Consider the following 288,358-nt stretch of genomic DNA (forward strand, 5'->3'; position numbering starts at 1 on the left):
GTGTTGACTTAGTTGAGGTTCTGTGTTGTAGGGATGCATCTAACCTATACTTTCATTATTAATTAACAATTATTTTTAGAATGGACCAAATGTTGTGGCTCCATAGTTAATTGTTCATCTTGAAACAAGCTTGCAAGGGGAAAAAAACCACATCAATGCCAGTAAATACCTCACAGCAAGTTTTATTTATACATCCAAAAACAAAAGCTCAAATTTCTCACACTATATACAGATATTACATACAGTGTTTGTACACATATTACATAATTTGTACACAAGAAAAATATACATAAAAATGTAAACCTTTGTATACAAAAAATACCTTAGACAAATTAAACAAGGACCAACAATAAAAGGTGACTAGATTAGCTCATCCTATCTTTAAAAACAGTAATACAGTACATTCAATGAGTATAGGAATTTGTCAGCCATCTCTGAATTCAAGCAGTTACATGTGCCTACGAGCCCTGTTAATTTTGTTCTACGTGGTGGTTGTTGAGAGTAAACAGGTGCAGTGACTAATCTCATGCTATGTGGATACAGCAGTATTGCCTTGCAGACATCTTCATCCGACCTTTTTTTTTTTTTTTTTTTTGACTTGACTAGCGGGCACTGTGTTCACGACTGTGACCAACGCTGCTGTCATTGAGAAGCCCAGTCGTCTCAGGTGGAGCTACAGGTTTACACTTCATAATGTGTGTGTTTTCTCTTTGGAAGGGAGAGAACAGAACTGGGCCCTCTCACAGCTGGTAACTGGGGTCTGGTGCAGGCTCAGAGCTGGAAATGACGGCAGCTGTTTGTTTAATGAGCGCCCAAGCAAAAGAAAGGAAGAGGAAAAAAAAAAAAAAAAAACATGACACGGGACATGAAAAACTCCACCGGCCTCATCCACTCCTGTGCAAATCTATGTTGAAAAACAACATCCTTTATGTTGATGTTTTTCTCCACGAGATGAAATGAAATGCAGATGCATATATTCCAATGTAGAATACCACCGAGAATCAAGCCAGTGGCCATAATCTTATATTGATATTGTAATGCTCACACAAAAGGTTGCTGCCCCATGCAATCTCAGACTTCTTGGAGTTTAATAGCTATCAAAAAATATTCTCCCATCAGAATATTACAAACAAAATGACAGCATACAAAACACTGACCTTTCCAACTTTTGATAGCCATTAAAAAACAAAAACTCATTCTACAAGACACAGGTTCCACTGAATACATTGCAAATAACAATTTCATTGCTACTCAATAATTCACCAACAAACCCCAATATAGAGACTGCTACTCTATATACCTAATACTCAACAATGTCTGACAATCTGTCAAATGTCTAATATAATATCTATTAAAAGCCATGGTTGTACTGCTGTATGAGTCATTAACAGACAGGTTAACTGAGTCTTCATTATTAACTTAAAATCTGACGTCAGGTTTGCACCATTTAGTGTAAAATGGACATAACTGGGAAAAACAGGCGGCGCTTTGTCCTCAGATGTGCTCAACATACTAACTTATGCCATCATATTACACATAGCTAATCAGTAAAATATTCCGTGCCAATTAATTTTTTTTCCTTAAGTCTGTCATTAATGTCTTAATGGTGGACTTCCTTGGAGTCTTGAAGTTGAATTTGCCTTTTTATGAGACATGCAAGTCACTAAGTACCATTGTATATGTGGACCAGAGAGCACCTTTGAGAGTAGACACTTAGATTCCCTGGATTACACCATCACCACCCTTATCATAACACTGAAACTGTATTCTTAGCCTGAGAAATCCACTCCGTGTGATCAGATAGAGGAAGTTAGGCTGATCTGATCACTGGTCACTATACGCTGTAGTTCTGAGAGAAACTATTGGATCAATAGTTTTCAGCAGATATAGTTTTGATCCAGGCTGGATTCTGCAAGTGAAGCTACATGTAATGAGACCAATACGAGACATTCCAATGCCAGAGTTATGTTAATGTGTTTATTGCTTTAAGAAACTATTTACCTTCAAGTGTCTACTAGGCCACTCAGAGTCCCATAATCAATGGCGAGGTCAGAGATTTTGACGTCTGAGCAAACCAAATAAATGAGCACATATACAGTATACACAATATAAAAACAGCTGTTTAAAAGTATTTTGGTAAATTCATATGACTGTGAAATCTGACTCAGTAAGATTCTATATCATGATAACAGTTAAATAGTTTGAAACATAATGGGTCACAAATATCACAATCTGTACTCTTGTTTTTCAAAGGGTGACAGAAGCAGTGTATGAAACAGGTGGAAAAAAAGAAAAAGAAAAAAATGCAATGAGCATCTGAGCAAGGCAGGGTATAGCTGATCATTTTAAGACAGGACTGTAGCCAGCAAAGCAAACGAAAACGACCACTGATAGAGGCTTCTATGAATTCGGAGCACTGTGACAAACTGTTTCTGCTTAGATCCTTTTGCCATTTTTCACCCTTTCGTTTATTCCATCTGCAGCCTCCTCCTGATGAAACCACAAGGCATTAAACAAGTGGACTCACACTGACTTAAAATCCCAGAGACCGTCTGGCTACAGTGTAAAAGAACGAAATTAGAAAATATCGAGGAAACTCTGAGGTTGTGCAAATTCAAATAGTGCACTATTGACCACATTGTACACGTGTACCAGACGAAGAGAAGTTGTCAATCAGAAGCCAGTCGCGCGGATTATAAGTAACTGTGAGTTCACAGACCATCGTGCAGCCGCGTGCTCTCATTTACTTTGCGTGAAGGGTGGTGTGGCGCTGTTGGCACTTGCAGCGGTGGCACTAACTATGGAGAAGCCAGCGGGAGGCGCTGTGGAGCTGTGGCTGGGTTGCACATCTTTCGGTATGCCACTGTGGGAGGCCAACTGATGGCCAAAGGCCGCACTGAACTGAGGGAGCTGCTGCTTGGGCTGTGTGGAGGTCAGAAGATCATGTGAGGAAGATGTGGGAGCAGGGGAAGTCGTTAAACCTGTCAAGCCACTCTGAGGCATCGCTGAGAGGGCAGCCATGGGCTGCAGCGTCACAGAGTGGGTGGTGGCTGGGGGTGTGGACAGGGATGTTGATATGAGATGACTTTCTGATCCTATGAGATTGCCAAACTGCGTGGGGTCAGCCAGAGTGAGAGGGAGGTTATTCCATGAAGAACGTGGGGGTCCTGGTACCCCACTGAGAGGGACCTCCAGCAGCAGAGGGGTGTCTGCCTGGAAGGAGCTGGCATGGGGAGAAGATATGTGGTCACTGTACGGGGATGGCACATGCTCACTGCTGTAGTGACTGCCTTGGGGAGATGATGTGGGTGCATCCGACTTGGCCAGCACATGGGATGTGTGTGTCCTGGAAAACGTCCGCTCTGTTATGGAGGTCTGAGTGAGCAGGGAGGTGGTTGAGGGGGCTGCTGTTGAAGAAGATGAGGTCAGGTGGGAGCATGTTGTCGGTGGCTGGTTAGTAGGCTGAGATGGCGGCGATGGAGGAAAGTGACCCCCGGTGGACTGCAGTATATTGTCCTCCAGCTCGAGGCTGGTGAAGTTCTCTGTAGGGATGCGGCTGCTGAGCAGGTCCCCCATGGACCCCGGCTGGACAGGACCAGGAAACACAGCCATGGCTCGATGGTCCACTCCTTCAGAAGGAGCCAGGTCGCCCATGGAGGTCAGGCACACCAAAGAGTCAGGGTAGGACCCCATTGCCTGCAGTGCACGCACCAGTTCCTCAGCCTCCTCTGTGGTGGGCAGTAGCTCCCCATTCTTACCTTCACATAGACACAAGTAACATTTATCAATATTAAACAGACACAGACTGGAAGGACGGGAAGTGTTTTTGACTGAATTATAAGACAACCTTCAAACAAGTCAAAGTCCTGCAGGTCATCAGGTAGTCTGGGTAACACATCGGAAAAGTCCTCCTGGTTTAGCTCCAGGTCATTTGGAATGTCTGCCATGTCATTGGTGATGTCGTCAGGAAGCTCGTCTGTACTCAGATCTGGAGTTGAAGGGCTCCTGCAACAAAGAAGAGACAAAAATGCTTAGAAAGGCAAGCAACTGTTGTGAATGAATTGTGTAAACATGTGACATGGATGCCTGTGAATGAGTGTGTTGTCCTTGACACTGGATCTCCAGACACTAAATTTTTAACTTAAGAGTGTAAAGCTCCGGTGTAAGTCACCTGATGCTGGCCTGTGAGGGCATTGCTAGACTTGTAGAAGGCATTCCCAGGTTCCCCTGTGGCAGCGCTGGAGGGATGGGTTTCTGAGGCCTCCGCGGCCCTCTCCTCCTCTTCTTCTTGTGTTTTTTGGTAAGCGCCGGTGGTTTGGTCTTTTTACGGGGCTTTCGCTGTTGCTGGTGCTGCACTCGCCGGTTTCCATCTCCACGCAGGAAGTTATCCTGTGTGTATTGTATTTAGTGACCACTGAGTTACAACATAAACCCATATGAAATAAAACACAGTAATCACTAGAGCACTAAAATAAAAATGTAACATACCACTCTCATGCTTGTATAGTGAATATGTAGCATTAGCTGAAGTAAGAAGATGATTACCACAGCTAAACTGAGCTTTTCTGGAGCCGGTAGGTGGATTTTGTTACCTTTAGGTTGCTGTTTTCTATGTTTCTCCTTCTGTCTGCTAAGCAAAATTAGCTCGTTATTTGTGGGAGCTTCATATTTAGAGTCCAGATTTGTTGCATCAGTATTTTTTAGCTAACTCTTGAAGAGAAAACAGTAATAATGTTAAACACAGAACTTACCATCTTTTTGGCATGCTCTTCACAGAGGGGTGTCTGATGTGTGATATCAAACACGGGGATGGAGCACTGCTGACCATCTGCAAACCTGGCTGTGCAACTAGCAAAGAGCTGTTGAGAACGATTCAACAGAATGTCTACAAAGAACAATGAAGGAAATAACACAGTCCACTAGACAGAGGCATGTGTTCATGATACATCACACAGAATGCTGTACATCACAACGTCATTTTAACAAAACACGTACAGCTGGATATAAATCATATCGTAAATTAGATAACAGAATCACAGCCATTGTGCTGCACGGCAAGCGACCAGCTGAACAATCAGTGACATGCTGCAAAGGATACGCTGAAAGCAGTGTCGAGTGAAGGGCAAAGCTCTGTTGTTGCAGGCCTGGCCCTTTGTGCTGCCAGTGCAGGTTCCTGAATCTGTGTTCTGTTGCCTTGCTGGATCCGCACTGCAAAGAGAAACAACCCAGGGGCTCAGTCAACAGCACCAAACACACTTAGCATTTGTCCTTTTTTTGTAGATTTAAAATTAGGAGATAAAGTCTGTCAAATAAGGAAAAACAACAATTACTCTAATTGTATCTAGACCTGACAGATAAACAAAACTGACCAATATGGGTGTGGATACCTTAAGGAGCTTCGAGAGGCACCACGCAACTCTTGAATCAGTTGACCAGCACAGTCAGGATTGTTGCTGGCTGCATGCAGCAAGGCTTTCCGGAAGGCATAGCGGTATCTCTTCTGGCGGATACTCGCCCGTTCCTGCCTACACATGTGCTTGTATTTCTCCTGGAGGTACGAGCAAAGCCTAAGTAGCCGTGTTCTCCGAGAGGAACCACTGTCGTCTTCCAGCCTACTCAACAAAACGAATGGAGAAAAAAAAACAAATCATGACAAAAACTGTCAGGTCAAAGTTTCTGCTGTAAGGTAAAGTACAGTATTAAGACACAAACCCATTCAGTGGTCTCCAAGATGTCTGAAAAGGAGTAAATCTCTCTGCCTCCTCTTCATCATCATCATCATTATCATCATCATCAGCACTGTCTTCTGACCAGTCCAGTCCTGAAAGACAACTTGTTAGAGGAGCTCATTCATTTCAAAAGAGTTGTTTCTCATTAGATACAGTATGATCGAAACATTCTTCAAAATTAGACATAAGGGTCAAGAAACCCCAAAAATCCCATTTTAAAACAGGTGGTAAGTAATTTGAAAAGCACCTAGATGAGGAAAGAGGTCTCCTTGCTCTCGATGTCTCTTCACACACAGCTGCACCAGATGTTGCAACCTGGCTAAACAGCTGGCCGAGGGTGAGAAGGCAGCAGGACGCATGACAACCACATGCTGCTGATTGTTACTGCCACTGTCCTTGCAACTGACAGGCAAGTGAGTAGCATTGAAAGGCATTTTCCTGCTGAGTGATGGCCCAGAAGGTTGCACTGGACTGGGTGCTGCATTAGAGGTTATCCCTGGAGGCAGAAAGTTGCCCGTCTGAGGTGGTGGTGGATTGCATAATAAACCCTGCTGTTGTCCTGGTAAAATGAAGGAAGTCACACTGGAGTGCTGGGGTGGCTGAAGAAGACCTGACTGCTGCCGTGGGAGGTGAGTGCTGAGTGGCGAGGAGGGGTGGACACGGGGAACAGGGGAGGGACTAAAGTGCTCAGGAGGTGGCTGGAAGAGGTCTGTGTCATGGCACAGTTTCTGGTTGAGCACCAGCCGACTCTGTAATTTCTTCTTGATGGCATTGCCCTTCCGAGGAGTACCCACCTCCTCCCCATCTGTGTCATCCTCATAAAAGGCAAAAGGGTCCAGGAGTTCCCCATCAGGAAGGGGTAACAGGCGTGTGCAGGGGGGAGATGGCGGAAGTTCATCTAGACCATTGGGGGCTTTCAGAGCTAGAGAGGGCACTGTTATGTTAAGCGCCACTGACTCCAGGTGAGCCCGTGAGCGCATCTCCTCCAAAGCATCATGTTTCTTTTTCCGTTCCTTCTTGGGGATAAAGCCGAGAACTTGCAGGTGGCTGTTACAGTACCTGGAAAACAGGAACACATCTTTGGTACACTGTGCAGACTTGTGTTATATATTTTGTGTGCAGCAAAGTGGAATCTGTCACACATGCGCACAACCATACACACCTGCGGTCCTCAGACTTAGGGATGGGGTTAGTACACCGCTGGCTGTTGTACTTGGCCACATATTCACATTGCTTGAAGGGAGCCGTCTTGTCCTCCAGAACGTGCCGGATGCAGAAAGCATAGCCATTTAACCTGCGCTGCTTGCAGAGCTTTGGGCTATATGAGCACAACGGCTTATTGTCCACCTCTGAGAAGTGTATGTGTTTGCCTTCATACATCACGTGACTCTTGTCCTTGACAACATCAGCTGATGGGATAAAGTCAGTGAAAACCAAGAATTATATCCCCAACACTTTATACTAGCAGGTTACATTGCATGTGTTAAACAAAAAGAAGGAGGGAAACCACATATTTACTGGCATATATATATTAAGGAATTCATATATTCAGGAAGATCAAAACTTGACATGACATTACCAAACTTAAAAGATGATTTCGTTCAGCGCTGTTTGTTCTGTTAGCAATCCATAAAGGTAAATAACAATGTTAATACTTGTTTAAAGCATTACAGACTAGACAAAATCCATCTCTGAATAATAATGACTTGTCTTCACACCCTCTAAATGCCAGTGTCACAATCTCTGATTGAAAAGCAGGTGGCAAACACCGAGTGTGTGATCTTATTCCACAATCCACTCATTTGTCCTTAACAGCATAATGTACGGTGGCGTTCAACCCATGTATTATAGTATAGACAGAGATCTGTCTGACAAAGTTTAAAGTTAAAAAACCAGCTGCTTTCTGGAATTCAACTCTTAACATTAAGAATCTCGTTTCTCGACTAAACGAGATACAGGTACTGCTTATTAGATATGTAAGACTTCATAATAAATGTCCACTTAATCTGCTGCTGGTGTAATACAGTACACTTTATGTTAATAATAACTGTGGCATTAACGCTAGCTGTCCGGTTTGATTATGTTTTCCAGTTGTTTCTGAAAGCTGCGGTTCTGACAGCTGAAGTACACGTTGGACAGACAAGGACAGGTTGGCTAAGTGTTATCTATATTGCTCTGGGTTAACAATAACAACTTTAGTTAAATGTTGTCAACCACTAAGGTAACAAACTACCATTCGAGTCCGTGAAGCTAGCTTGGCTACGTTAGCTTGGAGCCGATTAATTCATGATAAACTTAATAATATAAAATTGAAGACGTGTGTACGTGTAATATTCACGCATATTCTAATCCATCGGACACTGTGGCTTCTATCTTCAGTCAGAAATGCACACTATCAACATAAATCACATATGGAAAGTCATCTTTGCTAGTTAGCTAAGAAGCTATCAAAGCTAAAAACACAAACCAGTAGGCGGTAGCTAACCAGGAAACGGAAACATAAGCAAATGGCAACACTATAAAGGTCCATTTTCAGTTTGTTTTTATTATAGAAAATTAAATAATTATCGTAAAATACAAACTTTAAATTACTGGGCCCAGTGGTGTGGGGTCAGTGTATCTAAAACGATACATTTATGGCCGAACACTTCCTAACAAAGGGTCTACATACAGGCTTAAGGCCTGTCCCCGAAGGCCTCCGTTATCACCGACATAAAGTATACCCACTTTCGTTACATAATGTCACATTAGCAGGCTCCAACATTTATAATCGTCAACATTGCGCCACTCCCCAAATCTACCTAAGGCACTGAGTCATTTGGTCAGCTCAGAAGTTATAAAATAAACGAGTCGGAAATGAGAGGCCTATTAGCCCCGACGGTAAAGCAGTCTGTAGTGAAACGTCTGGCCGACTGGAGCCTCCTCAAAGCGGTACAGTCAGGAATCTAGACCGAGGCTGCAAACGATTTCGCTTACCTTGAATTGGTATAGGCTGTGTACGGAATTCGATCCACACAGACGGCCGAAATGTCTATTAGAATCAGCTAGGCTATTTGTGCATCGATATTCGAGATAGGAATGTAACAGTGATCTTCATCGAGCTCGGTATATCGTCAAATAAAAATGTATGTAAATGTAAGCTATCCAGAGCAAATTACAAGCAGTAGGTAGGCTGCTGAGGATTTTTGTTGGATCCACAGCAGACTCCTCACAGCACCACTACAGGCACTGCGGGGACATGACAACAGTCAGCTCAACAACAACAACCTCTCCTACCATATTGGAAATTCAACTTTGTCAAAACCCCCTGTAGTGTAAAAAGTGTGATGGTGAACTGTTGGTGAAATCAATCACAGGTGGTGCGAAGGACTTTGACGTCTACATGTCCCACATTTAAAACGGCGGCGTGCAGATCTACGGACTTGTCCAGTGAAGTGTTTGAGTGTAAAATGCACCTGGACCACGGCTATCATCCTCCATATGAAGGAGTTATCAGCCCTACTGCCCCACTGCTGCCGGCTGTTCACTGATGATGGACCACGTGTCGATCACATACCAGAGATGCACACTAGAAAACCTCAGTCGGTTTAACACAAATCAATAAAATACCATTCATGGCACAACTAATGCATCATTCTGATATACTTTTAACATTCTCTTAAATAAGAGCACAAACTTAAACGGGGGATTTGCAAATTTCATTAGGTTTGCTACATAAATTAGATTTATTAAATATCTCACAAATAGCTACACTTTTAATAGTACATATCTCACATATAGCACGCCTTTAGGAAAAAGCAATTGTAACACTTTCAATACTGGTAATGTTACAGGAAGACAATAAACTAGATTCACATTTGGAGAATAAGGATTTAAAATCTTTGGTCATATCGACTAAAATGTAAATGTCTATGTCTGTAATGTCTAGAGATCTATTAAACATAAGCTTACATTTTTACTGTGTAAGTAATGCATATACTGCAGGTTAATAAAGCTAACTAACTAAAGTTAGTTCCATAATGTGTATAAAGGAGAGATCTACTATAGTAAAAACAACAGTGCAAAAAATGCATTTCTATGAATGTGCAAATAGAGGAGTTGTGCGTATCTTTCATTTTTTTTTTTTTTATAGGACAGCACGGCTATCCATTCTGAGTTTTAACATATGGCTGGCTCGTCCACAGCTTGTGCTCCCTCTGTGACAGCTTTCACGCATTTTGCCATTGTCTGGGAGGCTCTGCTTATTGGATCTGTGGGTAAAGATTGAGAGCAGATTTCAAATATGACTGACCAAATATCAACATCATAGGATCTAACTAGAAAATAGCAGGGTATTTATGATGCTGGCAATTTTAACATCTACATACTGTTTTTTTTTTATTATTTTTAGGATATTCAAAATCAGTGTCTATCTATGGATAGCTTGTTTTTTTAATACCTACTGAAGTCACAAATCAATAAAAGTAACATTCTCCAATAAGAAACACAGTAGCTTAATGTTGGTCAAATACTGGATCAACTTAGAGAGTTAGAACCTGATTGCTGACATACAAATATTATAAAATTATGACTTTATTAAGCACTAATGTAACTTAATATCTATTTAATTTAAGAGAAAAACATTCTCATGTAACAGCAAATCAGGGAACCGATTATGAGGTGAACTTGTGCTATTAGTATTACCTATATTATACCTATACCTATATACCCACCAGTCATGTAGAAATCCTTCACAGTAAGCTGTGGGGGGACTAGAGGTTCAGTGAGGACAGCTTGGTTCACTGCCTGAAAGAGATAAGCCAGATATCTCATCATCATCATGGAGAATGACAACAAGTGACTGGAGATAAACTAACTGTAAGAACTAACTCTTAAATGAAGCTTAATTAGTGTCTTCTCTATGATGAGGTGAAAATGCTTGAGGAACATAATAGCTGACCTTATACAACTCATTAGCCTGCTTAAAGTAGTTGGCCTCCTCGACGTTGTCATACTGCACCAGATTTGGGGAAACCTCATACAGTCTATCACGCACTTCCTCAACAGTGTCATAGGGCAGAGCCACTCCAGCAAGCTACAATGAGAATGTGAAATTAACAACACTAAGTATTATATCATATTATATAGCATGATTACTTTGTATTGTAGTTCACCTCAGATATTGCCCTGATGATCTTCCAGTCTTCCCTGGCCATGCCTGGAGGAGTCACTGCTACTCTGGTCTGCTGTGCACGGCCCTCAGTGTTCACATAGGTGCTACATTTCTCAGTATATGCAGCACCAGGAAGTATGATATCGGCCATTGGTGCACCAACATCGCCATGGTGACCTGAGCAGTTATGGCAGAGTTTTGAAATTAACCTTGATTATTATTGGAGAATTTTCTAAAACTTTATCACTTTTGACTTGCATAAAAATGTGCAAAAAATACTTCTGGTATTTGTAACTCACTATGTCGACACATTTGATGACACAGAAGTTATAGAACATGGTTCCCTGCCTGATTAAGGGTTAAGATGAACATATACAAAAGGGTGACAAATTAAGGTGTAAAGTAAGGTGTTTTTCTACATAAGCACACAAATTTGTCTCATTCCCTCAAATTGCACTGTGATGATTATAGTGGAGAGTGCTATAATGCATCCTTTTGAGCTCTCTCACAATTAGGAATGATTCACATACTCATCAGTGAACCTGTTTGTACTGTATAGAAGCCTTTGCAGTATTTTCTTTTTTTTTTTTTTTTTTGCTCATTTGCTCAGGTTTTACTTCATTTCTGTCCTCACTCTTCTGTACATGCAAAAACCTATCATGACAGGAATCACCCTGTCTACCTCAGATACCATACATTAAATAATGTAAATGAGAGATCATAGAAAGAGCTTCTGTTGATGTGCAGTAAAACAGCTGACCTTGATAAATTATGATGCTATCCTTAGTTAGTTCTTGGCGAGTAATGCAACCAGCATCAGCTCCTAGTAGAAACAAAACTTTGGGTGGGTTCTTCCTGATAGCTTCTACTCCTGGCTTGTACCCAAGATCAAGTGCAGCCACTTGACTGGCAACCCTAAAGACAAAATGTTACAGATATTACAATAAGAATCTATCTTAAACACATCCCTATAACTAAAAACTTTCTCTCCAATCTTCCAAGACTATGACCTGTGAAGGACATTGAAAACCTTCCAGGTTTTCTCCACTCCACCGCTGAGCACGTTCTGAGTAATGGTTGATAAAGCCGCCATTATGGCAGCTCCATCCTGTCTCTGCAGGCAACTGCTGCCAACCACAACAACAGGATGCTTCGCTTTAGCCAGGACCTGCAAAAGGAAATAAATTAAACTAAATCAGAATGAAAAGTTTTTTAAGTTGAATCACAACAGCCATTCTTCCAGAGTGTTACCTGGGAAAATGGATGAGTTCCTGATGCAATTTCTTGAAGAATCCTGGGAGACTCACCAAGATAGTCATAGGTATAACTTAAGTCCACTTCCTTTCCCACTAGAGCAACTTGCAACTCATTGTGAAGCCAGCTAAAGCAGAGGCAACAATAGTCAATTTGTTCCCAACATCCTTCAGATTACAAGTTCATCACTGTTTATTAGCTAACATTCAACATACCTTTTTCGAATTCGTGCATTGAAAAGGGGAGCTTCATAGCGTGGGTTGGTGCCAACCAAAAGTAGCATGTCTGCTTCTTCAATACCAACAATCCCAGTATTTAGAAGATAGTTTGAACGCAGGTCAGATCTAAGCCAATGTAAAAAAACAGAAAGTTAATATCACTGGCTTTGCTGCATTCTCAGTTTTCATATTTTGGTGATCTTACCCAGCTCCTTCCATAGGGAACACCTCCTCAGTGTATAGGTTGTCACTATTCAAACGGTTTAGCATGTCTTTCAGGGAAATGAGAGCTTCTGCATCCACCAAGCCTCCTACAACAGCAGCTACATCATTTCCTTTGACTCCTTGCAACTGTCACAAAACACAGGTGCCATTAGAACTGCCTTGGCTGAAACCCTGAGTTGTAAATTGTTTCAGTAGGAAATTTCATTATAAATTACGCACTACTCCAGCAACTCGAGTCAGCACATCTTCCCAGGTTGTGGGAATCAACTGCCCAGATTCATTTTTCACCATTGGCTGAGTAAGCCTTTGCCTTTTAAGTCCATCATAAGCAAACCTACCAGGATGGAACAAACCAGAGTTTAGCAGTGATGCAAACATTAGGAAAAAACTTACATGTGTGACGTGTACATGTAAACCTCATGTGTTTGGATAGAAAAACCTGGTTTTATCCGAAATCCACTCCTCATTAATATCCTCATTAAGACGAGGCAGGATTCTCATCACCTCTCCACCACGAGTGCTCACCACAATGTTACTACCTACTGCATCCAGAACATCAATAGATTCAGTCTTCCTAAAAAAAAATAAAAGAAATGAGTAAAAAACACATTTCTGACAACAGAAAATTCCTTGAATTCTAAAGTAGAATTCAAAAACCTGGTCTCCCAGGGGCGAGCAGTGAATGCATATGGTTTAGAAGTTAGGGCTCCCACTGGGCATATATCAATAATATTCCCAGATAACTCTGACATGAACATCTTCTCCACATAAGTCCCAATCTGGAGGTCATTGCCTCTGCCGGTGGTGCCTAGGTCCTCCACACCCGCAATCTCACTGGCAAAGCTGTAGGAACAAAACATGTACTTATTTTCATATTCTAAAGTTACACAGCAACGTAACTTACTCTAGATACTGACTCACCGCACACAGCGAGTGCACTGGATACAGCGTGTCATAATGGTTTTGATGAGAGGGCCAATGTTTTTGTCTTCCACGGCTCTTTTTCCCTCTGTGAAACGGCTCCGGTCACTACCAAATTGCATGGACTGGTCCTTCACACAAAATCAAATTCTATCATTTAAAGCAATCTTCTAATAACTTAATAACACAAAATACTTTTTTTTTTTTTTTTATTTACCTGTAGATCACATTCCCCCCCTTGATCACAAATTGGACAATCTAATGGGTGGTTAGCCAGCAGAAACTCCATCACACCCTCTCTGAGTAAAATTAAAACAGTTTTGAATAACAAGTTAAATTTGTTTTATATATAGTGAAGGTTAAAGAGGAAAGGTTTTTGTGTGATATTGATCCTACCTGGCCTTTCTTGTTTTTTCAGAGTTGGTTAAAATATTCCAGCCTTTCATGACAGGCATAGCACAAGCTGCCACTGGCTAGAAGATACATGGACAGTGATTACGCATTACTTTAAGAAGGTATACTTCTGTTTCAGTAAGACTGGACAAAGAAATAAACAACATGCATAGCTTTCTAAAGCCGAAACATACTTTAGGAACTTTCTCTATCTCCACAAGGCACATGCGACAGTTTCCAGCAACAGACAGCCGCTCGTGGTAGCAGAAGCGAGGAATCTGCATGCCGGCCTTCTCACATGCCTGTGACAAAATGCATTGCAGTGTTAGATCTGTAATTATGACCCACGGTGTCTAAAATTGAGTTTTCTTAAGAATAAATTGACCATGTTACCTGCAACACAGTGGTTCCTGCCTCCACTATGACAGGCTTTCCATCCACAAACACCTCCAGGAGGTTACTGGCAGCAGCTGTTGCTGTAGCTGCAGTGCGAGCTTCAGGTGGAAACAAAAAGCATGTATATGCAAGCATGCAATGCACTGTTTTTGGAATATATATTTCTTAGCAAATTAGTTGCACTGACTGCTATTGGCTAAACTGAGACCATAACTCCCTGGCACCATACGTGGTGGCAGGCAAATCTGACATGGTATAACCTGAGTCATGCTTTACGCAGCAAAGGCATGATCTATCAATCAGCTGAACAAGTTTCATATTGTTACCATTGTTTGTGGCTGCAGCTCCTCCTTTGGTGATAGCCGCTGGAAGGAAACTCCGACTGACAACAGGCAGACGCAACATGCTGAAAGAGAAGCAGAGATGTAATATCGCCAGCCGGGAGCAGACTAATACGAATTGAACATGATGCTCCGTGCGTGCACCAAAACAAAAACAAACGTAAGCTAGTTAGCGTTAGTGATCGCTAGCAACTAACGTTACACTATGTTTACATTTAGCAGAGCTTTTATCCAAAGCGACAGTCTGGCAGGCAGGGTAAGCATAAGGAGGTCGTGCCTAAGGACCCCTACTGGAGGTAGACCACAGCCGGGATTCGAACCCCAGTCTCCCGCATGGAGTAGGGTTAGCTTACCACTACTTAATTATATAATAATATATAATGAATATGTTAGTTAATATGTCTACGGGTTGAATAGAACGTCATTTAACAGCTACTGACCAGGTCTAACGCTACTTGCATAAACGCTGGTTTAACAACTTGTCTTAATGTCTGTACCCACGACTGGACTGGCTGAATCAGGTTAACCAGCTAGCGTTAGCTTTAGCTAGCTAATAGCGTCGCTGTGGTGACATGAAGGGAGCTCGCGGCACCGTCGTCATGTTGAAACAGCTGTAACGACGGTAACGGTAACGTCACGTTCACGTTTGTGACGTTTCATTTAAGGAACGTTTAGTTAAACACGTTCAGCAAATAATCGTCTTTATATAAACAAGCTAGCCGAACAAACCCCAACCAATCCCAGCCCCTTCACTCAGATTAAACGTCAACATATAGTTTATGTTGACGTTACTCGGTTGATGTTACTCCTGCGGTGACCACTTAACTCACCTCGTCAGCGTTTGTCCTCCTGAAAAGTGCCTGCTACGCAGATTGGGAACCGTCTTGTTATTCTGCTGCGTCACGGATTAAGTAATCCTGTATAGCATAATCCAAACAGGAAAGCTACTTGTCCCTGAGTCCTATCTGAACTGGGTGCTAGCACAGATTTTTAACACTGGTGTTGTATGTGCAACTTTACACGTAGAGGAATCATCTTGACTGTGGAGTTTGATGCAGGGGAAAATGTCTATAATCCATAATTCAACACTTCAACCCATCAACCTTCCTGTCATAGGATGTTGTCCCTAACTTTACAATGATATTCCACAGAAGAGAAATAACAGGAAATAGCTGAGTCTGTAAAGATACTCCAGGAAACAGAAAGGAAATGCACATCTGGATTTATAGCATACTTACTGGGCCTCCTGAAAATCTCCTCTGTGTGCACATAAAACATTAAATCCACAAAGAAAACACAGTGTGAGTTCAGAAGAACGCATTTATTAAGACATTTTTACCTGGAATATATTAGCATAATGATTTGTAGAAATCGGCTTATTAGAAATCTTACAATACATTAATAGCCACTATTAAATTGTACAAAAAAGAATAGTGTAAGACTACAATTAAATATTGCCATCATATCTCCTTCACAAAAGAAATGAAAAATAGCATATTGAGCCCTGATGACCATATAGCCTTTTTCAAAAGAGTACAACAAAATAATATATATAAAAATTGATAGAAATGGATATTATAGATGAATAATATGCACAAAACAGTTGAAGTATCAGTTAAATCTTCAGAAACCTAACATGATATCTGCAAATGCTTGTTTTGTCTCACAACCATCTGAAACATTCTTGTGATGTGATATCATAGAAGAAAAGCCAGAGAGTGCTGGAAAACTCTTGACTTACTAATTGAATATCAAAATTTGTTGCTTCACTACCAATCAACTAATCATCAAAGTCATCTTTATCTAAATAGGGAAATCTTAGCACTAACTCTGTAAAGGAACTCTATGATAATTCTCCCCATCTCTAACATAAACGCTAGTGTGAACTACAAGAACCTGAGGATAGGTGAGATCACAGAGTTGATGACGCAACGGGCTCCTCTGAAACACTGTGCTGATGAGGTCCTGGTACAGACTCCACCTCAGTGGCAGAGATTGACTGGCTGAACTCTCTTAGTGAGCTTTTGGTTAAGTCCAAACATGCACGCTTCAGGATATGTCGAACCTTTTTTCCCAGAAGCATGTACAGCAGAGGGTTAACACAGCTGTTAAAAAAGCCTAAACTGGTGACGAGAGGAAAACCAGTTTTCAGTATGTTGTGTAGATAAAATGAGGAATGTATGGTTAACTCCATCAAGCTGAAAGCATGAAAAGGGGCCCAGCATAAAAAGAAAGCCAGGATGACTGCAGTGACTGTTCTGGAAAAGCTAGACACACGAACAATTTCCTGAGATTGATTCACTTTGACTGTCAGTAGTATTCCTGTCACACATATTGCAGTAAAGGGAAGAAGGAAGCCCACAGTGGTTCGGATGGCCACTATTATAATGTGTCTCATGACTGTTGTATGTCCATCCTGTCCATGGAAGTTGTTGAAGCACACCATTTTGTCATGTAAGCGCATGGTGTCACGAAAAATTAATGCAGGACAGCTCAAGGCTGCAGCTATCACCCATATGCAACCACATATAACCCAGGCCCTCTCAACAGTGCGACACCTCTGAGACCAATTGAGATGGACGATAGAGATGTACCTGTCAATACTAAGCACTGTGAGAAAGAGCACACTGGCATACATGTTCATCACAGACACAAAGGAATTAATCTTGCACATGGCCTTGCCAAATCCCCAGTGGAAATCCCGCAGTATGTAATCAATGAAGAAAGGCAGAAAAAGCACAAACACAAAGTCAGCCATGGCTAGATTGAGCAGCCACACACTGTTGACAGTCTTTTTGCTTTTAAATGCTGTCACCCAAATAACAGTTCCATTTCCAATCAGACCAAGCACAAAGGCAATAATGTAGACAAGCACTGAGATAATGTGTATTGTTTCCTTCTGCGAGTGGTCTACTTTAAGGTCATCCAAGTCACCATACTCCAGGTAATCTTCAAAGGTATAGTTTGCATAGTCCTCACTGGAATCACCCATCGTTGCAATGATGTAAACTCTGTGCTGTAGTTACCTGTGGGAAGAAATATGATAAGATGCATTCCTATAGGGTGATTCATGAACACAGAACACAAACTATAACACAAGTTCGTACCTCACGCTCTTTATGTTAATGCTTGGATGTTCACCAGAAGGATCCTGTTCCTGTTTCTCCTTCTTATCATTCAGTTCCTGTGTTTAGATCAGGAATGGGTGGTTCCTGAAACCCTGGAACATAATGTCAACATCATTTTGGACCCAGTTTGGTAAGTGAGTTGCCCAACAGAAGAGGTGGAGAAAACCCTCAGAGAATGATTTATATTTTTTCTCTTTAAGTAAACATGGAAGAACTGACCAATGCATAGTTGCATAATTTGTAGTCATATAATCTTTGGGTGTGTTTCATTGTATTATATTTTTTCAAGGCCATAATAAACAAAGATCTGCCAATCTGAAACATTTGTATCATCAAGGCCACAACAGGCCACTAAAAGTATTACTTGATGTAAAAAACAGAGGTGGTAAAAGTACTTTCAGTACTCAAGTGTAATAATTAATGTTGATAACATGAATATACAAGTCTAGTCTAGATCTGTGCAACAAACTTCCAAAAGTGACAAAGTTTGACTTTGAAATTGTGTTGTGATTGAAAGTAACAAAGAAAATTACACAGAAAAAGCACATAGCTGGTAAAGGCTGAGGCTTGATTTTAACACATTTAAATACTGACAGGTAGGGAGGTCTTTCATAATGATACATCAGAATGTATGAGCTGATTATAGTTTGCATTCAGAATCTTCATCTGCAAAAAGTAACAATTAATGTGAATTACTGGTTTTAGGTGAATCGCATTTAAGTCACATTAATGTTTTGTATTTACCTAAACAGTATTATTAAATGTTTAGGAACACTTCAAAATTATTGGATTCAGGTGTTCCAATCACCTGTATGACCATGTGAAGAAACAATTATTTGTGAAAGAATGGACCTCAGTAAAATCAGGAATGTTACAGTGATAGGTTGCCCCTTGTGCAAAAAGTCCATCCATGACATTTGCTCTCTACTGAATATTCCACTTGCCCATTCTTAGTGGTATTTTAACAAAATGGAAGCAACTGGGAACAACAGCAACTCAACCACAAAGTGGTAGGCCAAGTAAAATGACAGCGTGGGGTCTGAAGACAGAAGTTGCCAACTGTCTGCAGAGTCAATATCTGCAGACCACCAGACTACATGTGCAATAACAGTGCATAGAGAGCTTCATGGGATGGGTTTCCATGGCCGAGTGCAATGCAAAGTGTATGATGCAGTGGAGTAATGCTCGCCGCCCCTGGACTCTAGAGCAGTGGAGACTAGATCTCTGGAGTGACCACTAGTTGAACTTGACTGGCCTGTCCTGACCTCAACCCGATAGAACACCTTCGGGATGAATTAGAGCCAGGCCAATCCAACATCGGCGCCTGACCTCAAAAATGCTCTTCTGGATGAATGGCCAAACAATAATATGCACACACTCCTAAACCTCCTCCGCTCCAGCTAAACTCTACCCAGAAGAGTTGAAGCTGTTAGAGCTGCAGAGGGGGTGCCTTTAAAGCACATGTAAAGTCACAGTCCCAATACTGTTGATTATAATACACTTTGAAAACCAAGTGTTTTAGTGACAATAGCAACACCATCAGAACAGAGATTTTTAATTAACAGGACAAAAGTAGTGTCTGTCCTATTGAAGTAGTTTTATTACTTACTTCTCTACACAATCTCAGTGAACAACACAAATACGCAACAGATGTCGAGTCTGTTGAAAAAGAAATGACACTTGATAGTACAGTCAGTGCCACATACACGCTGTTTGCATAGTAAACAGGTTCTCATGAACTTCTCTTTCTTCGGGGTTCGGGTGAGTCGTTTACCTCAAAAGTGAAGCTGCCTTTAATCCGAGTTGGGACAAAAGCACCGACAGCTCCAGGGTGGAAGTGGCCCGTTAAGTTCGTCTCTCCAGCTCCGTTCAGCTGATCCTTCTGCGTCACTTTTGCAAATCTCTCTCTGCAGCATGTGTAGTCTGTCTGTGAGACCGTCCAGAACTGAGCTGAGCTGAGCTGAGCTGTCGTCAGTGGGCGCAGACGGAGACGGGGCTGAGCTGTGCGCTGCGCTGCGGTGCGCTGCGGTGCGGTGGGTGCGCCCGGCTGACGCGTCAAACGCGGACCAAACTAGAAAAGTTATTGGTCATCGGAATGAAGAAAGCTTTCATTCATAGGAGCTGCGGCTGCCTCCCATAACAGCGGGGTGAACCCTCAACGCAGACGAGGTTTACCCTGCTGTTTTTCCCCCCCTCAGTGAATAACGGAATGCTTTTGAATGGTTTTGCCCACAGACTGTCAAGACTGAGGGTGTAGGGAGTGCAGAGATCCAGTTAACGGGCTGTCAGCTGTCTCTGTAGCTTCTGCATCTTGTTTTCTCTGCACAGGGGCATTTTACTCGTTCATTTAGCACCTTGTTGCTTTGTGCTCATTAAAAAAACAATAAACTTGTGGTAGACCTCATGGTGGAAATGTGCATGTGCAGGCGTGTTTGATTGTGCTGCCAAATGTAATATTGATGCAAGACATTTATGCAAAACTAGTTTGTTTCCAGTATCAACATATTTAATTATGTTTATTTCTGCATATCCATACATGATAACAACAGCTATGGTCAGATTCTATGTAGAGTAAGTGGTACAACACAAGTGGTACAGTGATGCTATATGAAATAAGCAAATGGACATAACTGATACAGCAAGAATGATGTAGCTAACCCCAACTATATTATATTGAATTAATAATAGCAAAAATGTCTTTTTCTTTTTAAACTGATGTAGCCTAAATTAGACTTCAGTTGGTCATGCAGATGCTGCTTACTCGTGCCTTTTTTGTACCATTAGATGGCCGCACGGCTTTGTCTCAGTTGTCTCAATCTCCAGAAACCCAAACTAACCATGTCAGGCTTCACTCAGGCCCGAGGCAAAGCCATCACGTCCTCCACTGGCTGTGCTTGTTCTTTCTCATAATCAAAGCCACAAACACAGCCTTTGCTCCTTCTCAGAAGGATTTTTTTATGAAAACTTTTTGTGCAATCATCAGCTGAACACTTGCATCATGCTTTTCCTCACGTACCAGTGCAACAAGCTGAGTTGACAGAAGCTGAAAGTAGTGGTTATTTAGTGATTTCAAAAGAAGTGACTCTAACCCTTCTCATAGCAGAAAAAACACAAGTGAAAATAATGCATTCATGCTGACTCATAACATGCACAATAACATAGAAATGTAGTTACTGTTAGTTTTACATTACATCTCAATTAATCAACCTAAACCTATTTAGTAACGTTGAGTGCTTTACAGATGGCTGACATAAGACAGAATAAAAACAATACATGTTCACCCGTCAACATGAATGCTGAGAGAAATGTCACTCCTTCTTTCCCAAATAAATAATTTTCTACGTGGAAAAAACAAACATTATGGCTCATACAACAATGCACTCAACAACCTGTGCACATACTAGATAGCCATATAACTTTTACCAAAATGCATCAAATAAATAAAACAGAAAACCAAGAATCTACATGTAGCACTTATGATGATGATGGGGGAATTCCATGTAGCTGGTTCAGCGTCTGGGTCCTGCCTTGACTCACTCGGATACTTCAACAGAGCCATTGCTCATGTGATTAGTAACATGTGTGTTTTATCCATTATGCCATGATGAGTCACAGTGTCTGCTGTGAAAAAAGGCTTATTGGCACAATATGTGCATTTTGCTACTGTGGTCTTCTATCATAACATATTATGAAAAAACACAATGAAATATTGTACAGAGAGCTGCTGTAATGAAATGTTGGTGCCTGCATTTTACTGTGCTATTCTTCTAAGTGACAAGATATTAATGTGATATTATACAAAGAAATCAGCTAAAATCAGTAAATATTGTCTGCATATAAAACTGCTTAGTCTAATCCACTACTGACTACTTTACTTCTCACACGTGCTGTTTATTGCTCTGTACGTCTACTTCAATTCAACTATGAATGTTGCTCTGTTTGAGTTGTTTCTTTTTTTTTTACAATGTGGTTTAGATCCAAATAGAACCGATGTAAAATTTCACCATGTCTACAGTGAAAACCTTTGAAAACTAGCCGCTTATCTTAGATAATGATAATGCTTGCAGGTTATCATATCATATCACCTTTTGATTACATTGATTACAAATACCTACACGTTGTTTATCGTCCCAGCAAATGAAAAACACCACACATTTGTCCATTATAAAAATATTAAAAATAACAACAATCCCAGTTATCTCTACATGTGGAGATGTCACTGAACCTGAATGATATTATTTTGTGTGTGTGTGTGCTCTCTGATCACTTCCATCAAAGTACAGTCATGTCCAGGTCATTTCCTGTGCCTGTTGTTGCAGCCATGCCTTTGAAATCACCTGTATCTCTGCTTCCTGTGGCCCTGGAGTGGAGGAAGGACATGTTTTGTGCTCATCGAGGAGGAGTCTGCTGGTCGACTTCCAGTAGCTGCCTGGCCACCGCCTTCTTTCTGCTCCCCTCCTCCTCCTCCTCCTCCTCCTCAGCCGCTACTGCAGCAGCAGCAGCAGCAGCATCCCCGGTGCCTCCTGGATCCATGAAGAAAGCCCCCCTGCACGGCACCTCCCCCGCCACGATGGCTATTCAGCTATTCACTGCGTTGATGTGTTGATATTGAGATTTTTCAGTTATCAAATATGAATCATGCATTTGATATTTCTGGCCACTTTGCTCGTCAGCATCCTCTCGCCCTGGCTTCTTCCATCACTAGCGTCATTCGGTACGTATTGCAACAGCCTGCTTGCTTTTGCCACTTTCACCTGAAAAAGCCTTTTCACTTTCCGTGTTCGTTTAAAAAAATATACCGTCCGGCGATGTCCTGCAGATCCACACTGGCGCATGTTTTCCCCAAAAACAACAGGGATTGATTGGATTTGAATCAGATTTCATGTGTTCAGCGTGATGGTGCGTGAGGGCAGACTACAGCATCTTTTGTTCAGCATATAAAAAAAATAGTTCCCTTTATTATATATGTATGATGAGCACATTTGCAGTGGCTCCGACTCTTTTGGGACGGATATTATTATTATCTGCGGTTGTTTTGTGAGGCTGTCAGGGCTGGTGCTGCATAATGAACACTACATTCATCTGTGTGGTGGAGTTTTTCTCTTTCTAAATAAGAACATCAAAAGTAGCTTTAAATTAATTAAAGCAAATTGCATTAAGTATTCGGAGTCAGCTCCACCACTTTATGTGGTTTCATGTATGTGGTACAGCACACCATGCAACCGAAGTGGGTCCTGCGTTGAATCCACGGCCACCTGCCTCAATATTATCAGTGCGATTCATGAATAAAGCATGACAGCTAGCTCTTTGTATGTGTGTGTGTGTTACTGTGTGTGTGTCTCATGTCTATGCAATGGGAATTTGTTGCAGTTTCTCGAGGAGTAGAGGACAAGGTTGAGAGGGACGCAGTGCCAGCACTGCTGAAGCAACAGGCAACTGCAGCACCTGCTACAGACAACACAATACACCATGCAGTAGAGCATGCGATTGCTTACCCCTCGCGATTGATCTACTACCTGAACGAGGACTCTGAGAGTACCTACCATGACCTGGACACACGGGTCAAGAACCAAGCCACAGAGGGTCAGGTAAGCCAGCACAGAGAAGGATATGGGGACAGGGATACTGGGATGGGATGAGAAATTGTTTCTTTTAAAAGGTGTAATCAATAGCAGGGGTGTCCAGGGGCTTTATAGCATGTTGTGTGGTAAGAGCTGTGAAGTTATATGTCCATAATCTTCAGTCTTATATGTTGCATTACTGTACATTAGCAGTGAAAGCAGATATTCACGTGCACAGACGCACTACGGACATTAACAAACATGCTTTACGTGGGTCTCCGAGAACTGGAATGATGCCAGAGCCACCATGCTGAAGGAAGCTTTTCTTCCAGTATACCCACTGCACATTACCATCTGTCAATACTGCACCGCATGTGCACCGTGCCGGTAGATGAAGTTAAAGGTGGACTCCAGAGGATTTTTGCTCTGTTGACTAATGCTTCTTTCACTTTGCACGCTACCATCATCTGCAGTGACTACTCTTCTATCCCTTACAGGCAGTCCACCTCGCCCAAGCCAGTTTCCAGTTAGAGGCATTTGGCTTCAGATACATTCTGGATCTAATGTTGAACAAGTAAGTCCTCCTAGAATAACCGGCTTTTTAGCTAAATTAATCATAATCATTAATCACAATAAACTGCTAGAGTGTACCAGTAAAAGTGATTTGTGTGTCTCTACAACAAGATCCACTGTGAAGGTCACATTGATTTTAATGAGCACGTGCATCAACAGACTATGTTGTTGACAACATGACTCAAGATGGAAGTATTTGTAGTATGTGCCATGGCTGAAACCAAAATGTGAACTCTTGTGATTCCCATCTGTGGATGACAGTTGTTCATACATCATATAAGCGATTGTTTGCGAGATCAGTGATGAATAAATGTAATTAAGGAAACTGTAATTGAACAGTCAGTGCTGGTTTCCAGAATCCTCCAAATGCTAAGAGCAATCTTAGTTCAGCTGCCGGATTATAGAGACTGTTTTACCAGAAAACCAGAGTCTCTGTCTTTAGTGAGCTTAATTGGCTTCCATCAAAAAGAGTAGAGAGGCAGTTATTCTATGGCCTGTGATCGCTGCCCCATTCAGAGACATAAGGCTCTGGACACTCAATGATATTGATTAACTCCCCTCACAGAGTAGCTGGTCTACATGTGAAGGCTTAATGTGCATGTGTACAAGGACTTAGAAATGCTTATTGAATTTCCGGTCCTTTAATGGGATTTAAAGCTCAATTCTGTAATAAAATATTGAACTTTTATATTGCCTGCATGTGCGAGTGGTGTTAGATGTTAAGGCTTGGCTCCGTCGGCCTGTGTGCTGGTATGCAGGGTCTAGTTAACAGCATGTCCCTTTTCTGATTCATAACATCAGTAAACTCTTCTCAAGCCTAAGCCGTCACGGCGAAAGTATCATAAACTCACTTTTAGTTTGAAATAACATAGCTACATATTTCTGAAAGTGTTACAATGATCGTGACGTGTTTGCTTTAGCGAGGGGTAGATATGCACGTAGCTCCAAGCACACTTTTTTTTATTATTATTAAAAAATGCAGAGGTGTGAAACTGTGAAATGTGTTTCTGCGTATATTCTTTGTAGCATAACACTTGGACATACTGTACGTGCAGGACATGTAGCGACTAGCATTGGGACAGACAGCCTGACAGGAGGAACTGGACACAGTCTTCTTCTCCCGTTTCTCATTATCACTGTCAGCTGGCACAATCTCGCAGAAGACTGATACACATTACGTCATATTTAAGAAATGTCATCTTGTACAATCATCAGACATTCAGGAATCACCTCGTTATACAACATCAGCTCCTCACAGCAGTACAGGAGCTTGGATTTGTGACCTTGATTTGGAGCCGTTGTCTTGTCCTGTAGGTTATCTTTGAGATACATGAGCTAACTTGAGTGCGTGCCTATTTCTTTTTTTTTTTGGTGAGAACAGAGGTTTGAATTCTGCTTGGTGTTGTAGCTGCAACAGTACTGATCTAAATATAGATAGGTCTGCAACCTGCCTATGGGTGCAACTTTATTTCCTCACCTCTTACTTTACCTGGGATTACAAGCCCAGGAAGTGGTTTGTAGTTCACATGAATCTTATATTGATAGAAACTGTGTTCTGTTTATGTTGTTTTGCATAATCGGGGTGGTAAACTTACCTGAAATGGATTTCAATTCTTTCTCGGCTATCTTGTCGTGAATATCTTGCTGTTTGGACCCTCGCTTGGGTCATTTTCATTTATTTAAATTCAGAGCAGATCAATTCTACGTGAGAGGTTTCACAGCATGATATGATAGCCTCATTTGTCACTACAGGAATCAGAGCTGCATTTGATCTGGCGCCAGACATAAGCACCCCCTGCAGTGTTTTTGGTCCTACCTTTTTTTTTTGCTGCTGCTGCATGGTGCTATACAATGTGGAGTGAGAGAACTCGTGGCGGGATCCCACTCAATGTCCACAGCTTTTACACACACACACACACACCTCAAGCCATTTAGTTTCCAAAGCGTTACTCCTCCATTCTTTGCAGTGCTTTCCACACACCCTTTCAGACACACTGATCCAAACGCCAGTACACTCTGATGTGGCCCACTCTCCTGCCTCATCTGTCAAGCTAAAAATAGCCCCTCACGCAGGAATTTCTCACAGATGCCGCTCATGCCTCGGCTCTCCTCTCATAATGGTGCACTTCCTGCTGACATGTTGCTGAGTATCACTCAAAAATGTTACACTGCTGGTGTCACAGGACAGATTTCATCACTTCCATGTCGCTTTTCTCTCCAACGCCACTCTATGTCCACAGAGAGGAGGCTGTTTTTTTATTCGCAAGGTTACTCAGAAAAAAAAAGCGCCATTGTGGCAGAAATCGCAGCCTCTTGAAATCAGCTTTCAGCTAACAGATGGAGTGTGTGTAATGGTGATGGACGCTGACTCAGACAGCAAGAACTGCCTGTAGCAGTTGTGTTCAAGGTGACGCTGAGGCCTCACAATTATTTATCACGTTAGGGCTCATTGGCTGTTGTTCAAGAACAGTTACTTGTTTCTGTTCCTCTTGTATGTGCTGTTACCCAACCAGTGATCTAAACTGGGGAAGTCTGAGGAACTACCAGTCCTGTAAAATGCAGTTTCAGATGATTGGTTTTGATTTTCTGTGTCACTTTGATAACTTAAGCCCACTTTGCTAAATTAGTAAGTAACTGTGCTTGAACTTCCATTTTACATCCTATTCACGCTTTTGATTTTTCATTTTATCGAATGCCTTTTTGTGTTTGTGCAGCCTTTCACAGTGATAATTAATTATCTTAAATGCATCGTCATTTTTCCGGAGGGTGGGAAACATTTAACATCTACTTTGCACTTTTGATATGCCATGGAATTGTTTTGAGCAGGCTAATCTGGGCACAGTGGTGATGAGTGTTCTTGCCTTAAACATCAACAAAAGTAGGACTCACCACTGGTTTCAAACCGCATAATGTGAGTCAGAGAAAGAATAGTCAGTCTTTTGTATTGTATTGTCTCTGCATTACGTCCTCCCACCCTAACCAACCACACTCTGTTTTTCAGTGACTTGCTGTCTTCAGATTATGTTGAAATTCACTATGAAGAGGGCAAACCAGTTCTATCAAAGGTAACTTCTGAAGTTATGTTGTGAACGTTGTGAAATGTTTGTAATATACATAGACTACACACACATATTTTGGTGGGGTCTGGCCCATTGTTTTCTTTATGTGAAACAATGTGTCCTGCTGTTCTTGTTTTGTAAAGTCATGCACATTGTCAGTAAAAGCAAAAGGCACAAATATGCGTCGTCTCAACTTCAGGAAATTTGCTTTCAAGCGAAAAAAACAGAGACAGATGTGAATCTGGATTTCCTGTAAATCTGCTTGTTATATGTTTATTTGCAGAAAAAAAAACATCTGCAAGTTGGTAATCAAATAAACACTGCAGCTGTCATTTGTCATCCACAAAAGCTGCAGTTACATCCTGGAAATCTTTGCAGACTAAGGAAAAGAACAAATTGTACAGGAGATAGATAGATAGATAGATAGATAGATAGATAGATAGATAGATAGATAGATAGATAGATAGATAGATAGATAGATAGATAGATAGATAAAAACATGAACGTAAGTGATTTTTATAGAACAGAAGGAAGGGAAGAAGCTGAGATCTGGTTCTGCTGCTGCTGCTGCTGCTGCTGATTCAGACTGGGCTGGGTATACTGTAGCTGAATCAGCAGGGTTTTGCTCCCCTGCAGCCTCCTGCTGGAGCTCTGGTCATGTGACGAGGGAGAGACAGCACTCTGCAGTATAAGTGCAGCGTGGGATGGATGAGGTGAGAGAAGGGGGGGAGTGCAGGGAGAGAGAGAGATGGAGAGGGAAGATGTCCTCTGCTCAACCTGGGTCTAACAGCTGACACACAGATAGTGCCAGGGCCCAACTTGCCATGTATTAGCATCACAGTTTAACAAGCACAGATTGAGCCCCGTTCATAAACGCACTGCGTATACATCCAACCGACATCTGTGAGACAAACCAAAATGCAACATAAAGCAGACACATGATAGTTATGTATAAAAGTCACACATTCACTATATGGTGGTGAATTTGTGTGATCCGTGTACACACGTTTGTATGTTTTGTTGGCAGCAGTGTTGCTTTATTTATGGATGTAAAAATAGCATTAACACTGTCTTCTTCCCTCAGGGCGGTGAGCACTGTTACTACCACGGTGAGGTGAGAGGGAACAATAACTCCCACGTGGCCTTATCTACCTGCAACGGGCTGCAGTAAGTGAACAGCAGAGTTGTGTGTAATCCTGGTCGTGTTCAGAATATCTGTGGATACACTCATCTCTGCTCCTCCGCTCTTACTGACTCAATATCGACTGGCTTCTCTCCCTTTTCTTCTTTTTCTGCCCGGCAGTGGGATGTTTGACGATGGAGTCTATGTGTATCAAATTGAGCCCTTACAACAGACTCATTCAATCGTAAGTTATTGCTCTCACAGAGAACAGCGTCTACTGGAATATGCATCATGCAAATGTTTTTGTCCTGCAGCTCACGTAGGGTGACCTCCAGCACATATGCACATCGCTCTCCCCTTCCTGCTGTTTGTTGAGAGTATCCTAATCACTCCAGGGCATTCCTGTTTTTAAAGCTAGGGCATACTGATTTTTATGTTTGTAGTATGTTCTTATATACTGTAGTGTGTTTAGACATTGTTTTATAATTAAACAAAATCTAAAATCAAACAAAGGCAGCTCGAGTAAATACATTGCTAATTAGCCTGTTATGAAACACATTAGTTTTACCCTACTAATAATGTGTTGTGCAATAGTAATCCTGCTCTTTTAAATGACAAATATATTTTTTGAGGCAAAAGAGTTACAAAGCTTTTTTTAAGGCTCTGGCTCTCCACAGATCCACAGTAAGAGACACTAACTTCATATGGGGAAGACTTGGAACAATGGTGAACCTTCCAGGAATTGTCAGTCTTTCCACAATTTGTGCAAGAGCACAACAACATTTTATCCAGGAAATTACAAAAGAAAATCAAAGGAAAACATCCAAGCAACTGCAGGCCGCAGGTCGCTAAAGGGGAGTTATCATGACTCCACTATCCAACAGTGGACAGAAATGGCATTCAGGAGAGTGTGCGAAGAGATAGAAGAACATTAATGTTCATCTGGATTTTGGTGCAACACTTTTTTTTCTGAAAACGTTTCATTAACTGATGAGTTTAAAATTTGGAAGGGAGGGTTACATAACATCTTGTGAAAACCAAACACAGAATTCCACTAAAGGAAGTTCAGGCCTACAGTTAAGCATGGAGACAGCAGACGACACTTTTCTGCTTCATGGGCTATGCAGCAGAGCAGTCTTAATAAGCATAAGAGCAAGTCGGCCTCCTAAAGTTAAAGTAAAGTTTTTAAAACTTCACATGGCCCAGTCAAAGTGGACACAAACTAACTACTGCCTTTAGAGGATGATCACTTTTTCAAATGAGTGATTTAAGTATCAGATAACCCTTTTGGATTCTGTGGTTGCTAATGTTGCCTTTGTTTTATGTTCAATTTTGTGTGAAAACCTGAGACAATTTAATATGAGATACACACATTTCATTCACAGCACTGTATATTATATAGATATATGACATTGAATTTGAACTTCTCTACACTAATCAAGCTAATTGTAATTTCTTGACCTACATGAAAGAACTGGTTTTAAAAGTTTTGTAGTTTTTTGTTTGTTTGTTTTTGTTTTGTTTTTTTTTATCATTAAATGCTTTAGCATTAGTGCTGGGCAATACAGAATTGATATTTTCTGCTAAAGGAAATAAAAATACTCAAACAGATGTTAAAATAAGTTGTTATGCAATACATGTGATCAGGCCCTTGATATATGTAAAACATAAATATGCAGACAGAGATGACTATATCACTCAAAATTAGTGTTTAGTGCTAACTAACAGTGTCAGCACTCTAAAATGCGAAAGGTAGGCAGTGACAATGTTAAACATGATATGTGCTGCTCGAACACATATCATGTCACTTTGGACCACAGATATTAGTAGCACGATAACATCAAATGAGCATATCTTCACAATGCCAACCTGGTAAAAGTAATCTAATAATAATCCCCTCACCTTTATTTGTAGTGGTGCTCTTGTCACTCTGTTCTATGGTATTTTACATTTAGTACATTCAGTGTATTTATTCATAAAACTACTACTACTACACTTTCCATAGTAAACGCTGTCTTTCACCAGCACCAGTTAGCACCACCCTTTGTACAAGCTGATCCTAAGTCTTTTAATACTTTCCTCACCCTGCAGGACACAGCTGCAAGGCCACACAAACTAAGAAGAACAGCTTCCCCTCACTGGAACAGCGACTCAGAGGAACAGAGTAAGGCTTTCCATCAATGTTGTAAATTATATTACATAACGAAAGTCCTCCACCTCTGACCATTATTACTTACCTCCCTTGATCCTGACATCACCTTCAATTATATGTGTGCACAACATTACATAATAAAAATGTATCCTTGGAAGGTCATCAAACAAGAAAAACCACTTGTAAACATTTAACATGTGTGTCACTGCTGACTTGTCTGTGCATGTGTGTGTGTGTTTGCAGTGGAGGAGGAACAGCTCTTCTCAGAGCTAGATGACTTATCCTGGCTGAAGCGCAGGAAAAAACGAGCTGTAAGTCTCTGACCTCACCTCCTCCCTCCAAAGTAATGTACCACACTTCAGTTCCTCCACCCTTTAACTTATTTCAGAATAGCTTCACAATAATAACTTTACACTAGTATACAAGTTAAAACCCGTGGCACTGGTGGTGGTCATATTTTTCTGGTTTTGTGTTGTTTAGATGCCTCGGAGTACTTTTGAGGAGATGAAGTACATAGAGCTCATGATTGTCAGTGACCACAGTATGGTAAGTATTCTTATTAAAAGTAACAACAACAAATGGACAATATGACAGTTTATATCAAAATACTCATTAAAATTTCAAACTTGTCACTGAATGTAGTGTGCTATTTAGAGTTTTCAACAACAAATCACTGCAGCCTGTCAATCTTTCCTTTTGTTGTTTTCCTTTGTGACTTTAGTGTAAGCGACACAAGACAAAGCAGCACACGAGGAATTTTGCCAAGTCCGTGGTGAATCTTGTGGATGCTGTGAGTAAATAATTCAAATACCCTTGAAAAATGTGTACCACCCCCTACAACTACTGGGTAAAGATATTTGTGGCGGCAGATTTCTCTACATCATCCTTCAAAATGTCAACATCTATCTAACTTTCTTCATGATCCCATGCATGAGAAAAAGGTTCCCCATGCCTGTAGCAGCAAAACAGCCCCAAAGCATTATGCTCCCACCGCCATGTTTAACTGTGGAAAGGGTTGAAAGACTCTCCCTTCCTTTGCCAAACAAAACCAACATCCATGTGCCCAAACAGCTCAAGTTTGGTTTCATCAGACCAAAGGACAGACTTCTCAAATCTCATCCCATTGCTTAAAAAGTTCAGTCTGACCTTTATGTTTCTCTATGTGAGTTTTATTGGAGAGAATGTGCACAAAAGCCCACCATGCAGCCACAGTAACCTCTCTTGAAACATAATGGACTAAAGTAAATCTTGAAGTTGGCAGTTTCTGATGGACAATGAGCCTGTTCAGGTCAGGTGTGAAGTTAACATTTCTCAGACTGAAGAAGCCACGCGGATGAGTAGTGACACATTTTAACCTCGGTCCAATGAAAAACATTGGACCGAATTCTTGGGAAATGCCCCATACATCCTGAGGGGAAAATAAATTTGTCTCTAAATGTAAATCTCTACAACTACACAATGGATTTGGCCTGGACAATTATGTTCCAGAGCACAGATCCTGTTGATTTACTCTTCCTTTTCCTCCACAAGAACGTCAACTTTCCAAGTACTTTCAGTAGAGGCCAAGTGCTTAAACAGACACTGTCTTCACCGTGTTAGCCAATATTATTAACCTAACATAATTATGTACCTAAACATGGATATACCTGTTAAATATCATCAAATACCCACTGTGAGCAAGTAAGCATGTTAATGTTGGCATTTAGCTAAAGGCACTGCTTTGTTCAAAAGTGACAGCTTTATCCTTGCCGTCAAAATATATCCCTACAGGGCGGCCTCTTGGATATATAACTTAGTAAATCATAACTATGCCACAACAACAAAACATCCTCATTTGCAATAATGGAATAAACATCTCAAGGCCCGACTTGGACCTATATACTGTATGTTCTATTGTTAGACCTCATCGTGCTGTGTCAGCTCTGCGCTTCTCGTCATGTGCATTAACATTCCCCTTGTTTCTCCCTGCTTCCAGCGTGCTGCATCCCCTCATCTGTTCTCCTCACATGGTTCAGATTCAGATTCACACCTGGTGTTGTTCTCCTCTCCCCTGTGCCGTTTCTTCTTTCGCTCTCTCTCTTTCTCTCTGCTTCTTTCTCTATCCTTCCTTATTCCTCCATTCACTGCACACTTCAATGGCAGATCTTCAAAGAGCAGCTACATACACGTGTGGTGCTCGTTGCTGTGGAGATGTGGACAGACAAAGATCAGATCCCCATCAGTGTGAGACCTCTAGAAATGCTGCGAGATTTCTCCAAGTACCGGCAACAAAGCATCAAGCACCATGCTGATGCTGTGCACCTCTTCTCGTAAGTTTCCCTTGATTTTCTTTTAGGTGCTAATTTACAGTATACATCAAACAGCTGCATTTATTGCCAGGTACCATTGGCTGGTCATAATTGAGTTTCCACATTCATACCATGAAATCACACTCTCTGAAAGTACTGTAGCAAGATCTTAGTTTGACATAATTTGGTGTAGCTTTATTCAAGCCTCAGTCGTGTTCTCTTAATATTCTCTCTGCCTTTGTAAGATGATAGTACTTTCATTATATATGCACTCACTGTGCATTTGTTTTACAACTACAGCTACTTCACGTGCACTTAAAATTAATTGTGTCTGCTTGAGTGAATATTTATGTTAGATATCAAGCTACTTACCTGATTCTCTGTGAAGCTTGATTTATTTCTCTTGTTCATGTCTGTCTTCTTGTCATTCATTGTTCTCATAGAAATGTGACCTTCCATTATCGCAGAAGCAGCGCTGCTTACTTCGGGGGCATGTGTTCTGTGAGCCGTGGAGTAGGGGTCAATGAGGTTAGATCTGCTGTCGAACATCCAGTATCACTCTGTACACAGATCACAGAGTCTGATTGCAGGTGAATAATCTCTGCTGTCTGTTGTGTCTGTAGTATGGCTCTACCTGGTCTATGGCAGCATCTCTATCCCAGAGCTTGGCGCAGAATCTGGGCATCCAGTGGGACCCAGCGTCCAGGAGAAGTATAAATGACACACATGTTACTGTATATCACAGCTGTTAGAATTGAGCCAGCTATCGATAACCCAAACCAAAACAAAATCCAGGTCATCAAAGTCTTGTTCAAGTTCAAATTAATTTATTTAAAGCAAATAAACAAACAAATTTGAGATCTAGTTGTTTCTTTCGTCCTTGTGAGAAATTCACTTACTGTCCACTGTACTGCGAAAACAGATACCTCGCAATTTCATCTATTAAATCCAAATTAATTGACTAGATACCAATTTAGCAGGAAGCTGTTTAAAATGAGGTGATAAAGCTAATGCTTAATGCTAATTGACTCTCAGATAAGAGGCTTGAATTTAACCATGTCAACAAAAATTTAAGTTCTTTTAAAAGTATTTATTGCCAAATATTTATTAAAAAAATTGTAAAAACTTGTAATTGTCTTAAAAAATGTCTTAAAATATTATTTATGTATGATTCCATATTTCTGTCTGTGTTGTTTTTTATTTTTCTTCCTGTTTTCTCTTCTCTATTTGCAGAGGAATGTGGTTGTGCTGAATCGTGGACTGGCTGTATAATGGAAGACACTGGGTAATGTCCAACATACCCCTGAAACAAAAACACACAACAAAGAGTGATAGTGTAACAAACTAAAGATGCTTTGTTATGTGCTGTCAGCAGTGTACTTTAATTGTGATGTAGGAACTCTTTTTAAGCAAGTATTCAGTCAGTTTTTTTTATCATCGTCATTTCATTAATTAATTTGTTTCATCTTTTACTTTAAGTGAAAACAAAAGACTGTATCTCTCAGTTTTCTTATAACAATTAATGTGTTCATAAAATAGTAGTATGTCATGTTTTTTGTAGCTGTGAATTAAATAGAAAAGAAAACATTCTGAGCCACGTTTGCAGTTCTGGTTAATCATCACCCGGTAATCCTTCTCTTCAGTGTCCAACACTCGCGGAGATTCTCCAAATGCAGCATCTCAGACTACAAGGAGTTCCTGTTGAAAGGTGGAGGATCGTGTCTGTTTAACAGGCCAACCAAGGTGAGAAGCTCGCCACTCTTTCCATTTCTGCACACGTCACAATTGACATAAATAATACCTGTCTCCTGTCGTCTTCTGGCAGCTGTTCGAGGCAACCGAATGTGGGAATGGGTTTGTAGAAGTGGGAGAGGAGTGTGACTGCGGAGCGAGAGCAGTGAGTTTCTTTTGACCTCAGTGAGTGACGTCTGTTGTCGACTTGGTTGTTCAGACGAGTGAAGCTCTGTTTGTTTTCAGGAGTGCTATAAGGAATGCTGCAAGAAGTGTTCCCTCGCCAATGGGGCACACTGCAGTGATGGCCCATGCTGCAATAGCACATGTCTGGTATAAGCTTGTTTTTTAAGTTCTACAGTTGAAATTTTTTATTTTCTCTTTATAATGTTTTACTCTCTCCTTTTATTGTCAGTTCTATCCACGAGGCTACAGTTGCCGCTACGCTGTGAACGACTGTGATATCTCAGAGACCTGCTCAGGAGACTCTGGACAGGTATTGTTGTGTAGCTACGTCACATTTCTCGGTTTCAGATATTTAAAAATCTGTCATATGTTACATTTTAAGATGATGTGCGTGATTAAATGGTGTTTTGAATGTTTATTACTCTTTGCAGTGCCCTCTCAATCTCCATAAACAAGATGGTTACTTCTGCCAGGTTAACCAGGTATGTTGGAGATAACGTTGATGCACCAGAAAAGCAGTTTGGGAGTAGCAGACTGAAAATGTATGTGTCGTCCTTTTCTAACTTAAGGGTCGCTGCTACAATGGAGAGTGCAAGACCAGAGAGAACCAGTGTAAATACATCTGGGGGCCAAGTAAGATGAATACTCCTTTGTTTCACATTTGATCTCAATAGTATTGCCATAAAGAGACACTGCAGCAGCAGACTTCACCTGTTCTCTGCTTTCTTCAGAGGCTGGAGGCTCAGAGAGGTTCTGCTACGAGAAGCTGAACACAGAGGGCACAGAGAAGGGCAACTGTGGAAAAGATGGAGACAAGTGGATCCAGTGTAGCAAACAGTGAGTTTTAAATCAAATTAACTATGATTTTTATTTTTTCTATTTCTGTGCATTTGTCCTTTTGTTACTCACAAGGGAGAAATTTTAACTTTTTTATGCGAGCCAACAGAGGGTAGCAGAGGGCTCATCATTTACAGGAATAATTGTGCATTGTACACTAAAAAGCATGTATTTTAAGAACTACATATCTGCATTATGCATATGCTGCATTTTTACCAAGTTCATGTGTCAAAACAGCAGCTGATTCCAGGCTGCTGGAAACAGATAGATCTTGAGACAGGGTGCACATAAAGTTAACGTGGACTTGAACATGTGTGCATGTCTTTTACAGTGATGTGTTCTGTGGTTACCTTTTGTGTACCAACATTGGCCGCGCCCCGCGCATTGGAATGATGAAAGGAGATGTTACTCCCACCTCCTTTAACCATCAAGGCAGGGTGGTGGAATGCGGGTAAACGTGTTTACTACAGATTATGTTAATATCATCACTATTATCATCCTGTTCTTGTCATGCTTGTTTTAGTTTTCCTGTTTTTATTCTCCCCTCCTCCTCTAACCTCCCGACCTACACTTTTCCTCCCTTTCCTTCCTTCCGTCCTCTCCTCACAGTGGCGGCCATGTTCTTTTAGATGATGAGACTGATTTAGGCTACGTGGAGGATGGGACTCCCTGTGGGCCGTCAATGATGTGCCTTAACCACAAGTGTCTGCCCATCCAGTCACTCAACATGAGTACCTGCCCAAGTGGACCTAATGGACAGGTGTGCTCTGCCCATGGGGTGAGTGCTGACGTACACTGACCCTTGTGGTTTAACAACGGCCAATAGGCTTTTTACTTAAAACCGACATCATCTGTACTTTTGAGACAGACCATCCGTAATATTTAGATGATTAGCATCCCTTCTTTAGTCAAACATAAACTTTTCCTGTACCTGATTAAACAAATCATCAAGTTCAGTTTGTATGAACATATTTGCATTTTACTAAGTGTTTATGAAAAAGCTATATTAACTGTGGATTAACAGAAATCGGAAAATGTCCAGTGTAGAAACAGTTGGGAAGGTTATAAACAGAGATAGTTGCCAAAAATTATCCAACTGTGTCAGCACCTTTATTTAAAGCTCCTACGCTGTTGTTTGTCCTCTCATCTGTGGCTGTCTGATCTGTACAGGTGTGCAACAATGAAGCCACATGCACCTGTGACACCACCTGGGCGGGGACAGACTGTAGCATGCCTGACCCACCTAAAGAGCCTGAGACCACTCAGGATGAAGGACCCAAGGGTCGGTTTCCACCCCTTTCAACCTCTGGCATCTCATAGAATGCACTAATTGAATTTAGCCAAGATTCACACTGACATTTGAGTATAAACTGTATGCTTTTATCTGCAGTATTTCAGTGTCCTTCTCAGTCACACTTCTAGATCTGAGTCAGCACAGATTCTGAGTTGCACAAGTGTACTCGTGTCCTAAAGACATTTTCTTGTAAAATGGCGACTGAAGGTGAATATAAAAGCAGTGTTACATACTGTACGCTACATATGTTTACTTTGATTCGTAACCTCAAGTGAACTCACAGTTCAGTTGTACACCTGATGGATAGCTTACAGGGGAGACTGGGAGGTGGTTAAGGGGTTGGGAAACATCACAGAGGGAACCGTGTCATCCATGACTCTGAAGCCGAAGCCTGCTGTTTGTTTTTAACAGGGTGGTAATAATGCTCCTTTTCCCTCTGCACAGTGAGCGTGGCCACTAACAGGCTGATAGGGGCAGTAGCAGGGACCATTCTGGCCCTGGGGGTGATTTTTGGAGGCACAGGGTGGGGAATAGAGTAAGCATCTTTAACCCTTTCACAGCTCTTCCTCTCATAGTGGTGCCTCAGTGTGCGGGCGGTCTCGTGAGCCGGCCTGAGCCCGTGTGTGCGTCCCGGTGGCTTTGTGTTTTCTTGTGTGTTGGTGATGACCATATAATTGTCATGTGATTGGATGTTTTCAGTGTTGTGTGATTGATTGATGGACTCCCCCTGCCTCCTCCTCTCCTGCCACTTCCTGTTGTTCCCCATTACTACAAGCCTCTTTCTCCATCCACCCTCTTCCTCTTCTTGTACCTTTTCCTTTCTATTATTCTAAGTCGTTATGTGGTTGCTCCTGTGATCCTCTCCTTTCTGGGGCATGTGGGGCATTTAGATGGAAAACAGTCCTGAGAAGTGTCCAGTTAGCGACCTGGCTTGTCAGTCGGTGGTAGGCTGTGTGGTGACTGGGACCCCAAAAAACATTTTCTACTGCTCATACTGCAGGCCACATATACATATCACCTGTCAATCTCTGTTTAACTTAACCTTTGTACTGATGGATACCCAGGGTCTAGTCCTCTGCACAACCTTAACATTCAGACCACTGATAATCACTACCTCAACTGACACCAGATAAATGTAAATATTCCTAGATCATCTACTTCATTATCTTCACGTTAAACGTTAAAGGGGTCTGAAAAGCATGCAAAATACATTCTCAGATTCAGTCATTTTACTGTAATAGTATACTTATGGTTATGTTTTCTGTTCCATGTGAAAACGTCATTGTATAGTTACATGTCATTGATTAGTAAGTGAGTATAGAAACTCATGTCTTTTTCCCCATAACCCTTTACAGGTCCTAGTGCCACCAATCTTATTATAGGCTCCATCGCCGGAGCCATCCTTGTGGCTGCCATAGTGCTGGGGGGGACTGGATGGGGCTTTAAGTAAGCAACACGCTGCATGCCTCTCCTGCTGTAACTCTAGCATCCCTGCTGCTTCTAGACACCAGGGTTTGAGCTCCTGCTACAAAAGATGGACCCCACGATGGACCACACAGACGCACAGAGCCATTTTGCATTTCTTTAAAGTGTGATAACACTGAGAGTAACGTGTAAAAAACATATCTTAAATGCTCCGCTTGATCCCGTGTACACTCCTTATTATTTTCTTAAAGAGGGTGTGGATGGCGTAGATAGTAAATAGTGTTTTGGAGAGACACTGCAGGGTGTCTGTGCATCTGTAGCAGAACCTCAAACTGATTGGACGGGCAGAGCTCAATGCTTGACGTGCATGTTCAGTAGAGGACCTAAAAACAGAGATTCTCACAAAACGGGGAAAACATACTTCTACCAGCTTAATGGTTTAAAAAGTGTTTGTATGATCATATTAATGAATTAATTAATTCATATTATACATTGAAATCTTACTTCCCCTCTGAGATATAAAGATAAGCCTCTAACATGTATCCGTTTAGCAAGGAAATGTTTTTTTTTTTTTTTTTGTACAGTAGATTATGTTTAATCAGTTCCTGCTGATTAGCCTGATGTCTTGAGCAACAGGGGTGTTACACATCTTAATCTAAATAGGCCTGAGGAGAGAATGAGAAATACAATCCTGCAGCCACCAAAGCATGCCAGGTAGCAAAGCATCATGGTTGTCACCAAAACAATAGAAAAAGGAAGAAAGAAAGAATAAACAACATTTTTTGCATGTTGACTTGTTTGGAGGAGGTCAGTTCATTGCACAAAGGCTGAGCCGAACCCACAGTGATTTGGTCCTGGGTTGTCATGCTCTCAACACTTCCATGATCTTTTTCTCAGTCCATTACTGTTTGAGGGAGAGACTTAATTGGAGTGGTGAGAGCGACAGAGAGAGAGAGAGACACACACACACAGAGAAGCCAGCCTTTGTGCCATGGCTGGCCACACCCACCTGGATGGCCAGGCTCCGCCGTAGAGCAGAGCAGGACTCTCGGACCCACCCACACCAGCTGCCATTGCTGCCTGCTTCACAGACCTGGTACAGACACGGCGCATTCCACTGCATGAACCACGCACAGCAATAGTGCCACCTTCAACTGGCCTACTATTGGAACAGGTGCATGACAGAGTGATAAAAGCCCCACAACAAGCCACAGTACGGGGAGGTTATGCATCACTCCTAGTGTCGTATTTGTTGTTGTCTCACTGTTGTGGTAGTAGTTATTGTTGCTGCTGCTGCTGCTGCTGTGGTTGTTGTTTACATCTTCTCTTTCCCCCCTCTATAGATTATATTTTATGTTAGCACTTTCCTCCCAGATGGTTAAGTTTTGAGTGGAACTAATGTCTTTCCCATCAAAACTGGTAACGAGACATATCTCTTACACTCACCTTGTAAACTGATGTTGCACGCACAAGCCAGTTGGCGCTTGTCTGCAGGAAAGCAGGAAGTGGATGTTTATATTCATAGACCTTCAACTATTACCTTATTATAAAAAGTCAACTTTATTGTCCTTTTGTACTATAAAGTTTTCATTTAGACTACCTCTATTGATTGTTCAATGCTTTTTTACACAAAAGAAAATAAACGCTAGATAAATTGGATTATGAAAAAAATTCTCAACACAAATCTTTTTATATTACTAATGTTAGTGAAGTATAATACTAATAATGTTAGTGAATATAAATGCCTGTCTCTGCAGTCAAGGCCAAACTTGCCAACATGGACAGCCTTTCCTCACTTCAGTGTCTTCAGCATTTTGATATTGGAAGTCCTCAAAAACTGCACAGATTAAAATGGTGCATGTGTTAATGTCATGTCAATGAATATAACAAGTTTTTTTTTTGTAAAAAAAAAAAAAAAAGCGTTTCCTCATGAGCACTATTCTAAACTGAAGAGATGAGTGTGGCTGCTTGTCCAGGTTGCGCTAGCTGTGTTACAGATAAGATTCTCACAGTTACTGACTCCTGTCTCTTGTCTTCTCATAAGAAATGTGAAGAAACGACGATATGACCCCAACGCCTCAGCCATTTAACCCAAGGAGGGATGGCAATCAGACGGACTCCTCCAAGGCTTCCTTAGTTGGCTACCTGACAGCTGGACTGCACTTATTGCTGCTGATTTTTGGCATTAGATTTACTTGAACAAGACATAGTGGACACTTTAACAAATTTCATTGTAGTGACATTAGAAATGCAGCCTTTTCAACTTCAACACCTCACCCATGTAACAATCCCTCAAACCCCAAACCCCCTCCCTGATGTCTAGATTGACAGAGCTCCTCTTCCATCCTTTAGTGCCAGTGCACAGGCGTTCAGGCGGAATCCACACCACTCTCTCACCTGGCATGATTATCCGCACAAAGCGTGCTGCTTGCTGGCCCCCTGGCATGAAGAGCCCTCTTTACAGGGCTCTGCATGGCTATGAAAGCTATGAATATACCGCAAAAACATACAAAGAGGGGAAAAAAAGCAATTATTCAATGGAGACGATAGCCTTGTCGAAGACCAAACCCAATGGAAAGCCAGTTAAAGCTCCTATAATTCATATTTAAGTGCTGTAGATGATTCAGGAGGATGCATGTAAGGATCCATAAGGGCAGTGCAGACCACATAGTGAATGCACACACACACACACACAACTGTACATAAATAAGGAGTTCAGGTTTGGAATTAACATCATATTTTGCAATGACATCACCTGTTTTTGTTTTTTATCTTAGCATGTTGTATAACGGGTGTTTTTGGCAATGTTATTTAAAAAAAAAAACTACAATGTTTGTAGTTGCAAACTGCTGCGATTGTCTGGACAGAGGTCAAAGGTTAGATTCACGTCAGCGGACAGAGCAGCTGCGGTGTCGAGGAGAAGCATGCCAATTCTAGAGGCATTCAGACTGAGATCGCACCAGAGTGACGTCACACGATTTCCCCCTGAAGTATCTTCAACAGTGACTCAAAAGCCAAAGAACCAATCACCTGAACTAATGGATGTTGTTGAACACAGAGCACTTTTCCCCCTCTGTCTGCAGCCAGTGGTGCCTCTCCTGCTGCTGAGGGCATGAAGTCTGTTCACGCAGGCGCTCACCTGTTCAGTCAGGTTTAACTCAGCAGTCCTCATCAACACCCACTATACTGGCCTAGCCTTTTGCTCTCATAAACTCTTAGTAGGAATCGAGTTCAGCTCTACTGGCAACGCTGCATGCAATCACTATAGTGGGCTTACAGTTCTATATGGGAGCCCCCAAAATCCGTAAGAAAAATATGCTACAAAAGATAGGTGCATGTCAACAACAAAAACATTTAACTTTTATTTACTATGCAAAGAGAGATATTGCACAAAATTATGGGTAATGATGATATCAATGTAGACATGGATTTACAAAAACCTCTGCTAATCAGCTAATCTTTTGCATCTGGCCACTCCCACATCTCGTTTCATCTTGCTTCGACGTACTGAAAATAGCAATGGACAAACAACTGAATTCATATTTCCAATGAAAAGCGAGAGCACTCTTTTACATATGTGCACATGAAAGTCATTTTTGTGTGTTTTTCATCCGATCTGATATTTTTCATCACACACAAACACACTGTATGATGCCTGTACATATTAAGGCTTGAACAGTTTTCTTGTGCAGGGCTATTATTTCCAGTCCAGCTGATAGTTGGTGTGTTCCAGGTGCTGCCATAGCACTGGCATTGTTGTAATCCTCCATGTTACTCATCGTCTGGTGTCCCTCTCTCACTGCATCATGTACAGTCGAACCAATTAATAAACTACTGACAAATTTTAGCTGAGCTTTGCTGTCTTTTTAATCCTTGCTGAACTGATTTTTACCCCATAAGCTCTCTTTGTTGGACCACCTTTAGCTATGATTGTGACACACATTCACAGTGGCATCATTTCAATAAGCTCCTGCAATGTCACAACATTTATTCCCGTCCAGAGTTGCATTAATTTTTCACCAAGATCTCTTATGGTAGATGGTGGCGTTAGACCGTTGCACAAAGTCTTCACCAGCACATCCCAAAGATTCTCAGTGGGGTTAAGGTCTGAACTCTGTGGCGGCCAATCCCTGTGTGAAAATGATGTGTCATGCTCCTTGAACCACTCACCTTTGACAATTTGAGCCTAATGAATCCTGGTATTGTCATCTTGGAATATGCCCGTGCCATCAGGGAGTTACAAATCCATTGATGTAAGAACCTGGTCATTCAGTATATTCAGGTATACAGCTGACCTCATTCTTTGGCCACATAATGTTGCTGAACCTAGACCTGACCGACTGCAGCAACCCCAGATCATAGCACTGCCCCCACAGGCTTGTACAGTAGGCACCAGACATGATGGGTGCATCACTTCACCTGCCTCTCTTCTTACCCTGATGTGACCCGTCACTTTGGAACTGATGCTTGTCAAGTTTTGCCTCAGAGAAACACTTACAAAACAGAAACCCCAGCCTGTTATTTTACAAATCTACAAACAGAATTATATTATATATATTATAATAATGAAAACAGATTATTCTATTGTTTGTCTAAATAAAGTTAAACTCTCTTAGACATGTGAATGATGTTCACTTCTCCTTGTTTTCAGAATCACAGTGAGTACGACAACACATAAACTAACCAGAACTAGAGACCTCGCTGTGTTCCAGACAAAATAAAACCAAAAGGGTTCTCTGTATACCAAAAGGGTTTTAGCTGCTAGCACACACTCATCATTTTTATCAACCACTGCACACCAGTACTCCCCTCTTTCTTCCACTGAGACGTTTGACAGGACCATGTTGTCATAAGAGGAAGACATGTTAATTTTGTTTCTTACATTCCTGTTGATGGATGATTTTTCTTTATAAAACTGGCTGACTTTGACGATTGTGTCCTCCACGTGGTCTCTTTTCATAAACCAAATGGGCTGCACATCTTCACCCAAACTGTGATTACATCTGAGGGTGACCTCATCTCCCTCTGAGAAGTACTCCACAGCCGGAGGCCCGGATTTGGGGCACACGACCAGGAAATAACTGTTCCAGCTGCGAGACCTCATGCAAATGTACGCACCTGTGTTATTAAGTGTCAGCGAGGAGAAAACCAACGAGAAGTTTTGGTTTAGCTCTGGATTTTTTGAGGAGACGTTCTGCTGTTGTTCAGTGAAGTTGGTCAAATTGTCAGAGGAGTTTTGCGATGACTTGACTGGTTGTATTTTTGTGGGACTGTTCCATGATACGGGAGGGTCATTACTAAAGCTGCTGCCAATGCAGTGCAGCACAGCCCTCTCTCCCACTGAGCGATAAACTACCTCTGTCTGAATGATTACAGCCACAGGGTGGCTACTGATACACTGCTGTTTGTCCATCACCAGGCATGTGTAAGGTCCGAAAACATCCAGATTGAAATTGGACACGCTAAGTTCAGATGTTTTTTTCTTCACTTGCAGTCTGTCTTCCTCATCGCTGGTCAGGGAAATGCTTGTCCACTTCTCCCCTTGTTCATTTCTGTGTCCACCTCGGAGCCATTTAACTGTCCGATTGTCAGCTGCTCCCTCACACTTCAGAACCACTGTACTCTCAAAACTCCCCTGGACACTTCTCATCTTATGTGTCCTGCTGCACACAACAATACTGATGTTTTCCTCTTGCCTTATATTTTCCTCAGTCCAACACTCCACCTGGTACAAGCCAGAGTTCGAATGACTCAAGTTGTGGATCATATGAGAAGAAATATTTGCCCTGTCAAAAAGCAAACAGTGTTCTTTCATGTCTTCAGGTACTTTCCTATCATTGGGACAGTGTTCAGAGGTGTTCCACAAAACAAGCTTCTGCTCACCAACAAATCTGGAAATACTGCAGAAGTTGCCCTCTTCTGGGAGGTTGAAGGTGTAGGAGCCTTTTTCCTCCAGGATGGTGAGAGGCTCCTGGGTAGAAATGCAGCGGATGAAAGGAAACAGCAGAAGAAAGAGCTCTGCAACTGCAGCCATTCTGCTCCGAGGTCTGTTCTGGAGTGTGGTGCAAAAACGTCCTGAGCTCTGTCGACAGGAGCTTGACTTCTGTGTCCTCTGCTAACCAGCTAATCTTTTGCATCTGGCTACTCCCACATCTTGTTTCATCTTGCTTCGACGTACTGAAACAACCAATGGACAAACAACTGAATTCATATTTCCAATGAAAAGCGGGAGGTTTGTGGTCATGTGGTCAACTGATTTTTATCTCATCATCAAAAACATCTCGAGCTTCTTTATCATTTAATGTTAATGGAAATGATTAGATAGTAGATACCTATTAAGTACTTATCTTCTTTTCATAATATCATGTCAGAAAGTTGATGTCTTTGTCATGGAGAAATATGCGTAGCTTCCAGTGGTCCTCAACCAACAATCATGATCAGAGGGAATATAGTTAGTGGCTGCTCTGAACTGAAATCATATGGAATTGTATAAAAAATACCAGAGGACCTGTCGTAGACATTTATTTTTCTTCTTCACTAAACAATAACATTTTTTTCTTTGTACCTTACCCTGCCTTTCTTCCTGTCTGTGTCCCATCCTACCACTACATTTTATATTTTCCTATGAAAACGGTAATCATTTCAAAGTTATAATTTAGGCCTTGCATCGGAAAGTGTTGTAAAGTCTGCTTCTCTGCATCATTAGAAAGATGAATGAGTGAGTAAAAACCCAGCCGTTACATTTAGTGTTGGCCTCTCACTGTGAAAATAATTACATTTGAGATCAGGTATGCATGTGACATTTCAGTAAAAGCATAGAAATGTAGCTCGTGCACCGTTTTCTGGTACACAACTCATCCGTGAGCTTGTTTTTGCAGAAAGGAGAAACACCAGAGTTTCTGAGGTCACATCGCATATGTTTGCTGCTGGAACTGAATTCTTGTGTCTTCAGTATACGTTAAATCCAACGTGCCTTAAATGTTTCATTTATTTGAGCCACAAACATTGTTTTAAATAATGCAAGGACTCAAAAGTTACATGGCTATGTGAACATCTCATATTATCTTCAGTGGAGCTTTGAGAAGTGTTTCTGCACAAAAGACAGACTGTGTTGATGTTGTCCGCTACAGTATCTCAGTGAGGATGTGATACAGGTTTGCACTGACAGTTTGGACAAAAGGAATAATTACAGCAATTGCATGTAGAGTGGGAATGCTTAATTTATTTATGGATAAGTTCACAGAAAATTAATTTTAAAATTGTTTTGATTCCAGGTGCTACTTGATGATATTTACACTTTCAGTAGATAAATCATTAGTTTCTAGTAGATTCCACTTTTTTCAGAATATGGAAAGATGGTTTACATTATTATGAATTAACTACAACATCTATTTGTATAAGCCTGCCAGAAAAGAAAATATTAATAAAATAAAAATCATGTTGAAAATGTTTAAATCTATTATAGAAATGTACATAATTTCCTAGAAATGATCTAGATAATCAGATAACATTGATACATTCTTAATGTTAAACCTCAGGCTACACATAAAGCTGTATGAATCAGAAACACACCCATCAATAAACGTGACAGGCAGCAGGATAACTCTGCTCGCAAAGGAGGGAGGCACTGACGTCAATTAAGACCTGCCAGATATTTACCAAACTCCAATCAACACTATAGTCTTAGTAGTCGGCCCGGCTTAAGTGGTAAGTAAATTACATTGGTGATAATCTGAATAATCTGTCTATGTTTAGATTACCTTTATGTTATTATTAGTGCGTTTTCTGGCTAATTGCAGGCCTAATCTGCATATTCTCATTTCCAGAACATGTGTGTTGTTGATACTTTTAAGTGTAATTTCAGTCTTATCTAATCCTAAGAAATGTGTTATTACAGATTAGAAATGCTTTGACCTGCTTTGTGTCCTCTCAGATGGTCCCAGTGCTCCTGAACATATCTTTGGCCACAGTGTTTGTGCTGAGCAGTATGTGTGCCGTGCCGCTGCAGGGCCAGAAGCCGGGTCAGGTGGATCCCCTGACCGCGCACCGGGCCAACCCGCAGTGCTGGGACTCCTCCTCGGAGCTGCTGCTGGAGATGCGCTCCCCGAGGATCGCTGACACGGTGGCCGCCTTCTGGGACCTGATGGTGTTCCTCAGGTCTTCAGACAACAGCAAACACACGGCGCTGTACTGGGACCTGGCCCGGGTCTTCTGGGACATCTATGTGGACTGCGTGCTGTCCAGGAGTCACGGCCTGGGACGGAGACACATCACCGCGGTGCACTCTCTCATCACCGACAGTAAGTGCGCACACATCTCACTCACCACAGCTGGATCTTTATTCTTATTAGTACTACTTCGGTCGTGATACTACAACTATAATGTCAAACAGATTGTGTTTAAGTACATTTAGTACTACTCTTGGAAATATTTATACTACACTTTGAATACCTCACAGTCTTCACTATGAGCCTATCCTATCAAAATTAAATTAAATTAAATTAAATTAAATTAAATTAAATTAAATTAAATTAAATTAAATTAAATTAAATTAAATTAAATTAAATTAAATTACATTTGTACAAACATATTGTGCATTTATAGTGTTTAAATGCTGCCTTTTATGATTCATGTATTCTACCACACACAGCAGATGCACCTATTAACATGGAGGTCAGAGGTCATGCTTTGGCAGAGTTACTGTACATCAATTTAAAAGTTCTTTGACGAATATACTGCATGATGCCTGTGTCTAAAAGTGTCTGTCGATGCTTTTAGATTCATTTTAGATGTGAGTGAATGTAGTTTTACCATTAGTGTCATATCATGCTCTGTCTTCTTGTGCGTCCTCAGAGTCCTTCAGGATCAACAGTTCAGGATCCAACTCCCGGGCATGGCTCAGTGTCCGAGTGAGACGCAGAGGACAAATCAAGACTCTGAAGACAAAACCTAAATCAAACACACATTACTACCAATGATTAATGCCATTTCTGTTTTAACATAAAGCTAACACACAGTAAATACCTGTGTATAGTCCAAATCCAGAATCTGACCTCAAGTGTAATTTCACACAGAAATATTTAATTGCTAAGTATTGTTTGGTTGACTTCCAGTTATACTACAGTATAATAAAATGCCTGGATAAATGTCTTTTTAACCCTGTGTAACTTTTGATTGTCTTATTATTCCTGTGATATGTCCATATCTGAAGTCATGTTTTTATATTTAACTTATCAGTTAAATAATTCCAAGGTTTTAGATTAGTTTATTTATTTGTGTGTTTATTTTAAAGGGAATAAATTTGCGTCTTTGTGGTGACTGTGAGTTGTTTGTTCTTTGACAACACGAACACACTGTCAGCAGGTTTCACTAAATGACTCTCGGTGACATGCGCACTGTTACTTTCGATTTGTGCGCTTCCTCTTCTGGGATCGTGTTGTGTCTTGACATGAATGGCCGCCGAACCTGACTAACTAACTTTTTTTTCTCTCTGTAAAGTTGCTGTTTGCCATTTTAAAGAATACGTTTCGGAGTATTATTTATATTTGGAGTATGTTGAAGTGGACAACCTTTACCCTCTAAACTCGTCTCCAAACAGGTAAACAATGCGCAACACGCTCAAGATACTAAAACGTTTTGAGCTCGGAAAAAAAAAGAGGCTTCGAGGCTGTTTGTGTAAAAATGATGATGTGATGGGATGTTAGAAAAATTCACAAACTCCTGCTGCTGTGATTTTACTGATACTTTCTCTATGTGTCGAAGTATCTCTCTATCAAACCAAATACGCACCATCTGCATACACCCTACAATTCATTATTCATTAATGATTAATTTAACTTCATCAGTTTGTGTTTGTATAGTAAATATAGTCAGTTTCGTCAGTAATGGAACAAAGATAAGCTTTTTGAAATTGGTCCTCTGTTCACCACAACAATGAATTAGAAACTCAAAGCTGGAGGCTGCTGTAGTAAAGGCAAAACGTGTTGTGGGAGGAAACTCAGATTTTGGGGGCTGACCATGAGCTTCAGACTTCAGGTAGCAATATCATCCAAGCATTGAAGCTAATGTTCATGTTTTAATTATGTTATTTTTTTCCAATATTTATGAGCCACCCAAAATGGAGATGTATGTGTGAAAATCGAAAACAAAATTCCTTGTTATTGCCACAGTTTTGTCAGATCTCTTTAATTCATTACGTGTGAACCTGACTAAAAATACGGATGGAGCTGCTGGTATGAAGTAGCCATCCACACGCTATTAATCATCAGGCCAAACTGTTTCTGACCAGAGAAATCAGACGTCTAATTGAATCGTATTTCTTGTTGTTGTTACAGGAAATGGATTTCCAGAGGCTCCTGTTAGACATAGGGAATTCCCTTTCTAAGGATGAAGTCAAAGCTATGGCGTTTCTTTGCGCTGACCTTCTGGGCCGGAATCCAATGTCGGTGGAGTCGGCCAGTGACCTCTTCTCTCGTCTGGCAGATCAAGACCTTCTCTCGTCTGATCAACCACATCTGCTGACTGAGCTTCTCGTCACCATACAACGCACGCGTCTGGTCCGTTACTTGAACCTCCCTGACCCTCAGTCTGCAACCGGGAACATCTCTCCTTTCAGGTGGACTCACGTCATCCTATTGTTTTTAAGTAAATCATCAGACTGGATTTAGTTCAACACTTTGTACAGGATCGGTATCAGACCCAGTGCAGAGCCTGTTAAATGGAAGTATGCATAGACTCAGACTTGGTATTATGTTGTTGTCCATTATATCTTTCTACATCAGCTACCTATGTCCAATAAGCCACTTTGCCTACTGTGCCTTGACATCAGTTTGACTTTCTTTTAATTATTTTGTTGTCATTTCAGAAAGCTGCTCTACAACCTGTCAGAGGAGATTACAGACGATGACTTGAAGCAAATTAAGTTCTTGTTGAACAAAACACTCCCCCGTCGAAAACTGGAGGAAAATGTTGTGAGTGCTTCTTCATAGTGTTAATATTTAAAACCCGTCCAGATGGTGTGCAAGCAAACAGCAAAATGATATTTTATACATAATGTTACAACATCATGTGTGTTTCGTTCTTCATAATCGTAAAATTTGTAAAAAAAAATGTCATTCTTTTTCAGACCACCCTCGATGTCTTCGTGGAGATGGAGCACATGGACCTGCTCAGTGACACTAATCTAAACAAACTGGAGACAATAATCCAGTCAGTCTGTCCCATGCTGAAAGAAAAGATCAACGAGTTCAAAGCGCTGCAGGGTGAGCGGCCAAAAATTAACGCTGATTCAGAAGCACTTTCAGATGGTTTCTTTCAGAATTCAACAGGGAGGCCGGAAAGCAGGTTGGAGCAGGAAGGGAAGAAACAGGAATGAGACGGTGTTTAGACAGGGGGATGATAAGATAAAGGCAGCGTCACAGGAAACAGCAGGGCCTCCAGAAGGTCGCAGGAGGAGACAACATTGACATTAATTCCGTGCTGATTGCTATACACACCTAAGAGTAAAGGATGTGGTTCACAGCGTTTAACATGTGTGTTAAGACAATATTTATGTGACCATATGAACCATGACACCGTAACTCTTGCTTGCTGTAATCACTGATCCTATTTAAACAGAAAAATTACAAATTCACTTTAAGATATGCTTCGTGAAGATGATGATACTTTATAAGTAAATCATTCTGGCTCTTAGATTATATTCTCATCCAGTGTTAATTTGTGATTCATGTAAATCTCATTGCCAGTTTTCTTGTGTCATTTTCTTTTACAGAACGTCAATTTATAATAGCTCAAGAGACGGGTCAACCAGAGGTAAAGTCTTGTTGCTGCTTAAAATCCTTCAGATGCCCTGAAACTATGATATTAATTGCCATTTGCGATAATATCTGTTTTCTTTTTTTTTACAGGGAAATCAGTTTTTACACCATGGGATCACTGCCTCAGGTCACATGCCAGGTAAACGATAGATATAATGTAACACTGTATATTGTGTATGCATTTTGGAGGAGTCCTGTGTCTTTTATGACAGCACTTATTCTGTGAGTTTAAGTTAAGCATCATAGTGAAAAACAAACCCGCGTGTCAATTTGATGATTAATAATAATATTACTAAAATGTCTCACTGCCCTCTTCTTGGAGAACTGTAATCTAGCTATCTTTTCGTCTCTCTTTATTTGAAGCATTGCAACCATCGGCCAAGGTAAGAAACTGTCAGAATTCAGTTATTATTACACACTTACATGAACATGACACAGATTGTGATCTTTTTTGTTTTTAGTGCTAATTTCGTCTTCTTCTTTTGTCCTTACTCAGAATTTCAGGCATTATTCATGCACCTCTATGGGTAAGCTTTTATTAGGGTTTGTTATTTTACATCTGAAACTCCTTTTCATGTGCAGTGGATTTATTTATTCTCAATCCCCCTTAAATCACTTTCTGGATATGTTGTGTGGTGGAGATGAATGCGAGGCCCTGCCCCAACAACTGAGCGCTTTAGGTCTTGAAACAAGCAACAGTGCCTCCTTGAGTGGTAATTATAAACATTTGGTGTACTAACGGCTAAATGATGCAAAATTACAAATGTTTTAATTCTTGTATTTATATCTTCATATAAAATCTGTACTATTCTATTGTGTGGTCATCTGTCCAATAGTCAGAAGTGATGCTTTGGAAATACAGCTTCAAGGAGAAAATGAGAACATCACTCGCAGAGAGATGGTTGAATCTGCAAACACGAACAGTGAGGTGTGTGTTTTATTATTATCCATGTGGTAAAACTGTTGTTTAACATGTGACATTTTGCAAAAACATGAACAATGGTACAAAAATCTTGCCTTTAATTATTTGACCCGGGTTGCTGATTAATCTCTGTAGGATTTGGAATCATATTGCATGACTTCACGCAAGAGAGGCGTCTGTGTGATAATTAACAACTATGAATTTATAAAGCTCAAGAAACGTGAGGGGACCAACCTTGATAAAGGTAAGTTTATGTTTGATTGATTTTGTACATGTTCTATGTAATGCATCCTGGCCCTGCTCTAGCTGTATATGTCTGTACTGTTGCTGCACATGTTGTGTCTTCCTGTTTGTCTTTCAGAAAGTCTGCGTGATGTGTTTATGTGGCTCGGCTTCAAGGTAGAAATCCACAACGACTGTTCGAGTACGGACATGCGGTCCTTGTTGCGAGAGCTCGGCAGAAGAGATCACAGTCAGATGGACGGTGTGGTATGCTGCATTCTGAGCCACGGCAAGGAGGGATGTGTGTATGGTGCCGACGATCTCCCTGTTACCTTCACAGAGCTCTGTAAACCTTTGAATGGATTAAGCTGTCCCTCATTGGCAGATAAACCCAAGCTGTTTTTCGTCCAGGCCTGCCAGGGCACCAGCGAGCAGCAGGCTGTCTACATCGAGTCTGACGACCACACAGGCACTCTTTGTAGTGATGCTGTGGCACTAACAGAGTCTATCCCAGCTGATGCAGATTTCCTGTTTGCTATGTCCACGGTTCCTTCTTTTGTCTCCTACAGAGATACGAAGAATGGCAGCTGGTTCATTCAGTCACTGTGCCAAAACCTTGTCCAAATGGTTGATAGGTTAGTTAAACATTATATCATATATTATAAGTTGTTTTGTGGTGGTAAATAAAAAGCTTAATTACTTGATTTTTAGTACTTCCTACTTCCACTCCAGTAAAAATTTGTAATTTGTACTCATCTAGATTATTCTATATTTGTTACTTTTTAAATGAGTATTTTACAAAACATACATGTTATAGATTTACGGTACAAACATGATGCCTTATGCACTGAACTATCCAACAGTATATGAGGTACATATAGTCATAATGGCATATTTTTTTATTTTATTTTGTGTGGCATTATTTCTTTTACATAAATACAATATGCTAATGTTTCATATATCTGTTATTAGATTACTTTGATTATATTTGCCAGTTTAAATGAAAGAACAGTGAATTACATATTTAATTTTAAGTTTTAGTCCACCATTTCACTGTACCTTCTGTTGTTTGCTAGGGGGTGTGATCTCGTGTCTATCCTGACAAAAGTGAATGCAGACGTGAGCAAGAAGACAGATTCTGCTGGTATCAAAAAGCAGATGCCTCAACCAGCCTTCACACTCAGGAAGAAAGTGGTCTTTCCACTCCCCACAGCCTCTCCTCCCCGCCTGCCGCCTGCATAATCACCTCACATGTTATATTATCCCTGAGAAACAAGTGTTTTTATCCACTTAAGATTTCCTTTTTTCTGCTGGATAGAAAAAAACCTAATTCAAACTTGTTTCTGTTTTTATTATTGCACCTTAGAAGAGCATCACAACAACAGCAATAAAGTGGATCTTCGGCTGAGACAACATTATATAGGTTTACTTGACATACTTGGTGCTATACTCTCAGGGTACTCACAAGTTCATTCAGTACAGCAAACCAAAATAATTCATTTGAACATAATTTATAAAGTTTGCTACAATGAAGTGTACAAGCTGTATGAGCACACATTGACCTAGAAGCTGATGCAACATCTTTCCCTTTCATATTTCCATTTCACTTTTATGCACTTTAAGAATTGGAAATAGGAAACTACTGGCCAAGTTTTCCAGCAGGGCTACAACAGCCATAGTGGTGGGTATATTCTGGTTGTAGTATTGGTACCAATGTGATGTAACGTGTTTACATACAGTTGTCAAACAGCAGAAATCCATTAAATCTTTGAAACTGTTTAAACAACAATTTTGCATCAATAAAATGAGTTGTTATTTTTTATTTGAACAGTTATTCAATGTTTTTGTATTTTGATTTATTAAAATGATTTAACTATTTACAGTGTTTCCTCTATTACATTCATGACTTCTAACTCTTCTAACTGAAGACTGGGAGAAGATCATTATGCTACAAACTGTACAAACACTGAAAACAGATTTAGTGAACAGTTGTGGCCAAATATTACAGTAATAATTTCTGTTTTTCATTCTCTCCTGATAATTTGCAGAAGAGCAACCAATCTGTGTAAAACTAGTCCAAAACACAATTGAACCTGGCAGTTTAGCTGATATAAAAATGCTAAAATAGGTTTCACTTGCAACCCTATCATTATATGTGCAGTAGCAGTGTAGCAGAGTTGTGTCAGCACATCGGTATTTATAGGCTGACGTCTGCACCACATCCTGCCCAACTACTATGAACACTATAGAGCAGAAAAAGCAAAACAAAACAAACACTGACCACCACCTCTTCTTTCCTAATCGTCTACCTTGAATATCATCAGCCTTATCACTTTAATAACTTGCCTCTTGTCATAATTCTCAAAATAGCCTTTGATTTTAGACTTGTACTCACTCTTTGGCTGTAAATTAATTTATAAATTAAATTAATTTGATTTATAAATTAATTTGTGAGATGTTTCCAGTTCCGTACATCAATCTTTAATCTCTATCTGTCTTTAAATACTTATACTTTGCTCCTTAAACCTACCTGAACACCTCTGCTGAGGTTATTCCACCTCTACTGTCACCTCCTTCCCCGCCAGCAGGGGGCGGTAACATTTCTCTCCACTCGCTGGTTCTGACCCGGACACATTCAGTGAGGAGCCGCTAACTCACAGACATGGCTCCGAGTTGTTTTTAGCATTTCAGGCCAATTCGTGCTCCTCAGGATAACACATCCAGATGTCCAGGATTATATCCCACAGTACTGTGTGAGCTATTACATCTACCAGCAAGAGAGTTTAACCCGCTAACAGCAGACAAACATGTCTCAGGAGGGATATCAGTCACCAGCAGTGAAAACGAGCGTCGAAACGAGGTTAGTTTGTGGGTTTATCACTAAATGAACTCTAACAAAATCACAATAATAGTGTTTGACAGCTTTTGGCCACTAACCGAATAGTTGGCCATGATCTGGAACCTCCTAATGTTAATGAACGCTAGCTTCTTAATGGTTCAGCTGAACAAGAAGCTAACAGATTTTGACAGGACTTCAGATTCATTCACCAATGGCTCAGTAAAGATTGTCTCCCTTGGTTTTAGCTAAATGACACTGTTTCGATTTATCAGCATATGATAATATATTTATCTCAAGTTAACCTACAAAAGACCAGCGTCATATCATCAGACTACTTTTAACTGAACGGGCTAAGTTGAGTGAAGTTAGCTAACGCAGCTAACTGTTCAAGTACTTAACTCTACATTTAGTTAACAAAACAATTTAGTTATAATGTTAGAATAGCAACTTATTGACTTGACAGCTGAGAATAATTACCTACCTAACGTTAATACACTACAGTAACGTTATGCAGATTATGTCAGATAAGTACTCTGGTTTTAGCTAACGTAAGTTAACCTAGCTAATGTACATTTAGCGTTAATGTAAAGTTGTCAGTTTAGCTTCAGTTTAGCTGAGAGAGAAGTTACAGTCAGATATTTTACTCCGATATCATAAAATAGCTGATTTTTTTTTAAGCGCCATGCTCTAATGCTTTAAAAGCCTATAAAAGACTTGTGTATTTTATATAATAAATACATACCTACTGACAGATTTTGCACTAAGCTACTTTTAGTGATCTGCACTGGGAGGATGACACTCAGGTACAGGTTGGACTGTGGTTTTAATGGTTGGCTCCTCAGTGTTTATGTGTGTTAACTGTGTGACAGTGAACGCTCCTCCTGAAGACCTAATGTTTAGGACCCACTGTTCACTGCACAGCATCATTTACTGTGTGAACGTGAACACGCTTCACACTTCTCTTGGACAGAACTGGTGAGGATTGTCATTTATCCAGGTGAAGTTACCTGGTTGTGGCAACTTTACTTCAGTCTTGTTAGGTCGAAACATTTCACTACTGATCCACAGCTTCTTCAGCCTGAGGAAAGTTGGTAAGAGATCTGGACTTTATCCTCCTGGTTGGTGTCACTTCTCACCTCAACTCTTCCAATGCTTCTTGCCCCCATGGACCAACCTCCTGTTCATCCTACTTTTCCGATGTAGAGCTCTCAACATTCATCACTATACTGAACTGTTTACACTATATTGCTCCTCTTGTCTTTTGTGGTTAGTGAGCTGTGAGCATCACATACCAGATGCAGTTTAATTAAACTAAACTATGGTTAAATGCGTTCAGAGAGGAATTAACTCAGTTCTGATTATCTTAATGCTGCTGGTTGTTCTTGTTTTTTATAACTTTGTACAGGGCTTGTTGTTTTGGAGACTTTTCTTATCTTCTGTTGTTACTAGGACAGTTTAATTAGGTCTATATGCCACGGGTTATCAATGAAAAAGGAGTGTTGGAAGTGGTTTAGGCTCAGAATTGATTAAGCTAAGCTGCACTGAGCTGAAGCAGCTGTTTGGTTCTTCATCCATTCAATCAACAGATAATTAAGCAGTTTTATATGTTAGTATTTTTTAAAAGCAAGTATTTGTGTTTTTTGTATTATTTTACTGTGTAAAATAAGTATTTGCGCTTCCTTGATACAGCTTGAATACAAATGAAATGCAGCAGAGCAATCCTGGAAAAACACCTATACAAATCCTGCATGAATACGGCACCAAAACCGGCAACCTTCCTGTGTACGTGATGGAGAAAGCTGAAGGAGAGGCTCACCAGCCCAGTTTCATTTTCAGCGTGAAAATTGGAGACGTGAACTGCATAGGTACGTGAACGATAGCCACCTGTCACTGAATAAATAATTCAATTGAGTTGAAAATCATACCCTCATAATCCAAAGAGCACACTCCACCTTCTAATGTATCATTTGACACTCCTGCTGTATTGTTATTGTGTCTGCTGCTGCAGTATACTCTTAAATATACCATCTATATGCTTTTTTTTTTTTTTTGACCACTGCAGACATAAAACATAAAGCATTTACAAAGCACTTAGTATTGAGGTGATGAGAAAAGTCTTCACTAGACTTCAAATTGAGCCAAAATTCCCTCTTAATTTTGTCAGTAGCCTTAAGGTTTAATCTGTACTGTCTGGGATGTAACTTTGATGCACTGTAGGCTTGAAGAGGTTAAAACCAGAATTTAGAGTTGAAATTTTGTGTTAGTTAGATTTATTTTTAGCCATTAAGTAACTTGAGGTTGTTGTACTTTTTTTTTTTTTTAATTCGTGTTACATAACCTTTGGCATTTCTGATTATTTTGCAGGTCAAGGTCCCAGTAAAAAGGCTGCTAAACACCAGGCTGCAGAGGCAGCCCTTAGTATTCTGCAAATAAATGCGGCAACTGTGTGGGTAGAGCTTAAATTTGAAAAAAATCACTAAGGTTCACTGCTTCCAAATGTGAATATTTTCATGTCAATATTAATTTTAAAGTTTAACACTGTAATGAATAATGATCTGCTATAGCTGTCTTTGATGTGGCTCCCAACAGGAATGTCCCTGTGAAGTCAGAGAGTAATGGTGTTGCAGCAGAAACAAACAACAATCCCAACTCAGTGGGGATATTACAGGTGTGTAAATTATTGCTCTTTTGTTTTTTTTCTGTACCTTTGTTTGCATATACAGTGGCAAGAAAAAGTATGGGAACCTTTTGGAATTTCATGGTTTTCTGCATTAATTTGTAATGAAATGTGATCTGATCTTGTAATACAGCATTGTAATTGTCCATCCTGCTAAGCTATTATTGGGACATGCCTGCAGTGACTCGGCCTGTCCCCGTACAGGATATGTCCTGTATAAAATGCACCATAAATATTTGTTTTCAGTGTCTTCATTTTTTTTCTGCCATCGATCTTCCATTTTAGGAACTAGCATTACAGAGAGGATGGCGTCTTCCTGAATACTCAGTTTTAATGGAGGCTGGTCCACCACACAAGAGAGAATTCACTGTTACTTGTCGTTTGGAGTCCCTGTCAGAGAAGGGTATGGATGTTTTCAAGACATTTGTGTAAAAACATTTTCAGCGGCTGCATTATATGTAGTTTATTCTGTTCACAATTTCTGTCTTATGATTTCACAGCTGTAGGAAATTCTAAAAAGGCAGCAAAAAAGGCAGCTGCAGAGAAAATGGTAGCAAAGCTTCAAAGTCTTTCAGGCTGTTCGGAAATCACATGGGTATGTCAAATATTTCTAGTGTTTCTTTTTGTGTTTTTTGCAGTTAAGAGTATTTAAAATGTTTCTGAGCTGTAATTCGATCTTCATTTTCAGGCACCTAAACCAAGTGTCCGATTTGAGAACTTAAGGAACTCATTAGCAGAAAAGATAACTTTACTGAGAAGAAACCCGCTGAGCATTCCCAACACTGATTACATTCAGTTGATGTTGGAGCTTTCCAATGAGCAAGGCTTTGAAGTCACATATTTTGATATTGGTAAGAAAGTGCATCTATTTGTCTCTGTCAGACACATTCAGTTAATCAGTTTCACATTTTTACTTTTATATTTAGTTATTAGAGTCTTTCTTAACTTGTGTCTTACCTGAGCATCTTCCTACATGGACACTAGAAAGAGAGAGAGATGGGATCAGGATAGAATTTAGTCCTGGAAATTATTTTCAGTGTAATTTTCAGAAAACTGCAATTACTTGTGATAAACAGCATCTTATCATCCTGTAATGTGTTATTATTATTGTCTGATTATTATTATTTTACATTTTTTGTTACTTACCCCAAATTCACTTGAAAAAGAAACGAAGAGGAAAGAATCTTTCAGATTATACAGACGTCTAAAAAAATACAAATACAATCCTAATACAGATCCAACCAAAAGTAAATTTTTAGTTTTCTGCATAAAGCGGTCATGAAATGTGATTAAATAAATAGCAAAACCTATGATAAGATATTCACTTTGCCCACAGCAGGACACCATAAAGCACCAAAAGCACTACTTTAAATGATATATTTGGCTGGTTGGTTCTTACTTAGAGAAGCTTGTTTCTGAACTTTGCAGATGAGCTAACGGTGAACGGCCAGTACCAGTGCTTGGCGGAGCTGTCCACCTCCCCGGTCACTGTGTGTCATGGCACGGGCATTTCCTGTAGCAACGCGCACAACGATGCAGCGCACAGCGCTCTCCAGTACATCAAGATCATGGCCTCTATCAAGTAAACATCAGCACAGTCAACAGTCGCTTCATCAGCATTGCCACATTTTCAATGACGTCCAGTTATTATGAGGTTGTAGATAGTTTTTCCCCACATAGTCTTTCTGCTCATGGACGATATGAAGTCTAGGTATATTTTTGTATGTCACATGCAACTTGAATCATGCCACTTTAGAAAAGTGAGGATATATTAATCCAAAGTTGTCAGATTGTTAGGATGACATGTTTTATAAATTGAATTGAATTGAAGTGTGAGTGAAGTAGGAACACTGCTAAGAAGATTACAAAGCACCTCCACGTAATGTTTTTACTTGGAAATCCATTGCCTCTTTTTTTTTGGTTTGAGCTAATTTATAATTTTTTTTATTCCACATTTTTTTATACAAGCGTTTACTGAGTTGTAAATTGACAGCAGGTAGAAGACTTTAAACCTGTAATTAACTTAAGACTTTCCTTTTTCCCTTTCTGTCCTGAAATGAAGAGATTATTTTAACTTTGTGTGCAACAAACTTTAATTTAATTTTATTCTATCCTATTCTCCCATCTGCCTGTACGCTATCTGCGGTCCTACACCAACATTTTGCTTTATGTGCCTTTTCTTCTGGTCTATTATGTTTTTTTTTTTGTTGTTTGTGATTTAATACATTTACTGACTGGTGTCCTCCGCTACATAAACAGAGCCCTGGTGTAGAATACCAACAGCAACGTGTATGAATTTAGAAAATAAACCACAAACACTAGATGTTAACAGCTGTTGGTGTCTCTTAATGGTTATACAGTAGACATTATTGAGAGAACAGATTGCTGTAGTGCCCTTCTGGAGCTGTTGCTGTGTTATCGAATGAACCGTCTTGCAGGAAGCTGAGCACTTGACAGCCGTCAATTACTGAGGCAGACCATCCTACTGTATTTGTGCAAAGGCAATTACATCAGAGCCTGTGCAGTGGTCCACTCACTCTTGATTGGTGCTAACTAATAATAATCTAAGATGCACACACATTGATCGCACAAAAGGATGGTATGAATGTAGTCGAAATCTAATTTTCAGTTTTACTTTATTGGCCTAATAGTTTTTTGATTTGGGATAGCTTGTAGAAGGAAGTCTCAGAAGTTCGACCGAACAGTCTGGAGAAAATGGCAAAACTATTTTGATTTCATTTCAAAACTCGTTGTAATCAATCACATCTATGTTTTCAACAATACCTAATAATTTAAGACTTTTTACAGGGCACTGTATCTGCTTGTGAAAAATTTGCCAAAACTTCTCAGTGATCCATGTCATGGTCCTCGGAAAGGTGCTAGACTTGCTTAAAGGTCTTAAAGATGCTTCACCTCTCATCTGAAAGACTGGGTGACAAAGAAACATCCTGTGAGATTTCCTGTGATTAATCTTCGCAGTGTTTCTTTGCTTTATGTTGTTGTAACCTAAATATATTTGGACTGTTAGTCAGACAAACAGGACATTTGTCATTGTCTCCTGGACATGTTTCACTATTTTCAGCCATTTTATGGGCTAAACCATTAACTGACACAGCTCTGTTTACAGTGAAATACTGTATCTCTTTTATGACCATGTCTTTGGCAGAGAAACCACACGCTGGTTTTTACAGTTTTATTAGAACAAGCACTATGTAGCAGCAGTGTACAGTGTTCATGGAAGGATATGTACTTTTGTTAAAATTGCACTTTAGAAGGTACCCATTAGAAAATAGATCTGAACGAAAACTGAGCTGATGCAGTGCATTGTGATACATGTCGGTTCAAAAGGGGGGAAAAAATACATGAGAGTCCAATTGAGAAAACAAAACCCCTTTTTTTTGTAAGGCATCTGCAACATTCATTGGCAGGCTAATTTGTCTTGACATGCAGGTAGAACAGTGGATGAAGAAATCATGAGAAGGATTCATGATTATTATTATTATTTTTTTTTTTTTGCCACTACTGTCTGACTCTATGACACCAAACATTACACAAAGCATTGGCCCACCTCCGCACACACTGCTGTCATTTTTTATTTTTTAAACATCATTAACGTTGGAGGAAAAGGGAATCGTTTTTTGGAGTAGAGAACCATGTTCTGAATGTGCTGTATTTACATTGATCACCAAATATCTATTGGTTACGTTGGAGTAGCAGAGCAGTGCAGAACTCCTTACAGCCACATAAACCATTTTTCTCATTCACAAACATTTTACCCACACAGTCAATTCCTCAGCGCTGTGTATCTGTATGATTTATTTTTTTTATCTGTTGGCGGGTGGAGGATGAGCAGAGTTTGACTTGTTCATAGCATATCCTTCTTCTCGGCAGGGGAATTCTCATCAGTGGTGTGTTTGTGAGGCATTAAGAAATGCTTTAAGGCACAGCAAGTGAAACTGACTCTAACAAGTTGTAGCATTAAGTTTGTGATTGGAGATAATCTTAAAACCACAGAAGTACATTTAAAATGAAAAAAAGGGTCTATGAATGCAAAGCAGTACTACTTTTTGGTTTGTAATCTACAGTACCATGTGAACAGTGGACATGGGATGGATTTGCTTCACATAGTTTTCATTCTACATATTTATATTCACTCTTCGTCTCTTTCGGTGTCCTCTCCATGCAGTCCTGCTCAAAGGCAATCTATTAAAATGTGCTCCCATGCACGTGGACCGTGCATGAGTACATGTATCTGTGTTGATTTCCTTTTGTTATAATTTCTTAACTCTGTAACACAAACGAGGGCACACTAGGTAAAACATTAAAGCTGATCTGCTTTGCAATAGAAAAACAAATTAAAATAACTCACCAGTGGTTTGCAGAAGCCCCCATTATCGCAGTATAGTCCCTGGGGAGTCGTACACTTTTAACTATAAGCTTTAATGTTTGTCTTGTATAACTGTTACTGTACAAGTCTAACTAACCTACAGTAGTGTCCTGAAACTGCACTTTCATGAATCAACCTGTAGGTGGCTCCAGTGTTTCATATCTGACTAAATGAGTCTTGACATAATTCCTTAATCAGATGAAAATATATTCAAGTTTTGATGGCTTATTAATCATTTAAGTAATAATAATATCAAGAAAAATGATAAACATTACTGTTTGTAAGCTTAATGAATGGGAAGAACAAATACTTAGGTTTGAATAATTATAAATGTCTGTTGTTGAAAATCGCTTTGGTAAATTGTGACGGGCATTTGAGTTACATCTCATAATGAAAATAACTGTATTTTTCCTCATGTTTAACTGTCGGGTCATTAGGGCTGTTAGATTGCGGCCGATTGTTACGCCAATGGCACAAACTTGGCCTGTCCCTGTGATTCGACAAGTGTTTTGTGTGTATTTATGTAACCATGAGATTCAGAGGACCTGCTTTCATGTAACATTTAAAACTGGACAGGGGGGCAGGGACGTGCAGGGTGGCGATGGGGTTCAGTCTGTCCCTCTATTTACACAGAATCCCACTGGATAGAGTCCATGACGGAGCCATGTTGACAGCTTAAAAATTCAAAAGCATCAGGAAAGGATGTGTAGGTCGTCGGTGCTTCTTACACCAGGTCTCTAAATCACCAGAACAGGATTTACATTTCAAACCTCCTCCTCCTTCCAGCACACGACCAGCTTGGATCAGAGCTACTCTTTGAAAATGAATCATTAAAAGTTCCACTTATGGACGCTGGACGTCCTCTAATTCCAGTCGATATTCATTCTTTCCCGAGAGTCTGTACTACTATCACGCATATTCAACAGTATGAAAAGGCAAAAATAAATACAACCTGCCAATTCACATAGTACTCTGACTAGATTCTGACTCTAAGATATTTTATAAAAATACCTTCATTTTTTTTCTACAATAATTGATGATATAGTAAATAACGGCTTTATGCCAGTGAAAGCTGCTCTCTAAACATGCATGTGTTGTATGTAATCAAACTGTCTACTTCATAGACTAGTCTAACCCCGGCGGCTGTCAGAAATCAAACGGCTTCAACTAAAAAGTGCTAAATCGTGTGACTTGTCTTTTTAAGGCAAGGACATACTCAGAAGTCAAGGAGCTGAGGACAGATCTACGTAGGAGTGGGGCGATTGTTGTCCTGACAGCCCAGCTTTGACAAGCACAATGAGGATGATCTGACAGTATGTTTCCACGGCTGGATGATCTCCACGGGGTCTTGACATCAGGTCACCCCTCAGCTCTGCAGTCACTCCCTTCCATGCACCCGGATGTTTTATCATTAACAAGTTTCTCTTAACACCTCATTGTGCATAGGTACCAGCCTTCTTGTCTGTGATGACGATATGATGGCGATCCATGTGCTACCACAGCATCACGGTAGATTCCATGTTGATGAAGCCGGGGTTTTTGCGCAGATCCCAGTACGTGTTGTTGGAGACCCACCTCTCTCTGTGATTGGCATCGACTACTTTCCTGGAAGAAAAGACGCAACCAAACTTGTGGATAAATCTGAAAGCAGTGAGGGGAGAAATGTATCTGTTGTATCTGATTTTGTACATCATAACATCTCTGTAGTCCACCCACCGACAAGTGAACTAACAAGAAAAACTGCATTACAAGTCCTATCAATGATTTTTTTTAGATACATTATTTACACCATGTAATCTTCCTGGTTATATTTTATTTGATTCCTTATAATGATGCACTTTGTAAAGTCGATATGAGCACAAAAATGATTTATTACCTATTACTCACTGCTGGTTGTTAGTTTACAGATACATTAGATGAATTAGTGATCACACTGGTGCTGCTCTTGTGCTGTGACAACCTCGCTGATACAGCACAGGGGGTCAAAGTCTACTGGCTCTATATTTTTTACTAAAAATCTGCTCAATGAACAGGCACACAGCTATCAGTGGCTGTTTAAATCAAAATGCCCATAGTTCCTTTGGTTTCATAAATGTAGCAGATTTTTGTCTTTGTGCATACACACAATGTCACATATAATCCTACACTACACAGTTTTCTGCATCTGGCCCCTGGCTTCTATGCTCACTTGAAGAAACGCGGCTCATGTTTGATGTTGTTCTCCTCGTTCCACTTCCTCCTGGTCCTCTGCATGTCTTCTATTCGCTGCTTTTCTGAGGACGCCATCTCAAGGTTTCCTTCTTCCAAATGCCTGTGTGACCAAACAGCATGTGTCAGTAAACACATCCAGTAAACCTGTAGTCATTGAACAACTCAAATATGAATTCAGCTTCTTTAGAAAAACATTGTCAGACTAATGCATGTGATGTTCTACCTTTGATCAGGCCTGAATCGGGCATCTGTACGCGGTAATGCATCTTTCAGTTCGGGGCAAAGCTCGTTCAGTTCAATGGCAAACCTGGTGAAGCCATAGTACAGCTCATAGTCTGTAGGCATGGAGCCTGAAAATAAATATATCAACATTACCAGCTGGAATGTGTCACATATGTTTATTTTTGTACCTTAAAAACTTGGGAGTGGACTAAAAGTGACCAGTAACACCAGCTGTGAGTACAGGTGGTGAACTGATGCCTACCTGGCCTCCAGATGCATTTGGCAGAAGGCGGGATGCCGCAGTAAAGGCCCTCGTGCCATTTTCCAAACAGCCTGTGGATCACTTTCCCTTCTTGATCCATCACAAATCCTTGAACCTCATTCACATTTGAACTCCAGTAGTTTCCCTGAAAGATGAATCCTGCACTATTAGCTTTTTTAACAAGAGCACATTTATAATCATATAAGCAACTATAGAATAAAATAAACCAAACATTACAGCTGCAAATGAGGACATCACATCTTAAAAAGCACTGCATTTATTTCCCTCCCTCTGCCCATCATTCCCATTAGTTATAAGCCTCATTATCGGAAAGTGTTAGTTTCAGCAAAAAAGGTTAAGTTCATTTTAATTAGTTCATTAAATGTAGTATGTTAATTAATACTACTAGGATTATTGTTAAATAAAGCGCTCATATTCCCTCCTAGTTAGTCCTTCCTTCCTCCCTAGTTAGTTATGATTATTAAGTAAATTTTACGTGCTATTAAAACTTTATGCTTAATACTCAAGGAACTTGTTCATGACAACTTTACCTTAATGAAGGTGAGTTTGCAGAGACAGGCGCTGCTCTTTGTGTTTCTAATGGTGATCTCCCCGTAGTGCTCGATCCACCGTCGTCCACTCAGGATGTTGTGTACACAAGTGGTGACTTTGTTCCATTCATAGTGATCTCCAAACCTAGAAAGAAACCGTTACAGGTGATCAGCTCGAGATGCTGCTGGACAGAATGAGAACTGATGATGGATGTGCCGTTTAGTTTATTTCCAGTTTTGATTTTTTGATTTTTGTTAATATGACGATCCAGCAGCATGAGCACCCGATTACCAGCATCTATGTCTCAATAATTTTGTGTGATAAAAATAGCTTTGGACTAATCCCCAACCCCTCTATTGTGGGTTGAAACTCCTTGTAGATTCCTCTAGCCCACATGAGCACACAGTGAGGTTGGTTTGAATTTAAAATTAGGGAGCAGGGAAAAGAGGGGAGAGTTGTTAAGGTTGTACACGTTTCCCAATCAGATTAAATTGTGTTTTATATTTCTGTGTTTCTATTTTCTACTTTTATTAAAATCACGACCACTGGTCAGCTGAGATGTTCTGGTGCCTTAATTACTTCAAGTTTAACCACTACACTGAGAAAATGAATCCAATTTACCTGGGAATCACGAGATTCACAGACCCTATTGGTAAAATCTCCATAGATTTTCCCCAGAACTTGTTTTTCCATCTTACATCTGAAAAACAAAACGGCAAAAAATGTCAGGAATATAGAAAAATGGATGAACTGTAATATTTATATATATTATATGAAATGACAGGGAAAAAAATCTGTTTATTCTGTGAAAATCCAGATGGCTCTTAAAGAGGCAAATTTAGTCATGTTGGCTCGTTTGCTGAGCCAGAATTCCCATGAGGAAAATCCCTCGTTAATTAGACAGGTAACCTACCTTGCCAGAAGGTGAAGTTCTTAGACTCACAGTGGCAGGCGGAGACGGGAGGGTGGTGGCTCACCTTTGAAAGAAGATCAAACAAACTATCTGACAGCTGTTGGTGTTCAGATTAAACATCATATAAAGCACCTGTTTCATTCAGGTCATTTTCCAAACCATAATGCATAAAGATAATTAATGTAAGTGTTATCTTTAGCTCTAGTTTATTGTATTACTGTATTTATTTTAATAGTATTAATGGAGGGCTAGTACAAATGCAAAATGTTGAGAGTGAACTTTCATCACAGGCAGAAATGTTGGAAAGCACTAACGTGAATGACAATCTGTGCAAAAACCCACCTGTTCAGAGAAAAAACAGAAGCCCTTGTCTTCTCGAATACATTCGTAAGTCTCTCCGAGTAGCGGGTTGAATGGCTTACTTCCTGCTCTGTAATAAGTCGACGAGTAGCCTGAGACAGCAAAAGCAGCAACGAGAACCTGTCGGGGAGTCACAAGAAGACAGTCAACACAAAAGGGGATTAACCTTGTACAGTAAGCTGATACCGACGAGCTTTGTTGACAATAAGCCAAACATTAGTATTCATTTGACAAAACAGACGACAGAAAAAAAAAAGGAGGATCCAAGGTCGACAGTAGCCCCAGAGCATACCACCTCGCAAACAGGCCCCAGAGTGAGAGACTATTTGTGTTGGCTGTGGACTGACAATGTCACCTCTTATCTAAACAAACTCAGCACCGATTGATGTACTAGATGAATTTAGGAGAATCTGCAGTTGTGGAATTCACTGAAGAAAACATCTAGTAGTTTTATGACCAGCAGGAAAAGGATCACCGTGTTCTTCAGACTTAACACCTAACCTCATGAACATTTGACTTTGCACAGTGCTTGTGTCTGACAGCGTCTTTACCATGCGTTCGAAGGGATCCTCGGTCTCAGCAGCCTTGTCCAGCAGCTCGCTGTACTCCATCTCTTCACACATGCGCTGCAAGGTGTTGAGGGGCTCGTTGAGCTCCACGGGCATGGACACTTTGGACAGGTCCTTGCCGATGTTGTTTCTCAAGATGTTCCAGAGGTTGATGTTGCTGATGTCGGGACACGGCGCTGGCAGGCAAATGCGTCGCCCATTACGGAAGGCGCTGCCGGCAAAGTCTCCATTGGCCACTGGAAAAACAATATCACCTCATTAGCAGCCTGCACGTTAGTGTTATCTGACAATTTCACTGCTGTTCTCAGAAACATGCTCTTCACAATAATATGTTTTACTTATAAAGCACCTTGTAAGTATAGATCCATGATATAAGATCCAAAATATTCGCTGGTACCAAATCTGAGTTTTTGCTTGTTTTCTATGACATTAAATTCAACATCTATGTATTTTTACAGATAGACAAATCTGACATCACAATATGTTAACCAGACTTCTGGAAGTAAGTCTTATATACTGATGAATCAACTGTCAGATGAATCAATAATCAGGATTTTGGTTGGAGCCTTGCCACTTTACCGGAGGTTCCTTGTGAGCTTATTACATGGCGACGATGGAGAACCCTTCAGATATTGTACTACGACAAACTATTAATCAGTTAGTTGAGAAAAGAATCTGATTAAACAACACTGGAAAAATCGTTAGTTGCACCATTAAACAACTGACTTGTTCTGGTTTTAGTCAACCAGAACAAATGGATTAAACAATTCAAGTAATATCAGACATAAGAAACCAGGAGAAAATTCAAGTAAAACCAGGATAAGCTCTCCCATAAAACTTAAGAAGAGATAAAAGCTGATTTAGATTCAGTCAGCCACTTAGCTACACAAGGACAGATCGTTTAAGAGCCTCGGGATAATGACTTGAAAGGCTCTGTCTCCTTTGGCTGTTGGCCTGGTGCAATGCAGACGCTGGAATAGATAAAATATGTCTGCCTCAGGATGTTAAGATTCATACAGACTTGCATGTAACTAAACGCTCTTAAATAGATCGGGCTACTAATAGTCTGAACAGCAACCGATAGGCTCTGTAAATCAGTCCTGACACTGTAAAGCCTGGCTTGGATTGTTTCACTATGGTCTCGCTCCCTTATTAAAATTAAATTATTAATTCAATTAATTAAAACGTAGCAGATATGCTTGGTGTAGGGTTGTGATTGACCAGAATTGTACCTACTTTGTCTGGAGACATTATCAGTCACACTGGCATTGTCCTCGGAAATGTTATCGCTCACATCACTGACATATGACTCATCGTCTGAGCCCTGTGAGGGGAACAGGTACAGAGCGCAGTGAATCAGTGCAGTTGAGTACAACACAAACTCTGATGACAGTTGCAGACGGCCTTAGCCTCACACACACACACACACACACACACACACACACACGCAGTTGCTGCAGTTTGCTAGCCACTGGCAAACTGCAGCAGTCGTCAGCTATCTGTCCCACTGCAGTAATCATGTCACAAGGCACTGCAGCATTTTCATACTTTATATATAGCAAACACAATGAGGCCATTGACCAAAGAGGAGTGTATTTTAGCCACCTGCTGCAATAGCCTCAAAGGTTTGGCCAACACTGTGACTGCTCAGAATAGTTCTGCGGTTAGAGCTACAGGATAAGTGGTTGCTAAATTTCCTCAGTGAGTAATCCTTCAACATGGCTCAGTGCGTGCCTGGGGATCTACGATGCTTAACAGCTCGTCAGTTACCGAATACATTTGGAGTCTTTGTTTAAAGCGGAGGAGACAGAAATTAATGTTTCTAGTGATAGAACAAAGTGTCCTGAAGCGAGACATCAAGAGGAAAACAGTTATGATGCTTGTGAGACACAACCGCGGATTGAAACGAGCCCTTTTCAAACCTGTGTGACTGAGTCTGAGTTTCAGATTCACACTGTCTCTCCTTTAATGCTGCCCTCACTAACGGCTGATTAACTATAGCTACGCTTGGACCAGTTTGTCCCTCTCGTTGATCCACTTTTGCTCCTCATTGTTTAAACTTCAATCTCTTCCTGAAGACCCCACCTCGTTTTCAGATGAGCTGGCTGACAGAAGCACTTCCTGAGCATCAAAGAACTCGGAGACAGACTCTGACATGGAGAGTCGGCTCTCGTTCGAGGCCTGCTGAGTCAGAGGGATCCCCATCTGTTCCCCGGCCTGCAGGCAAACACAAGCACACACGCGAGACGTTTAGTGTTCCTTTGCTATGATGACAATTTGAAGAACCAAAACAGACCTAAACAAACACAAACACCGTCAGAAGACAACTTGTGTGTCTCATGTATCCTTGCCGGAGGACAACCACCCATCCATTTCTAATTAGTAATTTTTTCATTAACCTTGGTGGCAGGTTCTTCATAGAATAATGATGCTTTAAGTTTACCTGTCACAGCATACTGGAAGCACCATCAGTCTTTAAGGATAGGAATCCATAATGCAAACACTACCACTACCTGGCTATCCTTGGAGGTCTTGGCCTTTAAATTAGTATAACAGAGAAATTAGTTTTGTCAGTGACAGACTGACTACAGTGACCTACCTCATCAGGCGTCGAGATGATGTTCACACTGACAACTTGTTCCGTCAGGACAGATTCTGAGTGGATGCGGTTAAGTCGAGTTCGAAGTTCTGCATTTTGGGACAAGGCCTAAACAAAAAATTCTTTTAAATTAAACTTTGAGAGATCAGCAGTTCACATCCAAACATAGCAGGCTGTGAAACTTAATGATTAGACTTGTGCTTTCAATGTACAGGAAACCCCATGTTTTACTTTTAAACACTGGCGAGACAATATAAATTTCTTCACGACACGCTGAGAAAAAAAGCTAAAATGGAAAGTTAGAAGCTGACTGTGGCGATCGTTCAAAAGAACCCCACTGTGAGAGTGCACTGACTTTCCTGCAGGACTTGTAAATGTCAAATGGTAATAATGGGACCATCTGTTGTGTTTGTTTGCAGAAACGTATAAAAAGACCTCGGCTTTGGATTCTTTTCAAGGCTAGCTTAATACAGTGCTCACATGCCCACACAGTGCATCTGTCAGCCTGCTCGTCTTTTAAAGGGTTATTGCTCGAATGTACTAGGTGTGAACAAGTGAAAGTGCAGTACAAAGCTTTCTGAGTATCCAGTAGTTACTTTTTATAGTATATCATATTTTTGTCTTTGGTTTTCTACAGATAGCGTTTGTCTGATCTGCAGCTCTTGTCACCTACGGGTTTAATGGCTGGACCCAACACATGAATCGGGAGGAAGATAATCAAATGCACCTATGTAATTTGGCAACTTAGACTGTTGGAGCGCCTACAGGATGTGGAAATAGTCAACAGTTTGTTAAGGTTGTATTTACAGTTTGTTTACGTAGCCCTGATAACGGAGGTTTGTCTGATCTCATGTAAAATAAAATATATAATCAAGACAAAATTAAGAAAACAAACCCATCCATATTTCCCTACATGGATTTAAATTTAAAATGGAGGAGCTGCGGCTTTAACACCCTTTACTCCCGACTATCACCCTCCACAGAACTGTGACATAAAAACCTGACCTCTAGCCTGAGACAACATTGTCACACGAGAACCCAATTAGGCACAAAGCAGAGATAAAGCGGCAGAAACATTTCATTGAAATGAAGTCGACTGTTAGCAGAGAGAACAGTCCAATTAAATCACGGGGGTAGAGAGACAGCCCTAAGGTGCGGAGTTAATGAACTGCGCTGCACATTTCTCTTGCTTACCAATTAATATCGGAAAAGATGATAGGAGTTTCATGACTCACTTTTTTTACTGCAGCTTAGAATAAGCTGCATCTTGTGTGTTTCATCCAGCATCTCTGATAACATGACCACTACAACATGGGTTTAATGACACCAAAGAGACATTATTTAAATTACAGAAGTAATTTCCTCAACAGTGTCTCGATCACTCCTGCTAATTATAGTTAAAATATAGAGTTAAAACTCCATTTTACTTGCCATTGTGTGCATTAGTAAAGGAGCCAAATAGCCTGATAAATGGTCCAGATTAACGTAACTCAAACAAAAGCAGTTGGAAGAAAGAGGCGTCATGAATAATGGTTAAAGACAGCTCATTACCTGTGACAGAGACTTCCTGAGAGAGCTGATCTGGGCTGACTGGTCAGACTGTTCCTGGTCAGACAGAATCTGTTTGATCTTTTCTTTCTCTATGGCCACGGTATTGAAGGCTGACTTCAGCAGCGAGTGGACTGCACAGAAATGGGACAAAAGAAAATTAGCATCCATGTCATCACTGCATAGCTACAGTTTTCTTCAGTTTCTGTGTCACAGTCCTTAAATGATTATTATTTCATGAGTGATTTCATATTTTTAGCTAATTTTAACCAGCACTGTTTTAGTTTTTTATTTAATATGTCACATAAAACATCAACATCAACCTTTCAAAACATCAACATTTATCCAATGTGTAGGGATGAGGTATTGATAACAGGTGATTCCATCGAACATTAGTAGAAGCTATGATGCTAAATTTAGCCTACAGATCATAATTTTAGTTATTAAAGTTCCTCTATCCAGTAAAGATTGATCCTCTAAGATTATAAAATAAGAAATATAAAATGAAAAACACTGAGACATACTGCAGTTCACCTTACAAACCCCTGCCTCTGCAGTCATGCATGCTGCTTACCCACCTTTCTGGGCAATGGTGCAGAATTCCTCCTGAAGCTTAACGTAGTCGCTGGTGCACTCTACGCTGTCTGTCAGCCGGGTGACAGGGGTCTGACAGTCCACCAGCTCGGCACACAGGTTGGGGTTGGATGAGTGGAGCCGAACAGGGGACATGCTGGCAGAAAGAGGGACCTGGAGAGAGACGACCATAATCAATCAGCTGAGAGGCACAACAATGCTGACGCACAATCAACCAGAACCAACTGTGAAGATCACAAAAGCTGGTCTGGTGATTACTTTGTAGAAACACAATATTCCCCTTGTTCACTGGCTCATAGTCCGGAGTTTAGTACAGTCTGTAGATTAATCAACATAAAAAATCATGATACTCCACAATAATAAGTACCAGTTGCAGTGCAGAATAATTAAAAAACAACAAAATTGATAGAAAAAGCAAAAACAACGCAGTAGTTGTTCACGTGTTTCGTAATGACAGAAAAGCAGTGGCAGAAGATTTTACATATTACTCAACAACACTTTAACTAGACAAACAGGACAAAGACTAAACAAGCAGATGACCTCTCAGTTACGTCACAAATTTAGTGTTTGTGTGTAATAGAAACAGTAGAAATCTTAAGAGAGGTACCTGAAGCTGGAATTTTGCGTCTTTTCCGACACTTTTTGTTCTCCATCTTCTGTTCAAGCGCTTTTCTTTCTTTGACAATTCAACACAATTGGTCTTTGTCGCACACACGGATCAAAATATGCGAAGTGCAAATAATAGGACAAACACATCACAGACAAAAAAAAAAAAAAAAAGCAAAAGTTAGCATACAGATTGAGCGCAGTGAAATGACAAATAAAGACAACATTCACACAAATGAGTTGCAAACAGAATGTTTAGGCAGGTGGAACATATGGTGTTAAAAATGCAGCCGGAAACTTAAAAAACAGACAAAAAAAAAAAAAAAGCATAGCTTGATCAGTTAGAGAAGCAGACAGGTGTTCTGTGAGCAGGATCAAGTCCCGTCTGTCTAGACAGGTAATAGAGGCGACTGCTGAGATGTTAACCTTACTGTTTCTGACACACCTCCATCATCACAGTACCTGGCTAACACACACTCAGAGCCCACAATGTGCTGCACAAAGTAACCTCTAAATAAAACACTGACTAAATTGCTTCCCCCCGCTCTCTGCTGTTTGTGTGTGTGTGTGTGTTTCACCTGCATATCGATGAAGTTGGGCGCTGACTGTGTCCTTTGTAGAATCTCCAGACTCTGCAATAGCTGGCTCAGCTCTGTCAGGTTGCACTGGCATCGTGCGAGCTCTGAAAAATAAAATTGACACCCACATGTGTCCAAATGCATTCAGTAATACGTGTCAAGACACACAATGGTCAGCAATCCTTGACTTATCATAAGGCCGGTAACCTGATGTAGTCCACTGTTTGTTACCAGCATAATGAGGGAAGCTGCACTTACCCTCTGCACACTTGTCCATCTCCTCTGATTCCTGCAGCCAAGCAACTACCTTGCTCTGGCCATTACTGTAGGAGGGAGGCAGGCTGTTGTTGCTGCTGCTGCTGGGGGCCACCAGCTGCCATGGCAAGCTGCTGGGCTTGGCCTGCTGTGGTGATACACAAACAGCCACAGAGTCAACACACAAGAGCACCAGAAATCTTCAAAGTGAATTTAATCTAACTAATGTGGGAACAATAACTAACCAGACTGCCATGGTGATTTGCATAACGGTAACATGAAACGTGCATTAGTCAGACTGGAAGTGGCTTCATTTATAGTTCTAATAGACTGAAAACCATCACTTGTATGTCAACAATCTCCATGTGGATCCTGTGTGTCACCATGTCACTTGACCAACCTGCAACAGCTGGACGTAATCTGTTCTGTAGCTTACAGTGACAGACTGTTTGGTACCAGTGGCCCTCAGCTAAAATCTAAGTGAATGAATGTCTTTAGCTTGAATATACGTTGCTCTTTGACACCTTATGAATGTTGAATAGTTGAAGTTGAATAAGTTGAGTACAGCAACAATGTGTGCTGTTATTAGGAGCATGTACACGTGCTGTCTTGCGGAAGCTTTGCAGGAGACTTTGAATATCTTCCTTCCAAGTCTTTGATGCAGAGTTAATTCTCACTCAAGGCCTGGAGTCTTTCATTTAAGCTGCTCTGGGAGAGCTCATCAGGCTGCAGCCAGCTGCTCTGAAGATCCAGATCCTACTGATCACCCCTAATAGACTGCACGAGGCACAGAGCATCACTCCCAGGAGAACCTGCACTGGCAACATCCTCACATTTGCACACAAATCAGACACTTTGACAAGGGCCAGGGGTTCACACTAAACTGGAAACAGTCTAGACAAACAATCCTTTTTGTTATCTTAATGACCTGGATAAAATTACATGTCCAATCAGGTTTACTGCATTAGGCAGATATCTGTCTACACATTCACTTCAGTCATTAATCTGACAATAAACCACATATCACAGAAGACGGTTCAGGGCCATGGAAACACAAACAATGTGGAACAAGTGATAAACAGTAAAACAGTGGCTTTCATACATGGACACTGGAATGTGTCCCACCAATACAGTATTTGTATATACATTTAAGAAGTACAAGTACTAGTAAACATTTTTGTGTAGCTTGTATATTTTATTCAATCATACTTAACATGCATGGACAATTACACAAAAGCCAGTAAAAAGTTTTCCTTATTTCTAAGCAGCATTGAGGAAAAACGAGAGCTCACCTTGGCTTCATGTACAACACTTGCGGCAGGTTGAGGGGACTCTATGGCAGCTGGGGGAGGAAACGTTCGCATGGTGGCCTCCCGCGGAGATCGTACAATCTCATTCTGTCTGTAAAGCCGGTGGTGACGCAACTTGGATACCCAGGCATCAAAGATGTCTTGAGATTTTACCTGAAAAGATAAAAGAGCAGAGCAGTGAACTCTGATACCAACTCACCCCTGTGTTATAATGATACTACTGGCGCTTCCCACCAGTGTTACCTTCAGGTGATAGATATGCTCCTCCGTGTCCAGATCGATGCGACGGGCCCTTTTTTTGATGGACATCACTGAGAGGCCAACATCGATGCTGCCATGCAGTTTACCTTTCTGGATCTGAGAGATGTGACAGACATATGTTTTCAGTTCTCTTAGTGAAATTCTTGGTACATTTCTTTATCAAATAAAACTAAAAACGACTAATCATTATTATTATTATTAGAAAGCTAACAGGAACTTATTTGGTATATTATATATTTTAAGTCAGTGATTGGCAAACAAGGAAACTGGTATTCCAGGGTCTAGTTCTGTAATTGGCCTTTTTAGGTAGCTCAGCTAAAATGAAAAACTATGATTGTAATGATCGATGCTGATAATCAGGTTAATTATTTCAAGTTACTTGTAAAAAGAAAACATGGTTTTGGTGTCTTGTTTGTAGACAACTACCCTACTAAGTGAGTGATTCTAATGTGCAAGATTTTTAGATTTCTTCACAGTCACGTGTGAAATTACATTTGTATTTTGTCTGTAAAAGCTTTGCTGCTAAATGACATGTCATGCTGCAACACACTGAACATTATGAACTGTGTTGCAGATGTTTCTGCTGACTCATTGCCAAACCGAGCTGATGTCAGGCTGGACCGGCCTGTCGGTGCCTGTGGGTTATAGTCAGGGTTACTTACATCAATGGGGGACTTGGAGTACTTCAGGATACCATTGTCCAGAACGAAAAAACGCTGCCGAGAAAATAAGCACAAAAATAACATGTTGCACATATAATAGGAAGATCCAGTTCAATATAGATCACACTGAACCTGTTACATTGGAGATTCAATTGCGCACAGTTTATTCTGACTATGTAGGACAGTCAAGTTGTGTTTTGTGAATTCAAATGCACTAACCAATCCATAACAATGGGGCCAGGCCTCCACCGGCAGGCAAATATTTTGAGAAATGGAAAAACTATTTAGCTGATGCTGAAGGTAAATGAAGGTTTAACATTCAGGGGGCAGTTTTGTATGAAAGTGTTTTTTCCTGCAACAAAAGCTTTTGTGTTTCCCTTCGCCTGTGAATCTTACCTTGTGCCAGCCTTTCAGGGGCCATTTCCGTTTCTTTAACATAAAACCCTCATGTTTATCAGGCCTCTGGACGTTGCTCTGACCGATTTTCAGCCCCTCTATGATTTCCCAGCTGTCTGCCTCCTAGAGAGGAATACAAATACAGCAGTGTCAGAACTAATTCACTCAGTCCTCCAGAATAAGAAGGCGACAGGAGATACACTTGCTGTAATAAAAAGAAAACATTGTGCTGTCATGCCCACAGTCTGACAAACAGGGGAAAACAACAGAAATACATTTATTCTATTCCTCTGCTGTACTACACATTTAAAGAAATACTGCCCCATTTAAATAACTCCTGCTCTCTCAGCATTTCCACGCCATTAGCTTTCTCCTGACTGCGCTCTTCCTGTTTCTAGCGGGCCTATAAATCAAAGTGACACCTGTGGAGTAGAGGGATAGCAGGGTCAGGCAGGGGCAGGTAAAACATCCCACCGTCGTCCAACTGGGGGGGACACCGGGAATCATGAGATCACAGCTTTGATGGAAGGAAAGGATCATCACCCCCCCTGCAGCACGGCCCTGACATGATCCATGCACTTGCGAGAAGAAGTTATTTTGTGTGCAAGTTTGCAAGATTTATTTTACTGGCGTCCTTACTTCTTCTTTAACTGCCTCATCTACTGAGGGCAGAGCTAGCAGGTCTGCATCGCCATCCTGAAGTTAATTAGCCAACTCAGCGGTAATTAGGGTTCTATGTTAAAATGTGTTTCCTATGTTTCCTATAAATATTAATTTATATAGAGTTATAGAGTTATCTGGGGGGGGGGCACTCTTTACAGTAATTATTCTTCTTTTACAAATCTGTTGCAGCTTCCATTTTGTAATTAAAGCTTCTTAAGAATCAGCATCCATAAAATCAACTGAATTAATTTACAGTTTACTATAGCTGAAGTAGGTCAGACTTTTTGTTTTCATGCAAGATATTTAACAGAAGGAGACAACAGCTTGTTATATCTAATGACCAGGCAAACAGGTCTGTCCAGTAATGAGGTCATGTTTCTCCACTGATGGTTACAGAGACCCTGTGCAAGTAGGAAGTGGAGGACCATGACTTTAGCCAAATGTAAATCTACCATAAAAAGGTGGCAGTTTACTGCTTGTACTCAAAACGATAGGATCACTATCACTATTATTATCAGTATACTGTTGCCAGCTGTATTATCAGTACATCAACTCTCCAAACATAACAGCCTTATAGATGATGAGCAGCCACCAGCGCACAAGAAGCTCTCAAGACAAACATCCTGTGTTATCTGCAGCATTACAAACACACATTCGACTGACTCTAAATTGATAAATCAATACCACACTAAATAAAGAATGACTTGTGCTGCAGATATTGTTATTTAATTCACTTTCCTGGGCATTGCTTTAAGGTCGGAACCATCTCTAAAATAAATCAACTAATATCCTGTCCGTCCATACACCTTCTGGTTTAACATGAGGTAAATAACAATATGCCAACTATTATTTATTTGCTAATCAGAGGGTTTCCTTTTGTTATTTTGTTATTTGAACCTGAAAGCACAACTGAATTAAGCCAAAGCGATTTCCTGCACTCTGCTCACATTCATTGATCTCGCTGCAGAATAATTTAAAGCTGAATGAGCCAGTCCCTCTCGGCGAGTTTACCCTTTTAATGAAGGATCTTGTGGCAGACTCAGTGAGAGGCTGTCTGCTTTCCTGTGTCAACATTTAAAAGGGTTTGTTCCTTGAGTCTATCCGTTTGATCCGGGATAACAGATTTGCCTTTTGCACGTTTCTTTTCTAGCTCTTAACTGAGAAAGTTTCTTTTATTTATGACAGTGGATTCTGAGATGATGATGTGATGTACAATCCTGATTATTACCTAAATCAATCCAACAGTCTATCTGTGTCAGTCTCATATGCCAAGTCTCATGGGATCCACCACCTGCAGTGACACACAGTGTGGCACAGTAGCCTCTTTAATGCTGCAATGAATCAAAATATAACAGTTAAGGTCTCCCTGAGCTGAAGAAAAGACAAACACTCCTTTGGGACACCTTAGGCTAAATCAGCACTATAAATATCAGTACAACAGCCCACTTCTGATGACAAATTTCTCTTACACCTCTGCTTCTCACATAGACACTGATGTACAAGTAGAGAAACGGTCTCTGCTGAACTGCTGCAAAACTGTAGCACTGACTTTTTTAAGGTGATACACTATATAGACCCACTGCATCCATCTAATACATAATTTTAATAATTTCTGTTATTTTACACAAACAAGACATAATTATGCAATAAAATGAGCAAAAACATTTTAACATAACTATGTGATTTAAATGCCAATAGGTTAATTATATTGTTTTCTGCCATGGTAATGGTATAAATATCTTGATAATTAGTTAATAATCTTGAGAAAACAACCAGGTTTTCAATATAAGTATAATGTTATGAGCATTAATGCAATGCGTTTTAGTTGTATTCCATATACCATAAACCTAATAGTGTCATATGGTGGGAATGTACTAAATTAAAAGCCTTACAATTATGTAGCCCTGTGTACGTCTTAAACACCTAATAAACACAAATGTAGTGTGAGAGTATGATGTTTCCTCATCCCATACTATACTGTAAGAATATACTGTGTAAGAATGTGAAACTCTAGTCCTTGATATGAAAACTATAACATACTCCCACTTCGTCTCTCACAATCACCACTGAGCAATGATACTTCAGCAACTAATAACCACAGAGGAACTATTGTGAGGATGGATTTCACTGCATCGGGCTGGCTCAGCAGCAGTTGCCACATGGATGAGAAGTGAAACACTGCTTTGTGTAAACATCACAGAGCATGAGAACTGAACCCTGTAGAGGATTTTTTTCTTTTCTCATAACCTATTAGACAATATAAAGTTGTTAGTAATGTAAACCAGAAATATTAATGGGAATATTAGCACAACTTGCTCAGACTGTGCCAAACCTATTTATGATCACAAAATCATATGTGTTACTTCTACTTCTGTTTTTGTGTACTGGGAAATATGCTATACATGTCTAACTACTGCATTAGCCTTAGTCATTGATAATCTGACCATGAAGTGAACACATTTAACATTTCAAATTAAATTTAAGTCTGTACGGGAGAGATACTCATTTGTGCAGTTGACAGGACAAGTGCTCCTTTATGCATTCACCTATCAGCATGAGAAGGTCTTTATCACGAAAACAGATAGAATCTATTCTTATTAGCTGATAATCACATCATTGACTTCTCTACTGTCATAAAGCACAGGGACGTTATTATAAATATTTGTCACGACCACAGATTGCGATGGCATCTATCCTTCCTACTATCTCTCCAAGCTGAAAATGTCTTATCTAACCAGGAAATTGCAGGCAGCAAGAAAAGTTGCTGCGACATCCTGAATCAACGTGCAACGCCTTGATGAACTCTAAGTGTGTGTGTGTGTGTGTGTGTGTCTGTGCTAACTGCAGGTGGTGCCTCTAATTGCTCTCATGAGGGTCTGTAGACTGAACAGTAGTCGTCAGCAAAGAGGAAGGTGACATGTATTGATTTGAAAATAGGGGAAGGATTTCATTAAGGCTTTCCTTCATCAAAATGCCCAGTTCTCATTTTCCTTTCTCAAAAACAGAGGTCCAGCCTTGTTAGCAAAGATCTTTCCTCAGAATATACTGTGTTTCTTCACCGTATCCCACAGGATGATGTACAGTGCCGTGTATACTTCACAGCGGTCCACCAACAATGTATGACCAACAACTCCCTGCACAGAACCACCCTGAGCAGACAGTGTTGCAGCATCTATATGACATTGTATGCTTAACTTTGTTGTGACATTGTTTTGTATACACGAATATGTTACAGTAATTAGCTCTGCATTGTGTTTGTGCTTGAACACCTCCATCTTTTACCAACAACGCTGGTAGTAAAGGAAATGATCTCTAGGGCCAACAAACTAACTCCACCAGTCTTGATAGTTCCTGCTGGGTCAGTACTCAGCTGACAAGTATCATGCAGGGTCAACGCTGTGTGTTTGTTGGTGAACAACTATGTTTACATTTTAAAAAATTTGTGGAGGTGTAAACTATAGATTTCTCATTTGTCTTGATCTAACAACACCGGTATCACTCCACACTGTTTTTGAATCATACACCTGCCTCTCTAATTGTTGCATTAAGTATCTGGATAACCCACAGGTACATCATTTAGGTGTATCGCGTAATGAACATTGCTAAATTATGACACAAAACAGCTGCAACAAACAAGAACTAATTCCCAATTAAAGTCTTGTGGTGCTGCTGATTCCCTCAATACGCCGCCGACTATCAGGAGGTCTTGATCAGGCAGGTGCATAAAATTAACAGAATCTACTGAACAAAGACTTAATTTGTTGCTATCTCTGCATCTGTCTCTTTGGCCAGTACCTGACGTCAGTAAAGAAAAGAGGTGCTATTAGATAACCTCGTTCTGAGATTAACCTGGCTTTAAGATTATGGAGCGTCTGGAAAATTAAATGCGGGACCCCTTCATCCATAAAGGCCCTGTTATCAAAAGTGAAGAGGTGACATTAAAGAACAGAACAATGAACAGACAGGTTGGAGGAGTTAACTGTCTGCCTCATCAAGCAGCACGCCTTCGACTGTGCTTTTCAAAAAAGGCCCCATTTCTCAAACCTGCTCCCTTTTGCTCCTCGGAGAGCCATCTCCCGCAGACACAAGCTGGGCTCACACACATAGTGTACCAGAGAGTGCCACATGTTCAGTGGAGCACCAAGCCTCCGCCTGTCCCTCATGAAATATTCATCACCCAGTACCAATGGAAAAGAGGTGATGTCAGAGATTCCACTTTTGGTGTCCTGTTTCTGCATGGACACAGTGACACAGCAGCTCAGTAGAGGTAGAGAGGACTGGGGGCCTTTAGACACCTACTGCAGAGGTTAAGTTTAAACAATTATTCTGTGAACTGTGAAATAAGAGTCCCTCTCATTATCTACCACGCCTCTGCGAAGGTGTTTATTTACTAAACGAGGAATTAGGGTTGTTCTCTCTTAGGTGATTCGTCAGTGAATCAGTCAATAGGGTGTTGAGAGTTGACTGGCAGACAGTCTTTTCTGAATGGGCTTTTTGCAGGGAATATATTAGTCAGCACCAGGGGAGACTGGTTCTGTAGTGAGAAAGCACAGAAACACTTCTGTATGCACACACTACCTTAATGTATATTACTACAATCTACACTATACTGTAATCCTCCATGTGCAAAGTGTAAACCAGACTGCTTTCTTCTTAATTTCCACTAACTGAACAGTTGTACGTAGTACAGTTTCTGTTTTCTGTCAACACTGAGAGACAAGATGCACTCATCTTATCTGTCAGTGGACAAACTGGTTGGGAAGTTAAACATTCAGCACCCATGAGGTGACTTATTATTTTTGGGATTCTCTGCTTGAATACGTTCCTGGCTTCCTTCTATTTGCGATATTTTCTGTGGCTAAGGCTTTCTCACAAAAGGATGACACTGACAGAGGACTGCAGCATCCCAGAATAATATTCACTCCTCCCTGTACTACCTCTGCTCAAGCTCCCATCGTTCAAAGTGCTGCTACTCCTACAAACAGTCTCTAGATGCATTTTCTCCTCCTGCGGCCTGAGATTTACCTGCCGGCTGTCGCGCTGTGAAGAGGAAGAGGATGAGGCGCTCTTGTGAACTGGTGTGGAGGTCTTGTTGACTGGTGTGGAGCTCCTTTCCTCAGAGCTCAAAGTGCGCCCATGGGGCCCTCGCTGGTAGTGTTGGTGGTGAGACATGGTGGGACCTCCCTCAGCTATGGGCTCTGCAGATCTGAGGCATCCTCTGACACTTTCTCACGATCACTGCTTGCTGTGCATCTGAAAAACAAGAATCAGGAAGTTGCACTTCATCCACTTTTACTTCCTCGCTCTGTCTCAATGCTCTTGCTTATACAAGGCATTGAGCCACATTGATCAAACAACACTTAGTCTAGTTATAAAGAAATTAATGTTTGGGCCTCTCCTGGGTTTTCAGAACCATTTCCCATCAGTTTCAATGTATTAATTTCACTCACAAAAACTCTTAACTATACTTTGAGGCATTGGCTTTTAAGATTCTTCTCAATACATGTACATTACTGCATTAGCCTTTGGTTATGTTTGCTACAAGACTAATGGAATTCAGTTTTGCTCAACACACTGTATTTAGCTTTGAGTTTTAGATTTGAGTCGTGCAATAAATATGTTCAATTCAAAACTGAACCAATACTACGGCTACAACTAATGGATACAGACTTATAGACTTTTATTTTCAGTTTATCTTACTGTTATTTTTTCATTTAATAGGGAAATCACTTGATCTACAATTCAGCTGTATACTTTATTTTACTGATACTCATTCAGTTAATTGACAAATCAATTAACACTTGGGGACTCTCTATTCTGTAGCTGAGGATACCAAATTAGTGTATCCATATGCCAAAGCTTACAGAACAGAGTACTCACAGAGATCTATTTTAAGCATAAATACTCAGTTCAAAATGTCTGGTTAACCTTCTGCTGAGGAACGAACAAGGAGTACTCATTTTCATCATTAGTAATGACACTTTGCCGCTCCATGCTGGCACCCATAATACTGCCTGCAGTGCTGCTGTAATTGTCTGAGCGCCTGGGAGGTCTCATCACTGATAGAACATACATCGAAATCATCAGGAGTAGAAAACAGATAAACAAACTCTGTTGATATTAGAAACTCCAACACTTATAGATATAAGTGCTATATAGATATTGAAGATGTTACGGGTCTTTATGAGGACAAATTTTCATATTACATATCAAATTATCATATATACGGTATTTCTGATCGAATACTGAGCATGTGAACTTTGAGGATAACCTTTAGAATATTTTTTTCATACAAGAACATGTTGAGACTGCTTATTACTCTTGGCTAGAACTGTCTAATTAACACAGAAAACTGGGTCACATAACTGCAAAACCCTGAAAATTACACATTTCAATATCTGGCAGCTTTATAATGAATTTTATATGAAGGAAAGTGCTGCTGTCAATTTATCTTGATCATAAGAAAGTGTTTTACTTGGTGGAATTAATAAATGAGATGATTTACATGTATGCATCATGCATCAATCAGCTATTTAATAATGTTCTAAAATTATTATTGTTGTTGTTACAGTGAGATGATACAAAAGAAGAGTGGCTAATAAAACTGTGTGTGTTATCACATGTAGGCCACGGTATGTTGCCACAAACAGTTTGTGTTCGTATACAACTGGGGAGCACCCTGTGGTTTTAACTACAGGATGTGTCTGTTAAAGTCTGTAACGTGTTAGGGAAACTCCCTGAATCCACTGAGCAACTCTGCACACGTATAGCCTTTCTCTCTCTGTCTCTCTCTGTCTTTCTCTTACACACACACACACACACACACACACACACACACACACACACACACACACACACACACACACACACACACACACACAGACTATAATATATAATTCAGATCCTTTAACAACGTCATCATCCCTGTCCGGTCTTAAGCCAGCAAGGATCTACAGTAAGACAAGGCACTAAGTCCATTCAGATAATGTATTCCACTTAGCCTATTTAATAGAGCTTCTCTCCTTGACCTAATAAGGAAGCACAAGTGAGCAGTACTTTCAGTGAAAACTGTTTTAATACAGAGCTAATCTCTGACTGTACAGACTATAGTAGATTCGGAACACATTCAGTGACATTCAGTAAGACGTAAGATAAATATCTACCAGCAACTGAAAATGACAGCGAAAGGAAAAGTGAAGTGAAAATTTGTAAAGGTAACTTCTCACTTTTGCAGAAAACACTTTTACACATTTTTACTGAATACACGAATTACATGTTGTGAAATATGCACACATTAAAACACAATCAGAACCATTTCATTATTAGTTTGCCTAAATTTGCCAGCTACTGCTGTTTGTTACTGGTGAAATAATAATATTGATATCAATATAAAGGATTCATAGTCAAAGAGCCATGTTGCGCTGTCTGCTTGACTCCTGTTTAAAAGGAGAACAGCACTGCTCCATACAAAGCCAGTTCCCATGTTGGGTTAACATTCACCTAGGACTTGATTAGTCATGAGCTTAATCTTCTAAATCCAGTCACCATGATTATGGTCCTCTAAGCAGGAGGACAAGGCACGCCCTGTCATCTGGATACTCTGACAACACTTCTTAAACACCTGACAATAGGTGTACTGTACAAAATATAAAGACGTTCTAGAGAGGTGTGCAGCTGAACAACATATACAAAGATCGACAAAGGTATTAAATAGTTTTATCTGTTCTAATTTGTTCGCTGTCACAAGTTGAATACTTTTACTAAATCTCCACTGTCACTCTGAAAAAAGAAATGCACAGCAGGCATTAAAACTCTGTTCCCCATGTTATAGATTTCAGCCATTTTCTCTTGGTAATCTGGTTACTTGAGTGCATGTAAACGCAGTCAAGGACAGCAGCTCACTGGAAAAAAAAAAAAGCATGAAAAATACCCTTCATTTTGTTTCCACTAATAAATGCTGCTGCCTGCAAGCTGCAATTACAGATAAAATGCTGTTCACTATTTCTTCTTCCATAGCTTCTATAGCTAGAAAATATCATTATTGCAAGTTTCCTTGGAATATTGTGATATAGTCTTGGGGGTATTTGACCCACTCCTACTTTAAAGGCAGCATATGTCTCTTGAAAAGCTGAATATATGCCGGTCAAGGGTGTACATATACAAGCCACCCATGCCAAGGGCATTGATGCACACCCCCATACCAATATGCTAGCTTTTGCACCTTACTGTGATTTTACACTTATTAACAAAACTACATTTCTGCAGCCTCTTGGTGTTGACGCCACTTTATGGAAATTAGCCTATTGTCTGCCGAGTTAGAAATATCTAGAAAGAAAACGTCTTCACCTGCATTTCCCAGCTTTATCTCCCCCCCGCCCCCCATAGCGCACTCTCAACTCAATCATACATAAAACAAGTTCTGTCTGTCTCATTTCATGCTCCAAAAAACAGATTTTATTGAGGTGGGGTTTTTTCTGCATCAGCTGTCAGGGATGTTTTGCAGAGAAAATGGCATCAACAGTTTATTTAATATGGAATTAATTGGTTACTAAATTTAAGATTCATGGTCACGTGTTGATCTAGGGGTTATTATAACTCTAGAGACACTTGAAACAAGCTGAGTAAACAACTCTAATGAGTGAGCATTACCAGGAGGAGGATTCATTTGTGCCTATTTTGTCGTCTACAGTAGCAGAATACATACAGACTGGTCTATTACAGCAACAAAGACATTTTTTGTGTTGCAGTGGTAAAATAATGGCAATTTCATGTTCATATCACTGTCACAGAGCATCATCTGAGCACATGAAAAGCCTCACAGCATCACGGTGCATTGTGCTAAATTAATCAAATAATCTACTGGTTGTATAGATCACAATAAAGAGTTCAGTCTTTTGGGTTTGAGGAGTTCAAACTACTAGTATTGAGTGTGCAGAAACCTTGTGGTGCACAGGATGTTGTGGTTCTTACTTCTTCTTCTTTTTATGGCTGCAGATACAGTTTTAGAAGTTGTGAAAACCATCGTGGAGTTTAAATAGGGTAACATCCTGAGACACATGAGCTCTGTCTCTGTGTGCACCCCCAGTAATAACAATCTGTATTACTGAAATGTCTTTGAACAATATGCTGAATTCCTGCAGGCTCTGGGCTTTTTGTAGCTGAAGAATATGTGTTGTAACCTTAGTGGGGGATGGGGGGGGGTAGCAAGTGAAAAGTTAAATTTCTCCTTCAGGGAGCAGTGACTATCATCTGTTCTGACGTGGGTCAAGCCAAGAAGAGCCAAGCAGAGCTGTGGTGTGAGAGGTCTAGAGGACCCATGTAATCCCTCTATCTGTGCCGTGCTCCGCCAGATCTGACAGGGATGAAGAAAACAAACTCGAGACCTGAGCCAGCCAACATGCGAAGCGGCGTCACGAGACCCGAAGTCAAACACAGCAAATGACAAATACGACAGCGACACATTGATCACTTGATGTTGCTGTAAACGCTGCACATTGAACCACACCAGCGTTAATGGAATCACTCCTCACAATGATGTAATAAGCTGAAGCAGGATGATAAAAAAGGGATGAAAAGACGTTCATGTTCGTGTTGTCACCACATTATCGACCAGCACTCTACTGGGAGCCAAGTTTGATGACCCCCCCCCCCACACACACACACTCTCTGCTGCATAATTAAAGAGGACCAACAAAAGCAGACTCGTGTCCTAAGATTATGTTACAGGTTTGTGGACAACTATTGTCTGAATTTACAACTGGGTAATAACGCACATCGATTATCAGTGTTTTTACCAGATCCTGTGCGACATCTATAAGTGGTCATCAGCACATCTTATTTATTTTTACTAACACTAACTGAATGGAGCCAGTTTACCACTGCACACATTACATCATCTACATAGAGCTTACGTCTTACGTACTCGCACACTAGAGTTCATTATGGAAACTGAAAGTTGAAAACTGTAATGATCTCAGAGCCGGGACTCAGTTCTCGTTCTGGTCCTGTCACTCACAGTCGGCTGTAAACTGTAATTTGTTAACTTAATCCTGTTGAGAAAACACAACGTCTGACTTTAGATGACTGACTTTGTTACGTGGTAGGTAAATGAAGTTTACAGAACAAAGATCATCAGATATCATGTTAACTCCAGTCTACATTTTCAATTACACCAAGAACTAAATTTTACTGCTGGTGATTTAATACAATAATGAAATCAGACGAAAGGGACAGTTACAGGTGAACTCTGAGCATCAATGTGTCACCTGATTGACTGAAGTAAGAAGGACGCAATCGCTTGACGTGGTGTAAAAGAAAAAGAAGGATAAATGCAGTGTGATGAGGCTCAAAGTGAGGTTGGCCTCTGCTTCACCTCTTTTACTTGTATCAAAGGATGACGGCGAATAAGCTGTGCAAAGATTTCATCTAAATGGGACTGGGATACCATCTGCAGGAGGATTCTTCAGGCTGGGTCAAGAAATAAATCCGAAAAACCAAGCAGTCACTGGTGCTGATCAGAGCGGCATCTATTCACAAAAGCATCCCAGTGACAAACTGTTTCCAGTCCCCTCTGCTGCTCTTTAATTTATGTGAACCGGTGCTATTTTGAACAACTGCAAAGTCACTGGCTGACCTTCAGTGTGGGAACCCAGGCAGAGTGATGCTGTCAGGGGCAGAAGTTGGCCAACTTTCAATTAGTTGGCATCCCAGCGGTGACAACATGATGTGTGGACCACAGAGGATTATGAATGGAGCTCATGTCCATCACTGATACTTAGAATATATGAGGGGGCATCTGATGGGACGGCTCAGTAAAGAAAGGGGGAAAATGACGCATTACGCGTTCAAAGTCAGCTGCGGAGTTGTCTGTCTGTCTGTCTGTCTGTCTGACTGTCTGTCTGTCTGACTGTGCGACCACTCCACTGCTGCCTCCATGTTTCAGGACTCCTACATCTTGCTGGGATGTGCATGTTTGGATACAATAGCAGCAGACAGCAGCCTAGCTGGGTGGTCATGTCTGACTGGTCCTCTCGCTGATTCACTCAGGATTGCAAATGCAAAACCCTGATCCGCCGGGGTCTCGGCGTGAGCGCCTCGAGAGAGCGCCAAAACGCACACAGCATTGTTATGACACCGTGGTTTCCTGTTTATAACTGAGCCTGCTAGTGAAGCTGCCCTGAAAGAGAGAGAGGGAGAGAGAGAGGGAGAGAGAGAGAGAGAGAGGCTTATTGTCTTACCACAGATGCGGCGTAATGGTCCTGTCTTTACGGCTCCTGGCGCAGGAAACAATTGAGGGGGTCTCCCTTGACTGGGCACAGATTCCCAGCTCTCAAAGACAAACGGCTTCCATCGGGCTCCACGTTGACCGGGTGTATTTCTTCCTATTGAAGACGTGCGCTGCACACGGGCCAGGACATGATGGGAAGTGAAAAAAGTGCTGTGGTCGCCTGTTTCCTTGAATGCGGGCTGTGATGCTCGGCTCGGCTCAGCTGCGCTCCGCTCCGCTCCGCTCCGCTCGCTCCTCCCTGCAGCAACATCGGTTTGGAGCGGGAGCAAAGCGCAGGACTGGATCCGCACAGTGGCGCACAGAGGAGGATCCCAAAACCCGGATCAGGACTCACCCGAAGCTCGGACTCGGAGTGACCAAGTCTTGTCTGCCCCCCCCCCCCCCCTACAAGACTGATTTAAATAAAGATGTTCATGATGCTTTTTCTTGATTGTTGTGTTCAGGCAGAGTTCAGTGTCTTATAAACAACAGAGGAGCAGGAACTGGTGGAATTATTAACACTTCTGCCACAAAGATAGAATTCAATAATGAATCAGTTAAGCAAAGTAATAGCTCATTCAATTCCCTGAGAGCTGATTACTTTTTAAATAACTCATAAACTAAGCTCCATCTGTGGCTACTGATAAATCCCAGAGTACGTTCACAGGGACAAGGACTGGTTTTCTGTATACAGTGGTTGTGACATGTGATGTGATATTCAAGCTGATAAAGCACGGCCATGTCTTTATTAAACATATTTTTCAGTACACATACAAAGTGATGGGTGTGTTCACTTACTTTTTAGACACTGTATATTTTAGCTTCTTATCGCTCTTGTTATGTTTCACATTCACAAATCTGAATAAACTGGGTACAAACACTGGACTATGTGTCACCTTGATTAAAGATCAAAGCAAAGAAGACCTTTAGTATTTTAAACCTATCTGAACTTGAACGCTTTCTGTGTTACTTTGTTGTACTTCTTTGTTGGAAATACACCGTACTTGGAATAGGGATGTTTCTTTATGCCTAAATCAATTGGAAATTGTTGATGGATTGTTTTTTTCTCCAGTGCATTTATTTTACAGCTATACAAACCAAACTAAGATATTTGTTTTATATTAAAAAGTGTAATAATATTGTGTGAATCATAGGTCATAAACTCTCAAAGGCCTAAAGGTGATACTGAATGTAGAAAAGCAGCTAAGTGGTAGGGATACAGTTCCTTTTCTCGTTGGATAACTGAATCAACAAACTGACAAAGTAACTTAGTGTGTAATTGTTTGATGCTCATGAGCTGTGTGGTGCTTCATTGTGTCTTTTAAATGTTTAATTAGTTACATTTGTGGTAGTTTCACACACAATGTGGTTTATTGTAGGAGTTTATATGTGTATCAGTAAGTAACGTGAAAGGCTGTCTGCAGGCACGGGGAGCCCTCCTCGTGTGTATGCAGCTGTCTAAAACTGTCTTGAATGATGATTTATTTGGAGAATCCCAAGAATTATAATCCAGAACAAAGATGATCTTCATTGGCATCAAAAAGAGGAATGAAAGAGCTGAGCTTAGAGCGTATCTTAAGTCTGCAACTTCGTAAAACACACTTCATCTGGTTATTCTTGTGCCAAGAGGTCGAAACAATCTGAGTGGTGTTGGCATGAGTTGAGTGGAGTAAATGATTGTCCTTCAATTTTAATAGATTATGATGGTTTTACATTAATTATTAAACTATTCACTTATTAGAAATGTAGGGACTTGAAGCTGTAACTTGATTTGTACCTAGAAATGAGTGTGACGTCACTGGGCCTATTGTGTTTCTTTGCTCAGGGTGTGTGTGTGGGTGATCCCAGCTCCAAGTTGTGGGGTGTGACGCCCTCTAGCGTTCAAACGTTGCTTCTGCAGGCAGTCGTCTCTGTGTGAAGGAATTAGATTTTCTGAGTTCCTTCTGCTAATACAAGTCGCTGTTATATAACCAGATAATAATGTAGACCTCTGTAGAGTCCGCATCAATCCAAGTTTGGTGGATGCAATTAAACGTATTGTTAAGTTACTGCATCTGTTTTATTCACCATAAACAGGCCACAGTCGTTCAGTGTGATTACTATTATCATCCTGCAGGGCCATCAAAGCTTTCTTAAAGGAATGCATAGGAATTCTTAACTTCTATATTGTGCAGCTGACAACATGTAGCATCATCCTCGGCCAACATCATCATCATCTTCATCAGCATCTCTAAGGAGGGCACACGGTTCAAAGAGCCAGGGGGGGGGGGGGCTGAAGCAACCCTGAGCTCCTGTCTGTGTGACGAAGCGAGCGTCAGCGGGACAGAGCCAACCACAGCCGGCGTCTTCTGCACACAAGAAGCCCCCACACCACAGTGATGCTCGATAAGGGCTTTGTGTGAGATTTTCCAGTGCTTGTGATAGTCTACGCGAGCCGGAACTGACTGATCCAGACTGATTTTGCTTACATCTGCTTTAATGGTGTTAAAATAAAGTGTGCGGCGTGGAGATGCTGTTGGGGAATATAGTGATGCGCAAAGGGAGGAAACTGGGTATGCCAGAGCTCCTGGGATGTTCCCAGAATAACGCACCGTGGAAGTTGTGATATTCAAATGGTTCTACACTTTAACCAGCGGGAAAGCGTCATAGATGCTCTTTCTCTGCGCGATTTCATGGATTTGGTTCACTGAGGACCACATGAAGTGCAGACATGGCAGTGGCAAATATGTTGTTCTCCGACGTGGAAAGTTTTCTGGACTCTCATCCCGAATTATTCGAGGATTACTTGAACAGAAAGGGGAATTATAGCATAGTGGAGAAATGGCTCAAGAACCACCAGGCGACTAAGAGCCCGGCGGCTGCAGCTCCCGCCGAGCCCAGAGAGGACAGGAGCAGCGCATGTAAGGACAGCTGGGCGAGCAAATGTGACGGTCTGCAGCGGAGAGCCTCGCAGAAGGAGCTGCGTAAAACTTTCGCCAGATCAAAGGCCATCAATGTCAACAGGACATACGACGAACATGTCAACTCCAGGGCCCAGGAGCCGCTGACAAGCATGAGGAGACGAGCGCTCCTGAGGAAGGCGAGCTCTCTGCCCCCGACCACTGCGCACATCCTGAGCGCGCTGCTCGAGTCCAGAGTCAACATCCCCCAGTATCCATCCACAGCCGTGGATTATAAGTATTACCTCAAAGAGCACAACGAGAGAGAGTTTTTTCTGGAGCTTGTAAAAGACATATCCAACGACTTGGATCTAACGAGCCTCAGCTACAAAATCCTTGTGTTTGTTTGTATTATGGTGGATGCAGACCGATGCTCCTTGTTCTTAGTGGAGGGAACTGGGAACAAGAAGACACTGGTGTCCAAGTTCTTTGACGTGCACGCAGGCACCACGGTTTTACCCTCAATGAATTCGGATGAAGTTCAGGTGCCGTGGGGCAAAGGTATCATTGGATATGTGGCGGAGCACGGAGAGACAGTGAACATCCCCGACGCTTATCAGGTGCCAGCCTCACTCTGTGTCAGAGTTAGAAAAAGAGAGAGAGAGAGACAGATCATTGCCTTCCAGTTTGCCATTTTATGAGTCAAAGCTAATTGATCATCAATATAACAATATAACAACAGCTCCACAGCGTGGGAACTAAGATCAGCCGTGTCAAAGTTGCATTCCCTCACTGTAGTTTCCCAAATTACCTTGATTTTAAGGACCCAAAGCAGTGTTATGACACTTGTACTGACACTGCAAAGATGCAAAATTGTTTTGAATAGAAGAAAAGTAGCAGAGAAGACTCCTTCTGGGCTGATCAAACATTTACAGTAGAAATGAATCATAGAAATAAAGAGCTGCATTACAGCTCCAGCTACTGTCCAAACAGTTACAGTTGCAGTTTAAACAGCTTTAAATTTCACACAGCAAACCTCAAACCATGCTGTCGTTTATTACATGACTTTGACCAGTGATATTTTTTACTGCACTATCATCATTTGATTCCTCCCCTGTGGATTTGCAGGACCGACGCTTCAGTGATGAAATTGACAAGCTGACAGGCTACAAAACCAAGTCACTCCTGTGCATGCCTATCCGCAACAGTGACGGAGAGATCATTGGAGTTGCTCAGGCTATCAACAAGACAACAAGTGGGGAACTCTTCACTGAGGATGACGAAAAGGTAATTTCAGCATTATACAGTGACTGTGAGTATAACCTGGGTGAGAATCAGACATTACAGAAATATTCTGCCGTTCAATAAAACGTATCTTATTGCCAGCTTAGCTTGTTTTAATATGTCTCATAACCAGTTAATATCCCCGCAGTCCTGTGCTAAAACTTCACTCCACTCCACAATCTCCACATATGAAAAGTAGACGTCACACAACAACCCCCCCTCCACCCCCTGTAGAGTTTCTTCAAGCTGAATTACTTTACTTTATCATTTGTGTATAATTACAATAAACACTGTTCATATGTGTAAAGAAACTGTATTTCACATTTCTAGTATAGCAAGTGTATTTTCTCTTATTTTTTTAACATACTAGCAAAACGCGTGAATGAAATCATAAATCGAATTACATTGAATCATTTCTAACACAAAAGCACGACTGTATTCTCACATATTCCTCTGGCAATGACAACGTTTTCACTTTGTCCTTACGGGGTAATGAGTGTAGAATAATGTGAAATAAATTTACATGAACCATTGGAAAATCAGGCTGCAACATAACGAAATTGTTAAGAGCCTAAGTATCTGTCTTCGGTTTAGTGTTATTGTATGAATTTTACTGTTTAAGTTGTTTCGAATCACTTAGGTGAATTAAAATGACTCAAAAGGCTCAATGGGCAGCACATCAACACTTAATACCAAACAGCTTCCATGTGTGAATGTGTGCACCTGTGTGTATGGGACAAAAAGTCAGACATTTGCTAAAAGACAACTAAAGCATGCTGTCAGATGAATAAAATTTACCGTTTTGTGAATCAGCTTGAAATCGCAACAGAAAGTCAAGTTGCCCGTTGCAATAGACAGACATAGATGTTAAAGTGAATGAATGTATTACACTAATACATCAAGGCATTAGGTGCAGGTTTGGAACCCACACTAGATTGTTTAATTGCCTTATTGCCATCACTAGAGAGGCACAAATAGCAGGTGTTTGTCCACTGGCACACTTGAATAGATGTAGCAGCAAGGCAGTGACAGGCACATACACGTAGTTGTTCTCTTGTAGCTTTGAGCCCCTAAGGGCAAGAAAAGATGAGGCATGAAAGCAGTAGTTGTGCTTCTATTTTAGAGTTAGATTACATTGGAGCACATTTTTTGATTATCATATGTTTTTCTCTTCGTCTTCGGAGCTCCACTGTCAAAAATGCATCTCTAGATTTTTATCTGTTGTTCATAACAGATGCAAATTGTGGATTCTTTTTTTGCTTTCCCTTGTTTTGAGTACATTTCACATTGCATTACCGTCACACTAATGCCTGGGATGGCTTCAGCTGAATTAGTAATGAAATGCAAAGCTAGCATCACAGTAAGCTCCCTGCACAACACGGCTGCAGCTCTGCTTTTATGGAAAACCCTGTAACAATATATCATCATTTTCAAAGCCTTAAATGATACTACACCGGCAAATAATAGCAGATGACATTAGATAGTTAATATTCCTTTATTAAAACAAATGTTCTTCAGTATATACTGAAACCTTATTGGATATTTAAATGCATTAAATAGCTGGTTTAAAATCCAATATTGCTTTAATTGTCTCTATTGATTGGTGTTCTGCAGGACTGGATCATGTCACTCATCTTCCATGTATAATTGCACAGTCGCACTATCTTCTGCAAAGGAATACACCAGTTAACTTAATTTAAGCGTATAAGCTGACCTCATAATGCTATGTTTATTTCTTGCATTGCTATCTTGACTTAGCATTTTTTTTTCCGCTTAGCATGCCCTTTAATACATTTACATAAATGTATTATTCACAGGTAAACATTTTGTTCAATCTTCTCTTAATATTATGTAAGTAGTTCTGTGAAGGTTGCCTCTGCCAGTATAGTTTAACATCTGTTTGAGTTGATTGGCACCATTGTGCTGTTTCTTTCCTCTAAATTCCCTGTCTCATTGGTTCATAGCAATACGTTAAAAACACTTGCAATGCTGTGAGATACAACCACATATATGGCAGATGGCAATTATTGTTTGCCTTGAATGTTATTATTTCTCTGCATGTAGGGTAGCACAGAATTGTGTTTATTTAAGTATAAGTTCTTAGTAGTACAGAATGTAAAGTAAAAGTAAAGACTAACGGCATATTGATTCAAACCAATGTAGCAACACATGTGTCTATCTAAACAATCTACTATGAATAAAAATTAACAAAATTTTATTTCAATTAGAAGTTTCATTTCTGCTAGGAAAGCTAGTTGTGATAGTTACGACTTTTAAAACCTGATGCGCTTGATGTTATTGGCCCATCATAGTTTCACTGATAAAATATCAGTAACACTTAATTCCATCTGTTAGCAGATATGTAAAAAGTAAATGTACAATATAAATGTATTACTAGTGGTGATCATGGTTCAAGTGAGCCTCAGGATTCTGGTTCGGTGCCACTTCTCCACCTCAATGTAAAGCTATGAGGGACACAGTAAAAAATGTTGCTCTCTTTTTTTTACTGGTTGCATTCAGTTTGAACTCACTTTGATATAATGAACTGTGACTCACTACCCACGGATGAACATCATTATAAGGGGCAATATCTGTAACCATTAAACAAACAGTGCTAGCGATTTTCCTTTTTGCACCATTGAAGGATTTTAGTGTTTTTCAGTTTGCAGCAGTCCTCAAGGATTTCCACTACTTTTGTGTGCATGCATTTACTTTTGAAATGCTCTGACACCAAATAAAAGAAAAAGAAAACCTTGCTTTCAACCCCTTTCATGATTCTGCACATTTTTGTGCAGTTCATGACATAACATCCATTATTTGTATGCAAATTTTAAAAGACACAATGAAGACAGCCAAACAGAGAACACACATCATAGCACATAAATAATGACAGAAACACATTCAACCTTCCAAATAGCTGAAGACACGAAGTTCACAGATAGAATTGGCCATGGAAATGAAAACATTTGTGTACAGTTGGCATCCTACAGATAAGACTTGTCCATGATCCAAACCACTATTGTTATGGTGTGGTCATGTATGGCTGCCAAGGTTTCCTTGCATTTATCGATAACTGCAGTTTAGTTTAACCATAGCATCACTGTATATTATTAAAACATTGCACACTTAGCCTTTGTGACTGTTTTCATGTCTGTTCTAACCAGTAACAATTTATCATTTAAAAGAAATTACATATTTCTTTTTAGATTTTGCTTATTAGAAAGCACATGAAAACTCAAAAGAATTGTGTAGTTGGACGATTGTTGTTTTTGCAATAGAAGCGTTACAACATGTTAATGGCCACAAGAAAACACTTATTGTGACCTCCTGTTGGCTCCTGGTGTTTTCCATGTACCTGCAAAGTGTAGAACAATTGAATTATTTATGGATAGTAGCTATTGAACAGCACTCCTGGCACAGTGTTTACTAGCTGTGTTGTATTGGTGCCCATAAATTACAGCCAGTCAGGTTGATATACTTCAAATGCTACATTCTCATGTATGAAAAGTGTATTTGTTAATGATACGGTTGCCTACTTAAGAAATATAGGAAACAGGGTCTTTCATTGTACTGCATTGGATTCTTATTATGTCACAAACATATATAGACATTCATCTTGTTCATATATAGTATGACAATGGATTACCAAATGGTTATGTAGAATTCTATTGCATTTGATGTCACGTTAAAAAGCATCAATCATTGCTAAGTATATTTGAAAAACGTGTGTGCTTCGTCCACACAGTGCTAAGTCCCATTTGGGAAACATGAGAAATTCTTGGTAAAATAAAAATAGCTTTGCCTTGCACTTTATTAAATCAACTAGTAGTTGTTTTCCTGGTAGCTAAACATATAAAGTACTAGTTATACAATTGTCTACAGATGACCTCGTGAAATTTCAGCTTTCGCAAAAGGAAGTCATTGAGATTGAAGCAACAATCTGTCCCTAAGGTCTTCACCAGTTAGTTTCATTATTAAATCACTCTTTACTGGACAGTCTACAGGTCTGTAGACAAAAAAGTCTTGTTTGTAATACAACTGTGTACAATGGCTTTTCTTAGGTTTGCCTGTTAGTTCCATGGGCAGATCCATAGCCTAATCCCTGTAGATCAGCTCGGTAATGAATCTGCTCCTGCTGGGGGTATTGATGGCCACTGGCTTTCTGGAAGATCATTATTAGAGAATTCCACAGGACAGCTGAAATAGCGTTATATATGAGCTTAGTGCTCAGCATCATCTGTTTCTGTGTCTAAAAAACTGTTGCATAAGGTGCTTGATTATGTATAATGACCGAATGAAGTGCATAAAATTAATTTAATCATTAGCGTGACAGAATAATATTTCATTTCACATTAGAATTAGAATTGCTTTTAATTCAATGATTTAATTCGCACTTAGTGTCAGTATAAACTGTATCATAATATACACATTAGTGCAACATATCAGCACAGAAGACTTCTGTTCAACATTATAAGCACAATCCTTGCTTATTAGTTGCTGAAAACACATTAAAGCCAAATGGTTTATTTTCGTTGTTGTCCTCCTCTCATGCTTTAAACTAATTTTATTAGATCTTATTTACATATTATTCAGGATTAGTTGCCTGATTTATTTTATTTATGCAGTATACCTATAGTAAACCAGTCCATACTGTATGTATATGTTTTCAAATTATTTGCACTTTGTCACTGGAGTTTCTCTTTATTCTAAACCATCCAGCCTGTAACTGACTCTAATCACTAATCACCCTTCATGGGGCCCTTAACGTAAAACTCTGAACCCATTACACAGAGAAATATCCTTAACTATGTCCCATGTAGAACTATAACTTTTTAAAACAGTGTTATAGGATGGTGTTCTTCACATGTTCATTGGTGGCTGATAACTAACTGCTGCATTATCTTTTCTGAAAGGTGAAAACGATATGCCTGTATCAGCAGCCACAGCTGAGTAACTTCCCATTCATGTATTGTTGTAGTGTCCTCACCCCCAGGTCACACTGAAGGCTGGTAAACATCAGTGGCTTTGTTGTACTGATTGTGTTGTTTACATAGCAGCCAGATGGTAAAGGTAGATAAATAAACAAAGTGGCAGGCCTAACGTAAATTCTATTGATCCCATACTATAGGTGCTGTCAGATAGGACTACATTGTGGGGTAGCTGTATAGAATCCAACCTGTGTATTCACATCCCAGCTGTCTTACTTAACAGCATGCAGTTTTCTGCACCATGTGCTTGCATATTGGTGTTCATTATTACTCAGCAGGGGTGGGTGAAAATAGAAATCAATCAAACTGGTGAGACATTGATTTGATACATATTAACAATAGTCATTAGGCCACATGAAGTGATTACATTATTTATGTGTAGAAAATATGAGGAAAATCAAAAATGTGTTACTGCCCAAGGCACAAGGCAGACTACTCAGTCAAAAGGTAAAATGTCAGTTGAATTGATTTATTTGTTCTAGCATGTAATAATGCCAATGAAAGGCTATTTCTTATTTGTTCCTATTCAGAGCCTTTTCTTGGATGAAAACATTATTCACTCACTTAGTTTTTTGTTTCATTTATTCCAAATCACTTTATTTTCACAGTTCTGAAATACAAATGCAAATATAACATTAAAAGTGCCCATCTTGTAAACAAGCAAAAGTTACACTTACCTTGAGCGTTTCTCACCAAAACACATTTGGACTGATTTGATTTACTGGAGGTTTGCATGTATTAATGTACTGTACTTGCAAACTTGATAAGTCCCACAAAAAACATGAGCTGATCTACTAAGGGTGTGCACTGAGGACTGCGTTTTGAAGTGAGCAAAATAGCACATAGTTGGATTTAGCACCTTTGACTTCATATATTTTGTATAGTGAGACGTTTTTGTTTTCCAAGTGTTCAAAACACAGGGAGGAGATAAAGCAAATACATTCATGATTTATTTAGCTTAAAAGTAATGTGCAATACCTGGCACTGTGTTTAATCTTATCTTTTAATACATTTCACATTATATTTAGATAGGTCTGCTTGTGCATGGAAGGCTGCTGTTATTTGAAGCAGTAGGATGCAAAGGAGAAATGAAAGAATGTGTCCAAATCATGTGTTTACCGCTCATGGTAATACATTTGGAAAAACAAACACACTCGTCTGTCTAGTGATCCAATTTTAGAGTTGTTGGGCAAGCTACAGCCCTATGGGTGTCATTCACAGAACAGACCTCCCTAATGAGTTACTGTGCCCCCTCAACCACAGGCTGAGCATTTGCCGCTGACCTTTTCACTTTCTGGTGCCTTAACATTTGATGCGTCATAGTAAAAGTACTCACTATTTTGGATCTTAGTGCATCAGGCTTATTGTGTGTACCTTGAGGTCTCACAAACATGTTGAATAGATTTTTCCAAAGACATTTTTGCAGACACTTTATTTCAGTGAGCCTGCATAGTTACAATAAAACTTAAAAACCACTTACATTAAGTATTAACTACAATAGCAGTCGTCACTTTTTTAATAATACATTGATGTATGTATCTCAGTAATTAATAAGTGTTCAATATGTTCACAGGTGATGCAAATGTACCTGCCCTTCTGTGGTATTGCCATCTCCAATGCCCAACTCTTTGCCGCCTCAAGGAAGGAGTATGACAGGAGTCGGGTAAGGGCGACAGGGCAAAGCAGGGTAATAAACCCTCCATCCCTGGGATCAGCATTACTTCCTCCCCCCAGTGCTGACACTGAGACTAAGTATTGATTAGTAGCAGCCCACTTGCTGCGATTGCAGCATGCCAGAGCAGCATGCAGCTGCATCTACAACTGAAGAGGGGGATGAGCGTCTATCTAGACAAAGGGCTGTCCGTGATCTAACTCTCGTACGGAATGTAAAAAGATGCACTAACTCGTACCACACATTGATCTTTAATGGAATAAAACATAATGAGAATGCATTACCGTGAACGGAGGAAAGAAATGAGGAGAGATCCCTTTACACCATATGATTTTTATGTGCTTGTGTATTAAATTGGATTGGCACAGCCTTAGATAAAGGGCCTAATTTACTTTTATTGAAGAAACTAATCACGTTATATTGTCCTGTTGGTTTATGGTTTAAGGATCATAATAATAGTAATCACGTTAGAACAGCTGAGTGAGGCACAACCTTATTTAAAGGGTCTCTACTAAAAGTGACACATTTCTTATTTAGTGGGTTTTACAGCAGCATGTGTCAAAATTGCAAAATTGTTGGGAATAATTCTAGTGGTATCATTTCTGTCACTGATATTCAGGCACTCTTAGAGGTGGTCAATGACCTGTTTGAAGAGCAGACTGACCTGGAGAAGATTGTCAGGAAGATCATGCACCGTGCGCAGACATTGTTAAAGTGCGAGCGCTGCTCTGTTCAATTGCTGGAGGACATTGAGTCACCGGTACTGTTTTTCTGTCTGCCATCCCATTTTCTATGTCTGTCTGAACATTTGTGTGTCAGTTACTTCTTTCTGTCTCAGTCTGTATCAGAAAATATTTTAATAGTTCTCCATATTTTTTTCATTAGGTTAATAAAATCTTTCATTTCAAATCTTTCAGGTGGTGAAGTTTACAAAGTCGTTTGAGCTTCTGTCTCCTAAGTGTAGTGCAGACACTGAAAGCAGGTAAGTATGGTGGCTCAGTGTTAAAACCTGCTATTCTCTTCAATAACATCTGGCCTGATGAAAAGTTTTGCCTTCCATTTTCCTTCTACTCACACGAGTAACCTTTCCATTAAATTGTCGTATCTCAACCTTTGTTTGCCCTTGGCACTACAGCACCTGCAAATTCTGCACATAGCCTTGTTTGAATCTCTAAAGATTCCATCAAGGACAAAAATGCTTATAAGAAGTATAAGAACTGAATAATATGGGAATAATAAGTAAGATCTGAATAGAATTCATACTGTACTTAATTGGGTTTTGCTGCTTCTTTCTACTGCTAGACATGGCAAGTTAAGAAAGAGAGGCTTAATATTGTGTGGGATGTTTATGGATGAAAACCCATGTTGAATGGAAGACAAATTATACCCTAAGTGCTGTATCTGTCAGTTCAATGTGATAGTGATAACTGCAGTTAAAAAATATATAATTAGAATTGAAAAAATATCAATAGTAAGACATCAGTAGTAATCAAAGAAATGTGATTTATGTTCGCTTGACTGGCGAGTTTTGTCATTCTGACTCCATTCTGGTTTGTGTTTCTTGTTCCACGTATTATAAAAGTAGTCAGTTGATAATTTTGAGTAATAAAACTACACAGCATTTCAAATCAAGCTGAAATGACAAGCGCACTATCTGTGCGACGGCACTACTCTTCCTAAAGGTTGTGACTAACAACAATTACATGTGTAATTAGGTAAATAAATGTGGTGTCAAAAAGCAAGTGTACTGTAAGTTTTCTAATGTGCCTTTCAATTCGCAGCTGCCCCCATGGGGAAGATTATGTAGTGTGTCTGTGGTAGCTAAATGACAGATATGACAAGAAAGAGAGAGAATGAAGATAGAAAGAGAGCACGACAGAAAAAGAGCTAAAGCATCTTTCCATCTCACCCATGAGGTTTATTTCCTGCAACACTGTGGGATTCACTTCCATGCACAGCTGTATATCTAGATCAAAGGGATTCAAAAGACCTGACAGCAGTGTCTCCCTGTCTTTATTCTAATCCGGAAAGACAAAATGAGCCACGTTGAACATTTACTGTATTGTGTTTGAAGATGAAAAGTCATATAATTGGGAAGCCTGAGCAGGGATGCAGGTGTTTCTGTGGCAGAGTGCGGGGGTGTTTGGCAAGGCAGGCGATCACGCAATTAACTTTTCATTACTTCATGAGCTGCAGGAGAAGCTTACTGATATCTGCAGTATGAGAACTTCATTAACTGCAAGTGAACGTAAAAGGAGGTTCAGAAGGAGGAATAAGAGTGCCTTTTTGCAAGCTTGCAGTTTAAGTGTGAAAAAGAATGAAACCTTTTTAACTTAAATACAATTAAAATGTACATATTTATTTCATTATAACAAACTTACTTGCTAAAGAAGAGTGTTATTTTTTATTTTCTATTCTTTAAGAATAAAATGTTTCCTTAGAAAATAAGCAAGTGCTGTTTGTCCTGTCCTTTTTCTTTTGTTAACTTCCCCTCTTTTTTTGGCTCCAGTTTCAAAGACAGTATGGAGAAGTCATCTTACTCAGACTGGCTCATCAACAACAGTATTGCAGAGCTGGTAGCATCCACAGGACTACCTGTGAACATCAGCGATGCCTATCAGGATCCTCGCTTTGATGCTGAGGTAAACGCACATAAAATTTATTTCAAATTTGTTGAATAAAATGATTAGAAGTCTTTTAAGTTATAGTAGGTACTTCTATTTGTACTTCTGTAAGTACATTTGTCAGTGTTGGAAGATGCGGTGTTGATTCTGAAAAGCATTTCAGAATGGGATTATAAGTGTGTGGTTTAATAAGAAGACAGATGGTTTGAAATGGAAATTAAGCGATGTCTGACTTAAGTCACTTAAGTGTGACCTTATCGGACAGATTAAAACATCTTTCAGTCAGTAGAACTAATAACTAATCTTGGAAGAAGACAAAACCTAATGTGCTGAATTTCATCATCAATATTTGCTGCCTTCTCCCGCTTCCAAAGGTTTCTTGTTGAATTGAAAATCAAATTTTGTATCAAAGTGCATGGTAATCTTTCTTTCAATTTTTATTTTACTATTAAATCTTTCGATACTAATATTGACACTGTCAGTACCTCACAGTTAAGAATATAAAATACACCAGCTGTAGTAATTTCTTAAGTTTAAATAGGCTAAATTAATTACTGCTTTTGTATTTGGTACAATATATATATATATATATATATATATATATATATATATATATATATATATATATATATATATATATATATATATATATATATATATTATTATTATTATATATAATATATATATTTTATATATAAATAATTTAAAATAATTCTCCTTGAGGTCTCATTTATACATAATTAGATAGTTGTGAGACTAGTGCATAGAACTGTGTTTTCTTTATGATGATTGATGGTTATACTCATTTTATGCTGGTCCCACTTTTTTTTAGGCAGATCAGTTCTCAGACTTCCACATCCGCTCTGTGCTTTGTGTTCCTATATGGAACAGCAACCACCAAATCATTGGTAAGTGAGATATTTATGTCAATATGATTTCAAGCATTTATCAATGTGCATTAAAGCATGTGGTCACAAGTATAGTGCTCTCATAACCACAGAAGCATTGATGATGTCCCTGGTGTTGTATCAGTTAGTACTCCGGCTGTTATCAAAGGTATTGTGTGGGAGATGATGCCAAAGACTGTTGCCAAAACTTTGGAACATGCCCAAACCAGAAGAGTGTCCACATACATTTGACATGTTGTATCAGTGATGCAGTTATGTCCAGCACTGACATGATGCACATGAAAATGTAGGTTTCACATTTCTTTGTTCTGTTTTTGCTGCATAGCCGATAATAGAGGAGAAAGGAGCATTAATTCAGCAGAGGCTGCATATGTGTGATTGAATCCACATCACTCCACACTTAGAGGTGGAGTTCCCTTCTTCTGACTGTGTATTTTGAGTTTGTGAATCAGCTCCAGGCCAGCACCACACTGACACTCTGATAAATTATTGACCTCTGGTCTGGTTTTGGTGCTGGATATTGCTTCACGGAGATCTAACACAGAAAGTTTATATTATTATTATTATTATTTTCTTTCCTTAGGAGCAAAGTGATTAGCAGAAAGTTGGTTAAGACGTGCGTTTGTCCATGTGTATTCACGTTTTTCGCGTGGGTGTAAGTACATTTGTAAGGGAGGGAAGAGGACGAAGAACAGAAAGAATGAGGGGAGAAAGAAATGCGGTGTGTGGGTGGTACCTGAGGATCAGGAGTGAAAGACCATTATACAAACAAAGCAGCGGGAGATGAAATACTCAAGTCAAGGATACATTCAGTTAGAAAATGAATGCTCATGTGTCATCTGCCAAGGCTACATCCAGCTCATTCAAACAACATGAACTACTGTTGTGACTAATGATATTTAATGTCAAATCAATTTGAGCATTTCCTTTCAACACTCAGTGAAATTCACTTTAATATACATAGCTGGTGCTAGTTTTTTGATGATTCATGTTTCAAATGGTTAAAATGAATATGAAAAATGTTGGAATTGACAAACTGAATTGACATTTTGTTTTTTTAATTCTATTTGAATTGCTGAAACCGCTGGTAATGGTGATGTGGATGGTGATTCAGAGAGAGCCAGATACCATATCGACCATAAACACACCACTACAATTGAGCAACTTCCCAGTACAGTTTGAGTACGACAGCTGCTTGTGCTCAGTCTGTTCAGACTGATAGATAACTTTATTAAGGCCCAGAGTGGAAACCAATGCAGTCAGCACTTCACAACAATAACAACTATAATAATAACAATAACAACAGCTTAGAGCATCACAAAACATAAACGTAGCACGGGTTCAAGGATCTATTAAATTCATTTCAACCAATAAATAGATAAACACATTTAATACAAATACAGACATCAACATAATGATTTTATTTATGACTGCATAAAACAAAATTCCTGAAAGAACACTTAAAAATGTCTTACTCATCTCCAAAGACTCCAATTCTCTCAATAGTAAATTAGTAGTTTATTTTTTGCATTTCAAAAATCCTTTACTAACTCTTTTGTCTTTGTCTTACTTATATTAAGTATCAAATAATTATTGTCACACCATGTGACAAATCTAATTTCTATCTAAAACTGAAGTCAAGAATCTGCTGTGTATAAAGAGGTGACAAAACTGTTCAAATAATGTTTGCGACTGGTTTACCAGTTATCAATTCTCAGTTGATGGAAAGGAGTGCTGAGCCAGTTCCAGCTCATGTCTGATCTAAGACTCTAAGACTACTAAACCCAACACCACGGGTCATATAAAACTATGGGTCATCCATTTAAAAACTAAGAATGAAGCTGTTTTGTGATAATGAAAAATGACACAGTAAGAAGGTGATGTCTTGTGCCTATGTGATGACCACAGGGCTCTAAGCTGCCATTTAAGCTGCTTACACTTGTAACCATCTATTCTAATTACATGCTTTTTACAAGGAGAGCAATAACAGATATTAAAAGACACCAGCCCTCTATTTTAAATCTATTAACATCACAATGAACTTTCTAAGTTCTTTCACCTCTGTGGATTTCCAGGTATGCTGTACATTGAATTTGACAGGTCACGTGTACATGTGCCTCACCAGTAGTAAGCTCAATGTAATGCTGTGAAGTTACTGTTGTATGAATAAACTGCCTTTGTGTAACAGGTGTTGCCCAAGTGCTGAACAGGCTCGATGGAAAACCATTTGACGATGCAGATCAGCGGCTTTTTGAGGTCCTATACTAATTTCCATACTACACGGTATCCTGTGGGTGTATTGGAAGCTGTTGTAGTTAAGTTTTGTGTTTCATTTTCTTCTTAGGCGTTTGTGATCTTTTGTGGACTGGGCATCAACAACACCATCATGTATGACCAGGTGAAGAAGTCCTGGGCCAAACAATCTGTGGCTTTGGATGTAAGAATGCAATATCTGATTTGATTTCCTGCTTGATATCAAATGTTGAAAATGAAAGTATGTAATTATTTTTTATGTGCTGACATTTGCAAAAACATTACTATGCTTCAGAGCGTGGACTTATGTAGACTGTGCCCTTCTTCAGTTTCCTTTTGTCATATGGCTTTGATTTTTCCCTGCGTATCCTGTCTGTTCTTTTATTTTATTAAAAATAATGGCAACTTTATTTACTTTCCCAGTCAACATATGCCGAATGCTGAAACATTTACCCAGAAGTCATAGCAAATGATGACTACTGCATGGCTAATTCATGACTTATTCTCTCTCAGGGTTCTTTGTGCTTGGATTATTTTTAGTCTCATATTTCAACAAGAATGCGCCATGAAAAAAGTGCTGATCTCTCTTTGTAGATAACCTTCTCACAAAGGTTTTATTGAAAATTAATGAGAGGCAGTGAAAAGCAATCCCTCATCTGCCCTGCAGTATGTAGCCATACAGCACTATATCCTTAGATTACAATGAGGGGCTTTCAGGTGCATTATAGTAGTTAGCACCATTCTGTTTCTAAATAGGAGAAATAGAGAACAGAGATATGGAGCAGTTAAAGGAGAGACACAGAATGAACTAATATGCAGATACATTGCTTCTGGCAGCACTGAATAAACATGAGTGTTTATGATCAAATAAGCAACTGCAAGTCTGTGCAAGGTATTTCTCTTAGGAAATGAAGGGAACATGGTGATGGAATCAGGGCTGACATCGCTGCTCTTGTAGACTGTTCTAGAGGCAAGTGTTAACTTCCTCATCCGGAAAGATCCACTGAAATGCAGTAACACGAATGGGCAGTATTTTCAGCCCCAGCCACAGTTGTGCATCTCTTAGAGCCCTACAGGTTACTCTAATCGTTTGAAAAATACCTCGAGTGACACTATGTCGTTGTTTTGCAGGTTCTGTCTTACCATGCCACTTGCTCCAAGACTGAAGTCGACAAATTCAAGGTAACAAATATTCACAGTTGCAATCGTCGCATTCGTGTCAGAAAACCTATTGGTTTCTCTCAACAGTTACAGTAGTAACTGTTTAACGCAGATATTAAAGTCACAAGTCAACACACTGCTTGTTCTTCAAGCTTTAACAGCACTAATATTGCCTGCGTCTTTTTTCCTCTGTGTCACTGAATTACATTGTTGTCTAAAAACTATTAAAACAGCGAGCCACTAGGTGATATGTTCCTTCATTACACTGAATATGGGGACTGCAGTGTATTTTGAGGCAGTTGTATACACGCTATACTGCTGCTGGATGTAGTCACTAGAGAACCAAATGTATATTAAAGATACCATGTGGAAATCTTGAAAAGAAGCTTATTTTTTTCATCAGGGGACCCACCTTTTGTTTATATTGTGCACTTGCAAACAAACATAGATGTCAGTTTGCATAACATATATATATTTTTTTATTTTGTGAGGAATAAAATGAGGCGCATTAAGATTAAATCCCCCTTTTTCTGAGGAGTATGGAAAAGGACAGTAACTGTGAAGTAGATTTCTCTAAAGCCTAAAATGTATCTGTTTTTGACTAGAAGGCAAATGTAGCTCATAATGTATTTGTTTTGCTTATTGACTGTTTAGTTAAGATATCATTTTTCTAATTAAATATCAATAACTCATTAACTTTAATGGGAAAGACAAAAATCTAAGGCAACACAGAGGAATTATTGGCAGGCTGTCTTCTAGACTTTATTCTCTAGTTCAACCAAATAAATTCATTCAATTGCTCCAATCAATTGGCAATCATTATCCATGTATTATTTATAGATGTAAAATGTTATTCAATTGGCATGAGATATCTATAATACAGGCATGGCATGTTTCTGTGATATTTCTTTGTAGAATTTTGCCTTGTGCCTCTTACTGCAAAGTAGGTATCCTGTTTTCCAGTGTGTTTGTGTGATGTTTCAGCCCCCTCATCCAGCCCAGCTTCCTGGCTTTCCCCCACTTCCTCTCATAACTGCTCTACATGTGGAGCCCTATTGAAAACACTTGACTGGGATTCCAGCAGAGTGCAAATGATGGCAGAGGCAAACAAACCTGGCTGACAAACGAACTCAGGCCTGTGAATTAAGAGAGAGGAGAATACCTGCTGACCTGTCAGGCAAACGTTTGCGAGGGAAACACTGAGCTTGTGATAGCTGTTAGACAGTAGAGGAAGAGAAGAGACAGACAGCACCGTACTGAAACTGCAGCACAACACAGATTGTGAGAGAGCAATAAAATGCAGGTTGCACTGCAAGCGATCATGTTATAAGTGCTGACTACTGCCAGAAATAACAAATCTGTCTTTGTGCTCCTTAGATTGAACTGACAGATTCTTCACTATGGATATTGTTATTTGGAATCATGCACATGATAAAGATAAAAATCTGATGAAGTTCTCAAAGTATTAATTATCATGTCTCCATATTTCCACGTATCATCTGGAAAACAACATCCTCTGACTTCTTCATCATCTCTTCTGCTCTCTGTACTCATCTTCTCCTTCTCTATGTTTTCCTACCACAATGAAACAGGCTGCTAACATTCCCCTGGTTTGTGAGCTGGGCATTGATAAGTTGTCCTTTGACGATTTCTCTCTGGATGTTGATGCCATGATTACAGCCGCTCTGAGGATGTTTATGGAGCTGGGAATGGTGCAGAAATTCAAGATAGACTATGAGGTAAGACAGCTGACTTTCTCTGTCCATTTCCTCTAAATAATTGACTGAATTTGCCCAGAACACTGTTCATTTGGTGTCCTTGTGACAATTGCTGACCCATGGGCTCATCTCTCTGTTTCCTCCCCTCCAGACGCTGTGTAGATGGCTGCTGACTGTCAGGAAAAACTACAGAATGGTCCTCTACCACAACTGGAGACATGCATTCAATGTCTGTCAGTGCATGTTTGCCATGCTAACGGTAAAAATTATACTAACAATAGATCCATTTCAGTCAGAGGCACTAAGGTGATGGAATTATTGATTTATAGCAAATGTTTATGCACTTAGATTTGCTCTAATGTCTCTGATGCTTTAGGGATTGCCTGACCCATATGTTGGGGAAATTCAGAGTTAAATAATAAAATAATAAAATATAAAAACAATATATAAAAAATATATATAGTAGTTAAAACTAGTTCCTCCACAATCAGCATCTTCACTGGTATTAGTATTAAAAAATTTATTTTATGATATTTTATAGTATCTGCTTTTACTTTTATTACTGTAGGTAGGCATTTGTTCTAATTATACTGATATGCTTTTAGCATTTAATTGTAATGATGCATTTTTATGATTGAATAATGCTTTTATTTAAGTAAATTATGTTAGTACTGGTAATACCACTGGACATTGCAGTGGTTTGTGCATGGAGCTAGCATGAAAGTGTCAAGGGACAAGTGAGAAGTGTCAGGTCGTAATTATTGTACCTGCACAAATATGATTGGATATTACTAACCAGCTGTTAACCGAAGAGCTGATCGATGACCCAGTGCTCATCAATCAGCTAATTTAAGCATGACATGAGTGTTTACTGATGCCCCTGATCTATTTCTGTTTGACCCGTGTTCGGATCACGGAGGTTTATATGCTGACTAACTATACAAACAGCCAATTCAGTGCAGAGGCAAACCAGAGATGTTTGTTTGAATAGAGACTCCAAGAGAACTACTTCATGCAATTCCAGCAGGCCTTTACTCTTTCAGGTCCTCAGGGCAACACACGCTTACACATACACACACGGTCTAGATCATTTAATCAAGCACAGCATTAATGCATGGTGTCCCATCTGAATTGATTATTTGCAGAGGGAAATGAAATTGTAGTGTGTAAGCTGTTCTGGGCTCCACCATTCTCCTGCCATGTGTTTTAATGAGTGGGCTGAGGGCCATGCTATCTTTGCTGCTATCCCCATGATGACCTATAGTGACTCACTCAGCACATGGCCTCCAGAACCTATTCATCCAAGCCATAAATCTCCCTATGTGACTCCTTTACTGCAGTCCCACTGGCATTTTAAGGGGATACTGTTTTTTAGGAGAATGCTGCTCTTGGACTGTTTTCCATTTTTATTCTATGTACTCCTTTCATATAATATCAGAATAAGAGATGCGGTTGTAGTGCTCATTGGATGCGTTTATGTTTTCCCATTGGTGTTTTCTCTTCTGTGCCAATCAGACAGCAGGCTTCCAGGAAACTCTGACAGAGGTGGAGATCTTAGCACTCATTGTCGGTTGTGTGTGCCATGACTTGGACCACAGGGGCACCAACAATGCTTTTCAGGAGAAGTGAGTTATCCAGCTTCCTCTTGCTCTCTGCCTTTGCCATACACATACATAAACACACTCCCTCCTACACACTCTTTGTTTGTGTTTTCCCACCTGCAGCAGTAGTCAAGCCCAGATCAGCAAGAGTCAAGTGGCAAGTTGTATAATGCCTCTATAAGAGTCTGCTTAACGAAGACACTGCAAACACTGCTGACTCTGAACACATTTAGATCAGCAGGTAAAATTGCCTGAAGTTGGTGTTTTGTGCTCTCACTAAGGTTATTAAAGTAATTTGAATCTGAAGCCAATACAGAAACAAGGTGGGGAGAAAACATAACCAGGAGCTGAATGTTTAACTTAATTTCACAGGGAGAAATTAAGTTAAACAGTAAGTAAAACAGTCATTTATGTTTGGATTTTCATCTGCAGAATTAACAATTGTGTCAAGACACTTATCACAAGGTGATGCTTGACTGGACTAGACAGGAGACAACGGAGAAAGTAAAGCAAATCAGCACGTAGATCATATTTCTTAATTTTGTGTTTGTGTGTGTGTTATTAACTGTGTTCATTGTCAAAGTATTTAAAGTTGACTCACTCACTGCAGTCATTAAAAACACACATTCACATATTTCATTGAGGGCAGTTGACCAAGTTGGACAATCAAGAGCTATTTGCTGTTTGGAAGTAAAAACCTGTATCTTTAGGATTTCTATATTAAATTGGTACATAGTGATAAAGAGGGCAGTGAATCCTTTGATGCTCAACCAACATGTGTGAACACACTCAACAAACTAATACTATAACTTGCAGATATACTAGATAAACGATAAAAACGTGAAATGAACTTTTGAAATCTTCAGACAAATCATCACATAACAGTAGAATTCTGTATTTTTATTATGGAAATACATGGTCATCTAAAAATTAAGTACATTTATCTTAAACTTCGATGCAAATTGAAGACATTGGAATATCCCACATGCTGCATCTTTGGTACACCATGTTTTTTTTTCCCTCCACATCAGATGATGATCACATTGTATGTTAAACAGTTGTATTTCAGCTGCAGTTGAGGTTATGACTCTCCAGCTTCTTTTAATATTGAGCCATAAGTTTGCAAATAAGCAGCAGGCTATGTTTCTCGGTATGTGTGGAACGCTAACTATGTTATCCCTCTTCTTTATCTCTGTGTGTTGTGCTGTGTGTGTGTGTGTGTGTGTGTGTGTCAGGACGGGCTCAGCTCTTGCTCTACTTTATGGGACCTCTGCTACACTGGAGCACCACCACTTCAACCATGCTGTTATGATTCTGCAGAGCGAGGTGCACTATATTCTAGTATCTGGTGCAATGCAGTTAACATGGAGGTTCTGCTAATGCCTAACACTGCATGCGTTATTGTAACACGTTACATATGAGACGAATGCATTTTACCCACTCAGTTGCCAATTAATTAGGAACATCCAGTTCAAACTGGTAATACTGCTATTGGTCCACTACATTTGCTTAAGTAAATACGGCACAGCTGGTTACACTTTTTCGTGTAATGTCTCTCACTCTCTTTATTTCTAGCTGTGTAAATTAATCAAAATGTTGAAGTCCACCTTTCTTTTAAAAAACCCATTAAGGGTTCATTGAGCCTGAAGGCAACCATGTGGTGCCTTAGTGTCTGCACTATGTGAGTAAGTAAACAAATGGCTCGTGCTGCCCTCAAATCAATGTAATTACAGAGGCGATAGATTTGGTGGTAATTGGTTGAGAGAGATGTTTTTAGCAGGTGAATGGGTTTGCATGAATTCATAAATAAAGACATTTTGAGAGCACAGCTGAGATGAAACTTAGCAGGGTAGGTTCCAGTGGCTTCATAATGATGGTGCTGACAACACAGTAAGTTGACAAATGTTTGCTTGGAATATCAAAATGGTGCCTTTAGTGTGGTAAGCTACTGCTGCCTTAGCAATATACAAATGAATGATCTGTTCCCCTCATGTCTTTCTCATTGTTTATTTCCTCCTTCATCTGCTCCGATTTGTGACAGAATGAGAGAAGTCTTTTATGTCTCTGCTGTTACTCGGTTCAATATTTTATGGGAACACACAAGCTGGTGAAGGGAATCAAAAGCACAGACCTGCTAAGGCAGCCTTTAGATAGTGGTTGTCCAGTTTTAAAGATCTCGTTTAATTTCTGCAGGTTATAATGACGTCTCATTCCTGTCTATGTTTGTGATCGGCATCATCCATTATATCCACAGAAAGACTCTCCATGCCTCTAGAGGAGGGTGCCTAAGTGGTGAACGAATGTATATTAAATGATGGCAAGAGGTCGGTTCTAATGATAGAGAGCCTCAAGTGAGGGATGTTGCTAACTTATTAAGAGGTGCTGGGGAGATGCTGGATTCCCCCATCCACTGCACTGATCCATTCAGTTTTATTACTACAGGTCTTTTACTACTAAGGTGAAATTGTGCATAAAGGCCTTTTTAATGAGAGACTTTGGAAAAATAAACTCAGCCCCTTCTCGCTCTTTCAGTACTCTCTATGTAATAAACATTCTTTAGCGTTCATTCTCTGTAATCAGAATTACTAATAGCAATTTTCACACCTTTAAATAGCACACATTTCTGTAAATAGACCTCTATATGGTGCGTTAAATTCATAGGCAATATTAGGCTAGACTAGGGAGTAATTTTAGAAACAACTCTCATATTTTTATGCTGGTTCACTGTTGTGACTTACTGGGACACCTAAAAGAGACAGAGTCATTGTTGGTGTTATTAAGAACAGCTGTTTTTCTGCTAGGACATGTCAAAATGTCTGCTGTACAACAGCCTATAAGGTAAAACCAGGGCTGCTCTGCTGACCTTGTGACAGCTCATTTTATTTAGCCACTGGCAAAGTATTTGACTAAAGCAGGAGTGAGTTGACTTCAACAGCTCAACCTGATGACAAAGCTCCACCGACATGCAGAATGGTGAAAATTTGCTGCATATTTTAACCACTAAAAATATCACAGATGTGGGCATCAATTATAAGGTCTGCAACTACTGTAGGCTATAATTTTAACTGTATTACATAAAGTATATATAAACACATGAAAGAACAAAAAGCTATTTTCTCATGTCATAAATAGTAAATGTGTATGTTTATTTTGACATTCAGAGACACAGGGGAGCGACTTCCTGAGTTTTTTACTTACTAGCACACCTAGGTGTGGATTGTTTTAGGATGATCATGTAATAATATAATAATAAATATGTATAATATAATAATATACATTAAATACAATAGAAAATGAATAAATTCAGTGAAGATCTGAGAGTTATGGCATGAGACATATTTCAAGATTGAATGATTAATGTATTTACTATTTTATGATAAGGCACTATTACCCACATTACAATATAATGGTAAATAAATAAAATGATGTAACAGGTGTTACAGATCTTTTGTTAGATAAATGTTTCCCATGCTAAATGTAAGAAGTAATTCAAGAGCCCATCATTCCTGGCTCTTTGTGTGCAGTTAGAAATACAGTTATCTCTGGATCTGTCTCCACAGGGTCACAACATCTTCTCCAGCCTCTCGTCCACAGAGTACAGCAACCTCATGCAGCTGTTGAAACTGTCCATCCTGGCCACAGACCTCACCCTCTACTTTGAGTACGTTCGACTAAACACACACCTCTTATTAAACAGTTAAATCTCCTGTAGTGGAGCTGTCCAGAGGCTTCACTGAGACTATTTTACAATGAAGCGCAGTAACTTTTATTCAGCCTATCTCTGATGCTCTGAAGGCTTATTTTAGGTAATACCGCCCCCTTGTGGTTTCTTTGTCCTTGACACGCACATACACTGAACAGTTCTGTTTGCCTTTAGGAACAGAAACACCTTCTTTGACCTGGTTAACAAAGGGGAGTACAACTGGAATGTGAAGGCTCACAGAGACATGTGCAGGTAATGTTTTGCAAAAGAAAATCGCGTCTTTGTCTCTTTCCGTTATTATTTTTACATCAATTAAATCTGTTTGTCTGATTTCCCCTCAGATCCATGATGATGACAGCATGTGATCTGGGTGCTGTCACCAAACCCTGGGAAATATCACGCAAGGTGAAATAAACAGGGGAAAAATCCTTGTCAGATGAATAAATAATACAAACTATTATTCTTTGGCAGCCTTACATTCCTCTTTTCTGACTTCTCAGGTTGCAGAGTTGGTGACCAGTGAGTTCTTTGAGCAGGGCGACAGAGAAAGATCAGAGCTGAAGCTCACGCCCTCTGTGAGTACATCAGCCATCTCTGGTTTTGTGCTTTTCGCAGTTTTTCTCACCTCGACGACCTCCGTGAGCTGATGATGCTGAAGATGAATTTTTCTCTGCAGTTTCAAACTGTACTGCCTGCGTAGGAAACATGAGAACTCGTGTCTCCTAAAAAATGTATTGTCAGCTTGACCGCTCCGCTGCCTCACTGCTGTGCCAAGAGGATAGTGCTGTGGACAGTGGAACAGTCATTCTTAAGAAAAAGGAAAGACGAACTGCTCCTGCACAGAATTCAAAGCCAAAACTGACCTTTCCTTTCATTCAGCTATAAACACAGGAGGCTTTTTGGCATATAGGAGCTGTAGCTCAGGCACTAAATTGCCTTTATTTCTCTCACACAGGTGTAAAAATAGCTCAATAATACCAACAGGAACAGACTTAGGTCCCAATTAAGATGTTTATCTTAATTTATAACATATTCCGACTGTTTTCAAAGCCACAGCTCTAATGCAGAGAGTACTATCTGTTTTATTGAGGAATTTTGAAGGCTGAGCTGTGTTGCAAGTTCTTTAAGAAAGAAAATCCAACAGCTTCCTGTATGCAATTAAGAGCTGTTGACTAATCGAGCCAGGCCACATTGCCTCCCCTCTGAAATAACTAATGCAGTAGCCTCAGGTCTGCCGCTTGTGTCAAACCTTTACCGCTCTGTGTGTGTGTGGGTGTTGGAAATTAAATATTAACTTCTAAGTCGTAGCCCAGTAACTATCTCTGAAGCACAGCCTCAGTGGAGCCTCTTACGTTCATGCTGCAGGAGAATAAGAGAGAATAGAAAACACTGCTGAAATAAACTCAGCTGTCTTGAGAGCTGGGAGAGAATTTCCTTTTAGCAGTAACAGCAGCACTTTAGGGACTGTAAGCCTGATTTGTAGCCGTATAGTGAGCAGAATCATTGTTCTTCTTTGTATCTCTAGTGCAAGCACAAATGTGAGCGTAAATAAATTCTGCTTTTTGTATTTTTAGGCCATATTTGATCGAAACAGGAAGGATGAACTGCCAGGGCTTCAGCTGGAGTGGATTGATGGAATTTGCGCGCCGCTGTACGAGGTAACGCTTTTCAGCTTCACCCCTCTCCGGCCTTCAGCGTGTCGCACTTGTCACACATCCGCCTCTGACATCAGTAGTCAGTGTCCTTCCTCAGCTATTATCCCCCACTGACGCCAGCAATGAATCTTTCATCAACAACTATTCAACTTTCTGTTGCAGTCACAGATTTCTCAGATGAAAAAAAAAAAAAGAAATCGTTTCTATTGAAAGCTCCGAAACAAGTTCAAGGTTTCATCGTGTTCTTTTGAGAACAGCAGAATGAGTGTGCACTTTCTGACTGCACCAAAGCTCAGAGGTAGTGGAATGTGTGAATGGAGCTGTGATGTTAGTCGGGTTAAATCCCCTCGGTAAGACAGTGTACTTTAGACTTCAGTGCGCCCAAATGAAATAAGGGCTGAATCTTGACTACATACTTTTCTTATGAGACGCACTCAGAACAACAGGCTTATCTAATTGTTGGATCCAAGCTCAGCACGTATTAGTTCAGAGTTACTGCTACTAGTTATATTCCAGGGATCTAATAGAAATCTATACAGTACCCTTGCTAGTATAGTAATCTCTGTGCGTGTGTTTCTGAATGACGTCAAGAAAGACTCACCCACCCCTCCCATTTCCAGCAGCAGCAGCGGCTGTGTGGGAGGAAGAAGGCGGCTGGCTTACTGAGGAGATCAGGTCTGTTAAGAGATCAGGCTTGTTGAAGACAAATTCATGAAAGCCCAACAGAAGAGGAGCTGGAAAAGGACTCAAGGATAAAATGGTTCATTCATTACTACAGCACTGGTTCATTTCCTCTGTTTTTGTGCTGTGACAGCATGCAGTCAGACCTCCTTCCTTCTTACCGTCATATTAAACACATTACTCTGAGTCATCAAGAGCAGAAAACAAACAATAGATCATCTTCACTTCTATCAAATTATCCCAGAATCAGTGTCAAAAGTTAGAGCAGACTAATCTGTGCCAGGCTCTGTTTTTCTTCTACCATTGTTACTGTCTGTGTAGTGTAGATAAAAAGCATCAAAGCAGTGTGTGTTGTCTGTGTGTGTGTGTGGGGGGGGGGCTCGTCTCCCCCCCGCCTCATGTAAAAGGCTGATGTTTGGAGAATGCAGATATGGAGCTCACGATCACGCTGCTTCCAATTAAACTTGCAAGCGGGAGAACAGAGGAAGTTCAGAGGCGGCAGGGCTTTTCATCCGTGGGCGGAAGAGATCTTGTTCGTGATCTCGCTGATCTCCTCCTGGTGGTGGCTTACTACTTTGTGGAATATTAATCCCTGCATTATATAACCTTCCATCTTTATATGCCACCATATGCCACTCTCTCACTCTTCTTGTACCTCAGTGGAATAATGGTGCTGCACAACCCTGTTTCCCACAGTGGGTATATACAGTGGAGAAAGAAGGAAAATCTTTTTATTTTAACCCACAGACAGAAGAAATCCATAAAGATTCAGGTGTATGTAGGCCACATGTCGTCACTATATGACGTTGGCTGTAAATATTTAATATTAGCATTAACAACATTTATATCAGTCTAATACAATTATTTAGGTAACTCTTTAACCCCGGCCCCTTATTCAGTAGTATACAAACATTTCATAAATGATATATTGATATGGATATATGCACATATGTGTTTGTTAACAAGTATACTTTTAGCTGGTGTTTAAACAGGCAATAAATGAAAACATGCTGTTGTAGAGGTTGTAATAATAATTGTCATATAAAATATGTCTTTATAGAACAGGTTAAAATTAACAACAAATTACATTAATAAACAAATAATAAACAAAACACATAGTTCGAAGGATTTGGAAAAATCCCTCTATTTATATTAACGTTGCTGTGCAGTCACCACACATATAAACCAGATGTGTTCAGAAACATAAAAAGCCGACATATAACTGAGACTTCTGATTCCAGAAATGATGATTTCCACATTGTGCTCGGACTGCTCAGCGTCACAGGTGACACAGCAGACCGGGCAGACGTCTGCTTCTCAGCAAAGTAGTCTGAGTCTGGCCACGTCATGCAGTAGAGTCGACCACCTACACAAGTATTTCAATTGTACATATGAATTAGTGAATGCACCTTCTAAATATAAATGCGCCTGAAAACGCCCTCCTGCATTTAAAGTTCAGCTAATTGGCAGCTGGTATTAGTTGTTTTTCCCCAAGTGTTACAGCTGATTTGATTTCCCTTTCATCTGCACAATACACAATCCCCAGCGTCGCTGTTCATCATTTCAGTTTCTGTTTTATTTTAACAGTAACTCAGTTTTACAGCGGCCACCCGCTCCACTCTTACGTGTGTGAAAAAGTGAAAGGTGCCATTGTTCTGCATGTGTGGCCTATACCCACACGTTATATTTCCATATGAAACAAGGCTAATGAAACAATAACTAATTACAGTGATTACTGAAACTCCAATAGACTTAGACGACAGTGTTAGCTGAACAAAGGCAACAAAAAAGTCCCGGTCCTTCAGGCAATTTATTAAAATGGTGGTCGACAGATTTGACTGCACTTGCATGTAGAGTTACAGAAAAACCACAAAGGCAACTAATCTCAGTCATACATGTGCTTCTAATCTTTAAAGAGCAGCCATTTATTGGCAAGTAGCTGCTGTATGTTGCTGCTGTTGTAGTCAGGTTTTTCCTGCATTGTTTCATTTGTTTTGCACATATAATATAGTATTTATGATGAAGAATGTATTGTTTTTCTAGCCAGTGTTTGTGCGACTCAAGTATTACCATTAAGTACATGTTAAAGGGCTAAGCATAGAAGCATTAAACAACACTTTTCTGATCTGTCTCTCTCTATTGCTCTTCTAGCAAGTAAAATATTAACATATTATTCTGTTTGAAAATATAAAATGTTGCATATTAGTAGATAGTAGTATTAGCAAATGCTTTGCTCTGTGGATATAATGTGATTGTAATTAATGACAGGCACAATACACACATACTGTGTTTCTTTCTTTCTCTCGCTCTCTCTCAACCTCTCCCTCTAGACTCTGGTCAAGTTGAATCCCAAACTTCAGCCGATGCTTGACATGATCCGAGTCAACAGGGGCAAATGGGAGGAACTGAACAAGAAGAGACAAAATGGCCAGAGTGTGTGTGCACCCTCGAGCCCCTGCAGTGGCGACAGTGCAGAGACCAGTGGTTGCCCTGTGGCCAAAACAGGCAGCACACCGTGTTGCAGCGGCAATGCTGATGGTTCACCATCTAAACCTGTTAGTTAGCTTCTGTTGCCACGTCTGAGCTGATCTCTCTTAGGCTTCTTTTTCTCTTAAATGCAGCCTGCAACAGAGGCCGTGCAGTGCATGCAGAGGTTCTTGGGCTCTGCTCCCCTCGCTTTCGCTACTAGAGACTAGACTCGAGACTTTGCTTTAGACTTGAGTGCAACGCTATCACACAGGTTTTTCTGCTCCCTTCAGTCTTCCTGTGCTGAAGGCTGACATAGCTGAGCTTGTCGGAACAGCTACAAATCAGCTGATGACGCCACGTCAGAGAAAACTCAAACCACTGGGTTAAGATGTCAACCAAGTGGGCTGACACTAACTATTGTGGGCATTGCACAGATTTGCAGCACAACAAGGCATGGAGGAAATTGGAGAGGAATGTTTTGTCGCTGCTGTGGGTCGTTTTTTCTCTCCTCACTTTTTGTCCAGAGTAACAGAGATATTTTTATTGTAAATTTGTACATATAGGCCATTGGGTTTGAAAACTGTGTTATTTAAAAGTTATTTACAAGCTGTTTCCAAACTGTAAGCTGGATTGTAATATGGCTTTAGTGTATCTGAAGGAGAAAGAGGTGTGGGAACAACAGGACCTGTGACAGTGCTTGCAATGCAAACCGAGTGCTCCTCTCCCTCCCTTCCTGTGCCTTGTTTTAAGATCCTAATGAAAAAATGCATGGCCTCCTCATCAAGAGTCTTAGATAGTATGGAAGTATATGTTGAACCAGGATGTATTTTTGTCATACTTTGTTAAATCAACAACTGCTGTTATGTCTTGATCCCATATTAGCCACAAAGCATTGGAGTTATATGATACATATGGAAATCTGTTTTGCCCAGGTTTATAGATGCAGGGTCTCACTTGTCACACAATGTGCCTTGATGAAGTTGTTCTGTTACATTCATTTCTGCAGAAAAAGTCGTTTTATATCTGGATTGATTGAGCTACATTTATAGGGATGTTTCAAATTTACTGTAAACCCATGTATTAACTTTCTGGGGAAGAGTAAGGTAAGAAGATCAATACCACTCTTTTAGCATCGTTGTAAAGATTTTAAACTGGGAGCTGGTCTGTTTCTGTCCATAGGAAATAAAATCAACTCTAATATATGAAATATATTTAATGAAAATTCACACTGAACAAAAGTTTAGGAATGACAATTGAAAAACATATAACAGACGTAAAAGAGACTGAACTGTGTTTATTATGTTTTAGGTTTTGTGCATATTAAACAAACAAACACAAAATGCATTCTCTGAAGTCCCTCTTGACTTCTACGTATTTATTCTGAAGCCAAGAAACAGATTGCAGCACACGACAAACCAAATTAGTTAGCTGTAGCTTTTTTTAGTGGCTGATATGAAAGTGGTATCTTCTCATCGAACTTTCCATTAGAAAGCGAATCAACCTAAATATGTCAAACTCCTGTTTTAATGTTCTTTTCTCAAAGATCACTAATGCTCCAAAAATACTGAGACACTGAAACTTGTAGTGCTGAAGGGCCCGTGTATTCACTGTTATTTTCACATGAGTATCAGTTTTATTTGGGTGGGGTATGCCCTATGAATTGTGTTGTAGCTTTGTTTATTGGAGTTTAAAACGTGACTGTGCACATTGTTGGCATGGATCTGTGTGCTCTACTGTGTTTTAGTTGAAGAGCAGAACCAAGAGAATTTTGAATTGCATGTTTTATGCAGTGTTAAATTCAACCACTTGCTAAGGATGTAGCAAATGTGAGCCAACAAATACCTCGTATTTTGAACTTCATCAGTAAACACGTTATGTCACCGGAAATGCATGATTTAAATTCAATTGCATCATGTTACATGAACTATGAATATTTTGCCGTTCTATTTTTCTATTAGGTCTCTTTTTGCAGTGTAACATGCTTCTTGTGTTTCCTCTCCCGGATTTCTTTACAGCGAGCTAAAGTGAAAGAAACCTAAGGCATGAAAAGGCAAGTTGAAATAAAAATATGCATTTTAAATTTTACTCTTATTTTAAACTTCTACTCCACTACATTTGTGAAGGAAATGGTTTTATGATACTCTGGTCTGACAGCTTCATTCACTAGTTTCTTGTGTAATTTTGTATAAAACATATGATGAGCTACAATGTAGATATCATTTTACATCAGTGAATGGCTACTTATGTTAAATGCCTCAATAATACAATGCAATAACTTAATTATAAAATAACTGAAGGTCGATTTGTTTCTACTGCATTTTGACATTAGATACTTGGATTCCTCCAGTTTTATAGCAGTTCCTCCAGTGCAGTGCTGACCTCATGTGGACAAGTGTATATTTACCCACAAACTGTTTCTCAGTGAAATACAGCTGTTAGAGGCATTTTCCACTAAATACGTTTAGTCATTAGCAAAAAAATATTAAAGCAGAATAAATTAGGTTAAAAAACAATTAATTAAGAAGTTGAAAAATAGCTGCAAATATTAGTCTGTAATCAACATCTGGAAACTTGATAGTTGTGGTTGTTGATTAAAAATAAAGCTAAATCCTTCATGGCTTATTTATACCCAATATATTAATTCACAAAATCCTGGGTATTAACTACAGTGTGAGAAGTGTAATAGCTGCAGAGTATAATCCAAAGCTGAGCTCTGCTGCTGTTGATAGGAGGCAGTGACGTCATCAAGCAGCGTGTAGGTGGCTGTGTGGGTGAAGATGACTCCCAATTGAGCCAATTGTAGGGGAAAAAAACAAAAAACAGGAAGCGTAAGACGGGCTTTTAAACTCCCGGGAGCTCAGGGTGGTGCAAGTAGAGGAAGAGCAAATGAAAACATGCTCTCGGGCTCTTACTAATTGCTCTCAACACATCTGACAAAATGAATAAAGGCTACTGGTGAAGAGTTAACCAGAAAAATATGAGAGTGTTGTGTGTATGCTACATTTTAAAACAAGAGGGAGATTTTAGTTTAATTTATTGCACAAACAGCGTTGACAAAATGTACTTGGATGTTACAACAGCGTTAAGAGAAAACAAACAGTACATCCATAATATTCGAAAGCTCTCACACGTTTGACACTGGTTCAATGTCCAGGTCCAAAATGAGTCAACTTTATTTGGAAAAAACATTATGAATTGCAAAGATGGGGTGGTCCGGGAAAATGTGAAGCACAGAACAGAAGGAAAGAAAAACAAATAAAAGGGCGAGATTCCTCAGCAAGCAGCTCTCATTAAGCTCAACTTCACTTGTTGCTTAAGGTCTGGTGTAACATTACTCTAACGTCGCGCTATCTGTTCCGCAAACCTTTTACCTTTTACACAATACAGATACACCAATGAGGAATTTCTAGGAAACATCAATTATTTGCAGCACAAATAACTCAATGCATCGTCTTTAACATAGGAAACAAGATGTAAATGAGTTTAATATGTAACAATCTCATAATTCAGTATCAACATTTTACAACTCTTTTGCATATGCTGATTAAAAGTCTAGATTAGCTGTGCATGACGTTACTGAATTTGTGTGAAGGTGGTGGTCACACGTAAGCCAACCAGATGTTTACTGTGTGTTTGCATGGTGTGTTGAGTCTTTGGTACAACGTGAGCACCGGGATCCAGAGGCTTTAAGTTCCAAACACGGTCACACAGAAGCATGGTCAGAAAAAACGCGATGGCTTTTTTTTTTTTTTCCCTTTCTTATCACTGCTACTTCACTTTCTCAGTAACAAACCATGCAAGGTAACCGCTTTTAGTACAAAAAAATAAACACACAAGGAATATCTCTCTTTATAGTCATACTGTACTTCAAAGGATTGGTAAAAGGGGTTCAGTCAAGTCTGTCAGCAGAGGCACACACACGCACACAGTCGAGAAAAACTGTCTTATGGCAATAGGTCAGTAACTAAAGGTGTGAGGCCATGAAATAGACAAAAAACTCAGAAAAACATGTTTAAGTCTGTTATGGAACAAAAGGGGCTGAAGGGGAAGGCAGACAAAGCTTTAGAAAGGCACAGAGCTTTAAAAAGGGTATTCATTTAGAACATACCACTAAGGAAGTGCCCCACACACACACACACACACACACAAGGAATTAAAAACAAATTTAAAGGTTAACCGTGTTGGCAAACGTATTCAGGAAACCGTTAAACAAGAGCAAATTTGACAAAAGTCATGGGGTTGTTGCATCTTATCAGCTTGCACTATGACCGTCGCTCCTTTAACAAGCTGAGGCCATGACAGTAAAAATGAGCTTCAACATCAATGATAATGATTGTTACAGCATGTTAAGTGCAACAAAAGGTAAATGCAATGGTTGGGTGAGTCAATGAATGGCACCGAAAGACACTTTTTTTTAATGAAAAATAACCTATGTTCATTTTAAATTCACATTTAGTATGTATTAGTTCAAAATGCGCACGATGCTTTTAGTAAACAGTGAATTTGAGATAAACAGGAGCTGAAGTTAGAGGAGGTTCCTGTTGCCGAAGATGTTATTGGGGTCCACGTAGTCCTTGACAGACTTGAGCATGCCCATGCCGACATTGGAGACGGTCTGGCTCATCCACTTCTTCCGAAGTTTCCCCACTGAATGACAGAGGAGAGAAATAAATAAATAAATAAACTCAAGGAAGAAGAAAATAGAGGAATCGGCATGGTTGATTGCTCAGCAGGCTGCTGAGAGCCAATCAATCTTGTGAGAGTGAGTGAATAAACAGAGGGTGATAAATGCTTTTATTCAGAGAGGAGAAATGTTTTGCATGGCATGATTTATGGAGCTCAGCAGACTATCAAACTCATTAGGCTCTGTGTGTTCCCAGAGGAGGGGCCGGCTGGCGGCTGTAGCAGGCCGTCCCCGGCTCCCTCACTCTTTGAGCCACCACTCCCCTCCAATTCCCTCCCTCCAGAGTCACCGGGGCGTTTTCTGTGTGCGTTTCTGTCTCATTGTGTACACGAGCGCACTCCTCCAGCTGACCTGCGAGGGTGTTGTGCTTGTTTGTCCCGAACGCCTCTGACACTGGCCTGATCACCAACGGGGTGCCAAAGCCAACCATGGAGCACCCCACAATGGTGATCTGTCAGCAGGACGTTGGCTCGCGGCCTCCTCTACTAAATCCCAACCTGAAGAGTGAGTGTGGCTGTGGCATGCAGCCTAGTGAGGGTGCCCATTGCTTCACCAGCTGTCCAGTCCGACACACTCCACATCGCCTGTACCCGACAGGTTCTTAGCGGAGAGTCTGGAGCCAGTGTGAGGTCTGGTGACTGTGGAGGACTGAAAAACCTCATCAGAGCCAAACTCCTGTTGGAAAACTTGATTTTTTTTCCCACAACCCAATAAAGCTGCTGAATCTTAAAACAAAGTGAGAACCCAGGCACAATCTGTATTTCGGTGGTGAACTTAATGAGCTTTTACATTTTTAGGGGGATGTAAGAAGGCTAGATTACCAAACAAGCTCAGCAGACAACCAGCCCAGTGCTCATAGAGTGCATATTCCTAAATCAAGTGCTATTTAATAAATTACAGCAATACAATATTACATGTACTAATTAATAATACAATGATGAAAACAAGGGTAAGTTGCTATCCTTAATCAAACTGTGGACGTTGCAATTACACAGCATCCACATTTGAACACTGGGTTACAATAACTCCCCTGCAGCGTTTGTAGTTTAAAAACTCTATCAGGAGACTTAAAATGGTCTAAAATAAGTCAAAGGGGTTCAATCTAATGACCTAATGGTTACATTATAAAACAAATTAAAATCAATACAGTGACTAACAGTCATGTCTGAATTTAACTTTAAATATATCAGAGCTGCATGAACATTAACTTTTGGAGGTCACGTCAGCTTGAGAAAAAACACTCTATATCAATACTTCAAAACGATATTCAAAAGATAAATTTGAGAATAGGTCAACCTGGAGCAGGTGCTGCTCGCTGGGTAAACACTTCTAACCATCAGTGTAATCGCTAGAGATTAGATACAGGGACCTGAAAATAGGAAGGTGTGTGATGACTGTTCACACACCTTCTCCTCCCTCTCTCCCTGCATCAGTAGCAGGGAGCTTCTGCGTTAATAGGACATGTGGAGGGAAAGTAGTGCCCCAACACATTAGAGTGCCCCGCTATCAGAGTCCAGCCAGTAAAAGCCAGATGGGGATCAGCTCTCAGGCTAGTGAGGCCTGTCTCCTGACAAAACAGGGCAGACAGCGGGGTCACCAGAGACCCTGATTCCACACAAACTTCCAGATGGTGACAGAGGGACCAATCAGCTGCTACACAATAACTAAGAAAGTACCCTGCTCTCTACCACCACCTCCTCCTCCTCCTCCTCTAGTCCACCGCCTTGTTCCACCTCCATCACTCCCTCCTCTCAGGAAAAGGAGAGAAAACAGAAGGTGCCGGGACTGCATCATTGCCTCCATCACTGTGATAATTTACACATCTATCTTGTCATATTCTCTCTTTTTTGCTTGCTATTGCAATCAATCTCAGCGGGCTTGGTCTGTGCAGCTGAGACATGCAAAGAGGTGCAGGTACTTATTTTAAATGACAGATATATTTTTTTTAAAGGTGCCACATTTCTCTTTGCCTGGGGAAGTGCAGGGTGAAGACAGGCACAAGGGGAACTTCACGAAATCGGGTCACTTTTTCTAATTCCCAAGTGCAGTGACCTGTGTGGAGGTGGTGTTGGCAGAGTCAGTGAGATGGAAGCTCTGCAAAGTCACGTGGGGAGTTGAAGATGGCAGACGCCCTGGGGTGGCCCTCCTACAGAAGACATTGTAGAGGCAGAGATGAGCTTCAACTGCTTGACACACTGCTATCACTCTCACTGGGTTTCTCTGACAAATAGGGGTCAGACCATGAGAGCCGGGCTAAAGCAGCAGCCCTGTGTTTTTGTGATAGGGCTGAGGCACAGTATTGGCTGAGGAGCCACAGTGCAGGGCTGATAGATGGATGACCGTCCCAGTGATAGATGTTCAGCAACTCTTCAACACTGCAATACTGGTGACCTCGTTACAGGGGATGTTTCTCAGTGTTCTGGCTTCCAGAAGCAGCGAATAATCATACGTTGGTTTTACCTTGTGTGATAAATCTGAAGGTACAAATCACCATAATTCTTGTTTTGGAAAGAAGTTGATACACGGCGGCGTTTGCTGAGTATTACATTCTGCAGTGAAACAGGCAGAGTGCTCTACACACCCAGATTCCCTAACCTATGCCCACGCAGCACAGCGCTGACCTGCTGTAAACACAGGGCCACAAAAATGTGTATTTCCTTTAGTGCCCTCCCACCTCCCCATCCTTGACTACATCTGTTTTGTTTGATACACAAAACCCAGTAAAACTAGTTCCATTTGTCAAGCGCTGATTGTGGGCAGACAAACCGGCCTGTCTGTGCCCAGATAGCGAGCCCCACTGTTATTAATCACAATTACAGAGTGGGCCTCGCACGCGGGAGCTACATCAATATCCCTTCCTCTCCCCACTGTCACCTCCCTGTGCTGCTCGGGGTGGCCAGGCCACCGTTTGGAGGTCAGCATACAGCCGGCGATAACAGCAGCATCATTTACCCCGGCCAGCCGCCTCCTTTTTATTAGCAATCTTTTAATTTTGAACCCGTCCCCGCCTTCAGGAAAAATTGTGATTTAATATCGCAGCTGATTCACTGCATACTGTTTTTGACAGGTGTGATGAATAGCCTGAAGTGATGTATGAAAACAGCGAGGCGGATGGCAATATAGATAAGGCAGCCATTTTGGTTAGCCCTGATGGGGCCCAGAGAGTTGTTTCACCACCCTCCTCTGCTCACGTTTCATTTGGTCAACAACAAATAGCCGAGTCAGCGCCATTCATTTGAGCTGCGGAAACATATTCGGGACATGTGAAGGAAGCAATGAAAGATTTCAGACCAAATGCACATTTACAGCACTACTGGCTGCTGCTCGCTAGCGTGGAAGAGCAGAGTGGGAAAACTCGCCCTGCTGTCACTGCCACTCAGAACAACATTGTTTCATAAATTATAATTTAGAAGGTGCAAATATGAGTTCTCATTTCATATAACTGTCATCCATTTCAGGATGCTGCTCATAAATTATGTGCTTGTCTTCAGCATGGTACCATGTTTACTGATACTTTTGTGTGAAATTGTGATTTTAGTACCTCCATGGTGATGTGACAAGCTCCCTCCGTTGGCAAGGATCTCTTCTCTAGCTGCATGCTGAGAAAAAATAAAACCACATTCGATCATATTATATAATACTGTATTTTGACATTCACTCTGTGGGGTGCTGGAGAGTAAACTCTTCCTCCCATCAGATGTGATCACAATCTATGCAAACAATGGAACATTCAATAATGTTGATAAAGATGAAACTGGACCTACCTCCACTTCATCATACACATGTATTGGATCGCTGAGTCCTTTGTAGTTGAAGGCAAAGTAAAAGTAGACACAGGCGCCAACATCGTACGTCTGAGTTACTCTGTACAAACAAATATAAGCAAGAAGAAAAAAAAACTAATTTCCATGAATCCAAAGGGCTTAACTTTCACTTAATAAATGCATGCCTCTGCTTTCGCCAGTGAACCCCTGTCCTCAATTCCAATTATTATTCCTACAAACTTAAAGAAGTGTTAAAGCACTGCTACCTTAAAGATCCCAATATCATCAGACAATAAATAGTATTCAAAGGCCTTCACTGAATCATCTGTTCTGCCGGTAACAGGACGAGTCAATGGATACTTGGATTTGAATGTGGGAAAGAAAATTGATAAGTTTGTTGATTTACACAGAATAATATATACTGTTTATGTCACCACTTCTAAATGAAATGTAAAAACCTTTGTTGATAATAAAATGCTTTTTCATTTTGCATGTTCTCTCTCTGCCCATGTTCCCTGTGGAGAAGCAGGATGCAGAGCCCTTGTTCATTTGACATGGCCCATCACCTGGCACACTGACTGTTCTAGAGGTTAAATGGACAAATCCATCATGTGACAGACTGCAGCCGGGAAATGAATGGCTGTAGCATAATCAGGCTGAGGCCTAATCTGTCTGCAATCAGTGAGCAGCAGCCTGGTGCTCCTCAACCGGCTAGCAGTATGTCGGTCAGCTTGTCCATCCGTCTGTCTGCGTGGCTCATGCTAACTCACTAGGGGTCAGAGGCAAAATTGGTTATGCAACCTCAATACCTTTTTAGCACAGAACAAAATATCTTATGTCAGTAGTCGTCAAGTACCTAACGGTGGTAATGAATGGTCAGATTCATTGTGTGTGTGTGTGTACTTTTCTCACAAATCTGTCATTTTAGCAATACTTGTCTCAGCTGTTTGTGCTTGGACAACATGATAACCTGGACGTCTACTTTTGACCTTTTAAGGATACTGATCTTCAGGGTGCACAAATGGTCTTGGGAATAAGTGCGACAGAAACTATTGAAGTCAATAAGTTTCCTTTTAGGGTACTTGTTGGAGAACTTGGGCATTTTTGCTAAATGAAAAAAGGTTTTAAGGAGCTGAAACAATATTACAGCTGTAATGATCAATTTTAGCTTCTCAAACGTGATGATGTGCTTTTGTTTCTCTTTTTTTATCATTTTAAAGTGAAAATCTTTGAGTTTTGGACCAGTGGTCTGACAAAATTAGCAATTTGAAGAAGTTACTTTGGCTCGTAGAACTGGTATAGGCTGGAAGGATATTATTATTGTGATACTGAGACTAAATGCTGGTTTAATTGTCGACTGAAGAAGCCCCTTAAATGCCATCAGATGTGATTCAACATGATCTTGCTTAAATTAAGAAGAAAAATCTTAACCTTCCTCTTATGTTAGCTTTCTGTTACCATGCCTTATGCTAACGGGTCGGTTTTGACCCGCATCTTAAATCAGCTATAAAATACACAAAAAACATTATTTATCATTCAAACATTTTTGGATCTCTTGGTTATATTGTTAGGCTTCCTCATCCATGAAATTATTAGTTTCAATGTTTTTGGTCTGGGCTTTTTTACCTTTTTTTTCAGTATACTCCTCAATTTCGATTTTTGAAAAATGGTAAAATGTACCTCAAAAAAATCACATTAATAAATAAAAGGTTGTTTTGTTACTTTACTATCATTGGGGGACATTACAACACATCTCTTTAATTATTTTTAAATTTAATTTTGTTTAATTAATTTATTTATTAATATTATTACCAATCGTAGCACTTATGGTGTTGGGGTCAGTTTCGACCCGTAGACATTAGCTTCAAGAAAAGGAGAAAAAATTAATTTTTTCTATCGCTTACAAAACTTAAATATAAATACAAAGGAAAAGCAGAACAAGTCAGAACAACAAATATAGATTTGCAAGCAAACAAACAAAAAACAAACAGACAAATCTAGTCTCTGTGTTTAGATGCATGTGTGGCAAAAAGTGTCACTCTTAGTGTGTTCTTTGCAAAGATATTTCTTGCAGTTTGTATACAGCACATTTGTCTTTTTGTCCTTACTATTTGGGCAGATCTGATACATTTTTCTTTTAGAATCAGGTGGCCTGAGTGGAATTGTATCTCTGGCTGATCTGGTTGGTGTTGATGCATGGCTAGCTGAGGATGACGATGAAGGTGCTTTTTGTGGTACTGATGTGGTGGACATAGTGATATCTGACCTAGGCTGCAGCATCTATCATGGGGGACCCTTTCCCTTCGCGCAGTGTGCGACTTGACAAGGGAGATTCCCAGCTCCTCAAGAAACATCCTCCCCCTGTTTTTTTTTTTTTTTTGTTGCATTCCACCTTTGGTGGATGTGGGTCCACAATACAAATGCATTATATGCAGACACGTCAAGGAGGTTGTAAAACACAACCGTTGGCCATCTCCTAATCCTGCACTGGCAAGTATAGGTGGCAGTCCGCTTGTCCAGGTTATCCACTCCTCCCTTTTTTTTTTTTTGTTATAGTCAAGAATAATTGCCGTTTTTTTGTCACTTCTTGCTGATACAGCTACATCTTTGCGAAAAAAAGAAAAGTTTGAGTCAGATAAAACAGAAGCAAAACTACTACCACCTAACTTTACTTTAAAAATTGTAATGTCACATTTTCATGAAATATTTTGAGGACGCAGTGCAAACTAGTTCCAATAAATAATATATTTTAAAATCTTGTTTAAAATAAATTAATTAGCAGTGTAACATTATTAAGATTCAGAAAAAGGCAAGAGGGCAGGGAAGAGGAGGAGGAGAAATTGACTAAAATGACGACCACTGTGGGAGAGGTTCCCACTTGTATGGAAATGGCTGCCAGTCCTAAACATGTGCAGCCATGTGTGGACTGTGGAGGATGGGGGGGAGGAGGATGTGTAATGAGCCAGGCACATATGCTCGCCTCAGCGCCTGATCTCTTGGTCTCTCCCGTCAGGCATGTTACACAACAAGGAGCTGTGTGTTCTCCTGTTTGCTGTGTGCATGAACAAAAAAACAAAACAAAAACAAGACAACAGAAAACAAAAACACAATGATGAATACATGTAGAAGCATGCAAACACACATGTGAATGTGAGATCAATCTGTGTCTCACATTACATTTTCCCACACAGAGCAGACACACTGAGCTCTGTGTGTGTGTGTGTGTGTGTGTGCATTTATCAGTAATGGCGGGTTTGTAGGCTGAGAGGGCAAAGCTTCCGCCAACGCAGAGCTGGTTAATGGGGGAAGAAGGCAGGCATGAAGGTGAATGTCAAAGACACAGGCAAAGAGGAATAAAAGAAAGGACAGCAGACAGGAGCAGGAGGAAGACAGAGGACTCTCTCGGGACTGTGTGTGTGGGTGGCGAGTAAAGAAAAATGTTAAGAGCTGATTTAACAGCAAAATGCCCACAGCTCACATTAGCGTATTTACCTGTCCCAAGGCACAGAGGTTTCAAAGGACTCCCCGATCACATAGTAGTCCATCCCCAAGTCCTGCTCAGAATACAATATTATTATTAGGCTGATAAGGGAATGTCATTTCACAACAAACACAAGAAACCGAAATAGTGAGAGAAATCAGGTTACACTGGTAATCAGATAACATGTTCACATGCATTATAGCTGCCTGGTACAGTAAAATTCAGACATAACAGCTGCTAATCAGGTTTCCCCACAACCTTATTTGGCACTAGGCTCAGTGATTTAAACTGTATTTGTGGTAGAAGACTATATGGTTCTGTTTTTGGTAGGTTTTTTGACACATTTTGATGTGAAGTGCAATGAGCTTTCCTTTACAGTGTGAATATATCAACATTTTACAAATTCTCTGAATGCATTTCTTTGAAATATGAAAATAGAAAAAAGTAATTTTAAATCCAAGTTGCTCTTTTCATGAAATTTCAGTTCACAGCTTAAATGTGCACGTCTGGTTTTCTCTCTTCTATGAGAGAGGAATGCTTTCAAGTCATTATTTGTGTAGAAAATGTGCCAGGTACAAAAGTAGGTTAGGTTTAGTAAGTTAGCTCAGTAAGTGATGAGCTGGAGTGTGTAGATTATCAGACAGGCGTCTGACACCAACGACCTACAACAGCTCTCCATTCTCACTCTGACTGCAGCCACTGTGCTCTCTTCATGGTGTAGACGCGTTGGTGTTAGAAACCCTGACATCATGTGTGACCAGATCAAATCAAAGACCTCCCGAGGTCACATTCTGCAGCCTCTCTGTGCTGCTCTCTATCCTATCTGCTGTCAGACTGTGTCCTCCCTACCCGCCCCACCTGCCTGTCAGCTCAGGCACAGAAAAGTCAGAGTAGTGACCCACCCGGAGGTAAGCGATGACGAAGGTCAACATGTAACCCCTCTGCCCATTGTCCTCTCCAGCTGCCAGGCCCCTGGAAGCAGATAACAGGGTTAATATTTAACAGCTCTTCTCTTTTAGCTTTGTTGGTCAGACCGCAACCCCTCACAACAACTGCCTGGGAGCCTGTCAATCCAACAATGTACAGATCAATGAAGCTGTGCACAGTGCGTTGCCACAGGTCAGCTACACATCCATCACCTACAGTGGGTAATCAGATTTTCATCTGTCACCCAAACTAATCAGGCCAAACTCATTAGAAAATCACTATATTGATTCTCACCCATCTTCTTGTTTCCCTAACGTAAGAAAATATTCCTCACAGAACCACACTAATCCATCACTGGCACTTGACCTGAAGGGTGATCACTATTTATTTATTTGAAATTATGCAATAAAGCAAAGGATGCTGCATTTTACTGACAAGTTTCTTATGATTTAATTGCTGTCTGGGATCAGGGCAGTGATCCAGCTACCTGCAGCTCTGGGCTCTTAGCCAAACAGTAACACTAACAGTAAAATATGAGCAATGCACATTGCCCAGAAATCAGGGACATGGCTCTGTGAGGGGCACTTAGGGTCCCTCATGAGTCCCTTATTTAAGCTGGTGTTTGCGATGAGCTAATGCACTCGGTCTAGTTTGCTACACAAGCTTGTGTTTTCAGATTTGTATGATAAAAAACTTTTGAAAAACTGTGTAGTTTACAGTAAAGGAAAACTGTTGTGCTGAGCTAAACAACTAAGAAAACAAAATAACAAACAATAATTGTAAATTAAATGATGGAGAACAGAATTTTTCTAATTTCTAATTATGTATTAGAATCAAGCTGTAAAAGAAAACAAGAAATGGTTAAACAATGAAGAGCAAATTATCCTTGTAAAATAAGATTTATATTCAAAATTACATTTTTGTGTAATTAAACACTGGAAAGATCTAACTGTAGGAAGAACAGAGGATATCAAACACTCATATGCATTAGTTTCTTCTGTTAGATAGTCATCTATAAATAACTGCCCCCTACCGAGGTTTCTCATTCATGCTTATTCTCAATCATCATAACCAGCTGAAGTCACAATTAACCCCTCTATGTTGAGGTTTTACAACAAGCTAAGGATACAAAATGATCATCCCTCTCAGTCTGACAGGCAAATAATTCCCACCAAATTCCTCACTGATCTATACCATGATCAGTATAAACTGTGAAGCACTCTCTGGCTGTGCAATCTCACTATGTGCCACACCTACTTTAACATAAAAGCTGGCCTGACATCCATAGGTGATCCATCAATCCAGAGTAAGTGGATGACCAAGTTGGAAATAACTGTGCTTTTTTTTCTCCATCTGTTTCGCTTCTCCTACTTAATGGCAAGTTTCCGGAATAAGGGCCTTAGACACCTACTCATCGAGTTTAAAAACCACAAGAAATAGCACTTAAATGTCAAAAACAACTACTTACCCAAATTTTGCAGCAATGTTATAAACTTGCTTTTCATGCTGCAGGACCTTCTCACGGTCTCCTTCGAACAGCAGGGTGGCCACACACAAGCGGTTGGGGTCGAACCCTTTGAACTGGTGATTAAAAATGCAGATTCGTTCTTCATGAAAAACCCACACATACAAATGGTGCTGTCAACTTGTATTTATTATTATTTTTTCTCACCTTCGTGATGTAGAATTTCTTCAACCCATCCAGAAAAGATGTGAAAATTGAAGATACTTGAGGCTTCAAGGCATGACCTGTGAAATTTTTAAATAAAAGTCGGCTTCATTTGTTCAAAGAAATAAGTCTGAAATACTGATAATTTTTTTTCTCCACACATTAGTCACACCCTGCTTTTGCTTGCATCCTAAAGCGCTCTGAGAGGGCAAGCGAGTCAGATTTATTTGGGGTTTCAAACAAAAAGAGGAAAAATAAATGGTAACATTTGAATAACTTTACAACTGGCCAGTGGCTGCCAGCGACAGCGACTATAAATCAGAGGGTTTCCGAAGGGAAGTGGGTTTGACACAGTGATATCCGTCTTCCTCACCCACACTTTTTGATTTATTCCTGATCAGACGCACAAAAGCGCCTGTGGACAAGCGAAAATGAGGGGCTGGGGCCAATGGGATGGTTATCAATCACAGCAGGGAAGTCACGGGTGATGTTGCAGAGACTTAACAGTTCATTTATTCCCCCAACCCCCCCATGCTCAAGTCTCTTCATCACTTAGTGTCCTAATTGTTTCTATTCCAAAATTTGATTGCAGGTCTTTAGGTCTCTCGAAGCCATCATATTTGTTAAATAAATACTCAACACCCAGAAAGAGAAAATTACACCTACACTGCGTGTGACATCACTTTTAACTCTCCTGAATGTGGTTTGGTTTGTTTTGTTGCAAAGCTGCTACTTACTGTACTACAACATCCTCATTTAGCATTTTGTGTATCAACACAGGCGTGGCTAAGTTGCACTTGTAGTTGCAATCTGAAAAAGACCTGTGAATATATCAACCCCTCTTACTCAACAGCCAACATGATTAAAAGTGAGGACAAGCCACTAATAAGCCCATGAAGGCATCACAGAGCCACGAGTTTTAGTTATTAGTGGAAAACCTGGTTGCTTCATCTTCCCTGCTTAATGCTAAGAAGTGCCTACTCTGTGAAAAGTGGATATACAGAGGAGATAATGAGATCCCTGGAGACTGGGGAACTTTACAGAGATCTCCAGCTATGCCAGATGCATTCCACTAGACCTTAAGAAACAACATCATAAAACTTCAACGTAACAACTACTTAATTTTGGCCAGGGTCATTTTTCATCTTGCTTCAATTCTTTGCTTGTGTGTGCGTGCAGCTATTCTGCTGGAGCAATAATAATCAATTTAACAATTCAGTGCTGTAGAAGGTAAAATCATTGCTTGCTGTGCCTTTGCCATTCATTGTTCCTCTCTCTCTAAGGTATACAGCACATCAATGAAACGCAAACCCAAATAGTGGAAAAATTCATGGCACAAGAAACAAATATCTACTCAAAGAAAAATATGATTCTTATTCTGCTGGTGGTTAAAGGCCAGCTACCGTATATGGCACATGTTGGAAATCAAAGGATAGACTAAAGGGAAAGAAGGCACTTCCAGAAAATAATAACCAGGTCAAATTCCTACGTGTTCACTGTGGGCACCTTAAAGAGGGTTTAAAGGAGTAATCTTCTCTGATGAGACATGATGAGTATTATACAATGCTCCTTACAATACTTACCAAACTTAAACTGTTCATTATCCATGAGTCGTATAGACGCGGGAGCACACCTCTGAAAAGCAAAAGTACATTATTTAGTGACAATCAAAATTGGTGTATTAAACTGAAGCGTATTAAATGTTTGCGATATGAGATCAAATCAGTTTTTAGTGTCAACACTTTGGGAGTTTTGGTTCATGTTGAGACAGGGAACATAAGCAGCCACAACGCACAAGATCTTTAGGAACAAATTATCATGTTACCTGTTTGGCAACCTCTCGCAGACAGGCAACTCCCTGCTCAAAATTGGGGAACACCACAGAGCCATATTTCTGATATTCCGGCATAGGACGAATTTTCACCGTTACCTCAGTAACCACACCCAGAGTTCCTGTGGAACACAGCAAGACATTCTCTGTAGAGCTAAACATTTTACACGATACTTGTACATGTCCCAAGGGCCCTTTGAGTGACCTTCATCTCACATTTCACCTTGAAGATCTGGTTGTTTTTTTTTACTGCACACTAGGGGACAACCAAGATTTATCAGCTTAAAAGCATGAAGAAATAAAGCAGAACTCAATCAAAGGCAGAGAGTCACCCCATATACAGGTACAAGGGAACCTCTGACCCTGAAAACTATCAGCTGTTAGCTACTGCTGCAGGGGGTTTAAACACTGTGACAATATATAGACATTTTTCTGACTTTTATTGAAAAACAAACAAACAACAACAAAAACAAGATTGTTCACTTAAATATGCAGTTACTTATTATCCACCAGTTATGCTGGAAAATATGAGCGATGCTAGCAGAAACTTTGGGCAATAAAGAACCATTTCTCACTTTTATTGAAGTTCCCCTTCTGGCAGTGTTTGTTTTGTCTTGAAAAGTTAATATATATTAAATCTAAATACTTTCACTGCGTGTATCTGCAACCAGTTATTTCAGCTGAACATCTGGCCGCAAACCGCTAAAGACACGCCAATATCCACTGTTGTACTATTTCAATTTTTACAAGAGCATGAGCACTTGGTGGACACACATTATTTCTAGCTGTCTGAGTCTCAGTATTACATGTCTCCAACACATTATAAGCAATTTTCATATTTTCAATGCGTATGCTGGTCTCACCTTATCAAATGAATATGCAGCTTTCTCTGTTGTATTTGTTATATCACTGTTTAATTGTTACAGTAATTCACGTTTGTGAGTTTTAATCACTAAACTAAACCCATCTCTTTCCCACCAGCTTGAATGTTTTCAATGACGTCCATTTAGAAATGCATTTGCTTGAGAATGTATCTGGTCCATTAGGAGGTTCCCCAGCCTGTTATTGCTGGTAATGAGCCCCCTAACATGACACTACACACACTACATGCCACACGCTGCTCCCTAGTGGCCCAGTGGAAAACATGTGACTCCATTAGGAGGGAGCGAGGTAGGAGGAGTCAGACAAGCAGAGAAAGAGTGAGGAGGGTGGGGGAGCGAGCAATAAGGAGAGGTAGCAAGAACAGCAAAATTTGAAAAACTGCAACTGTGAAGCAGTGAAATGCTGGAGATTTTTACTGTGACTAAACCTATTAAACCAACTAAAAACTGACATTGTACATTAGTTTACAAATTTATATTGTCCTCAGCTGAGAGGTGATTGAGAGTTAAAGGGATTATCTTTGATTATTCCAACCATTCCTTACAACAGTTGATGCAGGGGGAAGATAAAACCTCAGGTTTAACATTAATTTCTAATAAAATGGATGCATTCTACTTAACATGCAGAGCATAGTTGAGGAGTTGAGCGTAATGCTTTTGTTGTTGTGTTCTCCTGTCAGACTGAGGATGGGGTTTCTGGGGTGAGGAGGTAGATAATTTTAATGAGACTGTGCAGTAGTGTGACCTCTTAGTTCCAGGGTTAGGCCTCCCAGAAAACATGTATACTCAGAGACGTGTGGTCCTGTCCCATCTCTGCCTCCGCAGGAGCAAGCTTAAATATTTGTTTTACTCCATATACTTCTACATAACTGCAATATAACACATTACTGTAAACATTTTTAACTTGCTGTAATGTATAATATAAACGCATAAATGGGGACATTTGTGAAGAGTATAATTTTAATTTTACATGTCCCACAAATGTGAAGACGGAAGCTACAGGGACGGGAAACTACATTAACTCATTTAACCCAAGGAACTTAGCCACACCCCACTGTGGCCAGTTTACACATGTCTATGTTGCTCTGATCCAAGGAGTTTAGAATAAACTAGCAAATAGTTTAAAGTAAATACATCAAATAAAACGTATTTGATTTTTATCTTAAACACATACAGCTATTTTCTTGGTATTGAAATGAGTTCTAATGAGTACAAATGGAGACCTCTGCTGTGATCCCAGCATAGTCAGGGAGCAGATTGCTGAGCTTTGTAGGGCAAATATAAAGTTTGCATCCACAGCTGTTTAACATGCCAATGCCAAGAGTCTCTGAACCTTCTCATTATGTAGGGGGAACCTGGCATATGGCAGTACTCTCTGTGGACATTCACAAGGACAGGGCACCACAGATGGGGTGCAGAGGACACTTGCTGGTTCCTAACTAAAACACCCCCAGACTGCTTTTTCACCAGAGCTGGTTAATGTGTAGGAAGGCTGCAGTACATGAGAACTGTCCTGATGTCGCTGTGTTATCACAAAGACTTGCAGAGAAACCCACATTAGCACACAACCTTACACGTGCCAACATGTCATGTTGTACTGAAAGCACATGAGAAAAGGAGCAAACCTTCTGAGCCCATGATGAAGTGGTGAATGTCTGGCCCTGTGGACATGCGTGGGCACTGACAGCTCTTTTCAATCACACCTTGTGGGGTCACCATCTTTACGTGGACAACCTATTGAGTCAGGAAAGAGTGAGGTCACAAACAAATATATTAAAAAAGCAGTAGTAGGCTTTTCTTTCAAAGATTTATTAATGTTCATCAGTGAGGTACTTTTACAAAAGTAAAAGTCCGAGTAAGCAACTTACCAGGTCCTCAATGTTACCGTAGATGTTCTTCTTCATGCCTGATGCTCTAGTTGCGACCCAGCCTCCAAGCGAGCTGAACTCCATGGAGTCAGGTTCATGTCCTGTACAGTAGCCACTCTCATTAAGCTTAAAAAAAAAAAAAAACAAAAACAGACATTTGCTTTTGCAATTAAAACTGAGTGAGACATGTTTGGAAGCCATAAGAATTTTTAATAGCAACCAAAAGAATAATCAAGCAAAGGGAAAAAATTGCAGCTGTTTAATTTCATTTCTTTTATTATGCTAAAACTCTGGTTATAGGCACTGTCAACTTTTACAAGAGCCTAAAATAACCAAGTAGAAAAACCACAAGAATACTACAAAGTGATACTTTGTTACTGTCAAATGTTACTGCTTGACTGGAGTCTGGTTTCAAGTGAACACTTACATCTGCACCCCTCCAAATGACAGATTTAGGGATTTTTATTTTTATTTTAGCAAAAGTAGGATAACAGAAATGCACTTCTGCATGCAAAACTGAGTGTTTTACAGGATCACTGCATTCAGCTTCCACAACCCCAGCAACTTTGTAAAATAAGGCCTCTTCATTTCTTGCCATGTAGTTATACCAATGTGTCAGTGCACTTTTGGGATTGCTCTTTAATGTCACACAAAAATGATAATTTGAGCAACACAGTAACCTTCATGAGATGCATTATATCTCAGGGGTCAACGGAAACCATCATATTCTCCTCAAGGCAGTCCAACCCCTAAGAGATTGCATTTGTAGTCACATTTAATAGTACTAATACTAATAATAATCAGAATAAGAATAAGAATAATGATGAAAACAACATCCCCCACCAGAGACAGAAGATGGGGGCAAAGTCAAGCCTTGTTTTATCACAGCATTTCCCTGGAAGGCAGTTTATAATGCAGATCCATCTGCTCTATCAAAATAGCCAAGTCTAAATGCAGAGGTGGAGTCTACTTTAAATGCAGCTCACGCATTCCTCTACATCAAACGCCCGCTCCTTCTCCATTTTTCTGAATTAGCTTGATGGTGCCATCTGCTCATGACCGCTGCTTCACTCTCTAATCTCTCCCCTTCAGCACTCTGCTCCTGTCTCATACTCCTTCCTAAACCCTGTGATATCCCCTGAGCAAAGAGTAGCAAGGTGACTGAGCATGAGCAACCTGCATGTAAATGGTCGCACAGCTTGACTGTTTCCACATTTTACAACAATGTAAGCTCTTTTAGTGGATGAATGTGGATGGATGAGCGGTACTTACCAATCTCTCCAAATCCTGTCCGACGATGCCAGCTTCCACATGGGCAGTTAAATTTTTCTCGTCAATCCACAGAATGCGGTTCTGCGGTAAAAAAAATAGAAAAGAAAAAGAAAAAAAAAGGAAAGAGTGAAGAGGCCATAAACCCTGTAGAAATGTTTTATATTCTACATTATAAAAGAAATCTCTAATGTTGTTTGTTTCTTTGTATAAAATAAAAAACAACTTCCTTCCAACTTCCGTAGGCTTTGAGGTCTTAATACATTGTTGTGTATCACCAAGTCTGTCATCTCAAATCTAAATCTGTCCTCATGTATTCTGTTTTTCTTAAAATATCTCAGGCTCAGGCATAAACACTGCCCTCAACAATCCCCTGGCAGCTTGCTTACAATACTGGAAGTTCTGCACTACCATGTCCTTCTATCCTGACGGTCACATGTCTGAGGATAAATGTGTGCAGAGGCGCTGTGGGATGACAAGACGAGAGTCAGTTTCTCAAGGTTAAACTCGATTTACCATCCAATTCTAAATATATGCCTCTTATTTGGGCTGCTGGGAACATGGCCTACCGCTACCTGCAGGAGGTTATTTCACACCTGCCATCAATTACTCTCCAGAGGTAATAAACTTTATGTTCCTACCATGCTGCTCCTTTCATGTGCTTCCATTGGAGCCACGTCACCTCTGACCTCTGACACTACACACTGGTCACTGGTGACTGGCAGGCTATCTGCATTCAGAAAGTTTGTATCTCACCTCTATGTGAACCTGGATCAAAGGACTATACTGTACTGGTTAACATTACTATTAAAGTTATGACCAAAAATCATACCTTTGTCCCCACTGCAGATTACACACATGTTCATTCTATGAATGCAACTAATGATCATTTTCATTATGCACTTACTTAAGTTACAATTTAATATAACTAAACCAATGCCCAAATCCTCCCAGTAGAACAGCACAAACAGAAAATTTAGATTTTAGTTGATATATAACACATAGATCAATACATTTTGATACACAATAATATTAACATAACAGAGAGCAGAACTTATACCCAGAGAGCAATGTGATTTTTGGTAACGACAAAGGCCAATTATTTATGGGCAATTTATAATTTTAATGTTAGTACAACAGTGTCTTAGACATAGAAACTGGACATTTTAAATTTAGTGTTTAATAAACTGTATCAGACTGCATTTGATAAGTTTCAGTTATTCAGCATTTACGTACCATCTGTGATGTATCCAAAGAGACAATAGAGCGAGTTTCTTCTGGTGGGCACTCCAGGGCACTAGATACACTCGTCCCTCCTGAGAGAGAGAGAAAAAAAAAAAAACAGTAACAAGAAGAGTTACAAAAGAAGAGCTTTCTAATGAGGCATGTGAATGTACTGCACAGTTTTCTGGATTTGTGTTGTTAAAGCAAATGCACTCACAAAGCTGCCTGGTGTGTCCTCCACCAGCATAAACTCAGTATATAAATTTATGAGTATCACACCTCAATTCTTACTCTGTACACACTGAAACACGTCTGTAGCTTTTAGCATTGAAAAAGCAAATAGGTCAAGCTAAACACAGTTTTAGGAGTCTTTAGGATTTAATTGCATAAACATGTGACTGATGTTTATTAGTTGTATAAAGGTTTACCATGAGAGTGCAGTACAAAACACAGACTGCAAGACATGGAATTCTGCACAGTATATTGCACTGTCAGCAGTGGATTCTTACCGGTTACATTTAATGTTAATCTTAATGGGATGGGAATTTTTCACAACCTACCTCCGTATGGTATCAAACAAACATTATGTTTGCATGCCAGTTCTACGATTTTCACTACATCATTGTGGCAGCCTGCAAAGAGACAGATTATTTTAAAAATTACAGGTCACCATAAGGGATAACAAGAATGGACACATTGCAAAGCAAATAAAACATGACACTATCTGTACATAAGACAATACTATGCACTGAGCAATTAGAGCAGAGGGAGCTGCCGAGAGTTTTGATTGGGCTAATGGTTGTAATTCGCCTGGGGCTTTCCTAAGGCGGAGTCAGACTGCATGAAGCCATGCTCTGTGGGGTGGGACCTTGCTGGATCAATATAAATGTGCTTTAACCAATCACAGAGCCCACATGCCTTCACACAGGATTGGTGAGTGAGTGGGAAGAGTAGCAATTCCCACCTACATGCATGTGCTTGACTGGCCTCAAGTGCTTTTAGAGGCACTGCTTTCTAGTGCATTTTGTCATTTAATTAAACACACAGCTTCAGCCTACAGATTACAGTGAAGCTAACTGAAACCCCACTTAAAATACACAGCTTGTCTTGGTGGGACTACTGAGGAATGTGAATTACAAGTCAACACAACATTATTAGACACAGCAACAAGAAAACTGGAACCCTTTGGAATTGTGTGGTTTTCTGCATCAACTGGTGATAAAGATTAGACAATTATTATGTGCTTAAGCTAATGACACATGAGCAATTATCTTATTTTATGTATTTATTGAACACACCCTTTCGACATGTACAGCATTTGAGGAAAAAAGGAAGAGATCATTTGATTTAACAACTGGATGAACTGCCGTTGACAGTAATACGTCAACATTTGGCTTCTAGCAGCTGAGCATTAGGAGCATCAACAATCCTTCCTTACAAAATAGTTTCTGTTCAGTCTTATATTTAGGATATCTGGTGTGATTTGCTCTCGAGGTCCACATTTACTTGTTTTTTCAAGTTTCAATCAATGGTCAACCATCATATGCATGATAAAGTAGTGACAACAATAAACACAATTCATGGATGTTCTGGGTTGGATCAAATCATGGACTACTGGGCGTCAACCATCCTCCCCCTGAAGCTTTTTATTAAGCTTCAGCTCATACATATTAACATCCCCGCCTCTGCAGAGATTAACCCTTTAAATCACCTAAGCCAGTAGGGGGATCAGCGATGCCACATGGGAGAAGAAAAACAGACTAGTATCAAAATAAAAAAAAAAACAAAACAAAACATAACAAACAAAAATACTCACTTGGCCATACCACCATATCTGGAACACGGCCAAATTTTCCTTCTCGCAGAGCAAAAATCTCATGTAAGCAATGTCCTGGGAGGAAGGTCAACAGGAAGTTTATAATAACCATCAGTATAATTAAAAAGAATAATAATTCAGTTTTACATTTACAGATATCAATAAGGTGTTTCTTACCATGAGCGCGAAACACTCGGTCCTCTGCATCATGGGAGAAGGGAATACCTGTGGATTTTAGTTCGTCCACGAAGGCATCATTGAGTGTGGGAGGTTGGACAGCGCTGCTATTCAGAATGGGCTGGGACAAAACAAGCCATTGTGGTTTTGTTTAACTGCTTTAAGTGCTGTGCATTTCCATTCACTGAAAAAACACACATAAACATGAATTGTACTCACTGTTGCTGGAATTTTATGCTGCAGACTGGCACCAAATGTGCTTTCCATCCAATCTTTCAGACCGGGGATGATCATACCACTCAATCTATACCTGGTTTGTGTAAAAGAAAACAGATGGTGTGAACAACAATTAGAAAAACAACTAAGCATTGTGTGTTTCCAGCAGTAGAACTGAAAATATGTTCATGCCTAACTGGGTTAATTCAGTTGGAAAGGCTGGCCTGTGCATGACAAGAATAGAGTTTGAGGTTTGAGTCCAGTGAGGTTATTAGGCAAGCAGAGCAACAGTAAGAGTGCTAGTCATGTGATCACCCTCACCACCCCTTGCATAAATGATCTGCTGGCACAGCCTGGACCAGCCCATCAGGGGACAGTGATACACAATTGTCCAGGAGACCATGGAACACAGTTTATAAGAAAAAAGCCTCTGTCACATTGAGTGTGAAGAAGGAGAACACTGTTACTTTCATTTAACTGTGCCCCAGCATTGGTTACTGTACAACGCCCAGGTAGTTTTTCAGTAACAAGAGCACAAAACCCATTGCTGTGCAACATCCTGCTCAGCTTGAATCATTACTCACAATACATCCTCAGGTACATTGTACCAGTTCTCTGTGTTTACAACATGGCAGACAAGGCAATCTAATTCAGATTCATAAATCATAACTAACAAGATTTACCTCTGCTCTCATCAGACGATAAAGGATAAAGATGCAGAAAAAGCTATTTTCTCTGTTATAAACTGAAAATATACTTAAGCTTTGTGTCTGGATGCCCTCTGACATTTAAACTAAAACTTTTGTTCCCTCAACAATCAGTGAATAACTGTGTCTCTAGGGAGTCACAACAATAATTACTAAGATAATATGTTCCATTGTTAATCAGACTGAAGGAGGTTTCTGTGAGTGAGCAACAAAGTTTGGGGAAGCTGAAAAATCACAACCAGTGACCTTCTCAGATGACAATGAACAGTTCAAATGCCAAACACCAGGTGGCAGTAGCACCACACTGCTGCAAGCATAGCAAGAAGGCAGCAAATGGATTTCAAAAGCTTGAGTTCACAGCATGGGTTGTGAAAATGATCAATGCATAACTCCAGCCTGAAGTCACACAACAAGCATGAACACTAAAGCTTAAAACAAAACTGTGCAAAAACAAGATTAGAGACTATGAATGAGGCCTCGTACCGTCTGATCCCTCTTAATCATCAGCAGCAGATAAACAGTTCACCCAACATGGTGATGTGAGTTATACTTTACCTTTTGCCAGTAAATTCAGCTTGGCCTTTCTTATTAAAGAGGAATCTTGAATCGCTGTATCCCCAGCCATTCCATTTCATAATCTCTTGCCTGCGGAAAGATAAATATTGGCACAGTTAACAATTTACACGCCTTACTGAAGTTAAGACATGACATGAAATGGAGGAAGTTACAAATCATTAAGGGAGATTCCTTGATCAATTCTTAATTTGAACCGCTGGGTTGTTAAAGTTTGGCATAAGCAATTTCACTAAGATAGAAATGTAAAACAAAAATAAAAAAACATCCTTTCTGATAATAAGGATAAGTAAAGGATACCCAAACTATAGAATTTAACTGGGAGGAAATGTCAGACTTTCCTTATATTATTTAGTTATTCACAACCTTTTGAATAATCTAAGGTGGGGCTGGATATCAGTTGGCAAATTTACAATATGGGAGGCTGCAGGCAGGCACACCTACTGTGCAATATTCCCTGGGAGCCTACAAATACATCCTGTGTAAAGGCTCACAAACACACCACTTGTTTACATGGTAATAGAGAAGCAGAAGCAACACAATCAAACAACATATCCATTAAGAGAGGAAACTACAGACAATGCTGTAAAACATTTCCCATCTAACACATTAAAATCACATGTACAATACCTAGCAGGCATTCTTATCCGGTAGTAGTTTGAATATTGCTCAGTTTTTAAGATTACGTTGAAATGTGAGCGCTGAACAAACAAGATTGAGATAACTAGTAAGCACAGACATCCACTTAATTAGCATTTCTTTTGTTCAGGACAGTTTAGTAACAGACACAAATACTAAATATTTCCCTACGAAATGTTTGAGCTTAAAAAAAAAAAACAAAAAACAGAAGATGTGAAGTATCTCAAACAAAAGCTATAAATGTTACTACTGTTAGGGGAGCTTTGTCTTTGCTGAAACACAGCACAGAGCTTGTGTGCCATGGTTAGATTCACTGCAGACAGAGACCGCTCCAACACCAGTCACTACATGACTGAGAGGCGGGGGGAGAGCAACACAATGGACTAAAAGCTATAACTAAGATTAATACTCGACAAAATGGAGTTTCCTATAAATTCTGAGCAGAAATGACAATGACATACTGAGTCATACTTTGATGATTTCTCACCACCACTGACATGCTGTCACAGCTGCTGGACATCCTGACTGAAAATGTATCAATAAAAGGGGGCATGTGTGTGGCAAGGTCAGGACGTACGGACTATTGTTACTAGCTGACCGAATTTCAGGCCATTAGCGAGGTTCTGTTTAAAGGAAAAACAGTAGCTCTTGATGAATTTGTTTTGATAAATGGTGCTTTTTCAAGCCGTCATGCGCCTGGCCTCAGACTCTGTCCACCATGGAAATTAGCTCACACCACATGTTGCTCTGCCTGAGGTTTCTATCTTTGTTAGACTTTTATGGCAGCAGAGTTTTTCCTCAATCTGAACCAATGTTCTAACAATAGCAAATAAAATGATGTTGCCAGATTATATTAACAAATCAACATATCCCTAAAATCACAGTGACAAAAAATACTCAATATTTCCTAAAGGTGAGATTTAATTCAAGGCAGGATTTTACAAAAGTTGACTGAGCATTTGAGTAATGTGTAACTAAAAATGCCAGGAAGTTGTGGGAAGGTCAGAATGAAGACGTCTCTATGATACGAACTGTAACAAATAGTTGGTATTTATTATTAGGTGTTGGTAGCTTGTTATGTTGAAATAAACAAAATGCAGAAGCTGATACCAAATTTGGATCTACGTGATTAGACTGGTCCTGTTCCTATAAGAAAAACATAACCATTTAAAGTCTTTCTCCACTTAAACATATATTTTGTTTATATTTAACTTCAGTGTGACACTGCAACGTTTATCTGGGCTCAACTTAAAAGATAAAACATTATTTTCTGACATCAAATATTTTGGAAGCTAATCCCAGTCTAAGAAGCAATTCAAAGAAGTGTGCCATGCAGGATTGCCACTTCCAGCAGGGACGGGAGGAGAAATAAGAAGTAGAAACCCTTTTGTTTTAAGCAGCTAAACTTTAAAAATGAAAGAAATATACATATTGAAAGAAATGTTTAATTTCCATATGAGATGCAATTTATGATTCAAAGTAGATTTATTTTAAATATCTTTATAACCTGGGGAATCTTTCTATAGTCTTACTTGTTCTATATAATTTTATTGTTATAGGCGACTATTACAATTCCGATGATCCTGTTAGACAAACCCATCACCAATTTAACTGCTCGTTGTTCTGTTACACTGTTCTTGAACAGTTTACATACTTCTTCTGTAAACCAAGTAAAGTGTGTCAAGTTCAGCATACCACTTGGGAAAAACAGACAGTGGCTCAACACATAATATTTTACCATATTATCAGTGTCATAATGACCAGAACACGGTGGATTTCACAAGGACAAATTCCCAAACTTAGGTGCTCATTTCCACTTAGCTGAAGTAGTTATTTCAGACTGACACTAGATGTCAGCACAGTGTGGTGGTGTTTTCTCCAAATGAAGTCAGCTGCCCATAGGTGGAAAGTCAGACCACCACTTGTCCTGTCCAATCAGATCAACAGAGGACACCGAAGTTTCAGTGTTGTTACACATTTGACCTGCTTTTTCTGAGCAGCCCCAGATCTTGAAATCCACTAAGGAGAACAAAGTAACTTGCATATACGACATGTAAACTATTAATGAGTGTTAAGGGCTACGACTACTTAAAGTGTCCCAACGAGTTTCTTGGGTGAAGCATTAGAAAATGCCCGAACATTAGCAAAACGTTAGCACTCCTGTTAGGCTTTGACAGCCTCACTGACACTGAAACACTGACACATGACAAGATAATTCATCTAGGATGAGCCACAGACAAAGCATGTTTGGGGAAGTCGACCACACCAACGTTAAACTGAGTGTAAACTTAGCCGCACCCACTGCCAGCAAATGAATGATGTCGGCTAACGTTAGCAGGCTAACTATAAACCTATTTAGCCGTGTTTCCCTACGTTGTTTACACTTTGAAGAAACATGGAAGTCGGTCTGTCAGTACGTGTCACTATACCGGTTCGTGTTTAGCTAGCTGTTATCTATGATAACTAGCAAAGCCACAGAGGAAGGACCCTTATCCGCCGCTCCATCACAGCCTTGCGGCGTCAGTTAACGTTACCTCCTCCTGGGCACCGTCCTCCCCTCACTGGAAGCATCTGGCTTGCCTCCCTGGGCTTTGCACTCCGCGGCTACAATGGTCGAGTCCCCGTCCACCGGCCTCTGTAAATGGCCGGCAATTCTCCTCAGTCTCTGCTGTGCAATACGCTGCCTGTCGGGGCTACCGCCGCTGCTGTTGGACGCCATGCTGCTTCCGTGTTTGTGAAAGGAGAGAGCGGATCCACGACGGCGGCTGTCAGAGGTCAGCGCTGGGGAGGTGCGCTGCGTTCCAGGCCCGTCGGAAATATCACAGTCAGCTCCAATGAATGACCCCAAATTGTGAAAATATTATAGCCAAGTTTACTTAATTTTATTAGTTCATAAAGCACATCAGTCCTGTTTTATATAGTGTTTTTTCTCCAAACTACAATGCAGCGTTTCATTCTAATTGAATAATTCCTAATAATTCCCTATTAATAATCGCCTTTTGACATACTGCAAAGTAATTGCTTGTTGGCTTTAATTGTATTATCTAACCACGTAACCATCTTAAATAAAGGTAAGGCAATCAGAAATGCCAAATATTTGCTGAATCTTACATTTCAAATAGGAACATTTAATGATTTTCTGTGGCTTACAGAATAGCAATTGTAATACAGTATGTTGGCATTAAGCACTGACATTATTGCACTTAACACACTAATAAAATAACAGAAAGCTGAGTGCTAAATAATAATGTTTATGTGTCTCTGAGCAAGTAGCCTATATATTTGGCGTGTATGGTTTTGGGTCATGGTAAAATTCTGCCAGTAATTATTGTGGGATTCATAATAAAGGAACGAGAAGCACCCGAACGCCCCATTTAACGTATTTCCCAGGATTCCTTGCAGCACAGGACGGATTGCAAATGCTTCAGTGGCTGCTGAGGCTGAAATTTACAGAAAGTGTGAACAGTTGTTCAGAGATAACAAAACGTATTTAGCCTTTCTCCTTGTACTCCTTGAGTAGAACAGGAAGTCATGTACTAAATAAACATTTTTACAGGTAAAACCTTTACATCAAAGTAAGCTGAATTAGGATTCTTTTTGCTGATCATCAATTTATATGTGGATAATCATAATAGGCCTGACTTTGACAATTTGCTTCTACTAAAGTGGTATCATCAATGTGCCTGAATCCCATGTGTAAGCTTTGTAATTCTTTAATAACCCTGAGTAACCTAAACCAGTGTGAGTACGCTGTTTACCTTTATGCTTCACCTTCACCCAGTCACCTGACCAACGTGACTAGTGGTTCCATATGGCACACAGCAGTGCTCTTTAAGCAATGATTTAACACAAAGTTACCATATGTAAAAGACGAGCTGCATAGCTTATAAGTATTGCTACGCATGAGGACACAAATTAACCATAAAAAAAAAAGACAGACACTGTGAAAAATGCTTAAATCAGAGAGATACTTTATTTTTAGAAAACAGTCATTTGTCAACACAAACATTGCATCATGCTGTAAACTTAAATGTCAAGACGTCTGAGGATTTACTTCGCATAGGTTAAAGTATTAACTCCCAAAACAAAGTTCTGTAATGCACTGACTGCGGGCAATTAGAGTCTAAGTGTATCACAGAACTTTATTTGGAAAGCCACAGTGCCAGCTCATAGGTTTGTCCTTGTGCAGAACATTATTCACCTCACGGCCGGCTGCTTCTTAACCTGTAGTAAGGCACAAAAAGCAAAGGGAAACAGAACAACCATGTTGAAATATCCCTTTTTCATGGTCTTTACATTAATGCAAGACATACTGTGTAGTAATGCAAGAAGAAATTCTGAATTTCAAAGCCTGGGCCTACAGAAAGGCTTGCTGTGTCCATAGAATCACACAACTAAAGGGCCTTTTTTACACAATGTCAGCTCCCTACAGAAATGATTAAAAGGCTAGATACCTTTTAGTCATGTGCAATAATTGACCTTTTAGTACAACACGTCAAGTATGATCTCAGAATAGGCGTACTTACCTCTTAAAGACTGACCATCTGGTTGGTTGCAAAGTTAACAAATAAACCAATCTGTACATTCATTGACATGGTTGGAGTTTGTGGTTTTGGTGATTTATGTTTCAGTCGGTTTATTTCACTTCTGTGTCAGTGTGTCATTGATTCTACCTGTTGAGTTTTAACAGCACATTGAATTCACCAGGCCCTGGAGACTGAGCTATTCACAAAACAATCTAGATAGATATAAAAGCACAGAGGAAAGTGCAGAAGGCCAGCTGAGCTCCAGGGGTATTAAGTTCTGTCAGTTTGAAGGTAGTTAGCAGCAGTTCACTGACAGCTACTTTTAAAGTGAGAACACTGAAATAAACCCAATCAACTTTCGATCTTTATCTGTACAGTTATTCACACAATACGTCAAACGATACAGGAAAAGTAAGTTCTGCAAGTCATACTGTACCTGAGATAGGTAGACGCATAGGGGCCAGCTGCAATCCAACACGAGGGGCAAAGAGTCTAGATCATAAAAATGCAAAAGCAGAAAGCGAACTGAGGATATTGCAGGCCATGGCTTGGTCCACGATGCAAACGAGTTTTCAGTGCAGTTGATGTCCGTGTGCGGGAGTCGCAGCGCACTGATCGTAAGGTGGCGACCAACGCTTTTACCTTTTCTTCCCCTCGGTCCTGTGCACTTCACTATATGCAGCTGGAAGAATGTCGACGTGGAGCTGCCAAACGTGAACGCGTGTTCAAGAGCGCGCATGAGAGGGGAAAAATAGGCTTTTAGTGTAATTTCACGCAGAAGCACAGCGAGCTGCACTTCAGTGCGAGGTTCTTCACAGACAGGTGTAAGATCCAGGGCTAAGTCTGTCTTATTACCTTGACATATTTGAAAGCCCACTTCATTACACGTCGATCCGACTTTTTACTTATGTCGGGATGTGAGAATGATTCATTTTAATTGAGTGTAAGGATTTTATAAGCCTTAACTTTCTTCAGTAAACTCCAACTTACTAATAGCGAGGTCATTTAAAGTTTACCATCGACAGGGCATATCTGTGATATCAGCAATAGATATCCTTAAGTAAAAGTAGCAAAATCACAGTGCAAACAAACAAACAAACAATAAACAACATAGACTAGAGAATAGTGCAGGAGTGTGAGCCACAAAATGCAGTAAAAGTAGAATCTCTTTCAGAGTTAATGCTGTAGTTTGTCAGTTTGAAGACAATAATAACTCTGAAGGTGTTTAAAATATCACCTATTGTGCTAGAAGTGTTGGACCTCATACTTAAAAAGAAGTACGCTATCACAAAGTGTAATATTACTCTTTAACAAGTAACAGACCTTGTTTCTAAGTGAAAGTAAGTTGTATTAATAGAATGCAAAACAAAAGCACACACTACAATGGTCCAATTAGGAGTGGGCCTACATTTTAAAGGCTATAAAATGCTAAAGGAATATTATTACTGATGCATTAATGTGTTAGTCGTATACCAACAACAACATTTTAATGGTGGAGCTCAGTTTAACTACTTTTTACACCTATAGGTATTGTTATTTTACATAACAATGTTTTTTTAACTGGTCATTTTGTGTGCGAAACCTTTTGTATTCTCTAAAGTAATTAGTAGATAAGTAAATGTTGTGGGTTAAAACATGCAACAGTTCCCTCTGGAATGTGATGAAGTAGTTTAAAGTAGCAGAAAATGTACTTAACTACAGTACTTGAACCAAGCTTAGTTCCACTCCACCAGCGTACAGGAGTTGTTTTAGTTGAGAAACCTGTTTGTTTTGCGTGTAAAGTAGATAAAATAGCCAAATAGAGTTTATGCTAGTTGTCAAGTAAGTCTGTGAATTTGTGTGTGGACAGTATTTCGTTCTGAAATGTCTTAGAATATAAAAAAAGTCCTTTATTCCAAATTAAGTGTAAATATCATGTGGTTGATTTCTACCACTGTGCACCATATCCAGTACTTTATAATGTATTAATGCTTTAATAAGCATGTTATAATAGCTAATTACATTAAGACCAACTCAAACACAGTTTTTCAATACAGCTTTGAGTTACTTCACTTAGGGTATGTTTATTTCTACTTGTACTTTATAGTTCCTCTACTCTACATTTGTAAGTAGAATATTATACATTTTGCTCCACTACATTTATTGAACAGCTGCAACTTTTAATTGCACTACATATTAAGATTTTACATACCATACATATGATTCAACAAATAAAATATGATGTCATATATTATAATAGTTTGGCCTAAACCATGCAAAATATTAACACAAAAGTAACATGTTACATGTCAATGCATCACAAATAATGATCCAAAACTATAATAATAAACACAGAGAGGGTTTATTCTTCATGAGATTACTTTTATGATAGACAGTATATTTACATTAGACAGTTGTTGCTATTACTTTAGGTACAAATTGAAAAGCAGAACTTGTAAATGTAGTACTTGTACTTGTCTTATTGCTGCTTTTCTAAAGTAAATGGCCTGAATGCTTTTTTCCACCGCAAATTCCATTTGTGTCCTCACATTTTTATCTGTGATTGACTTGGAGGTTTTCAGGGGGCATCAGGGCCTCCAGCTCCACAACAGCCATGACTGACAGCAAGGGGGCGCCATACACCAACCCAAACTCCTCTGATGGCTGAGTTAAAATAGAAACTATAAAGTAGGCATTATAATCTGACATTAGTTAGCGCATAGGCAGCTAAACACAGTTTTATTTATTTATTTCTAGTGGATGTAATGTTTTCTCACACAGAGTAACAACCAGTGCTACTTTGTTTTTATCAGTTTATTTATATCATTTTTTCATAATCAGATGTACAGTTCGAGCTTTATCGTTGAAATTCACGTGAATATGTCGTGTTATGTTTTTATTTGCCTCTTTCCCCGCAGCTCTATCTGCTCTGGCCAGACTAGCGGACTCACGACGCGTGCGCACACAGTCCTAATCCCCAGCCTCATAGGCCGGTGTGAGGGGGACGATCCCGGCGCCGCAGCTCCGTGGGCAGGGCCACAATTTCCGTAATGTTCAGTAAAAGTAGAGGAAGCGATATTTCCCCTCAGCTCACCAGCTGCGACGGACTCTGTCGGCTCCGCTCCGCTCGCCATTTTAACCTGCCGTTTGAGGAATAACACACATTTTGCAATTATAAGGCGGTTTTTCACCCCCTGCGACACAGATCTCCATTAAGATGGAAATGGAGGTGGTGCATTCCAGTCAACAGGTAAATGAGCCGTTTCTTTATTATTATTTTGCTATTATAAGAGACAAACTGACAGTGCTAACTTTAATTTACACTAATCTCACAAGGCGTCATTGACATGTTTGTATTTAAAGTAAACTTTTTTTGTGTTTATTATATAATATTAAGTATCGACAACGCGATGACAGGGTGGTTGTGGCGTAGATTATTTACCCTAATGCAGAGGTAACAGATTATCAATAAAAACACCTCGTTAGGCTTTTATTTTAAATGATATTAAGGTTGTCCTTTATGTCGGTTTCAGTTCTGCAAGTCACTCTCTTATGACGTTTTTCCTCGACAGGAAATAACGCCAGTATTATTAAACCTCTATTTTTTTTTGTATCTCAGTGTTTATGTCGATTCGCCGACTAAAATGACTTTATTTACTTTACTCTGACAAGTGTGGTAAACAGAAAAGCTCTTGAGGATTTTCTCGTAACTGTCCCCTCCTCCCCCTTCTTCCTCCAAGCATGTGATCCCATATCTGATACAGACGAGTTCACAATGTTCTGTGAATGATTTCCTAAAAGGTTACAAACGCTTCCTCGATCTTTGCTGTTTGATATTCAATAGATTAATAAAAAAGATACCACATTAGCTCTGCCCACACTTGTTTATTCTGTAAAGTGCATAGACCTTGAATAAGACATTGAACTTGGATTGTTATTATTTATTTTTTTTATGTACTGTGACTTTACATCTGTAGTGTTGGGTTTGAATTTGTCACATTTAATGTGTCAGAGAAAGACTGACAGGTGGGTTAAAGGATTGTTTTGCAACATGTGCAGCTGTGTTTCATCATGGCTACATGCCCACTGAACAGTGATGCAAGGAGGAGTAATAAACCACTGGAGTTAGGCCCCATCCGAGGCCTTCAAGTTTAGCAGATGAGAAGTAAATGAACAACCCATGAAAAAAGCATGTAGACTTTGTGGCATTCCTCTGTCGCCTAAGGTGACAGCCAGAGGTCAGTTTAGCTTATTTTCAAAAATATGTCCTAACATGTTTTTTAGTAATTGGGAGCTATGTCTCCTTGTGTATGAGGATTTTGTCTCTATTTTAAGCTGAGGGCATGTTATTTGACCTTTATAACTGTCTATTGTCTGGTGGATAGGTTTGGGAAATCTTAGTAATTCCATGAGCTAGTTTCCTTGTTTTGGTGCCAGTCCAGATCTTGTGACAGCAACGATACTGATACCATAGTGATAAGATTGTATTGCGTACACACACACACTCACTATCTATTTGGCGTTAATACTAAGTAATAGATATAATTTGTAAAGTTATATTGGTTCAGTGACATTGTTATATAATAGCACGAATTAGTGTGTGAAAGGGCTATTTGAACCTCCCCCGCCTTATAGTGACAAGGGATTGTTTTTAAGGCACTGGTATGACTGAACATAAAAGGTGTCACCAACAGACAAGAGAGTAGTTTTTTTAGTTTGGAAAACACAGATGACCTCAAGAGGTGTGTTCCCACATAGACATTTTGGGCACTTCCTCATTCCTGCAGAAGCCATAATGTCGGGTTGTGTGCTCACCTGTCTGTTGGTGAGTATGATTTATTGTAGGCAGTCTTAGTAACACATAACCCTTCAGTGGTCATGCCTCTGATGCAACACTGAGGCAAGGAGGGTTAGTGGGTTCTTATTTTGAAGTGCCTCAGCTGAAGTCAGAAAAACTGTGTCAACAATGTCTTAAAATATGCATCAGTCCCTGTTTGATGTCATTATTAGTTTTTGAAGGTTTACTCCATTCTCCTTGTTTTAAAAAAACTCTAAAGAGAATATATTACTAACAGTACTATTTCCTGCTCTGTTTCACATCCTGGTTAGTTGTTGTTCTGCTTTGTGCTTGATTTTCCCACACTTCCCTTTCAAACATTATGAAGCCAGTCACATGGTCAGACATTTTCTTGTGATCTAGTATTTTTGGTTTATACAACATCACAGGACCTTGTGAAATGGTTTCCTTCTGTAAATAAGAAAAAAAAAAAAAAGGCAAAGGAAGAGAGCAGCACATATTTTAAGAGGTCAAAATGACAATTAGTCTGTGAAGGGAAAATCTGTCAGAAACAGCATTAAAATAACCGCACAATTGGTATAATGCTGTGTTTGATGTTGGTATTGAAGGCAGCACTCAGTTAATGTACTTTGTGTTGTGCTGAGGTCAGTTACCAATAGTCCGTATACATAGCAAGGAAACAAGAGTATGTGTATAATTCTACCCAGCAACATGTTAACAATTTTACATTTCTAATTTTACTTATTACTTATTTTATACCACTGTTACAGTGAGAATAATATTTCTTCTTTTTTTAAAGAAAATATAACATTTTCTGCAGTTTTGCAGATAAACCTGTATTCTATACGTTTAACTTCCTGGTTTTATAAATGCTGTAAAATATGATATGAATGTTTGGGATTTCACTTTACTTCATCTAGAGAACTAGTCTGAGCCCTATTTGTGAGTCTGAACGTGACAAATGAATTCACACCTCAGTATAATCAGATGGGTAATGATCACCTTGGAAAGAGTATCAAGTGTGGATATGTGTCTCTGCTGGTGTATAGTGGCAACAGGGGAACAAGAGAAGTACATCTATTATTCATTTGGCTTCTCTCTCTTGTTATTAGCGCTAGTGTCGTTGTCAGTGAGCAAGTACTGAGGGACAGGGTGTGGCAGGTGCGGCAGGTGCAGCAGCCATGTTTTGTTGCTCCAGCGCTGCTTACTTTCTCACTGCAAGGCATCATGGCTACCGCTCATAACTCACTTAACTGATCTGTGGTTCTCTTACCAGGACATGGACCTGATTGACATCCTGTGGAAGCAGGACATCGATCTTGGAGCCAGGCGAGAGGTGTTTGACTACAACCACCGCCAGAAAGAGAATGAGCTGCAGAGGCAGCGGGAGATGGAGGAGGAGAAGAGGCTGCATCTTCTCCGGGAGCAGGAGAAGGCCCTGCTGGCACAGCTACAGCTCGATGAGGAAACAGGAGAGTACATACCCTGCCCACCACCGAGCGCCCCACTGCAATCGGCCGTCACACCTCTAGAGGTTACACAGGTATATGCACTTGGCTTTCATTACTTTTCATTACTCATATCAGAGAACAACACTCCCACTACATTTGATAGGCTGCGGCTGTGTTGTAACTAGGTAACCACCTCATCCTGTGTGATTAGAGAAACACAGGTGGCTCTGTAGTTTTACATTGGTGTATTCTGCTCCCGAATTTACTCCACAGAGACCTGGGTTCTGTTTGTACAAAGTCACTTGCTGTTTTGAAAAGAGTGCGCCACAAAGGCTGTGAAATTAACATAATGCACCTGAACCTTTGTTGCAGAATGTCCGCTTCACAGAAGAGAATGGTGACTCCATGTCATTTGATGAATGTCTGCAGCTACTGGCAGAGACCTTTCCTGTAGAGGAAACTGAGGTAAGAATATTTCCTACATTACTACAGATTGATTGCTTTTAACACGCATTTGTTTTTCATCTTCGTATTTTTTTTCTCTCTTAGAACACTTCAGTATCTAGCAGCAGCAACAACATCATGATGTCCCCTGAGCAGCCAGCTCTGCCATCGGCCAGCCTCTCACTGCCACCACCACAGAGAATGTCCCCAGATTTGGAGCAGGCTTGGATGGAGCTTTTGTCCCTTCCTGAGCTGCAGGTATAATACATGGATTCTACACCCTCAGTGGCATAATTGTTCCTGTGGTGGAACAGATACCTAAAGAATACATCAGCAGTAGGAGACTGTAGAGGACAAATACTTTTTTGTTTGCCCTGTGATAACAATGTCTCCTAAATGTGCAGCTCATTCAACTGTGAATAGGTTTGATGTCTAAGACTCTGGTGGGCGCTCAAAGTATCATACAGTTCGTGATTATATGATTAGTGACCTCATTTCATCTAGAAGACATCTTGTTATTCAGACTAGAAGACATCTTGTCAGAGAGGGTGTGGCAGTAAGCTTTTGCCCATTGGCTAAACAGTGAAGATTTCAACACAGCAGTTTTTCAGTAGCTGCCTTATCAGTTTTATTTCAAGCCAGTTCATATTTGCATTAGCTTATGGGTGGACCAGTGTACCATTTGTTGCCTTGACCTCTTGCTGCTTTTCAGAATAGGCAGAATATACCAAATAGCTTGCCATCAGCTGTGCATTAGTTGCTCTGGCAAGCTGCTGATAACACTCACATTGTAGAAATGTTTGTGTGGAATCTTGTTTCAGTTCTTTAAAGCTGCTTTATAAAGATAAAGCTGTCAGTTAGCTGCACCAGTATTTGTCAAGGAAAAACCAGTCGCACACTGCCGAATGCTTCAATTCCTGCAAAACCTGAATGTTTATGATGACATACTAAGATTGTTTAGCATGAAATAAGGTGAGTCGGTAACAACATACTGAATGTTTAGATTATAACATGTAGGTTCTGCATGAGATATGTGGCACCGGGAATGTGGGTGGGACAAGTGAAGTACAGGGTTTGTCTGAAAAACACAAGCTGATAAGTCAATAGTTTGTGTGACAAACACCAGAAAGACATTAAAGATCTATGATGCCCGTGCATTTACAACAACAAATACAGAAATGTTTAAATATTTCATTTTAACTTTCATCTTGTAGTTACACTTACCCTATCCAACAAAACTAGACCAACGTTGGAATGTATTAAAAACATTGTATTTATTTTAATGGGTTTATATTTTGTTTTTCTTCTAGCAATGCCTCAACATGCAAATGGAGGAAACACTCGAGAAAACAACATATCCTGTCTCAAGCAGCCCAGAAGTACCGAATCCAAACTTCACATTTCACCCTGTGACCAGTCTCTCAGATGCAGAAACAAACACTGTAAATGTTTGTCCTGCAGAGTTTATGAATACGTTCGATGGCTCTGTTAACAACACAGTTCCACCAGACAATCTCAGCCAAGTGGATGTGAAAGCTTCTCAGTTAAATGCTAACTTTGCTGCAGAAGGGTTCTGTGACATCTTTTACCCCAACACCATCCTCGAAGAGAGCAGTGGTCAGCAGGGCCTAGAAGAAAATGAAAGTGACACCACATCTGTCATATCTGATATCACAAACAAGCCCTCCTTCACAACAATGGACCTTTACAGCCTCTCACCGGGAGACGCATTTGACAGAGACAAACACAATATGACGGATGAAATGCCAGACTCCGATTCAGGAATCTCCACTAACACAAGTCCAAATGGTTGTTCACCTGGGAAATCTGTATATGAAGATGGGCCCTTTGGCTACAGTGATTCAGAAATGGAGGAGATGGACCACAACCCTGGAAGTCCAGGGTCTGAATACTCAGAAATGTTCTCACTAAATTTCCAACCTGACGATTTACAGACAGCCATTTCTGTATCTGCACTAATAGGGCAGCCAGCGCAGCTGCAGGAGAAGAAACCCAAACAGCACAAGATAGACCCAGCTGAAGAGAGTGGACACAAAAATGCTCCTTTCACCAAAGACAAGCGGAAGAAATTCTCTGATGTGCGTCTCTCCAGAGACGAAGCAAAGGCTAAATCTCTCAAAATCCCCTTCACCGTTGACATGATTATCAATCTTCCTGTTGACGACTTTAATGAGATGATGTCTAAGCATCAACTGAATGAGGCCCAGCTGGCCCTGGTCCGAGACATACGTCGCCGTGGCAAGAACAAGGTAGCTGCTCAGAACTGCCGCAAACGCAAGATGGAGAACATAGTGGGTCTGGAGAGTGAGCTGGACACACTGAAAGATGAGAAGGAGCGTCTGCTGAGTGAGAAGAACCAGAACACCACAAACCTGAGAGAAATGAAGAAGCAGCTGAACAGTTTATACCTGGAGGTCTTTGGCATGTTGAGAGATGAGAAAGGAAATTCCTACTCCCCGTCTGACTACTCCCTCCAGCAGTCAACTGACGGCACTATCTTCCTTGTCCCACGCATCAAAAAGACTCTCAAGAGAGGAGGCAACCGTGCATCTCCTTTGTAATATGGTACTGCATTATTATAGCAATTCTATGCAATAACTTTGTAGTCACTCAGCTTTAAAGCATTAGTAGCTCAGCAGAACTATTGTATAGTTTTTGCTTACTTCTCTTGAATGTTGTAATATTTTTGATATTTTACTTCTTTTGTACTCAGATTCTTTAACCAATATTGTTTGTAAATATAAACATTACTTTGAGATTGATAAAAATGTCACTGTATGCGTTTGTGTGTGTGTGTGTATATATATTGTATATATCATATTACTGCATGCTCATGATTGTCTCAATCATTGCTTGTCATATTTTGTAACTTCTCCCTCTCATAATTTGCTGTCCTGGTTCTTTTTTAAAATCTCCTGTGCTTTTAAATAAACTATTCCTATAGTTATATGGACTCCTGATTCCTGAGAACACTATGTGCGGTGTGACCACAGCCTGTAAAAGATTGATACCAGATGGACATATAGTCAAAGGAATAGTTACATAATGTATATGGTTAAGTTGGTCCTTGTCTTGAAGGCAAAGCACATATAATGAATTTTGTGTACTCAAGTGTCATAGGATTACACCACTCTGAACACTCAAAACGATCTGCTTGAATTTTATTTGTGCAAGCTTTGTTTGTATAGTAACCTAAATCTTTTAATGCCGTCCAGCTCCTGTTGCAAAAGAAATTACACCCACTGCATTCCCCAACATAAAACACAATGCAGCGTACACTCTGTGATCCATTCATGTCAGCTTGACATGCTCCAACAGCCAAGCATATTCAAAGGTAAAGCCCTATGCAATCATTGAGTGCACTCTGACATACAAACACTACCTTTGATCACAAAGGTTTATTTTTTTTTTCTACACCAAAGTTCACAGGGTGTGTGTGAAATTAGCCTGTCAAGCAGGGCAACAAACCCAAGGACAGATCTGAATCAAATAAATTAAACCTTGAAAACTTTGATAAGAGTTGTTGAATTTTTAGGCAAAGGCAAAAGAGGCAAACATTTGTGACTCGGCATATTGCTTCCATGTGCTTCATATTAAATTAAAACACTCACATCACGGAAAATGTTTTTATTTAAAACCAAAATTCTACATTTACATATGTTACATTTAAACCAACAGTTCATTAACAAAAAACGTTAATGTGCTTTTGATAAACATACGCTGTGCTGGATAGAGAAGTCGTTATTCTACATTCCTCTTTAGCAAAACAATCATGCAACTGATTGGGAAACATTAGTAGGTGCTGCTGTCTCCTTCAGTGTGAGCAGACATGACCTAACCTACAATCCGGAGCGGGTGTTTGAGTTTTTTCAAATACAAAGTGCATAGAACTCATGGTCGAGATGGGTCACTTAAAATTAGATAGTATAACATCTCTGATACTCGCAGTGTCAATAGGTTTAAAATGTTTTGATGTGCAAAAATCTCAATTGGAATTTTAAATACAGGCAATAAAAGATAAGAGGAACAGCAGAAGTAGGTCACAAGTTCCTATATTTTATGGAAACTTTGCAAACTTTCCCCACGCGCTTGGACTGATTTTGAGCTCTAAATGTTGAAATCAGTTTATTTACTTTAGTAAAAAAAAAAAAATCACCAAATTGTACACTTATAATACAAATAACTTGTATTTGTGACTATGTGTAACAGTATGTCAGTCATGTTCCTGTTTAATACCAACACTTTCAACTTTACCACAGCTGCCCTGTGATCCAGTTTGAATGCCGTTTTAGTACTTCACAGAAATTTTTTTAAGGATGTGCCTGTGGGTGGTGCAGAGGATGTGACCTTTTACATTATTCTGCTTATTGCCACCGGGTGATGAGCTGGAATAACAAGGATCTTATAATTTCCATACATTTTAATACTATGAGTAGAGGTTGTTTAGTTGATCAAATGAAAATCATTAGGTAACTGCTTTGACAATCGTGTATTTTTCCATCGATTCACATTCTCCAGTGTAAAACTCCTATTACGGAAAATCTAAAGCCTTCAGATTTTGAATTGTGAGTTAAACAGATCAAGATTCTCTATTTGTTTTCACTGTTTTCTGACATTTTACAAACCAAACGAGTCATTGCTCAAGTAAAGGTACATTAATCCATACTATTTTGTTGGATCCTATTATTTTTCCTTTCCTTGGAAATATGGTGCCCTTGCTGTTCCTCACTACCTTTGTCATAACTGACTGGTTGATAGTAAAGATAATGTAACAGAAAGACAACATATTTTGCATTCATGGTATACCAACCAGTGGGTTGAAGGTCACAGGCTGATTCTGGTCAAAGTGGAGCTTAATATTCCAGTATTGCCATCCTGCTCGGTGTACCTTAAAAGACCTTTAAATCTTGTAATATCACCATGTACACTGTTAAGATTACAATATGAGCAGCCTTAGATAATATTTTGAAAATGTCTTACCCATCCAGAACCTTCCATGTTATCAGGTCTTTACAGATTTTCAGCAAGAAGAGAATGCCTCTTTCCACATCTGTAAATCAAGCAAAGGGGTTACTCTTACCTGCTCCATCTTCTCAAGTCAGCTTTTGTGAAATACTCACTCCCTTTTCTCGTTAATGTCTGAAATCTAGTATTTGTGGGTAAAACTGCCGTATCACTGACTCAACAGGATCTCCAATGTGTCCAGGAACTAGTCTTTCTTCGCTAGCACCAGCTGCTGGAGGGTTTTAGCTAGCCTTGAACGAGAGATAGATGCTCACTACCAGGCACGACACTGCAAGCTTCCTCCATGGGCGTTGTGCTCGATGCTGCCTTCTCCCTTCTCTCTCAAAATGCTGACTGGTCCACTGTGCTGGGGCTGAAGACGTCCTGTCTGACAGTCATCTGCAATCTTCCACACTAGCGATGCTGAGGGCCCAACTGCAGGTGCTTGCGGCTGTTTTAATCCTACTTGCTCAATACTGGCATATGTGGTGCATGGGCCCTTGCCCTAGAACTACCCAAAACTCCCTTGTCATTCACCCTAATACCTTATACAGGTAATACATACAGCACACAGCACTACATTCAACTGTCTAAGTCTTAAATAACACTCAGAACGTTTCAGGACAGACGGATTTGCTAAACTTCACAGTCACTAAAAACAAAAAACATAAATTAACTCATTTAATCTTTTTGCTGAGCGAATGATGCACTGCACCTCATGTTACTTTACTACACAATTTTTATTCGGTCTTTTGCTACTAATCAAAATATGTGAACAATCTAGAGTTCGGTTGGCTGGGAACAGGTAGTGTGAGGGACGCCCTTAAATCTAATTCAGACTGCTTATATTTGTTGACACTGGTACTAAGAACGATTTACATACGGTGCTTCACATACAAAAAAAATCAAAATACACTTGACACTTTCAATTAAGCAATCATAATAACTCTTGAAAGAAAAATAGTGTAATTCTAGCTCATCTGAGGGCCTGATATAGCTAAGCTATTTGACAAATGATGAATTGACCAACAGAAAACTTACCCATATACAAAAAGAAAAATATAGATATTAAGAACTGACTTTAGATTAAAAAAACAATTTACTCTTTACCCCTGATACCATAGGCACAACACACACACTGCAGACACACAAAAGGAAAAATCTCTTAGAAGGGAAACATCTATCACAATTAGAGAAGGGAATCATCTGCACTCATGTCTTGTGTATACAGTCCTTCTTGCTGCAGTAATGTCTGACTTTTGTGCTCCTCTAATGCTTTCAGATGACTGCCTCAAAGTAACCTGCAGCTTTCCTGACAATTCCTTTGCTCACCTCCTCGCCTCTCCTGCTAAGAACTGAAGCCTGTTGAATGGATACAGGATAGAACAAATAGTTATTCTGCACTTACATGGGCTCACTCTGTACTGTGCTACGAGGGTGCTGTGAAACTGACTGCAACTTACCAAAACATCAAATAATTAATATCGCCGTGAGCCGTAGCCACCCCCGCCGCCACCTCCAGAGCCGTAACCACCTGCAGATTTTGGTGAGTCACATAAAATGCCTAAAATTACTTATCAGGAGAAGTCACTTTGAAGTCTTACTGTCACAGAGTAGGAAGATAAAACTTACCGCCATAGGGTCCACCTGAATTTCTGCCACCAAAGTTGTTTCCCTTCATGGGACCATAGTTTGACTGCTGTCCACCATAATTTCCAAAGTCATTGTAATTTCCACCTCCTCCGTAACCTGAAGTTACAAGTGTCAACTTTAAGGCAAGGCTTAATTTCAGGTGTGTCGCATGACACACATTTTGATGGAGTCTAATCATAAGCCTAGGCTAGCAATACAATTAATGTAACAATAATAATTCTGCAAGCAGTAAATATTTTACCTCCATCATTACCTCCATAACCTCCATCGCAGCTGCCACCAAATCCACCTCCCTGGTTGCCATACCCAGGGCCACCACCTCCATAGCCCCCCCTGCCTCCTCCATAACCTGGCCCTCCACCATAATTGCCTCCTGGACCTAACACAGTGAAAGAAAATCCAAACATACAACAGAGTCATATTCATTAAAAACAAAACAAAACAAAACAACAACAAACAAAATAAAAAACCTGATCACCCGTTGTACTTGTACTTAACGCTATCTTCAAGAAACAACACCATAGTTGTTAAGTCGCAACTAAAGTAGGACGACTGGAAATTTATGTCCCAATATAGTGCATATTTTTCAAAAGTTTCAGCTCACCATTGTCAAAATCATCTCCATAACCACCTCGTCCTCCACCATAACCACCTTAAAACAAAAAAACAAACAAAAAGTTAAATATATTATGCATGACAACACTGACATATTAGTTTAGCCTTGCTTCCTTGTCGCATATGAAGCTGTGTTTACACTAATGTAGGTCAATTTGTTGGTTCAAGGCTGTTGTCCACATTGTTTTTGTTAAAACTGAGGTTTAAAAAATGTACCTTATAGCAGGTCGCTTTGAAAATGTTGATCTTGCGTTAAAGTAAAGTTATAGCACATGTAGTTATTTTTATAATGTTCACATGATGATTGACATTTCACAAATATGATCAAAGACAAATTTCAAACAGAAGACACAGGTTAGTATGGCTCATCACATTACATGTGACACCACTGAGATGTAAATCTGTCACCTGCCTGAAGACAGCAATTACTATTGTTAACAATTATTATAATTAAAAAAATTCATGTTCTTTAAAACTTCTGTAATGAACACCCTAATAATTAAATGGAACTAAAGCACATGGTACAACTGAAAGTCTGAGCCAAAGGAACAGTTGTACCTTGCCTAGCCCAAGCTGAGTAACCGGTTTAACAGGATGATTATGTACCATTTAAACAACCATGTGCCAGCACAACTGCATCTTGTTGAGACAAGTGAAAGCAGCACTTGCCCTTCCCTTATCAACATCAATGAGGTGTCCTTGAACAAAGCCCTTAATCGAGAGTGTGTTTGCATATAACTGCACGAGTGTGAACGCAATATTCCTACAAAAGAGAGACAGCCTCTCACTGAAACTACCCACAATAAATAAAGTTAAAAGGAGCAACTTTCATCTGACATGTAAATAGGACTCACCTCGGCCAAAGTTGCCACCACCTCCAAAATTACTCCCTCTGCCCATAAAGTTTCCAGATCCTCCACTCCTGCCTGATATAGAATAACATTTTACAGACACTTATCAATATCAGCTACATAAAGTACTCACAGTATTATCACAGTTAGTTTAACTAACAGATCACATGCTTACCCCTGTTACTCGATATAGCACTCATTTCCTGTTTTGAAAGAGCTTTCCTGACCTCACAATTGTGGAAGTTGATTGTGTGGAATTTCTGGGCTGTGAGGGAAAAAGTGTAAAATATAATATGCTTGCATGCCGATGTTATATTCTAAGTCACAGCCTAGTTATTTCTTAACAATCACATACCAACAATTTTATCAACAGTGTCATGGTCATCAAAGGAAACAAAACAAAATCCTCTCTTCTTCCCAGTGGAGCGTTCCTCCATGATGTCAATGCATTCGATTTTTCCATACTTCTCAAAATACTCCCGAATGTGGTACTCCTCAGTGTCCTCTTTGATTCCACCAACAAAGATCTTCTTTACAGTCAGATGGGCACCTGGTTTATTGGAGTCCTAGAACAGACCGTGTTAATGAGCGCACACAAAACATCACCATTGTTGTAGTATCTGCTTTTTCTCTGTTTACCTCTCTAGACACAGCCCTCTTGGGTTCGACCACTCGGCCATCCACTTTATGAGGCCTTGCTTTCATAGCATCATCCACTTCCCGTACAGAGGAGTATGTTACAAAGCCAAATCCCCTTGATCGCTTGCTGTTGGGGTCCCGCATCACCTGCAGGCAACAAAATGAGAAAGTAACAGCAGTGAGAACTATTTATTGGGTTGTACCTATGCATATAAGTCAATAATGTTTTCTTTATAACCACTTAAGGTTATAAAACATACATCTTGGCAAAGATGACATTAAAAATAAATACCACACAATCCGTGAGGGTTCCCCATTGTTCAAAATGGGCCCGTAAACTCTCCTCGGTGGTTTCAAAGCTCAGACCTCCAATAAACAGCTTTCTGAGCTGCTCTGGTTCTTTAGCTTCACGATTCTGAAGGCAAAACAATAACAACTTCACCAATAAACATCAGTACAGAGATGAATTTGTTTAGACACGACACAGTGATAACCTAACATCACCATGCTCCTGCAGCTGTCAAACACTGATGCACACATAGCTGCAACCAAGGCATTGGTTTTGTGGAGACAGGCTATGCTAACAGTAAACAAAATGTATTCATTAGGCTGTCAAACGAACCAGACAGCAGAAAGAAGCAGGTTGGCTAAATGACAAAGTGTAAATATCGCCTAAATCAGGCCCACAGTGGGTAAAACAGGTTAGATTAGCTTGACACTAACATTAGCTTAGCTTGACACTAACATTAGCTTTAGCAGCTGGTGTTAGCTTACTTCAGTAATGTGCCATTGCCAAAACCATCAGTGCATTAGTGCATTAGTGCATTAGTGCACTAGTGCACTAGTGTGCAGTACATCCAAAGACACTGTCCACCTGTTCGCTAGAGCTCGTTTCACACACACAAACCTAATATAACCTAAGTTGTCGTGAGCTGGAGCACCATTAGCTTAGCTGCAGCTCAAGCTAAAGGCAGCAGCGCTGCATTTGAGTTGGGCTGTATTAAAAGAGAAAACCACCTATTCCAATATAACACTGTGCTATCACTCGTCAATGCAGCGTCCCTGTTAAGGACTAACTGTGGCGCTACCACATTTTTCACAGGCACATATGTTATTTCGCAACATTTACGAGCAGCTCACCTCCATTTTGCAGATGTGCAGGCGCAGTTCGGAGCGAATCACGTGATAAGAAGCAGTCAGTCTGCCTCAGTGCTGCTGGTTTACCTCAACCTGTGCACACATACTTATACTGAATTATAATATGAATATATTGTTATGATTATACGAAGATCTCATACATCATTGGTGTGCGAACTTAAGATAGGACGCCGTCCCATTTTCCTGTTTGGCTTATTAGATTAGAAATAATTACTTGTTTATTTGCGCCATCTGCTGGTCATAATATGCACGGTCACAACAATTATTCATTCAGTTCCTGAGTAATTGAAGCAAAACAACAGTTTTTAATCACTGTAACTTTACATTTATGCTATAGGAACAAATGTTTCCATTTAATTTCCCATTATCAGTAGTAATAAAAAATATACTGCTATCAAATTAACGATGTCCCTTTCCTTTGTGATGTACTATAACTGTACTTTATTGTCACAGTTCACTTATTTTCATTAACATCACAGTGAATTGAATCTTGAATCAACTGTCCAAAGGCTTTAGGCTTTAGATCTTCATGTTAGATGCTCAGAAATGACCTAATTCTATTTGAATTATTATTTATGATTTTAGATGTAAATGTTTGAAAGTTAGAGGCTAAAACCTGAAAGTAAGATATAACGCTGACATTTCAAATGAAATCACTATTGCACTGAATTGAATTTTTTGGATGTGTCAGGTAGTAGGATATGTTTCATGTTAAACTGTGTTGTTAGTCTGAAGAGGCCTTGCTATAAGGCCTGATTAACCTGTTGAGGGGGCAGGGCTTTGCTCTTGTGCACATAGATGTAGGAATATTCAACATTTAAACAGAAAACAAAGAAAAATAGCACAGCTTCTAAAACTACATGCTTTATTACAGGGTTTATATTTATACACAGCATATGATAATTTTGGTAATTATCTCAAGCACTGTGTTAAGTTCCTCATTTTTTACAGGATAAAGCTGTGCTCTTACTGATTTGGCCGTAATCTCTCTGAACAAACGTCTTCACGACATGATCCAGTTGTATTCAGCTGTAATTGTGGGAACATGACATTCATCTGTGTTTCTAGTTCGAGTTACTGTAGAACTTGCTGACAAGAATATTTGATTGGGCAAGTATGATCTATGAGCCAGATGCTACTGAGCCTTTTTGAAGCTGACCAACATCTCCAGATATATGACTGTTTTATGGTTTATACAATGTCTGTCATTAACTTTATTGTAGTGTGTGAGGAAAATACAGCTCCAATAAAAAGGGTAATGTTTTTCTGACACTATTAATGATCAGTATTTATGATCAGACCATAGTTCAAATTCAAGAACCAGTCAGTGTTTTCCCTCTTAAATTTTGCTGCAGTTACTTATCTGTATCTTCTTTTCTTATTTTGTTTTTTTCACTTTACTATGTACATCCTTTACAGTACATTTCTAGCGAAATGTATTTAACAGATCTAATAAATATGAGTAGTAAAGCAGTAATACAAATATCTTATCTTTTGGTGTTTTATCTATTTGTGATGCCATTTGCGACCATGTGAAACCCACTTTCTGTTTTGAAAATATGGCCCTGTGGAACCATCTGAGGATGGTGATGTTATTGCTGACAACAAAGAGCTTTATTTTATCTGTACCTTTGCAGTGGACGCCCGTTCAGCAAGACCAATGTCGCATGTAGCATCTGAAGGCTGTGTGAGCCTCTGTAGAGCAGGTGACAGGAACGTTGTGCAGTAGCAACAGTGGTTTTTCACCAGTACACCAAACGTAACTTGAACAGTTAATGTTGTGTATGAATCAATTGCTCAAGAGCTTTAGTAAGATGTTGTTTTCCTTCTGCATTATCAGAAGGTTGCACACATTTGACCACTACTGCTGCTAAAAAAACAAACTAGCATTACTTTTTGCAAAATCTCTAATGTGCTGTATTTATTTATAGAATTAATGTCCGGTTTGTTACATCATTAATCATCACTATATCATTTTAAATTATTTAAGTATATGCTTTATTATATCTATATACTTCAGACATGTATAAGACTGAATTATTATTCCACTATTGCTTTTACTGCCATACAGCTATTTATCATTACATGGAAAATGTATATTTTACTTACAATATTAAATATGATAATAACATTTAATCCTTGCTATAGATTTAAAAACTCTAACAGTATACATAATGTGATTCAACTTGTGAGCTTATACTAAAATTAATCTCAGACAAAATGTAACCTCTTAAGACCCGAGCTCTAATTTGACATGCATTTTTTATTTCTTTTTGCTATTTGGGCTTATTGGAAGCCGATTAGTATAAAAACTAAGCATCATCTTTTGACCAACATTTTCAGAAATGACATCATATGCTTACATTTTAACCTAATTATAACACATATAAAACATTTTGCATTAACAACTAGCAATGCCCTTTTCTCCACACACCTATTTGTGAAAGGCTGTGTAACAGTTGCGATCGGCTTGCACACACAAGAGCCCAAAATGTGTTGTACACGTATGTGTACGCCAGGTCCTAAGAGGTTAAATCTATAATTATATTTATGATGTGTATTATACAAACTGTCTTATATTATACATATCATAATCTCTATATTTAAATCTTAATTAGCATACAGATTTTGGTAGAGCAATAGTATACCTGTTTATGTGTAACTGCCTCAGTTTCAATCAATATGCCAACTACTGTACAGGAACCCCCTACATCTTAACTTCTTGGTTAAAGATGAAAACTAGCATTGAGAAACTCATTATGCATTTTGCCCTATGATATTAACCAGCACCATCAAACACTATGAACAATATAAGTACATCGGTAAGTAGTGCAGAGGCTGTGGCGAGTGTAGTGAGTGTAAACAGCACGGTATCAGCCTCTCACAGATGTAGTTTGATGGATGCTCTGTGTACACATTCTCGCCCCAACCTCAGGACGGGACGTTTGTTTGGTTGTTGATCACACCCCTCAGTCTTGGTACCTAACTGCCCTCTGACACAAAGATATATCACTGGTCCCACACAGTGCTACTTTCTAGGGATATTTCTATTTTGTGCACTTGTGGCGGCTGCTTTGTCCTTTCATATGGCATTTTAGGAAACCAGTGAAAAGGTGCTTTTAATTTCTAAATCATCTCGAGCTTCTTTTTATTCTGTAGTTATGGGGAATTTGTCACAGCTACATATGTGACGGTACAGTACGCCTTCAGCTAAAGTCCAGTGCCAGACGATCAAGATTTAAATGCAATTAGCAGTTCATTTATATCAAACAGCGTAAAATAATAATAAAATTATTAATTAATGATGCTAATAAAAAAAGTCTTGATTTGTTTGATTTATCATGCGACTATGCAATCTCTGTCTTGACTGTAAATTTTGTTCTGCTCCAAATGAATAATCCCCTGAAATAGAGGGGGATGACATCCTCATGTGGACTAAAAGGCAGCACTTAGAACCACGATTAAATAATTAATACAGGCTTTATACCCATTTTACACCTCCAAATAATGGTTTGCCATATATCTGAGAAGCAGCGGCTGAAGAATACCATGTCAGCAAAAATTTCATGAGCAGTAAATCCTTGTGAGGGAGGAGCCAGTGGCTGCAAATCATACATGAGGTGAGGGATGACATGAATCTAACCTTTCCTCCTTCATTTTTGTCAAATGGCCCGGGTGAAAATACAGAATAGGAAAAAGCACACACACACATCTAACTGTGTAGCATTATATTGTTCTGTATGTGTCTATGTCTCCCTTTATTTTCATTATAACAATTATATTTATAATGTGTGTTCTTTGGCAGTTCAGTTATAGAGGAAGTGATCCAACAGTAGATGGCACAATAACATAATGCTCCACACAAGGTCTAGGTGTCAAGGATCACACATAAAATAACTGCTGTTTTGTTTCCACTACTTATTCCAGTCTGGCTAACATAAAAATGATATTTAATTGGGAACAATGAACCTATATATGCCTAAACACAAGTCTTTCTGTTTACAATAAGCAAATCGCTGCATTAAGAACATATCCCTCTCACACATTGTGTCTGATTCTCTCCTGTTTTCAGCGTCCTCTAGATGGCACCATGGTCCATGAAAAGATGGGGCTTTTGTTTTCAAATCACATCATCTTGTAAATGTCAATATTCTTCTACATTAAATTATTATTCTTCCCTGGTGTCACATGTCTAGCTAGTTGATTATTTGCAATCATCTCAAAATCTTAATTAACTTTGTTTCTGTTATTAATGTAATTATGGGTAACACATTTTTATTATTGGCCTATTAGCTGTTGCACCAAAAGTATCTTTTGTCAGGGAGACTGTGGCAGTATTACTGATTTAATTTATTTAAAGTATTACTTTATCACCTAGGAAGAGGAGATCATTTTGCAACAGTTTTTTTTCTCTGCACATTGTTTTCTATTTTTTCACTCCATCATTTGTCACTGGAATTCTTTTATGGACTTAATGTTCCTCACAAGCCCCATCTACCGCTGCCTGTGGTGCCTGGTGTGTTAAGGCTGACCTTGTCCTGAGAAAGCGTAGACTTGACTCCATGGATCCATTAGGGAAGCTTGCCTGCCATAACCTGGGCTTGGGCAGACGGACATACGCAAGTGGAAACTCTGAGGAAATGGAGATTCAGAGCAGGGAAACCAGAGAGTCAATTTAGTCACTGTCTACTACCTTTTCGCATGCAAGTACAAAGCCAATCTCACACGTCGGTGTTGACTAGAATCTCTCTCTGAGGAATTCAGGGAAAGAACAATTCCTAGCATCTGTTTCCTGTTCACTCTCATGAAGGAAACCGGGTGTAAATCACACACAAATATAAATAGAAGCAGCATTCAATTTACAGGAGCTAAAGTTGGTTAGTGTGGCCTTGTATTTTAGATTTCCCTGTCACTGAAATGTGTGTATATCTACAGCAAGAGTTGAAAGAGGACACACCACTGAATTTAAATGCAACACAGAGCATTCCTGTGCTTTTTAATGTAAGAACATAACAAAGCCAAACTGACATTTTTTTCTTTTTTTTTACCCCAGAACTATATGTTGTGCAAAAATAAATGTTACAAAACCCCATCTTTTAATAATAGATAGAGATAATGTGAAATTTGCTGTATCTTACCCCCATTCTCTATCTATATGTACTGTAAGTGCACAATATAGCTGCATCATGATGTCAATACATTTCACTTAATTACTACTAAGAGTCATAAAAAGCAGATGATCTAATATTTTAAGACAATATCATACACTTAGATGTAAATATTAGCATGACAAACATACACAGGGGTCTTATTATAAACTAATGTTTGTTGAAGACGTTTATTGTTATACAAGTTATAATGTTTTCAATTATAATTTAAAGAAATTAGGTCTAAACAACTTATTCTGAGAAAGTACTGTTGAATTGTATCCTTCTTCACTTTAACTATGTCCTTTGCTTAACACTTTAGATTTCTGTCTTCACTCCGTTTCTTTACTCCACTTAATTTGCTTCTTATTATTGACTTAATCTTTTAGTCTGATACATGGTGGTTATCACACTGTGTATTGATACTGTCAGACAGGCTGGGGTGAAGCCATCTTAAATAAACTACAGGTCAGGATGGGCTTGGAGTATTTTTCTCTTTGTCCTATATATGGACAGATAATTACAGGCTTTCTCCAAATGCTCTGTGGGAGCAATAAAGTGTGTTAGGTTGTTTGCTTTGTCAATACATTCCCAAATGTGCGACGCATTGAATGCAGGGTATTTGTGTGAAGCTTGGTGCTAAAGTCAGTTGAAGAAATACCAATCAATCAAAGAAAGTCATTTTTGCATTTGTAATCCAGTTACTTTGACCTTGCTTCTTGCTTTTCGTGTAAAATTGAAGGAAGAGGAGTGATTGTGCTTTGAAACAGTCGAATGCATTGGTCTATTGATGTAAAGAAGAGACGCAGATAGCATGGTGTAATAAAAACCTTTATTTACAGCTCCTCACCAGGGAGCAACAGAGGAGTGCTGTTTCCCTCTGGCACTAATTGACTGCCTCCAGCAGGAGAAGCACAGACTCTCACCCCTCATTGGTGCACTGCTCTCAGATGTAATAATAACCACTACGCTCTCTCTCAATGTACTTCCAAAGTCATTGTCCTCTACAGGAATTGTAAAAGACTCTTAATTTGATAATGCAAGGACTGTCTAATAAAATGAAGATTTGGGGGGTGTCTTTCTGTGCTGCTGTGCATGCCTGCCTACGTGCCTGCTCTCTGTTTAAATCCTGTGAGCTTATAGCGACCTGTGCAGCTCCAAGGCAGTTGTGTGCGGTCCATTCAGTGCACGTCCCTGCTTCCTGGGTGAGAAATAAGGGAGGGCATAGGTGGGTGGAGGCAAGGGAAAACCATTTCTCCCTTCCCCTAATTTTTGTGTACAGGCAACAAACGACAACAAAAGTGCTGCTTTCACAGTTTTCTGTGGCCCGACGTTGAGCTCCCAGCAGAACGAGACAAAGGAATGGCGGGATGATGAAGTCCCGAGCAGTGCAGGGCAGGTGTTTCCTTGGTCTCCTGGGACCTGAGGAGTACACCTGCCCACTACTAACCCACTGTGATGGATCGATGAAGCAGTAACTGACTCAGCACTTCAAAAGCTCTAGCTGGGATTAGAGCACAGAGGACCTGATTGAAACACACTGTCAACCCACAAACAATAACACGCATCCATCTTGGAGGGCCGGCTCCTCTTCCCTCCCTAGTGCTTTACTATCATAGAGAATGATTGCACTGCTGATGATGAGAGGACCAAACTATTGGATGAAAGGCAACAGCTAAATTTCTGTAGACATGATGTCTAATGGCATCACTTGGATACAGTAAACACTATCTGCATCACTATGAAGCAGCTGAATTATGACCTTCGCACATGGTGATGCAGTATCAGCCAATATTGGTTCACACATGTGGACGCACAAAACAAATGCATGACTTCAGTCATGCACATACAAGCAAGAATGCACACACACACATACACACACACATAGAAGCATTGTTCTGTGCATAGGCAGTCAAATAAACACACTTCTGATGTTTTGAATTAGATAATACTCCTTTTAAAGTAGAAAAACCATAAGGCCTACATGGTCCCAGGAGTCAATGACTAATGTAGTATAATAGCCAGTGCTGACATGGGTCATTTTGCAAGTTGACCCAGGCAAATCCTCCATGGTCTTTTATCCAGTTAGAGAAATGATTACTACTATCAGTACATTTGAACACATTTTTAGACTTAGAGATATACATTCTCAGAATACAATCTCCAAAATAAACAGGGGAACTTGGCAAAGTGCTGCTATTAAGATTGAATTTAAGATTCAGGGACAGTTTCACAAAACCTGTCCTACACAGTAACAAACAAAGGGAATCCAAAGTATTCCCAAATAATCCGCATATAGCAATGAGCAATACATATCAATGGACAACATGCAAGTTTAAACAGATGAGTTAATTTGAGCAGATTAGTAGCAGGAACGTTTCTGCAACAAGATGTGAAGACTTTGAAAAATAAATCACATGCAATGCTTATATACAACTTTGGAGGGAGCCTTAAGCATTAGGTTGAACTAAATCTGAGAGCTCACTTCAGCCCCTTTCCCTCTTCTTCTGAAAATATTAGTTGTATAAAGAAAAGAAAAATTGGGAATATTCCTGTTCACTGTCATTTAGATGTGTTTAATTCATTGTTTTGTTACAGTGGAAACATTTTGCACATTTGGAAGATATTACTGATAAAATAACATGTGATTGTGGGTTATATAAAAGATACATGTTGACTTGAAGAGTCCCAGACATATGTTTTTATCTGAAGTGGATTTTGTGTGTTTTTCTTACAGAAACAATGTTTTGCTGATTCAGCAGTTTCTCCCTGCTCTGATTAAAATGCAGCAGTAGAGAGTTTATTAAAACAGAGCGTCCATGGGTGAACAATAAGGTAAATGTTTAGAGAGAGAGACTAGATGCTGTTTCATCTGGTGGTGGCATCAGAATATCTGGCTGCACTTTGCTGTAGCCAGCCACGCTTCCTTATCTTGTCCTGTTCTGCTTATCTGGCCTCTGTACAGAGCGAGGTCTGTAATGAGCGTCACGCCTACACCTCTCCCCATGTGTATGGACCGACCGCTGTCCCACACATCCGTCCACACACACAATAGCTGGTGTTGTGTGTGTGTAATGTGCCACTCATACACACAAACACCTGTGTATCTCATTCCACATGTGCCCAACATATGCACGTACAAAAGCTGCAGCCGTGTGGTGTGGTCAAATGTGGGACCCGTGTCCAGGTGGCAATGACAGATTTAGAGGATGTTGTGGACGGAGGTGGACAGAGGCTGGCCTATGGAGGATATGTGTGACATGTTGCATGCAGCGGTGGCGTGGAGTGATGACATCCTCTGTTTAATGAGCGGAGTTAACATGGCCCATGTTAAAGTGAACTACCTGCCGCGGAGAGCTGTAAATCTGCCTGCTATCACTGCTGCGCCTCTAATACAGGAAGTATTATCTAATAAGAGCAACTAGGAGGACTAATTTCAGTGGAGCTCATACCCCCCACGAGCAGTTTTCAAGCTTCTTGTGATTGGAGAGGATAACCCAGTTAGAAACTTTTATCACCGTAAAGGAAGTAGGGAGTTAGTTTAGTGGGACAGGCACCGGACCAGCCACTTCTCTCCCCTTGAGTTGTCTAATGTTAAGGTTAGTAAAATCAAACATGGTGCCAGACAAATCCCGGACATCTGCTTATTCTGCCCCAGCTGCCTTCACTCTGCCACATTCCTGGGCTGTGCTGGAACTCTAAAGGATCTCTGTGTCAGTGCCCCTGTTCTGGCCTGCCCTTCTGCCCTGATTTGTAGAGTGCCGGTGTCAAAGGGGACTACTTTGTAGATGGTGTGTTCTGCTTACCTGTTTCCCCACAGCAAAGGCAGTAAATGTCACTCTATGACACTCTCTGGACTGCCTCACTTCACTCTGACCATTACAACGGTCTGGGATAGATATACAAACACACCTAGAAAGTCAAAAGTGAAATAACTTTTAACTTAAGAAAAAAAAAAAAAAACACATCCGTTTGTTTGTACTTAAAAAAGCTCTTTTATGCCTGGATTGTAAAAGGTGGAGATAGCCACTTTCCTTGTGGATGTGGTGTCTGGCATTTGTCTACAGCTGTAATGCAATTGTGTTTCAGAGTTTTCCTCCACTGAGTGGGGGGTAATTGCTGACTAGTCTTTTAACCTTATTAAATCATCCAGAGGCAGTATTGGAGCGAAGATGGAGTTGATGATACTGCACCTCTTGTGCTTTTAGGAAAAGGAAAGATGCTGACTGCACTTCATCCAGGGGATTATACATTGAATTCAAGCAAAACTGCTACAGCTAATTAGAGGGAAAGGGATGCACTGTGACAATCACCATGGGATGAACCTCAGGCAGTGCTGGTGAATTTTTTTCTTCCACATTTTTACTCTTTTATACAAGTTAACTTGGCAGAGCCATTATTGTTACTGTTTTGGTTATTATTTTTTACTACGCATTGCATTTGCTGTCATTAAAATTTATATGGCTCCTCATGTGTAACGATTGCCAGTTTTTATTACCATATCTCCAATGACAACCCTTATTCTATCACTGTGATGTGTGTTCATAAAGACACACATACACAGGTTTGATTGCTCATGGCCATTTCTCAGAGCCTGACATTCACAATATGGCTGCTGAAACTCCAAAGAGGTTTGGGTCTGAGCTTAATTAGATCCTGTGGAGCTAAATCAAATCAGTCTAAGCGAGAGCAGAGAACCAAACCCTCCCCATACGAACGTGTGTCTGTTGCCTGTTCTGTGTGATTGCTATCTCAACAGAACTCTGTGTTTGGAGGTTGGAGCAAGATTACTTCAAAGCAAAGCCACCTCTCCTTCTCTTCTTGTTTACCTCTTCACCCTCTCCTCCCGCCTAATCTTTTCCAGTAGTCAAGGAAAGAGTGAGCGAGAAGGATGGAGAGTTTTTGCCTCTTACTCCTCCCCCTGCTCACACTGGTTAACCTTGACAAGTCAATATGATACAGACACAATTTGCTTATCTCCTCCTGACATTACCACTGTTCTCCCTGATGCGGGGGCATGGGCCCTGCTCCATTATCATAGCTTACAAACACAGCACTCTCTCTCTCTCTCTCTCTTTCTGACACATTCAAGTAGGGCACATCCATGAATGCAGTACAGCATCTGTGGATTCTTATACTGACAGGAAAAAACACAGATAAACTGATCCAGCTGATCCAGTCTGACTGCATGACTAAGGTGACAACGTCTTTTTTTTTTTCTCATCACTTACTGGCTAACACACACGGCCACCCTACTCCAGGGTGCACAGTGAAATGTGGTGTGCAAATATATACCCTTGTGTGCTAGGCTGGTGAACTGAGCCCCTCAGCATCTGGCGGGTGCTCCCTGGCCAGAGAAACCATCAGCTCTGCGGTCTCCAGATGCAGGGTGGCTCCAACCCAGGTCCATTAGTCACAAGACCCTGGACACCTCTCGCTCATCCCACCACATAAGGTAGCGTAATTGATACCCATCAGCCGTGGCTATAATCTCCTCGGTGAGAAGCAGTGTGGGGCTGGGATGCGCACCTCGTGTTTGGTTAAGAAGGTGCCGAGCAGGGTCCAGGACTCCTGGCCTGTCTCTTTGCCATCACTCCACTTGAAGGTGAGATGATTTAGGAGCCTGGGAGAAAGTTAATTTCTCTTGATCATTGTGTGCAACCTGGAGCCTTAATGGCGGGCGTAATTAATTCTGCTGATGTTAATCACCAGGGCTGGTCCCCACAATTATCAGCCCTGTGCAGATGGGGCGCGGCGCAGACATGAAAAATTAGGAAAATGAATCTGTAATGGGGTGGCAGATCTAATCTGCGTCAGAGAAAACAAAGTTAGGAAGAGCAAAGAGCCCCAGGATTCCAGGTGAAAGCCACCAATACTGACAAACCTGTGTGGCAGAGCTGAAAAATGTTGCCGTGTCCAAAGTGTTTGGTAATTACTGGGGCATTGAATTGTTCTATTGTTAATTCATCATTGTAGTAGAGGTTAAGTTCAACATCTCCTTCCTGGGCTAAGGGTTGGAGAGGAGGGGAAACAGCGGTGGTCACATGCTTCTGAAGTCACTGTAAGGTTAATCAGGTTCCACTCTCAGTTGTGTGGGCTTTGCAATCAACCTCCACACTCGTCTACCGAGGAAGAAAAATTAAGAACGTACCGTCGACGAATGAAGGAGCGAAACACGAATGAATGATGCACGCTGCTCTGCTGTTCACACATGTGCAGGTGCACATGCATATCCATGTGAAAGTGCGGGCTTGAATGCTGCGATACATGGTGGGACATGCACAGTGTACTGGCCCAAATCAATGCACCCACACACACACACACACACACACACATGCACACACACACACGCTTGATTGTTTCAATCATGGGTGCTACTGATGGAAGAATTACTAAAGCATTAGTGGTCAAAGGACAGATACTCCCAGAGGACGTTTCCTCTGCCAACGTCAAACAAAATTAAGCAAAATACAACTGATTAATTGAAATTGCAGAGGAGCCATTTTTCAAGCCCTTACTTGGCTCTGGCAGTTAGGCATGCCGTCATTCCTATTTGGTCTGCTTAATTAGTCTTCTACCTATTTTGTCTTTAATAAGGCATGCCATAGGTTCTTAGAAAATCTAGGAAGTTAGAATGAATGATTATCCATCATCATTGTTGTTAGAATTGTAAAACTGAGCAATAGACTGAACTGCTGCCTATGATTTAGTATATAGTATAATGTTGACCAGCTCTGTTACATAGCAATGTAATTACACAATTGAAGTTCTCGTTGTGTATTAAACAGTTTTAAACATCACACTTAATGGTAAGCAAGACCAAATCTAATGGACTAGTTCATGATTAGAGTACTGTTACCTGTTTTCTGTGCTGCAATTTATTATGTTCAACATCTTTTAAGCAGCAAGATCATTCAGCTCTGGACTGCAAATGTATTTAGTAGTAATTACAGTTGTGATCAATACACACATATTGACAATATTGCAAAAGATTTTTTTTCCCAATAAAAATCAAAGGTCAAAGGCTCATTTTCTTGCAACGACTCACAGGGGGACAAATGCAATTCTTGAGGTGAACCTTAACAAACAATAATAGATGGACCAGCTGGCTGTTCATTGTTCTGTGGTCTGTGGTTGCACAGCACCGATGACCAGGTGTTTACACAGGACACAGCCACACAGGCTCAAGGCAAGGGGAAGGACATAAACAGCATTTGAAGGAGCCATGGGTCCCACATCAAAGATACAGCACATCTCGTACCACACATACACACACACAGGCTTTGGACTAAAACAAAGATTGGATTTTCATCATTGTGCAATAAGTGGATTTCATTTACATTGGAAAAATGTCGGTCTTTGTCGCGCTCAGTAGATTCCTGTTCCATGCTGGATTCCTCTGAGAGGACAACGTGATTTAAATTAGTACAGTCATAATTCCAGGGGATTATATGCTAATGTACTGTCGTCTGTTTGTGTGAGAAATTGCATTGTGGTTATTATTGTGACATCAGAGTGCTGAGATGCTATTTGGCAAACGTCCTCATCGGCTCGCAGATGCCCTCCAAGGATTTACATTTTTATTACACAACACAAGAGGGAAACCAAAGTGATAGAACAGCACACACACAGACCGAATGCCCTCAACTTGAAAGCTTTAATTGAATGTATTCAAATGTGATTCATTGAACAATTACACTCTTATTCTGCAAGCACATAGTGCAATTGTTTTGTCTATACTGGGCTCTCCTCCCCTTTTCCTTATCCTCTCGCTAACACTCCCACTCCCTTTAAATTAGAAATCGGACTGGCCTTTGTAGGAGACACTGAGGGGGAATCAATAGGTGCATTAATTACAGCAATTCATTACCCAAATAAACATGGGACTCAACCTTTGCTGGATACAAATTCGGGGGACGTTAAGTGTTTGGCTAGAGACAAAGGCCTGGCCCGGGAATCCCTATTGCATTAATCTGAGGGATCAAACTCCGCTGAGTGCCAGGGCTCCTCCTGGGAGTGTCCAGCCTGGGATCAATCCCCACGCACAGGCAGTGAATTATGGCTACCGAATACAAAGGTGGTCATGTGACGTGGCACCAACACTGCTCTGCTGTTGCTGTGGTGTGTTTTTGCTCTCTTTCTCTCTGGCACTTAATGGGAGTCCTGCTGGCCCACAATGCAGTGGACTAACAGGGCAGGCTCCTGCTCCCTAGATCCCCAGCTTCACTGCACATTCAGGGCCACAGAGACTCCTAAAGGCTCCTGGCAGAGGACGAAGGTAAAGGACATCCCTCTCCCTTGCTGTCATCTCTACAACATGTGCCTATTTGTGAATTATATCTCCAATGGTGGCCATAATAAAACATGAAAATGATGGATCACATCAATAAATTACTGTTGAGTGGATTGTTAGGTCAAATGTATGTGTGTGTGTGTGTGAGAGAGCTGCAGTGACTGTGTGATAGACCTGAACACCCAGGAAAGTATGACCACCCCTGCCACCCCTCCACCAAAAAATGCAAACACATTTAAATAAAGCACACAAACATACGTGTGTGCATGTGACTGAATATGCAATGAAAACAATGAATTGAACATAGCAAACTCTGTGAGGTCTTATATTCACTGACAGTTTTGTGTAAAAAATATAAATAAATAAATGAATCATAAAATCACTATATATTTAGGTTTTGGGTTTGTAATATGTGGCACAATCACGCTGCAAAAATAATATTAATAATGTCTAATAGATAATATAGCTATCACAGGATTATGAAGGATGACTATTTCCCTGCAGCAGACTTTATGAACTTAACCCAACATATCTCAGTAAACACATCTGGGCCTAAGATGTTGCAGATGTTGTTCATGTCTCTCTTTGCCATCATGAATACTAGCCCAGTTTATCAAAGATGAGTTCGCTTTGACAATGAACTCATGCCAGATGAACTCACAGGGCGCACAGTTTTTGGGCTCACCTGATCTGCCTCTTTAATGTGCACTGACATTTCATTGGCTCAAACTTTTCAGCAACCCTGAGACCACATCTGACCTGACCCACTTTTTAGCTACACCAGAGCCGTCCCCTTAGCTGAGAACTATAGGAACTCTGCGGCCATCTTTTTGCTCCTTGTGATGATAAATTCAGTTTTTCTTTTAAAAAAAAAAAAAAAATCCTGCTATTATGATTCATACAAATGTGAGTTTGTGCATCATTAGGTTTCAGTAGTTTTCATTTATTGTAAATATCTGAACCCTGTTAAAGCTTTATACCATCCACTTACACCTTTTAACACTTAAAGCTAAAAGGTGATTAGTTTTTCATAAAAGTCCATTTGAGTTGGCCACCATCCAAAAGTGTTACTAATTAAAAATCAATCTGTGGGCCATTAGCGCTAAGGTGTGAGCCAAGGTTGTGTGTATCAGAGGATCATTTGTAATGAGCCTAGCTTTGGATCTGGAGGAGGGAGAGAAGGAGGGATGGGAATGAGGGGAGGTGCAGATCTGAGATAATCTGGGGACCTGCTGTTGCTTAACTTAGCAATTGATACTATGTGTAAAGATGCTGAACTTGTAGTCTTCACTAATTGATCCACTTACCCTCATCGGAAGAAAGCGGAGAAATAAATGTGGGTGTTCATTGCATGCGAGAGACTCCATAGATAACTATTAAAGCTGGATTTGTTGCCCTGATTCTGATGGCTGCGAAAGGCATTGCAGAGCAGGAAGGCATTTGTCTGCTTTAGCAGGAGTGGTGTTAGATGTTTATGTGATAAATGTTAGCTAACTCAGACCAGCACCTTGGGAGCAGCAACCTGGAGCCCAGGACTCTGGAACTTATTAAAGTTGCAGGGATGTATTTCATAGCACCCCTCTAAAATCTGCCCAATTACAGAGGTGTAGCTGGTACTGATGCCTCCCAATTTGGCCCCATAGTCCGAACTGTAAAGCATCACTACTTTTGTCACAGTGGACAGGACAACAGGGCAGTTTACTGTGACTATGATGACAACATTTTTTAATAGAACAAATAACAGAAATGGGTTTACAGGAAATGAATCCTGCTTTTATATTGTATCACATCAAATAATAAAAAAGAAAGCTACACACGTGTGTTGGTGGCCAGTTTCTATCCTTTCATTGTTCTTTATAGTAGAGCAGTGGCTAATGTGGCATTAAAATCTGCCCTCTAGATCACCCGTGGTAGTAAAAAGAGGTTTGACTGTATTACGGGAGTAATTGTTGAACTTGGATGTACTTTGAACGTGGGCACTTTAACTGATCTTTACATTTTTACACATGTTGCCTTGGGATGTGTTTCAAAGCGCTGTTACGCCCCGTGATCGGATTGCACCAGCGATTTGTAAATTAATCGCATAGTGGTTCTATGTGTGTGAAATCCCTTCCAAGTTCTTAGATTGATCTTCTAAACTGGGCTGTAGCTGTATCATTAAACAGGAAGCTATTGAAGAAGTAAATATTTGGAGTGAGAAATACACCAGACAATACTTTGTAAATGTAAGCATGAATCTAATTTCTTTTTAAGTGCTACATGTAAAAATGTGTGGTAGTATTCGTATAGTTTAGCTTGAGAAAGAAATGTACAGGTCAATTAATAAAGTTATACTTTTTGTTGTTTTGTTTTATGGTAATTCAGGGTAACATAAGAACTGGTTTATGTGGAGTGAACCATTTTAATTTAGTGATGTGTAAACCTCCCTTTATTGAATGCTTAATATTACAAGTAGGTTTACAGAAGAACAGCTGTAATCTGTGAGAACAGCTGGTGCAACTTGCTCCCATATTGTACTATTTTGGGCATATTAGTGGGATTCAACACCATTTTTGTATGAGGTTTGCATATGACTGCCAGACGAAGAGAGAGAGAGAAGAGTGATGGAGCACAAACAAAAAAAAAAAGAAAGTGACAGCAAGTGTGAAAGCCGCTGCTGCAGATTATTTGTATGTGTGTGTGTGTGTGTGTGTGTGTGTCAGGGAAAGAGAGAGAGTTGTTGTATGCTTTTCATAATACACGAGTCTTAAGAGCGACCCGTGGCTGCTATGACAGAGGAAGCTCAAGGAGAGCTCAATAACAGAGCTGTCAATGTATTCCCTATTTGAGTGTATTTTTAGTGCAGGCATCATGAGCCTCATGCATATTTCAATAGATCTTTTGTATATTAGGTGCGAGCGCACACACAAACTGCCTGAGGACCAGCACAACATGACTCCAAGAAATATGGGCTTGATTCTTAGATTTGACAGAACAGCTCAGACTGGCCCTAGATAGGTGGGATTTGACTTTGGAGTGGATGGGGTAGGAAGACCTTCATTGATTGCATTTTGAGACAACAAAGAGATGACATTGAACCTACTATGAGGAATGAAACAAAAAGATGTACAACATATTAAACTTGGAGCACCAACCAATGGGGAACAGTGCTACACAAGAGTGTAGTAAAGACAACTTTACAGGCATCGAGACACACACACACACACACACACACACACACACACACACACACACACACACACACACACACACACACACACTTTTCTACTCAAGCTGCTTTCTAGATCAGATTCTCAAGGATCGCTTGAGATGACATCTGACATATATCATCACCGAGTTGTAAATTATGTTTTATAATTTCTCAATTTCTACTGTCTGATTAAATCAAAGTTTATGAAGCTGCCAGTGCTGATGATGGGGCCATCATTTTTGCATTAATGTGTGTGTTTGGAGAAAAGGAAGAGTTCCCTCTTCCCTCTGGATGGTGTGGCTGGCTACCTGTAGCAGCTCTGTGACCACGGCCTGGTTCACAGTCAAACAACAGCAGCCAACGGCTTTTCAAATTCCACACAAGAAGTTTTGGAAGATCAGGCAGGCAGTTTTTCCATTACACCGAAGTCCTGGAATTTACTCTTGATGATAGCTGGATCCTATTAAACAGGCAGTCTCTGTTGCCTTTGAGGCTTTACTTTAATATGCATATGTCACATTATGGCAAATGTATTCTATAATCGATTCCTGTGATGAGACAAGTGGTTGACATCTCCCAGGTCTGCACTGTGTAAAAGAGACAGCTCTATCTTTTGTAGCACAGACATCTTTCTCGGAACACGGAGGAAATTTGGCTACAATGAGCCCAGCAGGGTTAAACATCCTCAGATGTCTCAGGGTGTTACTTCACACTGTGGATTGTACTACAGAGCGCTGCCAGGAGAGGGAGTTTATCTTGTCAAGAATGTGATTGGCTCCCTTCTTCGTCCGCTATATTTCAGTTACTTCATGTCTCTCCAGCAAATGATTGCAAAACGTCTTGCGTGTAACATCTGCAGCAGAAAAAGGCTTCAGCACCGAGGGCTCGGCAGCTGCTCCCAGCTTCAGTTCAGCTAAAAGAAACATATTGTTAAACCACATTCAACAACTCTATACTGTGCGCGTGATGTATAGTGTGTATCTGATTTTTGTTGCCACAAATGATTCTCCTATGGGAACAAACCTTGTATTTGGAATGTTAGACATTAGATTATGTAAAAAAAAGTTCTAGTTTCACACATCATCGGTTGAATCGATATTATATAAATCATCAATATTATCAAATGGCAAGGCTACACCCATGCAGTGCTTGTCTGTTTTGAGTTAGAAGTCTGAGGCTTTCCTCCTTGCACCTAACATGAGTGGAAAACCACATAGAGAGCTCATGCGAACATGAGAAGAACATACTCTACAAAGTCGACACATACAGCAGGAGAGACTGTTGTGTATTTATACTGAGTTCTAACCACTGAGACCAAACACCAAAAACAGATTTGTTAAAATCATCCTTACCTGATCCCTACACCTGAGACCCTTGTGAAAATATGTTGCTTGAAATTTCTCTGACATCACTCTGTCCCTTATTAAGCACTATCAGTATTTATAGACGGTATCGAGTTGACATAAACATATTTTGGTCGTCCACTAATCATGGGGGTGGTTCGGTGCACATCTTGCCCCTGGTGTGTGTGTACATCACCTGTAAGTGGACAAAAGTGTCAACTGATATACACTGAATGTGGATGTGAAGATGTTACTAGCAAAGCATTTTAAATAACGCGTGTCAGCAGGAGCTGAGCCATGAACACCGCATACTGATACTAATAAATGAGAAGAATGAGTAAGCAATTTTAAACAATGCAAGAGGACGAATGCGATGAGATAATGATTGAATTAAAGAAGGATTAATTTTAAGAGGACTACAAAGGACAGATCCTGTTTAAGGCTACAACCTTACTTAGAGGTGTAATTACGTGGACAATACCAAAGTCAAAATATCCCTACAGCATTGGAAATCTATTGTGTCTATGGATTGGCCTAGAACTTTCAAGGTGCTCTAACGAGAGGGAGAGGAGCGGTCACATTGATGGCAGAGGGGGCATCAGATTTCCATTATTGACTGCTGCAGATATTGCACTGTAGCGGTGTGTAAATTGGTTCCTGAGGGGTTTTCAGCTCTCTGAGCTGGGGCGAAGTGTGTAGGTTCACCCCCACCACCTTCCTCTGTAAATTGTAGTGGCGGATCGCTTCCAGTCCCTCACTGGCGCCGAGCCCCCTCCTCTGATCAATACCTAATTCCAGCCTGTGCAATCAGCCACTGTTGCCCGGGCAACGCTGATGTCACACGAGTTGAGTGCTCGCTGTTACAACAAATCATTTCCTTTAAGCAAACGTAATTGAGTGTTTGTACAGTAGGCTGTCAGCTGAGACTATTTACATCAAAGCTGAACCTGCAGGACATTAGTTATGCCTGTTCTCCGAGGGAAGCGCTCGCCAAAGCTGGTGAACTTACAAAGTAGCCTGGAGGAGGTAACTATGGCAACACAGGCTACTTTGGAGTAGTGCAACTCCAGAGAGTATCAGGGTCACAGCGGTGCAAGAGATGGGATGGGGCCAGCTTTTCTTTTTGGGAGGGGTGAGCTCAAACACTCGTAAGGAAAATTAGTCACTTGTCCTTGTTCCCTGCCAGAAGACACAGTAGAGAAACATGACTGATGTACAGTCACTATCAGACGTACTATCACAAATGAGAAGACTTTTAAATCAGTTTGCTTTATTATTCCTGCTGAGCCAAAGACAGTTTAATTGAACAAATTAGCATACTGGGGAAGTGTTGTCATATATTCAGAGAGATGCATTATTGAACGTCACAGTGTCCAGTTGACCAGTAAACTAAAATTGAAATTGTACAACAGTAGTTTAAAGGATCACAAAAAAATATAAATATACTATTTAAAACAATTTCTCTGAGAGCAGCTTGACAAATCACAACTTTCACATTCTGAGTGACAACTCTTAATACATCTGGCTTTCTTGCAGGCATCAACATAATGTCATGAAGACTGAGTTGCAACACTTGCACCACTTTATTTCTGTTTCTTTTGCTATTCTTCGTATAGAACAAGTTAAATGAATTGGGTACAGCTGTTATTGCTGCATATGTTTGATTGGCTGCAATTCATAATACAAAACACTAACATCTTTCCCTTCTGTAAATCTCTATCAGGATTCTTCTCCATACAAATGTAACATAACTCAATCACTCCCATTTTTTCAATCAATCAGTCAAAGATACAATAAATGTTCACACCAGTGAAATAGTTGTTGAACCACGTCAGTTACAGTTAAAGACAAAGCCGTGTCTTTCAAAGCTGCTGTTGTAATCTATATACTAACAACCTCGAACCCCACAACATAACGGCAAATCAGAAACTCAGATTTCTATGTCTTCTACTATTAAACAATTTAATTATTTGTCAAAATGACATTAAAATACATGTTTTCTTACAAAGACATAAAGAAAGAAGCACAGAAGGATGACCATACATGCTTTATTGTTTGTGCTCACATAAAAAAAATTGCAGGCTCCTCATCTGTAAATCAGATGTGTATTTCAAACCAATAAGGTGAGCAGTAATGTTTATACTACTTTAAGTCAAGTCCATGTTTGAAACATTGTTTATATGCTGCATTTAAAATTAAGCACACTACTGAAATCTGTGCAAACTGATTTGTAGGATAGCTGCAGAACACAGTTGACTGGTAGTTCTGTAGTTTCACTATGAATTCAATATTTCCTTTCCAACTTTGTTGTTGATTTCCTTCCCAGTTTATGTTTTCTTTGTGTGTGCTTAGTTGGGAAGACACTGAATGAATGACCTCTAAGTCCTTAAACATTATTAGAGCAGATACAGTTTGAGGGATCCTTGTGTGTTTGCTGCTGTTTTGGTATAGATGAACTTTCCCCAGAGCCTCCATGGCCCCTGATTCAATCAGTGTGTCTCCACGTCTACTGTTTCCTGGCACTGATGTATTACAGGGAGCAAGCAGTGGTGTGTGCCGTCACTGCGTGGATCAAGTTATGTCACAGCCATTTTACAGCAGCTGCGATTTTATTCAGTGGCCGTTTAGAGACGCTGAGGGGTGAAGACATTAGTTTGATCGGCTGGGTGTGATCCCTTTATCTGAATGTGGATTGAGTACGGCTAGATGAAGGTCGACTGGATTTCTTAGTGCACACACAGACAAAGAGGGCACAGGGACCGTAGCTGAAGGGAGTGACTGTAAACTGTAGTCACTATATATACTACAAATGCTTTATGGTTGTGTTTTATGTAATCGAATGTTCTTAAATCTGTATTTAATCAGCCAAATTAAATTAGATATCATGTCAGTTTTCAGCAGTTTTATTTCAATTCGACTTTAGTGCTACATACTGTTGCAAAACTGTTTATTATTTGCGAAATCATCATTTGAAATTACAGACACTCAAGGTAAACATACTGGAAAAAAACACAAAATCAGTGCTCACCAAGTCAATAAATATGTAATTAGACATCCCATTATACTATACTAGCCTGAGTATGACCATACATTTGTATGTGCTGACTGGTGTCATTTACATGCATTTCACAAATGCGCACTGGGAGATTGAGCTTCATGCTGTGGTCCATGGAATCAGGGAGTTACCACGAAGACTCCAACCTGCATTTGAATTTAGACAGAAAACTTTTTCAGTCCCAATTGGATCCAAATATATAAAAGTGGTGAACACGCCAATTAACTTTTAAGTGTAGTTTACTATAATGCTGATTAGACAACCATCTAAAACACCCAGGGTAATAAACATCCTAAAAAAGCATTAACTACGATAATAGTATTAATAATAACAAACAAATAAGTATATATGTATAAAAGAATTAAAAAACATATTTCTTATTTTACCAGTATACATGATTTTTTTAATGAATGCTGATTTCCAAGTGCATTCCACATACACGTGATGTGTTTACATCTACGCTCCATCCAGGCCAATGAGAACATTTTCTTCTTGATACAAAGTGGAGATATTCCAGTGTTAATCTGATTCAGACCTTAGTGTAAATTTCCATATTATTACCCAAATGTATTCATCTGGTGGATGCTTTATTCAAGGTGCCTTCTATACATTATTGTATGACAATATGCTGAATGTGATTATGTGGCACTTATTCAACTTGTCATTTTCCACAAGGGTTAAATAAATACAAACTGAATTAAATGTGACTATTCATCCCTATTCAAAGGAAAACAAAAGCTGAGACGCTGCTTTGCATATTCCCTGACACCTCTGGACTAACAGATGAGACGTGATTTAAATAGGAGCTTGCTTTCTTCAGCCGTCAAACCCCTTTGAATATTATTTATGGCCTAAAACACATCTCTTAATTCCAGATATGTATTTTTTGTGATAGCCAAATGTCACTCCAACTCAAGGCATCGGCTTGCGCCCCCTTTTTTTTTAAGACAACAATGAATATTCCGAAGATTTAGATGAGGGTGAAAAAAGAGAAGGAGAGAGTTAACATTAATTAATATCAGTTGCCGTAAAAATGAAAGCTAGACCCGTGCTAATTTCAATAGACAATTAATCATGAGACTCAGTAATTACACCGGGGAGTTTACAAATGATTTTTTTTAAGGGGCCAGAGTAAAGGAAAGGAGATAATCCCCTACCCATCACAATCACCGGCTTCCCACCAATCCCTGCAGAAAGAGCAATTAGAGCAAACAGCAGCAGAGCAGTAATTGTGTACCAGGAGAAGATGAAAGCAGAATCTTAATTGCAGTGAACGAAGATCACTTGCTCTCACACCTGATTGTACAGAGAGAAAAGAATGTGCAGGCCAGAGCAAGTCTGTAACACCTCCAGGTGCCGAACTAAAAATAACCTTAGGAGCTCCTGGTGTATGAGGGTGTGGAGCACGTGACATGCGGGCATCCGGAGTGCCTAGTTCTGTCACACCGAGGCTGCTACACACATGCAAGTAACTCTCCCAGGGCGTGTTACCATTATTTTATGTTTCACAAGTTATTTTATTTGGTTCAAATGGCTGTGTTTGGAGTGTTTCTGGAGATTTGAGAAAGTGAAAAGCGCTTTTTTTCAGCCCTCATACTGTGAGGTTCAAAGGAATGTACTGTAAATAAAAGGGTTGTAGGAACATTAGGCAACAAACTAAAAAGCTAGTGACATTATAATACAAAGATTGACACTGAGTAAACTAATAATACTAGGCACCTTTTTACATGTACAGTTTTGTTGTACTGACTTTAAAATGCTTTCATTTTTCATGTTTTTATTCTTAATTTTCATTTTCAGATGAGGTTTACTGCAGCCTGGTCACTGAAGGCAGACCAGCACTTAAACACAAAATAAATAAGTGCAAAATCCAAGTCGCCGTGTGTTTGAATGTGTTTATATGGAAACACGGGGACTCGTAAGAAAAAATATTGAGGCAGGTAACTCTGAAATGGTGTTGAAATATTGTGCTGTCAGCACATTACCACATCACCTCGTGACGTACAGTTAGGGCACACAGCACAAGACTTAGCCATTTACCACTGTGTTGTTATTGGCTGCCTCCTCTCTTTGACCTGAGCCAGGAATTAGCAGAAGACGTTCAAAAGGGAAACCTTTACTGCAATTATTTTAACTCTAGAAAATGTTGTAGCCTGGTCATAAAAACAGTCGTTTCTGTTGTGCTAAATATTCATCCATCTATTTTAGCAATTGTCTGATGGCACAACCACCAGCTAATGTTAAGACCCTGTTAGATTTTATTTGGGGGATCTTGGTATGATGAAGCTTGTTCAAATTCTCCACCCTTTCATTTTTTGTTTGAAAGAAATATGTCATTACGTTCTAAAGAAGCACTGTACAACAAACAAAACGCTTTTCAGTGAAGTCTTAGTGAAGACAATACTATATGGTAATTGAAAATGTTAGTAATATGTAGACAAGTGTGTCCAGTTCAGGTCAACCTGATAATCGTTAAGAAATGAATTAGATCCTTAGTGAATGATCAGTGCTGCCTATGATCCCAGTTTATTGTGTAAGAAGATACAAGGGCAGGCAAGCTGGAGCCTCCTGCTTCAACCCCAGCTTCCTGTGTAACAGTATAGCATTTCTGTTTAACTTTATAATCAGGGCTTTATTAATGCAATGCTTTTCTTCCGCCTAATAATGAAACAACACAAATAAAATAAATTGTGATCAATGGAGGCGAGCAGAGACAGATGAAGAGTCTGTCACATTGGGGATGATACCAATTTATCTCTTTAATGCATCTCCATGGGGTTCTCTCACTAAAGGATACAGATTACTGAACCCCTTGTCTCACAGGGAAATGCGTGAGAAGAATCCGTATAACATACAGAGATGGAGAGCTCTTCTTTCATCTTCTTTCATTCATGCTTCTTCTCTCTCTACACCAAATGCAAGAATCGAAACAAACATGTTTGCAGACATTCAGAGGAGAGGATGTTTCGCTGTACTATTAAAGGCAGTATTGTGACTGTGATTGTTTACGCAAACCATTTGAAGTTCTGCGTAATGAATAATGCTATATCTACTATACTTTAATTAAAGATGCATGATAAAACTTTTACGTGCAGCAAGACTATACTGGGTCTTGATATGCGTGTTTCATCAGCTAAGTTACACACTGAATTTGTGTATTTCTTGTGAATGATTTGATAAGTGTGCTGTGTAGGTTGCTTTATGAAAAAAACTGAACAAAGCAGTATTGGGAGGGTGGTGAGGAGAAGGTAAATTTGAAAAATCTGGAGCAACAAAATCAGCGACTTGGGTTTTTCCATTTCCTTAGAAAGGATGAGTCATAAACAACTGAAGCTATAAACAACTGAAGCTTTGCAGCAGAGCAAGAGACAGAAATCTGACATGTGGTGGTGCATGAAGACACGGTGAAGCACACCACTGTTGTAAATAAGGAATTCCCTGCGGCTCTGCTCATAAACCAGAAACTAAAAGTCAACCAAGTCACTGTGTTGCATAAGTAAGTAAAGAAACTAATATCAGGAAAATATGTGAGGTTAGGCAGTAAAAACACAGCCACTCTCTGCTCCAGTCATGGAGGACAATACGAATGTAGAGTCTTTGAGATTCACTTTGAAATTCGCCATTACAGATGAGCAAGTAGAGAAGAATTCAACTTGTGCAGCGACTTGGAACGAAACTCTCGTGCTGCACATCATCTGAGTAAAATGTTTACATGTAAAGCCGATCACACTAAAAAACATAGAGACACCACTTCATGTCTCCATATATAAACATGTTTTCATTCAGGGTTTCTACATTTTCTTTGAGCAATGGCATTTCAGGAGACCCAAGGTCAAATTTAGACTGGGTCATAAATTGTTTTGTTTGATGGCCTACATTTGCCTCAATAGCAGGGGGAAGGCCAGCCCCATAAAAACCGAAAAGACAGGCCAGCAGGCTGTGGGCTTGGCTGCCATCATTGTTGTCCCAGGGACCAGGAGATGCTCCCAGTGGAGATTTCATGGTGAATAAAGATTGTTATGACTCACCATTGGCACACAGAGAGCGCTCATAGAGATCATTACTGCTGGAGCTCAGTCAGCGAAGAGGTCACAATGGCAAACTGAAAGCTGGAGCAGCGCCATTGTGAGCAGCGAAAAGGGGCTCGTCACTAACCGAGGGCTGCGTTTCTCTTTGCTTAGGGATTCAGGGGAGGCATTAAGGCGAAGGATGAAGACTCATATCATAGATTTATGAAGAGATATGTTTTTAGATGCTAAAAACGCCTTTGAGTTTTGTAATTTTATTCTATAGTAACACTGTTGTGTCATTCGTGGTAATAATGGTCTGACTCTCAAGTGCTGTAGCTGAGGCTTGTTTCTATCAACCTAACAGTTCAACTACAGTGAGAAACACATGAAGGCAGACGACAGTAAGAAGAAATGCTTGAGATTTGTTTGGAAAATGAGATATTCTGTATTTTTGTCATTGTCATCACATCTCACTAAAAGATCAAACAATGCACTTTCTGAGAAGTGCTGTAAATGTGATAAACATTCATTGCACTGGTTTATTTACTGTATGTTAGCAGGTGTAGCAGGTAAATCAAGCTTTAGGTACACTGACAGCATAGTGAATCTAAATAAAACAGCCATATTCTTTGTGGTTTTGGTGTTTTCGTAAGATTGTCAGAGAAATACATGTAACTGTATGTTAAGACACCTTGAAACCATTTATGACCACAGTATATCTCAATAACATTTCAGCACAGCTAAGGTTTACAGGGGCTCACTAAATCACTGCAGTAGGCAGTTTTCAGTGTTTGCTAATAGCACTTGCTGAGTAGATATTAACACACCAAGAGCGGGTGTATTGGTTATGGTGAGAGGGGGATTTGGGAATCCCTGGACAGGACCTCCATGCAGGCTTGCCCTGGACAGGCCACACCTCGCTCCTCTAGCCGCCTGCCCTCCTCCTCCTCCTACTTCACTCAGCTACATCTGCTCCTCATTAACACATTATAATGAGCTGCTGCACCTGAGGTAAATAAAACTCTGGTCTGGGTCTCTGTCTGCTCCAACGTATCCAACACTGGCACTCTGTGTGCGAGCAGAGCTTGGTGCTGTTGTCAAAAGGGTTCGGTCACCCCCACTCCCCCCCTTCCCCCACCCCTTCGACCTGCATGTTTTTTTGTTTCTGAGAGGGCATTAAACGTGGTCAGTGGAGGAGCTTCTGGCTACACATAAAACCCCCACAGGTTCTCCATTCACAGCCATGGCCACAAAGCGGATAATGAGTTCCATAAAACTGTCAGGATGGAAGAATAAATGTGCATCTGATACACCAACCGTAATTCAGATGTGGCTCTAAGTAGCTGGAAGAATGATAAGAAATGGTTTTCTCTGGCATTGATCAGACACTGCAGAAATATTAACGTGTTAAGATTCTGGAAAGAGGCAGCAGTAAGTCTCTGCCCTGGGAGCAGCCATGGCCTCCGGTGGTCTGAACTCCGGCCAAGTCCAGCTCTCAGTAATGTAAAGAGGTTAAATGTCTTTTTAAAATTCAGGTAGTTTTAAGTGTAATAGTTATTTCTCTTGCCTTCACGGTTGAACAGGGCTACAGTTATTTCCTTTTGGCAAGCATCTCATATTTAGCAAAGTCTGATGTCTGCAGCAGCTGTTTTTGCAGAATCACAGTATGTTTTCTGGGAACTAATTAAACATGTTCTCCTTGAAAAATCCAGCAGCTCTTTCTCACTTTATGAACAAGTCATTAGTTCTGGTATTTGCTTAAATACATTAAGACTTAGATAAATGATATTTAGAATTCTGTACAATTTTATTATTTTAACATTACCATAAATATGACATCCAAATAAAAATTCCCCCCGAAATCTGATTTAGTTGGACATGAAGCAGTAGGCAACTTTGAACAACGCTGTTTTGACAAATGAACATGACACGCAGGGGGAAAATAATTTGACAGGTGACAAATGTTGAGCAGTGATACAATCTGAAAAGCAGACCACCTGAAATATGACTCAGTCTATTAAAATCATTCACGGAGGATATTGAATAGTTCTTTAAAGACTACAAATATCTGATAAGATTTATTTTCATTTGATTAAATGTTTTATGATGATTGCTTCCAAGACAAAAGAGCAGACTTATTGCAGCTCCTCAGTCTACACAGCAGCTTAGCAGTGCAATGAGATATGCTGTCATCGCTCTGTGTTGTCCACATTCAATTGTTTTGATGAAAACTGTGTGAGATCATAACTGGGAAATAATTCATTGGTTTGTCTTCCTGTGCTTAATATAACCCAGTAACTCTAAAATAGTAGCACTCCCCCAGCATGTTTGAGTTGGCTCTGGCCGAGAAAAAGTTAGGCTTGATTTTACTTATGAATTACTACGAAATCAAATAGATGAGGATGTTTGGGTCATTGTAAAAGCATGTTTTTGTTTCTGCGTCCTAATTACCAGAACATGTTTTCCTCTGCCAGGCGTGGAGCTTCCTGCAGCTGCTGTTTGTCCGCAGGAGTGGAGAGATCCAAGTCGTCCTGCAGACACTACAGACAGACAAACCTCTGGGAGCGGAAGACATTAAATGTGCACATAAAACACGCAGAAATCACTGCAGTGACTACGTGTGATACAGTGATCTTCCTTGAGCTATACTGAATCATTTCTGCCGAGAAATGACACTTAGCGTGGTGTTTTTCTTCCTTTCCTTTTATGTCATAAACTTTTTATGTTTAGCATTTCACCATTCCACCAATAACACTCCATTATTAGAAAAACAGAGCTGCGTTTCTTTATTTTACCAAAATATAAAGTTTAAAGAAAAAGGATATTATGCAACAAACTGCAAAACAAAATATAGTGTTTGTGATTTTACAGTTGCATTTATTTGGAGAAATACTGTCCATGATTCATGAGCACATATATCCAAGCTGAGTTCAACAGACTTTCATACTATGATTCACAGACTCTCTATTCCAACACAAACACTGGAGTCATGCACAGTGAAGGTCAGTTGTTTTTCATTCTCAGCATGTCAAGAAACTGCTGCAAACGCTCCCAGGATGGCTCAGATTTCAGAATAACGTTGCACAAACTATAAATTGCTGTTAGGTAAGACGCCAAATAAAGTGGAAAGTGGATGAGTAATTTAAATTAAAAAGATTGGTTACTTGCTTGAGAGAAGCAGAGATGTGCAACAGAAACAGAGCGTCATAAAATATAAGAGTGGTTATGTATACATGCAACATGCAGATATGCAGATCTCTCTGTTTAGGGGTTTTTCTGCAAAGGTGAACAAAGGAGCACTCTTAAAGTATAAAATAAAAATAAGGAGCAAAATGACATGACCTTAAATGGAACCTGTAAATCAGAGATTTTAAAACTGTACAGCTGTATTTTTTCATATAATTTTTTACCTTCTCTTCGGTTTCACTTCTAGGATTCTCTATTCAGAAACAGCACTGCTCGTGAGGCATCTGTTGCATATATGCTAATGTAAAACCTTTTTTTTTTTTTACATTTGTCAGCTGTTAATTATCATTATTCATATTCATGATCAACAGAACAATTCACTTTTACAAGCGAGAGGGTTTCAACATGTAAACATGTTTGGATTTAGTGTTGCTTGGAGTTTTTGCCCCTACATCTCCTTACAGCGTGAGTAAAAATAGCTAAACTCCTACAAGCCTTTTGATTGGTTACATGCTTTCCCTGCCTAATTATCTTTTATGTGTATGGTTTCTTTTTCCTTTTTAGTTTTTGCTTTTTCGGAAGCCGGTGATTTACTGTTCATGAATTTATGCAACCAGGGAAAGCAGCCAATTCTGGAGGCCATAACTCATAGGCCAAAAGTCGTCCTTATTTACATTGTATACAGTACAAACCTGATTTCTCATTTTGTTTTAAGCACGGTGTGTAAATCTTCAAGCATGAAACAGAAGCTCGTGCACGACTTCGGACTGGTAGCAAACAAAGAACATCTACATTATTTCCCCATGTGTGAAATCATATGATGCATGTTTGCAGCATGTCAGCAAAAAAAGTAATTAATCACAGATTTTCCATAATTTATATTGTCTTGCATGTAAATTTTGGTGGTGTGCATCCAACCACTAGATCTTCAAAACGAATTTCTACATTAGTCACTATAAAGTGATGCAGTTTTTTATATAATGTTGTCTTGTGTGTATTTCTAAGGCGTTGGCACTGCAGAGCGCACAGAGTGGGAGTATCACTAAAGACACTTTTTTGAGGTTAATGGATAAGCTTAAGGTCTCTCTCGCCCAAATGTTACTTTTATGGCTGACTTTGGCAGGGAGCCTTTTGTTTCATTAGACTGCATCTTTATCATTTATGCATTGATGGGAACACAAGGTTTTGGAGTTTGAGACACTTACTCTCTAAATGGTATTTCACTCATTCAGCCACAGGGCAAAGCTAATGGAATCTGCTGATCCCTACTGCTCTAAATAGCTTCAGAAAAGAAAGACAGCCGTCCCAATTCTGTTTGAGATTCTGTGCACAAATATTGCCAGAAGTAATACATTAAATATTTTATATTCAAAATATTTGATGGCTATCAATAAACTTCATAACAGTTCTCATAGATCTATAAAAGCATCTTTCAGTTTGTTTGCATTTTCATCAGCAATTCTCAGTTTCCACAGGCTATGAAAGTGAAGCGTGTATGTGTTACGTATTCTATATTGATTCAGTGGGCTTATTTAATTCAATTGCTGCATATCCTTACTTGGAGGTGCAGTGAAAATCGTTTGAGAATCAATGGGCGGAAGCAAGCAAGACAAAAATAATTGACTGTTTTCAAACTCCTGCAGGCAGCAGAATAACTAACCAAAACAGCTCGCAGGGATGTCTGGAATTGGTTTTACAAACCCCTCAGTTGCACATTCAAACCAAGAAAAATAGTAATATTGAAATACATTTCAAACTCTACAGCATACATTGTATGTTTCTTTTTTCTGTTTTGTCATTTATTCTGATATACGGTGGCACGTAAATGGTCAGTAAGAAGTGCTAAAGGAGAGACAGAGTGTGTGGTTTTATCTTGACTTGTCTGGGGGTATACAAACCAGATGTGGTGAGGTGGAGCTCTCCTCCACAGAGCTGCCTCCCCGGGTGCCTGGAGGTCCACTTCCAATCTATTTGCTGTAATTGCCGTCAGAGTGTACACCTTGGAGTCCTCTAATTCCCTATTTTATTTCAGCCACCATGAGGGAGACCATCTGTCCTCCTGCCTGCACTTCCCCCACCCTGTGGCGTCAGGTCTCTTCCAGTCTGCACAAAAACACAAGCATGCACAAACACACACACACACACAGATACAAACACAATGCGCCAACATTTTTGTCTGGGGCTTTGATGCATCACACCAGTGTCCAGCCAGTGTCACATGACTGCAACAAAGGACATGAGTCTGGGTTTATGAGGTGCTACTGAGGATGACCATGGTGCTGTCACGTAAAAGGCAAAACTTGTCAAAATAATGAAAGTAAAGTGACACAGTTGCCCATCTGCTGACTTTTTTTTTTTATTCATTCAGGTTTCTATCCACACAAGCAAACACATAGTCTCCCATATGCACTTAAACAGGGCTCCACTGCTGAAAACAGGCTGGCCTTCTTTCTCTTTAAGATTTAGGTTATATTATGATACTTGCTACATTTCCCGAGTCCTGCCCCCAGGGAGAGCAGACTCAAGCTGTTGTTTGCAGTTACCACAGCCTCGTGTTTTCTCCTGAGGTGGTCACATTTCGTTTTAGGGACAACAGCTTTGTTCCAGACCACTGATGACAGCCAAGGCTTGACCCCAGCACTTTGGCAGGACACTTGCTGTGCAGGTGCACAGCTTTACCTCAGCTTTACATCTGGCTTTTGTCCAGTTCAAGTTCTCTCAACCCCTCAGCATCTCCTGGCTGTATTCCCACCTTGTGAAAAGCAAATGTATTTAACAAATTTATTGTTCTGCTTAAAGAAACAAAAACAGTAATAACACATGGAGATGCTACTAGTGGTCCCCAAAATGGAATAAAAAGTGACATTTTCTGTATCTATCTCAGTGCATCCATGCTCTCTCACTGTGTTTTTGTTTGTGGTTTTCTAGACTGCAGCCACAGTGTCTGGGGTGCGACTGATTTAAATACCATCCCAACTCATTAACATGCACAGATAGAGCTGCGAGGGCCAATTACATTCATCTTGTCATGTGGCTCAGCTTCCAAGTCGTTAATATTTTATGGCAACACGCTCCCCCAGCCACAGCAGCAACACACCAGTGCTCTTACATTATTCCACAGCTCAGGACACGAGATCAGAAACATCCCCCAGAAAACACACACTGTTCTAGGTCATGACAATAAAAGCATGAAAAATGGATGGAGGGGGAAACTGGTAGAAATCCACATATAGAAATTCCATTTATATTATACCAGATCACTATCGGATGACAAATCCTTAAAAATAGGAGAAAAGATTTTAATGTTTTAACAGTTTATGCAATAAACCTAATGAGTCAAAATGGGAACAATTAATAAAATGATAAAACTTCAAATGTCTATTTTGTGTAACTGTAGTAATCAATGCATGAATGAAATAATTATATATATTATGAAAAAATAATTAATCAAGGAATCTGCACATTATATCTCACGTTTCTCAAACTCTCTGTTGGAAGTGAGGCCAGAGAAAAAATGCATTTGCTTCAAACTTTCCATGACAACAGGGCAGCTCCATCTGCAGAGCACTTTAGTACTGCAGACATGGGAAATCCTGTTGAATTTTACATCTGTTTCTTATTTACAAATGTCCCAAATTCATTTGCAAACTACTGCTAGAGGAGTCTGAAACTGTGCTGATCCACCTCTATGTTGTTGCATTGGTTTATAGTTTATAGTTTTCACAGCACAAAGCTGTTCACCCTGTTGTACAGTATGTTCAAGGCATATGTGCTCTTCGTATTGCACATGTACAAAACTATTTATTATTTAAGTTCATTCACATGGTAAAAATGTTCTTACCATTAAACATTGTCCCACATTTTAAAAATGGTAAATGTTTGGTTAATTATTTAGTATATATAGTTAAAAGTTGTAGAGACCATAACATATGGTTCATTTGTCAAATTTAGTTTTTGGTATCAGTATCTGTTTCTGTCAGAATCTAAATCCAATGACAAGACCTCCTAATACTTTCCAGCTTCATCAGTCTGTCTGTGATTTAGGATTACAATTCTGGCCTCAGATTACTTCTTGATTAAATTAGGAGGAGTAAAGCAATGTAAGAAAGTTATGGGTTTCATGAAAAGACCCAGATCCAAGAACAATAATCCAAGTAAAATCTATTTCCAGGTGCCCGTAATTCCTCTAATGACTTCTCTAATGAAAGTGACCAGTCTTCAGAACAGCGGCTACAGCTTTGTGCCTCTACTGTATAGAGTGACGATGGCCTGAGGAGACAAGCTCAACACATTTCTGTCTGGTAACAGCAACCTACACCGACTCGCCTCCTGGCTCTGCAGCGAAACGCGTTGAGATTGATGTGTGTTCCTGACAAATAGCCTGGACGACCATTTATATGGAAAGATGCTGCTTGGCAGTGTGAGGGGAAGAGTCACTTAGCAGAACAATTTCCTCACACAGCATGGTCCTTTCACTTCATCTTGCCAGCAGAAATTATATTTGGAGGAACTGCTTTGCTTTCAAACTATTTCGTTGTGTATCTTATTTTATCACATATTTAGTCTGACATCAAAATCAGGCGAGAAGAAAAGATCTGTCCCTCTGAGTTCTGTTATACGTAATAAAAAACGTTACTTCAGACTAATATTTACAATATGTGCTAGAGTCACAACTTTATATATTTAGTCTCAGTAGTTTTATTTTAATTCTTTACCAATGAATACCTAAAACACGAGGTTTAGTTTTTCTACCAAACAAATCAAATACCACAGTTCTAATCTGAAATCTGGAAACAAAGACTCGTTTGGAGGTTATCTCATCACATGTATTAAAGTTATAGGATGAATTTGGCTTGCAGTTCCACAGACTGCAAAAGTATGAATGGAGCAGATTTTAGCTAAGTTGCTCATTAATATTGTGACTGAGTGCTGCAAACTAATTCCCACTCAGCACTGCAGTGAGCAGTATTTAGCAAACTCCTCCTAACCAGTAGATTCATATATGATCTGTGACAAGTACATAAACTAATTCTCAGTGCCTATTCCATAAGAAAGAAAAGTCTGATCCAGTTTTTATTCGCTTCTCATGAGGACTGTTTTCTAATTGCTAGTGAAATATTTGCGTGAGGGTGCTTTGTTTTCTTCACCAGTGCCGTCATTCTTTAAACCATACTCAGGTACAAATAAAATGTATATACTAAAGAGTAATAACACCAAAATCTTCTGAACATTACTCACGTCCCTTATCTGTTGTGTCCTCATATCTCATTTCTCTAACAGCCAGAGTTGCTAAAGCGTGAGGTGTGAGCCACTCCACACTTTGCATATCAACCATCTTCCTGCTGACAAATGTTAGCTTTAATAAAACCACAGAGCGAAGATGAGACTGGGAGGGAAGCCCACCAGGACATGACTGGAGCTGAGACAATTTACCAGGAAATGAAAAAGTAGAATTGTCTGTGGGAAATATCAAAATCATTATAATCATTTGTCAAACGGTGATCTGTATCTTTACAGCTCAGACTGGATGTGTGTCACAACCAGAAGTCACTGCTTCAGAACTTTTTAAATGACTTTTTTTGTCTGCATCTTTCCAAAGACATAATTCTGTGACCATTTAATAGGTTCCTGTGTTAACATTTGAACTAGAGCTTAAGTGCAGTGAGTCTTCAATATTCTTTTAGTAACAGCATGTAGTCTGATTTATGTCCTGCACAGTGAAATGTTGGATGTTCAGAGAAAATACTGCAGTTTAAGAAAATCTGTATAAAATGTTTAAAATGTAATCTGCATCATTTGTGGTTATAGACAGATTTGCATGATAGGAAGGGTAAATAAGAGCGTGAAAACTAATTCAGTACATGTAAAATGTCACCTAGCACAGAGTATGTGACCTTATCTGTGACCTCAACATTAAGAAGAAAGGAATGGTTTGTCATTTTTGGGAAATATGAGGAAAAATATGTGACATATGACACTTGGATGTTTTCCTAATGTTTAATCAGCGAATGTGAGCAAAAGTGGAATGGAGCTACAGGTTTAACTGCTTCTCAGAATTCAAGTCCCAGTACAGGAAAAGGTGCACGGGATGGTCCAGTTCCAGCTTTGGAGTCCTTGAAAAGAACTTGCTGACCCAGTGGCCCTCAGCTGCAATCTACAGTCATGTGAGTTTCTTTCCATTTCTGCCCATCAGGTCTTCTTCCTTTAATCACCATAATGAAATGATGTGCTGAGTGTCTGGTGTGAGAGCAATCTGTGTTCACGCTGCAGTAACATGCTGCTGAAAGCATGTTTATTATAAAGGCAGTGTTCTTATTTCAAGTTTAAAGAAAGATGTTTTGGAACAAAATGTACGTTGAGTATGTTGAGTGTCTGTGTTCTGAGGTAAACAGTTTAAATAATTTCACATGGAGAAGATGGTGCTATATGATGTTAATCAGGACAAAAATAATCAAATCAGAGGTGATGCAAAGTGGTTGAAATTGAATTTCTGTATTAATTATAACCTGATATCATCAACACCAGCTCAGTATCCTGACACTTCAGAGCACAGTGAGCCGAAGGTAGACCACATAGTGAGAGAGAAAATACAATTCCCAACATTTCCCTCCTGCTGTTGTTCTTCTCCCACTGAGCAGAGGAGACTGCCTATTAGAGGAAGATGTGCCAGAGCAGGCAGGTCTAATTTTCAAAATGGTCTCTGACAGACAAGGGACGAGTCCTTTTGAAACAAGAAGTGAATAAATCCTGTCTCAGGGTTCAACCAGTGCAGGACTTTGGCATTTACAGAACTGGAAACCCCTGAGTAGTATAATCCTGTAACCCCTGTATAATGATAACATTTGTGTGTTATGACGTGTTTTAACAGGTCTGAAATGAAACTAGCTTGTGCTTAGACTCACTTAACAACATAACAGAAATCCCTAAACATCACAGACGCGCTGGCTATATTAGTTGCAGCCTCACATTTTCCATCCTCTTGTGGCTAGTTATATTGTTTTCTGTGAACTTCAGTAAAATATTTTAAACGGGATGCATTGTTCCTGCTCATTTTCCGATATGTCTGGCTCAGAAAAGACAATTGTTGTGGCTTGCCTTTAATTGCTCCATCTGTACTGTATCCCACCGGGACATTGCCACCTCAGAATCTTTTCCACGTAAAGGCTGAGCCGATAACTTCCATACAGACACAGAGCAGAACTGCAACTGCAGCAGTGCACTTCATTAAGGAGAAGAGTACACTTCAGGAGAACCTTGTGCTTTAGCTGGCAGCCACTACTTGCGTAATCAGATGTCCCAAGCTCATGAAGCATGGGGTTGGATGCCGGAGCAGACTGCTACGTTTACTTAAGGAATCTTTCCATAGCTGGTGTGTCATCTGGAATCTGTTCCATGATACCTTTGCTTCATTCCAAACCAATTAGCACTTGATGGTCTGGGTGAAGGTGGTTTCCACTCCAGTGAAAGCTAATCTAAATAGTCAATACATCTCCAGCCAGCAGATCTTTGAGTTTAAGTGCCAGGAAGTGAAACTTTTACACAAGCAGCTACAAATGTTAAATATGTTGTATCACAATTTGTTTATAATATCAGCTGTATAAACAGCCTATTGATCATTTAAAGAGCTACAGAGAACACACGATTTGCAGATGCAAGTCTTACTTATTACTAACCGGTTTTGCTTTAATCTTCCTTTTCATGCAACAAGATAAGTCTATATCTTGCAATGAAAGTGAAGCTCAAACAAAATCCACGGGACCTTGTTCTGTGCAAAAATACATTCTAAAGTTTATCTAAAGTTAAAACGAGGTTCCTTCCAATCAAGTGCATATGGTCTGTGTATAACTCATCTGTGATGGCTGAACTTGTCCAGATAGCTTACAAAATTATAGTGATCAGTATAGAGCTCCCTTTTTTTGTTTCTCCATACAACAAAACAGGGACTATGGTACTGAAAAGAAAATAACCACTTTGTGTGTCTATGTTTCAAACTGCTGAAACCTTATATTAAAGTTAAGAATACATTTCTGCAGTGAACCAGGACTGCTGATGGTGTTTCCCATCACTTAAATGGATGAATATTAGGAGGGGAACAGGAGGAATGACTATACAATAACAAGAAGTGTTCATAATGGCACCTGAAAACAGTTCTGAGAGAGACTTTTTAATCTGTCCTTAAAGAAATATAAACAGACAAAATTAGGCACTATGAATTTCCTAAATCAGGCACGAGGTCAAAAAACAGCAGGGAAAAACAGGCTACATGAATATGTACAAAAACTTCTAAATCAGTGCTGAATGAATTTAGTAAAATCAGGTCAGTTCCATAGAAATACAGGTCAGTGCGATCAAGTCATAAGAAACAGGTCGGAAATAGAGAAAGCATAATACGGCTTGAGTAATTACACAGGTACAAAAACTATAGAGTTCCAGATCCATATAGTCTTTAACATCCATGTGTTAAAAATCTACTATCTGCAGATTTCTCATTATTTAATTTTAAAATTTAAATATTGATAATCAGTATTGACCAGTCAGTACTACCCTCAAAAATGCATTATCAGTCAGTCTTCAGTGCATGTGAATCATAAAAGAATGCAGCAGTACGGTCCGAACATCTATGGTAGAGGTGGTGACAAAGGGACAAGTAAGATAAAATCAGATTAATAATACTTGTCTGATTGTAGTTTAAATTTTGTGCTAAATCGTATAATTTAAAACAATCAAAAAATCACATGTGAAAAAAAAACCACAACACATACTGTAAACTGTGAACTGATTATCCTCAGAGGTGGCTCACTGTACCGTCTGTTATTAACAGTAGATGAACACTGATTCAGCACAGGCATTGATGGCTGCTGTGGAAATGACTTGATTATCACCTTGTTTTGACAGGATGAATGTATTATCAAAGGCAATTAAGGTGTCGCCAGTGTTTGCGCAGAGAGATGGATGAGGCTTTGATGATCATGATGAAAAGCTATATATTGACCCTGAATGAACTGTCATCTCTGTTATCTAACAAATATTCACACAGCTGTTTGCTCTTAGTATGGTTAGATCATAATTTGGGAGATGTTGTGCAAAAACAGCAATGGGGCCTTCATGTGGCTCTGAGAGAGAGAAAAAAAAAAAGGCATTTTCAGCGTGCATCCCGATTGGCTGCGAACATACACGCCCATGTGTTCTTTCAAGGGGGAAACCATTTCCTCCAGGCTTTCCCCATGTAAGTACGGCATGTCTCTCATGTCTTTATTTACAGTCAAAAACTCTTAAGCGTGTGCATTAGCGTGAGAGATTAATCACTCAAGCTTGTTTCTGTTGAGAGGTGCTGTAACTCTTCTTCTCTGTGCTCTGTAATAAGAGCGCAGAAAAATGTACACTAATGTAGCTGTCACAGAAGTTTCTATGAAATTTGCTCAAATCTGGACGTCTGCTCATGGCTGGTATGAAAGAGAAGGGCAGAGTAATGGCATTGGTAATTGGGAAAATAGGACACCTGGGATATGAAGTGTTTGTAGGTGTAGTTAATGGAGGGGTTGCTTTGGTTAAGGGCTAATATGAATCACCGATAATGTGTTCTGAATGCGGACGGCCACGCTGTCATTTCAGTTCAAACAGCCTGGACTGATAGGTTTACACAACTGACAGATTGAGGTCATGGTTTTAAACTAATCCTCTCTATATCCTAATGGACGTTTGCATAACATCTAAATCTCATGTAGGAAATGGGATGAATCCAGGTACCTGGCTGCTTGTAAAAGACAATATTTGGTGAGAGGGTCATGCATTTATTGATGGTGTCCGTGTGCATGTTGTGGTTAATTATTATTTCCACAGGAAATCCCTGCATTCAGCCACGACCCCCACCTAAAACACACTGATACAGAAACATACACACACACGCGCGCGTGCACACACACACATACGATATTGAATGCAGCTGCATCTCCCAGAGGGGAAAGGGTAATTTGTCCAGCTCAGAAATAAGGGTCTCTCCATTTCTCTCAGCAGGATGATGAAAAACATGAAACCGTGCAGCTAATGAAAAGAACACTCAGGATGTGTATTATTATTCCATCAGTCTCACCTAGTGAGCCCTGGCCCGGGTCCATGCCAGAGGAAGGGCCACAGCTTTTCCACCCTCTTCTTTCAGAGCAATCTCGTGGTAGGCTGCCACTCGCAGATTTCCTCTTCATTCATTCCGCAGGAATTTGGCTGCCATTTCCTGAGTAGAGGAGAAGGTTTGACTGGCTTCGTGCAGGGCCAAACTGTTATTTATCTAACCACACACTGGGCTTGATTCATGTGAAACAAGCACGCCCTGTAAACAATCTCATTACTGAGCTCCAACACTTCATTACTCAACAGACTAAGTCACTGGATGGTAAGAGAGAACCTAAAATGGTGTAAAGCGTGGTTTGAACACGTTTGCCTTGATACGTCCAAGAGCAGACTGATGGATTTATATCGGAGGTAACATGATCTTTACATGCCACTGGCTGCTGCATGACTCAGCCTCTATGCTGACAACAGGATTTCATAATGGAGCATGTAGTTCGATTATTACTTTCTGGCACCTGTGTTGGCAAACAACTATACTCAGTGAAAAGTGAGGATTAAATTCTTACCACAGGGTCCCGGATGTCTAATGAGGGTGCTGGTCAGTCCAGACCTGAAGCACTTACACCAGCACAATGTAACCTCAAACAAATTCACCCCTGCAGCAATGTTAACCTCATATCCTCATTAGCTGTCTGCTAGCACCGTCAACATGACAATTTACTATACAACAAATCAGTGTAATGTAATCTAATACTTAATTTGATTTAACAGTGACGAAAACAGACATATTCATTGCCTCCTAACTGCATTACGTTTATCACAGTGGGAGTCACAAATTATTTCCTAATATCCTCTGTCATTTAATCTCTTGCATGTGCACAACAGGAATCTAGGAGGGAATCATTGCCCCTCTAAATCTATTTGTCGCACCTTTCAAACTCACAGCTCTGCTCACTGTGGGTCACCTGTAATTTGTAATGTTAAATAAAGGGCAATTCATTTCCTGCAGGGCCGAGCAGTAACCCAGACAAATACTGAATCAGCCGCAGATTCAAATTCATTACACATACGGTGCCAGGCTGTTTATACCTGCGTACGGCCATTAACATTACAGCAGTCTGTGAAGCTGTGACAGTGTTACAACTGTTACAGCACAACTCGCTATAAAGTGGCAAAGGACACAGTCAATTAAAAGATAAGATATTCATCTGTTCAAGATAACATCATTTTAAGCAATGTCTCACTTTACTTTTGTTATTTATTATTTATTAATCACCATGACGGTTTTTGCCCCCTAAATTCACAGATTTATTGTTGTTTTTGTTTTTTGTTTTTTTCTTCACGAAGAGTGGAACCTTACATCTGATTTGAGAAACAATTTATGAAGTGAGATGGACAAAGCTTTATGAAAAGAAAAATAAATACACAGTGTGCATGATGCTATGAACAACGTTAATCAATAATCGTGTTTCTGTGCTTGTGTATCATTAATGGTCTGCAGGTATTTACCAAAGTACTTAATAATAATAATAATAATAATAATAATAATATTATGTGCTTTGTTTAATTTTATTCATTCTGTAGTCACAGATATTTGTTTTCAGATATGATGCAACATCACAGATTAACAACTCAGCTTGACATTAACAAGCTACTATAAAACGCTTCTTATGTGTTAATACAACAGTAAAAAACAATACTACTATAATAAAGATGACTCTAATGCTTGTTCTTCCTGCATATTTTGTTTCTTAATATTCAGTATGCAGTACTGCATCTACCAGAGGATAATCACCAAGATTACTTTTTGAGAATTTGAGAAGTTGATCTTTGTAACTTATACAGTGAGTAACCTCTTACATGAACAGTACAGTAGCAGTGCAACTGAGCAGAGCCTCTGAGCATCTTTGAGGAATGACTGTCCAGTAGGATCTGGCCATAGTGCAAGCCCTGCTGCAAAGCAGGGACTGTGTTACTGTCTGGCTGTGTTCACCTGAGCCAAACAAATGGTTGTGTCAAGCTATCTCTGTTCATGTACTCCTCCAGTCGAGAAAGCTCCATTTTTCAGCTGGAAGCGGCTGGCAAACGACTACGGAGGAAGGTACGTGACCCTGATGACTTCAGTGGCACTGCAACCAACTGTGAGACAGAAATTGATTTGGAAAATGCAGACCATGCACCTGGAAGCTGTGAGGTGTTCCCTGTGAACGCTCTCATCTGATAAAAGATTACAAAATGTAGTTACTACAAATATTATAGCAAAACATCTCAGATAGAAAATCTTGTTTCTTTTTTAGGGTTGCACAAACATTGGTGATGTGGAAAATGTAGCTGGTTTCAAATTGATACAAGCACAACATAAATATTTGCTTTATGCACGGAACATAAATATTAGTTATTTAAAACACTTCTAAGTGCTCCTGATGTGACATTTCTTAAACTCAGACAGACATTGACCCTTCACAACGGGTGTGGAGGTTGGAGTTTATAAATGCTTGAGGCCGTACAGCAACACTTGCCCGCGCCAAGGCAAACTACAGTGTTGCTTGTGTTAATGTAGCATAGAAATGATTATGACAGGCTTCATCAGTCCTTCTGATCTCGGAGAAAGCCTGCATTTAGTGGAGAGTGTACTGTGGTTTGTAAAAAAATGTTGCCGTGTCTCCAGCTTTCTATTTGCAGCTGGGATCACAGAGCTGTTTTCTGCCCTGTGTTTACAGATTCTGGTCCTGCCAAGAAGAGCGAAACAAGAAGAGGGATTGATAATGTAGGACTGCAAGTGGCCGCATAGTTAGCAGCTCATCTGGCACTAGCCGAGTCGTGGTTGATCTGAGAAATGTGGCAGATAACTTTAACTAAAGAGGAAACATTTCATAGATGACACATAATTTCCTACTATCACTAGTTTTCATTCGTCTACTTCTGAGTGTCAGTGAAGATCATATTCTTCCAAGATGATTTTCTGTCAGAGCCTCTGTGCCCTGCCAGCAGGGGGCGAATTTTCTTACTCTAGCTTCATTGTCATGTCCAGCCTCCTCCTGTCTGCGCCCTGCAGCTTGGCTTTCCTGACAGCCCTAAATCACATAAATGACTGAGAGAGGAGCATCTGCATTCCACAAAAGTTGAACACTCATGCTGCGGTCATGTTGAATGTTTCAAGGCATGAAAAAGAAAGAGGACATCATTTGTAATAGATATTTAAGGTAATAGTTTTTTACAGTTCAACCGACAGCAGCATAGAATATGTACAGTGGCAAAAGAAAAATTATGTGAAGCTTTTGGATTTTCATGGTTTTCTGCAATAGTTTGTCATAAAATGTGATCTGATCTTTATCTAAGTCAAGAGTATTAACTAATATAATAAATATATGTCTTTATTAACAACAACCATAAAAACCTCATAGTGCTACTTAAATTGACAAAAAACACAAGACACAAGAAAGACGTGCTTCTTCAAGCCATGCCTCCCTGAAGAGGAGCTTTCAGAGGATCTATGATCAAGAATTTTTAATTTACATAAAGCTGGAAAAGGTTCCAAAGTCATTTTAAAGACTTTAAAGAAATTCACCAGTCTACATTTGGGCAAACAATCTACAAATGGAGACACTTTGGGACTGTGTCTACTCTATCTAGAAGTGGATGGCCAGTAAAAATGACCCCAAGAGCACAACAAACAGGACAAAGAAGCAACCCGGAGTAACAGCCAAAGATTTGAAGGAGTCATTAGAACTGGCTGTGTTCATGAGTCTACAGTAGATAAAACATTGAATAAGCAGGGTGTCTGTGACAGGACACCAGAAAGGGAGCTGTTGCTTATTAAAAAGAACATTGCTGCACGCCTGAAGTTTGCCAAAGAGCACACTGACACTTCACAGCAGTATTGGCAAAATCTTTTGTGGACTGATGAAACTGAAATTGAACTATTTGGAAAGAACCCACAGCGCTACATCTGGCATAAAGAAGGCACAGCATATGATCACGAAAACATCTTCCCAATCATAAAGTATGATGGAGAAACATCATGATTTAGACCTGCTTTGCTCCATCAGGACATGACCAGCTTCCAGTAATTGCGAGGAATATAAATAAATTAAAGTGTATCAAACAAATCTTCAGGATAATGTGAGAATGTCTGAACGTCAGCTGAAACTCTGTAGAAGTTGGATGATGCTACAGGACAATGACATAAAACACACAACAGAGTGGCTTCAGAAAAACCAAATCTGCCAAGACCCAGACCTCAACTCAATATAGATGTTATGGAACAACTTGAAGAGAGCCATAGACATGACACGTCCAAAGAATATGACAGAGCTAAAGCTGTTATGCAGGAGAAATGGACTAAAATTCCTCCTGAACGATGTGCAGGTCTGATCCAAAGTTACAGCAAGGGCCTGGTTCAGGTTATTGCGGAGTGTTAACAATATATTTGTTAACACTCCGACTTCTGATCTGATCACATGTTTATGACAAGTGCATGCAGAAAACCATAAAACTCCACATACTTTTTCTGTGAATTTGTACATTTTTTTTGTACTTTCTATTCATCTTTTGTTTGTTTTAGAATACTCTATTTAAATAATCCACTTCACTTAGTCTGTTTGAGACTGCAGCTGTCAATGCTCTCAAGGCTTTACAAATGACAGCTCAGTCCAACCACAAGGTGGTGCTCTAAGAGGAGCTTTGGATGTGTTAACATCTAGCTCAATGACTGAAATTGTATTATGCATTGAAATTTCCTCTAATACAGTAAAACACACGCTGTGTGTCACCTGTTATTTCTATGACTGAACCCACATGATACCCGTGTTAAGCATTCTAACTGTGCTCATTATGTATTTTTTTTGCAAAACCTTCTTCCTGCATTCCAGGGGCTCATGGTAAGAGCAAAAGCAAATCCTAGTCAGGAATTATAGTCGTCTGATGAACAACAACAACAAAAAGACAGGATACACAGAGCTCAGGGAGAAAACAGTGAAACTGGGCTGGAATGGTGGTAGTGAACAATGCAGGAGGGCGGCTGTCAGATTTTATGGTCTGAGATCCTGCTCCCAACCCCCACCACCAGGTCCCTCTTCCTTCCTGCGATGTACTGTAGTTTACACTTGAGCCACTATGAAGCACATTTGCTGAAAGAAGCGAGGCAGAACAATGAAACAATGAGGCCGTGCAGAGAGAGGTGGCAGCGTAAAGCACTGAGTAACACTTGGCATGTGCTTTGTAGCACCTTCACGATGTTCTTCAATGTTAATCACTATAATCCTTAGTAGTAATTCAAGCCTTACATCCTTTGTTGTGATGGTTTCACATGATATTCATACGTTTGGTGATGTTAATGCAGAATTTTTACAATAAATTGTCACAATATTGATATTTCTATGGTCATGATGTGAATGTGGCAAAGGTGAGATGCCTCAATCTTTACACATTTTCTGCACTTGAATTAATTAAACTAGTAATGCTACTTAGATGTATGTTGAATTTTGAAAATTTTGAACATCCTTGTCTGGAATAAAGTCAAACCTCTGCCAGATGAGTATTGTTTAGTCTTTATATGTTAATTGTATATCCCGCATAGCATGAAATCAGTGGAACCTGAAAATGTGCAAAGACGTATAAATAAATGTTGCTTTCAAAGTCAAAAAGAACTCCCATGCTACAAATTTGGCACAGTAATTTAATAATGTCAACAGCAGCCACTTCTTTACTCTGTGAAAACCGAGGCTGACCATGAGTTTTTGTCCATCTGCAACACTACACACACACACACACACACACACACACACACACACACACACGATGACAGGCTATAGAAGAACCTGTTTCTGACAGTGCCATAACAACTGGAACTGTGGTCATCCATCAGCACTGGGTTGATATTAGGGCCTGCTCCCTGGTGGGTCATTGACACAGATGACAAACCTGTCTGAGGGAGTTATAGAGCTGCCAATCCCTCCACTACCTGCCACTTACTTAACTGACATTCACCCAATCACAGGCCAAGGGCTAAATTGAACAACACTTTTCCACTAAAGTCTAAATACTGTCACTCCCACTGGCATTTTCTAAAACTATAATACACTGCTTTGTTTCTACCTTTAGATAAAAGCTTGAAAATGACCTGTTGAAAAGTCTTCATAGCATGTCAGATTTTGACTTCTGCACATTAACACTCCATGTTGCTGGTAAGCATACTGTGTGCTCCACACAACAGAAAACAATGCACAGCCACACAGGCATTTACAACTCCAACTATATGACTGCAATAAAAAAACAAAACAAAACAAAAAAAAAAAAACTCAGCAAATCCGCCAGTCTGGGAGCCCCAAGCCAGATGTTGAGTGAGTGGTGTGTGTAATAAGGCCTAATGAAGGGTTGGAGTTACCAAAGGTGTCCAGGGAATGAGAGGGAATAAACACAACATAAACAAGTCCTAAAAATTAAACTTTCCAATCTGAAACATGTTTCATGCAACCGTTCCAGACTAGATTAGGTGGCATATTTTTCCATGATATTTGTGATCTGTGTCTCATTGCAAATATCCAATTGTGCGCTGTTTTTAAGATATTTAAGTGAAAAAGGATCTCCTGTCAGGTACACATTGTTCCCACTCTTAGTGTGAGCTCTGTGTAGGGTCTACTGAGGACCACCGTGTTTTCAAGGTGACATTATCCACAATGAAAGGAGGCTTCCTGCTCTGGGAGCCTTTCTGGTTTACAACTTCCTTCTTGTGGCAGCAACCCTACCAAAATATGTGTGAGGTTGTTGAACAAGAGTGATGATGTTCTATAGAAGTGGAAAGGCTGCACTCCTGAGACAAATCACTTGTTTTTTTTTTATACTAAAATGAAACCAAAGAATGTACTGTGTGATTCTGCTCTAGCCACTGATTCCATCAAAACTGCACACATGTCCACCTCACATGCTACAGCTATAGTAAATGAGCTATTCATTGTTATGCTTGGCTTTCAGGGGAGTGTAATGCTACACAATGCTGCAAATATTTTCCTGCAACCTCTTACAAACCGGTGGGGAGGTCACTGCCTCCTTCACACCGAGATAACATTACCTTATCAGCTCTCTGTTGAAATAAAGTGTTTGATGTTTGTGTGCTGTAGAAAGGTGGTGGCAGTAAATCAAGTGCGTAGTGAAAGTTGCATTAACTTATTCTTTATTAACCTCTTATTTGAACATACTAATAAAGGCACTCGGACAGCAGGAAGCACTACATGGGCCAGAGTCTTGGATTCACGTTGCAATGCAGTATTTTTGCACATCTTCAAAGACTAAATGAGAGGGGAAACAGCTGCATCGACTCAAGCAGAATATTATTCCAGCAGCGCTTTCAACTCACAGTTTCATCCTCTCACGTTGAGCATGATGTGGTCCAGCGCTGTGCAGGCTGAGCACTCACAACTTGATAGTTAGAGGATGTTGTTGATCCTGAGAGCTCATAACAAGACAAGACAAATTAAGGAAAGGTTAAGAGACACTGGTTGCAGCACAGAGGTCCACTCACTTAAAGTGATGCATTGCAAAATTGCTTTTCTATTGGGTGGAACATTTATTTTGTGTGACAGGTGTAGGCTTACTGTGTCAGCAAACAGGCTTGGGCTGTGTGTGTAGGTGTTACCTGTATTTTTCTTGCTGGGAGTTTTAATGGTTGTTCACTGTACACCACTGAAATGTCTGAAATAGGCTTCACAGAAATGTCTTTATTGCATTTGCCTAGTTCACTTATTTTACTTGATATACTTATACTACTTGACTAGTGATTTTCTTTTTGTTTGTCATTTTGTGAAATATTAATACACACGCAGACACATCATTATTTACTTTTAACATAATGCAGTGATGCATATTATTTTTAGTACTGCAGAGCAGCATTTGTTTTATGTCAGAAGGTTTTGATGACAGCAACCAAGCAAGTTAAGATGACACTGAAGTAACAAATGATAACCACTGTGTTTACTAGACTTTACTAGCCAAATAGTAAGTCACTGCACACATTAACATTCATTTCTCTACATATTTGTGCTTGTAAATGTCCATCATCAAACACGTAATTGCTGTAAAACTTTATGTATTTTAATACAACAGCTTAGCTAAGAATTTTACCTTCACAAAGCGAATCACGTTCAGCTTTTGTCATCAACATCATCAGATAGGTGTTAATTTTAATATCTCTAATTGTTTTTCTTATGTTAAGTTATTTACATTTCATACCCATCTTCGTAAACTTTAGCCTTTCACAACCACATCATTACAAAACACTGCAGACTAACCTGCCTCTGTGTCAGCGGTCCATTGCAGTTGTGACTAATCAAACTTCTGGGTGTGAAGTGACCAATGCTGTGCCAACGAGATAAGCCAGAGCCGAAAGTCAGGCCTGTCCAGTCGGCCAGGTCAAGACATCTGAGTCAGACACACAGAAAATACCACACTGTCTTTGTCACATAACTACTGTCAGCGAGGGGGGCGGCGAGCGTTTCACCAACACCAAAGCCAATTTCTGAGGGGCTCAACATACACACACGCACGCACAGGAACGCCATTACAGGAAGTACCTCACGACCACACTGTTTCTATTTCCCAGAGCTGCAGCCAAGAGATTAAACGACCACAACACTTTTCCCTCCTGAATGAACTCCCGGCTGAAAGTGAATAAAATTTATTTTCTTTCATACACACACACTATTTCAATATACATGTTGTATAAAGACATTTAGCTGTAATTCATAATTTTGTTGATGTTGAACACTGTGCTATCTGCTCTTAATATAAGTTTCTTCTTGACTTACACTTATTTACTGAATTTATGTAACAAACCGTAAAACTGATAAATCAAACTGTTGTGCAGGCAGTTTCTGTGAGCCACTTCTTTACTCTGTGTAAACCACAGTATGTCACTAATACCTACCTCAAAACTGAAAGGTCTGCCAGGGGTTTTAGTAGCCTTGTAAATATTAAAGTCTGCTTGTTAAGTTTCATAAAGTGCTGAAATCTCTAACAGCTAATTTCTTTTACTGTCAGCCTGCACAAAATTACTAACTTGTTGATGTGAGCCTGTGTTCAGATTGACGAGTCGTCTTATTACATGTTCAGAGAGTTTAACTGCAGCCCTGGTGGTGTGTTGGAGGAGGTGGGGGCTCTTGGATGTGTCGACTCTGACGCTGTGTGTTACCACTAGAGGGCAAAGCAGCTCCAAAAATCTCTCTTGACTCATGCCACCCTCAGCTGTGTGTCACTGCAGAGGTACTGGGCATGAAAAAATATTTTGTTTGGCAGATCATTTATTTACTAGGGTGTAAATGACTAATTATAACATGTAGTTTATAACACATAAATCCTCCGTAAAATTAATGTTTGTTTCAGGAACATGCTAATGAATTTTCCTCAATGAGAAAATGCATATTGCTTTGTTTTGGGATTAATAATCTCTTTTCATTTATATAAAACTGCGTGTTTGTAACAGATTTTGTTGTTGCACAGGTCAAAGGTCAGCACATCCTCTTGTTTCTTACGTTCTCAATTTACGTGTCAGTCCCTGCACAGATGAAGTTGAATGAAAACAGTGTGGATCTATTAATAAGACAACACATATTCTTCATGGACAGAGAAGATGCTGAGATGTATTGCATTAAGTGCTTCCTGTCATGGAGGGATGTGGCATGGCTGTGCTATAGAGCTGGAGTTGCTGGTTCGCAGCTGCTGCTCTGTGTTGCTCCCCTTGGCTGTGCAGTACTCCACCAAGAGACCTCTGCTCCTGTGAGTCTGGGCCTCAGGCCTCTCAGCCACCTGGGCCACAGGGAGAAGGAATGCGCTGACTTAATGATGTACCGTAAATCAGAGAACCACACAGGGATCCCAGAACTGCCATTGGACGGCAGTGTGACTCAAAACCCAGCCCACTCTGAACTCCAGCCCCATACAAAAAGGCGTGTGGAAACACAGTATGCAGACCCACTCAGAGTCAGTTTGCACAGGGACACGTTCTGTACTCCTTTGCTCTTGGCTGTTCCACTTCTCCAGTCACCTCTGCAGAGGTCGAAGAGGTCTCAGCGAGTCAAGATAGAGAGAAACTAGTTGGGGGCATGGAGAGGCTGAGCACTGAGGCAGACTGAGATAAGTGATTGCAGCTGCTGCTGAGGCCTTGAAGTTGGCTACAATAACATCCAGCCAAGTCAGGCAGATGACAAGGTGTGAGGGAGCCTGTTTGTTTTTATCCTGCTGGGTGTCGATTTCATAACCGAGACACTAACATTAAATACAACAGAGGTGCTTTTTCAGAGATTAAATAGTAGTTTTGTCATTTGATTTTATAGATTAGACTATTATAGATTATAATAGTCTATGTAAGAGTTCATGGTACATGAGAGCTCATGGGACCTTTACTGTTATTCTGGAGAAATTTAGGCAAAATGAGGATGTTTTATGTTTTACACGGTTGCACATCTGTCACAGCTGTGAGTATCTACTATATGAATTATTGGTGCTATTATTTCAGCTGTTAGACATGCATCATTTTTTATTTAGTTAAGTCCGTCACACATGACACTATGCTGCACTGTACTGTATCAGTCTCTGTTTTTGTGTTATTGGGAATTATAACTTTTTCTATAAGATGGCATAAACTGCTTAGATGATGCATGTAGATGGAAGATATTTCAATTCACTGTGTAGAACTCCTATTTCTTCTTCTCAGGCTGCATATTCTCAATTAAGTCCAACTGAATGGAGGCGTTCACAGCGCAGTAGCTGCGAAAGCAGAGAGGTTGGTGGTGAAAGATGCTTCATTTTTCTCCCCAGGACTAACTTCTCCATGCAGTGTGGGACAGGACTAATGACAGTCATGTTAATGATGTTGACACTCCCACCAGCGCCAGCCAGCGTACAGTAATGAGGGGAAGTAAATAGCAGGTAGCTGACAACACGGCTGCTTCCACTGCCACACAACTAATGATCCCTTTCACACCCCCTGAACATACTTTGTAAAGATGACAGCACACAGTTTAGGAGGGTAAATCTTGCCTTCCTTGCACCTTCACTCTACCTGTCAGTGGAGTGCACCTCTGTTAAAACATGATACAACATCACATTTACATCTTTATTGTCCTCATGAATTCGAGAGATCTCAAAGGGGGAAAGTGGATCTTATCCAGAGATCTTCAGCTTTGTGGCAGCCGGATCTTTCACCAGGGATTATGTCTACTTATTCTACAAATGCTAGTAGGTAGAGCATGGCATTAACACTTCTAGGTGACAGTTTCGACACTGTGCCGCCCATTAAAATAGATTCAGATTCAGATATGACGGACACACATGCAGTTATAAAAGGATTTATGTACAATTTGTGTCAGCTGACAGTTTTTATGGTTCGGCTGCAGCCCCGATGCTTGGTGAACTTTTTTGATCATAAATACACTTGAAAAAATGTACAGTAAGACATCATACTGCTGAGAGGAAGACCTAAACAAAGCCCAAGTAACCCGATATCATGGACAAAAATAAATAAAAAAAAGAAGAAGAAAAGAAAAATGAGTGGTCTGAGTCCTTTGGTTCACCTGCTGTGTTCCTCTTATATGTGAGGGTATGTGCATGTGTGACCCCGTTCTGAACTCCAAAGTGAAAAATTCATTCACCTCCAGAGCGTCTGTACAACATGTGAAGATTGATGGGTGTGGCAGAACACATGAGTAATGATGTCAACAGCCATCTCGGCAGTGGCAGCCATTATTATCATCTCTAGCATGAAATGGCACAGGGTCTAATCTGATCCCTAAACAAACTATCACAGCAAACCCAGGGCCCTTTGCCATGCTCTGCACTCATGTAAAATAATTTACATACTGAAATCAGTGGGACTGTGAGGTCTCCGATATTAATGGCATCTACAAACGAAAATGATCTCCATCTTACGACAACATATCTCATGTACAGGACATGTTAGATGTTCTGCCTAGCAGTATGTGATATCTCATGTGATGAGCATCAGCACCATTTGCCACTGGCCGTGCCTGAAGTTACAGAGCGTAGTAAAATGTATGAATGTGCCCCAGCAGCTGTGGATCCCGAAAGCGTCAGTGTGACACTCACTATGAGCAGACACCGTAGATCACTGTGCAAAAAGACAAGAGCCCTCTTTGTACATAGGATTTTATTTGTGTCACGGTATGTTTAAATGGGACATTTGATTTAATTAATTGCATCAGTAGTTACATACTAAATATGTATTTCTATGTTATAAGATTTTTTTTTTCACAACCTAATAACAAAACACAGCCAGACCTGAAATGTTTGAATCTCATGCTCATTTCGTGTCCAGGTTTTGTTTTTGTTTATTTTGTCAGTGTGTTTGTGTCTGACTTACTAACAGACAGACTTATGGAGGACAGAGGTGGAGTTTCCATCAACACAGTGTCTGCAGAGGCGCAGCGAGTCTCTGACCCTCCTGTGAACTTTCAGGGGGGTTGCAGAGGCCAACCAGAGAGGGCAGAGGTCAGCATTCATGCTCATCACAAACAATGCACTGCTTTGCCCACAGCACAGAGAGTAGTCAGTCTACACAGGCTGCCCATATGAGACTGAATGTAATTACACAACACACACAGGGTTTCATGATATTTCTTTTCTTTTTCCTTTGGGTATTTTTTTTTTTTTTTTGCATTTTTCACTCAGGTTTTGCCTTTTTATTAATAAAGATGTTCGTTCACAGCTTATTTGGTATGTTTGATATAGAAGTTGGAATGGATTTTTTTGTATGGAGTATATATAATACAAATAAGATTGTAATCATGTTTATATACCTCTACCAAATTGTGAATCTTAATTGAGTTTGACTCACAATACTGCCTCAATACAGCCGGCATCCACAGGTCATGTATTGTATATTAAATTTGAATGGATTCAACTTTATTGTCGTTGCACCCAGTAGATACTAGTACATCAAAACGCCATTTAGCATCTAACCAGATAGTCCAAACAATATCAAAGGATATGTAGAGATATGTATAAAGAAACACAAATGACGGACCAATAAGCAGATGGGAGTGAAAGTAGACTGTAGTAGTAATACAGTGGCAAGAAGAAGTATGTGAACCTTTTGGAATTTCATGTTTTTTTGCATTAATTTGCCATAAAACATGATCTGATCTTTATCTAAGTCAAGAGTGTTAACAAATTTGTCCTTCTTAAAATAACTTCTGATCTTTCACGTCCTCCTGCAGAACTGCTTTAGCTCTCTCGTATTCTTTGGACTTGGGTTCCATAGCATCTCTATTGGGTTGAGGTCTGGGCTCTGACTTGGACACTCCAAAAAAACAGATTTTGTTTTTTCTGAAGCCATTCTGTTTTATGTTTTTGTTCACCATCCTTTTGTATCATCTAACATCTACAGAGTTTTAGCTGATGTTCAGACATTCTCACATTATCCTGAACTATTTTTTGATACACTGGGGAATTCATCTTCACCCCAAACACTGCAAGCTGGCCAGGTCCTGATAAAACAAAGCAGGCCCAAATCATGATGGTTTCTCCCCCATACTTTACGATTTGGATGATGTTTTCGTGATCATATGCTGTGCCTTCTTTATGCCAAATGTAGTGCTGTGGGTTCTTTCCAAATAGTTCAATCTTAGTTTCATCAGTCCACAAAACATTTTGCCAATACTGCTGTGGAGGGTTTGTTGTGCTCTCGGGGTCATTTTGACTGGCCGCGCACTTGGTAGCCACAGTCCCAAAGTGTCTTATTGTTGCAATATAAACAGTATACTACATCTAGCATTTCAATGCTATCAACTAAACATCTGATTCACTGTATTTGCCTTTTCAATGTCTTTACATTGTTTGATCTCTCTGAGATCAACAAAATCTTGGGACTTCGATTTGACCTAGATGTACTGGAGAATCCGATTTGTTTATTGTTTTATTTCTATAAAGATTTTTACATTTTGCTTTTTGTCTGTGAACATACATTTTTACAAAATGTATTTCTAGTGCTACAAAGAAACATTAATCTAACATTAGCATAGTTATTTGACATCTTTCACTGCACATGTTTTAGTATAGCTTAACAAGAATTATCACAGCATCAATAAATCACTGTATGGTCATGTAAATGTTAGAGTGATCCAAACATAGTATCTCCTGGTGGGTGGTAAATAGGCATGTCAGCACAGACTTTTGCTGAGAAAGGCATGCAGAAATGTCCATTTTGCCCTTGTGGTAATATGTGCACCTGCTCTGCAGTCACCGACTCTGAAATGAAATGAAAGTAACATGGAACATCCGGCTTGATGCTGGGACTGCTGCCGTGCTGAGGAGTGGGATGACAATGAAGAGACAGAAGGACGCCGAAGGGATGTGTCTGTTGCAGAACGATAGGAGAGACTAGCTCAGCTTTGCATGGCCCAGTCATATGTCCCCCGTGTCCCCCTGAGGCCCTGTGAAATGCTGAGCAGCAGGAAAGCAGCACACCAGAACAGACAGGCCCAGCGGTACGCCCACTGCACAACAACATATCCTACCATCACAGCTGTTCCTGACACATGCACGTATGAACATCTGCACATACAAGCAGGAAAACTTCCTAGCTTCTAAACTCCAAACCTAAAATTCATATTGTTTTGTTGAAAATTACCTAAACTGTATTTCTCATAATCAAACTGAAACCCACTAAGATGCCACTAGTTTAGTGTTTGCAGTCAGTCCTGAAACACTCTCAACACATTTTCCAAGATGTGTATTAAATAGCAGCTCAGGCTGTTATTCCTCCACTAAACCACTAGGGGGTAAAGCTCCCCACACTTGATGGCTGCTTGTGTATGCAGTAGGTCTAACTGCAAGTAAACTGATCCCCCTGACCAGACCTCCCTCTGCTCTGTTATCCAGCGGTCTAAATGAACCAGTCCACCTCCGCTTGATTATCATGATGTAAGGCTCTCCTAATTGGATTCTCCGCAGAGTAAGGACTTGTTATTGTAATGCCTTATCTATTTTCTAGATTTCTTTTGCAGCTTCTGGGAGATGTTGTCATTCCAATGATAAACACCATTTTCACTTGAGCCTTTATTACTAGACACCGTGTGGAAGAAATGGAGATAAATGAGTGTGAATCCCCAAGCTCTGATATGCGACTATAAGCTTTCACCTCCTGTAAACCCTAACACTCTGCCATCGGCCTCGCCTCCACATGGGATATGCACCAGCTAACAAATGACCATCTGAGCAGGCAAGAAAATAGTTTTGTAACCACATGTTGAGGAAACGCTGTTCAAGAAAAATGCATCTGTTGTTTGACTGTTTGGCCTCCCTAATCCTTATCTAAACCAGATAGATTGTTCAGAGAAACAACCTCTGTCCATGAGCAGCATATTCCTTCACCTATATATTATAATATGACTGTGCACTCGCTGGTTTGGCTCCTTGACGTGTGCATGAATGAAGATATTCATCTTGAAGTCCAGTAATATGATGAACTGATGCTCCCACAGCTTTTTAGCAGCATTTTTGAGCAGACAGTGATGCAGTGTGGGAGATACTGTATAAGGAAACTGTTAAACAAAAAAGGACCCACTCTGACCTTCAGTGTGAGTGATTATATTTGAATAACCTAGGCTGGAATGTCAGAATAACATTCGGTAATGTCCTGGTGTGAGTCCTAACCCAGTGCCCTCGTGACTCAAGACCCTCGTGTACATATTCGACAACAGCATTTTGTAGAGAACCACCTTACAGCATGCAAAATGACTGTCCACTGCCATCGTGAAAATAATCTTTTTACATCGCAAGTCATATCAGAATCTAATAAGAGCAGCAATTTTTGGCCACCACCTTAACCCGGTGGTGAACTCTATAGTTAATACGCAGTGGTTATTATTTTACCATCAATCAACAGCAAGGCAGGCAGGGTGCTCTCTCACCTGCCTCACCTCAAAGCACAGCCTTGCAATCTAATTGTGCCCGAGCTTCATCAGTTTCCAGAACAATCAATTCCTCCTCTAGCTGGATGCAGGCAGCCATGCCCTGGCCCACTACACAGCCTTTAATATGAGCTGCATCATCCAGGCCCCCTAACCAGAGAGCCAGGAGGCAGCTTTGTTGGCCTGACGGGCCCTGGCTCCAAACCTGTGTTCAATCATCGTTTTTTTGTGGTATCTTTCCTGACAGGTCGAGTCTCTCAGTGAAGCTTTGAAAATCAAGATGTGGCGAGAATGTGATGAGACCCTTGAGGAAGTGGCTGAACTTTTGAACCGGCGTGTGGGGACAGTCGGGGCTACACAGACAATATTAAGTGGCCTACTGCCTCAGAACTGTCACTAATGGGGTAAACATTGACATACGAGCACAGTCTGAAACAACCATTCATCTGAGCAACTTCGCTAACCTTGAGAGGAAGCAACGTTCTCCTGTCTGTGACAATTCAAAACAAATAGTGAATAGATTATTTTCATAAACACATTTCCAAAAGGAATCACGCTTGACTAAGATGCATGAGCCCTAAAACCACATACTGTGCTTCTCTCTCCATGCAGCACTGTAAAAGTTATAAGTGTATTATGATATTGTATTTATTACAGTACAATAAGTGCACACCTGCCTAATAAGAAAGTCATTTGTATTTCAATAACAAACTCTTACCTCCTGTTTTTTTATGAATGTGCTTGTCAAGAAAAAGGTTTATATTCATTTATTTTGCTAATTCATGCAAGAATCTCACCATAATGACACAAGATGTAATGAAGTAACCCTGTGATGTGTATCAGAACCCTAAAATGTTGCCTTTGGGTTTTCAGCTCACACAGTGTGGTAAACTTGTTTGTTATACGTGTGTCATTGCTGAAGATGAAGACGTATGACTCTTTTAAAGCTGCTAACAATACCAATCAATAATCATGAATGTCTCAGTGTTGTCATATTTCATAAATCACCTCAGTGGTTTTGGGATGACAGTGATCATTCTCTACAGAGTCGCAGCATGAATGCATGCAAATAGTCTTTATCTTGATAACAGTCATGTGAACTGACCACACTGATCCATTATTGTATTTGGTCTAATAGTCTCGTAATCTTGTATCAAAGATTTAAGGACATCCTTCACGTCATGTGAACAAATGACAAAGAGACTCACGCTGAGGTTAAGAACCATTTCAGATTTACATACATGTTAGAAACATTTCCAACCTGTTTTCTTCTCGAACTTTGTCCCTTATGGTCTCTAACACCAATCCAACATCCCATAAGTGATTTTGTTTTTCATTCAGGCTACTTAGACCAACTTGTCTGCATGTCTAGGAGTTACTATTTAGCAGTAGATTTATGTTTAAGAGCACAGCGGGATAACCTGCTTGGCAAACCGTGCTGGTTCCCAGCCAAAGCTATCTGTAACACACACACACAGAATCAAAGGAGCAGGCTGAGTGGGAAAACAATTGGTGATATTGTCACAACGCATGTATTTTTTTTCTACTAAATTAAGGAAATGCTCTTATGGAAGCAAACTGACCCCCTGTGCTGCATGAAAGTGGGGGCTTCCTCTTACATACAGTAGGTGATGATGGACAAAAGTAGATGAATAGGTCTGTCTCACACGCACAACACCTCACGGACACATTCGTACACCAAAAATAACAGAGGGGCTCTTCCTTGTGCTGCTACACAAAGCACAATTGAGAGTGATGTGTGCTGCAGTCAGGCTGAAGTACGTGAGAAAAAGCACAGGCACAGAAGCGCTGAGAGGCATGCAGCAGGAGAACTATCTGTCACAGGACTTTTTGCAGGGTTATGACAGAGCAGCTAAAATGACAATCTAATAGCTGGGATGACATTTTGTTTAAAAACGTGATGACAGAATGATCCCATGTCTCTGTAACTGTAACTGCTGCCAGGCAAGGAGTCAGCCATTATTCTCTACTTAGCCACTGTCTGTCTTGGTGGTCGCTGCTGTGAGTGCTGCTTGTAATGGCTTGTGATGAGTTTGTATGACTTTTAATAGGATCCCCCATGTCAGACCATGTCATGCAAATATTTATGTCAAGTAGGAGCACTTCAGTATGCAAGAGCATGCTCTGATAGATGTGAATCCCCCGATGGTGCGGCTATGGTGGAACGTTTTTGAGGCAGTGGCCTACTTCCTCTCCCACTCCCAAGGCCTGGCCATCAGTACTGTCCCAGGGCACGACCCCCTCTTCCTCTGAGAGATCCTGTGATTGAGAGTGCTGAACATGGTGTTTATTTTGGCTGCAACTCACAGAGAAGCAGCTGGAGAGAGAGAGAGGTGGAGAGAGAGCGAGAGAAGGGGACACAAAGACAGAGGAGAAGAGCAGACAGACAGTACCAATCCCAACATCTCATTTCTCAACAGCCAACGATCACTGTCTTCTCTGTGCTTATTTATACTTTGATGTTTCTGCAATCCACATTCAACAGCAGGCAAGTGGCCAAAAACATTTAAAGACTTGATATGATATAATGTTGGTTTGTGGGTTGGTACTGTACGAGCCAGCTTTATTTATTCACCGTAAGCGGCATTTGTAGGGAATAATTTAAAGTGTAAGAGCTGATAAATACTACTTGTGTCCCCCCATTGTGAGGGAGCGGTCTAAATGGTGAACTCTCTCTTTCATCCTCCTCCCGTTGCCTGTGGGTTTCTCAGGCATCAACATTCTTCCACTTATCTTTATAGCCATTAGCGCTGTCAGCCTCCCTGTGTCTCTGCTCAGGCTCACTGTGAAGGCCTCACTGAAATTCCATGAATATCAGCTGACAAGTGGGGATGCCGTAAAACTAAGCCGCAAACAAATTGAGTTATTTGTGTTTCTTGAGAAGTAAACAATGAAGAACATGATCTGGAGTGAGGGGTGTGCTGGCCTTTGAGTACATTACACCTCTGGCTTAGCTGCAAACGTCTTTACAAATGCAAAATGGATGCTTTGAGCTAGAGGAGCCTCTCAGCTGTTTTGAGCTGATGGTGTTAGGGAGGGTTCTTCACTGTGATGATACATGTGAACCACTCTCATGTAAACACAGACTGAGTTACCAGTACACCCATACAAATTGAATACAGCCTAACAAAATCCTCTAACAACATGCATGTTAATCTTGGACAACATTAATATGCTAATTGTTTTTATTTGTAGTAACTATTTACAGTATTTACATATGAAAATTTATGTCATATTACAAGGTCCTGACATAATCTCATAACAAAACATGACATAACATAACATAACATAACATAACATAACATAACAGAACAGAACATAACAGAACAGAACAGAACAGAACAGAACATAACAGAACAGAACAGAACAGAAGCACTAATTTCACAGTCAATATGCACAACCAGTATAGAGAGCAGTTTCCAGCCCTCACTAAAGTTTCAAGTACCCCTGGAATCCTATAGGGGGAGTGTGGCATCACCTCTGTGAGTCAGGAGGACACACACACACACACACACACACACACACACACACACACACACACACACACACGATGGCCCACACACTGATGGAATGTGCAACCCTGTCATCAGCTTGTAATTACAGACTTCAACCAGAAAAAGCCGGCCTTCAGAGTTTTTAAAAAGAGGCACTTTCTGCCAGTGTTGCGTCTTTCACACCTTCCCGCTGTTCACTGAGCTCACTGGAAAGTGGCATCCAGCCCTTTAATTTTACACCACGTCGTGAAACTTACAAGACATTTAAGTCCAATTAGAATGAGGAGAGCAACATGTCTTAAACATCACACTCTCAGCCCAGCTGCCTCCAGCTATTGCTGATAGTCTAATCCCAGCTTTTAATAGAGTTTCAGACAGATAACACGGATTTGGTTAATCCCCTATTAAGGACCTCTATAATCCTCTTGTAAATCCTTGTATACACACCAGGTCAAATACTGTAGTAACAGCAAAGTCAAAGGGGATTAACCTCACAGAAGCTGAGTGGATGGTGTTTCCGACACAAGAAAAACATAGAGCTAGTTCAAGTTGATGGAAGGCTGCTCCATTGCATGTAAAAACGCTATAGATCTCATATCATCTGCACTGATGTTCCCCAATAAATAATTCCACCACTATTAAATATTTCTAAGTTTTAAGATGAGTTGTATTATTACACTTTAATTATGTACGAGTACATACAGTAGAGGGCAAGTGTTCCAAAATTTGTTTTCCACTTAATAGAAAAAACAAGAATATGATTCACCATGATAACAAAACATAATGTAGTCAGTGTACAGTTTATTTAAACATAATTTGCATAATTACATTTTAATGTTTCTTCTTTCTGGTTAATGAGCAAGTTTTTCTCTCATAATCTTCTATCATCGAGTAATCATATTATTATGACTATTATTATTCTATAATTCCTGAAATATAACTCCCCGTGTGATGGTAGAGTCCCATGAATTCCTCTGTGGATGAAAAATGTATATTCTCCATATGCTCTGTGGCTACTGATGTCAAGGCAGAGTGATTAGGTGGAAGTGGAGTTTATGTAAGCAATGGTGAGCGCAAATCGGCCCCAGATCTCCCCACAAGATGCTCGCAGTCACAGAGCTTGCAGCACTTTACACAGAGCATTGAGATATGTGATATTAAGTAGACGACCATAAAGCTTTGTCTGCACCCATGTGGTCAACTAGAAGTAATAGGGACCAGCCAAATATATATTCAAGTTTTCAATGAAAGCCTGTTGAAAGTGTAATGATGTTAAAGTGCCGTCAGGGGAGTCCTGGCCTGATGTTTTATTGGCTGTTTATTTTATTGGAGGACTAGCCATGAATCTAGGTAGCCTTCAGTGATATTGCCACAGTGTGGTTGAGCTGCTCGGTCTGCATGAGAGATTTTATTAGCCAAACATTTGTTTCTCCAAACTAAAGGCACTCAGGACTATGTCTTTCCAGTTCAATGGTGAAAATAGCAAACAGATGTGTGCTCAGTCTTTAGCCTCCTTATGGAATTGGAATTATGCTTTTAGTAATGTTTTATTTACAGTAAAATGGAACATCTTATTAAGCATCTACTTTTGTTGCAATGCCATTTATGATAAAGAAAAGCCGAAAACCTAATGTACAGTTACGTTTAATGCAGCACACTCACTGTATGTACTGAGTGTAATTAACTTGTGGAATAACTGCAATGAAGCCAACAGAACTTGAGTTAATATCATAGCCAACATGAATTTCTGCTTGCATGGAAAGCTGTGTGATTGTTTACGAGTGTTTCAAACCCGGGGGATAAAATAATCATTTTCTTCACAATGCAGAGAATGCTCAGTTCCATAAATGTGGATGGGATGTTGGGCAATTTCTGCTTCATTTTCCCAGCTCACTAACTGTTGGCTACACTGCAATGTGTGATAACTATGCCAGTAATATTTGGTCTATGGGACTAAATCCATTACAATAAGCATTTGCATAATACAGTAGTGTTGTTGAACAAATGAGGAATATGTAATGATCCAATCTGTGTGGGACAGAATGAACAAGTAAATATGTGATGATGTCCACATGGCTGCACATCTGATGAGAGGAACAAAAGCCCTTGCTGTGGCTTATGAACGACCCTCATCACACAGTTGGTCAGTACTAAGCATATCAGTGACCTCACTGCAGCTATTGGCAGCCAGTGCTGTTAGGTAAGCATCAGGTGTGTATCTCAGCAGACACACACTCAACACAATACATACTTATTAGCTGTTTGTGCAAACTGACATGCTGATGACTGATGTAGTGCAAGAGAGTGGGCTGAATAGATGGCACAGATCAGCCCGATGAGGTCAGAAAGCAAAGCTCTTGCTTGCATTTGGCCCAGCTGATCTCCAATTAAACAGGGCATTGACATCACACAACAGACCAGACCATGTGAGCCACCTTTGGATCGCTGGCCAACGCACGTCACACACACTTTCTTAGCTTTCACCACAAGCCCAGAAAGGAAAAGAATACGCACACAGGCATGCACGGATGAGGTTTTCGCACCTAATTTTGTATTTATATTCAGACAAAGCCACTAGAACTGTGGTGGTTCATCCCAGGACTCATCTGCTCTGCTCTGACGCTGGGTACATGATCTAGTTTCTAGTTTCTAGCACAGGTCTGTCCTGCTCAGGCAGCCCCCGTAGGGAGAAAACAGTAAAACCCTTTAAAGGCTTCCTTGGCTATCACATTTCTGGCTTCAAAATATGGAGCCCCCAGTCAATATATCTATGACTATTATCTATCAATTAATACATCTGTCTCCATTGTAGGGGTCCGCTGCTCTGCTAGCGGCCTGACCAGGCAGTGAACTCTTGCATTCCTAAAAAACACGGTCATCCAGCCTCTGTAATTTGTCATGTTAGAAGTTGACAGTAAAAGGTCATCCACTCCCATCGCTGGAGGCAAGAAAAAGCACTAGGATGAAAGTGCACGTTCAGACGATGGCTATTGCTGGGCTCTCCCTATTTGTATAAGACTGGGAAGACACACACACAGCTTTATCTAATCTAGGCCACCTATCTGTCTTATACTTCCCAGGCTATCTGAAAGCAGGCGCACTAGCGGCTCCATTCAAAAGCCCTCCAGTGCCTAATAACGCACCTATTACACAGCCTTTACTGAAGTCTTAAATTTTATGTAGGTAATATTTGTGAAGCGTCATTGTTTTGACAGCATTTATAACGTGTAGAGAACGACACTTCCCTGTGGTCCATGTGTTGTAACCACCGTGCTGTGGACCACACAAAACCAATTTATTTATTCCTGTCTGTATCACATTTGAATATAATATCTCTAGATTCTAGATAATAACTTTGCAATATCTAAAATGAAATATATGCTTCTGACAGTGGTCTGAGTAGAGGAAGGTACTATGTCGCACAAATCATAGTATTCATATTCCCCTTTAGATATCATGACATATCAGTAAACTAACACAATCCTCCACTATCTATATATTTTATGTTGCAGTATAGTTGCACATTTCTTTTTGAAGCCAACAAGCTATCCATTAAACCAGGCCACCTCTGACTCTACTGCAAAAGAGAGGCCGGGTCTGCCAACAGCTCATCTATCATGCACAATATCAATTGATTTCCAAACATAAACAGAGCATCTCTGACATAAAGGACAGCTGGATCAGAGGGGCCACACCGAAAGAAATGCATTTATAGGCTGCACGGGTGAATAGTCCAGCTCCTGTCTGCTGCCCTCACTCCCCCAGACTGGCATTATTTAGCCCGGGTTGCTCACTTCCTGCAATTATTTGACTTCCGAAGCACAACATCACCATGACACTGTGGGTTGACTCTAATGATGCCTCCGGTTCAACTATAGTCGAGTCTGGACAACCGTTAACTACTGTGATAGAAATTAACACTACTGTCTTATGTATACTTATACATATACTACTTATATAATAAGTATATATACATATATATACTTGATATATAATACTACTACTACTACTACTACTAATATCTATCCTACAGGCGAGAATAATTATTTTATTATTAAAAGTCTAAAAATAAATTATAAATCTGTAACAAATAGATCTTTTTATATTTGATATGTATAAAAATTGATATTTCAATTGTTCAGGCTTTAAGATGTCAGAAGAGAATGAAAATTACCCAAGTGATGAATGTCACATTTTCCCTGACCAAAAACCCACAATTCCAAAAATAGTCCCTTTAAAATCACATCATGTTATTAGTAACATTGTTGAATATACAACTTTTAAATTTAGCACCAACCTCACAACAAAACAAAATTACTTCTTAAATGTAAATCTAAATAACAAAAAATAAATATAAAAATACATGAAAAATAATATCATTCTAAATGAAGAGCACTTTTATTTTTTATAATTTTTGTTTTGAGTATATTTTACAGTTAATACACACACAGGAGCTGTGGCTGAGACACGATGTAATAATGAGGTCGGTTTTGGGCAGCGTTTGACATTGTAACTATTTCACTTGTACCTTTGTTTCTATAAAGCAGCATGTGAAACATCACCCCATTTCAGGAAAATGACATGTAAGTGAAAAAATACTTTCATGATCATCTTTTGTCCTTTCATAATGTACTTTGGTCATTTTCTCCACTCTCTGCATTCCCACAACCAATGTCCAATATCATTCATAAAATATGTGTATATTTTATTAATATCTCATTGATAACCCTCTTGAACGTGATATGGAGCAATTCCGTTAAGCTACATTGAAATATTATCAATTATCGTGTTTTAATTTTTGCCCAAGTAGCTCCCCTATCTCCACTTACATTACCCCCCTCTGCTCCTCCACGCGGCATTAGAGAGGTGTCATTAGTGAGGACCAGTGGGAAGGCTGCCCGCATTGGAGCAAATGGAAGTCGTAAAGCAGCACTACTCATCTCATGGACATTACACATTGACCCTCCCAGTCCCTCAGCCACTACTTGGCTGGCACTGTACAATGACACAGTAAACCACAGGCTTTTCAAACTCAATTTAGCCCAGCATTAATTATTCCTCTAAGTATTCTATGCCCCCGTTAATCCTGAAATTCATAAATGCACAAGGTTGGGGGCGAACATGTTGTGGTACACTTACCAGTGTGATGATACCATTTTTATTTGATGGTAGCTACCTAATTAAGACCAGCGAGCTGTAAACTAAAAGTCTCATATTGTTATACCAGACTAATGCTCCCCTTGCAATGCAAGTTCAGAGTTTTTGATGACTGAAACTTCCATTAACTTTCATTTAAAATTCACTACTATATGAGGACCATCTATATCTCAGTATAGTGGACAAAAATGAATTACCCGCGGTGCTAAATTGAATTTGTTGCAGCACAGCCTCAAATCCTGAGAATGTTTGGTGCCATAAGTAGATTAAAATCTCTCCATGATGTAAAAATATTCAATACAACTAGTAGGGTGCTCAGTTTCAGGGAAATACTGCGCTTCTGGTGCACTTTAGTTCTGTCATCTAAGGTGAGAAGGGTTCACATTTTCTGCCTGAGGGTCCCAGTGTCCATTTGAACCCTTGGCATTTAGTCCCAGGTTCAGAGGTGCAGACCCTGCTCCATCTTAGATGTCTACAGCATTGCCCTAAATGCAAATGAGTTGAACAGGGTTATGAAATTATTTCTAAACTTGCACAGTAATGAATAAAAGGTAGGCAGACTATAATCTAAATTAAATCTAAAATTGTCAATTGACTTAAAACACTGTTTTTGTTTGGTCAGCCTGTTTAAGAAAAGAATCAACATGTGGTTGGAATGACACTTAGTTGATCCTAAACACAAAGCAATCCCTGCCAAGCAGCTGTTTAGTTATAGTATAATACAGATAGTTTCCTTTATGTGACCCTTCTTGGAAAGGTTGAACTTGACACAATGTCAGTGACAACTCTTGATGATAGGAGCCCAATCAGTTTTATGTGTCTTCTCTGAGCTATGAGCAGATCACACAACAAAGGCAACTCCCAACTAAGATAAAATACTTTTTCTTGGAGTCCCACAGGCTAGACTGAACCAGACCAGATTACAGAACCCCTTTGTTCCTCAGACTGTCAATTTGTTAAATCGGAGAAACAATCATCATAGGCAAAGGGGTAATGTTACATCAGGATCTGATGTAATGCATCCAGCAAGTGTGTCCTAGGCCCTGTTTACCTATGTAGGTCAAACACTGAACGTAGAACTAAGATATTTCAGTCAAAGTATATTTATAACATATGATTGTATCATGTAGCGTTGCTTGTTTAGTTTATTGTTTTGCCATGTGTATTTTTGTATGTATATGAATCAGATTTCACCTTATGATGCAACGAAAAAGAGAAATCCTATATGCTTCAACTTGAAGTGCTCGTTCAACCAACAAGTTGTTGTATTTAAACACCAAAAATGTTATTTGTAACAGACCTCCCCAACAATAAATGTAATATACTGTAAATCCTTTCTGATGTGTCAGCTCTATTCAGGATCATTTGTCTGTCGTTTCCAAACCATTTAAAAATCACTGCAGAGGATTTTCACCTCACCTTTTGGTATTTAGAACAGCTTTAAACCCTCAGATTAAACCATTCTTTAATCCTAACAAACATTTTGAATCAATGTTTGACTCATCACAAACACTCATTTTTAAGGCCTTGTATATACAGATACATTCATTCAAGAAACTATTGCATGTGCATTTTAGAGCATTGCTCCTGTGTTGGATCATTTTGCTTCCAGTGTGAGCAACAGAAGAAATGTTCAATCCGTTTCCTTGCTTACAGTCTGTGGGGATCCTATTCTGCAATAATGGTGTAGGGCTTGTGACATTCAGTGCTGATAGAGGACATCATTTCACAGGAGACCTCACAGAGCAGCTAGACCAGGAAGAATGTGGCCAGATGGAACTAGGCTGAATTGTCAACATTTCCCTGTTGGCTAGCCAGCTAAGCAAGTTCCACAATGCAGGCAGATTTTTACATTCAGGAGGCAGCAGACACCACACACACACCCACTGCCCAAAAAAGGCACCAAAACCTATAGTACAGCGAGTACACAAAGCCTCCAGAGTGCCTCATCTGAGAGGGAGAGGACAAAGGTGAGGACTGGCTGTAATAAAGCCGTATGCCCGCTGTTAAGAAATGAAATGTAAAGCCATCACCATGATCCATCTTCATTAAACAATTTCCCCTCTCCCTTGCTTGTGCGGGTATCAGTTTCAAGGGGTCAGGTGCTATTTCTCCTCCTCTTGGGTGTTGGCATGTGTTTAAATATACTGTAGAGCGCAGCACCAGTGCAGTGCAGTGAAGCAGAGGAATGGAAGGCCATTGGTCCCGTGCCGATTGGCTGCCATTCAAGGTTACTCTTGGAGGGTTTCCCATCACCCCCCTCTAAGTGATACATTGCAATCTGACAAATGCAAACTGTGACATTTAGGCAAGCACTGGGAGAATAACTACTGTTGTGTTGTTAATACGGGTTCCTCACTGCCAAACGAGATTGTTAGGCAGGCAGCTTTACAAGCCCGATGTCCATTACACAGCCAGATAATTTCATAATTATACCGCTCGCACTTTTCTCTGTTTTTCAATCTGCTGTCCTCAAAGTTTGAAATAGTTTTATGACACATGAATTACCAGTTGAAGAAAAATAAGCTAGTGTATTATAAAGGTAATGACAAGTACAGTAAAACATTAAAGACAGATTTAGTACATTACAATGTGCACATACTGTGTATTAACCAATAGACCTTTTTTTCCACATTAAATTAAACAACCGAATGCAACAGATTATTTATTTTGGATGCAAAGTTCACGGTCTGATTATAATTCAGAGAGTGAGTACTGAGTGGGAAAAGGAGATTAATTAGGAACTTCTAAGCATAGCAAGCACTTATTTTATGAGTAAAGATCAGCAAAGATCAGATGTTGTTCTGACAAAGTAATTACATGATTTATGCTGTTTTTTCTGATCTAAGTCAGGGATGGCCTCGCTATTTTTGCTGATTCATAGGGAAAATACACAAAGACAGATCAGATGAATTGCCTTTTCTCAAAGTCGTGTTTGTCCAAATAAGAACTCTGTGATCAATCTTCAGTCTTTCAGTTAAGTTTATTGTCGTGACTGGCTCCTTGCCGTCTGAGTAATCTCTAGGCATTTCCAGATAGCTGATTACCTCATCACTCCAGGGCAAATCTGTTATAATTTGAGTAAGCAGGTGCATGTCTCGCTGCCTTGTGCAGCCAAAATAAAACAAAGGATGAGACCTGTAAATTCTTTGAAATCTCAGTGTAGTGCTGTATGCAGAGATATGTCAACGCATAAAAAATATGGCAGAAAATTAGATTATGTTATGTTGAAGAAATCGTAGAAAACAGGAGTGAACTGGAGGACTCGGAGGGGAAATTTCTCTTATTTTGTTCCCAAATGCACTGAGCTATTCCCCACGTATGGTTGCAAGGCATCCGTTAATTATACCACTCACAGGAATTGCTCTGCTGCCATTGTCACCGAATCACCGCCTCTCGCTACAGATCGGCTTCCTCTTCTTTAATGCGCCATTTAATGCAGTTTCTCCTAATCCAGTTCATAGATAAAGGTGAATGGAAATGGTGCTGTGTGTGTTTTATGCAAATTGCAAGACTAGGTGATTAATTTATAATGGGTTTCAGTGCAACTGAAGGCAGCAGGAACTGATCAAGGGCAAGGACATTATAGAATGGTACAGGCTGCATAGGGGTGGCTCTGCTTGTTCTGCACTGTACCACAGCATGACAGCATCTTATTACATCTAGACAAAACACCTCCCCCATTGATAATGAGCATTTTTCATGAGGAGGGACCATTTTTGTCTCTTGTTGTATTTTCCTGTTTCAGGCTGCACATCATTCTTCATCTAGTTAAATCATGTATTGATCCAACGCAATTTCTCATATCCATGCACAATAATATGTTGTGTACTGTGCATGCAATGTGCCTGAGCCACTTGGAGATCTTCTTGTTTACTGTGGAAGCTATCTATGAACTGCAATACATCACTATCCACAATTTAATAACAATAGTCTTTACATGGGCTAACTAAAATGTGTTTCATACTGACGTTAGCAAGCTCTTTGAAAATAAACCAAACATTCAGACACATAAACTAACATTGTTTTCTTGCAGAGTCTCGTGCTCTCTCTCTCTCTCTCTCTCTCTCTCACTCATCCAGCCACCACTGTTAATGGAATTGCATAGACTGCTGAGTATAATTTCCTTGCCTGGGGAAATAAGACTGGAAAACGCTGTTTATATGTTTGATGACATTCACTGCTGATTGTGAACTGTTGAACAGGCCTGGACAGATTCAACAGTGTCTGCTGTGGTTTTAGCTTTTGTATAGTGGTTTGTAATATGATTTTGAACAGTTTAATAGCATATTTAGCAATATTTTCTGCAATTGCCTGTCTAATAGTTTAATTAATAATTCCACAGTAACTACATTGTACATTAGTGTATACTACAGTGTCCTTCCTCCCATTTAGACATCTGTGAAATACAGCGTATTATGTTGGAATTTGGAGCAGAAGCAGTTTGTCTTCCCCCGTGCTGTTTAGACAGAAGTATTTTAATATTAGGGTGACTGTCTGTCCCCACTGCTTCTAGTGAGTGTAACATGGCTGCTTTCTGAAAACAGTGTCCCTGAATTTATGAGCAAAATAAACGTTTGTCCATGAGTAAGGTGTTATATCTAGAAATGCCACTACAAAAATCCAACATTTTAAAAATCATTCATCCAATCAGTTAGAAGCTCTACCATGTTCCCTGGTTGCTGTTTGCAGGAAAGATGGTGTATACTTTTTACTGAAGAAAGCAGGAGCCCCGAACAGCCCGAGAGGCTTAGCAGAGAGACACAAAGCAGCAGTGGCACCGTTCATACCTTCAGGTGACAGAGTGCTGATGATTATAGCAAGGACAATGCCCCGCATGTGTCAAACAATTGGCAAATAATTTATGTCATCTTTTCCACTGTTATTTCCGTGGAGGGCACTAACTGTGTTGCCAATATCAAACCTCCTGCAGAGGAGAGGAGAAAAAAAGGAGATGTGCTACAAAAGACTGATGGAGGGAGAGAGGAAGAGGGAGCGAGAGGAGTGGATTGGGGGAGGGGAATATGTGCCAGGCTCAGCTTTTTCCTGACTGAAGATGCACAGCCATCTGTGAGGAGACAAACACACGTATGGCCATCATTTGTCCAACATCTTACGTGATGTGAAGGCTTTTCACTCGCCATGCCAACCTGTGTGGCAGATGATGTATGTGTTTCTTCAGTCCCGTGATTACTAGCATGGAGCTGCAGAGCAATGCTCTTCACCTCATCAGTTCCACAGGCTGCGCTCCAAGGTGGGTGAGGGATTCGCTGCAAGATGGCTTCTGACACACAGCACAACCAAGGCGTACCAGCATGAATATTATACAGTGCATTTCACCACAGCCACCCACTGTGAACAGATCAATCGAGGTGGATGAGGTGAATTAGAATTTTAATAGAGTGCCTAGGTGCAGTAATTAAAAAGAATGATTATATTTTCCCTAAATGTATGAAAAAGTGGTTGGTCCACAGGGGTGGTGCTAACTGCTTTGGTGTTGTATATAGTGTACAATGCCTTTTTGTATGTGCCTTGATGGAAATGTTCAAGTAACACTGCACTTACAACAAGTAAAATAATGTACATGTGTTTAATTTCCTTTCCTTAGCATAATTTTCTTCCAAGTAGCGTTGTTGTTAATGTTTCTTTTTATATCCATTTTATGTCCAGAAAAATAATGCTTTGTTTATCTACCATACAGAGCAGCTGACCTGGATGTACATAACATCTTTGCCTAGTCTTCTACCAGCCATTAATCACTGCCAGGATTTAGGCGAGTGTTATTAAGTTTCACTTAATTTGTAAATTAAGCCCATTGCTCCTTTTGGTCTATAATTATCTTTCATGGCCGGTGGGTGATACTTAACAAGTTTATATATGACTAATACAGCACAACCTTAAAGATAAATACAAAGATGAAGAGGACGGTGGAGAAAAAGCAACGACAACAGCATCGTGTCATCAGACAAGCTGAGACACAAGCAGGTGATAATTGCTGTGGGAGTCATGGGAGGAAAAAAGCGTCTTTAGATAAAGGTAACCAGCAAAACAACAGAGATGAATCACAGCAGAGGATCTGCTGCTGCAGAGCTAAGCTTCCATCAAGACCTTATTAGACTCAGCTCACAAGTTTTATGTTTCACCCACAGACTTGTGGTTACGCATTTGAAAGCCCAAATATTTAAAAGCAAATCATTGCTTTTGGAAGTTTTAGGTAACGTATTCAGACCAATATTTTTAGTTGGGAATATTAAATGCTATGATACAAATTTGATCTACTATTGTTTTTATTTGCCTATCTACTTTTCTAGGATAACTAAGTTCCAGTGATGAGAGTATGTGAGGTGTTACATGTTCTAACAGACCGGCCTTGTTTAAGTTGAACACCAGGACAGGAAGGATGCTATTGCTTTAAGGTTCACTTCAAAATTCACCCAAGTGAGCTTAGTCTCAATTAGAGCACCATGGGCTGTCTGTCAACAAAAATATCTCCATTGTTCAATGGCTTCGTCCAGACTGAGAGCAATGTTTTTGTATCGTGACCTGGGTAACTATGCTGTGTCAACTGGTGTCAGGCTACAAGTGCAATATAGCAGCTTGCCCTCAGGCTAAACCCCAAACGAGGCCCCTTGTGTCCCAAACAACACGACCAAAGATAAAGTTCCAAGTCTTCTCCTTGACAAATATTTCTGGTTGAAAGGGCCAGAAGAGGTGACACAGCCACGGTGACTAGACAGGAAGCCGGTCAGCCAACCTCTGTTCGGTATGTCATCAGGTTGAAGTGGAGAGCCTGATTGAACATGGTTGTGCAAAAAAGAAGACACTTGACGGAGGACCCCTGTTAGACGAATCTAACAGTAGGAGTACATCAGCTGAAATGATAATCCTCTAATGTGCGACAGTGCTTGAGATTTGTTCTTTTGTTCCTTCGGGGCAGAAGTCGAGGGCTCTCCTCTAATGGGACCCAGCACCACAGAAGAAACATTGTCTCTCATCAAAGAAGAAGAAGCCCTCTGTTGCAGTGACTATGTACTGGCCCTCACAGAACACGCTACAAGCCAGGCAGCATCTTTCATGTTCCATTTAAGGGGACGGAGAACAAGTGAAAAACCAACCTTTAACCTTCACATGACTTTTCAGAGCATGTGGCAATTTGTCTAAAGTTTGTGCCCTCAGAAACGATGACCAATCATTCACTGTCCAGAGAAGTGGACCAGAATGAATTCTTTTACTTGAATTTTGAATTGGGTGGATTTTCAGGGGGTCTAATTAATATCCCATAGACAATGCAAGTTCTTTTTTTTTTTTTTCTTTTTTGTGCCTTTCGGATACAAACCAGGCCATCCAGTTCAGTGGTTCTCAAAATGGGACTCGGGAAAAACTCATTAGGTTTCCCCTCACCTCCCTCAGCCGTGGTTGAGCTACAGCAGGTTAAGTGTCACTCAGAAATTAGCGTTCTCCTGGTAGAGCAGTGGACGCCACATCAGCTGCTACCATTTTTGTAACTACATTAAACAAACCCTCTGAAGGCCTCAATGATGCATGCAATCTTAATTTTTATTACAGCAATTTATTATACACTCCCTGAGCTTATGACAGCCCCGACTGTCATTAACAGATTAATTATAATTTCCCCCTGCGCTTAGAGTTAAAGAGAAACGTGAACACATACAGGCGCCCCGTAAAAACAATGAGAATTGTGTAACCGCGTTTCATCATTACAGTGACTTTACCCTTCACCCTTCCTGAAACTAAATGAAATGAAGGAACCCGGGGTCTGCTCCTCCGGTCCTCCCTGCAGCCACTGTGCATAACAAAGCACTTTGACACAATTGATGCACTTCAAAGTGGGAGAATCTCTTTTTAGTTAGTCATGTGCCAACAAACTCAAGATGTGAAGGCTGCCTTCTTAAACTTGCACAATTGCTAATCCTACTACTGTATCTGATGAGATATAAGATGTCTACCAAGTATTTTGATCCGCAGTAAGTCTGAAAACTCCAAAACGATTCTCCAAACTAAATAAAAAATAACAGGATCATATTAAATTTAGGTAAAACAGCTTAACTGCTGTACCATTTATCTCCACAATGTCTGAACATGTTAGAAGCACAGATTCAGCTATCAGCTATTCACTGGAGGTCTGTCACCTGCAAATTAAACAAAGAACACAGAGATATTGAGGTCAGGGTACGTTTAGCTAATTTGTGTTAAAGGCTGTAAGGCAAGAACATTAAAAAGCTAGTTGGGAGGAAGGTAATAGCCCAGTATTAGACAAAGGTGGGGATTAAACTCATTAGATTGCCCTTAATCATCTGTAATGACCCTCACCTGTAATTTGCACCTCATAAAAGTTCTTACATCTCAGAATTCATCATCTTAGCTTACATCAATGAATTTTAAACCACCGTAAGAGCTGGAGTGAGTGAGTACTGGTGCTTAAACATTTGTAAGCTGCCATTTAAAGTAGCTGAATAGGTTAAGCTCATGGAAAATACTGTCTGAGAATTTGATCTACAACAGGGAGAAGAGGTTTACAGTAGACTGTATAGAATAGTTAAAAACACGCTCCTCCACCTTTTGTCATCCTCATTTCTGTGCAAAACTGTCCACCTCATCATAATCCAGGACTCTGACCTGAGATAACAGAGACGTTTTCTCCGTGTGATATTGAAAAATTTCAACACATTACTGTCTGTCATTCAGCCTGGTGCCCCCAGTGTGTGCCAACATCTTGAATATATTAAACTGTCGGTGTCTCAACAGTCCTTGCTACATGTTATGCTTGCTAAGGTTAAAGCTTACTCTTAAAGTGCATTCAAATAATCAAAAGCTAATTAATGACGCGATGCTTACCAAATTCCACACAAACGTGTTCTGGTAAAACATTTGCAAACACATTATTTTGATTCTCTAAATGGCTACAGAGCTCATTATTCAACAAAATGTTTAATGTTTTGTCACCGTTAGTGAATGCAGTTCTTTCATTTGTGGACAAAGAGATGGCTGAATGGTGTAGACATTTTCAGATAACAGAAATCAATAAATTGCAAACATTGCATCAGCATAATGTAACTGAACCCACCAATGCCAGAAAAAAAGGGTTCTTGATGCATAGATTATGTCGTAGACTTGCTCTGTTGCATTTAGTTGCACTGCACATCTGGGGCAGCAAGAGTGGCTGTTGGAAGTCTGAAAGAAAACTTAATGTATTTCTCAGAATACATGAATCATTAAATCCACAGAGAAAAATATCTCTTGACTTTATTAAATTCAACAGCAATATTTTCATAGGTATTGATTGACCCTTGTCCGACAGTGCTTGCTTTACCTTTTGTTGCAGCAGGTTAAAATGACCAATGTATAGAGCTCCGCTAAAGTAAAGTAGTGCGATGTTTAATTTATGAGCTACAAGACACAACAGTAAAGACAGCCACATTTCATAAAATTTTTATTAAGACAAATGATCTGAGAGAACATACTATCTCTTAAGTTCCTCTCCCAAGTCATGTGACGACCAGCTGGACCAACCACCGAGGATAGAGAGAGGAGACACAGAGGCAAGGACACAATGCTGGCAACCATGGAGTGGATGTCAAGAAGTCTAAAAGATGCTCACTGCGTTAAACACACAGACCACACACTAGGAAAAGCAAGCGTGGTTGTGATAGTTTCTTGAGGTAACTTCTCACTGGCATGTGGTGTGATTTATGATGGGATGACTGTCACGAGAAAAGGTTAGCAACACGTCATTAATGAGATCTCACAGTGCCACAGTAAATAAATTCCCAGCTGATCTATGCAGGAGTAATATGTTTATATTGATTATAAGTGGCTTAAATCACATGAGCGAGCTTTTGAAAAAAAGGGGGAAACTAATTTTGGTCATTTTGGAAACAGCAGCAACATCTGTAAATGCTGAGTTGGGTTTAAGCTGCCGGTGTGCTTCATCTTTAGTGTTTGTTGGATGGTTGGATAGTTTTGGAAACTCCTACCTCCACCATTCAGAATATAGGGGGTCAACTGTTTCTGTGCTTTCACACCCACTTCATGTTATCATCATCAGCTGTTTTTCAATCTGGCTTCAACTGTGACCTATTAGAACACATTCACTTAAACATTTGATCCATTGTTAATGTAAAAAATATTCATTCTATGTGCTTAAAGCAGAAACACAAAATCTATTTAATAAAGTTGACATCACAGTTTGGTGAAGCGTTTTTTTTTTCCCACTTATTTCCTGTGTGACAAATCAAAGACACACACTCAGTTTGTCTCTCTGGGAGTTTAAAGCAAGTTAGAGTCTGAATACATGGGGTGTGATATTGTTATGCTCAATGAGACTAAATATTATGTGTCATTGCTCTGTGCACATACTCACTGTGAGAGCTCTGAACATAAGTCACATCAGTAGAAAATCACATTCCTCCAACCCTTGACTAAAGAAGTCTAATGTCAGCACTTCCAAGAAGAAAATCATGTAATTTATTTTCCTGTCAGTCAGACCTGACTAGAGTGCTGTCAGTCACCACGAGCAAAACAGCCACGAACACACTGCTCTGTTACATACCATTAGGACTGGAAACAGACACATTTTCAAGAGCTACTGCATCCAGGTTGTCAGCAAATCATTTTTCACGAGCAAACGTGACTCACAGCTTTCTGGACATAATTCAGTCCTCAACATGTGGCTTTAGGACAAGATGTCTGAAACACCATGTGGGATCCTTATGACTTGTTTAAGATATTGCAGCTGTAAGGATTCAAAGCTAGAAACATATACAGCAATAGGTAACCGATACATGCAAGTGCGGTCAGTGTAATGTACCTAAAGAAAAATGAAGAAAAATACAGGGTGAAACATTATTTTTCCATTTCTCAAATGAATTGTAACATTCACATCAGCAGAACCTTTGAAATAGAAGAGATGGTTGCATTACCCATGCAGTCATTAGCGAAACAGTAGAAGCAGATTAATGAACTTGGGTAGTTGTGCAGTCTGTGTAGCCTGATCATACTAAGGCGGGCTTCTTGCAGTGCTTTCCCCTGGGCGAGTGAGAGTATTGGTCGAAGTTCAGATATAACTTCATTTTCCATGTGGATAAAATGCACCTTAAGGGCAGATGCAGCGAGTGGAGCAGAGGAAGGGGTTTGGCAGAAACGCTGTATCCAGCTCACACAGATGAGGCTGTGGAGCCTGTCTGCTGACAGAAATTAAATTTGTGTCCACTGACTTTTCATATAGTGACCCAGAGTCTATGTCAATATTTCAAGAGTATTGTTACTGAGCAGGAAAAAAGCGTTTCTGTTTGTATGATGAACTTGTCAGTTTAATTGTATTGTGTACCTGTGTATTTTGTAGTACAGCACTATATGCTCATATGAAGAGTCTGCAAAAGGACTCTCATTATGTGACAATGTCCTCCCCTCAAAAACAGCTCCATAGGTCATCTGTGCAAACTGCTTATTATAACCCATAGTTACAGTTTATTGTTAGGTGACCTCGAGTGGCTCAAGTAATTATGACTGGAGCAAAGGATAAATTCAGGTGAAGTTCTATAACGAAGGACAAAGTCCACATGGGAAGGAGGTTTGGGGGAAGGATAGCTTGAAAGCACAGCACAACAGCATCACTTTTTAACATGGGTGACGGCCATTTGTTTCCTGTTTAAAATTGATAATCATTGTTTATTTTATCCATGAGCACAACTTTGACTAAGTGTTTCTCACTGTAACCACGATGAAGAAAATACTTTTTTTTTTAAAACCAAAACCATGATCTAAGCATAATCAAGTTGTTTTTGCATCTTGTGAGATGTCACATGGGTCATGTCAGTAGGTAGGGGCACTGTTTATTAGCACATCTAATGTAATCTGGATCTAGATAGCAAATTCGTTGCACATTTTTATGTTATTTATGGTCAATGACTGATGTACACTTGTATATGACTTATGGGAAAGATTACATTGTATTGTGAGGTTGTTGCTTAACATGATATGTCTGTTTACAGTGCAGCATAATAAACTGTGGTCCTGGATGATTCATTGTGTCATGTTTTTGTCAAAGTTAAAGAAGGCACAGGAAAATCTCGGACCCCAAAAATTATTAAGTCACTTCACATTGTAACTGAAACCACAGGCTACAATAGGCGTAAAACTGGTGCCACAATGGAAGGGAGACAGAAATGACTTGACTGTGTAGTATTGTTTGTCCACTGAGGTTACTGTTATTTGGAGGCTGTGGAGACTTCGGCATCTCTAACTTTCTATGATTTTTTTCCCCCTGTAAATAGTGAGTCTTGAGCGAGTCTTGGATTCTGACACCAAAGCCTGGTTTTAAAGGGATTCATTATATTCACAGCTGGCTTGCTGAATGTTAGATGACCAAGGCAGATATGAGTTTACCAATCACTCATATCTACAGTGTATATGGTAAAGAGCAGGTTAAAACCAGCAGGCTGCATAAAGCATAAAGACACCAGCCAGAAAGACAAACCACAGAGCAAACTTTTATTGAGGGATGTAAGCTTTAACATATTGTGCCATTAAACAGTTTTTAACTTGGGTTTTTGCTTCATTTAATATGCAGTGTGATCATGTGCAACAATAAATCTTCTAAAAAAGCAAAAACAAGACAACATTCACTTCTTCATCTTTCCTGGGAAGAAATGATTCAACAACTATTCCTTTTGTTTGACTATGTAAAGATTACAATTTATTTATAATTCCTGTAAAAAGTGCAGCTTCGGCTTTTAAATTTAAAATATATGCACGACCATGTTTACTATCTTCCCCACATCGCTGCAACCACTGTGTGCCTCTGTATTTATATTTTTTAAATGTAGCTGTACAGACTGTGAAGTGAATTCTTCATCCAACAAGACAAGATAGTCACAAAATTCACAGCTCACTCTTAGTCTCTACTCGATTGAATCTTGGGAGACAGATACAGTGCTCCAACGAATATCAGATTGACAGATTGATACATGAGGATGCTGGACGTGTTGATAGTAGCAATCTGTATGAAACACAGGCCAGAGCAGCAAAGAAAAATTACTTTTTTTTTTTTTTGATGCATGGATCCTGCTGCTGAGCCTAGTTCACGGAAAGTTCAGCTGAGCAGCAGGCTCTGTCATGGTCCTTTTGAACGGATTCACTCTCCACTATCTCTCTGGCAGGCTGAGGGTAATGGATGAGGTGCAAGGTTCCTACAAAAAGCACATCTGCATCCACACGATAAAGTGTTTCACAAAGGAGAGGCAGATTTCTTTGAACGACGACCCTCTTGGAGTTTCCCCACACATGTTCTTCATAAACAGTTCGAAACTAGACATAACCAAAATGTAACTCTTCTGAGGTACTCTGTTGAAATATAAACTCAATACAACCTTTGACCTTAGAAGGACATGACATGATGAGAATTTTTTGCCCATCACAATAATGTTGTGACCACTGATATTAACTATTCTAAGACGTGTTTCCTATTTGCCTTCGGTCCATTACTGGGCACATGTCATTGCTTAGGATAGACGGTATTGTGTAATTGACTGGCTGGCCCCAAGGCAACTGGAGATGTTCGGCATCTCTGTGGTCACACCTCAGTGCTCCACAGTTGGCAAGGCCGGGCTTGCAACTAATCACACTCCATTGACAGCCATGCTCGTCTTTCGCTGCTCCCATCCTGTGGAAGTGCAGCAACAGCAACAAAAGGGCTTGAAAGCCAAAGACAGCACATTTACATACTACTCAGCATTAAATATTTAGCCCAGCTCTATGTGCAAACAAGGACCAACTAGTTCCAGCCAGAGATCTGTGAGCACATGTTGGAGGCATTCACCCTGCCTGTAACCTTAGAAATGGCAGGGAAACCTCTGCACTAGCAAATGGGCAGGTCCTGGGGGGTGGGAATGTATTGTCTGGGCACTTCGGCGAGAGAACAGATGGGGACGTGCTAGTGTTGTTGGGCCAACAGGACACTTGAGCAAGCAGATTGCACATTTACATTTACGCCACGGTACTGGAGACATTATGAGCCAGCGCTTTCACACACAACACTGTACATCCAATATTTAGCTATATTCCAGTGCAGATGCTGCAGTTAGCCGTCAGTGCACAAATGAACAAGTTTACTAATTCATGACAAGCCGTAAACAACAAACGATGATCATTTTAATCGTTAGTTCTAAAGCCCACACTCAACATTACCTTCACAAAGTCAGTTGTTTCACACGGACTAGGCAAGATGGAGGGAAGACACAGGGATAACAATTGCCAGCGTCACTCCTGGGGACACAAATGTATTCAGATTATGCCTGGTGGTCAGAGTGCATCCCAAAATCCTCTAGTTTGATTTTATCCCATCTATCATTATTCTCTTTGGCAAACACAATGCCATTGGTTCCCAGAAGAATTATAGGGCAGCACTGCAGAAGACAAACAATTTACTGGCACTTTGCCTCAGTGAACAGCACAGTCAGCCTGCCAGGAACCATCCATTTTAAACAATACATGTTTTAGTCACCAAGCTGCACATTTCTTCAACATAATAACTCATGGTATCCATAAAACCATTTACGTTATGCCAGCTACTTAAGAAAATAGAAGCTATTCAAACACTATAAAAGGGTATTCTCATCACACAGATGCCTGGTTTCACTTAATGCTTAATACATGTAGGTAAACAATTACATACATAAATAAATACATAGATCCTGTGAGCAGACAGAATGTCCTGGAAAAATACAGTCACCTTCTATACATATGTTCACTACATGGAGCTCTACGTTATCCCACCTTTGAAAGGAGAGAGCAGATAAGATTCTTCTTGGCAGGCTTTTCTGCATTTACTCTCTCTCCTACTAGAGTGTAAATTAAGTGGGGAGCCAGTGCAGTGTGCCGAAGCAGGAATGTGGGCCCGAGGCAGAGCCGGGCAGAGCTGAGCCGAGCAGTGGGATGCTCCAGGGGAGCCGGAGGCCACATTATGCTGCAGCAGGGCCAGAGAGCTCAGAGTCTGACAGCCGCGCGCCCTCAGTGGACACACCAGGACCACTGCCACTGTATTCTCAGGGCATTTACATTATTCAAAGATAAATGCATTGTCAATTTTGTGTCTCCCAGCACTAGATATCTGTGTCGCTTCATTCCTCCTGCAGCCAAAGGTGGGCTCACCTCCACCCACTGCAAGACATGCTACAAATGAAATCAAATGTCTTTCTCACTGGTGCAGAATTACTTAACCCTGCACATTTCCACAGTGCTCTTGGATTGTGGATTGCACTGCAGAAGCCTGTAGGTAAAGAGAACAAAAGAGGTATGAAATTGTGCCTTTGCATTTAGGTACCTGAAGCTTGTTGAACTCAAATTCATGAATCCATAAACCTTCTGTGTGTGATATAGTCACTATGAGCTTAAGTGTTTAGTCTATAAGTTAACGGATGAGTCTAGTGATATCCTATACTTATTTTATTGTCCATAAAGAGCCATCAGTTGATAGTAAGCTCAACTGATGGCTCTTTATTCCCTCTCTTGCCCTGGGCTATATATTTTATTGCTCTGTACGACAGATTTTCACTGTATTAAAAACATTCAAATGAGCCACACCATTGTGTGGAGTGACATGCTGTTTCAACATGGCCAACATTGGCACCATACCTTATATTGAGTCAAAATAAAGAGTCAAAATTGTAAATACTTACTTTGACACCAAATGGGTGTTGATCCATGTATGATTCTCTATCTTTAATAAGATAATACTTCTGCTGACTGCAGTAAACGTTCCTGTGAAAAGCCTGTATGTCACACAGACAGCGACATATCATATCATTTACAGTGCAGCTCTTCACTCTAAAGGCAAAGTTATACAGGCTGTGAGGTACATGTAGAAACTTCCTTCATGGGTGAATTGTTAACTTTAATACTAAAACTTATGAATATAGTATAGTTTAACAATCCATCTCTCATATCTAAAAGTCACAGACTATTTTACTGAAATAATGTGTCTGGGATTACAAATGAAAACCACACAAGATCATTCTTTATCCAGCAGACAGATTAAATTCCAAACCCTGTTACTGTAATAGGCACACTTGTAGCTTGCCATGAATTAGAGCTCTAATTATATTAGGTACTATTTTAAACAAAATAACACATTTCTTATGATCCATAGGTGTAATTTATAGCAAAGCCAGGTTCATTTTCCAGGGCAATCAATTTCGTGGTGTAGCAGAAGACTAATATAATTATGTAAAGCGCTGAGAGCTGAGTATCGCAGTCAGCACAGAAGGGTTTTTCGAAGATAAATGAAGATGCAATTTATTCACTCATAATTTTTTACAGAAAATGCTGTGAAAAAATCCATATAAGCATCAGTAAAGAGTAGAGGCTCTAATACTTTTTGATACAGACTACCAGAGCATTGTAGTCAAGGCTTAGGTAATGTATGAATTACTTCATGTTTCCTCACATCACTGAGCTATCTTTCACATGAAGAAGGAGGAGAGGAGCCTTTTGGCCAAGCCCTCTAAATCATACCCAGAGGACTGAGTCATTTATTATAGTTACAATTATATCAATATCACTAACACATAAGAGCTGCGATAAATCCACGCACATCAGTTTCTGTGACAACATGAATGATCAACGTGGGGAGGATCCTCAGCTACTGTTATTCTCTGCAGTTTGGCTGCAGGTTTCACACTGTCAGTGTGTTTTATGAATCAGCAAGACACATGCTAAACACAGAAACTCTGTGGATAAAAGTAGAACAGCCAGATTTTCAGTCTCACGTCAACTCTTGTCATTATTAGCATGTTCTTATTGAAACTTCTAACCCATAAATCTGTTGCTATAGCGTACTGAGCATGCAAAACAAAAAGCTTTCAATTAGCACCTGCAGAAGAGTTGAAACTGACAGGGCAAAGAGCTCTGGTGCAGTCTGATTTTAGAGTCTCCTCTTTAATCATCTTTAAACGGGCCATTTTGTGATGATGATTTTGTCAGTGTGTGTGTGTATGTGTGTGTGTGTGTGTGTGTGTGGACACAGCTTTCCTATGCAATACTCCCTCCTTAATAATAGAAAAGGACAGATGTAGCAAACAATACAAATAATAAGGTATCACTGGATGTGATGTAAGCCTGCAGTGGTTGTGTAGTCTGTTTCCTTATAGAAGAAGAGGTACAGTGTAGACTTTATGAGCTGGCAAACAGTGCGTCCTCTGCTCATTCACCTACGCACTGTGCGGTGGATCCTTAATGACAGCAGATGCCAGAGAACAGGAAGGACTTATGACTACGGTGTTTTCTAACATCCTTCTGTCAGTGCTTACACAAGGTCGGGGGTGTAATAGGGATTGTGTTTCCTTCCTCCTTGTGTTTGACAGCATAGAATTACTCAACATCATCAAAATGAGGGTCTGTATGAAGAAATCCAAGAGACATAACAGAGGGCATCCTGCACCCACGTCAGTGAGACGACTCCTTTTATTTATCTAACTGTTCACCGGCAATGTGGGTCAAGCTGTAAATTAACAACAGGCACATCAAGTGGGCATCTGTATGAAGAAAGAGATGAAATCCAGTCTGTCAGTTGAGTAAGGTTTCACATCCATAAAGTGCGATTGATTTACACGGATGTTCAGCACTTTGTGTCCTGTATCTTCTGAGTAGCTCAGATGTGAAAAATAAAGGTGAGACAATAAACACAGAAGAAAAACACAAATTCAAAGAAATTCAGTGAAGTCTTTTATTTTGAAAAAATAAGTATTTGTTGAAAAGAAAATCAGTTTGGCATCAAGCAGGTATACATTAAACATTCATTCATTGCCATTCACCTTTGTGGCAACTTTTTCATCACTCATTAGCAGAGCTACAGTATCTTTTGTCATATAGGAAGTAAATACAACTAAACACATCAAGATTAAAATTGATTTTGTTAGATGTTGTTCAGAGTAAAAGAGACATAAGTAACAAACTGTTTCCACAATTTCATTTTAACTCGGATAACTTCCTAATCATCACACAAAGGTGGCACATTATTTCCCTGTATCCAACTTTTGTGTACTTACGTCACAAGTCAACAACCACAACAAATCACGCGCTTCGCAGGAGGCTTCCTGTAACCAGCCTTCATCAAAATGATCAACGCAGACCTTCGTGGCGTTTTACTTCACGTCTTCCGCCCCATGCCACCTTTCAGATCTGAAACCGGTTCACACCACAGACCTGTCCCTCCAGTCTGAGCCAGGTTGGGAGAATTCAGCCTTGATCCAGATGATAATCCACAATAACTTCGTTCGCAGGGCGCAACGTGGTGACTCGTGTAAGAAGAAAATGAACGAAGCATAGTCTACTGATCATAATTTCTTCTGCAACGATTTCACAGCTGCTGCTCCCTCTTGTCTCTGGTCGGAGCCCTCTTGGGATGGAGATGAACGCTGCTGACTTGCGCTCCGGAATCCTCGCGATACGTTGCGCCCAATCCGACGTGCGGAGACTTTGAACGAGAGCCGCTTCAAGCTTGGTGATCTGTTGGTGCAGTGGGGGCTGATGTGTCCTAGAAAGAAATACAAGAGGCACTTCTTTAATTCTGCACTTCGAAACAAAGGCTGGTCCTCTCCGGTGGTCCAACACACACACACACACACACACACACACACACACACACACACACTCCTACAAGCGCCCCGTCCATCATCTTATACATGACGACACACATGAATTAAAAAACACAACAGCTCAAAATGTCACATTGGCTCCAGTTGGGATCTCCTGGGTAGAAAGTGGTTTAATGGCTGTTAGCCTACAGTAGGACTACTTCCCCTAAGTAAATATTACACCACGGAGCAGGCGGGGTCTCCTCTGCTTTTATCCAATCAGGGGTACAAAGTGAGCTCCCAGCTGCTCTGCCTGCTCCAACAAAGCTTCTCTTGATTGATTTGTATGAGTTACCTGACATTCAAGCTGTAATTTAATTACTTTTAATCCATTTTAATAGACAGGTGTAATCTAAACCACATCTGTGTGTGTATAGTACAGTCCAAAAGAAACATTTATTTTCTATCTGACGTTCAAGCGTCATGAGTTTGTAAAGTGGCATCTCTTCATAACCAGACTTCCAGAAACCTATAAGTTCATAGACTTTTTAAAGTGCAATTAGTTTTTTTTTTTTTTTGCAGAGCAGCTGCAAACTAAGGAGCTGTGCTGCTGCTACTTCCAATTGGGGTGACACTTTCTTTTCTCCATGCTAGATTGAATGGTCAATTTGGTGAATTTGATCCCAGTCACGCCCATGTCCAATTGCAGAGTCAAAGGCATGAAGGGAAGGATAAAATCTAATACTTCATTTGCTCCATTTGATGCCTCGTGAATGAGATTTGGACTTTGATTTTCTAGTGTCGTGGTGCAGTTGTGCAAGGTGTTTGGTCATCACGTCTCAGTGTTGATTCTTGACAAAATGCCAGGAGTATATTAATTTATTTCCTTTGATTTGCAGCATTTGAAGCGTTGTCCTAAACATGAGATTAAATAATTGAACTTGTTTCCAATTCCAAGCCTCGCAACATGACAGAAAATAATTTTTGATTACAAAGAACTATTCAATTGCTTTTTTGATTTTTTTTTTTTTTTTTTTTTTGGTGAGGACGAGTTTTTCGTTCAAATCTAAAACATATATATTTTGTAAGCGCAATTTTAAGGCTCAATAAGTGACTTGCAGGGTGCAGGATGCAGCAGTGGGGGAGATGAAGAAAGAGCTCACCCAGGGTTAAAATGGCCGCCATCCACTGAACACTGAGATGATTTGTGGCCTAATGCAGCAGCTCATAGCCAACACCACGATGGATTTTTATTGTAAATACCAATAAATAAAATGAAAAGGCTGTTTTTAAAGGAACCGTGATACCACCTGCACACCGAGTCACGTTCAGTTCACTGGCTTAAACTTAGTGGGACCACTGTGACTGTGGGACCTCCGCGGATTTAAAGCTTGTGATTATCATTTGGTTTGATGCGCTCCTAAATCTGAGGATATATCATTTCAGAAAATGTGAACACAGTAGTTTCTCTCTCTCTGTCTCTCTCTCTCTCTCTCTCTCTCTCTCTCCCACCATTAAAGATCGGGGTGCTCTGTTTGAAATGTGTTACTTGGATTTGGTATGCAAATGCTTTGTTCATGAGGAGGAGGGATCAGCGAGGAGTCTGAAAGCGACGAGTTTTTGATTAATGAGCTTTGAAATGGCTCTCCAGGAGCAATAAAGGATGAACTGCGCGCTCTCTCTCTTTCACACACACACACACACACACAGACACACACACACACATGCGCGGACACAGGGGCATCTATCGTTGCATCATTTCCAATGTCAAAGAAACACCATGTTTTCGTTTTACTTCTTTTTGGTTTTATTGTCTCTCATCCACTCTGCCATACTCATCAATGACTAGACGCATTGTTTATACATCCACTGCTCCGATTTATGTGAAATTATTTTTGAAAACCTGTCTCGTTGTATACAATTAGACAGCCAGTGATTGGGGTTTGGTCTATAGGAAGATGGAGCGTATTCTTTTGTCCCAGCAGATAGGAAGGTAATCATGTGGCCAAGTCTGGAAAAATGATATGACATGTGGAAGATGCAATAAGCCCATACACTCACTTCCCTCATATCAATAAACCATCAATAATCTCCAGAGTCGAAATGCACTTTGCATTGGAAGCATAGAGCCGTCTGACGAGCTTTAGATATCCTGGTGTCTAATTATTGATTTGCTCTCTCTGTTTGGACTGTACAGTAGAGCTGGGAGTCAATAGGCGTCCTCTGTAATGCTACTTGACATGTTTCATGGGAGCAGCAATTACAGGAAAAAATAAAAAATAATCAGAGAAGCGGAGATCCTGCTGTGGGGCTGTTACAAAATCTACAAAATGTAATAAAATAAGACAAGTTTGAGCACTTTATTTACAAAATGTTAAACACAATAAAATATAACATTTCAATATCATCAGGGTTTCATAAATTTATGGATATCCAACTGAACGAAATAACAATGGAAGAAAAATAAGAAATAGCAATGGACTACACAAAATGACATGCTGGTGTGTATAATATTTGATATTTCGATAGTCTACGTTTGCTTAAGTTTTGACACAAGATTAACCATGGACATGTAGTGGTGTTTATACACTACAAAACGTCCCATTTATCCCAGATTTACAAATAGAAATACTCCTTTTCAACATTACACTGCGAGTCATAGCATTTTCCAAACCCTGTTTTGCCAACACTTACAAGTGCACTGATCTGTCCAATCTTACAAAAAAAAAAAACAAAAAAAAAAACACACTTCCACACTAAATACTCGCATAGAAACGATAAATAAGAACGATAAATAATGTGCAATACAAAAGTAATTAAATAATAAATAGGCTAAATGCTAGTACAAAAGATTATGCAACATAGTAAAAAATAAATAAATAGGATGCCCATGAGGAAAATGAGATTCTGACGAACAGACGAATAATTCCCTAAAAGTCCTTCTCTCTAAAAATGAGCTTCTACTTTCGTGATCTACAAGACTTACCTTCAAGTAACGGCGTGAAATATTCAGTCAACAATTGCGCATTGCACTTGAGAAAAACAAAAAAAAAAAAAAAAAAAAGAAGAAGAAGAAGGAACAACTTACAACCGGGCTAGTCTGCCTCTGCGCATCCTCAAATATTCAAGAGAAATGGACAAAGCTGTATCATTTAGAAAATAATTACACAATAGCATTAATAGTAATATCAATAATACTGTAATAATACACACGACTCGCTTGGAGTGTAGTTATTAGACTAGTGAGGTAATAAAAAGAGCGCAACGTAATTTGGGCACGCATACATACATACAGACAGACATACATACGTACGTACATACGCACGCGCACGCGCACACGCACGGAAAAACCACATATTACAAATGTGTGAGTTTAGGCGCTTCCTGAATCCTTCCCTGAGACGCTTGATGAGAAGTGAGGTCTGTGTATGTGGGATGGGGATCACAGGGTCCATGGTGGTGGTTTCCTGGGATCTGAGCGGCACAGCTGTAGTCCACACTGGTGGATGAAGGGTGGGGAAGATGGCCGAGGTTGAACATTGGGCCCGCGGCTGGCATGGAATCAACAAAATTCCCCCCCACATAAACGGGGCTGCCTTGCAAATTGGCGTTGGCAAAGCTGCCGTTGTTCTGCATGCCGTGGTGTTCGTACTCGGAGCCCGGGTACCTCTTCTGTTGTGGGATGCAGCCACCCAATGGCGCCGTGTACGCGGCCAAGCCGTACATGTTTTGCTGGGGTTTGGCGAACGACGGGGGCGAGGGCGCGTCATAACTGAGGCTGTTCACGTTTTGGAGCTGGCCAGAGTATCCAATGTGATTTGGGCCACTCAGCGGCGGGCTTCTATCTGGGGAGTGTCCCAAGGGAGAGTGAGCGAGCCCTTTCGACTTCTGGTCCTTTTTGTATTTCATCCTCCTGTTTTGAAACCAGATCTTGATTTGGCGCTCGGTCAGATTCAACAGATTGGCCATTTCCACTCTCCGAGGGCGACAAAGATAGCGATTAAAGTGAAACTCCTTCTCCAGCTCCACAAGTTGCGCGCTGGTGTAAGCGGTTCTGACCCGTTTGGAGGCTGGTCCTGGTGGGCTCTTCTCATCACTCACCTCACCACCTGTAAATGAACAAATGTGAATCTTATTGCGCGTCTTATTGAGCCACATTAATACCAATTCACAAACTGTAAGCACAACAAGGCCCATTTTTCACCCCTCACTGTTTCCCTCCCCTCATACATTCACACATTTTCCATCATGATCTCTACCTGCAGCGGGGCAGTTGTTGCTCTTCTGCTTTGAGTTCTGTCGGGTCTCCTTCATCCACGGGAATATCTGCTTCGTTAGGGCTGGTGTGGCAGTACTGGAAGCGCTACTGGACGGTGGTTTCTTCTTTTGGGACGAAGAGCTGTTGGAGGTGGGAGAGGATGCGGACAGTGGAGGTGCCTGCTGCTCCCCAATACTCGTGGCTTGACTACTGCCATTGCTTTGACTGCTGCTTTGGCGCATGCACTCTCCGTTCAAATCACTGTCTTTGAGGTTTGGTGGCCTTACACCAGAGGTCTGGATTGGACACACTGAGCCCTGGTAGTCATTCTCAATGTTAGAAGCGGGGTAGGACTGATGTGCGGGGCCATAGTTATAAGAGTCAGGTTTGGGATAAGTGTAGCCTCCAAAAAGTCCAGAGTTATCGTAGTATGTTGCTTTCTGCATTTTGTGGGTTCAAAGCCAATAAGCCAGTGAAACTCTATCCAATGGCATGGGTGTTGTTTGTTCACGTGATTGGTGTTTCCCACCGTTGCTCCAGTCTGTGACCTATAAAGAGAAAATATATCAGACTCATCTAAACACACATGATTAAGGCCTTTGCGCAGTGTAGCCACATCTTTTTTAGCATCACTCCAACCGGGCTTAAGTTAACCATTTCATCCTGCTCGGCCCAGCCTCGGGTTGCTATAGGCTACAACAGATATTAAATCAGACATGACCAACTGTCTCTACATTGTCTGCAGCAGGGACACATCTTCCATGCAGCTCCAGATACAAACCCTCCGTTCGACTGGCACAAAACAGTTAAAGTTTAACTTGAGCTAAAAGGACCCTCTGGGAGGCTTTGGGAGTCCCTCAGAAATCAGTTGAATCAGCATTTGACACACATACACACAATACCCTTTTCACTAATCACAAGGCCTGACAAAGCCCGTCATGCATTGTTCCCTGCAGCAGAAATATAGCCCACCAGGTCCGCGCACATGCAGTTTGAACACATGTTTACGCGCACAAGATGCTCAACGCTCCAGTCCTCCACTGTTTGTTGGTGTTAATGTAAAATATGGTGGATGATGGCTGTGTTTTTTTTTTTTGTGTGTGTGTGTGTGTATATATATATATATATATATATATATATATATATATATATATATATATATATATATATATATATATATATATATATATATATATATGAGATATTGAGATATACTGAGAGAGAGAGAGAGCCTAAGAGTGGGTGGGGGTGGGGGTTATATATGATATTTCATTAGACTTTACACTCGCCTCTGTCTCTTACTACATTCTGGCAGGATGCTCGGTTTTCTTTTTCTCTCTCATTTATTCAGAACTTACCTTTAATTGTTTCCAAAAGTGTTTCAGAGAATAAAATGTCAAATATCTTGGAAGGTGTTTGTGATACTTTTTAGTTTTTCACCAAGCCCAGAGAAAAGAATGGCTGCATTTTAACTAAGCCTAAACACAAATATCAAAGGCCCTGTACTGTATGTTGGTGGCTTGAGGAGGTGCAGTCTGCGCCGTGCATAACAATTGCACCTGTCAGTGTGGACCGCGGCAAAATTTATGACCGCAAATGTTATGGTTGTAAACGGCCTCAGAGAGGAATGAAAAGCAAAACACTCCTCAAGACTCGCAGCCCTCAGAAGTGTAAAACTAAGCGTAGGAGGAAGGCAAGGGAAAGAATTTCATACTCGGCGACTTCTGCCATATAGAGGCTCGGTTTATAAATGATGCCTCCATTCATTCAGCGCCAGTCTGCAGCCAAACATCGAGGTGAAAGACTGGAGCTGTTTAACCGGTTAAAAAGAACCAGGGAATATTGGCTAAGGCGCGCCTGATAACCTGGGTAAAATATGGAAATCGAGGGATGGAGTGGTGAAATTCTTCCTGATTTTACGTTTTATATTTTGCATGTTTATCTTTAAGTAGAAGGTGTAAATAATGCCAACGTGCATTTTGTATTTTTCCTATTTTCATTCATTGCAAAAAAAAGAAAAAGAAAAAGAAAAAGCAGTGTTTAGCCCATTAGGTTCTGCGCAGGCGGCACGAAGAAAATAACTTATTGAAATGGGACTCTGCCCTAAGTAATTACACGTACAGGCTCAGTTAAAGTCATTCCTCATGTCTGTTTCCGTGATTTAAGCCTCCTGTGAAACACTGAGCGCGTTAATGTACGGCCTAATAACAAATCATCCTTTCACCTGGTTAGCAGGCGGCTGTGTTGTCCAGTCTCTTCATTCATGGAAATGTTACTCACCGAAATCTGCGCGGATGTGTTTTATATTCCTCACGCATTCATCTCTGCTCTCACCTCGACCTGGAAGAGAAATAAAATGACATTTCAAAATGTCTCCTTACTGTAGATGTTTGATTTTTTTTTTTTTTAAATCGCAGGAACGTGTGGCCCTTAAATTGGGTTCATAAAAAAATAAAGATTAACACAAGGCCCAATTATTTTCACACCTTTTTGGAAAAATAAGCAAAAAAATGTATTAGAAGGCCAAATTTAAATATAAAAACTCAAGTAAAAAACAACAGATATTGAAACGATTTTCTTCTAATTGTTAATTTTGGTCACTTGCATATCAACATACTGAGAATGGTCACTACAATTATCACATGATTTTTTTTTTTTTTTTAGTTTCTTCCTTCAGTGTCTTCAGAGTGAAAAGTCCTACATGTGCACTTTTTAACAAAGCCAGGCCAAATATTTAGCAGTCATAAGCTTTTTTTGGTGACCTTTGGGTCGCCCAGCATTAAGTCAAAGTTTAATGAACAACGAGCACTTTGGCTTCAAGTAGACACAAGTCTCAACTAAATTCAAAGCAGCTTTTCGGCGGTGACCGAAACAGATGAGAAGATGCTCGAACCGACCACGAGAAAGTAGAATTTCAACCTGAGACATTTTCAGTGAATCGTTTTTATTCCCGTGCGTGTTGAAGCATCTCCCCCAAATCTTCTGCAGCGCGTTATCTGGATAATAACTTTAAAATGGGATGGATATTTCAGATTCCTTGGATGCGGAATATTTGGTAAAACTGGTCGATAATCTGTGCCTCAAGTGCTTTTGAACACACTGGGCTACTAGTAGCAGACATGCTCCTCTTTTCAGACAACAGTGTTTTTCGCCTACGCGTTGTTACGGTAAGTTTGGTTCACACAATAGGTCCGAGTCACTGTGGAGTGTTATTATCTCCCTTAGTCGTTTGTCCTGCTTATCACTTGAGATTTTACTAATACTTTAAGTTAAACAGCTCGGAGAGGGAGTGATGGTATCGTTGGAAAATGTTTGTTACATCTAAGACACACTAACAGCTAATAATAGTCCCTAAACAAACAAAATGCTGCTGCTGTTGTGGTAAAACGCACGATCTGGTTGTTCAAACCTACGCGTTTGCAGCAAAATCAAACATTTCTTTCTGCACCAAAATGGTTTCATCCATAATGCGGATTGAGCCGATTTCAGTAGAAATCCAGCAGCCAAATTGTAAAATGTGCACATTTAATGTGTGCGTTTGGAAAGATTGAAGTCCAGATGAATAAAGGCTGAACTCATTGGAAACCAATTGCCAAGCTGTTGACAACAAAATAAAAATATAAAATAATTCACATGAGCCACAATTGAGCAAATACAAGTTGACCAGAGAAGCATCCAAACAGTAACAAAACACAGGTATTTGCCTTTGTCCTTGTTGAATATCCAGTCCGTTAATCCTTGAAAACATCCAATATGAATTAATGTATAATATGACGTTACAGGTTAACAAAGCCATATAGCTGAAACCACATAAATCACGGAAAACGCCACAGTGACGATAAGACAACAAATTAATGTGATTTACGATCCAAGAGTCAAAAAGAAAAGTTACTCTCCTACTTCTTCTTCTTCTTCTTCTTCTTCTTCTTCCTCCTCTGAACCGCTTTTCATCGAAACGTGAAATCAACTGAAATGCGCAGAGCAGCTCTGACTCAATCTGTCGATAATATTTGAACGCGAAAAAAGAAAAGGAGGAAAAAAAAAAAAATTATGAATCTGCAATTAAATAGGGAGCTGTGGGCTCCAGTGCCCGCGCTGTCGCCAGCGAGGGCGACATTAACAAGCATCACCTCCTTGAATGGAATAAATCATACATATTTCTTGCATTATATTAACCCGTGGTTAAAGGTTGCTTTCTGCCTCGCAGTTGCTTACCTGTGAATCAATTCATCATAAACCAGCTCCCCTCTCAGTCTCAGTTCCCTTCCACACAGTCACTAGAATAAATCCTTCACCTTTAGTCTGTAGACAATGCTGTCCTAAACCTGATCTTGCTGTTTTTCAGACATTTCCATATACCAATGGAGACAGTATTCCCGAAAGAATGGAAGGACTCGCATTCAACTACCAATAAAAAGCGAACAAGGTATCCTTATTCCAGAAAAAAAAAAATCCCTGGTAATCAATCACCATTGAAATATACAGCAATTCAGAAACGGATAGGCCTGTGCAGATTTGGAGCTAACATTAGGATTTTTTTTTTGGGGTGTTTCGGAAGCTTTATGGTGACAAATAAAGGCGCTGCCTTAAGATACAAGCATATTTGTTCACGTGATTGTTCTCTTCTTCAACCAAGCCTTACCTCACCAATCCATTTTGATAAAGGGTGGCGTTTATTTCCTCATCTGAACTGTGTGAAAATGTTCCACTGCCTATTTCTCCTCATATCCCACTGAAATGCGAGCGTTACATCTCCTGTGTTTAAACAATGGGGCTGATATGGTATAGTTTGAGGTATTAATAATGCACCTTTGCACGGTCTCCTGCTCTATTCCTGCATTATAGCTACAGAATGTAGTTTAGTGGATGTTTGCGTAAAATGATCTGTGCATTTTTATGTCCCAGCAGCTTTTTCTGGTAAGATATTTGGAAATATGTTTTCCCACAATTAGAAACCAAAAGGAATTTCCACAATACAATCTATAAAGTGGACCCATAACGCGCTGCATACAAGCATTTTGTATAATATTGCAGGCCAATAAAATAATACCATCTGTCGATGTTCTGTCGCCCAATAACTGCAATGGTGTGGGATGTGCATTTTAAAAAATGATTTATGAAATAAATGACATGTGGGCTTTTTCCTCCAACTGGGGCTGGATTGTATTCAAATAAACCACATTACCATCTTTTGTTTGTGGTGTCTGTCTTCACACACTGCTGGAAAACAAAGCGTGAGAGCCCTGTCTTCTCCTGCATTATTTTCACTATCTATCACAGAGGAAAATATAAATCAAAACGCAGCTGAGCGGCTTCACGAGCAGCAAAATAGCCCAAAGATGGTAGAAAAGGGACAGAACGGACTGGAAGAGGAAGATTTGGAGCCGCAGACACCGTCGGCTGGTTCAGCGGTGGGTTACCTTTGCTGAGAAGAAGAATAAGAAGAAGGAGAAGAAGAAGGGGCTGCAGGACTGGTAGCGTCGCAGCATATGTTCAGAGGGTAATAAAAGTGAAAGATTTACAGTTTTCGCCCGGCCCCCAGCAGCCTCGCACCCTTTCAGGAATTACTGAGAATGATTTACAAGGAGGCAGAACTGTCAGCCTGCCCAAACTTCCACGACTTCTAAGAAATCAAAACGAGATGATCCCCCCCCCCCCGCTAAAAATAAAAACAGTAGCAATAGATTGTCCTACAAAGCAGAGAGGAAAGAGAATAATCTGTCATTTATCTTATGTTATTTATCTTATGGGAAACCTCCAAACAAGACACAATCACTTTCAATTCAAGTGTTCAGTCTTTACTAAATAATTGTTTTTTGTTGTTGTTATTGTTGTTTTTTTCTTTTGGTCTAAAAATCTGAAATAGACTGAATAAAGAATCGCTGCGTCCTGTGGAGGGGCCACGTTGAGCTATGTGTCCGAAAGAGCATTTATTCAGAGCGAGCATCCATAAATACATGTCAGTGCTCCTTAGTTTTTACGATTTATCCCATCAATTCCTCTCAAGATACACGCACAAACAGCTAACTCCCCAATTCTACCATCACTTCTAAATAAAAGACATGCACACAGCGCCCAGCCACAGCCTGTACAAATCAGCTCCGAGCGCACACATCAAAGGGAGCAATTTATCAAATATCCCGACATTTGATCTCGTCATTTACCAGCTCGGGCAACATGAAAAATGCTGAAATATTTACCTACCCAAGCATCCATCGGTTCGGATGTGTTGCTAAAGTGCGGGGCTACGGTTGCGCCGGGTATCGGATATTATTTTCTTGGGGGATCTCTTCAGTTTTCAAGTCTGATAGAGTCCTTGCGATTAATGACGACGCCGTGTTTCTAGGGGGACGTGCTGCATTAATTATTTAGACAATCACGTGGTCGAGAATAGAGAGCGGAGTGGTATAGTCTCTGGATTATATCTCTGAATGCAGACAGCGCACTTTAATATATCTTAGGGGGGTTGTCTGGCTCGGAGAGGCTTCTGCGAAAACAGCTGGAAATCAAATATGGCCGGATGGAGAGCAACGACGTTGTATTCCTGCACTGGGTGCAGTGTCATTGAAAATGGCACTGCCTTTGGCTCCCATTTATTGCTGTTCAGACATGTAGGTCAGTGTGGCTCCACGCTGCACGTTGTAGTAGGCTGTTCTGACCTGATAATTGCTGGGGAAACTGTATTATGATTTGTTTTCGTGCTTTTTAGGCCAGGAGTCCACAACACGTAGGTTTTATATTGAATTACTCTTAAATAACTAATAGAGGAGAGCACCTATACTACCCTAAAAAGACTTGTAATGTATATCAGATATAATCCACCCACCCCCCCCCCCCCCACCCCCAACACACACACCACCACCACCAACTCTCCCCCCCCCACCCCCCCTCCCTTTCTCATCCTGTCTTCAGCATCTATGTGCAGATCATTCATGGCAGGATGCTGGATTGGTAGCATCACTTAGTCTCAGCGTCTCTCTGAATCCATATGACAGCCACTCTTATGTTTTACACACACACACACACACACACACACACACATAAACATGTAAGCGACTGTGCAGCCTGCAGGCCGGCATGTGGTCAGTGGTCACTGGGGATCAGACAGTGGTCACTGGGGCTGGGAACACTGCTGCAGATTGTCTGGCCACATGTCCGTTTAAGGCTTCTTTACTTTGGATCAGAACTGACTCTGTACTGCGGAGGGTCGGAGGTCACTGTTGCAGTGGGTTATCACCAGTAGAGTCATAACTCTGGTTTTGGACCAGCACCATCGCCTCTGAGGAAAGTTTTTGTCAGCTTGCGTCTTACGAAGCCAAGAAACTTAGTTTGAGCTTCTGTTTTACAATAAAGAGCATTTTTTTATCTTTGCAAATTTTAGTAAAAAGTTAAGGAAACGTTTCGTAGAAATCAAAATGGAGTTTTTATTGAAGAAAGTGACATTGAAAATATTTTTTTGTCTACAAGGATGCTTGTGCGCAAAGCGTGCGCTCCTTTGGACAAAAGGTAGCGAGTGAAAATGAAGATACAGCAGAGAAAGAAGTCCCCCTTTATCGTTTTAAAGGTTGGCTAGATTGATTGGGAACTAATGAAAAAAACAGACTTTTACATTTCGGATAGGAGAAGAGGCTCAGTTTGCCCATGCAGTGCACATTTGGAGCATTTGTGTATGTTTAGTAAACGGGGGCAGGGGGGTCCATATGGCTCCACATGCTTGTTACCATGAGAAAAGACTGATTCCACTAAAAATGACCAGTCTGCAAATGGCGTGAATGAGTAACAGATTTTTAAACGTAATAAAATAAAATCCAGTTTTTAGCAGTCATGAAAATTCTGTAAATCTCAGTGGATCCGGGAAAACTAATTTCCTCTAAGTCCAAATATTTTCCGAGTAGAGAAAATAAAAATCTCCGCACAACTGATCGTTTTCATTTAAATGCATAATCAGTAGAAATCTTTATTTTTCCAATATACTTCTCACATCTCAATGAACAATACATGGTAGAAATCATGTACAAAAATAAAAAGCAAAGAGATTGCATATTGGCATGAGACAAATGCACAACTCAGAACCTTTTGGGGGCTGCGTCTGATCTGATATAAATATTGTTAGGACGTGTAGAAGTATGGCATTCAAGCACTGACTCTTACTTTGGACGCTTTGTGTGAAGAAACAACTCAACAAAACTAAAGCGAAGAGCGCCTGGGAGAGAAAATGCTGCTTGTCCGGCGGGTCAGGGGTGTTGGGGTCAGTCCTTGCGGCTGAAATGTGTCCCCTGGATGAACCTGCCACTGCTGCTTTGTCGACCTTCGGCTGAAAATACCTTTTCAACTCTCTCATCGCGAAAGACTTCAGAGAGAAGAGCTCCTCGTACTGGGAGAGCTCCTGGCCTTTTTTGTCTGAAGACAATGACGGTATAAAACAAGAAATATCTGTCTTGAAACGTGACGTGAAAGCCCCCCTCGGTTTAGGTTGGGTGGAAATAGAAAAACTCTTTAGATTCCCACATTAACTAAGACTAAAACTTTGCGTAAAGCCATGCGAATGATGCACAATCGTTCCAACATATTTTAGATTAATAAAAAAGTGTAACGAATAATTAAAATACGTGTGCTATACGTAAAATTTACACGTTTTTAAGCAAATAAATAATGACGTGAAAATAATTACAGAGAAAAATAAACAACTATACTCCTTAATATTCAGGATTTGATTGTTTCCGATGAGAAACATCCAATATCAATTTGATGCCATGCAGGAACAAATGATCTTTCATATACGAGTTTCAAATGGCATGGGAGAGCCTCTGAAAATGTACACTGTTTACAAAGACGTCAGGAGAGATTTATAAGGGCACTCAGAGTAGTGTGCACACAGGAATGTCTTGCTTTTGGGAACAATATTTAGTCTAAGAAGATTTCAAAGCTTTATTGTACAAAATAAGTTAAAAAACATACAAGTCACAAAGAAACGTGGAACTGAAACAGTCAGCGGGATTTTACAAATTACAAATTACCAAAGTAGGTTGTTTTTTTTTTTGTTTTTGCTTTTTTTTGGCGTGCTCTGTACAAATTATCTGCTTCAAGTATATAATAGTTATATATTTTGTGCGTTTAATAGGAAGTTTCAATAGGCGAAAGGCTGGAATCATCTTTGTCTGTGCGTAATTTGAACGGGGGGCTTCTCAGTTCGGAATAAAGAGATTTAAATCATTAAACCAGCGTGAATCCACGTGAGAAGAGCAGGGACACTTTGTTTAAATCCATGAATGTAGCCGAGGTTGCTCATTAAATGTCCTCAGGGGTGAAAAAAAGGGGGCTCAGAAAAAAAAAACAAAAAACAAAAAAACACAGAGAGAGAGAGATGGGAAGATTTTTTTTTGTTGTTGTTGTTGCTGCGTTGTTTTTGTGTCTTTGAGCAAATGAAAGAACGAAAAGGTTCAACTTTCTACACCCTCTCAGTTCAAACGACTCACTGTTGAGTCAACACTGCTGGGGTCATTTTAGTTAAATAATAATAAAAAATAATAATAATCTAAAAAACGACATGAGTCCATGCAACAGTCAGATACAACCTCTGTGTATGTACAGTTAATGTCTGAGGCTATGACACAATCCTGCTTTATAATGCTGTGATATCAGTCTGGTTATCCTTCTGAATGCTCTGCAGATTGCTGGAGGCTGGTGCAGATCTGCCCTTGGTGTTGGGCAGTTTGTGATCTTTCTTCCATTTCATCCGTCTATTCTGAAACCAGATTTTGATCTGCCTTTCGGACAGACAAAGAGTGTGTGCAATCTCAATCCGCCGCCGCCTGGTCAGGTACCTGTTAAAATGAAACTCCTTTTCAAGTTCCAAAACCTGCTGCCGGGTGTAAGCTGTTCTGGACCGTTTGGGCTCCGATCCTGTGTAATCGGGGTTCACTGTTGAGAAAGAAAACAGCAAAAGAAAAAAAAAAAAAAAGAAGAAGAAAGTCACCAAATGTGACTAATGCAGCATGCAGGCAAAACAATACAACAACAGTAGTCTCTCTCTTCCCGAGGCGCTCAAACTTTCAAGAAAAGAGAAATCACATGGAAGCGAGAGCAGGAAATAATGGATGATTTTAACTGAATTTGAGCAGATTTGCTGCAGATTTAAGCACCATTACAACCGGTCAATATGTGATTTCAGGAGCTTACAGGCGCTCACCTAGCGGCCTATTTCCTGAGCTATAAAAATTTATGACTTGTGTAATTGGCGAGGCCTTTCAAAGAGTGCCATAAATATTACACTGAACGGTTTGGAAACTACAGGTCTGCGCTGGTCTGTAGCAGAAGAAGAGAAACAATGGGGGAAATCTTACCTGTAGTTACATGGACTTTCTTCATCCAGGGGTAAACTACTGCAGGCTGCTTGGCTTGTATCCCATTTTGGCTCTTTGTGTTTTGCTGCTGCCCACAAGTCCGGGGTCCGGCCACTTGGACCGGGGGCCCCTGCTCAGTCAGTGCGCTAAAAGGGCTCGGGTGGCTGGATCTCTCGTGCACATGACCCCGTGGCTGCACTGTGGAGTCCTGCACAGTGTTGCAGCTGAAGGGCTCCTCCGTGTAGTTGGACCGTGGGTAGATCCCTGGATGCTGAAAGTCTGTGTCCTGCGATGGACTGTAGTAGTCCGAGCTCTGCTCAGGTATATAGTTATTTTGTGAATATTCCTCGCATGGAGGAAATTTGGGATCCACATACTTAGAGTTCACCATATACGAACTCATGGCCATTAATTTCTGAAGGTAGAAAATACTAATTTTTCTCGAGTTGTCTTTTTTTCCTCCCTCCATAAAGCCCTCCTACTTTGTGTCAACTGAATAAAGTTAGCGAACCATGTGACCAGATCGGCCAATAGAGGTGATGCTGGTCCAAAAACGGGTAAACATACAACTAAAAGCAATTTTATCAAAGTTAAGACATATCAAAAAGAGCACCTGGTGGAAAAAAAACAAAATATTGAGCTGAAACATCTGCGTGTGCATTTGGAAAGCTGAGAAATAATAATAATAAAAAAAAAACATGTGCACACTTATAAAGCCTTACTCCAATATTTAACTTTTAAAGTATGAAGCAAAATCCAAATCAAAACTATATGGTTGACTAGAGTATTTTTTATCTATTTAAATATAAAATGCACCAGTTTCTAAAGTCTAACTTGAAGGCACGGTGTTCAACAGAGAAACCAACAAAAGATACAAAAAGCCCCTTGGCATAAAAGCAGCGAATAATGACTGAGGACAATTGATGGACACTGTCTTTGTCAAGCAGGGGTCATCCAAAAGTTACACGAATCTCATCACTTCATCTGCTCCCATCAGTTTAGAAAAAAAAAAAAAAAAAAACTGTCTCAGGAGCCTATTGGTGAACAGCAGCAGTAGCAGCAGCAGCAGACGCCTCTGGGAATCAATAATGTAGAGACACAGGAGGAAAAAGCTGCAGCTGGAGTGTTGTGGGTTAGTTTTATTTTAGTAAATCCACTTCATTCCAATATACTGAGCCGCAGAGAAATACAACCTCCTTCCTAATTATGTTTATTTTCATGTGAAACATTGTGCATAAGATTTCCTTGAAGCCTGTGGAGTTTCAGCTTCAGCCCTTCAAAGTCCTTCCCCTGAAATATGTGCTGCTGTCAGGTTCACTCTCATTCATAAAACCAACACTGTCTCTGCTGCATCTGACCACACATCCAACACTCAGAGGCTTGATGAAGTCAATAAATCGAAGTTTGTTCATCGACCATATACTCCCCTAGAATCGAATCTGTGACTGTGGTTTGCTCACACAAATTCGGTTCTACAGGGTATATATAGACGACGGGAGGACACAGCACCCCACAACCACACAGCAGGCTGCTTGTAGAGCAGCCAAACACAATTTACACAGTTCCCTTACAGTCAAGATTAAAGAAAAAGCAGCAGCACCACAGAAATAATGAGATGTGGCCAAACACACACTGAAATATAGGATATTATGTTTTCATAGGGATGTTTTATTATATTCAGTTTCAACTGTTTTCTGTCAGTGAGGGAGTTTTACTCTGATTAATTCCTTCAGGTTGTTTTTCTATGATCATGGTTTAGTAGAAAAACTGGTCACACAACAGTTTCAAAATCCATGTCAGCTGCAGCCCCCCCACCACCACCCTAAAAAACTGTAAGTCTACAGGCTCCATCTGCCCAGAGCAATCCTGACAATCAGAGCTGTGCATGACAAGCAAAAGACAGCAAACGCAAACATCAGCCATGAGCCAGGTCTAAGCAAGTTTTCAAGATTCAAAAAGTGCAGTCTGTCCTCTTACCTCCATCACAGTCCAAGTTCACAGCAAGAAAAAACAAAACACACACACACACACACACACACACACGTCTTCTTAAACCAGTATAAGTCAGTATCAGCTCAAAATCAAAGATAACTTTGTCACAAATAAGGACTCAACGCTGTGAACAGCTGTAAGCAGCTTCAAATAAAAAACAACTGGTCAATAGATGAGACTACAGAGGCCACCGAGGTCAAACAAAATCATTTACAAACTTATCAAAAACTTCAATTATTTCTGCTGCTGCTGACAGCTCAAAGGGTGCAAGAGTTTACCAAATCCTTGTCAGCCATTAACTAAACCGCCATGGCGGCCACTGCAAAACCTCCTGAAGCATCCCTTTGGAAATGAATTGAAGTTTTTTTAAAGAATGGACTGAACCTGAGTTGTTTCACTCCAAAGAAACCAAAACCAGCTAAATGTGACCAGTGTATGTGGAGCAAAACTACCGTTTAAAAGCTGGATGTTAAAAGAGCATCAGTTCTTAATCCATGGAGGATCTGTCACTTTGATTCAGTGTATTTTAAATTAAAAAGATAAAATGATAAAGTCCTGTTCGGCTGCGTGTTTCTGTCGTTTTGGTCCAGATTTGATGATCCCGCACGTTTTGAACCAGTGTTGAAAAAGAAATTCAGTTTTTCCTTTTTTAATAAGAGGAACCACATGCACGTAAGAAGTGGATGAGGGGTCGAGGGGTGTAGTTGAATATCGCACTATATTTCAGCCAGATGTTTCTCTGTAGACAGACACACACACAGATCCAAACAAGAACAGCGCAGCGTAAAACAAAGCAGTGAAAAGAAGAGTTGACTTGAACTGTTTTTACTTATTTTAAAGTGAAGCCTTTCTCATAAAGCTCTAATCTACACGTGATTCAATACGAATTATTCGTTAGGATAGAATCTGGAAATTAAAAAATCTTTGTTGCACTTCACATTTCAGCATTTGTTAGACAGGCTGACCTGTCTTTCACCTTCCCCTGCTTCTCCTTCAGACGGGTCAAAGCCGAGATTCACAACAAAGGAATGATAAAGTCAGCGTTTCCTGGCAGCTTGTGTTAAATGCAGGGCGAACTCGTTCAGTTTGACTAGTTTTCTTTGCATTTACGAGTTTTTATTTCAGCCAAAAGCGTCATCCGAGTGTTGGAGAGGAGCGAAAACGCGAGGCCTGATTTCATCACGTTTTTAGGGCAACGTAACGCAGCGCTTTAGACTGATAATAGAAAAAAGAAAACATCAATCCTGGCTCACAACTTTATTTATTACTTATTATTTAACCATTATTATAGTGAAACTCGAACTATAGCTTTGGAGGTTATTATTTTTAAAGCCTGCAGCAGTCGTTCATCAGGCCTAGAGACGATTTAAAGCAGCAGCCACAGATTTTAAAAAAGTAAAAATAAAATACAAATTGCTGTAAATGCATTCCTGTATTTTGTGGTTTATAAATGTGGGTCTAGTTAAACCTGAAGTGAATTATCAGTCAGTGAATTATGAGAAACAACAGATGTGTAATTGAACACAAACTCCTACTATTTTAATTAGGTCTCCGAGATAATGCACCAACATCTTCCAAAAGGATGAGTCTGGTGACAACAGGTTGATTTTCCACCTCCAAGTAAATAAGAAAGCCCAGTGATCTCAAGCAGCTACATCCTGCAGCAGTGAATCAATCACACCAACAACTTAAGTAACATCATCCACAACTGCATTGATCGAGTCTTAAAAGGTTTTAAAAAGTCAAACCAAGCTCAAGCACAGTAACACGATTAAAGCCGGTTTTCCTCACAGCAGCACGCCATCTAACTACCTGTTTGTCCTGAGCGCGCACTGTTACAGCTTTTAGAGGCAGGAAACGGTGCAGCCTGAGCACCACGCGTGTGACATCACCCGCCCATAGCCCGAGCATAATGATAAAACAGAGCTTACCGCAGAGACCGCAACACATGGCACACCGTGCAACAAACACATCCATGCTGGAGGAGAGGTCTGCCCGGCATAGAGCTCCCTCTGCATTTCAAGGTCTATCCCAGCCCATCTGGACGGTCTTACTAATACACAATGAGAATTATATTTTGGCTTGTCAAGTCCCAGGCCATAAAACAAACTTTAATGGCGTCACGTGTTTCCTCACAGCCATTCACAACAGCGCGCAGGCCCATAAATAATCCTCAAAGTTGCACTTACTCAATAATGCACTGATGCACACTGAGGAAAAGTGGAAACGTGGAAGCCGGAGGCTGTAAAGATGGTGTAACTGTCATGATAGAAAATGGGAAAGGGAAGTGCGCTGGGATACAAATAGAAATACTTTTAATTTGGCATCGTGTCTATTTACATGCACGACTTTTCAGTTTAAGATAATAAAAGTACAATTTTAATCAATTACAACCTCTCACAACAGTGTCATATTAATAATCCCATTACATATGATCTGTTCACAAGTGTTTTGATTGATTTTGGTTTCCAATCAAAGCAACTTCTTAGAGAGCAGATCTAATACTATGGTTTTATTGACTCTATCCCACCTCCAAAGTGTTAATACTAACACCAAACATGCATCACTGATTTGGGCTCAAATGCATTTCTCTCCCTGGTGAACCTGTCACAGGAAAACTGATGTCATTCATTTTTCTGGTCCAATCCCTGAGTGCACAGCATTTTTGCTCCTCCTCCCCTTTTTAGTCCAAACTGAAGACAGCTAAGAGGAGTGTTGAGGTTTTGGTACACTGTGGGGCAGGTATGACAAATGGGAGGGCATCATATCAGAGGCCTGGGACTTTTTTTGTTTCATGTATGTCCTCATAAAAAGTATTTATCTGCGGTGACTTAATCTTAAAAGCTGTCTTAAAGCCTCCTGTGTGTTTTAGAAGCAACACCTCCTGCTGTTATTTGATGCCAGAGTTTCATATTTCTCTGCGACTTAATGGCTTAAAATGTATTTCATTTAACTTTTAGCTCCACCAGCTCTGTTTTAAAAGACAATTTCCTTCCTCAGTTCACAGTTGAAGCTTTCAGCAGTTTGTGGGAAAAAGCTGTGATAGTTTTTTTTTTTTTTTTTTTGCTGGGACAACATGAGACTTTATCAGTTTGTACATAAATATCCAACCAAGCACAGCAACAGATCATCATGTTGACTGATCTCATGTGATAATAAACTGATTTATTTTGCAGCTCTCTGAATTGGTGCATTTTCTTAAACGTTTATTCTCTCAAACCACAGGAACCATAACCAGATCACATGATTCATTGTCTCAGCCAATCACAGAACTCGGCAACCTGCTGGTGACAGACTTGTGAATGGGAGCAGAGAGGCTGAGTGTTGGGCAACAGCGCCTTCTGCTGGCACAGGAACAGCCTTTCCCACTTTTTCCACTGTAAAAAATGTCCGTGTGTTCACAACAAAAGATTCCACTGAATCTCAGATGTAATGAAGAATCTGATGCACAAAGGTAAAAAAAAATGTGCTTCCTTGAAATCCAAATAGCTTTATTTCCTTTTTTAAAATTTAAATGCACGTTTCATCAATTTAGTCGACAAACTTTGATTGAAAATAATATAAATAAAACTAAAATGTGCACTGGACACAAGAAAAAAGGGTCTCAGGCTTGAGTAGTTTGATTTTACTGATGTAAAAAATTAAAGTGGCTTTAAAAGAACGAAAATGAAGCTGAATGACAGGAAAGAATGCACGTTTTGGTGTTTGTGGTATTAATTATAGTTGCAAAGAAATACAAATCTATGATATTAAGACAAATGTCAACGAATGAAACGTGTCTCTGGATGAAAAACGAAAAGACAAAATCGAATTAAAGAAATATCTATCAAATAATACGTGTTTTTAGGTTTCATATCTCTTGCAGATCCCACTATGTCACACACAAAAAAAAAAAAAAAAAAAAATCCAAAACAGTGTCAAACATAACTAGATTTCATCTCTGGGTGGATCTGAATAAGGGTGAAAAGGGGAAACCGCATCCATTCATAGAAACTGCTCTGTGTTCAAATGTGTGCAGGGCCTGCGGTCAGACATTGTTCTACATAATCACATAAAATAAACACGCAGAGAAATGATGTAAGCTGCAAACTGAACAGCGAGGGGTGAACACGGTCGCATTTTCTCAGGCTCCTACTTGCGCCTGTCTTCCAGGGTCCATTTTGCCGCATTGCAGTGAGGCTGTAAATACTTTCGCAGCTGCCTGTCAGCCAACAGTGAAATACTGTCTTTGTTCAGTTGGCCCCATCTCCAGGCAGCTGAACACAGCTACGAAAAACTGAACTTCTTTTGCCAGGGTTTGCATGTGGGGAATACAGCAAAGCAGATTCTGTCTATAAACACAGTAGCCAACTTCAGCTTAGTATGAACAGCATGTGAAAATACACTGGGTTCATCAGACTGAAGTGAGAAATGCTGATTTTCTGGTAACGACATTAATGCACTCATGCAGGATTTTTCTTCTGATCAGCTAAAGATAAGGAAAACACTTGTTTTGCACAAAGACGTGCAAAAAATGTTTCAAACGAAAAAGGTGGATGTTAGTTAGAAACACCAAGCTCCTCAGTTGTCTAGTTCAAAAACACTGCACAGACCTCTTAAATTCAATCACCCGTGACTTCGAACAGGAGCTGCATTTGTGCATGTTGCTCTAATGCTCCAGTGTGGTGGCAGTGAAGACGCATTTTTAAACCCATCAACCTTTTCTGCGTGCGAACTACAAAAAAATCATTTATTTTGCAACACCTCTCAACATGTGAAATCTCCGATTTACTCGAGAGCCATAAGCCTGCAGCTAATTTAAATGACTAATGAAACAGGAAGCTGTCAAACCTCACATGCAGACACACATACACACACACACACACACACACACACACACGCCACCGTCACAGAAAGCTTACCTGTAGCGACGAGGTAATCCATGTTTATTCTTCGAGGATCAGTGTTTCTGCTGCGCATTATTTGGTAAAGCTGTGCAGAGCCAGCGCGGCTGTGTGCGCGAAGGGGTCAGGCACGGAGAAAGTTGAAGCGCTCCTCTTGACATCCAGGCGAGCGAGCGGCGCAGTGCTGCAGATATGTGCCGATCTGACGTTTATGAAACGAATGGCTGGTATATTTTTTAAGAAAGCCGACCGTGTCGTATCGGTTTGAACGCCATAGACGCAGAATGCAGTGGGAAAAAAAAATCGCCTGGGAAATCAGGAAAAGGGCCATGAAGACGTTTGCCTCTCACACATGACCAGTGGCATCCAATGACAGGCGATGGAGGCACATAAAAAGGTCTATTACCAAGTTGTAAATTGTCCTCTCACAAAAAGGAATTTCGACTGCAGCATTTCTCCCCATCTATGCGCATAATAGCCGGAGTCCCTCCATGTTCTTTGGAGAGAAAAAGAACAAGTTTTCCCCTGTTTATAATAAGATTCAGCCATCAAATCTTATATTTTTTAGTCACAGAACAGAAGCTAGACTGCATTATTTAAAAGATTTTATGTTCGTCACAACACAAACCCTGCAGGAGAACAAAAATATATAATCACTTGTTCTTTAAAGTGGCCAAATAATGACGCAGTGCGTTTCACTGCTAACGAGGAAACGCGGCCTATTCGTGTTTTAAATGTTATGGAAAAACAAACGAATCATTTGCGATTATTCCTGCATCGTTTCTCTGCACACAAACGGAGACTCGATACACCAACGAGGGTCAACGAAATTCAGTAGGTTTTATATTGTTGCAGTTTTTTTTTTATTTATTCAGCGGCCTGTGCGTCAAATGCAACAAAATGTCACATATACAAAACCAGCTAACAATTTTAGTTACAACTAATTAAAGTCAAATTAAAACACATCTGTCGTCTCCGTGTTATTGTTCTGAATTAAATGAAAAAAACATTTTTTTAATAGATTTAATAGATTGATGTGTCTCCTGCAACTAGATATTGCACAATGTCGCCTTGTTATTCCTAAATAAGTGGATAAAACCCTAAAAACTGCTGGGAGCGTTCTCACGCTTTTTCCCTCTCGACCTTTTAAAGGCTCAGTGTTGCAGCTCGAGTTCAGTCCATCTGAATATTTCTGCGCCAAAAGGAATTTCTTTCATTTCATTCCTGGTTGATCTCTTGGCATGCCAGAGTCAGCTCTGTGCGATTTATGGTCAGGCAATGGCTCTGTGTCTGGTTTCCTGTCTTACAGTCTCACAGTTAGTGTGTGTGTGTGTGTGTGTGTGTGTGTGTGTGTGTGTGTGTGTGTGACGCCAGAGAATAGGATTTGTTGCATTACACAACTATAATTGTAACTCTACGGACCAGTGTACTCCACAGGGACAGAGTCATTCTGGCCTAATGCAGAAAAAATCTGTATGGACATCGCCTCAGCCTCAGTGCAAAAAAAAAAAATACAGGCTTCTTTGTCTGCTCATTCTTGTTGTGTGATGTTACCTATTTTTGTGAGAGTCGCCACTTTGCACCAGAAAAATCGTGTTAAAGCTAGTATTTAATCAATTGGTGATCAGTCCACAGCTGGCTAAAGAAAAAATGATGAATCTAGTTTCCTTTGACACTGTCTGCTACAGGATCAGATCACATAGATAAAATATCTACAGTTACAATACTTTACTCAAATAAATACACGTTTTTGGCCTCATAAGAAATCTACACTGTGCAGTCAGTGGGAGGGGGGGGGGGGTGTGTTTGGTGGGATGCGGTTTAATTTCAGAAAGACTTAGTGGTGGTGGCTGCAACATAGTTGACACCTAGTACACCAATAAAGACGTGGCAACCACCAGATTAGCACGTCTCACTGCAGCGTGTTTCCACGTTAACTCTCCTCAGAGTAGAGTCCCAGTTTATCCAGTCTGAGAACATAAAGTCCCATTTTGATTCCTCATATCAGTCAACTGAGCCAGAGCCACACAGAAAAAGGAAATCACTCGATCGCTGCGTAAATGTTTGAACGCGTGACTTTAAATATTCCCTTGTTTTGTGTCAAATGTTTTAAAGGCATTTACAAAAAAATAGTTTAATTAAGTTCAGACGTGTGACGTATGCCTAAAAAAAGAGAGGTGGCCAGATTGTGGTGTGCTTTCCAACCAGGGCCCAAAGAGAGTTGACACCAAAACATCACACGTACGTTGTTGTTGCGAAGCAGGCTGATGACGCACGAATCTCCCCCAGGAAAACGCCAACGTGCTACGTCACAACTCGATGTACAGTGCACAAAGCCGACCTGTTAAATTGCGTCATAGAGCTCAAAGTGTGTCTGAGATGGATTAAGTGGGATTTGACGTCGCCTGTAGTCCTGATAAAAGGAGTCTGAAATATCACGCAGCCTTTCATCGGGCTGTCATAGAGGCAGGGAGGCATCATCTTTGTAATAACTCATCACCATCAGCAAAACCATAAAATCATGGCCGCTCCTATACCACAACATCCCGCCCACTCCTATAAGTAGAGTAAGAAATGCATGTTTTTTTCTTTCTTTTGATGTTTAAAATTGTTTTTAAAAATGCTGAGTAGTCAAATGTTGATGACAGAAAGGCAGAACCTTTTAATGAAATCATGAATAACTCACACAAACAACTATAAAACGCTGTCTGTCTTAAACGTGGAGTTTTCTATTTATATTGTAGGAAGGCCTTCACTTAACTCTTTACATGTTTTCGTTTATTGTGCAGACATGTTGTTACTTAAACGAATTTTCTGTGTAACGTTTAAACTATTCTAGTGTGTGTTCAAGTGTGTTTCCAACCTGCGACACTCAGCTTTTTTTGGGAAAGTGTGTGGACACGGAGCAGCCGGAGTTTGTGCGACTGCAGCCGAGGACAAGAGCGAAAGAGCTGCATGGTCCCACTCGTGGCCTGTAAGGAAACAGGCACATGACTATTTATAATGGTGAGAGCACAACTGCATGGAAATAGAAGGACGTTGACTGAATTTCTCCTTCGTGTAATCCACTTTGAATGTGTGTAAACTGTGTGTAAAAGTGTCGTCTTCATTTCCAAATAGAAAAAGCTCAACGTCGCCAGTCTTGGATCAAGGTTTTGCGCCATGACAGTTGCATTTTAATCACTAGTCAACGTGACTGCAGATCACAACCAAGATGCAGCAGTGTCACAGCAAAAAGTCCATTTTCACCTAAGTTCCTCAGGACACACAGACGTATACGTTTAGGGAGGTGCCTCCTATTTTTCTTCTACAGACCGATTTAAACAGGCAAGAAAAACAAGAGCAGGCTGCAGTGCGGCGTTTTAGTCAAATATATCAAGTTGGAGTCGTGTAGCAGCCACGATAAACTTCCAATCTGTTTTCATCGCTACATGAAATATTGGGACAGTTGATGTTTCAAATGCCTCAGCTCTGGAGCATTGTGGGGTTTTCATGTCACATAATGGAGACGGTTTAAGTGAGTCATGTGCTCACAGAGACCTTCCACATAATCTATAGTGTTCATTCTGTTATTTCTGTCGTGCTGCCTTTAACAGGGATTGCATACGTTTGTAAGAACATGTTAATTATAAAGTACTTTGCACACTGTTACCTTTAGTTCAGAGGAAAACATACAGGTCATGTTCTTGCTGCAGCTATTTGATCACTGTGAGTCAGTGCGTCACAGTACAACGAGGCTTTATATACGATTTGGATCTGAGTAGTAGTGCAGCAGCAAAATGCAGCACAACCCATGATCACTTATGGGGTTACATTAAATATTGGTGTGTATTCAATACTTTTATGACATCACTGTAGAAGAAGTTCACCTACTCTGCTCCGACTTCCAAATTCAACGTTATGAAGTTCAGTTTAAAGTTTATTTCTGCACGTTAAGCAACACGTAAAGGTTTTGGTTGATCTCATAATTAAAACTATTCTGTACAGATGCATACGACGTTGCTGGACTATCCTACTGGATCTGAGGATCTGCAACAGCTGATTCAAACATTAATTGATCTCACGTTCCTGAATGTGAAAGAAGCTGTTGTTACATTTTAAAATGTTTTGATCGCAATCAATAAACAACCAGTTTTTAATGGATGGTCAGCGACAGAAGATGCAGCTTCTTCAACGACATTTCTAAATTTAATTCAATGAACCTACTAAGGCTAGTTTGGACCATGTGTTGTCGACGTGTTCATCTGTCAATACGCCGCAGTTATCGAGACTAAAAGGACAATATCGCCCTCTAGCGCTCCCATTACTGCGCCAGTGAAGCCTCCAGCTCCAACGCAGAGAAACACACTCTAGTTATCTGTGTGGCCTTAGTTTAAAACTTATCTGGCGCTGTTAAAATGTTATAATTCATTTCTGCTCATTTATTTTTTTTCAGTAATTTAAAAAATAGAGGATTAAACTGAAGGTAGATGGGATAAAACTGGCGCAAAGACACATTGATGAGACAAAACGCAACTGGACACCAGTCAAAGTTAAGTTGTTTTTTTTGTCCCCCCCATCGTTGGGAAGTGCATTTGATGAATAAACGTGACCATTACGTTGGGGGTGCTTTCCTCTAAAACAATTCATCGAGCAGACACCCAGTGGAAAAGTGGCTTCAGTCTGTTTGTCAGCAACACAAGAAGAAAAGAGGGGATTTCAAAGGACGGCGTAATTACTGACCGGGACCATAAACTCATTTAGACCAGACGTCTAGCCATTCCTATAGCTTTATTGGACCACGTTTCTTCCTGCTTTAAAGTCATTATTCCTACGGCTTGGACAATAAATTGGAAATTCACCGCAACACCTCTCTCAGTCGTAAACACTTTACTATTTGCTCCTCTTCCATGTTTTGAACGCACCGCTTTAAAAAAAATGCAAAATTTAAAATATAGGAGCCTGTACATGCTCATTTAGGATTAAAGAGAGATTTTACTCCTCTGAATTAATGGAAATTAATTTTGTTAATTACAAATTTAAAGGTAAAATCTATGTTTGACGCGGTTCCATTTCATGTTGTAGTTTATTATTAGTGTAAACAAGGCCTCGGGGAACCAGTTCTGATTTGTTGAATAAATATATAAATACCCAACCAATCTGGCAGATAACATAACAGATAAGTTATTTGAGATTTAAATTAGAATTTGCTTTCCACAAATACGACAACACCAACATCTTTGTGAGACGTGTGTTATATTAACCTCATGGTCAACAGCGGCTTCATGTGTCTCCTACACAGTCAGAAGTGAAAGTGGTTCAGTTGTGAAAATATTTTATGTACAAGTCCAGGTTGTTAACAGCTAGAAAAAGAAATACATACAGGCACGTTTCCTACTGAGGTGGATGCGTGACAGACCCGTGGAGCTGTCTAGGGCACCCAGTTTGTGGTTATGTAAAACTGTAAAACAGAAATAAATCAGATGACTGAAATCTGAAATCTGTTTGTGTCAATCTCATCAAAACACATGTGATGCACATTTGGCCAACACGTCCTCACCGACACTGCTATAAGATTTCTAAAAACACAATTGTAAAAAAAAAAAAAAAAAAAAAATGGCTACCGAGGCTCCCACCAGAATAAATGTCATTGTTCATATGGTTTCCGTAGTACAAACATCAACATGTGTGAAATGGCAGCAGCTTCTCATCTCCTGGCTAATCTTTGCTGCTCTTCTCTCTGTTCATCTTCTTCATTTTCATCCTCCTGTTCTGGAACCAGATCTTCACTTGTCTCTCGGTTAAGCTCAGTATGCGGGCGACTTCATAGCGTCGGTCTCTTGTCAAATACATGTTGTAGAGGAACTCTTTCTCCAGCTCTAAAGTCTGATATTTCGTGTAGGGACATCGTTTCTTTCTCGTGGAGCGGGCGTGAATCCAGTTCGCTGCAGGGTTGTCTGAAAACAAAACAAAACAAAAAAAAAAAAACAGGGGCAGAGACGCATGTGAAGTGAGGACACATGTGAAGAGGATGTTGAAATGTAATAGACTTCTAATCAATTTCAAACGTGAGGAATCAAAAAGCAAAATGGGAAACAGCTTATTATGATGGACAGTGAGACGAAGGTGACCACTTTGATTACAGGTCCCGTTTTAGTGACAGACCCCCACAGGAACATAGATCATGCAGTCTGTGGAAAATCGAATCGAGATTGAACAATGTCGTATCTATTTCTGGTGTCCCGTAGCATTACAAGGTTTAGGATCCCCTGTAACAACCCAAGCAGGGCGGGTTGTTCCTCTTCCCGAGTCGCGGTATAGTACGAGACACTTTTATAGGTTAGTAAAACCTCCAGTTTTACGCAGCCAGCTCATACAGTTCCTAGGGCTGTAAATCAGGACTGGCTTTTTCGTTCACTTACTTGGGTCGAGTTGCTGTTGTTGTTGTTGTTGTTGTTGTTGTTGTTGTTTCTCCTCTTTGGGCTCGCTGGGGCTCGACAGCTCACTTCCACTGTGCTCTTTGGTCGCCTTCTCTGGACACTCCGATACTCCACACGCGTATTCGCCGGCGAGCGGCCGAGCTTCAGCCTCCAACGCGTCGCGCTCTGTCGCTTTCGGCGGCAGGACCTCCGGCTTTGCCCCGTACGGCCGAGTGCTGGAGTGAAATCCGGCAAAGGAAACGTGGTTGGAGATGGGCTCCATCCAGGAGCGGACGCCTACATATCTGCCGTCCGAGGCGGGCAGATGGGACTGGTGGTGGTGGTGGTGGTGCACGTACGGGTGATAAATCCCTTGCGGATGAACCGACGACCAAGACGACGGGAAAACGGCGGACTTTGGTGCGAAATTACAAGAGGAGAAGTCTGCATTGTCCCCGGTACCTGGCGGCCTCGGGGTCACCGTGTGTGGAGCCTGGATAAAGCGAGCACCGTACACATCGTCCGGCTCCTGCCCCATTATAGCGTCCACATAGCAGTTACTGAGAGTGCCACTGGAAGACATTTTTGATCTCTTCCTACTCATATAATAAGGGTTGCACTGTTACGGGAAGCTTCCCTCTATGAACAATCATAGTATTTTTGCTGGCCTGCATCTACAGGGATTGGTTACATGGATCACGTGGTCATATTTACCAATACAGCGAGTAAATCAATCCTGCCCTTGCTCTATTTTGTTTTCGTCAGGTCTAATTTAGCTTTTCATTTCACAAATCATAAAAAAAAAGAGACATGTCAGATGTGACTGGAGAGAGAAAAACAATTGCTGAAGTGAATGCAAATGTTTCCCCCTCCTTGTGCATGTCACTGCAGGACGGTGCAACAATACAAAAAAAAAAAAAAAAAAAAAAAAGAGGAGTAGCTACATGTTTCCACACACACACACACACACACACACACACACACACACACACTCCACCAAAACGGGGTCCTCGCATCTTAATGCTTGAGAAAACTCTTCTAATATCGTCCTGATACCCTCAGTGCTAGTAAAATGGTTTATAGACTTACGGAGTCCTCGTAAAAAAAAAAAAAAAAAAAAAGATGTAATAACATGTTGTAAAATAACAGACGCCATTTCCGTTCACAATGCGGTGAATCCATTGTTAATATTCGTCGAGGAAACATATATTCTGGCTTGGTTGAATTTTGAAAGTTAAGGAGGAAATAGCAGTTGTGAAATGATTGTGTTCATTCAAACGACGGCAATAATGTCTTTATGTGTCAATAAATGTTTTATGAGGTGCGTGTGATTATACACGCCGTCAAATTAAACAAAAAAAAAAAAAAAAAAAAGAGAGAAAGAGAGAGAGAGAGGAGGAAAAGTCCATCTGTGTGTTTCTGTCTGTAATGTGCAATAGCAAATGCTGCATATTAAGTTATTTTCCAACAATTTAACCACTTTAGTTGATGAAGCAGAATGTGTTGACCTTCAGTGCAGAAAAAGGAAATTCAAGGCACAAAGGACATTTTTCCCCTTTCAGCGGTCAGATCTTCAGACAACATCAGCACTTGCTGTATTATAAATAATCTTCAACTATGAAGCTTTTTTCTCTACGAGGAAACAAATGCCATGTGGCCACTGAGGCCTGCGCCTCTCGGAGGGAAAGAAGAACCGACTCTTTGCCTGTGAATTTGCGCTTGAACCCAACTTAACTTTCCCCATGTGACAGTTCTTCTAGACTGTTTAGCTACAAACAGGCCTGAAAAGAAAAGCGACAGCATATTTGTTTCATTACGCGCTTCTGCTGCTGCAATCTGCCTCAAGACAGGAAAAAACAAGCTGCAGAGTTTTGTTGTCTTCAGACAATTTGTATTAATTTATATTGTTTTCTGCACCAACACTAAGAAACATCAGCTTGTCTATGGGGAGGTGGAATATCTTTAAAACAAGGAGGGCCTAATAAGAAGATAATTTTTTCACCATGTGCTAAAAGCGTTGGTGGCCCGCAATTAAAAAAAAATAAAAAATCTAAGAGGTTTTTCTGCTTGTAGACTCGTCGTCAAATGAAATTAGAGCACAGCTGTAAAGAGTTAGTGACATTAGAAATATGTTAGGAGCAATTTTGGAAAGCGAGGTTGTTGTTTTTTTTTTTTTTTTTTTTTTTGCAGTAGGCTCTTTTTTAGAAAATGTCTCTCCTCCTGCTGCAAAAGCGATTTAAGCAAAGTAGTTAGAAATAACACGGTAGACTTTAGATAATGATTCAACAATTACTGGATAAATGAAACAAGCACAACCCAAGATTATTTGACAATCCATTTATTGCAAGATACCATGCCACAAACATGCAGTAGAGTCACAGATGAACATTGCTGTCCGCCACTTCAAAGGGCCCAAAGAAACGTGTCACTATTGAGCAAATGGCTTCAACTTACTGTAAAACAAACGATGCACTTAGACGACAATACATGTGCTTCCATGACTGAATTAGAGTAACTCCTCCACGCAGCCCGCAATTTGCAAACACAACAGTTATAGGCTCGATCCACATGTGCTGGATCAGTGTGCCTCTCCAATAATTTAAGACTACAAAGTGTTACCCTGCTTGTGATGAAACGAACACACGACGCCACACAACGTACTGGAAAAAAAAAAAAAAAAAGGGCACATACAGTCACAGTTTCGTTGAAATTGAAGAGATAAACGTCCGATGCCACCAAAGCATCAAACTCGAACGGGAGGAACAGGGGCTGAGCTGAAACCACTGAGACATGCGAGCTCAGGAGAAGGTGAGATTTGAGGTCAGTTCGCGGATGCGGTTTTCCCTGTTCATCTTCTTCAGTTTCATCCTGCGGTTCTGAAACCAGATCTTGACCTGCCTGTCGGTCAGGTTGACGCTCCGGCTGATCTCCAGGCGGCGCTCTCGGGTCAGATACATGTTGAACAAAAACTCCTTCTCCAACTCCAAGGTCTGGTGCTTGGTGTAGGGGCATCTTTTCTTTCTCCCACTTTTTGCTGTCAACCAGTTGCTCGTCGGCGCTTCACTCTTGCAGTCTGGAAAGATTCAGATCAGTGATATTAGCTTTTTCTGCTGCAGCGTGCGTCGACATGAACCCAGTCTCACCTGCTGCTCTGGATTCTACCTCCGGGAAATAAAGCGTAATCTAAGAGTAAATAATATGCAGGGGATGTTATTAGCCACGTACATGGCACAACTAATAAAACAGAAATGAATTTAAACCCCAACTGATCAAACTGCACTCTAGCAAGACCTTATTTATAGCTCCAAGCGTTGACAAAAACAGGTTAATTTAATAAAGAATGCATTAGCACACAACCTTTAATTAATCTGTTAAACTTTCAATTCAATTTAAACCGCAGTGGTTTTATCATGCTGAAGGCTCTTTTTAAATACACAATCCAACATTACACTGCTGCTGCTGCAAATGCACCAATATCTAAAACTCACTGAGTGACTGGACTTTATTCTACATGAATTTATTCTACAAACATGGCAAATAAATGGTTGCATGGAGTTACATGTTTAGGTTCTGAAACCGTGTGAACTATGTGAAGGTGTAAAAAAAAAGGTTGTGAAAACATTTTTTATTAAATATCTGATTTGCAAAAAGCAGTCTGCAGCATGGTAGAACCGTTCTCTGCCGCCTATTAGTGCAACCTGAGAAAGCCTCTCATTAAACATTACGACTTTAGGGTTGTTTGTGTTTTATACTTGGTTTTATGATGCTGGAGCCTTCTCAGCACAGCGCCACAAGATAAAAGCTTTTACTGTAGCCAACCCACCTTTCCCTTCCTTCTGTGGCACCTCAGGGCTGGACGCGGATGCTTCCATGGAGCAGTTTTTCTCCTCCGAGCCAGACTTAGGATCCGGACTTTCTGCAGAGAGCGTCGTCCTTGAGGTCTCCGGGTTTTGCTGGACGTCCTCGCTTTTCTTTTCCACCTCTGCAAAATTAGAAGACGACAAGGAGGACTGTGGTTTTGGGGTGACCCGGCTGAGCTGCATCAGTGTTGGGTTTGGACTCGGTGGCTCATGGCAGTAGTCTTCCTGATGTTTCCCATTCGCATAAGTTTGGCTCAGTCGGAAATAGCCCGGAACCGGGATCTCTGGACCATCGACTGGACAGGACTCAGGAATAACACTAGAATATGCGGGTACTTCTGTCGAGCTGACCTTTTGTACTCGCTTATCGGAGTACATGCAGCAGTTACTCTCTTCCTTTATGCTCTGTGAAAATGAACAGTTTGACATCTGACTTGACGGCTCTATTCTGCAGGATCTACTCGGATCAGTCCAGTTATCTATCTGAGGTATGTACGAGTGGACATTCATGCCCATATTTTGGTGGTTGACCTCTCCTCTTTTGCCGAAAGACGGCAGGAGTCCACAGGTTTGCATTCCGTAAGTTCCCATTTCTGAGCCAGACGGCATGTACATGTTGCTGTTGGAGTAAAAGCTGTCCGTCCTGCAGGCACCAATTAAAGAGTCCACTAAAAATGTGTTTGCCGCAGGAGAGCTAGTGGGAAAGGACATTTTGGGGGGTTAAGTTCTTTAAAGGAGAGGAGATGTCCTTTGTAAGCTGACATATCTAGGAAAAACAATCTCAGTGTAAGTCAGGATGCCTCCCGACCACATGACAAGCCCACCAATGAGATTTGAAAATGGCCTTGAGACGCAGCCTCCTCTCCCTGCGCGCACTAGCACTGCGGATACATACGTGGTCAACAGCGACACCTACAACACGGACTTGAAATTGGTTCACAGACTCGTGCAGACAGAGAAGGCATCGCGGGACTTTGCAGAGCTAGTTCATTAAAAGTCGAAGCATTGCATTGAAAGGTCGTTTGGAATCGCACCGACACGCGTGCCTTCATTTTGGCCTCAGTTTATTCACAAACTAAGCTCTAAAATGTATGTAACTAAGTAAAACTTTCAAAAAATATGTTTCTTTGTGCGAGACTGAATGTGTGTGTGTGTGAGAGAGAGAGTGTGTGTGTTAGTGTGTGTGAGAGAGAGTGTGTAAGAGTGTGTGTGTGTGTGCGTAAAATGCTGCCTGTGGCGCATAGGCGACAACTGCAGACTACTCCAAATGATGTAAACAGCCCAATTTATTGTTTTTCATTCACCTCATCCGTTCACATGACTCCGAGCCCACCAACAACACATTAACTGCATTTGCATATATTTTACTATGTATACACGAATGTTTTGACTTAAAATCAGAAATAATAAAGGTGTCAGAATATAAATACACTGTTTACTCGTTTTATTTTGCTTATTTGCACAAAATGTTTGTTATTTGATTTTTCATATTTCACCAGCACCAAAGCATTTGAAACGGTCTTTTCTATTTCCTGCATTAAATGAATAAATAAGGAAGGTAACACGTGATTCCACCATTCACAGACAAACGAATTAGTTTCACAAAGCTTTTATGGTATGAATTATAATATAAATGCCTCTTTCTTATTTACACACATTATTTAGCAAACCGTGGCTATTTGCATTTTGTCACAAGTGTATTTTGAATGTCAAGATGAACAGTGTTTGGAGATTATTTTTGATCAGGGCTCCATCGTTTTGTCTGCAAAGAAAGGCGAATGTGTGCAAGTTAGTGAGTCTGAGCAACATATCCACGGACCAAACATGATCAGCGATCTTACAAATGTTTACAGAGACATAAACAAAGTGCCACAACACAGAGAATGCAGCTTCAAATAATGATCTTTGGTATTAATGCCACAAGTTTACAGCAACCATACAAAGCGTTGGAGAGAATGGAGATATCGCCTGTTGGTTAAGTAAATAAACCATGTGTGGTGTGAAACTCGTCTCTTCGCAGGCCTGTTTAATGCCTGAAATTACATTCCCCACTGTACCGTAATATACTCATTTAAAGAAAGAAATATTAACATCTGATGACACAGGCATCGCTTCTGTCGTAATAATTTTTCCAATAACAACTGCAAACATTTTTAATAATCTATGACACAATAAAAAGACAACAAAATGATATGTATGATGTAATGTATAATCAGCTAATCCACGCATAAGCATCCCGGTAATATTTAATTCAATTAAGCACCTTAATAATACCGTTAGTAATAATAATAATAATAATAATCATAATCATAATAATTCAGAAGAAAACGCAATGTTCAACAACATTTGCCTTTGGAGTAACTCGTAGTTCATGCTAAACAACCAACAGAAAAAACTAGGATTTAAAAACATGTATAGGTTATAGCAACAAAATGAAATAAAAAAAAAAAAAAAAAACGGAGACGAGCATGATTCTGGAAACAACCCCTCATAAATGGCACAATATTTGAAGCCTGCACTGATGGTGGTGGGAGTATGTCATTATGATTATTTCAGTGGTCGTCAGAAAAAGATAGAGATCTCTATTCCAAAGTTCACATGATGAAGAATTTCTTTTCTTTACCTTGCCCTTTTCAAAACACTTGAACGTGACTTAAATGTAAATGCAATCACCGTCTGGAGAATACCACACAGGAACTGCACCAAATTCTACTGGACACAGAGGAAAAACTGCAGTAACGTAGATTATTATTATAGGAATAAGCTGTTCGTGTTCTCACATCTGCACAGACACTGCAGACTGTTGAATATTTGATATAAAACCATGTGGTTTTGGACAATTAAAAAAAAAAAGAAAGGTAAAAAGTGTAAATACTGCAGAAAATACAACAGCATTCTGGGTAATGGATGCAGTTGGAATAAAATAAAAACCTAATCAAACCCTGCATGAGCGGATTACTCCTCCACTGACTGATTTTCATGCTGGGTGGATGTTAAATTTGGCTGAACTCTGCATTTCCACTTGCAGATAAAGCAGCAAGTCTGCCCTCCTGTGGATACCTCGGGAATCTGGGTGAAATAACCCACACAGTTGGTAATGTAATTTCACTATAGGAGATGATGGCAACCCAATTAAACGCTTAATGAAACCTCAGTTTTCTAATAGCCTTTTGGGGAAATAACGGCAGACAAATGAAATAAACATTAATTCAACTTTTGCTTTTCATAAAGATTGCAGAGACAGGGGGTGCAATTATTGCTGCACAGACTTTGAGCGAATCACATGGAATATGAATAAAGCGTCTGATTGTGTTAAATGCATTAAGTCTGCTCTTCTATTGGTTAAACACACTGTGATGATGAACACTACTGAGGAACAGTGTGGCTTTCAGATGCCTACTCGTCTTATAGAGCTAGTCTGGGGTCTTAACGTTGCACAACACAGACAGAATCGTTTCATGTGTTTTAATTAAAAAAGGAAAATGCACTTCATTCCCTAATATTTAACAACCATTCTCGCAGCACATCCAGATGCGTCAAAGCCACATTTCGCCAACTGTGCGCACTAGAAAAGCGGATAAACTTGAAAATGTACTTATCCTTGCAGATGGCGGCCCTTGTTAGAATATCTCCTACTGTCCATCCATCCACAGTTAACGCTGGAAACGTTTCAATGGCCTCTAGAGATAAAAGGAGCTAAATGTGGACATGATGCGCACTGCATCTCTTGAATTCTCTAAACATTTGTAGCCTGGAGTGAAACTACTTTGAGACTTTGAGGGAATCGATTCTCATGTGGTTTGGGGGTTGGGACACCGAAGTCCAATAGCCCCCTATTTAGATATTTACAGCTACTTTTATTGTACTGTCTAGACGGTTCAAGGTTTAGTAAACAATCCAGTGTTTGAAAGCAAAGGAAATAACGGGACCATACAGGCCTACAAGCGCCAAATCTCTGCACGGATTTAAAACAAATCCCCCCTATGAAACATTTTTATAGGACTTGGCTGAGTTCATGTGACTGTCATACAACACATGTCGTGTCTACTTTATTTCACACCACAACGTACATTACATGCGTCCGTATAAATGCACAATACACATGGAAGAAGCCTACATACTGCTCATAAATAATTTCAAAGCACTTGGCTGAAGTATGTGTTTTGCAAATTAAGCGAAAATACATGAACATAAATAAATAAATGTGGGATTTGTTTTGCTGTAATATGGCAGCTTGGTGTTTTGTAAAAGAAACAGTTTAAACGGAATCATCAGGATTCAGTGATGCAGAAAGGACCAGTCTGTAAATCGTGTGTGTGTGTGTGTGTGTGTGTGTGTGTGTGTAGCTTATGTCAGGTATCAGAATAAAGGATTCCCTGTGAAATACTGAAGGCGGTCGCGGTTCAGCTTTTTCTCTTTCATTCTTCTATTCTGAAACCAAATCTTCACCTGGCGATCTGACAGGTTTAACATCCTGGACAGCTGAAGCCGCTTCTCTTTGTTAATGTACACGTTGAAGAAAAACTCTCGTTCAAGTTCTCGGATCTGGTATTTGGAGTAAGGACACCTTTTCTTCCTGGACTTGGTTGATGAACCTGCAGAGGTAAAAAAAACAAAACAAAACAAAAAACAAAACAAACAACAAAAAAACATGGAAAATAGTTCATAAAATGTAATATTAGATCCTAAATTTTCAAATAGAGTGCTGCCAAATGGTTGACAGATATATTTATTTAATTATTTGTCTGTGCACAAAGAGCCTTTTTCTTTCTCTGTCCCTCTCTGACCCACTACACACACACAAACACAAACACACACACACACACACACACACACACACAGACTGAGAGAGACAACAACAGAGGATTTGGCATCAAAATAATCTTTCACTGCGCTGATTCTTTTACGCATATGTTGGTATTTGAACTTACTATATCCTGTATTTTTTCTGTCCTCACACCAACGCATGTTTGCAGCTGAATTAAACTTTAACAAAAGGTTTTTCTGATTTTCTTTCAATTCCCCCATCAGTGCATATAAACTCCAGCAACACAGCAATGTTACTAGGCGCAGAGCAACCTTTAAACTACGGTTACTTGACTGCTTCCCATTGTAAATACCTTTACAACCGTAAAGCAAATCTTATTGGGATATAAAAGCTTTTGCATGCGTATAAAGCTGCGGATATGCCTGCACGGCCACGGTGGTGGACACAGAGCAGTCCAGACACTATTGTCTAAATCGCTCATCTGCTATTCAACACAAAATGGGAAATATTTACTCTGTGGCTCGTTCTTGTCGCAGCAGTTGGATAATGATGAGTCCTCGTCGACGCTCCCGCCCGGGTCAGCCTTGTGCTCTTCTAGTTTGGTTAAAGCCTGATTGTTATTCGCAGCATCTCTCGGAACAGCAGAATCTGTCTTTTGTTTAGGGATCTCTGCGTTGGGCTTTTCCGAGTTAGGAGAGTCCAAAAACTGGTCAAAACCCTGGGGAAGAACCCCGTTTCGACCCACACCGGTGAAGAAATTACACGGCGAGCTCGTCCCTGCGCCGTACAAGGATTCGTTTTTGAATATCACATCCGCCCTGCTGCCGGAGGACTGGATCAAGTCCCGGTGCATTATCTCGTCCGCTGAGTAGTAAGGCGCGTAATTGCCTCTGTAGTGCCATTTGCTGTGATGGTCCAGTCCATAATCCCTGAAAGCGACTTCTCGAACAGGCTGGACTTGGGTTATGTTGGAAGAATAAGGAAAATTAATCTGACACGAAGTAGTCTGCGGTAAAAAGGAGGAGACTGATGTAAAATCGGGCGTCGAAACGTAATAAGTACAGTTCGGTAAATACATATTTGACGCACAGCTGCGATCATCGTATTCCGTCATAGCTCTTCTTCCCTTTTCCTCTTTGCAACGGAGGAATTGGCAGCTTGGCTGTGTTAAACTTTGTCCATCTATAGCACAACAAGCGTGCGGAAAGACCCCGCTAGGGAGAAAAAATCGGAAACGTAGGCAGACCTGCAATACATCTTGATCGATTCTTGAGGTAATTGTGTCATGTGATCCAGCTAAGAAATTACCATACATCAATATCAGTCATTAAAAACTGTGCGGAGAAACTCATGTGAGCGCATGCAAGAGAATTCATTGGCTCCCTGGCTGCAGAGGAAACTCCTCTCCAGCCTTCTTGCCCTATGGCTCACAAAAGGAAAAAAAAAAAAGAAATAAGTAAACCACAGCTGGAATATTTAATTTGAATTTGGAGCAGCAGCAGCATCGTCATCGTGTAATCACATGTAATGACTGCACAGGCTGGCTATTCAATACATTTCTGCAATTTGGAGCAGGCACGCTTTATTGTAGCAACAGTTGGATTGAAAACAGTGGAGCTGAAGTCCTAATTTCATGAAAAGGCTGGAGGAGACACAGTGCCATTGTTGCTCCATGGTTAAAATAAAATTATGCACAAGCTGTGATTCACAAATCATTGTATTATTATTACACAACTCATTAAATGACTTCTTCTGCGTCTGCATACACATCTTAGGGCTTAGAATATAATCACTCTGCACAATGGTGGTTGGAGGATAGTTATATACACACAAACAAACACTGGCAGGGAAATCTATTTCTATTTCTACAAGCCGCTTACCCTGCAGAACGGTGCAAAAAAGAAAAAGCTCAGGCGCCACAGAAGAAATAAACGACCACTACACTGCCGTAATAAATTCTTGTAAAATTACTGCAAAGTGTGCAAACAGGCTCATGAGTGGCCCCGACTTTTAAATCAGTTTGCACTGGAATGTGAAAACATTGCTTTTCTGTTTGTTTTTCATTTGTTACGTCATAATCGTTGCTGCAGACCAACACACTGCAAAAAAACGTCCAGTGCAAACAGCTGTAACGACGTGCCACTGCAAATGCACAAAAGTTGATTTTGGATGCACCAAGACATTAACAGCGTCAGTCGCAAGCATGATTCAAAGAGCACGTCCAACATTGCCAAGTCCACAACGTCTAGCTTTGACCGTCTGTGGTCTAGGTGATGTCCACCAAGCATTCAACAACCCACTGCAGCTAAATCACTTTATTGCACCCAGGCAGCCATGCCTGCAGGATTTCGGCCTCTTTCTGCAAAACGGAGTGGAAATATCAGTGAACGGATAACCTCATATCTCCAAGAACCGATCAATATTCTGTCTTTGTGAGTATTATTTTATTCATATTTTTAAAAAAAATCTAAAATCAAACAGGAAAAACTGAATTTAAAATAATCACGCATTTCCTATTTTTGGAGCTGATGTAGATTAATACAAACAAACAGACACACAACTATCAGGCAAATTGTGCACCAATGGAAATGCAGCATTAATTTGGGGTTTTAGTAGGCTCTATTATTCTCAAAGGACTAGATTTGTTTTTCACAGCTTCGACCTTGAAGGTCTCACAACGTGAAAGCAACTTAGAGGCGACTGGGTTTTTTATTGTTATTGGGGGTAAAATCAGCTCTGTGATCCAGTCTGTCTTCGACCCTTCACCACTTCATGCTGAAACGCCTCGGGCAGTGAAGGGTGGAAATTTGACATTTCTAAAGAAACTAAACTTAAACATCCTGCTGCTTTCTGCTATCACAAGCAAGATAAAGAAATGTTCAGTGGGTTAAGCATATTCTTTACCTCACAAATTGGCAAAGTGCGACCTGTTGCTTGTCAGTTGTGATTTTCTTTTACGTTGTAACATTTATTGAATCCATTTTTACGCATAGTGTAACGCTAATGCCAATTATTCTGATATGGGCTACATAATAGTATTACCAGTAACCTCATCATTTGAGGTTTGCACTGTTGCAGCAACATGTATAATGTTCAGTTTTCTACCATTTACTGGAAATATAAGTTAAAATTTTAACATGCGATTCTTCTAAGATGCATTTCATTATAACATTCACACTTTAAATTATAACCTGCGGTTTGCAAGAGCTTTGGAAGAACAGGACGTCTTTAGTTTTCATTGTGTTGCTGAGCCAGTGTTTTGTGCGTAATATCAACTTTAATACTAAGCTATAATTTATCAAATCATATGAGAAGTTACTTCAGAGTGACTGGTGTTAATAAAAAAACATCTAGGGAAAGTAAAAGAAAAGAAGCTCTATTGTGGGATTTGGCAGTACACAGCCCACTAACTTGATCTTAACTTTGTTTTGGCGCCCCCACGATTTAAAAGCGCAGGGGCTGTTTGGTGATGTCTGGCAGCGTTTGGCAGTAAAGCAATTAAGTTAAGAAATACTGAGGGAAAAGTTGCCCATCGGACACAGAAAATGCTCGGTTTGGTTCAGAACAGCCTGAGAAATAACAAACTAATAGTGGGCGAAACGTGCATGCTAAGAATTATAAGATGAGCAAACTAAGACAAACCCCGAGCTGGACAACAACGGGCCTGCAGCACAGGTCTTATGTAAAATAGCATGCTGAAAATACACACACACACACACACACACACACACACACACACACACACACGTATAAAATAAAAGCACCAAAACTGAGAACATTTGCTAGAGTCACACGAGGTAGGAACCACCTCCCCATGTCACATTATAAATTATTAGGTTTAAATAATATTGTGTCTCAACCTACAGTATCACTGCAGTGTTACAGAAACATATTGCTTACAGTGATGATGACATGAAGGTGAAGTAATCGGGGGTGGGGGACCCTTAATTGATCCAGTCCTGCGTTAATGTTTCATGTGTATCCTCTGACAGCCACAGCTGAAGTCTCTGCTTTTCAAAGCAGACTGGTCACTTGTGACCTGTAACCTTAAACTTTATCAACTCCCAGTCACAACATGGCAACAATAGTCAATTGTTTTGTCCAATAAACAGTGACCTAATTAAATATGCCCATGCGCACCACACACACGCCAAAATCACTTTTAATACTCGGAGGAACCTGTTGTGGCGCATAAGTGGCATTCAAAATTCATGTGATGTAACACGGTGAAATTAAAAGATTACTTCTGGATGAAACCTTTCGGTCACAACCACAGTGACCTCCAAGTGGCATGTGGAGGTTTTGCCTGTGGGTGTGAGCTGCTGTTTTGTTATGTATTCACCGTGGAGAGGAACTGCGCGTGTGTGGGCTATGGAGGATAGCTAAATAGCATGAACACAAAGGCACCAAAGGCCAATATAAAAAAGAAATACACAAAATCTTACTAAAATCGAGTCAAAATAGTAATAGTTTCACATATTTCATCTATATTTGGTTCTGAATCAAGAACAAGGAAAAAAGAGAAAACGTATGATATAATTCTACTAAAACAGTCGACATTAGTTCTGACAATATTTAATTATTTCTATGTTAAGCTGCATGATAAAGGTAAAGATAATGGCAGATGCTGAATCTTGACTGTGACGTTTAATTTGAGTGTTTACCAGAGATGTGTAATCCAAGTACCTGCGTGTAAATACAACAAATATTTCCTTTAATTTTCAAGGTGGGGAGTTTTCTGCGTATCTTAAGTGAAAGATACCAACACTCGCAAACACTGGTGCTTCCACCGGTGCAGACACAAATAGAAGAAACATTACATAAATACCGTTTCATTTTAAAATTATTATTAAAGTCCGAGTTGCAGACCCTCATATCTTCCACTTAGTTCAGCAGAGAAGTATTATGATAAACTAGTTATCGACAACTGATCTGGAACTAAACGTGAAACCTAATGGTTAAATTTTGATGCTTTTTATTTTGCATGAAAATGTAAAATGTGTCACAAGTTGCACAAATTTTCTGCGTCAGTTAATTTAAAATGCTCTTTATTTACAAATGTTATCATCCTCAAGTAGCGCCCGCTTTATTAAACCAAATCTCGCCCGTGCGTAAAAAGATGGCCGCTTTAACCCACATTCTTATTTTAACAATAACATGCTTAACATAACACCCACTCCAACGTTAAAAACATACATTAACCAAATTTAGTTATAAATGTTTTAAAGCAGGAATGATTCTAATGCAACCAATTTTCGACTGTACAGTCACACTTGTAGCAAAGCACAAATCAGGTCTGGCTATTCAAAAAAAAAAAACAAAAAAAAAAAAAAAAACATTTCTTAATTCAATACAGTTATAATTTAGCTTTAGAGCATCCGAATGTTTAACAGCAACAGACTCACTTGTTTCACAGACATTTGAAGTAAACACCTCAGAGGCGGCGCAACTCGTCCTCCACAAACCGAACTTGAATGTGGAGGCAATCGTAGAACAAAATGTAATATTGTTTATTTAAACAGGCTTATTACAAATTGAGTGAATCAGGCATTTCATCGAAGGACAACAATTAAGTAATAATCATGCAATTATATTATGTTCTGCAATATTGACTTTACAATATTGACGCTCTCGTTTAATTCGCCCGTAAACATGAACTTGACTGTCCGCTTCCACATGTAGAGGCCCACACTACATGCGCAGGACATTTTACAGAATACACACAAGCACTGAGAGACATAGTTCTGGTTAAATGGTCAGACGTTGGTGTTGGGTGAGAATTAGGCTCACAGGTTTATATTTAACAGCACCGAGGCCCAACAGCGGACAGGGCGCATTTGGTCAGTCTCAAAGTCTAAAATGACCAACTGCGTAAAATGTCATGTGCCAAAATCTCCAATGCATTTATAGTTATTTTCTTTTATTAATATCAATTATGTTGAATTGGTTGTGACTTGATAAAACCGTGGCCTATTAAATGACACCAAAATAAACACTTCACACGTTTAAATACAAGTCAAAGCCACAAACCCAAAGGGCTCGTCATGTGCTGCAACATTCATAGTGCAACATATTCCTGTGCGCCGCTGGTCATGATCAAGTCCAAAGGTCATCAGTACGCGGGGAAAGCCTGTTCTCGCATCATCAGTCTTTTCTTCTTCATCCTCCGGTTCTGAAACCATATTTTCACCTGCTGGTCGCTCAGGTCCAGTCTGTCTGACAATTCTTTTCGTTTCTGTCTGTTGATGAATTCATTCATCATAAATTCATTCTCAAGTTCAGCCAGCTGTGGCTTCGAGTAAGGCTTTCTCTTCTTTCTGGTTCTCACTTGCGACGAGCACCATGGGACACCTGAAAGAACCAGAGGCAGGTTTACACTTTACATCAACACCAACTTTAATAAAAGAGTAAAATACAATGGAGGGAAATAACTGCTCCCAAATGCGCTGTTCACAATGTTGTTCACATCTTACCAAAATATGGTTTAATACTATTACAGTAAAATTAAGAAGGGAAGCCTGAAAATATAGTTTGTTACTATAAACCACGTACAGTAGCTTCTATATGGATTTAAAAGAATTAAAGATGCCATTAAGGCATATATTACAATGCATAACGTCTCAGTATGACACCTATGTCAAAATACCCAGCCATGGAGCTGGTTGGTCTTTTATAATGGATGAAATAAGATCACAAACTGTTGGTGACATAAAATAGGAGACACTGACTATGGAAGGGCACATGGTTTCATGGTGTTTTAATAAAAGGTCTTGTTAAAATCATTTCAAAAGATGGTCTACTTAACCTTCAACAAATGTAGTCCTGGAGCATGTGTGACTTGGCGGTGGATGAAGAGGATTCTGCTCCTGTTTGGTTCCGTTCACATTAAGTGGATCCGTTGAATCTGCATCAACCTGGGCCGCAGAAGCGTGAGACCGACTGTCCAGATCTGAATAACCGCGGTCACTGGCATAAACTTCATCTTGTCTGCCAGTCTCCTCCGTCTTGTGGTTCGTGTCCTGAAAACATCGAGGCGACTCCTCCAAATGCGCCTTGACGTGGCCGCCGGAGGAATTGGTATTTATAGACACCGAGTTGGACAGAAACGGCGGACAGTAGCCTCCGAAGGCGCGGTTCTGTGGTGGTGCTGCTGGTCCAGGCGTGCACGAACTTGAGGAAGTCCACGGGAGCGTGCACACCTCTCTCCTATTGTAAGGAATCTGATGCAGCCCGGGTATGTGGGCTCCA

The 288,358-nt window shown here is 40.2% G+C and overlaps 18 protein-coding genes and 1 long non-coding RNA gene across 33 annotated transcripts in view; 6 read left to right on the forward strand and 13 right to left on the reverse strand.

Moving 5' to 3' along the window:
• Positions 1-575: 575 nt before the first annotated feature.
• LOC113172913 (INO80 complex subunit D) lies at positions 576-9,089 on the reverse strand. Its single transcript, XM_026375987.1, has 10 exons — positions 8,706-9,089; positions 6,892-7,138; positions 5,977-6,788; positions 5,713-5,821; positions 5,388-5,612; positions 5,099-5,208; positions 4,752-4,885; positions 4,172-4,389; positions 3,848-4,005; positions 576-3,758 (listed from the first exon to the last, which is right to left on the reverse strand). The coding sequence occupies exons 2-10, from the start codon at positions 7,107-7,109 to the stop codon at positions 2,740-2,742; spliced, it is 3,003 nt and encodes a 1,000-aa protein (XP_026231772.1). The 5' UTR covers positions 7,110-7,138; positions 8,706-9,089; the 3' UTR covers positions 576-2,739.
• A 754-nt stretch (positions 9,090-9,843) lies between these two features.
• Positions 9,844-15,732, reverse strand: LOC113172914 (NADH-ubiquinone oxidoreductase 75 kDa subunit, mitochondrial). Of its 3 annotated transcripts, none has more exons than XM_026375989.1 (19): positions 15,460-15,732; positions 14,615-14,694; positions 14,286-14,386; positions 14,087-14,194; positions 13,896-13,972; positions 13,717-13,798; positions 13,500-13,630; positions 13,236-13,421; positions 13,018-13,152; positions 12,798-12,912; positions 12,559-12,704; positions 12,351-12,479; positions 12,133-12,262; positions 11,892-12,049; positions 11,642-11,796; positions 10,883-11,058; positions 10,669-10,803; positions 10,442-10,514; positions 9,844-9,979 (listed from the first exon to the last, which is right to left on the reverse strand). In XM_026375989.1, the coding sequence occupies exons 2-19, from the start codon at positions 14,691-14,693 to the stop codon at positions 9,888-9,890; spliced, it is 2,208 nt and encodes a 735-aa protein (XP_026231774.1). In that variant the 5' UTR covers position 14,694; positions 15,460-15,732; the 3' UTR covers positions 9,844-9,887. The 3 variants fall into 3 exon arrangements, with proteins under 3 accessions (XP_026231774.1, XP_026231775.1, XP_026231776.1); XM_026375990.1 differs by lacking the exon at positions 15,460-15,732 and adding an exon at positions 15,070-15,225; XM_026375991.1 differs by lacking the exons at positions 14,087-14,194; positions 14,286-14,386; positions 15,460-15,732.
• A 218-nt stretch (positions 15,733-15,950) lies between these two features.
• Positions 15,951-19,777, reverse strand: gpr1 (G protein-coupled receptor 1). 2 transcript variants are annotated; one of them, XM_026376511.1, is made up of 3 exons: positions 19,532-19,777; positions 17,737-17,849; positions 15,951-17,655 (listed from the first exon to the last, which is right to left on the reverse strand). In XM_026376511.1, the coding sequence occupies exon 3, from the start codon at positions 17,619-17,621 to the stop codon at positions 16,542-16,544; it is 1,080 nt and encodes a 359-aa protein (XP_026232296.1). In that variant the 5' UTR covers positions 17,622-17,655; positions 17,737-17,849; positions 19,532-19,777; the 3' UTR covers positions 15,951-16,541. The 2 variants fall into 2 exon arrangements, with proteins under 2 accessions (XP_026232296.1, XP_026232297.1); XM_026376512.1 differs by lacking the exon at positions 19,532-19,777 and having other exon boundaries at positions 17,737-19,523.
• Positions 19,778-22,255: 2,478 nt separating this feature from the next.
• LOC113173161 (disintegrin and metalloproteinase domain-containing protein 23) lies at positions 22,256-41,833 on the forward strand. Of its 4 annotated transcripts, XR_003299814.1 has the most exons (27): positions 22,256-22,471; positions 23,128-23,345; positions 23,816-23,892; positions 26,893-26,956; positions 28,035-28,117; positions 28,254-28,317; positions 30,165-30,237; positions 30,469-30,536; positions 30,706-30,771; positions 30,947-31,015; positions 32,368-32,534; positions 32,957-33,041; positions 33,137-33,224; positions 33,747-33,798; positions 34,157-34,256; positions 34,339-34,410; positions 34,491-34,577; positions 34,660-34,740; positions 34,862-34,912; positions 35,000-35,063; positions 35,162-35,267; positions 35,599-35,718; positions 35,877-36,045; positions 36,438-36,549; positions 37,006-37,096; positions 37,917-38,007; positions 40,031-40,079. XR_003299814.1 is itself a non-coding variant. In XM_026376507.1 (26 exons), exons 1-26 carry the CDS (start codon positions 22,396-22,398, stop codon positions 40,074-40,076), a joined length of 2,349 nt encoding a protein of 782 aa, XP_026232292.1. In that variant the 5' UTR covers positions 22,256-22,395; the 3' UTR covers positions 40,077-41,833. The 4 variants fall into 4 exon arrangements, 3 of the variants coding, with proteins under 3 accessions (XP_026232292.1, XP_026232294.1, XP_026232293.1); XM_026376507.1 differs by lacking the exon at positions 37,006-37,096 and having other exon boundaries at positions 40,031-41,833; XM_026376509.1 differs by lacking the exons at positions 37,006-37,096; positions 37,917-38,007 and having other exon boundaries at positions 40,031-41,833.
• Positions 41,834-45,919: 4,086 nt separating this feature from the next.
• Positions 45,920-46,964, forward strand: LOC113172817 (protein FAM237A). Its single transcript, XM_026375844.1, has 2 exons — positions 45,920-46,286; positions 46,840-46,964. Exons 1-2 carry the CDS (start codon positions 45,920-45,922, stop codon positions 46,962-46,964), a joined length of 492 nt encoding a protein of 163 aa, XP_026231629.1.
• A 442-nt stretch (positions 46,965-47,406) lies between these two features.
• casp10 (caspase 10, apoptosis-related cysteine peptidase) lies at positions 47,407-52,826 on the forward strand. 4 transcript variants are annotated; one of them, XM_026377262.1, is made up of 13 exons: positions 47,407-47,584; positions 48,321-48,601; positions 48,851-48,956; positions 49,112-49,247; positions 49,757-49,797; positions 49,893-49,941; positions 50,166-50,185; positions 50,299-50,329; positions 50,444-50,515; positions 50,624-50,730; positions 50,860-50,968; positions 51,086-51,581; positions 52,023-52,826. In XM_026377262.1, the coding sequence occupies exons 2-13, from the start codon at positions 48,324-48,326 to the stop codon at positions 52,186-52,188; spliced, it is 1,611 nt and encodes a 536-aa protein (XP_026233047.1). In that variant the 5' UTR covers positions 47,407-47,584; positions 48,321-48,323; the 3' UTR covers positions 52,189-52,826. The 4 variants fall into 4 exon arrangements, with proteins under 4 accessions (XP_026233047.1, XP_026233048.1, XP_026233045.1 ...); XM_026377263.1 differs by having other exon boundaries at positions 50,639-50,730; XM_026377260.1 differs by having other exon boundaries at positions 50,299-50,515.
• Positions 52,827-53,588: 762 nt separating this feature from the next.
• On the forward strand, positions 53,589-58,791 carry prkra (protein kinase, interferon-inducible double stranded RNA dependent activator). Its single transcript, XM_026376025.1, has 8 exons — positions 53,589-53,806; positions 55,475-55,650; positions 56,150-56,231; positions 56,375-56,453; positions 56,748-56,865; positions 56,963-57,057; positions 57,151-57,313; positions 57,891-58,791. The coding sequence occupies exons 1-8, from the start codon at positions 53,754-53,756 to the stop codon at positions 58,046-58,048; spliced, it is 924 nt and encodes a 307-aa protein (XP_026231810.1). The 5' UTR covers positions 53,589-53,753; the 3' UTR covers positions 58,049-58,791.
• osbpl6 (oxysterol binding protein-like 6) lies at positions 58,673-86,925 on the reverse strand. 2 transcript variants are annotated; one of them, XM_026376022.1, is made up of 23 exons: positions 86,648-86,925; positions 80,436-80,663; positions 74,748-74,870; positions 74,352-74,405; positions 73,672-73,785; positions 73,411-73,581; positions 72,122-72,266; positions 71,864-71,967; positions 71,287-71,379; positions 70,664-70,832; positions 70,089-70,219; positions 68,538-68,645; positions 68,024-68,155; positions 67,175-67,262; positions 65,921-66,174; positions 65,352-65,489; positions 65,010-65,073; positions 64,718-64,796; positions 64,096-64,240; positions 63,545-63,689; positions 63,284-63,410; positions 63,038-63,160; positions 58,673-62,454 (listed from the first exon to the last, which is right to left on the reverse strand). In XM_026376022.1, the coding sequence occupies exons 2-23, from the start codon at positions 80,580-80,582 to the stop codon at positions 62,343-62,345; spliced, it is 2,766 nt and encodes a 921-aa protein (XP_026231807.1). In that variant the 5' UTR covers positions 80,583-80,663; positions 86,648-86,925; the 3' UTR covers positions 58,673-62,342. The 2 variants fall into 2 exon arrangements, with proteins under 2 accessions (XP_026231807.1, XP_026231809.1); XM_026376024.1 differs by lacking the exon at positions 71,287-71,379 and having other exon boundaries at positions 86,648-86,923.
• A 2,461-nt stretch (positions 86,926-89,386) lies between these two features.
• Positions 89,387-116,393, forward strand: pde11a (phosphodiesterase 11a). 2 transcript variants are annotated; one of them, XM_026376927.1, is made up of 20 exons: positions 89,387-90,175; positions 90,684-90,842; positions 97,401-97,490; positions 98,119-98,313; positions 98,417-98,481; positions 100,009-100,141; positions 100,956-101,031; positions 103,220-103,287; positions 103,376-103,468; positions 104,416-104,466; positions 106,038-106,184; positions 106,315-106,422; positions 107,679-107,788; positions 109,000-109,090; positions 111,325-111,425; positions 111,642-111,719; positions 111,809-111,872; positions 111,968-112,042; positions 113,042-113,125; positions 116,134-116,393. In XM_026376927.1, exons 1-20 carry the CDS (start codon positions 89,387-89,389, stop codon positions 116,365-116,367), a joined length of 2,811 nt encoding a protein of 936 aa, XP_026232712.1. In that variant the 3' UTR covers positions 116,368-116,393. The 2 variants fall into 2 exon arrangements, with proteins under 2 accessions (XP_026232712.1, XP_026232713.1); XM_026376928.1 differs by having other exon boundaries at positions 98,119-98,259.
• A 2,896-nt stretch (positions 116,394-119,289) lies between these two features.
• agps (alkylglycerone phosphate synthase) lies at positions 119,290-144,758 on the reverse strand. Its single transcript, XM_026375845.1, has 20 exons — positions 144,533-144,758; positions 141,342-141,431; positions 140,083-140,173; positions 139,864-139,984; positions 139,687-139,761; positions 138,431-138,502; positions 137,883-137,962; positions 136,650-136,730; positions 135,378-135,503; positions 135,135-135,243; positions 132,623-132,750; positions 132,381-132,432; positions 130,801-130,877; positions 130,597-130,709; positions 129,104-129,173; positions 128,213-128,274; positions 124,987-125,050; positions 124,721-124,855; positions 124,498-124,555; positions 119,290-120,919 (listed from the first exon to the last, which is right to left on the reverse strand). Exons 1-20 carry the CDS (start codon positions 144,715-144,717, stop codon positions 120,798-120,800), a joined length of 1,911 nt encoding a protein of 636 aa, XP_026231630.1. The 5' UTR covers positions 144,718-144,758; the 3' UTR covers positions 119,290-120,797.
• A 1,189-nt stretch (positions 144,759-145,947) lies between these two features.
• LOC117152813 lies at positions 145,948-147,186 on the reverse strand. The gene is made up of 2 exons (XR_004463361.1): positions 146,961-147,186; positions 145,948-146,222 (listed from the first exon to the last, which is right to left on the reverse strand). It is a non-coding gene; the product is annotated as an uncharacterized LOC117152813 (long non-coding RNA).
• A 2,386-nt stretch (positions 147,187-149,572) lies between these two features.
• nfe2l2a (nuclear factor, erythroid 2-like 2a) lies at positions 149,573-156,170 on the forward strand. Its single transcript, XM_026376626.1, has 5 exons — positions 149,573-149,753; positions 152,578-152,844; positions 153,125-153,217; positions 153,302-153,454; positions 154,507-156,170. The coding sequence occupies exons 1-5, from the start codon at positions 149,721-149,723 to the stop codon at positions 155,776-155,778; spliced, it is 1,818 nt and encodes a 605-aa protein (XP_026232411.1). The 5' UTR covers positions 149,573-149,720; the 3' UTR covers positions 155,779-156,170.
• Positions 156,171-156,829: 659 nt separating this feature from the next.
• Positions 156,830-163,299, reverse strand: hnrnpa3 (heterogeneous nuclear ribonucleoprotein A3). Of its 3 annotated transcripts, none has more exons than XM_026377007.1 (11): positions 163,120-163,299; positions 162,272-162,394; positions 161,980-162,126; positions 161,696-161,906; positions 161,516-161,605; positions 161,344-161,415; positions 160,479-160,526; positions 160,128-160,253; positions 159,854-159,970; positions 159,685-159,755; positions 156,830-159,583 (listed from the first exon to the last, which is right to left on the reverse strand). In XM_026377007.1, exons 1-10 carry the CDS (start codon positions 163,123-163,125, stop codon positions 159,700-159,702), a joined length of 996 nt encoding a protein of 331 aa, XP_026232792.1. In that variant the 5' UTR covers positions 163,126-163,299; the 3' UTR covers positions 156,830-159,583; positions 159,685-159,699. The 3 variants fall into 3 exon arrangements, with proteins under 3 accessions (XP_026232792.1, XP_026232791.1, XP_026232790.1); XM_026377006.1 differs by having other exon boundaries at positions 156,830-158,267; positions 160,116-160,253; XM_026377005.1 differs by having other exon boundaries at positions 160,116-160,253; positions 163,120-163,298.
• Positions 163,300-247,867: 84,568 nt separating this feature from the next.
• On the reverse strand, positions 247,868-255,317 carry hoxd3a (homeobox D3a). Its single transcript, XM_026377345.1, has 4 exons — positions 255,071-255,317; positions 251,147-251,206; positions 248,868-249,414; positions 247,868-248,717 (listed from the first exon to the last, which is right to left on the reverse strand). The coding sequence occupies exons 3-4, from the start codon at positions 249,310-249,312 to the stop codon at positions 247,966-247,968; spliced, it is 1,197 nt and encodes a 398-aa protein (XP_026233130.1). The 5' UTR covers positions 249,313-249,414; positions 251,147-251,206; positions 255,071-255,317; the 3' UTR covers positions 247,868-247,965.
• Positions 255,318-256,849: 1,532 nt separating this feature from the next.
• On the reverse strand, positions 256,850-260,610 carry hoxd4a (homeobox D4a). Its single transcript, XM_026377346.1, has 2 exons — positions 259,210-260,610; positions 256,850-258,787 (listed from the first exon to the last, which is right to left on the reverse strand). Exons 1-2 carry the CDS (start codon positions 259,676-259,678, stop codon positions 258,489-258,491), a joined length of 768 nt encoding a protein of 255 aa, XP_026233131.1. The 5' UTR covers positions 259,679-260,610; the 3' UTR covers positions 256,850-258,488.
• An 11,054-nt stretch (positions 260,611-271,664) lies between these two features.
• Positions 271,665-273,104, reverse strand: hoxd9a (homeobox D9a). Its single transcript, XM_026376627.1, has 2 exons — positions 272,486-273,104; positions 271,665-272,020 (listed from the first exon to the last, which is right to left on the reverse strand). The coding sequence occupies exons 1-2, from the start codon at positions 273,084-273,086 to the stop codon at positions 271,782-271,784; spliced, it is 840 nt and encodes a 279-aa protein (XP_026232412.1). The 5' UTR covers positions 273,087-273,104; the 3' UTR covers positions 271,665-271,781.
• A 1,755-nt stretch (positions 273,105-274,859) lies between these two features.
• Positions 274,860-277,085, reverse strand: hoxd10a (homeobox D10a). The gene is made up of 2 exons (XM_026376745.1): positions 276,306-277,085; positions 274,860-275,555 (listed from the first exon to the last, which is right to left on the reverse strand). The coding sequence occupies exons 1-2, from the start codon at positions 277,051-277,053 to the stop codon at positions 275,281-275,283; spliced, it is 1,023 nt and encodes a 340-aa protein (XP_026232530.1). The 5' UTR covers positions 277,054-277,085; the 3' UTR covers positions 274,860-275,280.
• A 3,284-nt stretch (positions 277,086-280,369) lies between these two features.
• Positions 280,370-288,358, reverse strand: part of hoxd11a (homeobox D11a) — a 27,973-nt gene continuing 19,984 nt past the window's right edge. The window contains exons 1-2 of one of the 2 annotated variants that reach the window (XM_026376938.1): positions 281,624-282,239; positions 280,370-280,937 (exon numbers count right to left, since the gene is read on the reverse strand). In XM_026376938.1, coding sequence (XP_026232723.1) covers positions 280,702-280,937; positions 281,624-282,224 — 837 coding nt within the window. In that variant the 5' untranslated portion in view covers positions 282,225-282,239 and the 3' untranslated portion in view covers positions 280,370-280,701. Of the gene's footprint in view, positions 280,938-281,623; positions 282,240-288,358 lie in introns of those variants that run through there. The other variant, XR_003299824.1, reaches the window with a different exon arrangement.
• hoxd12a (homeobox D12a) overlaps positions 287,223-288,358 on the reverse strand; it is a 1,237-nt gene continuing 101 nt past the window's right edge. The window contains exons 1-2 of the mRNA XM_026376937.1: positions 287,916-288,358; positions 287,223-287,461 (exon numbers count right to left, since the gene is read on the reverse strand). The exon at positions 287,916-288,358 is cut by the window's right edge and continues 101 nt beyond it. Of these exons, the coding sequence (XP_026232722.1) occupies positions 287,223-287,461; positions 287,916-288,358 (682 nt within the window). The remainder of the gene's footprint in view (positions 287,462-287,915) is intronic.

Source organism: Anabas testudineus, chromosome 21 (genome assembly GCF_900324465.2).
Source record: "Anabas testudineus chromosome 21, fAnaTes1.2, whole genome shotgun sequence".
Taxonomy (NCBI): Eukaryota; Metazoa; Chordata; class Actinopteri; order Anabantiformes; family Anabantidae; genus Anabas; species Anabas testudineus.

Coding starts and splice junctions, on each gene's coding strand:
- LOC113173161 (XM_026376507.1), top strand. CDS start 22,396: ATGCATTTGATATTTCTGGCCACTTTGCTCGTCAGCATCCTCTCGCCC. Junction 33,799..34,156: donor TGTATAATGGAAGACACTGG/GTAATGTCCAAC, acceptor CCTTCTCTTCAG/TGTCCAACACTCGCGGAGAT. Junction 35,719..35,876: donor GGCAGGGTGGTGGAATGCGG/GTAAACGTGTTT, acceptor CTCTCCTCACAG/TGGCGGCCATGTTCTTTTAG.
- LOC113172817 (XM_026375844.1), top strand. CDS start 45,920: ATGGTCCCAGTGCTCCTGAACATATCTTTGGCCACAGTGTTTGTGCTG. Junction 46,287..46,839: donor GCACTCTCTCATCACCGACA/GTAAGTGCGCAC, acceptor GTGCGTCCTCAG/AGTCCTTCAGGATCAACAGT.
- casp10 (XM_026377260.1), top strand. CDS start 48,324: ATGGATTTCCAGAGGCTCCTGTTAGACATAGGGAATTCCCTTTCTAAG. Junction 48,957..49,111: donor GAAAACTGGAGGAAAATGTT/GTGAGTGCTTCT, acceptor ATTCTTTTTCAG/ACCACCCTCGATGTCTTCGT. Junction 49,798..49,892: donor AAGAGACGGGTCAACCAGAG/GTAAAGTCTTGT, acceptor TTTTTTTTACAG/GGAAATCAGTTTTTACACCA.
- prkra (XM_026376025.1), top strand. CDS start 53,754: ATGTCTCAGGAGGGATATCAGTCACCAGCAGTGAAAACGAGCGTCGAA. Junction 55,651..56,149: donor TGGAGACGTGAACTGCATAG/GTACGTGAACGA, acceptor ATTATTTTGCAG/GTCAAGGTCCCAGTAAAAAG. Junction 56,866..56,962: donor GGAGTCCCTGTCAGAGAAGG/GTATGGATGTTT, acceptor ATGATTTCACAG/CTGTAGGAAATTCTAAAAAG.
- LOC113172913 (XM_026375987.1), bottom strand. CDS start 7,109: ATGTATGAAGGCAAACACATACACTTCTCAGAGGTGGACAATAAGCCG. Junction 5,613..5,712: donor TCTTGGAGACCACTGAATGG/GTTTGTGTCTTA, acceptor TTTGTTGAGTAG/GCTGGAAGACGACAGTGGTT. Junction 5,209..5,387: donor GCCTCTCGAAGCTCCTTAAG/GTATCCACACCC, acceptor TTCTCTTTGCAG/TGCGGATCCAGCAAGGCAAC.
- nfe2l2a (XM_026376626.1), top strand. CDS start 149,721: ATGGAAATGGAGGTGGTGCATTCCAGTCAACAG. Junction 149,754..152,577: donor TGGTGCATTCCAGTCAACAG/GTAAATGAGCCG, acceptor TTCTCTTACCAG/GACATGGACCTGATTGACAT. Junction 153,455..154,506: donor TGTCCCTTCCTGAGCTGCAG/GTATAATACATG, acceptor TTTTTCTTCTAG/CAATGCCTCAACATGCAAAT.
- agps (XM_026375845.1), bottom strand. CDS start 144,717: ATGGCGTCCAACAGCAGCGGCGGTAGCCCCGACAGGCAGCGTATTGCA. Junction 135,244..135,377: donor ACGGTAACATTGAGGACCTG/GTAAGTTGCTTA, acceptor CTGACTCAATAG/GTTGTCCACGTAAAGATGGT. Junction 120,920..124,497: donor CTTGTCACATCACCATGGAG/GTACTAAAATCA, acceptor TCTGTCATTCAG/TGGGGAAACTTCGGAAGAAG.
- hoxd3a (XM_026377345.1), bottom strand. CDS start 249,312: ATGCAGAAAGCAACATACTACGATAACTCTGGACTTTTTGGAGGCTAC. Junction 248,718..248,867: donor CAACAACTGCCCCGCTGCAG/GTAGAGATCATG, acceptor GTTCATTTACAG/GTGGTGAGGTGAGTGATGAG.
- gpr1 (XM_026376511.1), bottom strand. CDS start 17,621: ATGGGTGATTCCAGTGAGGACTATGCAAACTATACCTTTGAAGATTAC.
- hoxd4a (XM_026377346.1), bottom strand. CDS start 259,678: ATGGAGGGAGGAAAAAAAGACAACTCGAGAAAAATTAGTATTTTCTAC. Junction 258,788..259,209: donor GAAAGTCCATGTAACTACAG/GTAAGATTTCCC, acceptor CTTTCTCAACAG/TGAACCCCGATTACACAGGA.
- pde11a (XM_026376927.1), top strand. CDS start 89,387: ATGGCAGTGGCAAATATGTTGTTCTCCGACGTGGAAAGTTTTCTGGAC. Junction 90,843..97,400: donor TCACTGAGGATGACGAAAAG/GTAATTTCAGCA, acceptor ATATGTTCACAG/GTGATGCAAATGTACCTGCC. Junction 111,426..111,641: donor GACCTCACCCTCTACTTTGA/GTACGTTCGACT, acceptor GTTTGCCTTTAG/GAACAGAAACACCTTCTTTG.
- LOC113172914 (XM_026375989.1), bottom strand. CDS start 14,693: ATGTTGCGTCTGCCTGTTGTCAGTCGGAGTTTCCTTCCAGCGGCTATC. Junction 12,050..12,132: donor GAACTCATCCATTTTCCCAG/GTAACACTCTGG, acceptor TTCCTTTTGCAG/GTCCTGGCTAAAGCGAAGCA. Junction 11,059..11,641: donor TAGCATCATAATTTATCAAG/GTCAGCTGTTTT, acceptor ATAACTGCTCAG/GTCACCATGGCGATGTTGGT.
- hnrnpa3 (XM_026377006.1), bottom strand. Junction 160,254..160,478: donor TGGAGATGATTTTGACAATG/GTGAGCTGAAAC, acceptor TCACTGTGTTAG/GTCCAGGAGGCAATTATGGT. Junction 159,971..160,115: donor TTATGGAGGTAATGATGGAG/GTAAAATATTTA, acceptor TTGTAACTTCAG/GTTACGGAGGAGGTGGAAAT.
- osbpl6 (XM_026376022.1), bottom strand. CDS start 80,582: ATGTCTCACCACCAACACTACCAGCGAGGGCCCCATGGGCGCACTTTG. Junction 74,871..80,435: donor CACAGCGCGACAGCCGGCAG/GTAAATCTCAGG, acceptor ATTCCTCTCTAG/GAGGCAGACAGCTGGGAAAT. Junction 71,968..72,121: donor GATGGACAAGTGTGCAGAGG/GTAAGTGCAGCT, acceptor TTTATTTTTCAG/AGCTCGCACGATGCCAGTGC.
- hoxd9a (XM_026376627.1), bottom strand. CDS start 273,086: ATGAGTAGGAAGAGATCAAAAATGTCTTCCAGTGGCACTCTCAGTAAC. Junction 272,021..272,485: donor ACAACAGCAACTCGACCCAA/GTAAGTGAACGA, acceptor TTTTGTTTTCAG/ACAACCCTGCAGCGAACTGG.
- hoxd10a (XM_026376745.1), bottom strand. CDS start 277,053: ATGTCCTTTCCCACTAGCTCTCCTGCGGCAAACACATTTTTAGTGGAC. Junction 275,556..276,305: donor GCCACAGAAGGAAGGGAAAG/GTGGGTTGGCTA, acceptor GAATCTTTCCAG/ACTGCAAGAGTGAAGCGCCG.